At 47.7% G+C, this 285365-nt stretch overlaps 7 protein-coding genes and 1 non-coding gene across 9 annotated transcripts; 4 read left to right on the plus strand and 4 right to left on the minus strand.

Moving 5' to 3' along the window:
• Window positions 1–80659: 80659 nt before the first annotated feature.
• Window positions 80660–98750, plus strand: MIS18BP1 (MIS18 binding protein 1). Its single transcript, XM_074149743.1, has 16 exons — window positions 80660–81158; window positions 83100–83225; window positions 83988–84490; window positions 85985–86061; window positions 87422–87552; window positions 88551–88641; window positions 88955–89118; window positions 90295–90461; window positions 91032–91137; window positions 92372–93218; window positions 94053–94225; window positions 94851–94993; window positions 96597–96742; window positions 97382–97466; window positions 98071–98128; window positions 98296–98750. The coding sequence occupies exons 1-16, from the start codon at window positions 80660–80662 to the stop codon at window positions 98388–98390; spliced, it is 3411 nt and encodes a 1136-aa protein (XP_074005844.1). The 3' UTR covers window positions 98391–98750.
• Window positions 98751–100080: 1330 nt separating this feature from the next.
• Window positions 100081–164996, minus strand: FANCM (FA complementation group M). The gene is made up of 23 exons (XM_074148944.1): window positions 164537–164996; window positions 163642–163814; window positions 162845–162922; window positions 161990–162148; window positions 139338–139469; window positions 138441–138573; window positions 136197–136325; window positions 135610–135711; window positions 133317–133510; window positions 132459–132665; window positions 129148–129382; window positions 125202–125359; window positions 124430–124582; window positions 111320–113300; window positions 109784–109863; window positions 109601–109669; window positions 108944–109078; window positions 106319–106475; window positions 104777–104883; window positions 103717–104283; window positions 102592–102970; window positions 100766–101057; window positions 100081–100315 (listed from the first exon to the last, which is right to left on the minus strand). The coding sequence occupies exons 1-23, from the start codon at window positions 164994–164996 to the stop codon at window positions 100168–100170; spliced, it is 6228 nt and encodes a 2075-aa protein (XP_074005045.1). The 3' UTR covers window positions 100081–100167.
• On the plus strand, window positions 147572–157146 carry LOC141466052 (heme-binding protein 2-like). The gene is made up of 5 exons (XM_074149765.1): window positions 147572–147797; window positions 153378–153469; window positions 154813–154954; window positions 156356–156539; window positions 156975–157146. The coding sequence occupies exons 1-5, from the start codon at window positions 147572–147574 to the stop codon at window positions 157144–157146; spliced, it is 816 nt and encodes a 271-aa protein (XP_074005866.1).
• Window positions 164997–165212: 216 nt separating the features above from the next.
• On the plus strand, window positions 165213–170863 carry FKBP3 (FKBP prolyl isomerase 3). The gene is made up of 7 exons (XM_074149269.1): window positions 165213–165388; window positions 165495–165596; window positions 165697–165804; window positions 166441–166576; window positions 167455–167522; window positions 168615–168712; window positions 169473–170863. Exons 1-7 carry the CDS (start codon window positions 165275–165277, stop codon window positions 169525–169527), a joined length of 681 nt encoding a protein of 226 aa, XP_074005370.1. The 5' UTR covers window positions 165213–165274; the 3' UTR covers window positions 169528–170863.
• Window positions 170189–185578, minus strand: PRPF39 (pre-mRNA processing factor 39). Of its 2 annotated transcripts, XM_074149268.1 has the most exons (16): window positions 185536–185578; window positions 181729–182092; window positions 181331–181456; window positions 181084–181152; window positions 180817–180979; window positions 180571–180689; window positions 179617–179784; window positions 178120–178285; window positions 177346–177453; window positions 176191–176355; window positions 175747–175873; window positions 175384–175652; window positions 174606–174790; window positions 173155–173229; window positions 172462–172582; window positions 170189–170992 (listed from the first exon to the last, which is right to left on the minus strand). In XM_074149268.1, the coding sequence occupies exons 5-16, from the start codon at window positions 180901–180903 to the stop codon at window positions 170942–170944; spliced, it is 1641 nt and encodes a 546-aa protein (XP_074005369.1). In that variant the 5' UTR covers window positions 180904–180979; window positions 181084–181152; window positions 181331–181456; window positions 181729–182092; window positions 185536–185578; the 3' UTR covers window positions 170189–170941. The 2 variants fall into 2 exon arrangements, with proteins under 2 accessions (XP_074005369.1, XP_074005368.1); XM_074149267.1 differs by lacking the exons at window positions 180817–180979; window positions 181084–181152; window positions 185536–185578 and having other exon boundaries at window positions 181729–182058.
• LOC141466266 (small nucleolar RNA SNORD127) lies at window positions 175216–175301 on the minus strand. The gene has a single exon (XR_012463302.1). It is a non-coding gene; the product is annotated as a small nucleolar RNA SNORD127 (small nucleolar RNA).
• Window positions 185579–185784: 206 nt separating the features above from the next.
• On the minus strand, window positions 185785–225450 carry TOGARAM1 (TOG array regulator of axonemal microtubules 1). The gene is made up of 22 exons (XM_074149294.1): window positions 224017–225450; window positions 214057–214213; window positions 212580–212714; window positions 210780–211076; window positions 207755–208020; window positions 206539–206771; window positions 204796–204896; window positions 203459–203620; window positions 202622–202720; window positions 202038–202207; window positions 199194–199362; window positions 198740–198874; window positions 197876–198029; window positions 196840–196945; window positions 196214–196449; window positions 192970–193128; window positions 191616–191742; window positions 191219–191337; window positions 189664–189853; window positions 188584–188803; window positions 187490–187576; window positions 185785–186627 (listed from the first exon to the last, which is right to left on the minus strand). The coding sequence occupies exons 1-22, from the start codon at window positions 225448–225450 to the stop codon at window positions 186374–186376; spliced, it is 5010 nt and encodes a 1669-aa protein (XP_074005395.1). The 3' UTR covers window positions 185785–186373.
• Window positions 225451–228895: 3445 nt separating this feature from the next.
• Window positions 228896–235765, plus strand: KLHL28 (kelch like family member 28). Its single transcript, XM_074149658.1, has 4 exons — window positions 228896–229794; window positions 232097–232540; window positions 234783–234991; window positions 235602–235765. The coding sequence occupies exons 1-4, from the start codon at window positions 228896–228898 to the stop codon at window positions 235763–235765; spliced, it is 1716 nt and encodes a 571-aa protein (XP_074005759.1).
• The last annotated feature ends 49600 nt before the right edge of the window (window positions 235766–285365 follow it).

Here is a 285365-nt window from a genome sequence, read left to right on the forward strand (position 1 = left end):
CGATAATAACACCCACAAATTAATGCTTCCAAGGTGTGAAAACTGTCTCCGTGCTGGCACCGGAGAAGTATGAAGACAAGTTATTGCTGTCATTGTGGTTCTCTGCACACAGCCACACATCTCAGCTATGCAGGGAGAAAAGACAAGGGAAAAAACCACACCAAAATGGAATTAAAACATTTAAATGGTTAATTTCTACTTTCTTCTGAACAATCACGGAGGTGTTTCCACTAAGCAGTGCCACGTGTTAAATCCAGCAAGTGAGACACAATATTCTGCCAGCGCTGCTGAAGATCTTTGCTGGATCTTGTCTCGAGGCTTTTCCCTTGTAAACCTTCTTGGACGCAATGATCTGAAAGGTCCCTTCCAACCTCAACGATTCTATGACTCCATGATTCAATGAAAACTGGGTAGAGAATAGAGAACTGCCTAGAAATTTAGGTGGCCCGCTTGTCCCTTGATGTGTAACCCAAGTTGGAGGAAGCCTTTGCTGCTAAACATCATCGAATCACACGTCGTTAAAACTGTGTGATATTTCAGGGCTGGTTTTTGAAGATTGAGAATCCCCGGTTGCCCCAGTCCTCCCCAGGTAGTCCACACTGCTCTTCCAGCTGGCTTGCTGCGACCCAGCTCCATCTCAGAGGAGACGGATGGTCACTGGAACGGCCCAGCAAAGAAATGGAGCTGACGGTACATCCCGCCTTTAGCACACACCACTAGAGACCTCTTTCCTTGACTTTAGCCCACACCACTAAATTAAAAGACACCTCTCTCCTTGCGGTGGTGTCGTGACCTGTCGGTTGTGTTTGTCAAAGCTGTTGAACACGACCATACCCAAGAAGCCTTCACTTACGTACACACATTGACGCTAACAAGAGGAAGAAGATGACCTGGAATTAACTCATTCTTGTAAGACCCTGATGAGGCTGGGGATGCACTTGGAGCCACCAGTCCATGGATTTGCACTGGTGGGACCTCCTCAAGCAAGTACCAGTTTTGTGACCCTGAGCAATCCAAAACCGCGGGCCGATAAAAGAGAGGAAAAAAGCTTTACAGCTGTGCTCGCAGTGTCCTTCCCCGCATCCAAAGGGCTTTTCATTAGTTATTAGATTAATTTCCTCATTCCACTCTAACTACAATGTAGGGAGATTAATTCATTACAGGTTTTGTATTAGTCAAAGAGTCTTAAAAAACATTGATGAAAAAAGGGAAGACTTTGAGGCCAATTCCTAATGACACCTTCTGTCATCTCTAAAATTCCATTGAACTCCCAGTTTCCCTTTGAAGAAGCAAAATATTTTAAAAAGTTTCCTAAGGTGACATAAAACTTTCAGTTTTATACATTTTACAATAAACTGTATTTTTCTGCTGAACCCATGTGGAGATCTGAAACTATCAAGGAACAAGTCTGCCTATTAAAGCCCCCGTCTTTTGTTGGATATCTCACTGGCATTAACTCGGAAATTGCTCAGCCCCATTGTCGATGAGATAAATGTGCTCTCCCTGGAAAATCTTAGCAGATTTTAATAGCAGATTCCGCCTCGTAGTTTCTTGTTTCTTTCTAGATATATCGTAATTGTATCTGCTTTGAAGTTCTTTATCTTGCTTTATCCTTTCTTCTTTAAGGAGCAATTTCTTGTTATTTCTTGTGCTGGAACGAGCCTTTATGTAGAAGAAGTCTGAAAGTACAAAGAATAAAAGTGTCCAGCCTTGCAGAACTGCGAGCATCTGTCTAATAGAAATGTCTGCAGGTTTTCAAAAAACAGTGAAACCCTGTTCCTGCCTTTCAAGTCTCCCCGGATTGTCAATGCGTTGTGAAACAGAGTCTTAGAATGACATCTCGGGTTTGTGTTCGGTCTCCCTGGGCCCAACCCCGGGGAGGACTGACTACTCTTGAAGCATCTGTAGCTGTAAATACCATCTGCACGGCTACTGAAGAGACTTTCGAGCAGCTGCTGGGAAGTGAAAACCAGACCCAGCTCTATCCAAAAGGGAAATCTGAGAAGTACACATTTTTCTATAGTTTTCACAAAAGCCACTGCGCTACCATCTTGTAGTGAGAAGGTACCGGAGAGTCTGGGCACACATAGAGCCCAGAGGAGCACCACCCAGAGGAGGTGGCTGCTTTCCCAGGCTGGTTGTCCTCCTGTGAGCCAGCACAGTACACCTTTAACCCACACAGAACCAGCCAGGCCACCAGGCATCAGGGGAAGAGAGCTCAGCTATGCAGGGAAAAGGGGTATTGAGCCCTTCATACTCCCAAGACCTTCTCCAGGCACACAAACTAGACCATAGCCTGGGTTAAGACAAATCGGAATTGCATTAAGATGGACAATCCCATGCCTGGATTCTTCTCAGGCAGCTTCGGGAAGCCAGACGAGGAGGCTGTGAGAGAAATACTGCATTTCCCATAGAAAATAGCCCATGGAAAATAACCCTATAGCTCTATTTCCCTATAGTCCATGGAAAAATGCAGATTCCTGCACCAACGCTGACCCACCAGCCATCACAGCAGCCCCCAAGGTGGCTACTGCTCCCCATTGGCAGGAGAGGGACTGACCCAGGTCTTGGGGTCTTTCCTCAGCATCCTTCCTTCAAAATCCATGATTTTACTTTTTCGTCACTCAGCAGTAACACACAGGGATTTTTGACCTTGCTGATGGCTCTTCTGGCAACCAGAAGAGTCATCTTTGTTCGGGAGCACAAGCTCAGGTGATCCAAGGTCCTGCACAGCAGCATGGACACAGCAGCTGGAAGTTTCATCCCCTGCTATTCGCTAGAAACATTGCAAAGTCACCCATTCTTTGGGCAAAAGGACAGCCTTGGGTGGGTTGAGACAGGAAGGAAGCAAGCAGGGACCTAACTGGGATTAGAAAAGATCTGTTCTCACATTCACTTTCCAGTTTGGCCCAGTGGCGTGTCCCTGCACCGCTGGCCGTGTCCCACAGGATGGTGTGTGGGGCTTCAGCAGAGGCTGCCTTTGGCACTTCCAGCAGAGCAAACCCCTTTGAAGACGGAAGTGGCAGGTGGGCTATGGAATTGCTGTGCCAGAATTAGCTACTAATGCAAGTATTAACAGAACACAACTTTTTTCCCATAAAATATTTAGGCTAGAACACATACATATTTATTACTTTTAATCAAACAGAATGAGAAAGTTCTCCTCGCTTCAGCTTTTGGGAACCAAAACACGTTCGACCTGACAACTGCTACCTGCTTTCTTTCCAGAAAGGAAATGAAAAGTTTGGGGAAGAACAGATGTTCCACAGGACGTAGTTTGGGAACCACTGCCCGATACAGGCTCCACATGCCACGAGGAATTAAAGTGAGAAAATCCAGACAAGCTCTGACACGGTGCTGGGCAACCTCCTCCAGCTGATCCTGCATGGGCAGGGGGATGGACTAGACTATTTCAGGAGGTCCTGTCCGACCTCAGTGGTTCTGTCCTAAAGAATAATGAGGGACGGAAAATAGAAAATAGCCATGTGCTTTGCTAGCTAATAGAAATGTGCACTTTTGCTGGTATATATTGCTTAAGTGTGTATCTATCAGCATATATACTGAGTGGACTCTGACCTAGAGCTATACAAGCTCACAAGAGGGAGTCGACCATCCTTATCCCTCTACTTGTGCCATCTGGATGCCAGGTTCCCACTTCCCAGAATAAAACCTGCCTGGAAGAACTTCAGTTCAGGCCATGGCAGGACATGTAGTGCCCCCAGGAGAAGCCACGATGAGAACCGTGTCCCTCGGGGTGTCTCTGATGCACAATCCCTCCAAAGTGAAACCCGTTCGATTCAGATGGTGCCCTCCTTGCTTGGGGCTGTGCTCCACACGGGTGAGATGCTCTGCCTTCCCCAATCCTAGAAACCATCCTGTGTGGGATTTGTGCCTTGAGTCTTCACCCAGTCACTGAGACGTGACCTCAAGCACTGTGAGCACAGCATCAGGTGTCCTGGTGGACAGCAAACTTCCCATGAGCCAGCAATGTGCCCTTGTTGCCAAGAGGGCCAATGGGATCCTGGGCTGCGTAGGGAAGAGTGTGGCCAGTAAGTCGAGGGAGGTCATTCTCCCCCTCTGCTCTGCACTGGTGAGGCCACAACTGGAATACTGTGTCCGGTTCTGGGCTCCCCAGTTCAAGGGAGACAGGGAACTACTGGAGAGAGTCCAGTGTAGGGCAACTAAGATGATTGAGGGGTTGGAGCATCTCCTTGATGAAGAAAGGCTGAGAGAGCTGGGGCTCTTTAGCCTGGAGAAGAGAAGGCTGAGGGGAGACCTCATCTGTGTTTACAAGTACCTAAAGGGTGGGTTGAAGGATGATGGAGCTGGACTCTTTTCAGTGGTTCCCAGTGAGGGGCAATGGAAAGCTGGAACATAGGAAGCTCCATTAAAATATGAGGAAAAACTTCTTTCCGGTGAGGGTAGCAGAGCCCTGGAACAGGCTGCCCAGGGAGGGTGTGGAGTCCCCTTCTCTGGAGATCTTCAAGCCCCGCCTGGATGCTATCCTGAGTGATGTGCTCTGGGCAATCCTGCTTTAGCAGGGGAGTTGGACTGGATGATCTCTAGAGGTCCCTTCCAACTCTGAAAATTCCTTGATTCCATGATTGCACGACCAGGAACCAGCCACAGCTGACAGGAGACATGGACACTGGTGTATCACAGGGGTCACCGACCATGCTGTGGGGATGCTCAGCCTGGACTCAGCACCAGGTAGGGCTGGTTTCTTTCTTTCATCTGTTTGCATTCTCTGTTTGGACCACAGGCTGCCCCACCTTCTCCTTTTAAACCAGACAATACGTTTTATGCAGTACTTTAACATACAAGAGGTACTGGGGATCGCTCCAGGGTGAGGAGCAGAGTCCACGCACCCCACTGACACCGCCGCAGGGCAAACAGGAAAGGACCTCACGTGAATAAAATTACCCAATTTTACTCCCTGAGAGTAAACAAAATCACTTGTTCTTGAAAATCAAAAAGTAATCACACTCTCTTCAAATTGTGTGAAAGGATGGAAACTGGATCCCTGTTCTTAAGACATTAATCAAATCCGGACTCCATTTAATGATGTTAACAGTCACCCTTAGCTTTCAGAATCATTCAAAGGGCTTCTGCTGAAGCTATTTGATCTCAGGCTTTCCGTTCACTTTTCAGCAGTATTTTAGAGAGTCTGTAACGTCTGAGAAGCTTCATCTTCTGCATCGGGAAGGAATCGCAGGACTAATATTACTATTTATTACTTTTTTTTCTACTCAGTCAAACTTAAATTACATGCACAAAACTTCAGGGTGATACGAGGCACCCCATATTTAGTATTTTGATTAGCCGCAAAAGAAAGCAAATCATGAGCTTGTCTATATAAGCTGCTGAGCTGCTGACAAAGTCTTTCAGAAATAACACCAAGAAATAACGACGTCTAGTTTATGAATGAAGTTTGTGTCAAGGTAAGAGAGCGTTCCCTTCAGCATTATAAACAGGGCTTTGATGAAAGTTTCATAAATGGTTTAATTTTTCTCTTTTATCTTCTCCCACACTCTCCTCTCTCCAGCCCGTCTTTCTTCTGAGCGGCACCCGCAGAGGAGCAGATGGTTCAGGAGATGGGAGATCCCTCCTGAAGACGAGGCAAAGGTTTCTCACTGGCTGGTTAGAGGAGAGACAGTTCAGTTACAGGGGTATGACGTGACCAGAGGGACAACCAGCCTTGGCCCTGGCACATGGACACTCAGGGACAGGAGGGAGTGTCTTCATCTGGGCAGAAATGGATTACCAGAAGCTACCGGTCTGTGCAAGACGCCACCGTCCTCTGGTGGAACCACCCTGCTCTGTAGGAAGGGCTGAGATGGAACCTAGAGGAGGAAAACCACCCTCTGAAATGGAAATTACGACACCGAACTTCAGAGAGAGGACACTGGGATTCTAGCCCTCCTGGGTTAATGTTTATTTATAAGCAGAGGTGTACTGCCATGGGAGATGAAGAGCTCACCTAGCCCCAGAAATCCTCTAGCCCTGTGACTCGAGAAGCTGCTTGGGAAATGACAGTTCACAACCATTCATTGTCATCACCTACTGGTGGTCTCATCTCCATATACCCCTCTCCTCCAGGCACTCAACTTCAAGCTCGTCCCTCTGATCCATGACACAGCCCCGCCTTCAGCATCTCTTTTTTTCTTCCTATTTTCTGAAAAAATTAACTTGCTCTCTGTCTTCCTCCACACAGCTCATGAGCAGTGTGAGAACTTCAGAGCCGTATGAGCTGGTCCTTCTGTCCCATTGGGTAAATGGTGCCTCATCCTGTTAATGCAGCACAGAAGAGACAGGAGACCATGCCAGCCTCTGGGGACAGCAGGCAGGACCTCTGGGGAAACCCAGCTCACCTGGATTGTCCCAGAACAAGGAGGAAGCCCCAGCTGGGGTTGTGCTGCCTTCTCCCACTGAGGGGAACTGAAGGCAAAGCTAGGTTCATCAGGGCAGAGCATCTGCCAGGCCAAGGCCATCCCACCACCTCAGCCAGCTCCCAGTGATGCCAATGATGGATAAATGGGGAAAATAAAAATGGGGATAAATTCTATGATTCTAAAAGGAAACGTGCTTGGGCTCATTTTTGCCCCATGTCATCACATGCAGATGTGGGGAAGAAATTCTTTGCTGTGAGGGTGGTGAGACCCTGGCCCAGGTTGCCCAGAGAAGCTGTGGCTGCCCCATCCCTGGAGGGGTTTCAAGGCCAGGTTGGAGGGGGCTTGGAGCAACCTGGTCTGGTGGGAGGTGTCCCTGCCCAGGGCAGGGGTTGGCACTGGATGGTCTTCAAGGTCTCTTCCAACACAAACCATTCTGTGATTCTATGCCCTTTACACCAAAAAATACATGAGCTGCCTTCTCCCTCCACCCATCCCACCCACCACAGGACACGGGGATGCCAGCCCTGCCATCGCTTCCACCTCCAAACCCTTGCTGAAGCTGCAGGGATCTCTGCCTCTCTGCCATTAATTCCACTTCCAGCAAGCCAGCAGTTGTTGGTATCAGAATTACATGCCGATATCACAGACTTTTATTCAGAGTACTACAGGAATTGCTATAATCTCTCGATTCTTCCCTTGCTCCTTATCGTCCTGGTTCAGAGCTCTTCCCTGCTTCATACAGCTGCTGCCTTTGTATTGCCCGTTGCTGGAATTTGCATTCAGACAACAATTAGAGGACTCTGCATCGCGCATTCGCATCCTATCGCAGGAGCATGTATTTCTCTGGAAGGCTGGCAGCAACCCCTGTTCATGGGAAACCACTGGAAGGACCACCGCATTCCTGGAGCAACACCTGGGCTTTGGTTGTGTGTCCCCCCACACTGGATACACCGCTGGGTGTTCAGCAAATAAATAAATCCAACAACTCCTGGGGAGAGCAACCAGAGAGAGGCCACAACGAAGGGTCCCTGATTTGCATGGTGAGTCTGCTCATTGATCATCCGTGGTAAATCCTGGCTGAGGACTACAGAAAAAAAAACATGAAACCGCTTTCTCAGATATAGCCTCCTCCTTTCATTGTGTGCTTCAAAGTCCCCAGGCGCGGCCAGCCCCCGGGAAGGCAGAGTCTGTCGTTGTGGAGACTGAGCCGTGCAAAGAACAACCGCGGCAGAAGAGAAAGAGCCCCCTTTGAAATATGAAAGGGGAAAATGTGCGAGCCCTTCCCCGTCCCCGTCGCAGGCTCCCACTGCCTTGTCCCAGCTAAAGCCGAGAAAGGAAAAAAATACACTTTAAGGGAAAGATTCCTTTGAAAGGAGGCAGAACAGGGTTACGGAGAGATGAAGACGATGGCTTAGGATAAGGGCATAGTTGGCGAGGAGCAGTAACTGTGGGAACAATGGAAATCTCACAGGTACGAGATCTGAGCACAGGCGAGGCGGCTGGAAACCACAGCACAGGCTTTGCCGGGACTCTTCCTTCTTGTTATTTTACTGATAACCGGGAGCAGGTGAGAGACAGCAGAAATCATCAAGAATATCCCGACTGAAGTGGGAAACTGTAGAAGCACATAACAATTGTGTCACCTCTGTTTCCCCACCATCAGCCGGTATCTCCTGCTGAGCTGACTCTCACAAGCATCTCCCAACCCGTGTGTGTGTTTGTAGATACAGGGAGAGACAGGAGATGGGAGGACAAAACACTGATTTTAAGAGGGTGGTGCTCTGAAGGGACACATCGACTGCAGTCCTCTTGAGGACTTTAAAACTTTTAGAGTTCAATACAAAAACAACTGGGTTTTTTAGGTGACGTAAGTGTAATAGAGATTATATGTTAACCAGAAATTAGGAGCGGTGCCAAAGGAAGTCGCCTCTCAAGATGCCCTGCTGTGGCACCGCCGCATCCCAGCTCCCCAGCATCCCGGCAGAGAGAGGGCTGCCATGTCCAGAGAGAAAACAGCTCTTCACTGGGCAGCTGGTACCAGCCCTTCAGTCCTTCCTCAGGCAGGAAACAGAGGGGGCAACTTTCCAGATTACTTAATTATGGCAATGTAATTAAACAATTTCAAAGGGGTGTCTCAGCAAGGGTGAACAGCAGCATCCCCATAAGGGGTTAGCAATAGGGAAGGTCCACAGAGGACTCTAATATCACAGAATCATGAAATGGTTTGGGTTGGAAAGGACCTTAAAGCCCACCCAGTGCCACCCCCTGCCCTGGGCAGGGACACCTCCCACCAGACCAGGTTCCTCCAAGCCCCATCCAACCTGGCCTTGAACCCCTCCAGGGATGGGGCAGCCACGACATGTCTGTATCCAGCAGCAATATTGGCACTGATCTCAATTTGTCACCTCCAGCAGAGTTCAGAGCTGTTTCCAGTCCTCTCCTGGACTGTGCTGTGGGACTCCCCTGAGGATCAGGATGCACAGCCCAAGGACAAACTGCTCTCCCCTTTCACTGAACCTGCCTTGTTTACATGCTTCATCCGTGTGGAGAGTAGGGGGAAAAAAAAAGGAGTGAAACTTTTACTGCTCTGAAAACTTCTAGATGTCTCTTCCAAGCTCTTTTTGGAAGTATCTCCTGGTGCAGACCCTCCCGCACCATTTCCCCAGCTGTGCTGCAGGAGTTACACAGCTCCTCATCAGATTAGGATTAACTTCAGAGAATTTCTTTCATTTCAGACCAATAAGGCTAGGAAATGCGCTTGCCTGGGACACCTCTTCCTTCAGGAACCACCTCAAATGGAAATAAAGGCAGGGATGAAGTTGGTCTTACACACCAGAAACCGAAATAAATTTACCTGGACACTCATCTTCCACTTTTCTCCCCATGCTCAGTGCCCAGCACCGTAACGTCTGGGGGGAAATTTAAGAGAAGAACTGGGCTCCAAGGGCACAAGGAGAAAATTCCCTTGTCCTACTGGTGTCCTGCCAGATCCCTGGCACAATTCAGGGGATTGGGAGGAGAAAACCCAGATCAGACCAAAACTCTGGTGCTCCTCCGCTTCCATTAACAGATTACTCATACTGGAAAGATTTCTATTGCAAAAAGCACTTGTATTGGTAATCTTTTCTGGGAGTAATGTGAGAGCCCTAAAGAGTGTTTTAAATCGAGATGGGCCTAAATTGAAGATGCTTTTTGGTTCAGATTCATTTCTTTTTCTGATGGTTAGATGCTGCCTACTTCAGCAAGCAGAGCAGTCTCCTCTTCCTAAGCACCGCGCAATGCAATTATAGTCACTGTAATTGAACAATTAATGCTTCCAGTGAAAATGCCTACTTGAAAGTATTTTTTTCCATCATAAAGTTGTAGTGGATCAAAACCCTCGGCAAAGGCTGGAAGTACCTTCTTCAGCAGAGGGGAAAAACCTCCCCCTCCCCGGGCTGTGCTGCCGCCTGCCCACGGTCACCCCTCTCCCTCTCCCCTGTCCAAAAAAACTATTATTAATGTAACAACGGGCACTGCTTATCAAAACAAAACATTTTGACAACAATTCAAACATTAATCGCCTCCTTTCTACCACATCCACCACCTATTATCATCAATATTTGCAAATAATATCGAAGACTTTTGTCCCTCTCTTAAATAAACAGCTGTAATTACAACATTAGTTGTTAATATTGGTGCTAATAGTACTTATCGTTACCCTATGATTTCTTAATCATGTATCAAGCTTACTATATAGCAAATACCAACTTCATTCTGGATGCCAATTAGCTCCAAAAATGACAATTAAATGGATTTATGCAGATTTACGCAAACACCGAGACAAACTCATCCCCGTGCACGGGCTACGCTATGGTTTAGGTTCCTATGGCTACAGCTCACATCAGCGACGCGTGCTCAGCCTACACGGCATCGGTTCCAAACAGGTATCACCAGCACAATCTGCCCAACTTAGCCCCAGAATTAATGTCTTTCGTGTAGTTTTCAGATGCCATCAAATCACAGATGCTCGTACTTGAAAAGGTTGAGAGAGAACCCCATCTCTCCCTCTTCCTCGGGGCAGAACCAACCGCAGCCCACCCCACCACCAGGAGACCATCACGGGGGCACTCACATTCCATATTGCTCGCAGATTGTCTGTACGGCACCAACGTAATCCAGGGCAGGGATTTCCACACTTCACTGCGTCACAGCTCCCGTCATCTACTGTCCCCTCCTACTCAGCCGAGAGCTGGAAGACACAACAACAATATAGATGTTTGTTGCCTTTGACTCTTCATGTCACCAGTATCCTGCTCAGGCATGCAAATATGCCGTAATTAGAGGGACATTATAGCAAATGCCAAAAATATTTCAAAGCAGCTGCTTTTGCCTTCTCTTTTTCCAACCCACAACAGCCAGCGTATTCTTCCCGTAACCCTGCTTTTCCTCCAAAAGGATGAGACTTTACAGGATTTCTCCCCAAAATGGCCCTGAAGAATTTCAGGGTGCCCCACATTTCTGAAACACAATAATTAATAATTTTTTTGCTGATCGTTCATACAGGACTCAATACTAGAAGAAAGAACAGCACCCAGCCCCTAAAGGGTGAGCCAAGAGCCTGCCATGGACAAAGGTGCACAGCCCTGGTGGGAACACAGCGAGTACCTGCAGGGTCGGAGGCTCAGCCTCTGCTGGAGGCCAGGGCAGGCTATTGTCAAGGTTGCCCGATTGCCACCACCATCAACTGCCACATCTCCAGTGCACGTGTTCATCTTTGGATATGAACACATGAGAGAGGGGCTCAGAGAAGGGCGGTTGCAGCTTCTGCCTGGCTCCTTCAGCTTCAGACCCTTCTCAGGCCACCAGTCTCATGGTGGAAGTCATCAGATGACCTCCCTACAAGGCAGAAGACACTTATCAATAAAGTCCTCTCAGGCATTGATAAAGCCTGGGCAAAACTGGTAGGGATGAAGATCCAGCTCAAAGTCCAATATCTGGATAACCCTCATGGCGAGCACAGAAACAAAGATGAGCTGAGCAGAAGACCGCTCTAGTGTTGTCCTCTGCACCACAGGATACATCCCAACAGGCAGAGTCACCAGCATCTACTGTCATTCAAACCAAAGAGCCTGGGAAAAAAACCACCTGTGTGTTTCTCCCCGTGTCCTGACCCAGTAAGAGGTGCCGGGAACCCAGAGTTCCCAGACCGAGGGGGTGGCTCTTCTGGAATTGAGCAAATTTTCCCTCGTCAAATATCCGTTTTTTATCTAATGCTGCAGATACATAAGGCTGTGGTGAAAGTTCTTCTTGCCTTACCTACAGCTTGGATAGAACTGCTATTCTGTTATTCATTAAATGTCTAAATAAATAATGCACTGCTGTGCTCTGTATTTCTTTACTTTTTTTTTTTTTGAAATTTGGATATGAAAAGTTGAAAACTGTAAAAGTTTTACGCATAAACCTAACTGGATATTTAATCCTCTTTGCAAGCTTGTGTATAGGTTTCATACCTTCGGGCTCTGGTGCATAATTAACACGCCCTGCTCCCATCATGGTTTTCTGTTAGAAAAGATTCTGGATGTTATCAGAAAACACCTTCTCTAATTTTAGTATGCAAAATTCTAATTACAGTATGAATTTTTTATTTCTTAATTCTTTACCACTTTTATTCACCCTCTGGGTACTGAATATAATTAATTCTGCTTTACTTTTTTCTAATAGATTTATGTGTATTATCATATATATTAAATTTCCAGTTCTGCAACTTTTTTCATTTTCATTGCTTCCTACACTGACAATGTTCACTTCATTAAAAACATGTAATCCCTGAGCTGTGATCAAGACATAATTGCACATTTTTGTGTATTATAATAACACAAATGTTCTCCATATTCTATGAGTGAAACCCCCTGTTATGCTTGTACCACTCGGAGCAACCTCCCAACCTGCGAGGGGGTTCCAGGGGCAGTTTACACGGGGTGAAGATGGTCAGAGAAAAATATAAAGATAATGCTTTTTTTCCACCCCCTCAATTCCTATGCACCTGGTCTGCACAGACCAACCCCAGGACTGTCTTCACCGCCTTGACCTTGATTTAAGAAGAAGTTCTTTGCTGTGAGGGTGGTGAGAGCCTGGCCCAGGTTGCCCAGAGAAGCTGTGGCTGCCCCATCCCTGGAGGGGTTCAAGGCCAGGTTGGAGGGGGCTTTGAGCAACCTGGTCTGGTGGGAGGTGTCCCTGCCCAGGGCAGGGGGTGTGGGACTGGATGATCTTTAAGGTCCCTTCCAGCCCAAACCATTCCATGATTCTAAACAAGGGGGCCTACCAAAGGCCCCTTAAGAGCAAGGGGTCCCAAGCCAGCAGCCACCCCCGTAACACAACCCTCTCTTGCTAAATGTGTTCCAGGCGTTTACAGTGGTTTATTTAAACTCCGTAATCTAATCTGTGTTCCCGGGAGGCAGGGATAAACACCCATGTTCTGTTAGAGCAATATTGATAGTCCCTTCAGTTGTTTGCTTAGGAAATCCCTGAAAGCACAAAGTCGATTGCACAAATCCACCGCCAGCAAAGAGAGTGCAGTACGGAGACGGGAACAGAAGAAAAAGGGGGTTGGAGGCAGAACTGGGACAATTTGAATGGTTCTTCTCTGGCTGCAAGAGCTCCTCTGGTCCTCCTCCAGCCCACAACCACCAAGTCCAGATGCCCCAAGCCACATGGGAGCAAGAAAAGGTCTCACAAGATGCAGGTGACGACTTTCAGCCCTCACACCTCCGGGGGGCTGGCGGGGCAGGGGAATTTCACCAGCCCAGCACCACTCTCAAATATTGTCGAGGTTTGGGCCAGACTGGCCACTGAGACAAACTACAAATGCTCCCCCCACCTCTTTCTCCAAGGAGAGGAGGGAGAGAGAAAGAGACTCACGAGCTTCACTCTTTGCAGACCCAGATGGTTATTTTCCTTGCAGCCTTCAGAGAATGTGTATTAGCAACCCTTGGCCAGCAGCATTCTGCTGCGAGACTGACGGTTACAACTGTGGCCAGTGCAGGAATGTTCTCCGAATAACAGCCTAAGGGCAGGTAGTCCCCTGGCTGGAAGCGGCATGGCTGTTGCTTCAGCAGCTGAAATACTGAGGACTAATCGAGGCTTTTCACAAAGCAATGGTGGGACCAGGTGCTGCCTAGCAGGGGCTGGAGATATTTACTATGCAACAGACAACATCGTGACACCTGCCGAAGGGTGCCAGGGCGAGCAGAGCCACGGGGAACTTCACACCACCACAGCCTCCTCCATCACCAACCTGCTCCAAAGAAACAGGTTGGTTCCCAGCTAGTGTCCTTGCCCGACGTAGAATGGACATGGCCGTTGCAGGTTCTGGGCAGATGCAGCGGCTCAGGGTGGTGAAAGAGTCCCCAAGAGCTTTGGCAAGAGCAGCCTGGGAGGGAACACAGCCACCAGCACCATGAGCGGGGCCAGTGCCAGCCCCGGTCCTCGTCACAACTAGGTGATGTCCTCAAACCACCCGGGAAGGAAGGGCACTGCTAAGGATTCACTTCCCAACACTCCTGGGGTTCATGTATTACCTCCTGCCAGATTATAAGCTCTTCCAAAATAGATTAAATAGCCATTTTAAAACACTATTGTTGAATATGATTTGTTACGTTTTACCTGGCTATAACTCCTTTCGCTGCTCAAATGGCCCCTCCTCCTGTTGGGGCTCTGAACGTTGGCCAGTTAATTTTCGGCCAATTATTAGTGTTTTTTTTCTAAAAAGCTTCGGACTGAAATCCTGGGATATTTTTGTTCAGGCTCACAGCCCCCGAGGACACCCCATCATCCCAAACCCTGCTCTCCCTGGCGACTTTGTTCAGCCCCTAGAGCAGGAGGTCACAGCGCGAATGGGTGGCCAACGCTTCCCAACAGATCATCTCTGCCCAGCAAGGCTAATTAAAAGCCAGTGATGCTTCTGTAATTAACTGCTTGCTATTCTGAATATAATTGCGGGAGGGGGTGTTAAATGGTCCTATGATGTTAGACCAACATTTTATGAAAGAGCTTCAAAAATGCCGCGTGGGTTCACGTGCCCCTCACTCACACGGAGAATTTGAATAAAATTATAGCACAAATTTAACTTCTGCGCATTCTCTCCAGGTCCATTTTTAATCTCTTGCTCCAGGTTTAGCGATTTAACACTGGCGTGGTGATTTTAGAAAGCCTTGTGATGGCAGCAGCACCTACGGCTGAATTTACGGTACCTTGCTGATATCTTCAGCCACTGCTGAGCTGTGCTTTGCACCGGCTGAGCTCCTCCTCTCCGTGTGTGTGTCTAGACTCGTTTCACCGGTAACAGGATCCCGATTAGCAGTTTTGGAGGAGACTGACTGTTATTTTATTATATTTCAGAAAAATTGTCATTGCCCAGCATAACCTGCTTTATGACAAGGACTTTATACACACGTAGCACTTGGCCAGCTTCAGGAAAACCTCAGATTTGCCAAATTCTAGGTTTCTGGAGAGGAAATAAATAAAATAACTTCAGTTCATCTGACTGACACTTCATCACCGAGAAGTGATGAGATCTCCAACCCGGGCACATTCCCAGGAAGAGGGAAAAACCCGTCACAGGAAGGACATGGACCTGTTGGAACGGGTCCAGCGGAGGGCCACAAAGATGATCCGAGGGATGGAGCACCTCCCCTGTGAAGACAGGCTGACAGAGCTGGGGTTGTTCAGCCTGGAGAAGAGAAGGCTCCGGGGAGACCTCATAGCAGCCTTCCAATATCTGAAGGGAGCCTACAGGAGAGCCGGAGAGGGACTCTTTGTCAGGAAGCGTAGTGACAGGACAAGGGGTAACGGTTTTAAATTGAAAGAGGGGAGATTTAGACTAGATATTAGGAGGAAATTCTTTGCTGTGAGGGTGGTGAGACACTGGAACAGGTTGCCCAGAGAAGCTGTGGCTGCCCCATCCCTGGAGGGGTTCAAGGCCAGGCTGGATGGGGCTTGGAGCAACCTGCTCTAGTGGAGGTGTCCCTGCCCATGGCAGGGGGGTTGGAACTCGATGATCTTTAAGGCCCCTTCCAACTCTAACCATTCTATGATTCTATCTTTATGAGAACAAACGGTCACAAAAATTATACAACCTCCCAGAAAAGCCTACAGATTAAATCAGGGTTTCACATGATTTGATTTCACTCTGGCCATTTATTTCTGTTTATTCTTGCTAGAATTAATTTGATTTAATTCTGGCTCCTCCAAGCTTGAATTTTTCCATACCGTTAATGCACTGCTAATGCAGTTTCCTGCAGGTCCAGCATAACACCGTGCCTAATTCTAATTAATAACCCTCACAGAAGTACACAAATTCCTCTGTATCCACTCTTAAGCAGCCCAAAATCTGACCAACTTGTGAAAAACACCGTTTGGGTAATTGGTTAATTAAAACGGTGTGTATTTCACACGGCATGGCAGGATGTTGGCTGCAGGAAACAGGACGCTGAGCTCAAGGAATTAATGGAGTTGGGGGAGAGCAATCCATAAGCCCTGACTGACAGACCCAGGTACACCTTATTTATTAACAGAATCTATACCCAAACGGGGGCCAGCACGCTGATGGAGAGCTTCATTAAAAAATAGTGTCAGTCCTACATTATCTAAATTACACTTAGATCCGTGCTTAATTGCATTGGATTAGCCTAAACAGGAGTCCCCTCTCAGAAAATAATGAGCTTCATACCTGACACCGGAAGAGATGGGGACGAACTCAAGAGTGCTTTGACTCTTAATCAGGCAATTACATTTTCTTCTTGCTCCTGAATTAATTAAATAAGAAAATAGCTACAGCATTAAGATGCTTTTACAATAAAAACAGATTCGTGGCCATCTGTAAAAGGCAGAGTGATCCATACAAACGGGAGATTTCCTGAGGCTGACAAAGACCAGTCCCCAGTGATTCCTCCCCTCAAAGTGGTGAAAAGGGGGGGGTCCCCCTTCAAGTATCGACACCTGGGACTCACCCTGTCTGTGTGTACACGGCCAGGAGGAAAGCCTTGAGAAATTAAAAGTTTTTGTGTTCCTAATAAAAAAACCGAAATCTTTCTGTCTCCACTGAGCTGTTCTTGACCATTCAGAGCCCTTAAAACCCTGGACAGACCCACCTACCGGGCTGGAGCTGCCAGTGAGGGGGTCTGAGCCCCCCTGCCACATGTCCCCAAGAGCAGTTGGAGACACCATGAGGACAACCCCCTACCCGCTCCACACAGGCTTTCACCCGCTGACAGAGATATGGGTGAGCAGATCAGGAAGCACCAGCTGGTTCCTAACCTCCTTTGAGACTTTTTCCAACATCGCAGACACACCCAGGTGAAATCTCAGCTTCATCAAAGGCACTGGCTCCATCCTCATGGAGGGAACCAGGTTAGCTATTGCCTCACACGTCCAGAGACTGAGACTCCACACCCTCTCTGGGCATCCTGTGCCAGGGCTCTGCCACCCCCACAGGAAAGAAGTTTCTCCTCATATTCAGCTGGAATTTATCATGTTCCAGTTTGTGCCCATTGCCCCTTGTCCTGTCACCGGGCACCACTGAGAAGAGTCTGGCCCCATCCTCGACACCCACCCTTTAGATATTGCTCAGCATTGACGAGGTCCCCTCTCAGTCTGCTCTTCTCCAGCTGAACAGCCCCAGGTCTCTCAGCCTTTCCTCAGCAGAGGGATGCTCCAGTCCCTTAATCAGCTTTGTAGCCCCTGCTGTCCCCTCTCCAGCAGTTCCCTGTCCTTCTTGAACTGGGGAGCCCAGGACTGGACCCAGTGCTCCAGATGTGGCCTCCCCAGGACAGAGCAGAGGGGGAGGATGACCTCCCTCCACCTGCTGGTCACACTCTTCCTGATGCCTGCCAGGAGACCATTGGCCTTCTTGGCCACGAGGGCACATTGCTTGCTCATGGGCAACTTCTTGTCCACCAGGACTCCCAGGTCTCTCTCCGAAGAACTGCTCTCCATCAGGTCACCCCCAACCTGTACTGATGCAGCGGGTTACTCCTCCCCAGGTGCAGGACCCTACACTTGCCCTTGTTGGACTTCATCGGGTTCCTCTCTGCCCAGCTCTCCAGCCTGTCCAGGTCTCACTGTGTGGTGGCACAGCCTTCTGGTGTGTCAGCCACCCCTCCCAGTTTGGTGTCACCATCAGACGTGCTGAGGGTACACTCTGTCCCCTTGTCCAGGTCGTTGATGAATACATTGAACAAGACCAGACCCAGGGCTGATCCCTGGGGAACACCACTGGCTACAGACCTCCAGCCGGACTCTGCGCCATATGGCCTTCATCCACCCCCACCAAAATGACAGGAAACAAGAAAAAATGGGCAGTGGGATTTTCCACAGCCCAAGGCAGCCGCTCCCAGGCTTTGCATGGCTGGTGGCCCTTCTCAAATCACGTCTTGCAAACAGGCACGGTCAATGCTCAGCCCTGACAGCAGCAAGACACGCTGTAAATGACAAAACGCACCAAGAAAGGCACTGAATCACAAAGTAATCAGAAAAGTACAGTAAATCTGCCCCAGCCTATACCAGAGGCGGGCTCTCTGCTGCAGTAAACATGCCAACGCCAGAAATTTCCCTGCGGTTCTTTGGGTTTTGGGGATTTTTTTAGGTAGGGTCTTGTGTAACAGCCCTGCCTGAGAAGCCATCGGTGGCAGGTAAGCACTGTAACAGAGTTTTAGTGACATTAGGTTTTAAGAACAATCCATCCTGCAATAGCTGGTTAAAACAGGAGACTGATTTACACGCACAAACAAAAGAGTCATTAAAAATTCTGTTGAGCTGTGCCCTGACGAGGTGACAGCACCTCTGGAGGACACGTCACGCTGTCTCTCAACTTGAGTGTTCTGATGGACACACACTGGGCTCAGCGGTGACACTGAGCCTGCCCTAAGTCCTCCTGCCCTGATGTTCCCCATGGCCAGGGAAAGCTGTGGAGCACAAAGCACAGAGATACTGGGACCTCTCACGTCTATTAGAACCTGCCACAGAGATCCAGTGACCCCCCAGTTCTGCATAGTCCCAAACCCCAGCACTAAGAGGTTAAATACACCATGGGGACAGCTGGGGGATGTCACAGCTCAGCAGCCCCCAGAAATCAGAGAGTTACTTTGCACAGTTTGGGAATAATGCTTTTTTTTTTTGCAACTGAAAATATTTTCCTGTTATGGTTGGACTCAACAATATTAAAGGTCCCTTACAAGGATCTAGGTGATTCCATGACTCTATGTTCTGGTTATTTCCTGCTGTTCCTCAGGCAATGGCTGGGAACCCCTTCTGGTCTCTCTGCAAGCTGCAGGGTCACTGCTGCAAACAGAGATACGGACAGGAACGTTTCTCTTGGCGTGACACGCAGGGCTTTAGGTGGATAATATCTGCTTTGAGTTACGTTAAAGGAAATTAACTCTCCTCTCACAAATAACAGGTGATAGGACAAGAGGAAATGGCCTCAAGTTTTGCCAGGGGAGGTTTAGGATGGATATTAGGAGAAATTTTTTACACTGAAAGGGTTGTGAAGCCTTGGCAGAGGCTGCCCAGGGCAGTGGTGGAGTCACCATTCCTGGAGGGATTTAAAAGCCGGGCAGACGTGGTGCTGAGGGACATGGGTCAGTGGTGGGTTTGTCAGTGTTGGGTTGATGATTGGACTCCATGATCTGAAAGGTCACTTCCAGCCTCAACAATTCTGTAGATTCTATGAGATGAAATTTGTTCCCACTTTTAGGTGTGTTGACAAAACCATTTCAGCAGCTGGTAGCAACTGGAAACCAGTAACACACAGAGAGCCATCTGACAGATGCTGTTGTCCCAAGTCATCTCCTGCTGCTCCCTCCAGAGACCAGACTCACATGCAGAAAAGTCCCCCAACATTTCAGAAGTTAATTTTGGGCAGAGGGATCCCACGGATCTGCAGAATAAGCCTGGCCGATGCTCTGCTGGAGGCAGCTCCACGAGGGCCCCAGGGCTGCCCCAGATCACCCTCTGCTGGGGTGCTCCGGAGCCGGGCACACGTCCCAAGAAGCTGCCATAAATTATAAATCTGCATATGTGCAGTGGAAAAGATGACCCATTAGCAAACCTTTCAAACAGAGATAGCCTCCCAGGAGACAGGGCTGTACATTATTCACAGGAATAACCCTGACAGCACTAAGATTTGTAGAGCATTTCAATTGCCCTGAGATAATTAAGAACTTGTTCAGCGAACAAAACTGGAAACCTAAAAATCACAGCGGCTGAACAAAGTATTCCAAAATCTGCCTCATTTATTTCATGGTGATGCAGATTTGCAGAAAATTAACATAAAGATGCAACTTCAGTAGCTTATGTTAAGCTGGGAAATACAAAAATCCCGAGAGCCATGCCATGGATCTCCTGGAGTCGCTCTGCAGAGGAGATCTCAGCACCTCTACGATAACTTCTGCTGTAACCCAACCTTGAAGGAAACTTGGCCCAATTTTTGGCCCATCTCTTGATAAAGTACCTATATTGCATTCACAGCACAGCTTCGGCAGTAATCGTACTCAGTGTAGATCCAGTCTGGAATTTTCATTTCCAGTCTCTGTCATCGACTACTTTTAATGTCACCCAAATACTCCTGGTCAAAACATGGCATTGGACAACGAGCTCCCTCCGTCGTGGAGCAGACCCAGCACCCAGACACACAATCCTTTGCCAGAGGGTACTTATTTGAGGCCGTGTCGTGTTTCCAGGTTGAGACCCAACACTGCGTTCCCCAAAGCAAATCCCAGGCACTGCTCGGAGCTACAGCCAGCGCCCTCAAATTTCACCCCACGGTGAACAGGAGCAACACCCAGCTTCTAACTTCACCCAACACGTACAGACTTCGTAATGATACCCAAGACCTCTGCTTTATACATTTATTTTTTTTTCTGACAAAGCAGAGCGTGTACAATTTTTGTTTCGGGGTGATGAAGGGGAGCAGTGATGTCTGTGTCAGTCGCACCGACAGCCGATCAACCCCAACCCGACGGTGCTTCCAGCCACCCCCAGCCTGCAGAGGGAGGAGGAAGGATGTGGGAATGAAATTCATGCAGAAACTCAAAATAAAAACAAGCCAAACACAGGGTACCCGCGGCAGGAGCATCCCAGAGAGCAGCACCGGGTCTGCCATCCACACGCTTCACGCTTTTCACTGTGGTTTTTTTTTTTTTTTTTTCAAAATACCATTTTCAAACACCCTACAAAGGGAGACCCCCTGTCACGTCACTGCTTTGGCGTTAAATCCATAGTGGCACCACTCCCAGGTCCCGACGTGCCGGCTCGCTTCCCTGAGACATTGCACGCCACCGTGGTGGCCATGCAGACCCCAGGGGCTGCCATTCCCTCCCAGACCATGCCAGGGGCTGCTGCCCAGCTGGTGTCCTCCACGCTCCCAGCCCGGGCAACCTCAGCACTGCTGCCACCCTCACCTTTCCTGGCATTTGGGGAACTTGTAGAGCAGCAGCAAAGCCCAAACTTCATACAGGTTAAGCTGGAGCACCAGCATCTCTCCCTGGACACCTCTCCTCCATGCCCAGGACATGGTGGCACCTCCTGAATCTGCTGGTAATGAGCTGCTCACCTGGACATGCTCCAGAAAGTGTGGAGCTTTGTAGCAAATCCCACACACCAGTGGTTTCTGGCAGATTTTCTTTCCAAGTTATCACCAGGCAGGACAGCCGAGGTTCACTGCCAGGCGCTCACCGCAAGCTAAGGTGCCAGGGACACGGGCAGTGACCATGTCCTACACCATCTCAGCCCCCTCGGTTCCACAAGCCTCTTGTTTCCAGAATCCAGGGGCTTCAAGAACACATCATAAATCAGTAAAAAAGGATGGGAATACCCCTCTACCACCTGTTGGACCACCTCTCACCTGATTTCTATCCTCAATAAGTGCTCCAGGAAAGCCTTCAGGGTATTTTAGTTAAGTCATTAAGAAAAAAAAAAACCTCAAACAAACCACAAAAAAACTCCAAGTTCTCTCTGCAAACCCTCTGAGGACCTCTCCAGTGTGCAGACCGAGCCAGTGCTGGTACAGGGGAGGGCTTAAAGCTCCCTTCACTTCGCCTGTACCTGTAATAATCAAATGTGAAGCTCTGTCAGGTAGAAGACTTCATATTAAAAAGATGAAAACTAATTTCAGTCCTGTGTTTCTATAATAAAAATATAATATCACAGCAATCTGCAGAAGAGAAGGTGCATAAATTTCCAGCAGAAGATCACGAGACAGAGAAACCAAAGGTACCGGAGCCTGAGGAATCCCCTCGTGAAGGCCGTTCCCCAGCTAATCAACACGCACAGGCACTGACCAGATAATAAAGGCAGATATATCTGGTTTTTGCTAATCAGTGCTAAAGCCACAGAAGGTTAGCACTGTAAACAGTTCATTATGGCTGGGAAGGGCTTCTTGCCAGGGGTACAGTCCATGCCAGGGGCCGCAGCTGAAGGAACGCAAACACAACTGCTAATCTGGTTAGTTCAGCTTCGGTCAAACCCAGGCCTGGTTAGTTGTGATAACAGGGTCTGGGTGCAGTCGGAGACCCAAATGACAACGCAGAGGTGAAGTAAAGTTTTGTTGTCACTGGAAAAAAAGGAAATGGTGTGGTTTCAACTGACGTGACTCTCTGCACGAGTCCTGCAGTGATGATGGGCACCAAGAAGATGCTCCAAGAAGCAGCACCATGGCTTTGAGGGCTGACAGAGAGAGTCAGGGCAAATTCCAAGGGCATCTGCTCACCTGGAGTAAAACTTCGTTTTCCCTCTGCCTACCCAAAGAATCATAGAATGGTTTGGGTTGGAAGGGACCTTAAAGACCATCCAGTGCCAACCCCTGCCCTGGGCAGGGACACCTCCCACCAGACCAGGTTGCTCAAAGCCCCCTCCAACCTGGCCTTGAACCCCTCCAGGGATGGGGCAGCCACAGCTTCTCTGGGCAACCTGGGCCAGGGTCTCACCACCCTCACAGCAAAGAAGTTCTTCCCCACATCTCATCTCCATCTCCCCTCTGTGAGTTTGAGGCCATTACCACTCGTCCTGTCACTACATGCCCTTATAAAAAAGAAGCTCTTCCCACTTTAAAAACAAAACCTCGAACATGTTATCAGCCATCTGCTCTCCACTAAACTGGACCAAACCCTGGTTTTCCTTAAATATAGAGCAATGCCTGGGGAGCAGCTGTGCCCACCGCTTCCCTGCTCTGCAAGAGGAAGGTCCAGGGAAGCAGGACAGGAGTTTCCAGGGGCTGGGAAAGGTGTGAGCCCGATTCCCAGTCACACTGCTCCAGGGAGGGGGGCACCGGACTGGGACATGCTGCTCTACAAGAGCAGCAGACTTGACTTGGTCAGACGAAGGGCTCACCCTCCAGGATAAACGTGAAGGTAGACCTTCAGCAGAGCAGGGAACGGGAACCCACCCCTGAAGAGAAGCTGCAAACACCGCTCTGAGCGATTTAAAACTGTCCATCTAATCAGAGTTGCTGCTGAACAGAATGGAAAACAGTGAAATCACCATTTCAGAAGCACTATCTTGATTTAGATTGATTCAAACTCTCAAAAAGCAAGCATGTCAGGCCCCCAGAAATGCAGGAAGGACTTTTCCTGGCAAACCCAAGGAGGCTGATGGTTGTATCCCCCCACCCACAGCAGAGAAGCAGAACCTCAGAGCTCCCGGCGAGGGCTGAGCAGGTTACGCCGTGGTTTCCCATGCCTCCGAGGAGGAGGATTTGTTGCCAGCCATTTCCTAGGATTTAATCTGTTCCCTCCACTTCCTGTGGTGGACTAGAAACCAATTAATGCTGAACAAAGTGGTGAAAGTTATCTCGAGTTTTGCCTTGATGCCAAACCACTGCATCTGAAGACTAAAACAACGTGGCTCCAGCTCCCTCGCCTCACCTCCCTTCGACAGGGCAGGATGGAAGGGAATTTTTAATTCCACCTCCTACCGCTTCCAGCTCTTCAGGAGGTTATTCCCAGCAAGGGAGCACTCAGTTTTGAATCTGCTTCCAAAAAAATCTTGAGCTGTCACATTCCTCAAAGATGCGTTAAGAAGAAAAACTTCCCAGGAAAGCAAGTGAAAGCTTTTTAGTGAAGAGAGAATATATTTATTTTTCAATAATAAAGCCTAAAACAGTGACAAAGCCACAAGGGTCAGAATAAAGCCAGTGCTCCTCCATTAAAGAGAGCAATGCCTCCTCTTTGATGTCTCTAAAGATGCATCGTTAGCCAGGCACACATCTTTCCAGGCATTTCTTTGCAATTAATTTTTTTAATCAGTCAATGAAATCACAGGCAGAAGCAACAACTAACCGTTCAGAGGTACTCTGATTTTAAAAGCAAAATGCAAATCCACATGTATTAGGATTAATTCACATCACAGATCAAAAAAGAGCACTAACTGTAAAGCTGTTTCTGTAGGAACTCAAAGGAAAATGAAAGAGGCATTTTCAGCGTAAGAGGACCTTGATTTCCCCAGTACAGATTATTTCCCTTTTATTCCCTACCAGCAGCAGATCCATGGATTAACCCTTGGGTGTACACCGGCTCTAAATTTCATCAACCAAAGGAACCTCATGTGCAGACATCTCTAACAACTTGACAGAGTCCCCCTCAGCACCACGTCTGCCCAGTTTGTAAATCCCTCCAGGGATGATGACTCCACCACTGCCCTGGGCAGCCAGAGGATCTCCATACTCTCAGAGATCCTCCCGCCCGGTGACACTGCGCTTGCGGTGGGGTGAAGGCAGTGGATTTGAGGTTCACAAGTCCAGTTGCATGGACACGGGAGAGCAAGTCCAGCCCTGGAGCTATAAGTCAGCAACCAAACTGCAGGTGAGCTGCTCCGGCCACCTCTCATTCAGGGAAAAACTGTGTGATCTGCAGCGCTCAAGAAACAAGTCCTACCACGACGCAGAGCCCCATGGTTTCAGCTCATCCTTTTCCTCCTCCAGCCTGTTTGCAATTTTACACTGAGACTGAAGATCTTGTGCAAAATGGATTGTCATTTTTCCTTATTTGTACAGAAACAGAGCAATGGGGTCCTCATCCATCATGGAGCTTCCCGAGTGGTGAAGACTTACAGAGAGCGAGCAGTGACCGTGCCACCCAGCCCCTTCCAACGGGGAGGAAAACACTGTAACTCACAACCAGCACAAGGCAGTGAGAAGAGCATCCCTCTCTCTACCCAGCCACAGGTCCCTTTCGCCTTCCCCACTCTCCAAATCCAAAGATTTGGGTTATTTCATTGCCAGGCATTTGGAGCCCCACAGAAGAAAGGCAGGAGTTCACGTGTCTGCCGTTTCAGGAACCCTCAAATTAAAGTAACGATGCAGAGACCTCGGGGTCACTCCCAGCAGGGGTGATGCAGTAGACTTCTGGAGATCAAGACAGACCTCTCCCGTTACAAGTATCTTCTCTCTCGATGGTTCCCATGTCCCAGTGAGCTGTCAGCTGCTCTTCAATGTCTGGCTTTTTCAAACCCAGAGGACAGAATCTGCTGTGGTCAGGAGCATTTCATCTACACCACTGCTTCCTGATGGCCCAGGGAAGGTCAGGGGCTGCTGCCCCAGCCTGTGTGGAGCTGGTCTGAAACAGGAGCAGCCCACCAGTACCACCAAGGGACAGAGACAATCCAAGAACATGGAATGTGCATCATCAGCTTGGTTAACAACCTACTTTTTTGACCTGTTACCTCTTGCCAATGCATTCATTCATTCTCACACCCAGACACTGCAGAGAGACCGACAGTTTAGCTTATGCCCACAAAATCCCACAGAATTAAAATCTCCATGCAAAAGCCAAGTGACTTGGCTCACTCCTCCCGGCTGACCCAGGACCTCCCCACCGTACAGATCAGGTGAGGGACCTTCAAACTCCTGGGCCTTCATTAGTTGAAGCTCAAGGAAAGATCTTTAGAGGTTTTCTTCTCATCCAGCTGTAATTATAACTTGAATTTTAACTCATACAATTAAATGAAACTACTGAAACATGCAAACAGGAATTATGACATCTAGGTTCTCCTATTTCTCTTTCAAACTCTCATTAATTTATGGATATTCAGAAGTTTGGTCTATCACAGGAAGGCACTTTAATGGATTTAAGTGTGGGATCAAAACAGATCCTTCGGTTACAAAACCACTGTGCGAGATAGACAGATGATGTAGTAAGAAAGCCCATCGTCTCCTCCCAGCCTAAAATAAGCAGCAGCAATGAGTGACTGGCAGCAAACTACAGTCAACAGAGGAAAAAAGTCTTCATCCATTATGATTCAGGTTTCCCTTTCTTGACTACAGTTTGCTGCCAATCATTTCCAGCTTTTCTTCTTCTGAGGTAGGGAAAAGGCTGGTGCCTCCTTCTTCCCCGGCAAGCTGTCTGTTCTCCTGCCTGCTCTTTCTACCCAAGGTATTTAAATGTTCTCATCTTGTACTTAACAGAAATATATAATGAACCTCCCAATTACCTTCTACCCTTTTAAATGTCAAGCCAATCAAAAGGTTGAAAGGGGAAAATTAAAGCCTATTTTCAGAAGAGCACACTTACTAATGTATCACTGACCTTCAAGAGAAGAGGAAGATAACCCAACTTTTCTCCATATGCCCCCTTGCTTCCAGCCCACAGGATGAGTTCAGAAACCTGGGGTCTGTTGCAAAAATGACTCTTAGAAAATGTAATCAGATTTAATCTAGGTATCTACCTGGAACTGCAGTATCTGTTCTGGTTTCAGTATTACCTCTGTGACTTTGATTAGCCACGGGATAATTCTGACTGGGAGGAGCAAAGAGAGAAGAGAAAGAGAAGCCAGATTCATTATCAGAAGAGCTGCTCAGGATGTCCATAAAGGCAGCAGCGTTTGGAATTCCTCTACATCCTGATTTCATTAGAAACAGGGGCCGTGTGAGACCTATCCCCAGCACCACACAGCAAGAGGGGCACGGGGATGAAACCTACTGTGCAAGTGTTGAGAGCAAAAAAAATCCCTTTTCTGCAGAGGAAGGGCCACACAGAAAAACACAGTGCCTTCTTAAGATCACATTTATCCATATTTCCCTTTCTGCATATGTGATTTTGTTCCACAGACAGCAAATCAGAATCAGAATCGTAGTGGTTGGAAGGGACCTCAGAGATCATCGAGTCCAACCAACAGTAAAAAAAAAAAAAAAAACAAAAAAAAAAAAACACCACAAACAAAACCACCACCCACCACCTGAACACACAACAACAACAACCAAACCAAAAACCATCACCCACCCACACAGCACCCCACCACAAACCAGTAATCTTGGACACTAGAGCATGCCCTGAAGAACCATGTCTACACGTTTCTTAAATACCTCCAGATCTTGTGTTCTCCAGCAGACCGGTGTACGGATGGTTCTGCAGAAGTCCATAGCACACAGCCCATGCAGGTGGCACCCTGCCAGAAGTCACAGCCCGGCCCAGGAACCGCTCAGCCCTCACCATTTAGCCCATCACGCAGGGATGAGGTGAACTATTCTTAATATCTTTGTGCGATGGTATGTCCACACAACAGTGCAGGACCAAGGCCAAAGGAAGCAGGGCTGCTGTAGTCTGAAGCACGGTGTCCCCTGTCCCTGAGGCATCCAGGTGCCAGCAGCCACAGAGACCATCACAGAGCCCCATAAATTTACAAAAACTTAGAGATTTGGGTTTCTTTGCTGCCTTGGCTCTGGAAATGTATTAACGTGGCACTAGCTGTCCCCAAGAATAGTGCCTGCCAAGTCCAGTCCCACTCTCTAAAACCCCGTTATAAATCACAGGGCAGGAGAACATCCCAAACGCTGATGACGGGGCGTTAGGGCAGTGACAAGTGCTGCCAGGAAGGAAAATGGATTGTCCTCTCCCAGTCCCAGCAGAAGAGGCCAAACACTCCACAGCCACAGCCCTGCTGGGCTGGTGCTCTGGGCAAACCGGGGGGTGTTTATAGGAGCCATCACCATCTCACACTGGTTGTTAGCACAATTAACGAAGGGATGGCTCAGTGGTTTACAGCTCAGGGTCTAACAGTGGTGGTAACAAGAAGGGCCTTCGTTAAGACAGTTTCTTCCATTAGAGCACAAAACTATGATTAGTTCTACATTCAGATAATGAAGAAAAACAATTTCTAGTTGCTGCAAATCTTCCGAGGCTGGAGCAGTTCTGCCAAGCTGCTTGTCTGCTGCCTTTTGAATGTTTCTTAAATGCAGCTGCTGCTAGCAATTTAGCTTCTGGAGACTCAATGCCGTTAATTAACCCCATCATGGGGGAAGAAACATTTGTTAAATGGGGCTGGATGCAGAGGACTCATCCATCCTACTCCACCAGCACACCCCTGGTCCAGTGCATCCCAGTCCAGCAGGTCACCGGCACCAGAGGCTCCTTCCAAGGGGGATGGCCACCGGGCACCTGAACTGGCCAGGGGACACCCAGCTGTGCTGAGTGAATGTCACCAAGAGCTCTCTGTCCACTGTGCATTGGGTAAGAAACAGAGGAAAAGCTGTTTGCATAAAGATTATCCCAGTTTGCTCTGTGTTTTCTAATGAAATGGTTGGGAAGGAATTGGATGAGGGAATAAAGCGAAGAGTGAGGGAGCACACATCAGAAAGAAGTGTAACGCTGGGAGAAACCTCACATGGAATTAGTCATGAATTAATTTAGACTGGAAATGACAAGAAAGACCCCGGGCCTGGCAGGAGGGGAGCTCTGTGTTCCCAAAAGCAGGATGGGGCCTGGGCATCAAACTGCTGGGGGACACAGCCCCACAACAGGACACAGGAATGCTGGAGCAAGAAAGGAGAGCTTCTGTCCCAAGTCTAGGGAAGGAGATGACCCAGCATCACCCCAACGGTTTGCTGAAGCCATGTGCAAAACACAAATGACAATTACAGAGTTAAACCCACTTGTAGCACGCAGTGTGGAGACAGAGACTTTGAAATGTTTACTTTTTTCCTTGTTGTTGCAACAATGCCATTAGCCCTGGAAAAATCCAGGAGAGCAAAACCACACAGAGGTGTCTCCAAAGCAGCAGCAGTGCTGGCAGAGCACCCACTGCTCAGACACACACACACACACACACACAGACGGGTCCCTCAGTGCCCAAGCCCCCCCGTAGGTCCCCCACGGAGGGTGGTGCCAGCGCTGGAGCGTGGCTGCTGTGAGAGGACCATGAGTGCCATCTGCAGCACAGCCCCCGGGCACCACACGGCATCCTCAGCACCAACCCTGCCCTGAAACTCCAGGATGCTGCCAACTGCTCCCCATCAGCCACGATGGGGATGGAAGGGACCTTGAAGACCAACTCGTTCCATACCCCTGCCCTGGGCAGGGACACCTCCCACTAGACCAGGTGCTCAAAGCCCTGTCCAGCCTAGCACAGGGCAGGTTTTGCTATTAAAAAGCAGAGGAGCAAACCTCAAAGGCTTCAAACTGGAAGAGGTAGATTTAGATTAGATATGAGGAAGAAATTTTTTACTATGAGGGTGGTGAGACCCTGGCCCAGGTTGCCCAGAGCAGCTGTGGCTGCCCCATCCCTGGAGGGGTTCAAGGCCAGGTTGGACGGGGCTTGGAGGAGCTCAGACAGAAGATGAAACAGGGGTCTCTCTTGACCAGAAGTGGAATGGGGGGAATAGACATGTTCCTCTTCCCCTCCTGCTTTTCTTCCTTCCCTCTGCAGCAACACAATAAGGATAAACTCAGCATTAGCAGAGCTGGGGCATCTAGTAGTCCCCAAGGACCCACTCAGAGTTAATTTGACCATTGGTATAACCCCAGAAATCGGGAGCAATGGATGCTTTACAAATTGTTACGGTTTGAGAGAACCCATAACAATCTATCATTGTTAGAAAATTATTCTCTCACCCGATGACCCCTCCCCACCCGGAAAAGGGAATCTGGGAACACAAAGAAACCCAAGGGTTGAAATATAAATAGATTTATTAGACTAAGACTAAATAATTAACAAAAATACTAAAGAACCAGTATTAATCCCAATACTGCTATAAGATATACAGGAATGATACTCAGCCCATTCTCTCAGCAGAAGCTGTGCACTCCCAGCAGGGACAGCACATGGCGGACACTGGGAGCGCAATGGCTTCAGGAGGAAGGGAAGGGCTCAGGGCTCCGGCACCGGGGTGAGGAGTTGTCTGGATCCGCCGCCATCAGGGAGAGAGAGCGCCACGCAGCAAACTTTTCTAATTTATATTGGATGTGACGTTCACGGTATGAAATACTCCTGTTGGCCAGCCTGGGCCAAATGCCCAGGTCTTGCTCCTCCTTGTCCCTGCACCTGGCACGGCTCGAAAACACTAAAACCTTGAATCCCACAGAGCCTGGCTGGCTGTAAAGTAAATATTTTCAGAAATTCAGACACTAGAGTCTTCTAAAAGTGCAATTTTCCCCAGCATTAGAAGAAAAGTTAGTCCTGTGTCTCTCAACCCAGGACACAAATCCACTTGGATTTCCTCCTCTGAGCAAGATCTCAGCCACTCCTCACGCATCACATTTATGCCTCAGCAAAGCATCGCGTGCTTTCAGCAAACCCCTCCGTAACACTTAGCCTTTGGAAGCCTAATTAGTTCTCTCTGCTGCAGGATTAAACTCCGTCTGCCAGGGTGAGAAGCAGGGTGGGTTCTGAGGAGCATCACTGTCTGGTGGATGGCCCAGCAGAGCTCCCTAGGTGTCTCTGTCACGCTCATCCCTCCTGCCCAGACTAAGCTGGGGAGCTGAACACAATCCATGCAAGAAGTTTTACAGAAGTGACAAGGGCTTTTGTTAATCCCCATTGATTTGTTGTGAAACGGGAAGCATCAGAATAGTTTCCGTGGAGAAGTGGATTATTCCCCCAAATCTCTCCTGCCCTTCAGTTAAATCTTTTCCTGGAGAAAAAAATAAAAATTTAAAAAAAAAATAATTCAGCCTTTTTTCTTAAAGAAGGAAAGATTTGAGCCCATATAGATTTGAAACAGTTTCTTCCTCAGATCCTTTTCTAAGGGGAAATTGTTGACTCATGACGTACTGCCTGGCTGGGCAGGGGGAAGAGAAGAGAAAGGAACCGGTGCGAGTCCTGCCACCACGTCCTGTCCCCTTCCCCAGCGCACGCTGAACCAGGCCCAGGAAGCACCAGTTTCCTTCCGAAACCAAATGGTGGATTTTCCTTCATACCAAAGGAAATAATAAAAGGCAAGTTTGAGCATCATACAGCGTGACAGCCTCCGGGAAAGCCATGCTTTCCTGATGGTCCCTGCCGGGACGACTCAAGGTGTTGAGCTGAGGCCGAGCAGAGGCTGGTGCATGTGAGGCTGCCCAGGGGAACGGTGCCCCACGATGGTGTTCCTGCAGCACACTATAATACAGAAGCAGTTATTGAGCTCTGTCTGTAAGAAAGCAGCAAGTGAGATAGGTTCCTGTGCCTGACTTCCCCAGAAAGGGCTGGGAGGAGGATGTAAAGAACAGCTTTAAGTGAGGGACCTGCTGGCAGATCTCAGGGTTGGTGAAGAAGACACCCGGACCCCATCCTGCTCAGGCTGTCCCAGCCCAGCTGCACAGAAACCTGCCTCCCTTTTCTCGGAGGAATCCAGAACCACAGCACTCTGAGAACCCAGCTCCTGTGATTAGACTGTCATTTCCACCTGGATAATTACTCTTAATAGAGATATCCGGGGACAAAAGCAAGGAAACCTACCCAGTCAGGGGGGCAACCCAAGAGCAGCACAGCCTCAGGAAGACAGGGACAGCAGGGAGGTGAAAGCCTCCAACGTTAGAGCTTCTCAGTCTTCGTGATGACCATCCCCATCCCTTTTGTGAGCCTCACACACCCTCGAGCTCCCCCATCCCAATTCACCTCCGGTAGCTCAGGATGGTCACCCCGGCCACCTCTCCGGGGGGTCCCCAGCAAGCAGCTCTGGGGAAAAGCTGGTTTGGGGACAACCAAACCCATGCTGGAGACCACACACATTTTTCAGCAGAAATAACACACTATTTCCAACTGATGGAGGTATTTTCTTAAGACAGACACGACCTCCCGTACCCAAGACTGCAGCTTCCTAGGTTTTGTGCCACCACAGACGCAGAAGCTCCTTCCCTTCGGCACAGGTCAGAGGGATAACACCTCCAGCAGAGGAGATTTTTAACTCTCAGATATTACCCAGGTCTCCACACGTGAAGGGTTCACTTGCTGACAAAGCACTCAGGCTGAAAACAGGTTTTTATGTCTCTCACTAAGAATTCAAAACTCAAAGCACAGTACAGTCGCTCTGTCCAAAAAATGCCAGTTCTTCCCCGATGAAGACTGGGTTTCCTGAGCGCGGGCACTGCAGAGACATTCTTGCCCAGCTTCCTTAACGAAGCCCAGCTCTGCTCCAGCATCTGCCCTTCCTTCGGTTAACCAGCGACGACGATCGGGAGCAGTGAGGGGGAGAGGCAGGCACACCGCTGGCCCACTGCTCACAGAACAGGCAGAGAAGCCACAACTTACATTTCTTATCAATAAAAGCCTTCAACAACTAGAACCATGCTGTAAAACACAAGAAAAGATCTGGCTTTCCTAAAGGAGCATCCTTTGATATTTAAGCCAATTTTATTTAAACTTGTCAATTACCATTTAAAAAAAATTAAAAAAAAATCAGATTTCTGATTTCTCTTTTGCTTTCACAAAGCTTATTTTAATGGCAAATCCTAAAATCTTTTCAAATCTTTCAAGCAATATTTATGTGTTTGGAAGAATATTGGTAATGATTATGCTAATAAAATCAATTTGTGACAATTACTTAACTTCTCCTATTCTTGGAATTGAAGTTTTAGGCTGTATTTTCTTCTAAATCAAGTAATTGATCCTCACACAAATTAGAATTATACTGGCTCGCAAAATCCGCAGACTAATTGAATAGTTAACCAAGTGTTCAATAAACTTCACACCTTCGTATCATACCCGTTAAAACTGCTTAATTAGATTTTGCTCCTTGCATAAATAGCTGCAAATGGAGACCACTTAGTTTCACTTTTCATTTCACTTCACCCTCCAAGCACATTAATGAAATAACTAAGGGGTTATCAGCTTTCTTTACATTTTTCACAATATAGCGCTGATTGCACCAGCTGGAAGATTGTAAAATATTTTTAAGTGCTTATCAATCAGCTCTGCCACAGCCCAAGCCTCCGTGAGGACCATGCACACCAGGCTCTGTAAGGCCTGCTCAGCGCCTGCTTTGGCATATCAGTGTATAAGCAGGAGCTGTGCTCAATCACAGCTTCCCACACGTGCAGCCTCAGGAACTGCAGGGCATTTATTTCCTTGAGCCTCTTCAGCACTTGGCATTGTCTTCTCCATCCCCACACCTTGGCTGTCTCTGCTGTGTTTTATTCACCTTTCAAAACTGTATCATACCAAATCACAAATCAAATCACAGAATGGTTTGGGTTGGAAGGGACCTTAAAGATCATCTGGTGCCACCCCCTGCCCTGGGCAGGGACACCTCCCACCACACCAGGTTGCTCCAAGCCCCCTCCAACCTGGCCTTGAACCCCTCCAGGGATGGGGCAGCCACAGCTTCTCGGGGCAACCTGGGCCAGGGTCTCACCACCCTCACAGCAAAGAATTTCTTCCCCACATCTCATCTCAATCTCCCCTCTTTCAGTTTAAAACCCTTCCCCCTCATCCTATGGCTCCCCTCCCTGATCCAGAGTCCCTCCCCATCTCTCCTGGAGCCCCTTGAGGGACTGGAAGGCTGCACCATATTCTCCTTCCCCCTTTTTCATTCCTTTTTTCTTCAGCAGAAAAGCTGTGTTTATGTCATATTTGGGGCATCCCTGCTGGTCCCTGTCTCCCACCAGACCTTCTGCATCTACAGTGGGAAGGTCCCCACAGCCTCAGCAGATGAGTTCCCATCAGACAATCCCCCAGTATCGCACTGGAAATTTACCTTTACAAGCCATCCATCCCAACACAGACCACACCACCATTCATTTTGAGTTCTGCCACTGTATTTCCCCCCCAGTACTTTTCTTCTGGCCTCCCTGGAGCCCCGGTGATGGTGGCCAGGCAGCAGAGCAGGCTGAAGGACCAGCAGTGCCCCACAGCTCGGCGCAGGATGAGAACCCCCCAGCAGCACATCGGCGTGTGATGCCAAGGAAGAAAGCAGCAGATCAGCAAAGCTCCTCGCCAGTCTGACCACAAAGAGACTTCCTCAGCCCTTCTGGAACCTTCCCCAGGACACACAAGCAAGACAGGCCAACCCAAGAGCTAGAAGGTTTGCATCCATGCCCCGATCCGTGCTCTGCCCTCAGCCCACCACGGCCGCTGCACAGGAAGGGTGGGCAGAAGTTAAAGCGTGGGGCAGAAGGAGTGTCCCTCCGGGGGTGTGTGGTGGGCAGACAGACCCTCCCGCCGCTGGGGAAGACTCGGCTGATGCTTTGTGACTGCCCCAGGGCAGAGGAAAGGCAGGACCACTGCATGGTCCACAGAGACCCACAAGCCACCTGCTCTCCAGCCCTCACCTTGACACTTCACGCTCCACAGGTTGGGAGCGGGGGAATGTGGCGTTTAACACAGAGCTCAGCACTTCTTCCCAGCACCATCCATATCGGGGTCTAACCCTCCGTACCTGTTCTCACCTCGCACCAGCTTCGTTCCCAGCATGGCATGCTCCATCCCATCCAGCAGCTCCCCAATATCCAGCCAAACAGAGTCAGCACATGGCCTTCACCTGCAGCCCTCGCTCCATCCTACACCAAAGCCCTTTCCAAGACCCAGCGGAGTCAAGAAGGTGCCATCTCCATCCCCACACGCTCAGGAGAACATCCCCAAGTCTGCTCAGCCCACGTTCCACCAGCACCCCCACCAGGCTGATGAGGAGGATGGTAATTAGCAGAGCTACCAACTGCCCCAAGCCCCTCTGCGAACGGCTGTGTCAGATATTGCTTGGTACTTCAAACACGTTTATTATTAATTACCACCCCTCCTCTTGTATTTCCGACATTCAGCCACCGGGGCTGCCACAGCGGTTACACAAAGCTGCCGTCTCTTCAGGGAGACCATTAGAAATTCACTTCCACCATAACATCTTATAGACACTGCTCACATTAGGTATAAAAATTTTATGGAACGCACTAAAGTTGGCGCACACAGCAGCGGTTTTTCAAACATAAACATCGTGGACACTTTAAAGATATTTCTTTCTAAAGACCGAGCAGCATTTGGTCACACTGAGAACTGCACGCCAGGAAAATATACATTTTAATTAATTTTTTAAAAAATAGCCAAGTACAGGTCTAAAACAGGTTTTGAAACTCGATGTATATTGATTTTTTTAGCCTACACAAAAATTCATTGTGCAAACAACCTGCCTGTGGTGCAATTAACATCGTATCTTTTAAGGCTATTGAAATAACTGTTTCAGAAGGAAGAGTTTAGGAAGGGAGAAGGAGCGAGCTCCACTTACGTGACAGGAGCCACGGCGATGCCCAGCAAAACACCTGAGCGTTCAGCCCTGCCCCCAGGTGGGGGCAGTTTTTAACAGAACCCGGGGTTCGTCAACTCAACCTGGAGCAGCTGCTGCTCCTTCTCATCTCCGCAGAGGACACTCAGGTGTGTGAGAAACCTGTGTCTGCCGCTCCTCCGCCCAGGAACGGGCACTAAGAGGTGGAAAAAAGGGAGTCTGAAGTGAATAAATCACAGCTCTCTCAGTAATTGCGTGGTATTTCAGTGCTCTTAGTTCATGTGGAGCTTAATTCTCCAAATCTGTATTTGAAACTTTTATCTTCTTATTTTCTCTTTGCTCCTTATTCTCTTCCAAGATGGATTTTGCAGAGATGCTCACTCTTGGTCATTATAAAATCTCACAGGCAAGAATCCTCTGAGGTTTGCAGCACAGGGGGCAAAGCTGAACGGGATTTCTTTTAGGATAACATATCGCCCTGAGTGAGGACATCGTCTGGGCACATCCTCTCCCCTCACCAAACCCAGCCATTGCTCCCCCTCTGCCTTCAAACTTTTCCATTTGGGACGGTGAGTTCACCGGTGCCCCAGACGAAGGCTGTCACCCAAAAAGGTGCACCCAAGAGCACCCAAGGTCGCGTTCGGGCACTACAGCTCACACCTCTGCTCATCGCTTACGCCGCCTCTGCTCAATCCGTACTTCTTTCGCATCTGCGGTTCAGTGGGGAGTGAGTTTCTTTCCACCCAATTGCAGTTTTGCGTTAACATTCCTAAAATTCCACCAGTTCCTCCTGCCCTCAGAAATTGTCATCAGCGCCAGTGGAGGGAATTGTTAGACCTGATGTGAACGGGCCCCACAGATCTCCTTTTCCTGAGGCCTGAGTCCCCTTTCTCAAACCAGGAACATTACCAGAAGGAAAAACAGTGGGAATTTGAGTGTGTAGGCAGTTTCCACTCCCAGCTGGGGAGAGGAAAACGATTAGCCCTGGAAGCTTTACTCTCCCAGGGAGAAGTATCCTAGGCTCCTTTTAGCCTGCAAATAAGTAGATTTATACATGACAGCGTGTGTTAATGACAGCAACAGGAACTAAAATGAGCCTGGAAACACCTGACCAAAGCCTGCAAGCACTCAAGAGACCAGCCATGTTATTGAGAAAGACAATCAAAGCCAGCTCGTGCATTCATTTACTAATTCATGAGCTTGAGCCGAAGTCCATGTCTTTTTCCACTGATTTGCGGTGATGCCCCCTGAGGGTAGTCCCAAACGGAGCTCCAGGAAAGCTGGGGAGGGACTCTGGATCAGGGAGGGGAGCCAGAGGAGGAGGGGGAAGGGTTTGACACTGAAAGAGGGGAGATTGAGATGAGATGTGGGGAAGTAATTCTTTGCTGTGAGGGTGGTGAGAGCCTGGCCCAGGTTGCCCAGAGAAGCTGTGGCTGCCCCATCCCTGGAGGGGTTCAAGGCCAGGTTGGAGGGGGCTTGGAGCAACCTGGTCTGGTGGGAGGTGTCCCTGCCCAGGGCAGGGGGTGGCACTGGATGGGCTTTAAGGTCCCTTCCAACCCAAACCATTCCATGATTTCCTGCAATATACAGAGCAGGGATGTGAAGGCACCGACCTGCCCTACAGAGGATTCAACAAGCCATAGATCTTCTCCATGAGTGACACGGAGACCTGCACTGGAGGATCACTGTGCAGTGACAGCAGAATGCCAGCTGCATGACTTCACACTTTTATTCAATTATCTCATAACTAGAATTCAAGGATTTCAGAAAAACAGTTGAGTGTTACACTGATGAAGGAAGCCCCACATGAAGAACACGAGAGCCTTTGGTTATGCTTTGATGGATGCATTTTCACGTGGCTGATCTCCCAGACCTTTAAACTCCGGTTTCCCTGCCCCGCTCTCAGCCCCGAGGCTCGGTGAGCCCTGCTCTTCCTCTGCTTCGGCACCTCCAGCCCTCACTGCACCAGAAGAGAGTAGTCCTGAGAACGCACAAGACATTTTAAAATACAGGCTTCCAAAAAAAGCAATGCAAAAGGGGCAATAAATCACGGCACCCATTTGTTAAAAGCCTGATTTACACTTCAGCGCGTTGGGTGGATTATTTTTTGGAGAAAGCGTCCGACAGTCAAGACCTGCAACCACTTAAAACTTTTTATTGGCAAAAGCAATCGACCCGCCAACATTAAGCACAAGGTATTTAACAGCATTAACCACCCCATTATCCATTTCCTCACTTATCATGTTCTCTCGTATACAGACTTTTATTGTGCTTGTGCTTCCAGCTCCATTAAATGCTGGAGAAATCACTGTCTGTTCGAAGATCGAAAATACCGGGCTGCTGAGAATAGAGGCAAAAGGAACCCAGATTATATTTAACTCACTTACAAATTTGTCATTTAAGCTGCTAAAGCCATTAATTTGAACCCATGATATGCCCATCATTTTAATTTTGAGTTCATTTAAGCTACGTGTACATAAAAGAAGTAATTCCCAGCCTTCCCTCCATGTTATCACACAAATGCACTGTAGAACCAGCGCTAAAAGGATATGAGAGCAAGCACCCCTTAACTTTGCTGTAATTTAACAGAGTGATAATTAAACTCAATCTCACGGCATTAACTTGCTCTATGTGACGCAAAATAAATTCTGAAAATAGCATTTCTTTTTAACAAAATAGTTGTAAAAGCTCGAAGCGGGCTGTGGCAGGCGAACAGCCGTGTCCTTGCGTGAGCCCTCAGGGCTGCTTCTGGGGAGCCCTTTGGGTCAGAGAAGGTGCCTTAAAGGTGGAGATGAATTATTTACATCTCGGTTACAGGGACGCGAACGCCCCAGGGGAGAAAACCACCAAGACCAGAATTTTGGTTTATATGTCACAGCCTCCAGGTCTCGCCCACAGAGGAGGCTCGCCAGAAGAGCTGCCTGTCTCCAGCCCCGGTCACATTAAAAAGGAAAGGTGAGGTGCTTTGTCTGCAGCCTGGCTCCGGGGGGGCTGCGGGGGCCGATGGCCAACGCTCTGCAGGCACACATGGCCCTTTACTCCCTCCTGGCACCCAGCGTGAAGAAAAAACACTCCGCTCCTGCTCCTGCTGCCTTGGAAATGATCCTTGGCGAAAGCAATGCCCCGGCCATAAAACCCGAGCTGCGATTCTACAGATATCCTGCAAAATTCTAGGAAAAAACCTGACGGTTGTTGTTACAACTCTTAGCATTTCTTGTGCCGTCAATCCCGTTTGCACACTCAGCCCCGACGGCCATTGGGGGCTGCAAACATCAGGCACCCCCTTACAGCAAAGCGCCAGTAGCTTTTACTGAAATGAATCCTTTGATCACATGAAAACTTTTCTCCCTGTGTGGATCATTTTTTAATTAAATTTAAAAGAAGGTAATTGCCCACTTCAGTTGTTACGATTCTCTGGGGGACACTCGCAATAATATCGGTGATTCCCCACCATGGGGATTGCCATATGCGGCGTTCCGGATTGATCCAACAATGGGGCACATTAAAAACCAAAATCCAAGGAGAGATTAGTACTCCTTTTCCAATTTAACATCTTGAAATGACTATTTAGGAACTTTTAAAGGCGTAATGAGACGTGTGTGTTCCGGCTGGTGAGAAAGCAGCTAAGGGGAATCGTTAGAGGGGAGGAGGAGGAAGGAGTCCGGCAGAAGCATGTGGCCATGGCCCCAGCCGACGGGGAGACCAGGTACAAGGTCACCAGTTCCTTGAGCTCCTCTTCCACCAAAACCTTCCCAGCCACCGGTAGCGTTTGGGGGCCTCCAGCTCTGCCTCCTGTCCCTCTGCTCCAGGGTGCTCTCGAGACGATACACGCCGTAAGTGGCTCAGTTATTCATTTCCTTGCTACGCACAGTCGATCTGTAGCACCAGCATTGAGAAAGAATATCCAAAAAAAGTAGAATTAAGAGTACCAAGACTGAGAGTGACTACCTAAAAATCAACATCTTATATCTTCGGTGCATATCCTTCTTTTTTATTAATATTATCATGACAGTAACAGAGAAACAATGGGTTTAAATCCTCCTATCACTGGGTACGGGGGGTTTGGCGGCAGGGAACACAAATAGAATTCCTTTGCTATATTTCCGAACACATAACGTTAATGGAGAGAGCTCAGGGAATAAACACCACATTCATGGACAGAGCACTTCAAACGGCACGGAATAGACAGGTTGACTTCAAATCCCCACCTACAACACCCGTTCTACCCTGGTGTCACCCCATCGAAGCTGACGATAGGGAGTGACCGAGTGATCTTGGTAAGGATTTACAGCGGAGTAACACACATTCAGTGTCTCACGTTCTGCTTGGTTTTCATCTGAACCTTCTCCAATACTAACCTATTTTCTTTTGAAGGGCTTCCCGCCCTCGCAAAGGCCCACTCTCACTCAAGAGATGGTCCAAAATTTTTGTGCACATGCTCACTTTTCCATCGTTTCCACACAATCAGCACTCAGGCGCAGAAAAAAATCCCGAAAATCAAGTGCTGGGCTCCTAAATGGGAGAGGTCACCTGGGTCCCTGAGGCCTTCTCTGCTCCCCCCGTCAAACCACAGCGGCTTCCGTCCCTAATGGGGGGGTTTATGCAGATAGCATCGAGCTGCGAGTAGAGAACCTGAGGGAAGGGAGGGAAGCAATTCATCCTGCTCCTAATCCTGATGACACCAATTTCAGATAAACCCCATAAACCTCAGCGGTTTCTACGGGGATGGACTTAGTCATTAAACTAGCATGTAGGGGGAAAAACCCAAAAAACCTCAGAGCACTACGGTAGCAGGGGGTGCTTTGTTGTGACTCGTGAGGTTTTCAGAGAAATAAAGGAAAATCACCCCTTCCGAACCTCTTTGGCCGGGTTTCTGTTACAGCACCCGGCCATTAGCTGTGTACGGAGCAGAGACGAGCCGTGCCTCTGCCAGGGGACAATTAAACGGGGCAGTCACCCTGATTTAGAGCAAGGCAGCTAATAAACCTCCGAATGGCACCAGCTCTGAACCTTCTCCCCAAAGAAAGGATGGGAAGTTGAAGGAGGGTGTTCCTCAAATCCCTAAAATCCCGAACTCAGCAGCGAATGGCGTCAGACTCCTGCACTGCCTGGGAGATTAAAGACGCAGAAGAGGTAGTCTTTAGTGCAAGGCACTAGAAAGCACCAGGAAGAGAGGGACTTTACAAGTACTGAACCTGCTGGGTTGGTCTTGTCTCAAAAGAAATTTAATGTTTGGTTTTTTAAATTTTTTAATTTAACTTTTTAAAAAAGTTTTCAGGTTTTTAAAGTTGTCCTTTTCCATTGCCTCTGAAACGTAACCCAAACGCAGCACTGTCTGGCACTGATTTGAAAAGCCGCAGAGACCAGGATCGGGAGCTCTGACCCCGCTCCGTGGGGCTTCCCCTCCTCTCCAGTAAAACAGCAGAGCTGCCGGGGAGCCCTGGGCCGGGAACTCCTGTGGGCTGGTGTAGAAGCACGGGCAGAGGAATCCGTCTCAAAGGCTGTTTGGGAATCTCCAAACTCCAGCTGGTTTCATCCCACTCCAGCTTGGAGGGGGCTTGGAACAACGTAGTGTCCCCCAGGCTGTTTAACCCGTGATGAGAGACCTCTGTCACCTCTCTATGAGCAAGGAGGTGACTGTCACCATCCACGGGCAGCGAGGGCAGCGTCTCTTCCTCACCCTGCAGCGGAGAGAATCACAGAATCTCCCCGAATCCCAGAGAACCCCTCCGTGAAAAGGCCTTTCCTCCTCCGACCGTGCCCATGTTTGACTCCAGCCCCGCTGCAATCGACGGCGCTTCTCGTGGATATAAAAGCCAACGTTTGTGTTTGCGCCTGCGGAGCCCAAACGCACCACCATTTAACGCCATCTGAAAGCTGTATTAATACGGAGATCAGCGTGGAAAGCACCAGGGGACATTCTGCTTTTATTATATCCAACATATGGAAAACATTTTATTATACGAGACACAACGTAATCATTATAATTGAATACTATCAAATGAAAAATCCCGTATGTGTCTGAAAACTGTGCACCGCTGTAATTAAAAATGGAAACTAAGAACATTCAGAATAAGAGGCTGGCAAAAAATTATTGTTTTGCTCCATTTCATTAGCTTTGCAATCCAGGCAACGTTTCCTCAGCAAAATAAGCTCTTGCCAAAAAAGCAGTTAAGTACAACCAGCAAGGGAGCGGAAAATGTTTTACATAAGGAGGAATTTTATTTTTTAAATGCCAGATATGCAAGATAATGAGCGGCCCATCAAAACTTTGCCCTGGAAATGAAAATTCACTCTGGCAGAGGCCTTAAGTATTTTGTATTGAACTTACGGACTCTTTGCTCCGTTTGTTTCATCAAAGAGATACAAAGAAAATAAGCCGAGATGGGTTTGGATCAAAGGACTATTCTAATATTAAATTTTACATTAAAGGAAAGAAATTTTCCATCTGAGAGGATGGAGGCAGCTGCCAAGACCACAAGGCAGGAGGCTGAAGGAGGTGGTTTGCTTCGTTCGAGACAACCCGGCGTTCAGGTGAAGATGGGACTTCAGGTTGGCAAAAGCGGGCTGACCCGGGGCGCTGGGCTGGGGCCGGTTTCAGAGCTTTGGGTTTCCTTCCCTTCCTCCTCTCAGCACCATATTCCTTCTTACAGACCCAACGGGAGGAGAAGACCTGGAGAGGTCCCCATCCCACACCCTGCTCAGCCCAGCGGCTCCAGCCGAGGTGACCCACAGCCAGCTCACCCTCCCCATGTCTCCAGCCAGAGGTCTCCATCCCACCAAGAGGTCTTTGCTCACCCAGTTCACGACCAGCAGAGACCACAGACGTGAGGATGGCAGCACATGGAAACCCTCCAGCCAGCATGGACACACAGAAGACCAAGAGGACATTAAGTGGCATCAGCCCATTGCTCACAAGGGCCGGACACTAGATAGACCTCAGCCTCACTAGATAAACCACCACAGCTGGTCAGCTGCCTTGGAAAGAACTCATGGGGTCCTGCAGAGGGAACTGGGTCTGTCCCAATGATCATGCCACTGATGGAGGGCACAAACAGGGCAGTGAAGGTCCATCTGCTCCGTCCATCTACAATGAAGTTACCCGAGAGCATTCCCCACACCAGTATTTGGCCAAGTGCTATTAGAAGCCTGGTCCCAGGTCCCTGCCAGGTAGGACAACAGTGGAGGATCCAAGGTGAAGGTGAAGATATCCCATTTGGAAATCCCTGTGTCCCGCACAGTCCATGCCGAAGCCACCCTGGCTCCAGGGTAAGCCACTCCCTCAGTTGCCGAGTGAGTTCCTCTCGCCTCATTTTCGGGCTTCTGGAAGCAGTTTGGACTTCTGGAATCGCCAGTGGTGAGATGGTCCCATGCAGGCTGGTCCCCCCGGCTTCTCTCTGGGCTGGCAGGAGAGGAGGCGATGGACCAGAGAGGTGGCCCCCAGGCTACTCCCTGGCTTCGGTACAATCTCTGCTCTCACAAAAAAATCAATTGAGATATAAATTTCATTTCCGTTCTGATACTCTTGATTGCTGCTTGCAGAAAAACATAAATAATTAATTACATTAGAGAACTGTCACTCAGCCCCAATTTTGCTTCACCTGAAGTAAAAAAATGACCACTTTAAAGACAAAAAATTGGCAGGCACTTAATCTTTATTCTGCGCTGCTGTCTTTTCCCCTGCTTTAAAAAACTCTGCTTCTCCATGTAACCAAGTAATTATGCTTGCAGAGTATTAGCCATCCTAATGCGCGGTGATTTATCAGCGGTGAGAGGATGTTATCCCAGTTTGACCCTGTCAGAGGCGGAGGATGCCACCGAGTCTCTTCTGAAATTAATAGCAACTATGTCAGATCCTAGAATGCCCAGAGAACTTTGCCAAGACTGACCCACTTCCACAACAACTTCAAGACCATTTTTAAAGAAGACATAAAAAGCTTTTTGTTCTCTTTTATCTTACAGGTGAAGCATCGAGATGTGGAGGGGACACAGGAGGTTTGTTTGAGGAAAGTAAGATCTCATCCCCATCCCCACTGGTTCCTTAGGAACATACACAGAGCAGCACTGACGGGATCAAGAGGAGCTTCTTCCAGCCCTTTTCAGCAGTAAAGGTCAGGTCATTAACTGGAGAGAGCTCTTCTGCAGCCTCTGAGCCTGCATCCACATTCACCTCGGGCACGTGCCACAGCACACTGACGTTAACAGAGTTATAGCAGGGACCCTCGTTAGGATAACGCTGCTCGTTACTGCCTGGGAGCTCTGACATGGCAGTGATAAATCCACCTTCGGACTTGAAAAAATCAGCATCTTCCAAGAAGGCTGATGGAAAATGAAAGGACTGATAGTACACCAATATCACTAGATTCTGCGTTCTTCTGCTGGGTAAGTTGCTCCCTCAAGAAGCAGCTGGGGAATGATACAAGAAGAAATGTTTCCAGGACAAGAGGAAATGGCCTCAAGTTGCACCAGGGGAGGTTAAAGATGGATATTAGGAAAAAATTCTTCATCAAAAGGGTTATCAAGCCTTGGAAGGGGCTGCCCAGGGCAGTGGTGGAGTCCCCATCCCTGGAGGTATTTAAAAGCCGGGCAGACGTGGTGCTGAGGGACATGGGTCAGTGGCGGGTTTGGCAGTGTTGGGTTGATGGTCGGACTCAATGATCTGAAAGGTCCCTTCCAACCTGAACGATTCTATGACTCTATGACTTGAGAGTTAATTCACAACTTCATATTTACCATATTTTCCTCGAGGTCGGACATACAAATAGCCACACTTCACTTTGTTGTGTCTCCCTTGTGGAGGAACACAGTGATGCAGTTTCCCACCCAAGACCAAAATAATAGCGAATTGAGTATTTACACACAGAATTTGCAGATTCAAATCTGAAAGAAGACGACAGCTAAAATAAAACGCTGGAGGCTCATGTGCTGATTTCAGCCCTTGTGACTGATGCTCAAACAGCCGCTTGTCCAGTGGCAGGTCTCCACACTCCACATGGTCAAATAAAAATAAAGCCACTGTCACGTTTATTTTTGGGGTGGAGGGAGAGTTGGCAAACTTAAAAGGAAAGAGAATGGTTTGGAATAACAGCGCTGTGGCAAGAGACAGCAGAAGTGCTAATGATTTGTCATTAACTGCCAACGTAGGGTGGCTCCAGCAACAGCCTGAGTTCATTAATTCCCATCACCTCTCCATACACGTCCCGGGGGGGGAATTATTATTGAAGGATAAGAATGAAAACCAGTATCAAACTGCAGAAAAAGGTTTATTACCCTCACAGTTGGAAAACCGATACACTTCAGAAAGGCACTTCTAGCTTTAGACAGCTTCAAATTAGAATCTTTATTCATCTGTCCGTTTTGCAGAATAACTTCTTGCCGTGGAAAAACCACTCGATTTCGAATGTTTTAGGACAAGCCGAGGAAGCACCCGTTTGCTCTGCTGCATGATGTGGTGTGGGAAAGCCTGGCTGAGAGCACCCAGGGGCTCCTGCCCTGCCTGCAGTACGCAGATGAAGTCATCTACACTGAAATTAATCTCCATTTTACAAACTGAGGCTATTTTGAGGATAACATCTACGGATACCGGTTCCTGAAGGATCCCGTGTTCACTCAGACATGAATTGGAGATTACAAATTAAAGGATAATTAATATATTGTCCGGAATAAAGTGAAATGGTGCATTTCACCATCAAAAGAACATACCACATGCCGTAACAGTGTCACCAAAGGATGATGCACCAAAGATATTTAATCCAGTTTGGCATCACGTTTCCTGTCCCACCAGATAAATGGGTCTCCTACTTCTGATCTGCTCAGGAATTAAAGTCTCCAGACTATCTGTACTACCACAAATAAATTACATGTTTGTTTTAATGACTTTGAAATTTCCTTCTGACAAATTCTAAAGGTCTAAATAATCTCAGAAGCCTTGCAGGAAGATAAACAGTCAGGTTTTAATAATCATAATTCACAAAGCAAACAAGGCTGGGGTTTAAATGGGAACACAGCGTCATTTTGCCAAAAAGAGGGAGAGGGGGAGGATGAGAAGCGTTGTGCTGATCTTCTCCTACACACCCCGAGTCCAGACGGGTGCCAGGGTGGACAGCAAGTACACCGAGATGTCAGGGTACAATTTAAAGCCCCAGAGGAGGATTCCCAGGCAGGTCCCCCTCATGCCAAAGCCTCTGTGTTTCAGCCCAAGGGGCAGAGCACCACGGTACGGACCGTAGGACCTCAGAGCAGAGCCGCCTCACCGAAAACTAACATCTGGCCAACAGATGTGAAGGGCTGACCCATACGGCATCTCTCGTGGGAAATACACAGCCCCCCAGAAGGGACCACTCTGACTTTATCTCACCGAGGGCGCCACAGCCTCTACTGAGAGGGAAACCGAAATTCAGCCCTCCTTTGTGTGTGGGAAGGGAGTTAAGGACAAGCTGCTCAAAAAGATCATTGTTTTCTTGCATAAAAAGACACAAAATACTGTACCTACCGGAATAACCCTATGTTTTCACCCTGTGCCGGCTGAACCAGGAACAAGGGTTCCCAAAAAAGACCATCCTAATGAGCAAGGGGCAGAGTCCCTCCAGAACCAATCCTGCAGCAAATGACGGCTCTCCTGGGTGACTGAGTGCTGTCTGTCAGCCGGAGAGGACAGCCTGCTGCAAAGCTATCTGTGTGCAAAGCTCTGCCGTCCTTCCCCAGCTCCCTCACGGCACCTCTGGCCTGGTGTTACACTGGGAGCTGAGATCAAAACAGACCTGACCACTGCAAACAGATTTAATTCCCCTTGCAAAGGCACTAAGGCCAAGGTGTGGTGGTGGAACCAGCTGTTTTCATCATCAGTTTTCCCTGTCCTTGGTCTCACACCGGTCCTTTCTCTCTGTTCCACCCGTGAACACCTTCCGAAGAGCTAAAATTAACCCTTCATTTCACTGAGGAAGAAGTCCACAGAGTCCTAAAAAATCAAGACTCGCCTTCAAGAGCAAATAAAAGCATTCATCTCTCACTGGCAATGAAATCAGTTTACTTGAACTTATTCATTCTGAGACTCACAGTATCAGATGACTCAGTTGCCTTTCGTTTCTGGTTTTGAACCATCAAGTGGCAGAAGGGGAAATGAAAACGGCAGAGAAGAAAAACTCTTCCAAGGACATAATGGTCCATTAAGCAAAATTTTAAACCAACTTCTCTTTGGCTCTCTATTGCTCAAACACAATTCCATTCCTTCCCTTCAGGCCGTTATTAACACTTTTATAATGAGTAACTAAAATAAAACTCAAGTGAATAAATACACTCCCGGCATTTTGTTATTTCTGCAATTAGAGACAAACTGCCACAGTAAAGCTAAAAGCATTTGGGAAATTATATTCAAGAAAACACTTACCATAACTACAGTAATCCTTGGGCTGCTCTTAGCAACGGCAGCGAATGCTGTGAGAAGCGGGGTCTCTGTCATTAGCCACCGGTAAAGGACAATTTGTCACTTGCTATGGCACTGTGCGGCGCGGCAAAACAACAGTGAAGAGGATCGAAGTTCCCGCAAAGTCTTGTACTGGCAGCAACGCTCACAAATTGCCATATGGCTTAAAAAAAGAATGCCAACCCCCAAAACTATTTATTCCTAGGACGACAAGCATTTGCTCAGGTGAGAAGTGGTGGTGACAGGGGAGAGCCCTGTCATCAGCCCACCTGCGCTGCCCAGGTGACATCTCACTGCGTAAAATACAGACTCTGAATCACAGAATTATAGAATCATAGAATTGTCTGGGTTGGAAAGGACCTTTCAGATCATGGAGTCCAACCATCAACCCAGCACTGCCAAACCCACCACTGACCCATGTCCCTCAGCACCACGTCTGCCCGGCTTTTAAATACCTCCAGGGATGGGGACTCCACCACTGCCCTGGGCAGCCTCTGCCAACCTTGACAACCTTTTCCGTGATGAAATTTTTCCTGATTTCTAATCTAAAATAATAACCCCCATCTGTCAGTTGTTGGTTAAAGTTCTGGCTTGTCTTATTGTTCATACATCTTTGATAACCAGCAATTCTTCAGCCTAAAGGCTCTTTTGAGATGGTATTGGTGATGAAGACGAGACTGTGCCAAGTACCCTGAGCCCTGGGCTGGGGGAGCTCTGAGGGGTCCCCTCCCAGGCACAGGAGCACGGTGTGAGGCTCCCAGTTCTCACCTGTCCACAGGTGGCCTGTCTTTGTCACCCCTCAGTGACAGGGTTTTCTATCAGATATCAGAACTCGCTGTTGTGAGTTTAGAACTACATGCCCCCAGGGCACTGTGCCCAGCACTGCAGGTAACTATTACATTAACTTAGTAATTATTATTTATTCCAGAAAAAGTCAAAGGGAATTTATTCTTGGACAAAAGGACAGTAGAAAAAGGGAAAGTTACAGGGAGCCAGGTTTTACAAAAAGCTAATTTTCTTCAGTGACTGGCTAACAGGCTTTTGGAAAACAGAAGGCAGTAAATGTCATTTATTTGGACTTTAATAATGCTTCTGAGGCTCTTTCGTGTGACATTTCAGAGCAATCAAAGGAAACCCTGTCTGGATGAAACAAGGAAGAGGTAGGAAGCCAGAGCATCATCCTGAGAGAGCAGTTATCCATGACCCAGGGGACACGCTGGGTGTGCTTCTGCATCACTGGCTCTGATACAGTTTGGCTTTTCCCTTAATGGCCTGGATGACAAAAAGCCAGCACAGGTATGACAGGCACAGCGGAGCCCCAGCAGCCTGGAAGCAGCTTGGTCAACCAGACTGAGAATGCAAAAGAATCGTGACAACTGGAAGAGAGATTTGAAAAAAAATATTTAAATTGAAGGCTGAGAAGTGGCAGGTGCTACAGGAAGCAGGAGAAGCTGCAGAAGGACAGGCTGGGGAGCCAACGGGGGAGCCAGAGGCTGGGTTTGCAGGGGATTGCAATGTTACTTAGCAATTCCCAGTCACCAGGGCCAAAGGCAAAAGCCAGTCTGGGATGCAGGAGGAGCAGGGTGCTCGGAGAGGGCTGTGGAGCCGTCCTCTTCTCTCCAGCATCATTCCTCTCCACATGATGTGGCCCCTCAGAGGACCCTCTTCCAGCCACAGTCCTGCCCAAGCCCCACGGAGGTCAGCAGAGCCACTGGGAAGCAGCTTTGGAGTGTGATGGCGAAGATCCCACAGATATTATTGCCTCTACACAATATCCCCTGCCCTCAGGTGTCCAATCCTCTCCTTGTCTGGTAGAATAACAGTAGGGTTGTTGTCCTTGCTTTGGCACTGCCTTGACACCCGTGCCTGCAAACACCGGACTTTCCACCAGAAAGTTTGATCAACTTGTCCAAAAAGTTTCCATCAGATAGAAGGGATCCAGTCACCGTAACTGCTCCCTGGAGGTGACTTCAGGCCTTGCTGCTGTCTCCAGGAAGAGAAGACACTCAGGAGCACAGCACAACTGAGTTTCTACACTTGTGACATATGTTGATGATGGACTCCGATTGCCTCTGTAGTAATTTGAGTCGTTCTTGCATTTTATGGGCTTTGCAGAAATTGCCTTACAGCAAAATGCTGTCTGGGAAATTAAAGGGCTGCTCCTTTTCTCTTTCAGATTCCGATCTCGAGTTCTTAGGTTTCGTCGGCTTCTCCCTTTGCCCTCAGCAAATCAAGCGCGGTTTCAATTTTGACAGTAATTTCTCTTCAAAGCAGAAAATAATTGATCAGGAAGCGATTTGCAAATGTGTCTCAAAGGGAGTGTAATATGAATGGGAACATCTAACTGCATGGAAGCAGAACAGCAAAAGTTTGCTGATAATAACTTCTGTTTCCCTGGGGTCAGTGAGGATGAAGTTTCACCTCCCACCAGACCAGGTTGCTCCAAGCCCCATCCAACCTGGCCTTGAACCCCTCCAGGGATGGGGCAGCCACAGCTTCTCGGGGCAACCTGGGCCAGGGTCTCACCACCCTCACAGCAAAGAATTTCTTCCCCAGATCTCATCTCCATCCACAGATAAATCCACAGAAGAAAAATCCATCAAGAACTGTTAAGCACAGAGATACCACGGCTGGTTCAGAAAGTCCCTCAGCCACAACCCACTGAAGACTAAGGGGATACACTTCAAAATTGTCATTATAGACCCTCCTGTTATTATAGTGTTCCCCAAGGAGCTATTACCTGCTGGTGGAGGTGGTCGTGGGGCTGAACGGACGGAGCTGTGGCCTGGCTGCTCCAAGCTCCAGAAGGTCAAAGCTGCTGGGGATGGTGGTTTGGACCTGGGGAGTGGAAACGTCTCTCCTGCCTGTCCGCCAGCGAGGCTGCAGAGACAGAGCAGCAATTGGTGTACGGTCCTGGAAGACTAATAACCACTCGAAACATCTAATGACATCGCATTTCATGCCATGGTCTGATGGGCATAATCTGCCCATGATCCACACAAAAGCTGGTTATAAATCAGCTAACAGTCATCAAAAGCAGTGTCGATAATAAATGCATTATTTTTTTAGTATTAATGTATTACAGCACTTTAATTCAAAAGAACTTTGGTTTTGTCACTTATAAATTGAATCCTTATCTCTCCTTGCAGTGGTAAAACATCATTTTAGTATGATAGATGTGAAACGCTCTTTGTATTTTTCTACTTACAGTGTTTTTGTTGCCAGATAGATTACGTATAACATGGTTCCTTCAGATATTACTGAAAAGTATGCAAAAAATATCCGGATTCATATTCAATCACTCAAAATATTCATTCCATATAAAAGGCTAGTTTCACTCTAAGCTTTAAACCTACATATATATTATCAGGCCATTTCCACAAATTGTGACTCGATGAGGCTGTAGATAATACGCCCAGAGAGGGCGTTTGCTGAATGCCAATGGCTGATGTAAACTTCTGCAACACTAAACTTTCCTTCTTCCCCAGGCGCGGCTCTGGGAATGATGGCACTGCCCGGCACCTCTGGGTCTGAACGTGCCCGAGGCTGACGCCAGAAACGATGCAAATAGGTTGTCCTGTGTTGAGCGACACAGGACTAACTCCTAATGCTGGGGAAAACTGCACTTTTAGAAGACTCCAGTGTCTGAACTGGTGAATATATTTACTTTACAGCCAGCTCTGGGGTGTGCGTTTCAAGGTCTCACTGTTTTCGAGCTCCCCAGGTGCGGGGATGAGGAGGAGCGAGACCCGGGCACTTGACCAAAGCTGCCAAGGGGGTTATTTCATACCATGAACGGCACATTCCATAGAAATTAGAAAGTTTGCTGAGGAGTTCTCTCTCTCTCTCTCTCCCCCTCGATGGCTGGGATCCTGAGAACTCCTTGCCCCGGTGCCGGAGCCCTGAGCCCTTCCCTTCCTCCCGAAGCCGCAGCGCTCGCAGGGTCCCACATTGGCTGTCCCTGTGGGGAGTGCACGGCTCCCTGGGATGGGACGGGATGGGATGGGGATAGTCCTTGGGTATCTTATATTTTTATCAGGATTAATACTGGTTCTTTAGTATTATTGTTAATTATTTAGTCTTATCCTATTAAATCTATTTATATTTCAACCCTTGTGTTTCCTTGCTTTCCCTGATTCCCCTTCCCGGGTGGGCAGGGGTCACTGGGTGAGAGAATAATTGTCTAAACGATGATAAATTGTTATGGGTTTTCTCAAACCATAGCACAGGTCTAAAAGCATCGCACAAGACCACTGAGAAAAGGCGCAGGAGGAAGAACTGAGTCTCTTTCCTCCTCCTCCTCTCTCTTTCCTCCACACCATGCCATGACGCCTGTAAGGAACTACAGCGATTCCCCCACACCTGGCAGCACAACGTCCTGGTTCAAGTGGTTGTCGCAGGATTTAACGATTCCCCTGGAACACCAGGAGGGTGTAGCTTGTCCCTGTCCCTCATCGTAACTGTTTGGCTGCCTGTGTCGGCCTGTTTTCCCTGTTCACGGAGCAGTACAGGCTCACCCGGCACTGGAAAGCGCTGCTCTGTTGGCCGTGGGAGGGTGAAGCTGCAGCGGAGACGTGCAGCATCTGCTTCTCTCCTGGCAGGATGCTGCACCCAGAGCCCAGGGGACACCTCGGGACAAAGGCGAGCCCTGTGCTTCCAGCCCCAGGAGGAGGCTACAATGGCAGGGGACCCCAGGGGTGGCCTCGTGGCTTCAGGTTTGCTGGGGCGTCAGCAGAAGGTGTCCCCGGCTGCAGCAGAGAGAGGCTGTTCTGGTCTTATGCGATGTGACATATTAGCTGACACGTTTTATTCGGTATGTCATAGCCTCACTGGCGGAGGCTCACAAATGAAATCACAGCTGTCAACCAGCCAAATTAAAAATAAATCACTTCGCTGGCCCTTGAACCCACGCTGACAAGCCATTCCCCGACCCGTGTCGGTTCCCAGTTTCCAATCCTCTGCTATCATCCGTGCCCTGATTTATTTCCAGTTCTGTCCCACCGCTAGCTGCCGGGCACAGCCTCCTCCTGCCGTGAGGGTGGTGGGGCTCACAGCCCAGTGCCCCCAGCCACGATGGTGGCTATGGGGAGGAGGGATGGGTGGAACCAGGCTGGGGGACCCTTGCTGGGTCTGGGCAGGGCTCCTGCTGGCTGTGGAGCTGCTCTTCAGGTAGTGGTTTGGGGAGGTGAACAAGGGGGCCAGTGCCCGGGTACTCAGAGGGTGAAGCCCATCCAATGTCCCCTCCTTAGGAGGCTGGAGAACACCCCACAGATGGGCCGTGGCACTCATGGGTGACTTTAAACACCTCCTTGTCTGCCAGGTGGGCACTAGGGCTGGGTACAAGCAATCCAGGTGATTTCTAGAGTGCTTTAAAGAGAATTTCTTGATGAGTGATGGATGAAATGACCAGGGTGGATGCCCTGTTGGACCTGCTACTCAAGCAAAGAAGAGAACTGTTGGATGATGCAGCCTTGAATACAGTGACCATGAGAAAATGTGGAGTTCAAGATCCTGAGAAGAATGAGCAAGATAAACAGTGGAAATCATAGAATCAAAGAATCATAGAATGGTTAGAGTTGGAAGGGACCTTAAAGCCCATCCAGTGCCACCCCCTGCCCTGGGCAGGGACACCTCCCACCAGACCAGGTTGCTCAAAGCCCCCTCCAACCTGGCCTTGAACCCCTCCAGGGATGGGGCAGCCACAGCTTCTCTGGGCAACCTGGGCCAGGCTCTCACCACCCTCACAGCAAAGAAGTTCTTCCTAAGATCTCATCTCAATCTCCTCTCTTTCAGTTTAAAACCATTTCCCCTTGTCCTATTGCTACAACTGTGGGCTTCAGAAGAAAATCATTTTAGCCTCTTCATGGACTTACTTGGCAGGATCTGCTGAGAATATGCCCCGTGGGGGGCAACAGGGCACAGGAGAGCTGGCTACTGGTCAAGGACAGCCTCCCCAAAGCAGGAGAAGGGTTCATTCCAATGCACAAAAAGTCATGCAAGTGTGACAAAAGGTCAGCAGGGATGAGTGTGAAGCTCCTGACCGGGCTCAAACACAACAAAGAAATACACAGAAAGTGGAAGGGGGGACAACAGGCTGCTCGGGCAGGTCCAGAGAAGTCATCGTCTTCAGCTCCTGGAGCAGCACAGCTGGGATGCTGTATCCAATTTGGGGCTCCCTCCTACAACAAGGAACACGCACACCAAGTTTATTTTATATTTATCTCACTTTTTTGTTTGCCTTCCTGTCCTGTAGACTCACACTCTGAACCCGTGGTCAGATCTCTCCCTAAATGAAGGCAACTGAGAAGAACCAATGTCTTTAATAAAACCATTTCAGACTGTATCCACAGAAGACGGTATCACAGTCACAGATGAAAACCCTGAACTGTGTTTTCCATTTCAGACACATGTTCTGAGTAAGAAAAGAAACTCCTGTGTATTTTAATAGCGAAACTCATCAAGAACTCATCTTTCCAAGTAAACTGCTGCTAGGATGTTTAGCAGCATCAAAAAGACCTTCAAATAGACTATTTAGCAAATAGCCTTGCCTATGAGAGCTGAAAGATTTGGCAACGTTTAGTAATTTATGTCCTGCTTTTTTTAGGGGTAGGTAATAAATCAAAGAAGGTATTTTACCTGAAGATACGGAGAGAGAGGGTGCTGTCTGCTCTGCACCTTCATTATTTGTCTTCAGCTTCAAAGCATACGGCCAGCTGAAAGCTCCAAAAGGGACATATAATGATGCCCCGTAATCAGCAGAGTAATCATGAGATGGCTGTGTTACATTGCTCTCTCCAGAATATTAATGGAGTGAGGACATCGCAGACTGATGTGCAACAAGGGTTTAAAATCCTTCCAAACGGTTCCTTAGTCCATTATTTCTGATGCCGAGCCACTCTGCTATCCAGGCTGAGAGCAGCAGGAGGAAGGCAGCTGCATAATATTGGCCGCCCATCGAGAAGCAGCGCGGTCTGTGTCTCCTCTCCACTGCATCTCCCCTCCTCAGAGCCACACGTGCGGAACTGAAACATTGTGTGTGAATAAGCAGCATGGTTTTGATCTCCAGAACCGATCCTGGACTCACTGAGGCTGCCCTGAGAGGTGCCAAGTAGCCAAGGACATGAACTTTGGCCACATGGAGTCCCGACGGATGTGCTCTCCCAGAAAACATCAGGCATTCGGTGCATTGAGCAGACCCACAAATTTCTGCTGGGAGCAGGGGAACCGTTCCCAGCACTGGGCTGGACTGGTCAGGGATATGAGACCTGCGAAAGACAACCACTCCTTGGCCAAGAGTCCTCAGAGGCCCAGATCCAAGTCATGACCCATTCTGTATCGCTCAGGTGAGCAGCTGGAAACACAAAGGGAAAACTCCTTGCTCTGCGTTGGTCCCTGGGTGAGGAGGAAAGGGAGGTACTATTGCTAAGAGCACCAGCTGGGTTATCTGTATCAAAAACCTAACTTTCACTAAAGGAAAGACTAATTTCAAGTAACTTTACAGGAAATAGCAGCCCTCATTTAACAGTGACACACAGAAGTCCCTGAGCACACAGGACTGCCTCACAGGGGAAGGGATGCCATGGAGCCCCAGCGAGAGGGAGGCAGGAGGCATCACGGGAGACTAATCCAACTCACACCCTGCTCTTGGGAATCATCACGACACGGCACCCCCGAAGCACTTCCAGCCTCAGCCACATGGTTCCATTTTTCAGGTTTTGCCAGGAAATCGAGGTCACCTCTGGACACATCTTGCAAAAAATGTTTACAATTTCCCCCCGAAATAATCACAGAAAAAAATAATTTTCAGAAAGTTCTTTCTGTAATTTAAGTCAAGTTAATTTGTCAGGGAAGAGGGGTTTGTTGCTTCCCGGTGTTCTGGTTATGTCGTTGTGTCATTCCCTAGTTAAGCTGTACTAATAACTCCAACCCTTACCAACTTAGTTCTTTCCACAAGTCAAACCAGGGCTGCTGGGCAGGGGAACGCGGACTTGAAGGGATTCTCTCCGACCTCCTTATCTTCGCTCTAGCAACAACTCTCACCTGATCTAATTTATTCTCCACATAAAAACATATGAAAAAGGGCAAGTCAAATTGCTGGAGAGGCTTCATGGAGCTGAAAACTGCTTTACACGTTCCCATTAACTGCGTTTTTCTCTCCCCTCTCTGTGTGCAAGTCCGACCCCCTGGTAAGGCAGTGCAGGAGACAGAGGGCAATATTGCAGATATTCTTCTGGGTAGCCCCAAAAGTCTTCCAAACCGCATGTGTGTGCCGAGGCTGGGTGCTGTGCTGGGGCCCTGCACTCTGCCCACCCACCCCAGGCTCCCCCAACACTGGAGAGTGGAAGGTGACCCGGTCCAAGCCCCTCCTCCGGCATCACAGGCTCTTGGTGCGCAGCTAGGAGCAGCTGATGCCGAAAGAACTTTCACCTCCCCAGGAGTCCTTCAAGTACTTCCAGGCAATTTCAAACTCCGCCATAGACTTCAGGTGCAGGAGGTGAAACAAGTGGAGCAGAGAATCCATCACAACCTACCACCCTGCACTTAGGACACGGCAGCTTAGGATTCATAGAATTGTCTGAGTTGGAAGGGACCTTTCAGATCATCGAGTCCAACCACCAACCCAACACTGACAAACCCACCACTGACCCATGTCCCCAGAGAGAACGCTTATCACTTGTGTTGAATTTAAAGCCTGGTCCTTCACAGGATGAACACTAATGGCTCTTCCCTGGGTGGGAAAGGCTGGAAGTTCTATTCTGTGGGACAACTTCATGGCATACCCAGTCCGGGAAAGTGTCTGCATCAGGATCCACAGGAGGAGCTGACACATCTCATCCCGCCCACCCTGCGATGCTCGTGCAAGTGGAAGAAACAACTATTTTCTCTCCTCTCTAAGGATCTTCTGCATTACTCCTGCCAAGTGGTGCCCAGCACCGGGCAGGACATGAAACGAAGACTGTTCTCGCCACCTGGTGCTATGGATGGATATTACAGGAGAGCAGTTCTGGGATGCTCCTGCCGTCACGGCACGTGTGCGTCTACGTGCCCACCGTGCGCTACTTAGAATCATAGAAACATAGGATGGTTAGAGTTGGAAGGGACCTTAAAGATCATCGAGTTCCAACCCCCCTGCCCTGGGCAGGGACACCTCCACTAGAGCAGGTTGCTCAAAGCCCCATCCAGCCTGGCCTTAAACACTTCCAGGGATGGGGCAGCCACAGCTTCCCCAGGCAACCTGTTCCAGTGCCTCACCACCCTCACAGTAAAAAATTTCCTCCTAATATCTAATCTAATCCACCTCATCCAGCTTCCCAAGAAGAAATCACTTCAAACCCCCTGGAGCTGGCAGCAAACCTCTCACCCATAGGAACTGGCTCTGCACCAAGGCCCTGGTACTTTGAGTCCGTCTGGGACCACAGGCCAACCCACACCTAAAACCCCTGCCTCCCTGTCCCACACGAACATAACCTTCCAGCGTTGCAGCATGGCACAGGCTCATGCAGGAAAAAGTTAAATAGCAGCTCTGCTAAGCCCTGGACTCTTTGGCAATTTACCTCTGAAACAGGACCAACTCCAGGGCACAGAGCCAGGATTATTTGTATTTAATGATGCAAATATTATTTGGGTACAGGACTAGATGATCACTGTCGATCCCTTCCAACTGAAAATACTCTATTCTATTCTATTCCATTCCATTCCATTCCATTCCATTCCATGCTGCTTCATGGTAAGACCCCACACTGTTCTACCAGCCCTTCCACCCAATATCCTCGCGTCTCCTCTCCACCACGGCACATTCATGCCCTCGCTGTAGAAATGCCTTCAAACTAATGCCTGTAGAATTCCTTCAGAATGCAGAGAACAAATCCCAGAGCATGACCTGCACAGGAAGTTTCACATGGGGACCTCAGCACCGTCCCTGTGTGAATTCGGGGTGACAGTGACATCCTGAGGATTTCACAGATTCTCTGATTTTCAACGTTTTTAATTTCTTCATCCCCTGACCGCAGAGCAGGGAAATGGTCCCGGGGCTGCCGTTGCACTCAGATGAGCACTCGCAGGAGGGCTGGGAGGTGTGAACACCGCAGACAAGTGTGGTTTTGGGGTTGTACCCCATCTCCCCGCTCCCTTCCGTGCTGGGGACTCTCCACCCAGTGCTCACCAGCAGGATGGCCAAAAACCAGTGCAGGGAGCAGACCCCCTGCTATTAATACCACTGCGTTTGACGGGAAAGGCAGCAGCAGACAACCGAGAGGGCAGAATCAGCATCTGGAGCAGTTCAATTTGAAATTAATGACATAAATTATGTAATGAGAAAAGATTAGCTAAATTAGCGTTTCCGCATGAACTCGGAAAGCAGATAGCACGACCGCAGCCTGTGCCTTGAGCGCACTCCTGCTGCACATTAACCCTCTCCCCAATATCTCACTTGGTGCATTTGGTGACCGAAATATGTCAAGTTTCCGAGAAAGACAAACGGGGGTCTGCAGCATTTTCTCCTTCCCCCCGGCTCAGCTCCTGCCGGAGTGCCCCACAGCACCTCCCTGACAGCAAGACCCTCGATGCCCATCACCGTGGAGCTCCAAGCCTGACGCGAGCCAAGCGGCATCCCAAGCTGACACCGTTCCGTAACAGCTGACCTTGGGCTGCTTCTGAAGAAAATGAATGAGCTTACAGAGGTAGTCAAGTGGAAAGCCGAAACTATCATTTTCCGAAGATATTCAAGGTAAAAAGCCTCAGGGACAATCTTTTGTCACTTTCTGAGACTTGATTAACTGCCTTAATTCCACATGATTAATGACTTCCAAACCTCCAGAGACCCAAGTCTCTGTACACATCCTGTGACTGGAGTGTCTTCAAAAAAGCCTTTCTCCAAAGACCTTACGAGCTGCTCAGGAGCCACAGCCACCGGTGCCCCCAACAGACCACCAACCCTGTGCCTTCCTCCTGCAGCATCTTCCTCCTCCTGCCCCAGCCAGAGCAGAGATGCAGAGAGATCCCAGTCACACCAACTGGGAAAAGCTGTTTGCCTGTAACAGGCGGAGAGCGGCTGTGTCACCTGCTGAAACCCCAGAGGACAACTCAATGGGATGGGCCAGGCTACAGAACCTGCTGGAAAGCTTGCTCCCGTGCCCTGGGAAAGGACCTGCTGTTGCCCCACGACGGCTGAAGAACAGCTTTGTGTCACAGGCTGAAGATTGCCACTATGTTCCCTGCAGCGCTAACAAGGAGAGGGACCACTGTGTGTGCAGCACTTCATCTGAGGAGAAGTTGGCTATCCAGAGGGACAAAGCCAACCGCTTGCCACTTCCATCCCCAAGGAGATGAAAGATCCCCACAGAGATAAGGACAGATTCAAAAACCAAACTGGCCTCATGGGGTGCTGTCTATAGCTGTGGTGAGACTACGTTAAATACCTCTTTGGTGGCCCCCTCCTTGCTCACTTGTGCTCCCCTAAGAGGAAAAAGATGCAGGTTTAGGAACAAAGGGTCACCATAACAGGCAAAACAGAGTCACACAAGTGGTGGCTGCAAGAGACCTCTGAAGGCTTCTACCTCTCCCTTGACATGAGACCATCTCCAACACTAGACCCAGCCATCCCTGTCTTTGTCCACTGAGTCCATAGGGAAGGAGAGGGAAGAGGAGAAAGGCACAGTGGGGGATCTGGCGGGAGGAGAAGCTTTTTTCCCAAGGTTTTGTGAAGAGGGAGCTGCAATGGGGCAGATGCAGGCACCTCGTACAGATGTCTGCTGCCCCCAGGCTGGTGGGAAGGGTGGAGGAGCAGAGTCCGTATCCCCTGGCTTGGTGTTCAACCAAGGAGACCAGGTTCTGCTAGTGGAGGAAGGCTTCTAACCCCCCTTCACCACCCACAGAAGCCTAGTCTCCACGGTGGGCACCCTCCAAACCTGGACAAGAGGAACGCTTCCCTTTGCCAGGAGCCAGTCAGCCGGCAGAAACGCCTTCCTCAGCATCTCTCACCAAGAGAGGAGTTTGCTGGACTTTGGTGCATAACCACAAGCCACAGCATCCCTCTGTATCTCAGGGACCGGGTCACTACTGCTTTAGGGATGTCTTCTTCTGCTCTCCAGCAGAAATAACTCAAGAGTGTGAGAAAGGCCTTCAGAGTATGTCAGTATTTCCATGTCCCTCTGAGAATCCCAGGTCCCTCAGCAGCCCTGGCAGGGGACTGCTGTCCTGGCACTCTGAGCCCGCTGATGTTGCTCTTTAGAACCACAATGATGCCTTGGGTGTCACCTGTGACACCTGGACAAGAGACCTCTGACATGGAGCGGAGCGAATGGTGGAAAGGAACCTTCGGAAACTTATCAAGACTCTATTGAGGAGTTACCAAACCCCTGCTGACAACGGCTGCTGCCCATGTGTGCAGTAACAGTCAAACCCAATTTCATCCTCACCAGTGACCGCTGGCAGGTGCCCCCAGGGGTCCGCGGGGAGGAGAAGCCCAGGCGTTTCAACCTAAAGCCGTGGCCAAAATGCAAATGGAAAGAGAAGAAAACAAAAAGAAAGAAGGAAGCACCGGCCTCGTCGCTTCACAAGACTTGCCACATCAGCCTGTGTTCTCCAGCGTGTTTCACAGGTCATGGTGAACACGGTGATGTTGAACATTTGGACTTGTTATTATAAACAAAATGAAATTAATGCATTGAATGAGTCTGAAGTGGTTAAGTACACAGGCACCACACAGGTCTTACAAAAGCCACCAGTAGAACACTGGTAGCTGAATCATTAATCACCTGTCAAAGGTTAAAACAGTAGAGCCTGCAGTAAAAACGTGCAGTATTTTATGCAGCACAAGGTAATGGATAAAAAATTCATCCCATTTCTGCCCTCGTTAATAGAATGTGAGAACTGTGCATCTACAGGATCTATAAATAAACTACCAAGGCTGACTTGCTTCTACTGTACTTAATGGTAGGAAATTGCATGAAGAGTTGCTCAGGCAGGCGGTGACCTTGGGAAGCCGATGTGGAGAGAATACACAGGGGTTGATTGTGCTCTCCCGAGGTGGGCTTCGGAGCGAGGGTAGATACAGCCCAGCTGCGATCTTCTCATTTGTGTTATGGAAAGCCAGAATGTAGCTCACACGAACAGCTCACTGCATTACACATGGAGTGGATGATTATCTTTATTTATGTATATTTATACAAAAAACGAAAGCGCTGCATAGATCAATAGAGTTTGGATTCTCAGAGCGGAACACAAGACCTGGCTCTGTGGAAACAACTACTGAACTTCACTGGGCGCCCACTCGCACTCTTATTTATTGGTACCATTCTCCATTAAATGCCTGGGAGCTTTTGCTGTTAATCGAATCCCTGCTGAGTAAGGCCAGGGGCAGAGGGTTTCTGCTAACACACAGGCAGCAGCTCATCTCTCTAGCGCTGAATCTACAACCCCTGCCCAGGCACTCCCTGCCACAGCCCCACAGCACCCGTGCCCAACCCTGCTCCGGGGCAGGGAAAGCGTCTGATAAAAGGAGGATACTTTTACATCTAAGGAACTACTTCCCACTGGTTATACCTTGGCTGAGCTTTCGGCAGCTTACACTTGCTGTGCGAGGTCAGTCCCAAGCCGATCTCTCTGTAACATTTCCACTGCAATAAGTAGGCTCTTTTTAAGAAAGACAGCAGAGAATGCCCCATCCCTGGAGAGGACGTGCCGGTACCAGCCAGGAGTCCTAGACCACCTTCAGTGAGGTCGTAAATCAAGTGTTAAAATTTAAGGATACATACTGGTCTCATATGACTATAGCTAGAACCCTGTTGCACGTGTAACACACTGGCTGATGGATTAGTATCCCAGGATCCCAGGATCACTCAGGCTGGAAGGTCTCCAGTCCAACCTCCAGCTGAAGGCAGGGTCAGCGGTGCGGTCAGACCAGGTTGCTCAGACCTTTATTCAGCCAGGTCTTGAAAACCTTCAAGAATAGAGACTGTACAATGTCTCTGGGCAACCTGTTCCTCTCCTGCACTGTCCCCATGGGAGTGCAGCCTATAAAGCATCACCACCCTCTGAGCCCAAGCACCCAACCAGGCTTTTGCTCAACTACTTGTCCACCCACTCAGGCTGTAATGTCCAAACCTGGAAACATGAATATTGTACAGCAGCAGAATATTGTGTCAAAAACATTGCTAAAGTCAAGGTAACCACCATTCATGGCACTCCTTTTATCTGCACATCCAGTCCTTTTATCATCGAAGATAATCAGGTTGGTCAGGCATAACATCATCTTCTTCCTCTTCACACACCCAGAAGTATGGTCCATGGTGACTCACTCCATGGTTTTTCCAGGGATGAAAAAATTCCTGGATTGTTCTTTTGGCCTTTTTTGAAGATGGATACAACATCTGTCTTTCTCTAGCTGCAAGGGAACTCCCCTGATCATGACTTTTCAAAGATGATAGAGAGCAACCTTGCAAGGACGTCACCCAATTTGGACACATCCCATCTGGTCCCACAGACTTGTATGGATCAAGTTGTCACAAACAATCCCTGAACTGATCCTTTCCCGCTGCTGGTAGTTTTTCTCCTCCTTGAACCCTTTCCCTAAGCCTAGAGGTCCAGGACACCTTGCTGGTAAGAACAGAAGCAAAGAAGGCATGGAGTGTCTCAGCTTCATCTGTATCTGCTGTCACTGAACCCCATCCAGCACCTGGCCCACACGTTCCTTACTCAGCTTATTATTGCTGATTTAGCGGTACAAGTTCTTGTTGCCCTGGACATTCCCTGCAAGCCCCAACTCCAAGTGGCACTTGGCTTTCCTGATACCATCCCTACAAGCCTGGGCAATGTTTGTAACTCCCTCCTTTGCTGCCTTTCTGCACAGGGTCCCCATGGCTGGTCGGGTCTCCTGAGGCAGCTCTTTCTCCTCCTGCCAATGGGGACGGGGAGTTCTTGTGCTTGAAGGGTGCTCTCCTTACAGCCCTGCCAGCTTCTTAAACTGCTTTGTCCTTCAGAGCTGCCTCCCATGGGATCTCACCTACCAGTTGTCTGAAAAACCCAAAACCTGCTCTCCTCACATCCAGGTTCCGTGTTTGGATACTCTTTCATCACTTCCTTCACGACCTTGAATATTTCCAGGTTGGTTTGGACAACGCCACCATTGATTACCACATCCTCATTAGCAGGAGCTGAGCCCCGTAAGACCCTGATCATATTCTGCGAGGCTGAGTAGCCTAGGACTGCATTCATTAGTGGTGTTAATGTTCGTAAAAACATAGTCTTTAATGACTGTGGGGTTTTTTTCACAAGGTCAAGACCCTGCAGTGGTAGAAGCTCTCGGAATGAATACTGGGATGTGGGATCTAGGGATTCAGTTTTGCTAAAATGCAAACCAGGAAACCACAGGAAGACAGACCAGATCTGGAAGAGTGTGGGCTCTGTGAAATGCCACTTCCTCCCCGAATCCAGACAGAAAGTTAAAGTGCACTTCCCTCCGCTGGTTCTCCAAACCTCGCCTGGGGTTTGCAAGTCAGGTCAGGTTCTGGTTGACTTATGTATCTGCAGGGAACCACAACTGCAAGTCACGTTCTGCTCTGTTGCACAGGCAGATTCTCAGTAGCCTTTGGAGACACCAGAGGAAGCTGATACAACACCTATTCTCCATTCTTTCCTCCCAAAATGTTACTTCCATCTGCCTTTTGCCCAACCGTGTCTCAGAAAACAGTAACCATCAACTCTTTCTGCTGTTCCTGCAATGGGAACGTTATACATCGGCAGGGAAACGGCCCTCTGTGGACATCAGAAGATAAAGCTGCTTTCCCCCCACTGCAGCACTGCAAGACAAGTTAACCCTTTGCTGAGTCTTAGCCCTTTAATCAGGAGTGAAACTGGAATGCTCCAAACATTCTGCAGTAACCAAGAAAATAATGCTTTCGGATCTGAACATAAGTTTCCCAAACATGGGGAAAACAAAGGCATCCCCAAAACCGAATGCAAACATCAAGATGGTCAGTGCGGCACAGTGGGACAGGCAGTATGTGCCATGGGTTTAGGAGATGACTCTGGGATGGTCACTCATGTAGCCCCAGCTTAGTCTCACAGAATCATAGAATTGTCCAGGTTGGAAGGGACCTTTGAGATCATCCAGTCCAACCATCAACCTAATTCTGATAAAAAACCATCACTAACCCATGTCTCTAAGCACTATGTCAACCCGTCTTTTAAATACCTCCAGGGATGGTGCCTCAACCACTTCCCTGGGCAGCCTGTTCCAAGGCTTAATAACCCTTTCAAATTAAAAAAAGGACCAGTGACACTGGACTGGCTGGTAGGGTGCTGTGTGAGTCGCAGATGGCGAGTACTAGACAGACTCAGGTATTACAGGGCTTTTCCAACACTAAACTGGTCATTACACCGTGCCATCGCCAAAACCACCCTTCTTCTCCCAGGCAGCATGGATCTCACCGACAGAAATGACCGTCCATGCCCAGTTCTGAGTTATCCCAGGCTTTTCATGATCACTGTGCTTCTTGCTGATACTTGCACTGCTACAAGTTTTAGTGCCAGGCCAAATTAAATTCATTTTACAGTATGTATTTATTTTCCTGCTTCTTAATAGAACAATAGAACAATTGAATTAATAGAACAATTCTTAATAGAACAATTTGGAAACCTACTGGACACCTCCAACAACAACACTATTTTTTCTTTATCCCCCAAAAAATGGGTTCTTTGCCTTTCTTTTCTCAGGGAAAAGAGTCAGCAAGGGCAGTGCCCCAGCTTGCATAAGAATGTACTTTTTTTGACATACTGTTTGCACAAAAACTGTTCAGAATTTAGCACTTCCAAGCTGTCATTTTGTGACACGACTGTCTGTTAATTATAATTCCTTACACTGGGGGAAGGGGTGGGGAATAGAAATTGAATACCAAGTGAAATTTACTTTGTCTCCCCCTAGTGAGCAAAGAAAACTCAACTCATCTTATTGCAATTTCATGACCCACAGCGTGAGCTGGTGAAAAAATCCTCAGTGATGTTACTTATCAGTCCCACAGAGTGCTGGGCGCTTCCTTAATCTTTGTTATAACCATAGATGTAGAGAGGCTCCAGAATACCTGGCCGGGAACGGTCTTTGTGCCTGGAAAAGCACCGATGTTGCTTCCAGACTGAAAAGTTTCCGCATTGCTCTCCCTTTGCTCCTCTCTCTCCACACCTTATAGATACCCACGTCTCTTCCTCCCTAATAACTGGTTTTACAGCTGTTTCTCAGTCTTAAGCGACAGACATGCTTGTGGTACTCTGATGATTTCCTACAGGTATCCCAAATGATGTGGGGAGAGAGAATACACTGAGATGAGGAGGACGTAGGGAGGAAACGATCTCCTTATCACGCCAATGTCACGATGAATAAAGACCTTGGAAGACACAGGATGGTTAATTCAGCTCAGGTGATGCTGGTTTTGCAGGTGTGCCAGCACCAGGGGAATACACTACAGTGAAGGCTGCTTTTCTCTGCTGAGGAAAGAACAGGAAGAGCTGACAAGAGAACTTGTGGGAATTCAAATCAGTCCCTTCCCGTTTGGTGTGAAACCGGCTGCGTGAACTCTGGATCGGCACACAGCCTGGATGGGTTCAAACGCACAGCTCGAGTGAGGCACGACTCCGGCAGCTGAAGCAGATCAACAAAAGGGAAGGAACTTGTCCCATCACCATTATTTCACTCCAAAGCATGTTTACTGTCACCACAGAGATGATTCAACTCCGAGCGCTGTGGCACCGAAGGCTGTAAACGCACAAACACAGAGAGTCTCAGTGAACAAGGGCAAGGGAAGTGATTGCTGTGTTCGTTTTACAGAGAGCTGATGCAGGAAGGAAGGAGTTTGGGGCTGGTCGGAGAACAAGATGGGATAGCGCTGCTTCCTCAGCTCCGTTTCTGCTGCTCTTCATGTTTTAAAGAAATTCTGCGAGTGAAAGCCAAGCTGAAATTGAGATTTCAGGGGATTACAAACAATAATTTCGCAGAAAAGTGTGTACCATGAAGTTGCGATGTTCTGAAACCCTTCCCGGCTGCGGAGGAATGTACCTGTTTGCCCAGTTATAAACCCTGAGGACAGAGATGTTACAGGGATGCTCTCCCCTTGGTGGGAAAACATAGATTTGATCTGTATCAGTCAAATGAGAGTTCATGCCTTAATTTCGCCAGCAGGGATCACTCGGAGGAGCTGAAAGGGCACCCTCCGGCAAGCGTTAAGCATTTGTGAAAAAGAACTTCTCTTTACTGCCAAAGACACCTCTAAAGAACAAAACTACTTCCAAAAAGCATCATTCGTCACTTCCTAAAATAGAAACTTGCAGTTCTGCAGCACTAAAAAGAGTAAAATTTCAGAATTTCTTTTTATACCTTTTGCTAATTTTTAAAAAGAAGCCAGAGAATAACTCAATAACTTTCTATAATTAGTCTAATATTCAAATTCTGCTCCTTTTGGGTTTTTTTCTTTATTATCTACTCATAGGCAGAGCTGATTTTGTCTGATAAGAGGGCGAGAATCAGGGATACCCCAAAAAAAACCTAAACTGACGCCACCATGTGGGATAGACAGGTCTGGACACGGTTCCAGGGGACTCAGGAAGGGACTGACCTGTCCCCAAAGCATGTCCTTTGCATGCCCACCCATCCTGCACCTCCGCAGGGCACTGAGCCATGGCCATGCACCCCAGAGAGCACGTTTTGGCTGCTCTGGAGGGCACAACCTCTGCATAACGTGTACTTCTCATAATTGTCACTTCGTTCTATCTATCTCACAGAGTAAACCCTGAATTAAACTAATAACCATTACTACGTTGTTTGGAAAAGCACAAGAAAGCCCATAACGTGTCTGGTTGGAGCAAGGTTTTCATGACTGAACAATATTCAGAATGTATCTTTTCTGTATTTACACAGAAAGACCCAAATGTTACCAAAATCTAGTCTCTGCAGAGTGGCTCCCTAGCAAACAACGCAACAACAAACGTCTTATCTGCTATTAGTGGTACACGGTGTCAATCCCATTCATTAAAAACATGACACAAACAAAGCCTTTCTTGTCCCAAACATCTTTCAACTGTGTCCATGTTGCAAACATCTTGGGCTTCAATTCGGTAAAAGCTAAAAGCAGACTGCAGCACACACATACCCTGCCACCTCATTACTTCTGCCGGCAGTAAGGTAGAAAACTGACACCCTTAGCTAGCTTGGGGCACCAAAACCGATGGGGTTTGGTGTCAAAACCAAACGTGGTAACCTCTGTGTGCCAAGCATAATTCATGAGTCCTTTCCACGGGTTTTTGCTGGTTCTCTTCAAACCAACCCAAACAATGCAGGATGGTGATAAAGACACATTATGTGTGTTAAGATGTGAGCTTGATCTGCCCAGCCAGCTCACTGGCGTGAAAGCAATCCCTGTCCCCTGGCTGGTTTGTATCCCTGGCACCCACTCCAGAAGCACCTTCCAGAGAGCTGTAGAGAACAAGAAGGTCTCCCCTCAGCCTCCTTTGCTCCAGGCTGAGCAATCATAGGATCATAGAATGGTCTGGGTTGGAAGGGACCTTAAAGACCATCGAGTTCCACCCCCCTGCCCTGGGCAGGGACACCTCCCACCAGACCAGGTTGCTCAAAGCCCCCTCCAACCTGGCCTTGAACCCCTCCAGGGATGGGGCAGCCACAGCTGCTCTGGGCAACCTGGGCCAGGGTCTCACCACCCTCACAGCAAAGAAGTTCTTCCTAATACCTAACCTGAATCTCCCCTCTTTCAATTTAAAACCATTATCCCTTGTCCTATCGCTACACTCCCTGATAAAGATATGAGGGCTCCAAAGACCTGACCAGTTTCACTCTCCTGCCCTAAGGAGAGTCACTGACCAGCGCACTGCCCTGGTGGGTACCACCACCAGCTCCAGCCAACCCCCCCAGATCCCTGCAGCCTGCTACAGGTGTTACTGGAGCCATCAAGCCCTACCATAAACTGGCCGTCTCCCAGTCACAACCACCGACCACAGCTCTGAAGCAACACAGCCCAACACTGGGATGAAGAGATCCAAAGCGACAGCGGAGCAAGACGTCCCAAGTAGCCATAGCAACCCCCAGTGGCTATCTATTTCCCTTCCTACTGCATTAGCGCTTCTCTCTTCTGCTACTGATTTTCCATCGCGCTGTATAAGCCGCGGGCCCAGCTGATCTCCAGCCAGCTGAGATGCTAACGTCCTTTGAAAATAATTTTATTAACAGGTTTTCTTCTCGTCATCCTAAAAGCGCTTCGGTTTAAAAAGGAGAAGGAAAGGAAAAAGATGCCACCAGTTCTTAGTCTCAGTGGACAGCAAGCTAGTATAACCACTCTGGATGTTACTGCCATTCACTAGCCTTATGTGAAAATGACTGGCCAGGATTTGGCCAGGATTCCTGTGACTGAGAACTGGGCAGTTCCCATTGGGGTGTTTGGGCTCAGCCCCCCAACCTCAGGCAGCTACGGGCTCCTCCCCTGCCCGGTGACCAGCCAGCGGTCCTCCTGGAGAAACCATGGTGGGGAGGTGGCACAGGAGCTCCTCTCAGCCAAGAAGAACCTCAGGACTCGGCCTTTACACCTCGGAGCAGTCACAGAGCCACACAGCTCTTTCTAAGCTTCACCCATCGGACTTGCCCGCTGTCTCCTCCTACTTTATTTCTGCAATACGAAGGGCTTATCGCATACAGGGCAGCCTTCATCTCTGGTCCAAACAGGTTAATTTCGGGCAAAATTAGGATGAGACAAACCATCCACCTGAAATGAATTTTCATCATAAAAGGGCTGATGAGCCTCACCTTCACAAAAGAAGAGGCAGGTCATTCTGTCAGAACTGGCTGCCTCTTGCAGAATCCTAATGACTCATTTATTTATTATTTATTTACTACTCTTGTTAGTATGTGAGTAAGAGGGAACAGAGTGAAGAAAAGCAAGAGAAATTTATCTAAAATTTATAATAATGCATACTCCCTGTTGTGCTGCATTAAAGCTGTGCCAGGCAAGCACTAAACTGTGATGTTCTACAAGACGTAATTAAATGTGAGGAATCCAACATGTCGGGTTTTTGTACCTGTACCTAAGGAGCAGGAACGCTTACCCCGGCCAAGGCTCTGCTGTTTCAAACCTCTGCCACCCAAAGCCTGGCAGCAATACCTGGGTATTGCTGGGGGTGATACCCAGGAGGAAAAGACCATTTGGTGGGACATCTTGTCATCCGGAAAGGAACAATGAAATTCTCCACAAAGCAGACAGAATGCAGAATGCAATGAGGCTCCATGGAGTCCCTCAGTGACATCAAGTCTTCCTACATGAGTGTCTGTCTGTCACCCCTGGCTTAGTATAGGCAAGCATTAAGAAGTATTACATGTCTTGAGAAAGCCTCTGTGATTGCTTATGTTAATATAAAAACAGCAGATCAAATTATAATTATTTAAACAGTATAGCAAGTTGTAGTTTCTTCACGGTGAGGGTGCCAGAGCCCTGGAACAGGCTGCCCAGGGAGGGTGTGGAGTCCCCTTCTTTGGAGATTTTCAAGACCCGCCTGGATGCAGCCCTGAGTAACATGCTCTGACATGCTCTGGGCAATCCTGCTTCAGCAGGGGAGTTGGACTAGATGATCTTTATGGTCCCTTCCAACTCTAAAAATTCAGTGAAAATTCAGTGAAATTTTATCACACATGGCTAGAACAGTACCGGAAGGGATTTCCTAGAGGAGAAAGTTAGCTCTCCTCACCTCCTGAAAGGGGGCCTGAATCAGGTCGGGAGCCTCTAATGACCTTCTCACTCTTTACGACTTATATCTATCACTGCACAACCACAGGGCTGGGGTCACTCGAAGGATGCGTGACTGCTACCCACAGAATTTTAATTCCCTCAGGTACTTTACTACTGACATTTCTCCTGCGCAGCACCAATGGCCAACCATCCCCATGCCTCTGGGACCTCCCAGCCCCAAAACACAAACATATTTACATTCCTCCACACGGCTGCATCACACAGAGGGAATTGCCAAAGAGCACAGCAATGCATTCAGCTTGAAAAGGCTTGTTTGCACTGCTTCCTTGAAGGAATTGGAAAATGTTCTCTCTCCCTTCCCTTTAAACGGCACTTCGGAATTAGTATGCCATTGTGAGGATCAAGGCCATTTGGAAGAATATAAAATATTCAATTAATAAGACTTTGGAATATTTAATCATTACATTGAAATGCTAAGGACTGCATTAACATTTATTATTCTCTATAAAGGAAGGATCTCCAGCATTCTGCCTGCAACTGTTCCATAATAGCTCTTTAGAGCTCGATGTGGGTTTTTGGTCTCCTTCCTAAACCAATGCTAAAAGGCAGTATTAATGCAGATTAAGCTAAATTTCATAACCACTAGAGTGACACTCCAAGAGAGAGTGAAATTACTAGCTCTTGATTTAAAAAACTGGGAAAAACATTATTTTTTTTTCCATTTTCAATTAGCAGAGCTTAGATGGCAGAGAATTCCACAGGCGAGTCTTTCCATTTGTGGCTCAGGCCACGACAAAGAGCGAGGAGATGCCAAGTGCTACAGGTCCCAGTGCGAGCGGCGATGTACCAGAGACAGGGAACTCCAGAGGGAGATGGCCATCACGAATACCTGGTGGGAGGCTGGAAAGGAGATGGAGCCAGGTTCTCCTCAGTGGCACCCAGGGAAAGGACAGAGACAACAGGCACAAACTGAAACACAAGAAATGTCATCTAAACAGAAGAAAAAACTGTTTCAGTGTAAGGGTGACTGAACACTGGAACAGGTTGCCTGGAGAGGTTTTGGAATGTCCACCCTCAGAGACAGTGAAAAGACACCTGGACACAACCCAGAGGAACCTGCTCCAGCAGCCCCTGCTTTGAGCAGAGTATCCTCAGGTATCCTCCAACATCAAGAGTCTTCCAGTTCCTAAAGGGGCTCCAGGAAAGCTGGGGAGGGACTCTTGATCAGGGAAGGGAGCCATAGGGACGAGGGGGAACAGTCTTAAACTGACAGAGGGGAGATTGAGATGAGATCTGGGGAGGAACTTCTTTGCTGTGAGGGTGGTGAGACCCTGGCCCAGGTTGCCCAGAGAAGCTGTGGCTGCCCCATCCCTGGAGGGGTTCAAGGCCAGGTTGGAGGGGGCTTGGAGCAACCTGGTCTGGTGGGAGGTGTCCCTGCCCAGGGGTGGCACTGGATGGTCTTTAAGGTCCCTTCCAACCCAAACCACTCTGATTCTATGATTTACCCAGGACACAGCTCTAACGCACACTAGGAGCTGCCCCAGTTTCCAGAAAAGATTGCCTGAGCAAGGCATCCCAGAAACACCTCACAGCTGCTTGGTAAAGTCCATCCTCCTGCACGGAGCTGCTGCACAGCTTTGTACAGGAAACTGAAAAAAAGGGGAAATCTGGAAACCTCGAGTGCGATCTGGACCTAAACTGGATTGTAGGAGCTCTCAGGCCTTAGAGAGACTCTTTCCAAGGCGGTGCATCTGGCAAACATCCAAGGGACTTGTAAAATGATGTACTAAAAAAATGGCAATACTGATTTTAAACTGTTTAAGTGCTCACCAATGACTAATCTGCAGGTAGACAACATCTCTTTTGCTAATGGCTTCATAATTTGTGTGAAGAGCAAGCATTAGCATGGCTAAAGACTCCTGCATTTTGCTAGATCAAAATGTCTCTGAAGTGACAGAAATGGAAAGCGGCACAGAAGAACTTACCCCTCGCAGACATTGCTTTCCCCTTTCTAACACACAATGCATACGGATTTAACATCTATAAATATCAATGTTGTTGCAATTTGGTATTATTTAAAAGCAGTTGCACATACTTTACAGGCACTAGACTGTCCAAGCACTTTGCCTTTATTTTTAAATTGTTAAAATTGCTTTATATTGTTTAGCATGTGCCTCGGGCAGATGTCCCTGGGGGTCAGCCTGGAACAGTATCTGAGGAAGGGGAACTTCTCCATCCTTCCCATGTGGCAAGATCGCCAAGAGCCACAAGGGGCTCTGGGAGCTCCTGCGGGCACCAGGCATGGGCAGAGGCCAGCAGAGGAGGTGACCAGGGGAATTTATCCATGGCAGGCCATGCTGGGGCCACTGATGAGAAGCCGTTACTGCTCCTCTGCTAAGATTCAGCCCATGCCCCTGTCCTGGTCTCACCTGCTTCCCCAAATGGTCACTCTCAGCCCTCTCCTGACACTCGCTGCCTCCCTGGACACATCACTGCCCACGGGGAGATGCAGGCCCAGAGGGATGAGGTGCCCAGTGCGGCACCGAGGCAGCAGAAGATGCAATGCCAGTTCCCACAGGGCTCTCACAGCTGCAGGAAAAGGCTGATCAATCAGAAAGGGTTCATCAAAGAGCCAGAAGAACTATTAAAGAATTTGGAAGTTTGCTTTAGAGAAAGAGACTTGAGGAGCTGCTCTATTTAGCTTATCAAAGAGGATCTTATCTATCAAAGATAGATAGAGAGGTGATTCTGCCAGTGAGACCTCACCTGGAGTACTGTGTGCAGGTCTGGAGCCCTCAATATAGAAAGGACATGGACCTGATGGAGCGGGTCCAGAGGAGGGCCACCAAAATGATCAGGGGGCTGGAGCACCTCTGCTATGAGGACAGACTGAGGGAGCTGGGGTTGTTTAGCTTGGAGAAGAGGAGGCTCCAGCGAGACCTCATAGCGGCCTTCCAGTCCCTGAGGGGGGCTACAGGAAGGCTGGGGAGGGTCTGTTTCCAAAGGCCTGCAGTGACAGGACGAGGGGCAATGGCTTTAACTTGGAGAAGGGGAGATTTAGATTGGATATTAGGAAAAAATTCTTTACCATGAGGGTGGTGGAACACTGGAACAGGTTGCCCGGGAGGTGGTTGAGGCCCCTTCCCTTGAGATATTCAAGGTGAAGCTCGATGAGGCCCTGGGCAACCTGGTCTAGTTGGGGGTGTCCCTGCTGACTGCGGGGAGGTCGGACTAGATGACCTTTGGAGGTCCCTTCCGGCCTGGACCAATCTATGAATCTATGAATCCAGAAACACAAACTCGGAGACAAACCGGCCTAGAATCAGCAGCGAAGTGACATGGCTTAGTGCTTCCAGCTGAGACAAACTGTGACCAGTCTCTGGAGACACACAAGGGAGAAAAGAGCAGTGAAAGGAAGGAATTCAGTAAGGTCAAGGGCAGGGCCAGCACAAAACCCAAGCGTTATAAAGGAGCTATGAATGCATTTATACTGGGAACAAGAGGGCAGCATCTGATCACTAGAGAAGGAATATTGAGGGACACACGCCAGTGGCAACAGGAAAAACAAGGAACTGGTTAAAAAATGAGCTCAGCTTATTGACAATAGTGGGAGAGGACTGAAAGCAACAGTCCAGGAGTCCTTCATAGTATGTGCTCTGAGGACAGGTTATGGCTGATCCCAAGGGAAGATGCTGAAGGGTTGGCTCAGGTGTCTGAGCAGGGAACCTCAGACACACAGGCAGAACCGGGACTGGCACTTCCAGTGTACACACCACTGGAGACCACCGTTTATGGAGGGGCTGGAGAACCAGGATTCAATCTCCAAGTGGCCCCCGCAAAAGCAACAGGGAGATCTGAGATCTGGAAAACCTGCCTCTCATGGGGAAATGAGAGAAGCTTTTCATATGTCAGTGAACAGAGTGAGAGGAAGGGACCTCGTCACCACCCGCAGGGCTGGACATTCCTGGCATTAAGCTGTTCATTAGGCTCCCCTTCCTTCCAGCTGGGAAAGAAAGTGTCTGAAACCAAAGCAAAACAACTTCAGGTTCAAGGTAAAGTACACAATTTTAATACGGAGGTGACAGTCATCAGAACAACTGAGTAAGGATTGTGGTTGGTTTCCTAATCAGATCAGAAATCACTCCATAGGAGGTGCTGAGCCCTCCTACAAGCCAATGGGTCCAACTGGAACTAACGGGGACAGGAATTTCTATGGCCTGCATGACAGGACAATTCTGAGGGCACGGCCAAAACACTCCTCTCCTCTCGGGATCCAGGGGAGCGGGTATGAGCAGCAGCAGAATTGGGCAGGAGAACAGGCACAGCTCTCCGAACTGCAAACACCACATTTTCCTGAACCCTTACTCCTGCTTGTGTTTCTGAGAATCACGGGGAGGGGGAGCATATTTAAATGCTAAACGTTGTAAGCATGATGAATAACCCCGTTCTTAGCAGAACCACGTTTCTGGCAGAGCCCTGTGCTGCCCACAGACCCTGCTCCAGAGGCAGGTGATGCAGGGAAGGTGGCTCCTGCCATCTTGTGGACACCATCGAACCGCTGCCACAAAACGCAGACCTGTTAACTTCTTCGGGATCCCCTCTGGAAACGCTCCTCAGTGGGTGCTTTCCACCTGGATGCAGAAGAAAACCCTCTCTCAGATGAGGAATCCCCCCCGCCCCGCTCAGTGGACCTACGGCATCAGGGAGAAATGCAGGATCTGTTTACAGATTCTGTGAGACCTCGCACAGTCCAGCGAGGCTTCGAAGGAAAGACTTGGCATGGAGCAGCTGATCCCTAGAGCTTTGCTATTTCTGTCTCTACACCCAGGGCAGCAGGGCCGCTTCCAACAAAATCCAGTTTTGAAAGGTTTTATGAAGTAGATATTCTCTAAGCCATAAGGTATTTTAAAGACTCTTCTTATACCTTGCTTACACAAAACGTTACAAAGGTCAAAGGAACTGTCATTTCTTGTATGTCATTCCCATGTAGCTTTTTAAAACAAATTCTGAAGTAGCTCATTTTAGAGTTTAAAACAAGCATCTTGATAATGTTTGAATAACAGCACTAATTTGGTTTTAAACCTTTTTTTTCAATATGCTTAGCCAAATTAGCACACTATGATTAGCAGCTTAATACTGTAGCTGAAGACATCTAGCTCATTAACAGGATCTCCATGCACCAAACAAAACTGGATCAGAGTCCATACTGGATACTTTTCTATCATGGCAATGAACAGGCCTTGGAAATTTTAATTAGCATACTTAATAGAAGCAATTTTAGGCTTTAAATGGTTTTGCTTCATCTGTAAGAAGTTACAAATTGTCGCACCACCAAGTGTCCCTCTCCTGATCCTGCCCCTAAGCCACTAAAACAGAGAGCTCCCAGCGTTTAGCAGTTGGGGAATCCCAGCACACACCTTCACAGCTCAGCAAACATCCCCTCCTCCCTAATCCTAGGACAAACGGATCAGAGAAGAGGCCTATCTGGTTCCCCTATCTGGTCACTGCTCTTTTCCCTCCAAACTTGAGTTTCTGCATCAACTGTGACTGACATGAGCCAATGAGCCCAAAATCTCTAGGGAGTAGGGGGTGAGGGAGGGATGGACAGGAACAGGGCACACAGCACATCTTGGTTCCTTATGGAACCAGCCAAAATCCTTCCTATCTAGACCGTGGGGAAGCTGAGAGCACTGCTCACCACCCTGACCAACGCTGCTTCCTTGCTTTCTTCAATTCCATCCTCTCCACCAACTGTCTTGTCTTCTACATGGCTTAGGTGCCTCTAGAGCACCTCACACAGGGCCTGGCATAAGCAGTCCTGACCCATCACTACGTTACAAACAGAATTATAAAACTAAAACAGATGTGCTCTAGCATTTCTGAGGAGGCATTCTCTCCTAACCCTGCTTTGCTGAGCAGATGTCCTGAAACAAGAGTATTTACCGGTTTTATAGCTCTTTAGCTTATCTGTGATGTAATCACAGCTATCCTGAGCTCTCCTCTAGAGGTCACACTCGTTCCTCCATCAGTATTCCTGAGATGATTCACCAGAGAGAACCAGAGAAGCGATACACACCCTGCGAGTAACGCCAACAACTACAACAACCTGGTAAAAGCAATTTCAAGGCTAAGGCAGAAACACGTTCCTTATCTCTGCCGTCGAATGGCTCTGTGCTACAGCTTGGCTCTGCAATTGATGAAACCGTATTTGATATTCCTGCTGGAGTGAGCCAGGGCCAGTACGGGGCTGTAAAGGCTCCGGCCAAGGCAGGCTCCCTGCTGGGCACCGGTAAGGAGGAATTCACTCAGTCTAACCGGACTTTTACACCTGCATGGATCATCTCTATGTACCCATGGAAAGAAACAGGCACTCAGACATCTATTGTCATACGCTTCACCGGCTACTTCGATTGCCTCTCCTTCAGCTACAGAGGAAACCAAGTGAAATAGGCTCAGTGGGTGCCTCTGACAACCTGCAGGGACCTTAGGAAACTCATGTCCTTAGGAGACAAAAAGTACAGGTGAACAAAATAGGGGAAGGGAAAAGGAAGAGGGAGGAAGCCCCTTTAATGTGGGTTGTGCAGCTTGCACTTGCAGCAGGAGAGGGAACAAAAAGTGTTGATGGGAAAGGTGTGAAAGGGTGAAACATTGATGCAACCCAAACAGAAATGATCCTATTGATCAAGGAAGGAACATGCTACGACCATCAAACACACACACAAATATAACCCTGATACCACAGTGAAAACTGCAGTGCTAAAAGTGAGATCCCACTGGTGGGCCAAAGGGGGAAGTACAGGCCATTCCATGCACCACAAGTTCCCTCAGACCTCTAAAAAAGAAAAGCAGGGATTGGGAAGGGAAAAGGGTAGGGAATGTAGCTGAAAGGTGCTGAGAAGAGGGACAAGGTCTGCAGCTGTGTCCCCTAACAGAGCTCTCTGAGCTTTGCTGTGCATCCCAGAGGGACCAGCCAGGACACAGAGCTCCTCTTCCACCCTTCCTCCTCCTGTTCCTTCAGCTTCTCTCTTTAGCCTGAGCTGGAATTCTTTTTATCCTCTATATTTATTCCTTTGTAAGTGCTTGTTCCATCACAGCCCTGAAAGGTAATTATCACTGGAAACTTAGAATTAAACAGAACCAACTCCATCTTCCCTGCTAAGAGTTATCTTAATAGATGAAATGGCCTCTACAAATATCCTTGCTCAGAGGAATGAGGAGTAGTTTGGTTTTTCTGAACGCTGACTGCACTACTGTTCCAGTCTGTTTGCAAGGTACTCTGTCTGGTCCAGTCCTTTCTCTTTTCTGTATCTCAACTGCATCCCAGCTCTTCTCCACTTTCCCAGGTCTCCACTCTAGTGACAAAGGACATCTCCAAATCCTGAGCCTGCGAGTCCGACACATGACCCGTGGGTGTATGAGACAACCAAAGTGCTGCTGGCTCACAGAAATACCAATGAAAAGGATGTGAATGGTTACTAAGGGAGATAGACCTGGCCCTGCACGAGGTGATGCTGACATGCCAAGCAGAAGAATAAACAGGAACAAAAATAAAAGGCCTAGAGACCAGCACAAGGCACACGGCTCTGAGCACCGTTGCTAAATCAGCAGAAGAGTTCACAGAAATCCAATTAGCGAGGCGAGAAGCAGGAAGAGCAGGGCAGAATGTCAATCAGCACACAAAACAGCCAGCACGCAGCTGGAATGTAACGAACACATCCAACTGGAATGGGAAACGCAGGCAGGGAAAAGGGAAGCGTGCATGGTGGGGACAGAATGGCTGGCTACCCCAACAGAGGAAAAAAATGCTCTGAAACACTTCAAACAAGGAATCCAGGCAGAGCAGCAGGGCCGAGGGGTGAGCGAGCTGTACGAGACCTGTATCGCCCCAACCCAGTCCCACCCATTGCAACGGCGCAGGCTTAAACACAGGTCTCGGAATAACTTTAGCAGCGAACTAATTCCTGTTCGGTCCAAGAGCATTCCCCAGAGCTCCTGACAACTCCCCCTAGTCCTAAGGAGCTTACCCTGTCCCAGATCCTTCATCAACCCCAGCCTCTCTTCAGATTCCCTGCTGTAGGTAATCCTATGCCATCCTCACTCTCCTATGGGATTCTCTCACATGCCCCACAAGACCCAGATTTATTTCATATATTTATTAGCTAACCAGTGGTGTTGCTTCCACACCTCTGCCCCGGACGCCAACGCCAGCAGTCAGAGCCAGGGCTGCAGAACGACTCCCACACCCCTAGGCCAGCTCATCCCTCACAAAAGTGGGACAACCACCGAAACAACACACCTTTCCTGAAGGGCTTAGAATAGAAGCACATTTCTGGAAGTCTTATTTTACTTTTTTTTTTTTTTTAAATGTAAATCCAAACGGTCTGATGGTATGGTCAGAAGATCACAAACATTGCCAGCATTCCATCTAGAAAGTCCTCTGAGAAGGCAATATAAAACCAGACCCACTTCTTTCTTTATCTATCCTTTCATCCTCTCCACCTACTGCAGAACACTCTAAAGAACATGTTAGCACATGGGTTCATGTAGTCCATGTCATTCAAGCTTTCACTCCATTATTTGCCTGAATCTCTCTTTACTCACAAATAAAGTTTGAATAAAGTGCAAATCTTTCACTGTCATGTACTGTCCATAACGGTCATTGGAAGAATGAACCATTGTGAAAATACAACGAGAAAGAAACAGTAAGAATTAAGGGGCTACTGGAAACTCTGTATTTTAATGACAATACTTTTTAAGAGTGAGAAAAGAACTAGCAAAGCAGCAGAGAGCTGAAGGCCAGGACCGCAAAGGAAGGTAACATCAAGTTTTATTTAGGACAAAACCCTGCGGAGGACTGAGGGCGAATACTAAGGGACGGTACAGCTGAATTGTGGTGGTGGGGAGGGGACAGGCAGAGAGATTTGAGAGAATAGTAAGAAAAGGTTCTTGCACAGAACATGATGCTTAAGCCAAGAGCTTTCCCACGTGCACAGCTTTACAGAGGCTCACTGCACCCGGTACGAGGTGCAGGCACACGCTACTAGGCGCTTTTCCAAAGGAACAACATCCACGTCTCTCAAATCTAACAACTCTTGTACTCCTGGCTACAGACAATGGCAAAGGCACACTGGAAATTACAGAGCAAACCTCATTTATGCACAAATTATTTCCAATTTGTGAAAATCCCAGCTTGTTTTGATAAGAGAAACACATTATAACCTCTGCTTAACAAAATCATCCCTCAGTCATATATCAGAATGACTAAGAGATCAGAGACAAAATTGGTTCAAAAGTTTTTGAACTTCTGTATTCTGAGTATTCTGAATCCCTAGAAGCCTCTGAGAAACCCTTCACCAAAAGCAATTAAGTTATCAAAGGCAGTAATCATGGTCTTATATTAAAAGGTGGGTCCAGATTCAAAACACATTAGTCAGTTTTCATGATGTCAGATGCTTGAAGAGTGACAGTTCATTTATTCAGTAATTCCATCTAATTATTTTTTTGATATCCCTAAACCACAGTCTCCTTTTCAACTCCCGCTTCCCTTCCTCAGGCTGCTGGCTGGGAATATAAATAGTATTACTCCATTCAGAACAGGCAATAAAATAAAATAAAATAAAATGAAATAAAAGAAAAGAAAAATACCAGTAAAGCACAGTAAGGGTACTGCCAGTAAGTTCCACAGCAGTTAGCTAGGCAGATGTGTAGATATGACCAACATAATTACTAAGGTACCAAAAAATAGCTCCAGAAAGGAAAGGAGCAATAAAAGACTAAGCTTCTTCACAGAGCTCCACAATGACTACAGGAATACAGACTGGAAACCCCAAGGGCAAGACAAAGTTTCTTTAATTATCAACAGTAATCCACCTCAGCTAAACAGGATACAGTAAAAGATATTTAATTTTAAACAAGCTCCCCCCCCCCCCCCCCAGCTTTGCTCTGTTTCTCCCATTGGAAGCTTGTTTTGGGAACAGAGGACATTTGGTTTTCTCTCGTGGGTGCCGCAGGTGACAAAGGACAAGGGAATCTGTTTGTCCCCTTGGTCTTTCAGTTCTTCGGCATCTCTCCAGGACAGAAACATTACCCACAAGGGTGATTGCCAGACTGCAACAAGGCAAAACCACTCAGAGGACTCCACACATTTATTCTTATGCTTCTGTACTTCTAATACCTATATATCATTTGCAGGATTGCTTCAGTACCCATTAAAAGGAGCCCCCCCAAAAAAGAGAGGGCTTAGAGTTTTCTGTGAAAAAAATCCCGAAAAAGCATGCACCCCTGAGCCAGACAGCATGCAAGAGGGTTTGGGTTTTTTTCTTCAGTTTAACCACGTACTACAGCTCTGGGTCCGAGGTTACTGGACTTCATGTGCAATCTACAACACAGACCTTCTGGCTTGTACTTTTGCAGCTGCTGCCAAAATAGCACTCCCCTGGAGCCTGACAATATGTATAAAAGGGGACTTGCTTTCTGTTAAAGAATTTCATAGCAAGTGTGGGCACCTACAACTATCTAAACTGTACCCCCAAATCTCACAAACCCATCTCTCACTAGGAAGAAGGATCTACCACTCACTCAACTCTCTGTGTATCCTACCTGTTTGGGTTTTTTTTTTCCTGAAAGGAAGAAAAAGTATGATGGCTTCTACAAGTAACCTGGAGCAACCCAAATTTTCTTTGCTTTTGATTACTCAGGCAAAAGCTGATCGAATAAGTATTTAAGAAACTATGGTAGCAATAAGGTATCAATAGAGATAAAGAGTAAACTGTGGGTTGAATGTGGGAGTTTTTTTGCTTTTTAAGAGGAACTGAACCATTAGAGGGCAATACACACCACTAGAAACTGGTAATATTACACTGTACTAATCAGATTGCTATTACTTTCAGGTTACCAGTGCTGTGCCAGCCAGGCTGAGCCCACACCAGCTGTACGGACAGTCAGTCCTGTACAAACCACAACCAGACATGTACCCACTAATGTAAACTGTAAATACAGCCTTTTCTTGCCATTCCTGACTTGGCTTTTTCATGCTCTTCTTTCATTTTCCCCATTGCCCTCCCCACCAACGGGGCTACCAGCCCCACCTCTTCCCTCTGGGACCCCAGCTCCTTGAAGGGAGCACTTGTGGTGCACTCACAGATTTTCACCTCCGTAGCAGATACTGTCTCTAACTGGGAACAGCTCAGAAGCACGTGAAACCCTCACCAAGAGGCTCCAAGGCCACGTAACCTCCCCAAAACGTGCTTCTTGCTGAACTATTTTCTTTATAGCTTATGGCCCCCCTCCCCAGAGACACACCTACCTCTGGTTCTTATCACTGACAGTTCTGTACCTGGCTCTTTCTCCTCTGCGTGAGTTCTTAGCAACTGTGGGTAACAGCAAGCACAGGGTCATTGTCTGCTATATAATCTGGGCCACTAATTAGCGCACGCATTTCCTGTAAGAAGCCCAAAGGCATGAATTACCAAAAAAAAAAAAAAAAAAAGTTGTAAAATACCAAATAGAACCCCAAACTATCCAGCATAACTACTTTATTTATTTTTTTTTTTTAATGCAGCGGACACTTGGTCAATTACAATAAACACTGAGGTCATTTCTTCCCCAAAGCTGAATCCCTGAGCCTACCTGCTTGGCCTAATCCCAGCGTCAGGCACACCCAATTCCACTGTGCCTCCTCATTAGGCGGGAGAGCCCAGCTGGTGGGTAAAGCTGGTGATTTCTGTTCTATGTATTACCCAAGTAACTCCCCATTTCCCACCTGAAACACGAAGCTCTACCACTTAATCTTTCGGCCAAGGCAGAGAGCAGCTCGGGTGTCTTCAGAGCTCTAATTACACCCCTCACCCAAGCTAACGGTTACAGACTGGATTAATTGTTGTCTTTTGAAAAACCTACAGGCAGTTACAGCTAGGGGTCACTTCGCAGCGCAGGTGCTAGAAGCCCTGATCCCCCTCAGAGGTGCTGCCACAATTCGCGCCCGCTTTCCCTCCTGTGCCTGCCCCCGGAGCCAGGAGCCAGTCGGCCTGTTCCCCCCGGCGGGCCCCGGCTCCGCTCCCTGAGGGGCTGTGGGTCCCTCCCCGTCCCAGCGCCCTGTCCCGTGGGCCCGTCCCCAGCCTGTCACCTTTCCCCGGCGGGCTCGTCCTCCCAACGCGGACGGCGCCGCCCTCCTTCAGCGCCCACGCGCTGCTCCCGGCAGCCGGCGAGGCTGAGGAGGGAGACCCCACCCGCCTTTCTCTCACCGGCAGCTCAACACAGCCGCTGCCTCCCCAGCGCCGGGAGACCGCCTCCGCCTGCCCCTCACGGAGCGCAGCGGAGCGGCCGCCGCTCCTCCTTCCCCCCAACCCAGCGATCGCCTCCCCCACTAACGGCCGCGCGCGCCTCAGCGGGGCCGGGCCGCGCCCAGGGGGCGGGGCCGTGCGGACCGCACCATCCTTCCGGGGGTGTCACCCGCCTACGCGCCGTTCCCCACCTGCCTCCCGGTAGCGTTTCCCCCCCCGCGCCCGCTTGGCGCCTCCCGGGCCGGCCGTGACGCCACGCGCCCTCGCCGCCAATCCGGGCGCGGCGGCCGCGCTCAAATTCCTCTCAGGGTGAGGGCGGGCTGGGCGGCGGGGCCTGAGGGGAGAGTCCGACCCATCGCCCGCCGCCGTGAGGGGCCGCGGCCGGGCCCGGCGGAGAGATGATCGTGACGCCCAGCCGGTACCCCGGCCGCCGCCCGGGAGAGCTGCCGTTCAAGTCAGTGCCCCTAAACAACGTCCCCGCGGGCACGCTGACCCCGCTGAAGGAATTCCTGAGGCGTCAGGGCGCCGTTGAGGTGGGCGCGGAGCCGGCGGGCCGCGGGGAGAGGAGGCCGGCGGCCGGCGGTGTCTTCCAATCCACGCTGGTGGCGGGCGGCACGGGCCACCCGGAGCCGCTGGATGTCAGCGAGATCCCGCCCGGGCCCCAGCGGTGGCTGAAGCGCCCGGCCTGCGAGCCGCCCGCCCGCGAGTCCCCGGCCAAGATCTTCCAGCGGATGAAGGCCAAGGCCCAGCAGCAGCAGCGGGACTGCGGCAGCGACTCCATCCTGACCCCCGTCCCGAGGCCCGCGGCGGCTCTGGCCAAGCTGCAGGAGCCTGCCAAGGCAGAGGGCCGGCAGGGACCCGCCGAGACGCCCAGGGGCTGTGTCCGGCCGGAAAAAGGTTGGTTTCTCTGCGAAAGAATGTTAACCTCATATTATAACCTTTAGCTGCGTGTGGCTTCCTCAGTGTTTTGCTTCTTACTCTTCCAGGGTCTGGAAAAAGCAACCGGTGTGCATTCATAGGTGTAAAAAAATATTGGTACCACTACTGCTTTTTTTTTCCCCGGATGTTTGGGATTTTTTTTTTCTTTTTAAAGTTTGGCTGGGGGGTGTTAAATAATAAAACGTGTCTGTGCCATAGTTGATGTCTCTTTCCCTTTCTTTACCTTAAAGGAATCCCTCCCGTGGCATTTCCTTCCTTTCTTGCTCAGTCTGGCTTTAACTGCTCCCTCGGTTCTGTTTGTGAGGGGGACCCCTTGCAACACCTTGAAAAACAGAGAATTACACTTTATCAGCTTTAAAAAAAATCAAAACAAACAATGACTTTAACAACACCCCGCAGTCGATACAGAAAGGAGAAAGGCTGGTGGAGGGATTGTTTGGCTTTTGAAATCCTTCTGGGGCGTTTCCCTGGGCAGCCTGGTGTGATGGCTTTTCTGGTGCATCTCTGGTCTTTGACTAGTTGGTGTAATGTGAACTTTCAAGCACCGTGCCCCTCCTGTAATGGCACCACAGCTGCTACAGGTGAGTAGGAAAACTGGCCGGTTTGTGGGAAGGGTCATGCTTCGTTGCTACCTGTGTTCCTGTTCAAAGCACAGGAGTTACGAATCTCCTGTACCAATCCAGTTTTGGGAGAGGATTAAGACCTACCTGGCTTGTCGGTGTTCGTTTTAAGACATAATTGCAGAAAACTAGGCTAAGTGCTCAGCCTGTCTTACCTGGCCAGTAGTGTGGGCAGCTGTGTGTTGTTTTCACTGGGGCCTGTCGAGTTGTCCAGATGGAGATCAGTGACAAATGGTGTCCCTCAGGGGTCCGTACTGGGACCAGCGCTGTTCAGTACCTTCTGTCATCAGTGACATGGACAGTGGATTCAAGTGCACCCTCAGTAAGTTTGCGGATGATACCAAGGTGAGTGGTGGTGTTGACATGCCTGAGGGACGGGATACCATCCAGAGGGACCTGGACAGGCTGGAGAAACAGAGCCTGTGTGAACCTCATGAGGTTCAACAAGGCCAAGTGCAGGGTCCTGCAGCTGTGTCAGGGCAGCCCCCGGTATCCATAGAGGCTAGGGGATGGAGAGCAGCCCTGAGGAGAAGGACTTGGGGGGTATTGGTGGATGAAAAGCTGGCCATGAGCTGGCAAATGCACTCACAGCCCAGAAATCCAACATCATCCCGGGCTGCCTCCCCAGCAGCGTGGCCAGCAGGCTGAGGGGGGGGATTCTGCCCCTCTGCTCCGCTCTGGGGAGACCCCCCCAGTGCTGCCTCCAGCTCTGGGGACATCAGAAGGACATGGACCTCTTGGAACAGGTCCAGACGAGGCCACAAAGATGCTGGGAGGGCTGGAGCCCCTCTGCTGTGAGGGCAGGCTGAGAGAGTTGGGGGGGTTCAGCCTGGAGAAGAGAAGGCTCCGGGGAGACCTCAGAGCCCCTTCCAGTTCCTAAAAGGGGCTCCAGGAAAGCTTTTGCCTTTGCATCATCACATCACAAATGGATAATGCCTTTTATGGAATACCAAAAAGGGTTAATATTGGTGCTGCTTGTTAGACCTTCCTGCTGTAAAACACGCCCCGTTTGGGGGCTCCCTGTGGGCTGGGTTACATCAGACACATGTGCACACACCTGAGGGTGCTACTCACACACAGCTGAGGCAGCACAGCCGCCAACCCCCCATGAAAAGGCAGAGCTCCTATTGCCCATCCATCTGGGAAAGAAAAGAAAAAATATTGTTGCATAGTGGAGTTTAGTATCTTATGAAGTATGGACTTTGCTTCTACTGCCTCCCATACGAAAATGTTTTTCTTCCCCAAATTCAAAGACTTTTTTTGTATTTTTATTTTCCAGAACTAGTTTGCAATGGATTTCCTAAGAACCAGATCACAAAAGCACAGGCCGTACACCCTCTGGTACAGGAATCCCCTCAGAAGTTCTTCTTGCGTGTAAAGCGGAAACTGCAGCAGCAGCAAAAAGGTACTTGGGATTGCTCCTAAAAACTCTTCGGGTTTCTGCTCTTGCTTGTCATCTCTCGTGGGCTTTGGTAGAGTACCGTCCTTCTGACCAACGGAAACTTGGTGGAAAATCCTAACCCTCTTATTTGCCGGCTCTTTTTTTAATTTATTTTTCCCCTTAGCTTTTAATACATCAGGAGAAAAGGTTTGCTTCCATGAGAAGTTCTCTTGTATTTGTTTTTTTTCCATGTTGCTACTTGGTAGCAACCCTGTATATTCTGCTCTCCTGTAATTCAGTTTTGGAAATGTGGATGAAGATGGTGATGCGTGGCAAAGGCTTAGTAGTGTTCAGCTTCAAAACTGAGCTTAATTTATCTGAAAACTCCAACCCCAGTGCTTGTAGCTCCCAGCAGAGCAGCAAAAATGGAAATATTTGAGATGGTTTGTATGAAAACAACTTTTTTTTGCTCTGCAACGAGGATTCATTAAAGAAAAGATAGAAAGAATAGTACACAAATACTATTAATAGACATGGTGTGCATTAGCTTGTTTTGGGGGGAAAGTGGGATATCTCTAAGTGTTTAACAGCAGGTGATGAGGAAAAGCTAGTCCAAACAAATTCAGAGAGTGGCTTGTGTTAACAGCTAAAATAGGTGGGGCTTTCATAATTGTGATGCTCATCAATAATCTCCATTCATTAGGAATGGAGCTAACTTTATGAATGTATTTTTATTAGTTCTCAAATATCACTGATTTCTTTGTTATTCTTTTTTTTAACGGACAGATCGAGCACCTTCAAACCTGGTCAAGCAGAACGTTCCTCCTTCCACAGCTACAGAAAAGCCATCGGTCAAATCTGCCTTTGCTGAGCCGCTCAGGAGTGACCCTACAGAGTGTGTGGCCGCTGATAAGGATGATCAGGATAATTTCCTTGTGGAATCAATGGATGCTGATGATGAAATGTCTCAAAATACTACTTCTGTGATTATAAGCCCTCCCCCTTCTAAAAGTGGGGACTGGTTAGGAGAAAGGTGGAGAAATGGAGAAGCAAAAGGTACGGAACTTCATCAAGACAGAAGAGAATTGCAGCCAAGCAATAAGGAACCTGCTCAGGGAGGAGAGAAGATACTGGAGACTAATCCTCAAAAGCCCTCGCCGTGCTTATGTAGTATCATGCTCTCTTCTCCCAAAATCCACATTCCGAGGAGGCAAAAGCCAAAAGAAGGCTGTGAGGTCCCCTTGGATACGCCCCATGCAGATCAAGTTGCTGGCAAAGCAGGCAAAGAGGTGGGAGAACTTACTTAATACTTTAGGGCAACAGAGAGATTCCCGTGGGTGCTTGTCACTCATAGTTGCGATTTATTTAATTTTTTTTGGTCAAAAGTAATGAGTGTGCTCAGAAGAGAATAAACTATACAAGTGTTAATTGCCATGTGTATGATGGAGAGGAAACAAACCTCTGGCCGCTGTAGCTCCTGGCTGCCTCTGAGCCGAGGAGGAGAGGTCTTTCTCAGCTGTGGGCCGGGGCTGGTTTCACAGATACCTGAGTCCTGGAGAGGTGAAAGTCTGGGCTCTCATATGGAACATCCCAACTCCTGTTGGATTAAGTGGCACAAGACCCTTTTCCTAGGAGACTAGTCTGCAGATTGCGTTTTCAATTTACTACGCGCTTGGCAGTTTTTACAACTTTGTGAATAAATCTTGAGGAAAGCAGCACATTTTGAAGCGTGCCGCGTTCCTGCCTGATTCCTTCCTAGGCGGTGGCAGCTTGCCTACCCGGGGGGGGGGGTTCCCTTTGTTCCCTGGGGACATCTGTGGTGCAGCAGTCCTCTCCAAGCTAAGCGAGTTGTTTCGTTCTCCCTCACCCTTGTCAAGCATGTCTGATAAGTTTTCCTGTATTAAAAGTTACCGTTATGGTGAGCTTTGATTTAAATAAGGAACAGATACCTGTTAATGTTTAAGATTTGTAGCTGAGGAGAAGCTGCTGAAAGAGATGTCCCGGGACGCTACAGATGTGAGCATTGGGTGGGCGCTGGCTCTACCTCTCAGGTACCTTCCCTCGCTGAGGGTCAGATCAGTGGTAAGATCGTTAGTGAAGCCACGGCTGATGGTCAAAAGGTGAATGTCATAAAAGAAAAGATGTGGAGTTTATCAAGTGAAGCTGTGAGGAGAAACAGTGATAGTTTCAGATATTAAAAAATCATTTTCTGAGACACTTTTTCCCTAAATCAGTCGTATGTTTCATACACGGTTTTCCAAACTGCAGCTTGAGTGCGAGTGACTTGCTGGCTTTGTAATGTGAAATTAGGGGTGTCAGTAGTTTGCAGTATCAGATATAGCCATTTTAATACTGTCTAAATTTCAGCAATAACCTAGCTAATAAATGCCATTTTATTTTCTCATGGATAACTTTTTTTCTGAGCAGTAACGGAGGACAGCTGACCACGTGTAAGGGGTAATGGCACAGTGTTGGTATCTTTTGTGAGGAGCTTTTTGGATTTGCTAGAGGTCTTGGCCAATGACATTGTCTTCTCAAAGTCAACATTAATTACTCAAAAGTTTCTGTAATTTAAATTCCTGTCTTCTCTTATGCATTAGACTCCAGCTTTATTGTGCTTCAGCAGCTAATGTATATAATGGTTGTTTTCAGTTTTTCTGGTCTGGAGGCTGGTGCCTATATGTCTTCTCGGTTTATACAGGAGTTAATTTCTGTTTTGCTGATGCCTCAGTGACGCTGTATAGCTTAGTCTAATTTAAAAATGACTTTTTTTCTTGCAACAGAAAAATGTCTGCCTAACCAGTTGGAGAATTAAAGTGATGGATGGTAACACTGCAATATGTGTTGAAGGAAAACGGAAGTAAGAAGTTTTCTGATTTAAACGCACTGTAGAACGCGCTGGGGGGCTGTCAGCAGCTGAGCTAGAAAGGCTGTTCCACCTTCACCTGGCTGAAGGGCCGTAGCTTTGAGACTTGTGTCCCTGGAACGCCTTGGTGCTCGGGGGGATGAGGGACCACACGGCTGGGGCTGAGGAATGGTGGGGGAGAAGAAACTATGGTTGTCCTGACCTAGGCTGGCTTAGGTGGCCAGGAGTAAATACAAAGTGATGTTCTAGTTTAAACTTCTTTATCAAAGAAGAGGTGAATTCCTCCATGTGCGCAGGAAGGAGAGTACCCACCTACAGGAAAATACTGGTTAAATAATTATTTGAAAATCCAGTCCTGAGTCAATCAAAAAGCTTAAGAGGAATAAAGACAAATGTGTTTGTCCAGTGGATCCCCCGAACTGGTGCTGACTTAGGGATCTTGTGAGCTTCTACTTCATTTCACAAAAAGTCTGTTTTGTGGCTGCTGTCAGTCAAATGTGGCACAGGCTGACTGCCATCAGCCGTGTGTTCCTGCCATGTCACTTCTGGTGGCACTGTTACTTCTACAGCTCCATGGCCAACCATGGTAGCAGCCAATCCACCTGAAAACTGACTCTGTGGTTTTGTGGTTGTGTTTTTGGTCAGACTGTATCCAAACAGCCATAAGATCAGGAAAACAAGTGTCAGGACAAAAGAGAGATTTAGCTTCCCATAAAAGTGGTTGAAGACATTGTGAAAATCATAGCATCGTTTTGGTTGGAAGAGACCTTTAAGATCATCAAGTCCAACCATCAACCTAGCACTGCCAAGGTACCACTGACCCACGTCCCTCAGCACCAATACACTCTCGGAGAAGAGTGTTCTACTCTTTCTCTTGTTGCTTACCCACTGAGAACTCGGCGCCTCACTCACAGCGGCAGCTCTGTGACAGGCAGTAATTCGGCAGGCTCTGAGAGATGGCGGGGGCTACCTATGCTGGGAAAACAGACAGACATTTGACCTGTATCATGGTACTTTTGTGACTTCCGTAGTGTTATCACTGCAATAACGATCTAGATGGAGTCCTTTACTCCTTTAGCTTCCGCAGCCTATTGTCAAGCTGATGTTCTGTGACCTAACGCTCACAGCAGCTGACGTGTTCGTTTTGTCCCCTCCAAGGATTAGACAGGGCCAGAACTGTTTCTCTTCCAAGCTGAGAAAAGAAAATGTAGCACCTTTTGCCAGTGTCTGTATTGCTCATAAAACGTGTTACCTTGCCAGTCTCATGTGGAATATCCATATTTTAGTTTTAAATGCCTTCTTTTCTGAAAGCCCAGTTTTATTTCTGTTATTGACGTTATCTGTCTTTTCTTAGAGGTATGAGAGACCTGCCTTGGCACAGCAACGCGGTTGTGGAACGCATAGCGCACAACCAAGTTCAAACATCATCTGGCAATGTCTACCTGCTGCAGGGAAATATAGATTCAGCTTCCATGAGGAAAGAAGGTAGGAAGATGATTCTTAATGTAACCATACAGGTGGAGAAGGGCATTAGATTTATGATGCTGAAGAGAAGGTTTTGCCTGATGTTGCTAGTTGGGCTCAGGGGGTATTCAGCACGGGCTGGGAAGTGACTCCAGCGTAAGATTTCCTAATACTCTGGAATGTTAATTGATGTGTTAATTGTCGCTGGCATCTTTAGGGTGCTGCAGTTACAGAGAGGGCTTTCAGAGCATGAACTTGGCTAACGGGTACCTTCTTTTAAAGAAACTGGTGGGGTTGGTACCTTCTTTTAAAGAAACTGGTGGGGTTTTCTTTTGCTAAGATTGCTATTCTGTCATTTTGGTCAATGCCTCAAGACCGGGTTGGATGGGGCTTGGAGCAACCTGGTCTGGTGGGAGGTGTCCCTGCCCAGGGCAGGGGGTGGCACTGGATTGGCTTTAAGGTCCCTTCCAACCCAAACCATTGTATGATTCTACTGTAGATGAAGTAACGCCTCACAGTGGTTTTAAGGCTCCTTTGGGGCCCCTGGACTGTGGGATTCTAGAAATGCTCTTGGGAAGACTGTAAGGACACAAAGTAGTTATGTGATAAGGAGAAGGAGCTTCTGTGGGTTTAAATAGCAATAGAAAATGAGAGGAACAAAAAGAATCCTGTAATGATGTGGGCTGTTGAGCAGATTCATAAACTCTGTAGAAAACAACATGAGCTGGGCAGCAGCAGCCACAGTCTGATGTTGCTGCATCGGGATGGTAAGGACAGGGAAAGCTTGTGCTCCTGCTTCCCAGGAAATTAGTGCTGTCTCCAATTAATGACCCCTCGCTTGACTTCTCTATGAAGTATGCTTTTCTCTTAAGCTGGGGAAACTCATCTCTCTCTGGTGTTCAAAGATGTAGTGGCTTCTGAGGTCCTTACAAAGCCATGACTGCACTGGATATTATTTCTGCCCTGTCTGATTCCAAGTATTGCTCAGCTCTTGTTAACGCTACTCCTCTTTCAAACAGGATTTCCCTACCGTTTCATCAAGAGATTCATGTATGGGTTTTCCAAAAAGTGGAAGGAATATGTTGAGGAGTTTCTTGAGGAAAGAAGAAGGTAATTTCTTTGGAGATTCTGCTTCATTGCAACGTCCTCTTATTGACACTGTGCTTTTCAAGAATGCTATGACAGAGGAGTATAAACACTTGTAGATGTGTGCACGAAGACCACGTTCCAAGCTGGTCACTGCTTTGGGAGGATACTCTTATACCCTTCTTCATTACACTCCTTTGGTTTTGTTCCACTTCTTTCCATAGCCTTAAACACAAGCAAAGGGCGTCACTGATGTCATTTACCTACGGTAATGTGTTGTTACAGGACAACTTTTTCATAAGTTTAGTAATTCTTTTCTTAAACTCTAAATAATTAGGAAGGAACGAAAACAAAATAGTGTCGAGGATGAAACTGAAGAGAGCGAGGCAGTGGTGGGCACAGATGTGTTAACGAATGCAAAAGGCTCAGCAAGAAATGCAAAGACACTTGAAAGGAGAAACACCACCTATGAAGTATTGCCGAGGAACGATGAAAACACTTGTGAGTATTTAATGATACCTTTTCTTTGGAAAAAAGTTGAGGTTTTTTTGAGAGCTGTTTTCCACAGCAAAAGATATCCAACACCTGTCTGGTTTGTACCTCGTTAATTAGGCTGTAAGGGAGAGGGAACAAACTAGCTGGGTGTTCACTTAGACCGCAAGGATCCGGAGCGTGGAGGTGTGTCTGTATCTGTGCTTTGCTGATGCCCAGCGGCTCCAAGAAGCGCTCGGGGGCTGTCCCGGGGGCTGACCCTGGGAAAGCAGCCGGAGTCTGGTTTGGGCTGTAGCAGCCAAAGGCAGTGACTCCAGAGCTGGCTGTTCAGCAAAATTCATCTTTCTCCCATTGCTTTTTTGCCTAAAATGCTCTCTTTTTAGTCCATCTGGGTCACCCCGGGGGATTCAGTATCTCCACCGTAGCTCCATCCTTGGTACTCCTCCCCAGCGATGCCCAGCAGCGTTAGCCGGGTTAGCTTTACCGCACGTCAAGTCCTCAAGCAGGTTTATTTCATGGCCACAGCTGAGGCCCAGAGAGTGATAACAATTGGGGATGGATGGAAGGCATCATGGACAAATTCATGACGTTGGCTTTGCTTCTAAAGGAAACGGTTGTAAAGCCATAACCTACTGATCCACCTCTTTGCTTTTTGCCTTGTAATGCAATCCCAGCTGCGCTGGGGTCACCAATAGCTTTTGCTTTTAACTTTGACTTCTCTTTAATACCTTCTCATAGGTTCCAGCAGGGCTTTGGCCAAACGGTGCTGTACTACTTGTTAATACTGGAACGTGAGAAAAGCTGGGCTGGTTTTTCTCTCATGGCTTAGGATTTGTCCAGCGTGACAACTTTTCTGTATCACTCTTCTTCCCTATATGAATTTTGCAGTATTTGTAACCTTCTAAACGCAGTAAGAATAAGAAGCTCACAATGGTAAATTCTATAATTTGTGAAGCTGATTACTTCAGTCGTGTCTGGCTATGCTAATTGCTAACCTGAATGCTCTGGAAATAACAACATGACATTGCAGTGAGTTTTATATTTTCCCTGTAACCAGTGCAAACGAGCTGGTCTAAATGCAATATGGCTCCTACGCTTGTGATGTCTGCCAAGCTGAAATAGCAGTGCAATATTTGGGATAAAACTGTATTTCGTGGTTGTTTGGTTGGGTTTTTTTTCTTGTAGGTGTAACCCCAGCACACAATTCCATACTGAACGACTCAAGCGGAGTTTACACGCGTAGCGGCCGTCTGGTCAAACCACCACTAAGTTTCTGGTGTGGGCAACGGGAGGTTGTGGATCAGAAACTAAATGTCACTATAGAAAAAGGCGGAATAGATTACCTGAGCATGGTGAGTTTCTGATGCGTATTGCTATTTAAATGCATCTTAAATACAGTGAATAAACGTGCTAGGTAGCTCACGGGAAGACTGCGGCTCTTGTGAGCACTGCTTGAGGTGTGCTGTTCGTATTTATGATGACATTTCAAGCAACACTAATAATATTCTGGGAAAAAAGTGAAGGAAAACAGTGTTCTTTGTGGTAGTTGTGAGCTTTTTTTTTTTTTACCTCTCTAATTAGTCAGCCGTACGGCACGGGGGCTGTGCTAAGGCTCAGCACCAGCTGCGGCGGTGAAGGTGGACGTCCAACTCACTGCCAGCTCAAGCAGTTCTGGCTCTTGAGATTTTTTAGCTTGTGTTTTTGACTATTTGAATGTAAATATTGAGCCTGACTTAAGCCGCTTTGGCTCCCTGCGTTTGGATAAACGCCTCACTCATCAGCTAGGAGTGAGTGGATGCTGGTCAATGTAGGTGAGTTTTAAACTTACATCCTGTAAAGGTTTGGCTTTTTCAGAGCTGGTGTCGGTAGGCTTGCTATGTAACCTCCTGCAGAAGCTTAGATTAAATTGTTTTATTTTGAAGATGTTTAGCAGTGAGAGAGTCCAAAGAAAGAGCAGTTTCATCTCTAAGAATAGAAGAAAGGAAGTAATGAAGACAACAGAAGAAACAGCAAAAGTCCGAAGTAAAGGTAAAAAATACATTAATTTCTTACTTGGTGTTTTTTTTTTTTTTTTTTGGAAGTTATTGACTAGAAGTAGTGGGATTATGAGTCGGCTGCTGGAGCAGTATGGTGATGTCCTGATAATGCAAAGAAATTATTTAAACCTTTTAATGGTCGATTGCTGCTTCTGTGAAGAATTGTCAGAATAACTAGTTTTACAGCTCTGAATATAAACTATGGTTGTAAATCACTTCTTTATGTACAGAATGGGAACATGCAGATTTCTTTCTGCAAATGGATTATGATTGATAATTTCTTTTTTTAAGTTTCTGTTCCCGTGCTTTGGGTGTCTCGACATCGCTATTGCATGGGCAATACCGTTCCCTTTTGTAGCCTCGATAATGCTAATTCCTTCAGTCGCCTGGAGGTGGTGTGTGATGGGAGTGAGCTGGGCAGGAGCAGGACATCCCCCGTACCCGAGGAACCCCCTGCTGCTGGCTGCGCCCCCTTGGAGCCAGGGGACACTTGCTCAGGATCAATTCTGCGCTTGCAACTGGCTTTGTGCCGTGTCTTCTTTGTAAGAGCCGTGTGTAAATGGGTTTTCTCTGATTCTTGACTCTGCCACGCAGAGGAGCTGCCTGCTGGGACGTGCTGTCGTGTCTGCATCACGCAGCCTCTTCTTCCCAACAAATTCCATCCTGAATAGATGGGAGCGTGAGGGCAGAAGGCCTTTCCTTGCTCCTTCTGAGATAGACGTGTGGGAGAGGAGGTGTTGGAGTCTCGGGAAGCTTCACTAGATGCTGGTTTTACTCAGTCACATTTGGTCAGGTTATGGACAGCCCTTAGCAGCAGAAATGAGTTTATAGTTATCCGTCAGGTAAATCCTTGGGAATGGGTTGCTGATAACCTGTGCTATGAGTCTCTGGAATGGGGGGGGGGGGCAGTACAGAGCGCCATGGAACGCTTCCTACCATCACCAATTTCTCTAAGTGACATTTTGCTGTGCTTCATAGGGAAGCAGTGTTTAATTTAGTTTAGTGTCCCAAGATGACCATTCAGCAGAGTATCTCCTTGAAGATCCGTGTTAGAGCGGGGAGCTGCAGCGGGACCTGTGCTGCTTCTCTTCCTGCAGACGCAGCCTCTGTGAGACAGGAGCTCACAAGTCTCCACGAGCGTGGGAGCCGGCTGCTCTGCGCTTGTGGGAGAGCGCGGTAGCGGTTGACACTACAGTTTGATATTGCACCCTCATCCTCTCTTCCAGGGGAAAACAATGAAAAAGGAGTCAGTTCCAAACAAGGAAGCAAGGAGGCCAGGCGCTTCATTTCGGATGAGGAGGAGAGCGATCACACCGTCAGTAGCAAAAAGACTACAACACAGCTTCTTGTTAAGTTGACTCCCTTAAAACCTGGGGTACTAAACAAAACCAGCTACCACAGCAGAACGCCAGGAGCGACAAAGGAACAAGGAGGAAGGGAATATACAGAAGTGAGCACCTATCGGCAGGGTTACAAGTACTCTTTAAGGTCGGCCAAAAAGCCGCTTCAAGACAAGCGTTTAACAGAAGAACCGTCAGGCAAAGATGAGGAAGAGGGATCCAGTGAAGACATCCCACTGTCTATCAAAAGGAAAAATAACCCTTTATCTAAAAAAGTCATTCAAAACTCTGAATCTTCCTCTAACTGTAGAAGTTCACAGGATGGTGCAGACAAGGTGTTGGGTGAACCAAGGACCATAAAACACTCTGCTGCCTCCCATCACACGCCCGTCAGGCAAAGTCTGCCCGGCTCCAGTGACGGTTCTGATTTACTTGAAGGAAAAAAGCCTAGTCCTTCCCCTCTGCCTTACCAGGCAATGAGGACAAGAAGCAGAACCAACCCTCCGAGGTATTTTTTTGATTCTGACTCCGAGAACGAAAGCAGTGGAGAGGAATTTCAAGAAAAGAATTCAAAAGTACCTGATAACAAGCCAAGAGGTAAAGTTTTTAAGACTGCCAAGTCTTCAGCACCAAAAGCAAGAGAACCTGAGAGGGAAAAGGTGCAGAAATCTCTAGAGCTCTTCCCACGGGCAGCTGATGGTTGGTCTGAAAAGGAATTGCAGAAGCTCCACAGGCAAGTGGCTGCCCTGTGTTCCCAGGGGCACGATGGCATTGGGCACCGGGAGGCTTGGGTGGTCTGGATTCTTCAGATTCGGTCTCTTTTGTGTTACTTAAAGGTTTCCTTTCGGTTTTAATTCCCTCTTACACAGTAAAGTTTGTTAACAAATTAAAAAATAGTGAAATGAAACAGGTGAGTAGTTTCTGAAGTAACTGAAGATGGGTGAGCCCCCAGCAGCCCCCACCGCTGTCATCAGAGTAAAGTGAGAGGAACACAGGCATTAGGCAAAGTTTTGTGAATCTGCTCTACCCATTTTTACTTCATCTTATTAGAAGTGATAAACATTCCTCAGAGTAACGCTGAAAAACACCAGTAGGTAAATAATATGGTAAAAGTGTTCATATTTATGGCTTAGCATGGCAGAGATAGCACATTCTCTCCCCGATGGAGTGTTAAACGGGATGTGCTTATCTAAGCTTTGTTAAGGGGAGATGAACTGCAAGAATGTATAATTAATGCATCATCCAATTACTCAAACGTACTACTGGGCAGTATTTAATATAGACATTAAGTAATAAAATGCCCATGTTTGGTTTTGTTTCTTGTAGATGAGAAACCCGCAAAGGCAGGAGCTCCTGTCAGGGGGGCGGGGGGACGTGCTGCAGATAAGGAATGCATTTACCTTGTGCCGGAGCTCTGAGCTGCAGTCGGGCAAAGAAATGGGCATGTTCTAAAGGGCCTGGCCAAGATGCCAGCCACGAGGCTGCCTGCGTCTGAGGCGCAGTGTCCCTTCTCGGGAGGCCGCCGGTCTGTCGGGGTGACGAGGGCTGTGGTGTTGCTCTCTCGCAGGGCCGTCGCCTCCTTCCCAAAGCACAGGAGCGGGTTCTGGGTGGAGGTGGCCATGGCGGTGGGCTCTCGCTCCGCCGAGGAGTGCCAGCAGAAGTACGTCCAAGAACAACAGGCCAAAGGTTCCAGAGCCCACGCCAAGAAGAGCACCGCTCCAGGAAAAGCAGAACAGAAAGGTACTGACACCTTGGCTCTGGGTACTTTGTCGTCTTTAAAGAATTCTGAATTCAATATTTATTGTGCAATGAGAGGTACAGACACAAATACACACCTGAGTCCGACAGTGAAGAAGGCCATCTTCTAAAATACTCGGGTCTTCTCATAATCTGTCAGCTGTGGGTTAGTTTTCTTCTGCACTTGACTGCCTGCATAAGCAGCCAGTTTAGCTTTGGTCTGAACATGGGGATATTGGGAAGATGTTCTTCTGAACTGCTGCCGGCAGTCCCTCGGAAGGGAGAGCAGGGGACGGGAACGCACACAGCAGCGCGGGGGATACATCTGAGTCTTTTGTCTCTAAAATGCAGGTGTGCGGGGATAATTCTCTAAAATCATAATAAATAGCTGATGTACATATGACACTTGCAATGGCCTTTAAGGCTCCAGACTAAGCTTCCGATAGGTGTAGTAGAGAAATCCTTTTTGAAAGCATGAATTGTTTAAGAACTGAGAGGATGACAAAGCAGCTGTAAGACGTTTCCGCAAAGGAGAGACAGGATCTAACACCAGCACTGACCGCACTTAGCGAATTTTAAAGCCACGCCACAGAACTGATGTCTTAAACCAGCATTTTGATTCGTGTAGATAAGAAAGAGCCGGTTGCCATAACTGCCAAAGTGGGGACCTTGAAAAGAAAGCAGCAGATGAGGGATTTCCTGGACCATTTGCCGAAGGACAACCACGATGATATTTTCACTGCGACGCCCTTTCAGAACAGAAGAATAAAGGTAAATGCGAGCAGACGGTGTACATGCGCGTGTGCTGCTCTGGAGTTTTGGGGGCGCGTTACAATCTGCTGGTTCAGTTCCATCTATGAACCCTCGTGGATGTGGGGGAAGAGGTTTATTTCCTCCGTTTGTTACTGCAATACTTGGGTTGCTGGCAGCGGGAACGCGTGGAACGTGGCTTCTGCAGACGAGGATCGCTGCTGAACCGATGCGTAAAACCCACCTGGTTTTGAAGCGTATTTCACAATACATCTTTTTTTGCTGTTTTCTGCCCAAACTAGCTCTGCCTTTTAAAACCAGCAGGGACTCCAAAGGCACGTGGATATCTCTTGATCTGTTTGTTCTTTTATGGGCTTTCTTTGTGGGAACAGTGTGATTCTTACCCCAGCATGTGTCCAGAGTGGGGTGATGCCACTGGGAAGAGGATGTTTAAGCAGCGGTAATTTCACTGCTTGGTAAAAGCTGCCATGTGCTGTGGAGAAATCCCCGTGGCTGGTGTGAGCAGGAAAGAACCGATGAAAGAATCGATGCATCCACGGCCAAGACTCCCTGTTTTTGTGGAGGGGTTCTTCAGGAGACTCCTCCTTTGGTAGTATACAATCACAGCCAATCATTCAAAAGGGTTCTCTGCTTCTTTTTTTTCCCCAAATTCACTTTGCCTGGCTTGTGCTGCGCAAGAGAAACTAACCTCCCTGTGGGGCATGGTGAGAGCTATCCCTGCCGAGAGAAACCCTCCGCATTTAGGAGTTGAGTGCATTCCCCTCCCATGATCGAGTCCAGCCCCCTCTTGAACCTGTGCAGACTCTTCACATCTTGTGAAGAGTGCGAGTTCCAGAGGTGAATTGTTTGCCGTGAAACAGTGTCATCTTCTACGTGATCTGAACTTGTATCTGCTGGCTTTGTCATAGAATCACAGAATGGTTTGGGTTGGAAGAGATCTTAAAGCCCATCCAGTCCCACCCCCCGCCCTGGGCAGGGACACCTCCCACTAGACCTGGTTGCTCAAAGTTGTCCTCTACCTCTCATGGGGAAGGGACAGGGAAAAACTGTCCCGGTCCCCGTTCACCCCTGCTGCCAGTTAAAGCTCCCCCACCACAGAACCTGCTGTGCTTTTGACCATCTGTGTTTCTCCTCTCTGAACCTTTCCAGTTCTCCTCTCCCTTCGAGATGGAAGGACCAGGAGTTCACTGAGTAATCCTGAAATCCTCCTCCTGAGTAGTAATGGTCAGCTCTGAGCTCGTAATCAGAAATGATTTTCTGCATGTGTAGTAGCAGCCAAAAAAGGCCAGCGAGATGTTGGGCACAAGGGGAGGAGGATTAAGAGCCAGAGGGAGGTGTCATTTGGCTGCCTGTGCACACTGCTGGCCTCTGCGTCTCGCGAGGGACACAGTGGAGTCAGAACCACAGCTGAAGTGAGGAAGGGGATGGAGCGACTGCCTGCTGAGGAGAGAACAGAGTCTGGGACCCCTCCCTCTGGGGACAGGACCAGGGTTCAGGGTCGGGAAGAGGCTGTGTCCTGCGGCCACCCTGAGACGGACCTGGGAGAAGTGTTTTCAGCGGTTGGAAAGGGCAGGTCACTGATTGCTCCGATGTGGCTTTGTAGTTGCCAGCGTTCCGGGGAAGCCAGGATGACGATGACGCCTTTGCCCTTACGGACAACCCCATCACGCCTTCCTCAGCCGTCTTCCCTATGGCCAAAACGCCCCAGTGTGAGCACATCAGCCCCGGAATGCTGGTGCCCATCAACAGGTAGGAGCTCCTGCCGTCCCACGGCTCACCTCTGCCTCTCCCGTTGCCCCAAGGCTGGGTTTTGTCTTCTGAGACGGATCTCTGGTGGAACTGGGATACTGGTTACAGACTCAGAGCACGCAGAGGAAATCCTGGGGTGTGTTCAGAGAAAGTTGTTCCCATCAACAGCGTATGTTTGAGCCACTCAACTAAGTGTGGGCAACGACGCACTGCCCATCGTGGCCCCTTTTGCTCTGGGAGGGGCTGTGACTGGGGCATCAGCCTCAGCAGGGGGTTCTCGGCTCATTTGGGGTCTTAAAGTTGAACACAATTGCTTTAGGCTTCACTTAAACCGGAATCTTCTTGGAACCTGCAGAATAAGTGGTGTTTTATCTGAAGGCCAGGAAAGGAACATCATCTGGGGCGGTGACGAAGCCTTGTCCGATACTGGCACTAGGAGTTCTGACACGGGATCTAATGAACCATTCTGTGCTGTTACACTCCCAGAGCTGCTGCTGCCTTTAATTGACCAACAGCTGTCTCTAATGGCCATCTCATTTTCCCTCTGACCGAGACCTGTGTGTAGGATGCCTTTAGCCATCACCAGCGGGTCCGTAGGTGGCCCAGCAGTGACACTAACGTGCCGGCTCACCCCTGCAGGAACGACTACGACAGGCACATGCTGCGGATGCAGAAGGCGGCACCGGGCAGCCGAGGCAGCTGGGACAAGGTGAAGAAGATGACGGTAATGCTGCTTTCCTTCCTGCTACTCCCACCTTAGCCACGCAGAGCTGTGCCAAGCGGCAGCCAAAGGGTCCCGGGGTCACGGACCGGTTGTGTATGTTCAGGACGGAAAGCAGGAACCCTCCCCTTCTGCCTCCCAGAGTTCTGGGTTTGGTCTCTGTTTCTCTCGGATAAAAGTTCTGTTTGTTAGAAAAAAGCTATTTATTGTCAGCATTGAGTATGTCGCTTTTCTCGGGATTTGTAACAGCTCTTGAATTCTGTGAGCTTGAGGTACATGAAGTTCCTCTGGAGTCTCCTGTACAGTGGGGAACACCACTTCTCACCTTCTGTCACACCGTCCCTGAATTTATTTATTCCCTCAGTATCAGAGACTTCATTTTTTCTGGCTTTTCCATGAAAAGCCAAGATCCCAGAAGCAGAAAAAAAATGGCTTGTGCCTCCAGTTCAGTGAGAACTTTGCGGTAGCTGAGCAGTTTAGGTTTTTAGTGACGCTGTAGCATGGTGACAGGATGCCCTAATCCTGGTGTAAGACTGAGTCTGTGCCAGTCCCCCCGTGCTGGCGCTGTCACAGCTGTGTGAGCAGAGCCTCTCTCTCCTTCCGGCAGGGCGGGGGGGTGCTGGGAACGCCGGCCTCACGCAGATCCCAGCTGCCTTTGGAGAACAGTAAGTATTCCCTGTTTCTCCCCTTCATCTCGGGCTCCTTCACTTATTCCCGTGTCACCACGGGCTTGTTGGGGGGCCACGCTCTTCCCCACAGTCACTTCTCGTAAGTGCTTTTTGGACCTGCAGTAACTGCTCCACACGCTCACCGTCCCCCTTGCTCCCTGCAGAAGTGAAGCACAGCCCTGTTGTCGGGAAGCTCTTCCAGCCTGAGGCACCGGATTCATCTGATGAAGAACGGGATGATTCCTATTCTTCTGTTTAATGAACTCTGTGGATTTTATTAGCGCAACGCTTACGTGTCTCTCGTGTGAAGCCCCCCCTCTGAGATGTATTCCTGTGGTGTTAAAGAGTTCGGTTTGGAAAACTGGACCCGCAGTGTTTTTATGTGTTTTAGCCCGGTCTCACCTCGCTGCCTCTCCAGCAACGGCTGTCTTGTCCATGTCTACAAAGTGGCACTTTCTTGCCTGGGCTCCTCCTTCCCCTGTTTCTTCTGGGGGGGGGTGAGAAATGAACTCGGATACCGATTACTGGCAAGTTTTGATTCATTTTAAGATAAAATATCTTTTTGACTGTACAATAAACTTATAGCGGTACAGTCTGTAATTAAATGAAATTGCTTTTTAATTTCCTCTATGGAGAGTTTGAGTTTTTACATTTCCTTAATGTAATAAAAAAGGACAAGCTCGTTTTACTCATGTATGGATGGGAGTCTTTGGGGAGGAGCAGGATTCACCAGCTCTCCACCAGCCCTGCTGGGCCTGGAATTTTTCATCCTCTGTTGTTTTCAGACAGACGCGGATGGTGACCCCAGCCTGGGGCTGGTCTGGACCATGTGGGGTTATTTAGAATCCTAGAATCATGGAATGGTTAGAGTTGGAAGGGGCCTTAAAGATCATCGAGTTCCAACCCCCCTGCCCTGGGCAGGGACACCTCCACTACAGCAGGTTGCTCCAAGCCCCATCCAGCCTGGCCTTGAACACTTCCAGGGATGGGGCAGCCACAACTTCCCTGGGCAACCTGTTCCAGTGCCTCACCACCCTCACAGGAAAGAATTTCCTCCTAATATCTAATCTGAATCTCCCCTCTTCCAATTTAAAACCATTACCCCTTGTCCTGTCACTACATTTCCTGACAGAGAGTCCCTCTCCGGCTCTCCTGGAGGCTCCCTTCAGATATTGGAAGGCTGCTATGAGGTCTCCCCAGAGCCTTCTCCAGGCTGAACAACCCCAGGACCCTGCACTTGGCCTGGTTGAACTTCACGTGGTTTGCACGAGCCCATCTCTCCAGCCTGTCCAGGTCCCTCTGGGTGGCATCCCTTCCCTCCAGCGTGTCGGCCGCGCCACCGAGCCTGGTGTCGTCGGCAAACTCGCTGAGGGTGCGCTCTATTTATCTATTTACGGCTCTTCATGTCCCTCGCTGCTGTCCTGGCCCCTGCATGGGACGGAATAAAAACACCAGGTTCCTTTTCCGGGCAGCCGCAGGGTGGCAGCAGCGAGCTGTGGCCCGGCCCAGAGCCCCCGGGCTGGGGCTGGAGGAGGGCGGCAGAGGGAGGGAAGGTGCAGCGACGGTCACAGCGCCGGGGAGAAGGCAATGGCAGCTGAGAGGCCACCTGAGGGCAGGGGAAGTTCCTGGCTGCCCTGGGCACAGCCATCTCTACTGCAGACCCGATGTTCTGGGCAAGAAGAGCAAGGAACGTTTGGCAATTCCCTTTTTTCCTGGGAAACACGGGTACCAGTCTCGCGGGGACTGGAGGTGGCTCCTTCCCTCTGTCACCACCTTTCTGCCAAAGCCAGGAAGCTTCACTTTGCCAAACCCCTCAGCCGTTAGTCTCATTTCTAGAGGCATTTGGGAATGATCGTACCCAGCCCTCACCGTACACGCTCGCCCCCTGTGGGGCCCTGCTGGGGTGAGAGGACCCGGCCGAGAAGAGGATGGAGCATACCCGAAGCCCTGGTGTTTCTGCAATATTTATTTACATATTTTACAGGGAACCAAACCTCAGTAAAGTGCAGTTAAAAGGAAACCAAACTTGGCTCCCCTCAGCTCCTGGCAGCGGCGTTGCTTCTCCCCTTGGGGCAGAGGTCCTGGGGCAGCATCTGTGGGTCAAACCCGTAGTGGAGGTAGCGGTAGATCTCCTCTGCCTTCTGCTGGCTGAGCTGGGCGCCCGTGGCGATGTCCAGCGGAGAGCTGGAAGAGACCACAGCAGGGGCCACCTCACCTGTGGCTCTTGGGAGTCCGGTGGGCGGTACCGGGACAAAAGGGGAAAGATCAGGTGGGCAAGAAGAGGAAAGAGGGCACCGGGAAGGCCGTGCTGCCGGTGGTCACCTCTCCGGGTTCCTGAGGGCTAAGCCAGGCTGAGAGCGCTGCAGAGAAAGGGGAATGGCAGGAAAGGGGAGAGAAGAAGGCACGGCCGTAGGTGGGAGGGTGGAAACAGAGTCTGTGTCATGGCCCTGGTGTGCTCGGCTTCAAGAGACAGAGCTGCACGAAGGGCAGGGGCAGAGACGGGAAAGCTCCAGGGAGCTCCGGCAGCAAGAGACAGGATCTCTGTGGAACTAGCCCAGCGGGAGGTCCTGGATGAAAACAGGAGCGAAAGGAGAGTCAGGGCTCAGAGCGCGCGCCCAACACCTCCGCTGTTACCTGTTGGCCACCTCCTTCACGGAGCCGAAGCCATGGCACATGTTGAGGGCAGCCGGGTAGCTGAGGTTGGGAATGCTCAGGAAGAAGTCGAGCATCTCCTGCCTGTGACCCTCCAGCTCCGTTGGGACGCGGATGGCGGCAGCTTTTCTTTGCTCCACTGAAGCCAGGTCCTTCAGCAAAGCGGCGGTTTCCTCTTGGCCGGAGCTAAAAAGAATTCGGACCCCAGCCTGCACCAAGGCCGAGAGCACGCCGTCGTAGTACTGCGTCCGCTGGAAAAAGCGGGTCGTTTCTCCTGCAGAGGGAGAATCTCGGTGAGGTTTTACTGTAAGAAGCGCTAGATGAGGGCAAAAAATGTAATACAGATCATTTGCAAAGCCAGACTGCTCTGAGATCCCCCGCTCTGAGAGCTCGCAAGGAAAAAACAAGATGGGGGGAAAACATCTCCCGGAGAGGAGGCAGGAGGGGTCACGGGAGCAGGAGGGACTCGGTTATTGGAGAGGCAGAGTTTAGGATTTTACACTGAAAATGTAAATTAAATGTCATTATGGGAGAGGATGGGGAGGAACACGTGGTAAGTGATGAACAGGACAGAGCGTGGAAAGGAGAAGAGGTTCTGTAAAGCTACAGGAGTGCACTCGAGCTCTGTGTCAGATGAGAAACAAGCAGCACTTTGGAAACAGCACCATGAGAAAAACTGGATGAAATGCCGAACGCGAGTGACGGCTTCAGCAGCGGGGTGAAAAGGCAGCTCAAACGCAACCCGCTTATCTACGGCCCCCCTGAGAAACTACATCTTCCATCGTTGGTTCCGTATCTGAACCATCAATGAATTAGATTTATGTCACGAAACCAAAGCTGCATCCTCAGTTAGATTTCAATAGCGGAGGTTTGTATCCTGGAATATCTGTAATTTCACTGGAGCTGGGAGCTCTGGTTCCACCTTCTGTGACACAGGTGCCAGCAGGACCTCCCCGTTATTCTCTAGATGGCACTGAGAGTAGAAAGTCATCTGATTGTGTAATTTGGATCTTAGGATTCAAACAAATGGCTTGTCCGAACTCTATAAAATAAAGAAACAGTCTAGAATTGGCCACCAATGTTTGTCAGTCCAGGAGGTGACTCTGAGACTGCTCTATTCCGTGCTTTGTGGCAGGAGGCAACGCCTCAGACATGGGCTTCCCAAAGGGGCTCTTTGGAGCAGCGCTCTTTTTGCCGGCTCCTAAGAACTGCTTCCACTCAGCTGATGGTGTTTCGCTTGTCCCAGCAGCAGCCGTTACCGGTTTGGCCCCTGCACTGGTAGATTCAGTAGGTGGGACGGTGTGCTCAGGGGCTACCTGTCACCCCAGCACTAACTCTGAGAGCTTTCCCCTCGTTACACAGACACTGCTCGTTAGGGCACTGCTAGAAAAAATATCCGTCTTGAGTCCGCTGTTATTCCAGTGCCGAGCACAGGTAAGGCTGTGCCGGTTCCTTTATCGCACTATTCTCACCGTGCTCAAATCTGTCTTGAAGTTGGGGGCTTTTTGCATGTGTTAATCTGGTCGGTTATAAATGTTTGAGTTAATAACTGCTGGAGCAGGGAAAAACCAGTTAAGGAATCCCTCTGGGTCCAGCTGTGTAGCTCTGCCTATATTAAATGGCTCTCAAAAGCAAACCCAATTGTAATGTTCAGCTGGTCACCTTATCAATGTCACGTTCCTACAGACACCAAAATACAGGTTGTCAATCTCCTTTCCGTCCCGTATAATACGCAAAGCCAGTGTGGCCAGTGCAAGCCTGGGGCAGCCCAGTGCGTCCCCCCGCCGCCCCCACCCGGGAACAGCTACCTGGTTTAATCCTGTCCTTTTCCACAATCACACAGATTCTCTCAAACATGCTCTGCAGGCGCTGGAGCCGCTGGGTGACTTTACTCCTGTTCCCCGAGTTGAGCAATTCCGAGAGAAACTTCCTTTCCACGGCCATGCGGTTGCTGACGATGTAATCGCTGCTGCTCAGGGAGCAAACCTGCACCTTCACCCCGTGAACCGCCCTCAGCGCAGAAACCACCTCCGCGCCAGAGCAGATCTCCCGGCTGTCCACCAGGATGGCCAGCGGGGGGTCCTTCTCCGGGGGGGCGCGTGAAATCGGAGCTGGAGAGGGGCCTGTGGAAGCCAAACAAGGTGGGACCGAAGTGCTCCTGCTGGTGGTCTTCAAAGGGCTGTCCACCTGTAAGCGTTGAACATCACACAGTATTTCTAAGAGACCAGAGGAGCACAAGGCCAAAGATTTAAACAAATAGTTTTCAAATAGTGATGCTTAACAAAAAAAAAAGTGGAACAAAGTGTATTTTTTTTTCCAAAAATCCAATTAATAAAATCTTTAAAAAGAAAAAGAGGTATTATTTGATATTGCAAAATATAAACACCTTCAGATGAACACTTTAATCCCCTACAAACAATCTCCCAGATCGGTTGATCTCATTATTTAGCAGCCTGAATGACAAAGCGTGCAGCCTTCACTAACGAGCTCAACAAAATCTGAACACTGCAAACGACACAAGTCAGGCAGAAAAGTGTAAGAGATCCCGGATCCAGCCTCAGACTACGAAGGGTCTTAATGTAGGACAGTGAACAAGCATTTTATACCTACAAACCCCGAAGAATCAGTGGGCACTACTATCTGAAATAGATCCATGTTCCTCCACGGTTGTCAGGCTGAAGGCAGTATCTAACCCGTAATTTTTATGGACTGACTGCTGAGAAAGCCTCCAGGTGATGCTGTGAGCACAGCAGCCGCCTGTGCCGCAGAGGAGGGACCCGATGTAACGCAGCACCCACAGACCCTGCTCCTTTCTCACCGGGAGCACCTCGCACTGGCTGCGGCGTCGCCGACAGCCCTCAAAGCAAGGGCAGCAGGACGGGGTCCCGCTGCCCGGAGAGAGAGGAAGGTCCTTGGTCTGAATTAACACCCACCTCAGGGGGAGCCTGGAGATCCTCCTTCCCCCAGTCAGAACCAGTGCCAGCCGGTGGGAAGCGTGTGCTTCCGACTCGATGGTCTGGGTGAAAATCCAGCAGTTCAGATACCGAAGCTCTCAAGCCGAGGAGCATCTCCCTCCTGCTCCCCAGCGGCTGATGAGCACGGGTTTCCCCAGCAGTTTGCGTGCGCTGCGCCGGGGAGACGGAAGGCAACGACGTGGGTATCTCAGCATCGCCCCGTTCTGCCCTGGAGCACTCTGTTCTCGAGGGCTTCTCATTGCTGACACTTGTTTCTTCCCCGCTGGAATCGCTGAGAACGATAATCCGGGATGGTTTCTTCTTCTGCACTGGGACAGAGCAGTTCTCTTCCATCCTGGCCTGCTTTAGTTTCTTTCTGCGGCGAGTGAGGTATTGTTTCCGTCCGCCAACAAAACTCTCGTTATTTAGGAGATCAAAATTCACACACACTTCCTCCTCGCTGGAGTCACTGGGTTTGCAGGTTTCCTCTTCCTCCTCTCCAACACAGAAACTGTCTTCTGCGTACGCCTGGTCTTGCTCGGGAATCTGGGGGGGGAAAAACCCAAATCCAGTAAGTTTTGAAACACTCATGATCTTGCTGCTCCTCTCCACGAAGGCACTTGGTGCATCCAGCGCGTCCTGCGCGTGAGCACTGCGGGACCCGGGGGCTCCTCGCGCCTCAAACCTCCCCCCCTGAACACCCCCGGCAGTTCCAGAACTCCAGAAATCCAGACATTTCCCCTTGGAAATTGAACCCCAAGCGATATTCTTGCAAATATCTGCTTGCAAATACTCAGAAAGCACAGCCTGGATTTCGGTGTGTTAACAAAAAAAAAAGAAAAAAAAAGCGAGCGTGCGCGCTTCTATCGAAATGTAATTGTCTGCACACTCCAGCTCCAAAGGAAGTCAAAAGTCTTGGTTTAGAAGTTATTATTTATCAACCACAGGCTGCAAACTACGCTTCAAAGTAGGATTAGAGGCTAATCGGGGTGACGGGCAGCAGGAATCTCACAGGGACAGCAGTCATCTCCTTCCATACCTGAGAGAAAATTTCCACGGTGTTGAATTCCCGGTGAACCATTTTGTATCGACTGCCAAGAGCCGGGCTGCGCACGGACTCCAGGTAAACGCCTTTCATCTCGCAGTCTGAATTAAAACAAGATAAAAGAGAACAGGGTATTAATAAGGATATAATTTTTGATTCATTATTGTTATATCATATTTTCCATATCAAGAAATTCCTTTCTAGACCCACAAAACAGCAAGGGAAGGACATGGACCTGTTGGAGCGGGGCCAGAGGAGGCCACGGAGATGCTGGGAGGGCTGGAGCCCCTCTGCTGGGAGGACAGGCTGAGAGAGTTGGGGGGGTTCAGCCTGGAGAAGAGAAGGCTCCGGGGAGACCTTAGAGCCCCTTCCAGTCCATAAAGGGGCTCCAGGAGAGATGGGGAGGGACTCTGGATGAGGGAGGGGAGCCAGAGGACGAGGGGGAAGGGTTTGACACTGAAAGAGGGGAGATGGAGATGAGATCTGGGGAAGAACTTCTTTGCTGTGAGGGTGGTGAGACCCTGGCCCAGGTTGCCCAGAGCAGCTGTGGCTGCCCCATCCCTGGAGGGGTTCAAGGCCAGGTTGGAGGGGGCTTGGAGCAACCTGGTCTGGTGGGAGGTGTCCCTGCCCAGGGCAGTGATTGGAACTCAATGATCTTTAAGGTCCCTTCCAACCCAAACCATTCTGTGATTGTGTGAAAAGAAGAATTTGAGGTTCTCCAGACACCTCTGAACACCCCGAAGCCAAGGACTAGGTGTACCAGCTTGCCGTGGAAGGTTCTCTGAGCAGGCAGAGCAGGGCTCGGGATGCCTGAAGCAGGGAGAAGGGCAACGTTAACCCCAGCAAACGCAAACCTCTGGGCTTCCCTGTGACAAGTCTCCCCCAAAGCAGACACAATGATTTCAGAGACTGACTGAGAACGGGGTGGGTTTACTGAAGCCCACACGGGATCTTACATGGAACAACTCACAATTCCAGCAGAGGAAAAAATTCCTCAGCAATATCTGGAATCTTAAGTAGTAGTAAGAGGATTCTCTCATGCACACACCCCAGGGAAAGACCAGGTTCACAAGCACTGGGGTAAGGAAACCATCTCGGCCAAAAACCAGTGTTACCCTCTCAGCTCCGTCAGTGTCAATACTGGAATTTTATCTTTACCATTCAAACTGCTGTTTCATACCATATTTTAAGTCTCTTTGTAACAGAAGACCTGAAAGATTCAGAAATTTCTAAGCGAGACAGGAAATTGTGTTTCTGTTGAGTTATAATGGCGTAAGAGGGGGTGGTTGACTCTTGGCAAGAGGCCTCCTGTCCCCACAACCCTCCAAGAGCTGGCTCCAGCCCGCCCAAAGCTGTGGCACGGCCATAAGTAACGCCAGACAGCTTTTATAATAAATATGTAATACCAGAGTAACAAAACCAGAAAGGAGGTTACTGCTGTGTAGCTGACACATGCTGACCGAGTGGCCATGCCTCTTGCACACCACTTGCTGTGTGACACCCCGTACCTTGAACCCCCCCCACCTCCTCACTCACCGTCCAACACCTGGGTGACCTCCATGTCATCGTTCAGGAACTGAACCATGGAAGAACTCAGCTCCTTCTCTGTGCCATCGCTCTCGTCAGACGAAACCCCCTCTGCCTCTTGCTGGGACAGCTCAGCTTCTTCGTCTAAAAACTGCCTTCCTGCGTGCTTAAAGAGGCAAAAATCCAAATTAGATTGTAGTCAGAAGCTGGCTCCCAATTAACTACCATTGCACATGAGACCTCCGACTGCATCACTCCCTGACTTCAGAACATCAGCTGCTCAAATGGGCACGGATATTAGGCTTCTGGCTCTGAAAAGAGAATCCTCCCCAGGGAAAGGTGGTGTAAAGAGCCCAAAGTTCAGTGAAATACGTGACAGCACACAAGCGTGTGTCCCACCAGCGCAGAGGGTGAAGCTGGTGTCGGTTCAGCCGCTGGCAGAGGTGATCAGTGTGGAGCACTGCCCACACTACACCAGTGAGCGGTACAGCCAGAGACTACTAACACATGGTAGCTAAGCTACCCACAAATATATTGGTTTTTAATTTATAAACCTACTTTTACTCATTTTATTTGCTTTCAAAGGTCTGCTCTGATTTTGAAGAGCTGGATCACTGAACCCAAGGCCACTGGAAACTTCAGATCCAGACTTCAGCCTGGTTTGCCCTTTTCTGTGCAGGACTTGGGACCGTTTCATGAATTCATCAGACAACGCAACTCGTTATTGAGGAAATGCCCGTCTTTCGAGGAGGATGAGGCACTTCTCAGGTGACTGCAGTCCAGGGGACATGACTCAAACCCTGCTACCAAGTTCCATCAAAACCAGACAACAAAACATTCACACGGATGTGCACGGAAAACAAAGAAATGAGTTCAGTAAGATATTTCACCAGAGCTACTTTGTATTAAGCTAACTTTCTCTCTTATAATTTAGGCTACAAAGTACTAAAGTAAAATGTGAAAAGAACCCAAAAAACATTGTGTGTCCCAATTACTCCAAAAGAAAGACTCGTTTGCCTTCAAAATGCTTTGAATGAAAAGCACAAAGCTGTAAATTGTCATTCAGTACATGGCAGACGAGGGATCTTGCGCTAAAATAAGTGACATCTCTGATTTTCAATTTTTCCTAAGTCCTTTAATTATTTGCTTACACCAATTAGTGATCCTGAGTGACAGGCAGTATTAATAGTGCCTTTTCTCAAAGAGTTTGCTCAATCTGAAACGCACCGGAGGTCACCTGTTTACAGGAAAGAGCTCTCAATGCTGTTGCCAATTAGTCTTAATCCTTCTTACTCCTGAAGGACCACAGAGAGGACAAACCCTGCAGCGTGAGAGGCCCCGAGACACCAGAAACCAGCAGTCGAGAGTCCGGTCACACTTGGAAACAATAAATTACCAGGTTCTTCAGTTATTTATTGAACCTTTGAGCTCAGTCCTGGTGGCTGCTGTGGTCACCTTGGACTTCTCACACTCTGCGCTAATCCCACTGCAGGTCTCTGCTGCCCTGACACCGCCACGGCCTGCCCTTCTGACCCAGCACCCAAACCGGGGTGGGCCGGGCAGAGGGATTCCGGTGTCTCGGAGCTGCTGTGGATCTGGGGTTCTGGCCCGTTCGTCACCAGGGGTGTTTAGGTAAGGTGATATGTGAAGGCAGAGTAGAATTTCATATGAACACACACTCTCTTTCCAGGAACCTTTTGGTCTCACATAAAAAAACACGTTTAAATAAAATTGAAAAATGGATTTTTCATCACTGATACTATAGGGAAGTCTTCATAATGAAGATTATCTTTAAAATGTTGAAAATATCCAACATATTGTGCCTCTGGAGCCCTGATTACAGTATTTTCTGCCAAGCCATCCATGTGTATTTAAAAGCTTTTTAGCTTACTACGAATATATCATTCTGGCCCTGCATCCTCTCCTGCATCCATTCCTGACAGATTAAAGTGTAAATAGAAAGCTAAGATTTAAGATTCGGGATTGAGGGACTATTGCTGTCTTAATACATCCAGAGTTGAAACCATTAGAGTAGGTGGTAAATTCACATGACCAAGTATCCTACCAGTATAAGTCCTGGAGGAGAACCCGGGCTGCCCAAGTCTGGGTAACCTTTGAGTATCTTCTACTCGTAATGGAAATCGTTATTTGGCTTCAGATCATCGTTATGCAGGGCCCTGCAGATTCCTCCGGAAGTCAGGCAGTGGGTGCGAGGGTTCAGATCATTATCCAGTTGTTTCAAGACTTCATCCCAAATGTTTGCAATGAACTCGTGTGAAATAGCTCTGAGCCTCGAACCGCCTAAACAATGTCTCAAAAACAGCTGCCCCACTGCCTGCCCACCACAACACAGCCGTAGCGTGAGACCCTACAAAGGCCATAGAATAGACAGAAGCTCTGTTTTTAGGCCATAAAACACACACAAGCTCCAGAATGAGTGACTCAATGACACAGGGAATTTTTGTCTTAAGTATGCGACACCAGTGCTCAAGAATTCTGGCATTTTCATGGTTTCATAAAATTTCAATATAGACAAATTATAGAATACTTTCAGTTCATTCTTGCGGTTTGAACAGAAAGCAGCATCTCACGAAGTCTCTTTTTGCCTCCTTTTTGGGTTTTGTGTTTACATACCTTGTATGAAAAATTGCTCTTCACCTTCTGCCGTTTCATACTTCTCGGCCGGTTTTGGTTCCGGGCTGAGCTGCTGCTCCTGGTCCTACTTGAGTTCTTGCGAAAATCCACGCTCTCATCACTGGACACGTCTGACTAGAGGAACGTTTCACAAACACTTCAATAAGTAAGACTAAAGCAACCAATATCTTAATTACACCGTCATCCTTCAATGTCTGGGGGTTTTTAAGCAACACCTGATTTTTGTGATGGATTTGCTATGGCAAAACAATGCAATAATGCAAATCATCTTCTTAAATACAAAAGGAACAGAAAAAACATGTTCTTTGAAAGAAAAATCAGGTCAAATTGACTTTTTTTTTTTTTTTGCTTCGAAGCTTTGTGGAAGAAAGGTTATTTTAGTGCCTTTCACAAAGGGAGAGGCTCAGCTCTCCTACCACAGTCTTTCACTGCCGAACACCAACTCCAAAGTCCTCTGTGGAGACCTCAGGGGAGAGCTGAAGGCAGGAAAGCAATTCCGTTCTAATATGCCTTGGGCCGGACGGCATAAAATATTTTTAATGAGAACACTGGCCTACTGACTGGAGAAAGAGCAAATGTTTAAATATATACTCCATAAATGAGTTGGCATTATTTCTCGCCGGAGCACGCACTGACCATGTTAAGTGGGTGTCGGCGTTTTCTGACGGCAGGAATCGGCGACTCAAAGTCACTCTCACTCACACCCTGGGGAAACACAAACAAGGGTCACTGCAACGGGGAGTTTTGCTTTGGTGTTTGACTTGGCATTTTGCTTCTCATCTTTTTTGCTTTGTTATTTTTCCTTTTTCTGAGACTCACATCAGGAGACTTCAAAACATTCTTTTTTTTCCTATTTTTTCTCTGGAAAACGATCTCCTCTTCACTCTCACTGCTGGTTCCTGCAGCAAAACCAGTAAACAACGGTCACAAGAAAATGCGTTGGTCCCAATTCAATATTGCTATAACTGAGCAATCAAAATCTGTCTCTCTTATAAAAGTACCTCCAAAGGAGATTACTTATTGATCTATGTGGCAAATATTGTTCTCTTTAGCCTTGTTAATCAAAATAAATAATCTCCAGCTGAGATGGACAATAAATCCTGCTTCCCTGGAGAGTCTCTGAGTGGCAGTGATTACCCCCGGCAGCACACACACTGAAAAGGGAGGTGAGAAATCAAACCAAGAGAAGTCCTTAGAAGTTGAGTAAGAGTCACACTTCTGGAAGCCTTTTGTAACACACGTCCCTTTGGGTGCACTGCCACAACCCCAGAACTCACCGGAAGCTCCTCTTACCAATTCCTTTTCAAACAAACAGGGTTTTTTTTGGTTTTACAAAGGACTGTCTTTATGAAATACAAGCTCTTCCTTCCCCTCCTGCAGGACACAGCCCCAGTGCCGAGCGAGTCCCTGGACGGGGTGTGATGGGTGCGCTGCCCCCGTGACACCCCTCCTGCTCCGTGACACCCCTCCTGCCCCCACACTCGGCATCAACTGTCCCTACGGCATCTGCCCGAATTGTCCCTGTGTCTTTGGGAGTTCGGCAGGAGAGCAGGGATGGAGAGTTGGTCCTGACTAAATCACTCAAAGGTTTGAATTTCTTTAAGGAAAAGCATAAAATTCCCAAACTTTCCACTTCTAAAATAACATACTTAAACACCAATAACTATCATTAACTGCCCACGGAGGTTTTCAAGACCCAACCAGACAAAGCCCTTAACAACCTGATCCAGGTTCACCATTAAGCTGGCAATTCTAAAACAGCAACTTGTTTCTTTTTGTGGTTTTGGGGTGGTTTTTTTGGTGTTTTTTAAATTATTTTTTATTAAATAGATTACAATTTATTCTATTTTTTAATCTATAATCTATTTTTTTATAAATAGATTACAATTTTTGAATTCAGCAAACTATTCAGGAAGAAAGGTGCCATTCTACAATCACCCATCGTCAGGAAATATGATGACTATGAGACCAATTCAAAGAGAAGGAAAAAAAAGATGCTTTAACCACCGCAAGGACTGTTTATGCTTTGTTTCAATGTTTAATCAGAAAAACTCAATGTGTGCTGTGAATCAGACCGAGTACTACTATTAAGCCTGAATTATTTTGAAAGTTAATTCAAGGTTATTCAGAGACAAATACAACAAAGGGTGTGAACATGCCCTGGAAGTGACCTGCGAGTGAGGAATTACAGTGATTTATATATTGGCAATGTCTGAATACAAGGTATTTTTTAATGGTATATTGGTCCTAAACCAGAAAAAGACAGAAGGGAGGAAATAAAAACAGAATAGAGCCCACAAACAGTCAGTATTTTTAAGACAAAGATATGAAGTAACTGTACAATGGAATCCCTACCTGCAGCAGGAGACACACATGAACTATGACGGTTGGTGTCTTCCAGGGTTTTGGTTCTTCCTAAAGGGGACCCAAGTGCATCCACGGCTGAACTCCCAAAGTTCTGCCCACGTGGGCTATAATTTACTTCATCTGCAAGAGGCACCTCGGGAATTTCCTCCCTGGCACTAGAGAAGACATTCATAGGAATTCTTCTGATAACTTCAGTATTCCTACCCTTTCTGCTTGTAGGGGTGGGAAGTGCAGAAGCCAAAGGTTCAGGTGATCCCCTTCCCGTTCTCCTGGCTCCTGGCCCCAAGGAAGGCCCTGCAGCGGCACCAGCCTCAGCTCCTTCTCTGGCATCAATGCTCCTCCTCTGGAATCCCAACGGTGTGGAAACGGCTCTTCTCTCGAGGCTTCTGCAATCCCACTTTGGCGATGTTTCGAGTCTGGAGCTATCGGCCAGTAACTGTGTTTTATCTTTGGTGGATTTACCACCTGCATGACTCCCCAAGGCGCCACCGAATTTTCTGGTATTATCAGTATTTACATTTTCTTCAAAGATTTCGTTCTCACACTCTTCGATGGAAAATCCCAGATCAAAGTTAACAGAAAACAGTTCTTGGGAAGAGTCATAAAGATCGTCATTATCCAGAGCCTGCTCGGTTGCAGTGTCATCTCCCGACACTTCCATGGTGGTGTTACCGATCGTTGGCCGCTCCTTGGGGGTCCTGTCAGTGCCCTTGCAGCAGCTCTCTGATGGAAACCTCTCGGGGCCGTGCTCTGCAACCAGCCCAGAACCATTCCCTCTGGAATCTGACCCCGCCGAACACTTGTTTTTCACAGAAAAACTCCCATTATTTGGGTCATAAAGGTGCTCATCTTCAAACAGATGTATGCTCTTCTCTTCAGCAATAACCACATTTTTCCCGTTCACTTCAAGATGTTCTTCATCTTTTTGAACAAAGTACTTATTTGAAGGGTTACTGGTCAGAGTGTGACTTATTGTTGGAGTTTTCTTTTGAATTTCAGTGAATTCTTCGTTGTCAAACAGACTGTCAAAGCTGTCACTGCAGCGAAGTCCCTCTTTGGCGTTACCAGCAGCAGGCTCAGAAGATGGTGCAGGTTTTGAAGAACAGGCACTTACAGAAGCCAGTTCCCTGGAGACTTTGGGCTCAGGATTTCCCAAGAGCAGCAGTGAAGGATCAGCTTCTGAGGGCGCAGGAAAGACTCTGCCCCGCAGTCTCTCTGAATAACTACCAGAAATAGCTTTTTGAAAAGGATATAGTGTTTCTTCATTTCTTATCATGTTTTCAAAATCATAAAGTTTATTCAAAGAGGGAGGAGACTGGGATAAAAGCCTTTTCACATGGGAAACCATTTGTTTTAACCAAGCAGGTTCCTCAGATGGTCTCACGAGCGCAAATGAATCCACGTATGATTCAGGGAGATAAAATAAGTCAGGGGACATGGGTGATTTCTCAGCTGTGAAGCTACTATAACCCGAGTCTGTGTGGTTCGTCCCCAGTGAGCTACAAGCTTTATCTACAGTTTTGTATTCCTTTGCTGCTGCGCTCTCATGAATTATAGTGCTGTCACTGTTGTCACACAGGTCAATAAATTCATTTAAGTCAAACGTCACCTCTAGTTCCTCATCCTTTTGACTGCCCTGGTCCATATTTTCACCCAGAGCAAGGCTGCTTGCCGAGTAAGAAGCTGAAGTATCTGTAGGCAACGTAGGTACTTCTAAATTTGGTCCAGAAGTTCTTTTGGGACCCTTTGGTTTTGTCATTTTAAACGTGGTAAAGAGTTCACTCCTACTCTCATTTGTATCGGGTAAAAACGGGTTTACTATTGATCTGTGTGCCATGTCTTTTCTGGACGAGCGTGCTTTCTGACCCAACGTGGAGCTGGGCATGGAAGGATGCCTTTTATTCCTTCCAACATTAACGTCTTCCAGACGTAAGTGAGGCTGAATCTCCAGTTCATAGCTGCAGTCTCCCTGGTGACACACAGAGCAATGTTTACTGTAAATACATACAGGCTTACAAGGACTCGTCATAAGGATATTTAAAACAAGCGACAAAGGTTTTCATGCTCCTAAAGGTTATCAGAAAGGAGAAAAAGGAAAGTGCTTTGCATTTAAGGTCACAACTTTCAAACAAAACGTTTGCTGGCAAAAGCTGCAAACCCATGTTTGGGTAGTCAAACCCAAGTGTTTCAGAAAGACCAGAAGATACCACGTGTAAATAAGGATGGCATTTAAGAGAGCACCAACACACAATGTTCTGCACTGGGAGGCGCAGACAGGACGCAGTTCTCAGCGATGTCACTTAGCCAATACTACGTGCAGGGCCCGTGTCCCCAGACAGGCCAACGCTTACAGGCGGCAGTTCTGGAGCACCAGCACATTGAGAAAGGTGCCGAGAGCAGAAGAAACACTCATTCAAGCACAAGTGAGCCACAGTTCTCTCTGTACTATTGTTGTAATTTGGCTACTGCCATTGATGGCATGTCAAGAACTTCTCACTCACATACTCTGAACTTATTTTTTCACAGATGCTTATTAATCTGCTCAAAAAGATTCATTAATTCTGTTCAAAAAGACCCAGGCAACGAACTCTTTGAAAAATACACTTGAAGAAAGCCCAATAGACTTTGTCACCCCTCCCAGTGAGGTGAACGTACAAGCACTGCCTGGATTGAAAAGCTATTTCTTTGTTGTCCTTCTCACTCTCTCTTTTAAATTAAGATTTCAAAATTAATGCACACAATCTCCAAAAGGAACAGTAGGGGTCAGATGAGGCCCTGGAAGCAATGGCTTGAAATACTCCTTCAAGTTCAAACCTGTTTCACTAATAAAAACTAAAAATGAAGATGTAAGATCTAACCAGAAGGTACAATTATTTTTTGGCAGTTCAGTCAGATGAACCCCTAGAGTCATTAATCCCTGAAATTAAACAAGGCACCTTTATAGAAGATTGGGTGATAAAACTGACTTTTACAGTAAGAGGTTACCTGTGCCTATACAAGTAACATTCTCCAAACATCAAGTCACTAAGGAAGCTCCTGAAGCTGCTCTAACCAACGACACCGTGACACCAGCATCCCTTCCCAAAGAGACACTTAAGAAATTAAACACTCGGGGTTTCCACAGACGGCAGACCTGGAGCTGCTGTCACACCACCTTGTACTGCCAGACGAGTCGATCATGGAAAACAAGGTTTGGAAAATACTCTGGGAAGTCATTCTGTCCCATTACACACGGCAGAAATAACCCTACCTAAACCTGCTGCTGCCAGGCTTGTCTAAATGTGTTCCTGGAAACAGGATTCGAAGCCGCCTTCCACGCATTTGGGACTGATCCCATCCCAACACAGTTTTGCATCCTCTCAACAAGCAAAACATTAAGATACTCTCATACATACCACCTTCCCAGCTTTCTGAAAGGCCTTCAAAAAGTCCATGCCAAAATCTTTAAATAAGCTTCGTGGAATGGTTTGGGTTGGAAGGGACCTTGAAAATCATCCAGTGCCACCCTCTGCCCTGGGCAGGGACACCTCCCACCAGACCAGGCTGCTCCAAGCCCCCTCCAACCTGGCCTTGAACCCCTCCAGGGATGGGGCAGCCACAGCTTCTCGGGGCAACCTGGGCCAGGCTCTCACCACCCTCACAGCAAAGAATTTCTTCCCAATATCTAGCCCAAATCCTCCCTCTTTCAGTTTAAAACTGATCCCCCTCGTCCTATGGCTGCCCTCCCTGATCAAGAGTCCCTCCCCAGCTTTCCTGGAGCCCCTTTAGGTCCCCACCAGTCCCAGTACAAACCCCTGAGGAACACCACTCATCACTGGTCGCAACTTGGACATCAAGCTGTTGACCTTAACCCTTTGAGTGCACTCACCCAGCCAGTTCCTTATCCACCAACTGGTCCATCCATCAAATCCGCGTCTCTTCAATTTAGAGACCAGGATGTCATGCAGGACAGCGTCAAACGCTTTGCACAAGCCCGGGTAGATGACATCAGTTGCTCTGCCCTTACCCTTAACCTAAGCTTATCCTTACCCTAAACTTAAACAGAGAGAGCAAAACAGGGAGATTTCTTGCATGGATGGGTAATTGGGTACGACTCAGAAACAGGGAGTGAGGACTGTTACAGCAAAGAACTTCATTAGGCCACTGCACATACCCATGATTGTGTTCTAACTGGGAGGGAAAAAAAAAAAAAGAAAGAAAGAAAAAAGGCAAGTCTGGCAGAAGTGCGGTGTGCCAGGACAACAGTCCAGAGGACAAATTTAGCATCTGGGACAAACTGGAGTAACCCAATTTCGGGCTTACATGGGGTTATGTAACTGTCCCAGTTCCGCTCGGGCACTCCAAACACTTTCTCCCAAACAAAATACTTTCTCCCAGTGAGTCCAGTTAATACTGATGGAATGAAAGGACAGAATTATAATTATCACATTTTAGCCTGAATGTGTGCAACTCGTAGAATCTTAAATTACCCGATCAGCTCTTCTATAGCCCGGTAAGCCCCAGTGTGTACCAACCACCCAGTAAATAGGTCATACAGGAGTGAGGAACCAGGCATTGCTCTAATATTGTTGTACTCAATTAATGACCTTGCTTACAATTAATTACTGATTCAGTTTAAAAAGCAGTAGGGTTTTTTCACATAGAAAATAAAAAGGAAAAAGTAAACAGGATATTATAATTTTCATTTCTAATACATAGATATACATATATATACACATACATACACACTCTCTTTTCTAGCATTTAAATTTAAGGCATATAATATCAAAATTAAAATTAACCTCTCTCCCCTCATAAGCTGCTTTGGACGTACATTTTCTAATGAGATTCAGACGTCTGCCAAACCCCTGGTGAGTTTGCGATTTAAAAATGAAAAGATACGTCTGTGAACAGATACAATATAGAAATTAACAATTCTAACCCCTTTAATGGAAAGTTTGATTGAAACGGAGAGAGAAGGAGCACGAACAACCAGCATGTAAGTGTTTTCTGACACAAACCAGCTCCCATCTTCAGAACTGGTTTTTTGTTAGCTCTAGTGAGGAAGGGCGTTTGGATTCCCAGCTTTCACACCGAGTGTTAAATCCCGTGGAGCCGACGCTGCCGATACAGTCAGTCACATGGGTATATTTTCTGGTTAACTTATGTTTTAGCATGAATACTAACAGAAATCCCAACAGCAAGGCTGGTGGTTTTCCCCCAGTATTTTGAGTAGGTCAAGCAGATACCAAAGCAGATATTCCAGTCTGTTGGAATGACAAGTGTATGGTACAAGGTATGGGCATATGACATATTTTTACCATGACAGAATTTTTCCTGCTTTATTTTATACTACTTTTCCCACTGATTTCTGAAATTCCAATCCCTTTTTGGAGTAACAGTGATCACTCAACTAATGTTTACACAGAAGTATCCAAAACAACTCTGTCCTGGCTAAGGCAGCTCTCTCCTTCATTCAATTTCAAACTTATTGGTACAGAATTTAATTCTCCGGCTTTTTAGAACTTGCTCACGTGGTGATTCTTCATGAAATTTATTCCATCTTTAACTTTTATCACTAAAAATATTTTTTTACTGCTGTAAAAATTATCCCTTTTAGCAAACAGGTTAAACAATTTTGATGCTTAGGTGATTTCACTGCCGACCTCCCTGCCAGCTGAGCACAGGCTGCTATTTATACCTTTCAGGAACTGGTTAATGAACAGGATAACCAATCCCTCCTTTTCCACGATTGCTTCATTTCCAGAAGAGACGCTAGGGGAAGGAACACCATCAGAAACTTTGGAAGTTCAAGTATATTCCATCAGATGACCCTTAAAAATATATTTAGTTGATTCATGAAAGAAGCCTAAGGGACAGAGGAACCACAATTTCCCTTTACAAATTTCTCTTCCTAACGATATCACATCATTGATGTCTCTACTAATTCTACTGCTGTTTTGCTTCCGGGAAGCTGGCCTGGAATGAATCACAGACTGTCCCATGCAGCCACCCAGCACCCTTTTCCAAACCCCAGCAGCACCGACACCTCCTGCTCCCGTGCCCCTGGGCTGATCCAAGCCCTGGGAATCCTCAACAGGTTCTCATCTGCTCCTGCTCAGAGCAACTGCCTGCTCCTCATTGATCCGCTTCTGCTTCTTCTGCTGATGCTCTCATCTGAGAGAGTGTCTGTCTATAGAGCAAATAGCTACACAATAAAACACTTGAAAGATCCCTAAAAAGGAAGATTCATTAGCAAAATACGGGGTATGTACCCCAGTGATTGTGGGAACAGGTACCACTAAAGAGGCTACAGAGGCGACAGTGAACGTTCAAGAACATCTGAAGCACCAGAAAATAAATTAATCCATAGGTTAGTAACTGGTTACTTTATAATTCCTGAACCCCAGTGACCACAATAATTTCCCTAAGCTCACTGCATTTCCATGCCGATATTTAAAATACAAGCAGCAACAGGTATATCCAGGCAGACAGCAGGGCTGTTGCATCTAAAGGAGTTTTTCAACTACAGTAGCAGTTCAGTGTTCTAAATAAAAGCGATTATATTGCACTAAACTTTGTCACCAGTGCATTAGTATAATATTAAAAACAATGTTAAAATATTATCCCCTCTCAAAACATAAATAATATCGATCCTCAAGGAGCTTTGGTGTGTAGTAGCACCAGTCCCAAGGCTATGACAACTGGCTGGCCAGTTCACTCCTGGCGCACCGACTGCAGAAGAGCTGTGCCAAATCAGGCTCCTGTAAGAGCGTAAGGAACAACCCAATGGTTATTCACAGACAGATATATTTTGAAACACAGCATACAACTATTTTAAACCCAGAAACCTAGAGGCAACATTACTGTGCACACACACGCACTCCTAAACAAATGAAATAACAACGGGACAAACCCAACAAAAGCCATCAGTTGCCAGAACAGGTACGTGCTCTACCGTTGTACCGCCGGGAGCTCAGGAGGGGGTCCGTTAGTAGTAAACACCCGCAGAGGGTGGGCGGCAGTGTGTGATACCACAGAACACACCACGCATCAAGTTTCTCTCGTCTGTAGATTTAAGTTGGCAACCCTATCTTGAAATTCTATTCGGTTCCTGTGAGATGCAATATCATGGCATGTTTTCCAGAAAAGTGAGATCACTTAATTTAGATGGGAAGGCTATTTTTGGCTGGTTTGCCTGCACCTGAGGCAGAAGGGCTTCGCGCAGGGCTGGAGAGGGATACCGAGTCACCCCTAAAGGGGGCAGAGACGCCAGCTCAAATTAACGCAGCTAAGCCCGTCCAGGTGCCACAGAAGCCGCTCAGTCCCCTGTCCCTCACACACGGCTGACACCCCAGAATCCTTGCCCTAATCACTCTCCCTTCTCACCACTAGCACAAACCCCCACAGGACCATTAAAAACAGAAAGCACCTGTAATTAAAGGTCTGAACAACCTAAAGCAGGTCTCAATTAGCGTCCAGGCTCAAATCATTTGGCATCGAGATCAGAAGAATCAATACGGGCACAAAGAAACTATTTTAATTGGAGAGCTGAGGTTTTTTGGTCTGGCAGGTTGTCCCTGGCAGCCTTCCTGTCTGAGAACAAAACAAACACCCTGCCACCTTCTCGCCAGGAATCGTGCTCCTCTCGGGGTGTTCTGCAATACAGAAAAGCCCAGCCACCTCTGCAGAGCCTGCTTCTGAGCATCCCAAGAGAGAGGATTTGCTTTGATTATCTGTTCTCTGCTGTTTAAGCCCGATTCAGTGCCCAGACAATAATAGAGCCCCACAGTAGAAACCAGCAGTTCCACAGATGGGTTAGTCCCTCTTGCCATAAACGCTGTAACTAAACATCATTTGCCCCCTAAAATTATTTGTTACTGGCTGGGAAGAACTCTCGCCACATCTCAGATTGGGATTTTAACCAGAGACCTGCAATGAGAGCCCCCCCCAAAAAAAAAAAAAAAACCCAAAAAAATATTCCATTGTCCCCCCTAAAACACGTCTGATTTATAACTTCAAAATCATGGAAAGCCTCTTCAGGTTCTTTGGAATTTTAGGGTATCCTGGTAACATCTACCCTGCTGCCAGGCATTTCATCCTGAGAATCCTTCAAGGCAACCTAAGACAAATGATAAATGACAAGATGGTTTCAGCGGCAGTTGTTCTGGGTTCAGCTTCTAAACCCTGTCTCCCACGGCGTTTGGTACCGGAGATGACTTGAGTGAAAAAGAAAGAGTCCTTCCAACGAGAGTCTTTGGGTTTTCTGTGCCTTTCCAGGGAGAATAATTAACGACTGTAAGCTCCCACTGCCAACTGTGAAGTGGGGAATGGTCACCCTCCCACGTCCTCCCACATCTGACAACAGTCCGACTTTCACAAAGTCCCTAAGAATTGCCTCCCTCCCAGGGAAAAAGCCAATGCACTTGCACTTCAGTATTTCCTGTTACTTGTCCTCAGAAACTTGGACAAAGAGCATTTCAATAAAAATGATTACTTTGCCCTGACCTTGTTTCCAAACAATACAGTTTAATTTTCAAAAATGCTTATAAAAGCTATTGAATTATTTTGCATAAGGACAACTTGATTTGTTACCATGTTACACAAAAAATCCCTGCTCGTAGGGAGTAGGAAATCCAATCCCATCTGCCCAGGTCCCGTTGCTGTAGTAATAAAGCCACACGGGCATTAAAGGCTTTTCTGCAGTGGATGTGCCTGGCGCAGGGTTCATATTTGGGATTTCTCTTACTTTTTAATTTTCTTCTGATTGTGCCAACTTCTTCTCTAAGTTTTTAAGAGCATATAAATACAATATACCTTTTTTCCCCCCCAAACATTTTCACTTCGTCTATTTAAAATTGTCTAAGCCTTTTAATCGACTTTTTAAAATTTATTATGCAAACGCAACTGCACAGGAGGTTTCTTGGAATCATTGAACGGGTAGAAGGAAAGGAAAGCTATGTACCAGTGAATTCCTGAGCTTTCTTCTGTAATAGAGAAGACACCCATAAAGAACACACCAACACCTCCTGAGCTGGCTCGTATTAAGTTATTACTAATCTCTGAATGAGATTCTCCCCAAGAAATAATTAGTTTCATCAGAAACTTCCAGATTGTTTAGTTATTCATAGGAAAATAATGATTTGCCTGCGTTTAGATTTTATCCCTCAGTAAGAAACTAATCAATAGGACTGTGGTTTGAAGTTCAATATCTTAGTTATTTAAGGAAATAGCTTTGACTGGCATTTGTCTTAAATCCCTCTGCTATTAAGAACTGTAAATGAACGTCAGACAGATTAGCAGCGGTATATTTGGCAATGGAGTATCTATAGTAGGAACCTGGATGCACAGTACATACCTGCAAAAACCTTTGCCTCGCTGCTAAAACAATGATGGTTTCCATCCACTTATTTTCATGTAAGACTAACACTTTAGGTAGATTTTTGCAGGCTTAATTTCCACTAAAGGTCAGTTTCCCAGAGGCTGTAACACCCCTTTTTGCTGTCCCACTGTCTGACAGCAGCGCTTCCTGCAGTGTCAAACCACACCTGACCGCGACGGTGAAGCCAAGCTTCCGAGAGCTTCAACGTGCTTTAGAAACAGCCTTCACCAAGAATCCCTGTCCTGCTTTGAGGTAAAACAGAACTAATTTTCTGTTCAGTAGTTTTTCCTTTTTAGCTGGGCCTCTTCTAACTAACTAAACTCTGAAATCAATGGCATATTGTTCAGAAACTGCTCGCTCTCACAGTGATAAAACCTGATAATCCCAAGGAATGGTGAGCAGAGAGGCCCTGGCTTATACCTATTGCTGTAACAACCAAGGGCAGGGAAATTTGTTATTTGCCCCATTGGAGGGTTGGAAGCAGAAAAGCGTAGAGGGGTCCCACCTGTAGGGAGGAGTGGACAGGAGAGGTGACCCAAAACTGACCAACAGGGTATTCCATCCCATCTGCATCATGCTCAGTATAAAAGCTGAGGGATCAAAGGGTCATCTCTCTTCCTTCAATGGCCGGTATCTGAGGAGGACCCTGTCTGTTCGTCTGCCTTTGATCCCAATCGGAGCAATCCTGACTCCAGATCCAGAATCCAGCTCCTGTCCATCACCGAGTCCAGCCTGGGACTTTCCCCTGTGCCTGCCGGTGACGTGATCATCACCCTGGGAGCTTGATACGGTTTTGTATATACTGTATATTTTTTTTTTCATTTTTCCTTCTTTTTATTATTTATTATTTCATTATTTATTAATATTTTCATTAAAGTAGTTTAGTTTTTTCTAAACTCATAAATCTCTTTTATCTCTTCCTCTCCTCTCTTTTCCTTAGGGGGGGGAGGGCCCATCTGTCGCTCTGATTGGTTAATCTGGTTAATCTGGTTAATCTGGTTGGTCAGAGGGGTCTGTAGAACACCAAGCCTGAACGAAGCCATCCCAACCCCTGTGTGTTAATGCACAGCATCAGTCAGGAATACAGCCAAGACACAGCCACCTCTACGAACATGCCTTAGTAGCTGTGCAGAAATTGAAAAAATTAGTATTTTCTTCTAAGAACAAGCATTCTACTATACCAAAAAAAAAAGGTAAAAATCAGTGTAGTAGTTACTGCCAAAGTAAACCATCCACGTCTACGTTACAATACTACATGAATGTTATATTTATTCCAATTTTAAGTTTAAAGTACAAACTTCAAATCCAACCAGTAAGAAAACACCCAGGCAAATACCCCAAGCAGCACACAGAACACGTGGGGGTGAAGAATTCAAGACCACCTTTCATGAAGATGGAACCAGCTTTGGGGGCAAGGGAAGGGCAGTGGATGTTCTTTAACTTGACTTGAGGCAGTTCTGGCACATTCTCCTAGCGAAACTCCTGAGATATGGTTTGGACAATAAGGATGGGTGGAAAACTGGCTGGACCACCATGATTGAAGTGTTTTGAGGACTGGTGTGAAGTCCTGGCAGTGGCTATAGCTGCCAGGAGTGTTACTCAAGGGTTTTTAGTGTTTAACTTTCCTATTACTGACCGTGACTACGGCACAGAGAGCACATTCAGTAGGTCTGCAGATGCCACCAGCGGACAGGAAGCAGGTTACATGCTTGAGGGCAGGGCTGCTTTCTGGAGGGTCCTCAACAGGATGATAGAAACCTCAGGACAGAAAAATGAGACAGCAGTGTGCCCTTGTGGCAGCAAAGAGGATGGCACTTGGGCTCCATTCAGCAAGAGTGGCCAGCAGGGCAAGGGAAGTGCTTATTCTCCTCCGTTCGTCCTCTGTGAGGCCACATCTGGAGAGCTCAGTCTAGTTTGGGGCCCCCAGTACAAGGAGCATCCCGGGCTGGATCAAGTCCAGCAGAGGCAGCCAAAACTGTCATGGGGTGGGAGCACATGGATGTACAAGGGCAGACAAGGGACCTCTGTTCAGTGTCAAGAAGAGAGGGGCCTTATTGCCATCTCTATCTTGTGTGAGAGCAGAGGGCAGACAGGGCCAGGCTTCCCGGAGATACGCCGAGGCCAGAGTTAATAGGCACAACATGGAACAAGGGAAATTTTGATTAGATATCAGAAGTGTTTTCACTATGAGGGTGATCGAAGGCTGAACCAGGAGCTCAGAGAAGCTGAGGGGTTCCAACCCTGGAGATACCAAAGGCCTGACTTGTTGAGATCCTGAGCCACCTGGTCTACACAGGCCCTGGACTAGACCAGAGATCTCCACAGGTCCCAGCTGAACTATCTACAGTAGTAGTGATGGCCCTCAAAGCAGGTGACATTCGCCAACAACTGGTTTAGCACAGACATCCTTTTTAAAAAAATATTTTATATGGAAAGGTTCTTTGGTCTGATTTACTGTATAATTACACCCATTTTTCTCTGTGTGCACTTTCTGATTCACCAGAACTGAAGCTGTAGGAAGACCGAACAAGAACAAGATTGGTAGTAACAGGAAACCCAAACCACCTCCGCCACCCTCACACGTGCTCTCGTGTTGGCCGTATGGAAGATCGTTCTCTTGGGCAGACCATCAGTGCCTTTCGGAGAAGCCAAGCATGACTTAAGAAAACATTAATAAAACTTGCATGCGAGAACCCACTGTCAGCGCTGACAAAACAGATTAAGAGATGTTGCACCTTTGCTTCTGTGAAACAGTTACAGTGAAGCTTTGATGTCCTCGAACCTTGATAATTTGGTCTACATTGCTGGTATCAATGCACTTTCACAAAAGGAACTGAGGTCACAAATAAATGAAGTGCCTGACGTGGTGGTGGGGAGGGAAGTCCTGAATTAGAAGAGCAATTCTAAACTTTTTAACCATTTCTTTGCCTCTTGACTTCCTTCAGCTCTCCATACCCACACTCTCCCCAGAGTCCTCTCTCTCTGGCGGTAGGTTCCTGACCCTGCCTTGGGAACACAAACTCTCCGAGAAGTCAAGAAGGCCCTTGTTCTGTGACGAAGTGGAGGAGCTTACCTTAGCTCTGAAAGTCTCTTTACAACTTGCCATTAATACATTTTCCTAGCAAGGAGTACAACTACAATGTCTCTATTCTCTTCCTTGATTACTCTAGTTATTCAGGAAACTCTGGCAGCTTAGCAACAGATTCTCATGACCTAGAAAACTTCAACACAGTAAAAAGCAATATGTGTGGAACATAAAAGAGGAAAAAATAGTGTGGTGAAAAAAAGCAAGTCTTCAAGTACCTCAATAGATCCACCTCTACACACCTTCTTGTACGTGCCCTTCACTATGAAGGCTTATCTGCTATTCGTAACTGACAGCAAAAATAATTCTCGTCTTCCAGATGGTTTTCAGCCCTTTGTTTGACTTCCCTTCCCTTATCCTTTAACTCTTAGGAGCAATTAGCTTTTTAATTAAAGCTTCCCCGAAAAACAACCCAAAAAGCCTCAACACACAGCCACCTTAAAACATGCATTACATTCTGGCATTATTTTTATGGGATGCATTTAATGTACGTACACGATACAAAAATATTTCCAATTCCTGTTACACTCTGGAATAGTTCTAATATCACTCTGGGTGACTTTGCTCCTTGACATAGAGCACTTACTATGTTTTAATTAGTCTGACTGTACATTAAATACTCGTGCATGTTCACAGCCAGCCAAAATCTTACCTGCTCGTGTCTTATCAGCTCTATCATCTCCATAACACCGATAAAATGGTAGCAGCGATCCGAGTGATCAACCATGGAGGTAGGAAATGGGCGGTTCTGCCAAATTCTCCATTCAGACAAGGAAAGTTCGTGAGTTGCCTCCTCTTGATGCTTCTGCAGTTTGGAATTAAGATTGGCAGGGAGATTTGCATCAAGAAATTATTTAGCAAAACTAATGCCTACTTGTCTGGCAGGGACTATAAATACTCTGAATGCAGGAAAGTATCTAAACGTTATCACAAATGTTTCAGTCTGGTTTAAATAAGAACAATTCCATGCTTTGTGTTGTCACAGCTTTTCAAAGAATTTTCAAGGATTGTTGTAAGTAGTGAAATGACACAAAAGCTCCAAATTTTTTCTCTGAATCATAAAAGAGTTTGTAAAACTTGAGCTTTTCTTTCAGTAACACTTTTACAGTTCTATAAACAAGGGAGTGAAAAAGCGTGGATACAATCCCATCACCAACACAGCCTCCTGCATGGAATTCTTAGAAACAGGGACAGAAAATAGATGCTGAGAGATTTTTTTAATGTATTTTTAATTTACAGAGCTAACCTCAAAGACCCGTTTCAAATGCCTAACTCTTAAATTCTTTACCTGAAAAACCCATACATAATTCTCAAAATTACATTTTTAATACGTAATTCTCCTTCAAATTCCTAGTTAACTTTGTTAATTAGGGTTTCCTTCAGGTCTCATGTCAAAGGAAACATTACCATTAGGTTATACTCACTGACACTTCTTCCAGGTTTTCTAAGGTTTCAAATCGAGTTTGAGGCAACACCGGTTCCTTTATTCCATCGCTTTCCTTAATCCTGTAAAGTCTGTCCCATATTTCAAATTCCTCAGGTGACAGAGACCAGTTCTCATGATGGTGTATTTGCTTTTGGCCTATTGGGGGAAAAACAAGAAGAGGAAAGAGGTTATCTATTTGAAGAAAAAGAATACACAGAATAAAAAGAACTTTGTTTGATACCCGTTGTAAGAAAAAATACCTTCTCTGTGCCAGATACAGAGAATCTGATGTGAGAAGCAAGCAGCAAAACAGATTTGTCCATAATTATAACAAGCACTACCTAGTAAACAATTTTTGGGGGGGAGACATCATACAAACAAAGATACAGATAGACAGACAGACCTAAATAGAGAGATATATGTATATCAAATACCCACAGGCCCTGAAGATAGCACAGCAAACAGGGAAGGCACATGGCTCTAAACACGGGTCTCATAAACCTTGGGGAACAAACTGCAAATAAGTAAAAGCTGCTTTTTTTTTTTCTTTCCCTTTTTCTTTTTTTTTAAGGTACTCTTTAAATTCTAGAAAGCAATATTAATTTGTTATGACGTTTTTTGAACTGATCTTCTCTATATTAAGGACGTGTAGATGAATAAAAGGACAGAAACAAAAGTACTATGAAAATTCCCCAGCAGCAAGGAAATGACAAAAAGAGGCTCATGAGTTTTATTTCGCCTCCTAACTGCAAGTGGGAAGCACAGGGCAGCTGTGAGCACCAATGCTGGATAAAAACAAAATTACTGCTCTTATGGCAGCTTATTGAAGCCAAGGGCCGGGTGCGATATGCTCCAGTGCCACTCCTGGCAAGCTGACAGCAGCCTCGGTGCCACCACCAGCCAAACGAGCGCCAAATCCCCCAAACCAGCCAGCCCTGCCAAAGGAGCATCCAAACAATCAGCACTAAGAGCGTGTTAAGAATGTGGATGCTTTCAGCCCAGAGAGATGAAGCCTGGAGAAAAATAATTAAGTTAATGTGACAACCACTCTGCAGACAGGATTTGGGATGAATCCACAGCCAACACTATTCTGAATTAATGCCATGGAAGAGGAATCAGTCTGTACCCTCTCCGTCCTCTCAAATTACAATTGCCAGGGACTGTGTCTCCACGGGATGGTGTGACAATGTTCATTAGAGACTCAAAACCAGATCCCTCAGAGTTCAGAGCACTAGCCTGAAGTCCTGGTCAGAAAGAGTCCCATAGCTGGAAAAAACTAATCAACACTAAATTACAGGTGGCTCAACCGCTCCCTTCACCAGAAACACTAATTTCTTACAACGTGGGGACAGGCCCAACCATCTGACCCAAATTCCTGGGTGTCTCTGGCTAAGGGAGGAAAGCAGGAGCTGAACTCTGCGTTCAGACTCAGCCACACAACCCAGCTGCTGTTACAGGGAGGGAAAATGACCTTAAAGCACACTATTTTTCAAGTCCACACTTCTACTTTTGACATTTTTAACCCTCTCCACTGTCGTTCTACTCATCTTAAATAGGAAACATGGGATAAGCTCTGGCAGGACTGACGTTTCTGACTGAAACGGAGAGAAACAGGGACCCACAAACATGACCGCTGCCAGCGTGTAAGAAAAATACACTTTGAGACTGAAGGGCTGAAGACAACTCAAAATTGATACAGTCTGAAAAGGGAGGAGTAGAGTAACTGTGAAGAACCAGGAGAAGAAGAATTCACAAAGTGAGATTTCATCTAGACAAATACAATGCAAAAAGGAAAACAAACGAGATCACTGACAGCTTAAAATGACATTCACCTGCCAGGAACAACATTTTAATGTTATAAAAGAGCACATTTTAATGCACATCAGCTATTTTTTTGCCGTGCCTATCGTGGTTTCCTACCTTTCACAGAGAGGGGAAATTAGCAGAGAACTTGCAAAGATAGTAACATTAGAGATGATTATCCAGATCTTTCAGCTCTTTCACCTTTTCAATTATCTTGTGGGGTAGTTATTCTCATTTTATAAAGTAAAAAAAATGAGCATAAAAACATGAGCTGTCGCCAAAGATATCTCTTCAGAGATTTTTCCTCCAATGAGACCAAGCCATTTTAAGCACAAAACTATTCCTAAATGTTTACTGATATTACTCCACTTAATAATATGCTACTCAATTTTAGCAAACTCTTGAAAAAAACAAAGGAAAAAAAAAAAACAAAACAGAGAAAAGAATCTCAAGTTAGAATGGGATTTTTGCTCTTGTTGCTGTACTTTTGGAAGAAAAGCTCATTCAACTGAAGAACACACTTGGTTAGTGATGGGGCAAGACAGGAATAATGTGTCCTTCAGGTACCAACAAAGAGATCAAATTTATGAAATAGGTTTTGAAATGGAAGAACAGTGTAAAATTAATAGAAATTGGATCAAACTAAGAAGAACAGGAAATATTTAATTTTGACTAGAAACAAAGGAGAATGCTTGAAATTCCTACAAAGCTTCTGCCTATGACACGCAATTTCTGTGCACATCTGGTCTTCCATGGGCAGACCCGAGGAACCTCAGGAACAAATGAAAAGTAGGGGAGGGTAAATAGGACAACTCACAGCTCATTCGTTACTGCTAGCTTTTGCAAGGGTTTCACGTGGAAGGGGGCGCTGAAATAAGGAGAGGAGAAAATGCAAGAAATAAAGACCTTTCTTTCTCTTCTTCTTCAGATTTATCTTGAACATTGTTAAAATCAGGACCAGCTCCTTGCTTCATACAGCAATGAAGCAAGTATATACAGTACATATACAGTAATTCAACACATCATCTTCTTTACGCACTTACTGCCTCTCATTTCTATTTTCTAGGACAGACTTTCTAAAATTATTACTTTAATTCCATGTTTTGCTCTGCTTATTTTCTTGCAAGTTGTGCCTGTAGATTCTGTCCTCGGTTTCCCTCGCTGCCCCCACCTGGGCCATGCATGGACTCTTTTGGAGGCCAAAGGCAAAGCTGATGTGTGTCTGCATGATTTTGTAGCTTGTTTCCCATCTCTGTGTTCACCCTCTTATCTGCCAAGAGATCGGATGTAGATTTTGATAATAACAATTTTTGTGACCAGAAGCATTTGGAAACCACTGAACTCTAACTACTCAGGTACTGAAATACGAAGTTTCCCGAGGCTTTTAGGAGCTGCTTCTTTCAAGAAGTTGCTATTTACAGAAAGCACTTAGCCAAAGAGATCGAGCATGACCATTTCCAAGTATTTACAAAACTTAGCTCTTTCTTCCTATCTTATAATTGTGTTCAGTTCACTGAGTCCCATGTAACTGCATCAGCTGAAGAGCCATTTCTCTTTTTGGATTCATTTTCCTCCAAGGGTGTGCGCAATTCATAAGGTGTCCTACCCTTGATTTCTCCTTTTCTTCAAAATCCTTTAGTTTTCAAGCATTTCTGTTCTATCGTCATTTACAAAGGAATAAGACATACTTTTCTTATATTAATAAAAACATTAAGCCTAGCTGTTAAAGCTCAAAACCAGATTTGGTACAGAATTATCAGTAAATATTTAAGTGACAATTATGCCACCTGACACAGGTATATCGGAACTCCTCAGAAGACATCATGAACATTTGGCTCCTCTGTAGCTGGAGTTTCCGACCTTCAGTCACTGAGTCCATGAGAAGCTCCATGGAGAAAGATGAAATAAATGTCTGATTTGAAGTAGGGATATTTAAGGAGAACTGTGACTTGAGTGCGCTAAAGGAAAAGGAGGAGGAATTAAGGCAGCAGCCAGCATGGTGCCGCAGCTACAGCCGACACAAAGTACACCTCTGCTAGAGAGCCAGAACTCCCGGGAGCAGGCGGTTCTGATACGCTGCAATATAACAACATGAGATAGCAGCTTACGCAGCGCTTAGAGAAACACCATAATCCTCTTACCGGTGACACAGGAAAAGAGAGCAGATTTATGCCCGAGGGAACTAGATCGTCTCTCTTTGGAAAGAGTTCTTGAATCGCTTGGTTCGTATTTTTCAGCAGTAATAAACATTTTATGCAGCTCCGGATTTATGCCTTCTGGAATCATACGAGGGCTACGCTGGTAGAAATGAAGCATTTTGTTTCCTGAAATAGCTTTGTGGATGCTCCTTTTGTTACACTGGCTTTGATTGTAGGTCTGTAAAAGAGCAGAGACATCATATGGGGTTGGATTGTTTTTTTGACCAAAAGTGAAAGAACACCTAAGTGATGGTGGAGCTTCTCATTATTTTATATTTGCCAGCAAGATGCTTTTGGGGCTTTTTCTTTTTTCCTCCCAAACACAGCTAAGACAAAATATGATGCAAGGCCCTGAGAGCCAACGTTACACCCTCTGGTGTGAATATTGCCAGCTCAGGCAACATCACTGCTTCTGCAAATTCCTGACCTGCCGTTTGCCTCCACAAAGCAGACAGGGGAGAGGAACAGGAGGAGAGAGATGAAAACAACAAAGCAATAAGGTTGTATTGAAAATCTGGTAATCTATACATTAAAACCTGGCTACTAAGTTGGGTTTTTTTTGCTTTTTGCTTTTTTTTTTTAAAGAACTTCCATATTAAATTATCTAAGTCAGATGACATTTGAATTATCATCATTTTGTGCCTACGTAAAACATTCAAGGTAAATTCAAAGCAAGGAAGTACCTTGAAGAAGTACGAAAGAACAGTGGTTGTTCTTTAAGTTGCAAACAATACAAAATACAAAACAATGTACAGCTTTTTTTACACTCTGATGAGAAGTAGACCCGGCACTTGAGAGAAAAAAAGAAACACAGCCCTTGCCTGGGGGAATTGACAATCTGCAATAGATAGAGGGATGATGTAAATTAGATTACATCAGAAACAGAGAAAGGAGGTCACGCAAAAAAAGGCCTAAGATTATTTGTTAATGTCACACATGCTCCAAGTCCTTTTAATTACACTCCAGTTTTACTGTGCAAGAGAGAAACCAAGACAAAGATGGAGAAACTAAGGAAAGAAAGCGGTGCCCCCTCTGAACATTTCTTGCCCTAATCCTTTTCTCCGTGTCTCCGTGGCAGGTCACCGGTGCAGACAGCGTGCCCAGCGAGGCAGCCTACGTGCCCTGCGTGTGACAGCGTGGCGGGCACGTCCTTTGGAAGGAGATGCGCTTTGGAAGCCAGGATTAGAGGAGATGGACGCAGAAAGATGCTCTCTGAATAACACTGGAAGAGGTTAATAGCTAGTTCTATTATATAGTCCCAATAAATATATTTTCAGCCTAGAACAGGCAAAAACATATTTTTATGGGAAAAAAAAATTATATTACCAAATTAATTGCTTAACAGAATTGTTACGTTACTGTACTGGGACAGTGTGTTTCCTTTTCCTGTGTTTCAGAGTGTCAGCTCAGCCTGACGGGAGCCCAGAGGCTGTGAGCTCCCGGGTGCCCCGCTCTTTGTGCTGGTTCAGATCTGCAGGTGACGCCCCGTCCAGGCTGAGGCAGACGCTGCTGAGCCGTCACAGGAGGTTAAAAACCCGGATCACACCACCATGCATCTCGGAATACGGTTGAGCGAGGAAGGTAAGAGATGGGGAAGCTGAACTCCCAGGGAACCCGGGGCAGTAGCACGGGTGAGGTGCGGCGCAGGGACGAGAGGCAGCACGTTTCCAGGGGGGAGAGCTGGACCCGCGGGAACACGTGGGGAGGACAGGACCCCGACAGAGCACCAGACACTGCTGCAGCAGGAGTTCCCCTCTAGCCTCACAATCACAGACCTGCGTCCTCCAGTTTTTCCCAATAACATTTCTTCAAAAGCTTTATAACGGACTTAAAATGGTTTGATTCAGAAAAAACCAAAACCAAACACATAATATGAGACTGTTAATTACTGAGCTGCAAGTTATGCGATGGGTAAGAATCTCCACATTAACAGATCTGGAAGGAGACTCAATTTAAAAAAAAAAAAACACAACAAAAAAACCCCCAAAACATCAACAAAAGAAACCCAAGCAAAACCAAACAAAGCCAGTATTGTTCAGTAATTAAATTTATTTTGTGATCCGCCCCCCCCCCCCCAAAATTATATAAATTTACTATCCTACCCGGGGGAAAGTTCTGCTTCAAAGATTTCTGAGAAAATGTGAAGAACCCCATAATCCAACTACTTAAGTGAAACTCCAAGGAATTTAAAGGACCATTTTAATATCCCATTACAGAGCAGAGCTTTCAGTAGTAACCGCTCTTCATAAGTAACATGAGAAAATGTCTATTTACAAATATCAGTCACTTTTATCATTTTTAACTCTCATCCCTTCAAAGCAGCTTTTATTTCCTCAGGCAGGATTCTTTGGACTCTCATTAAATCCCTTATACCTACAAATTTAAACCAGAGGCGCAACATCGACTGGAATGAATGAAATAATAGCTAGACTCTGAAATGGTGGGGTTACAATTAGCTTACGCAGGTCTCAGCCTTCTCTGTCATGAAGCCTGATTTAACCCAGAATGAACCTCGCGAGTGAACAAAACCAGTGAAGAACACAATCCATTTTCTCCCAGAAGAGTGAGGTGCACCCTAAAAAACACCTCGCGTTGCCAGAGGGGCTGCACGATGAAAGCATAAAGCTGCTGGTTGGTGTTACTCTGCAGCTGCTCTCACCGAGGACTGATGTCAGCAGGCTTCCTCCTCCTCCTCCTCCTCCTCCCTACCCTGCCCCGCCAGCGGGATGAAGCTGGGCAGCGTGCTGGTACCCCTGAGCATCCCCACTCCCGGCTCAGTTTCCTACTGGTGCATTAGTTTCCCAAGGGGCAGCCTGCACTCAGAGACGATTAATTACACTCCGAGTTGAGTGCTGAGGTTCAGGAATTTAGCAAAAGTAGATTTCCACTTAAGCTGATCTCTTCAGACCTCACACGCAAGCCCGCTGCCGCTAAGCGCTTGTCGGAGAGCGTGGTGTCGTCAGCCAGGCCTCCAGCCTGTCCCCTCTTCCACACGTTGTTCTGTACCCCCGGCAAAACCTCTCGGTTTTCAGAGTTTCAGTTTATCCTTCACAAAATAAGTGTCATTAAGAACAAAGGCTTGAAGCCCTTCACACTGAGAAAGTGCACATATTTTTAGAATACTGTGGGTTATTATACTTTCCCGAAGGGACAGGAAAATGCTGCCAGGAGTGAGTTTTAATGCATGATATATAGTTTCCTGGAACAGAGGGAACAAGTCTGTTTTCCCCACGATAAGAAAGCCTCCCACTCACCCGCTCCTCCCGCCCTTCGGCCAGGATGACGACGATCCTGCCCTGCCGCCGGCGCCCCGTTCGGCCCATCCTCTGCACCAGGCGAACCGGGCTTTTCTGGGCGTCGAAGCAGATGATGAGATCAACCTCTCCGATGTCCAAGCCTTCTTCCCCGACACAGGTAGAGACCAGGGTGTTATACCCACCCTCACGGAAGCGTTTTACCACCTGAATAAATGATTACAATTAGATTTACCAGGTTAGTCAGAAAGCCCCTTATACACACTCTGCAGTTCTTCTAGACAGAAGATAGAAATAATTAATTTATATTTTAAAGCTACAAAACTCAGTCATTCTGAATTTGTCAACTAATTCATTGTGATCAAATACCACGCACCAGTGTTACCAACATCAATATACCAAATCTTCAATTCTACAAGAAAGGAAAAAAAGCACACCTTATTCTGACTCCGCCCATGCCATTCTTCTAAAATTCATCTTCCCAACTTTGAAATTACATTTTTATTAATTTTTTTAAACTTTGCCAGATCTAAGTTTAAGGATATATCTTATTTTTTCTGCCTACAAGAAAAAAAAATAATCCCCTAGGCAAATATTTGAATATTTCCCCAGATTTTCAAATATATACAAGTTATCATTTGTTAACATAATGTAAATGTATAAAATATTTGCACTTCTACGTTTCGTTCAGCGAGTATAATTTTGGATACTCTGAAAGCAATTGAACTACATCAGAATTTACTAATGACACTTTGGAGTGTGGTCACTGCCACACAATCTGTCACTACTTGGACAGTTAATTATACAACTAATACTCTTTGTCACTATTTCCTAATACACCTCTCCTCTTTTCTTTACCTCAAGTTGCTCCTTCTGCGTGAAGCCTTTTGTGCTCTTTCCCGTGGAATGGCCAACAAAGGTCATCACTCGCACAGCGGGGCTGAGGCGGGAAAGCATGTCTGCGATTTCCTGCACGCTGTCTCGGAAGGATGAGAAGATCATCACTCTGGTACCCACAGCGTCCACGGACAGGCTTTCAGCCCTGATCTCATCTGTTGGAGTTTAAAAAGCCAGAAAACATTTTTATGCGTGATTTTAAAATAATTGCAAATAAAAAAAGCAGGGACAGGTCATCCCATAAGCTACACATCCACAGCTCTCATCCCACTTAACGGGAAGGTTTTGTCCCAGTGTACTGCATTTTGATTTTTTCCAAAGAAATTTTCTTTAAAAGAAATTTCATTTTTAAAAAAATTAAGCAAATAAATAAATAAAAACAGTAGGGAAAACTGACAATTAGGAGCCTCTCAACCTATTTAGGCCAACCTCCCAGAAAACACCCTGAGATGTATCCGATCAAACAATTCCTCTCTGGAATCAAAGCAGGATTCTAATTTTGGAGAAGTTACAATAACTCTGGGGAGTACACCCTACGTTTGAGGCACCATTACTAATGCTACATTGAAAGGCTCAGATTTGATGGCAGATGTCTTTAAAACTTAAGCTTAAGATGCCTTCTTCCAAAGAGCCTACAATGGGAGTTTTAAATCTGGTATTTAAATGCCCAGAGCGAGGCGAGGTTAGCAATATATAGCAATAAAAACCACTGTCAGCATTAGTCTAGGACACAGCAGGGTGCAATATGACAGATGTTTACCAACTTCCTATGATTTACTACAGCAAGTTGTCTCTAGTTCCACAGCCCAGGATCCTCATGACAGCAGAAATGTGTGAAAACTTCCCTTAATACCACAATCTGTTGCTTGTGAATGACCTGTCATCACAACTGGTTAGAGCTCTCATTTATAGCAAAGATAACATCTCCTTTTTCAAAGAAAGGGAAAAATAATTGCCTTTGACCAAACCCACGTTTCTTACATTATACCATCACGGTTTTGTCTTCTGGGTACTCAACTTTTTTTTTTTTTTTCCTTCTTTTTTAAAACATCTAAGGGTACCTGCCTTCATGAGCACAAGCAAAAGTTGCCTAGGGAACATGCAAGTCTTGAACAGCCACCTCCTGTTTATCCAAACAATAAACCAACAACAAAACATGCTACAGAGTAAAAACCTAGTATGCTAAAAAAGAGACTCTCTAAAAGGACTGCAGTGCAGGCTGGATGCATCTTACTTACACGAGTTCATATTATCCTCCTCCACTAACTTTATTCTGAACAACATTATTCCGTATCTATTTTTAGCATATTCTCATGACTCGAATAACAATAATGCTCAGTAGCATCTGTCCCTGTATTGTAAAAAAATGTTACATTGCTGTCATTACCTCCTTCACCTTCTCCAACACCAGCCTGAGAAAATTCAAGCCATGAGCAGCCCATAATCAATCTGAGGAGTAATCCAGGTATGGAAGATTAGCGGGGAGAAGCTCATTATGCTCAGCCAACACTTCTTAGGGGCTGCCCAGAACCTTATCTTGCACTTACCTGAATTGCTGGTAGGTGCCTCTGGCACAGCCAGGGCAACAGTGACGTGGCCGGGAAACAGCCTTAACCTGGCTGGTCACTGGTTAGAAACGGTTCTGGGTTGGCACGGGAACTCGGCACCACTCCCACAGTTCTCATGTGAGAGGTCCCACTTCCAAAAGAGGAACAAGAGCTAGTGTTGCTCTGATATGGCTAGACACCTAGGTCATTAATACTCTCCTTTTCTGCCTCAAAGGTAGGGCTTTTCAAGGAAAATGCCTTGCAGGAGTAGTTATTTGTTTTAAAAATTGCACAGGCATGAACACAGTAAATTAGGATTCAGAGTAGTTCAGCAACAGAACAAAGCAGAGTTAAGTTCAGAGGGTTTATTTGCCTCTGTGTTTTTTTTTCGCCTAGAGATACTACACACCTGCCTGAGCTCCTGACACTACACACCTGCCTGAGCTCCTGAAACAAACGCTGGATGTGTTTTTCACTGCTCACATAATGATTTAGGCTTTTGCTTCAGAGCCTTCTGATGGAGCAAAGATACAGGTGATTATGGTTGGAATCTTAACAAGTCCTCAAGTTTTTATTGACAGACTTATGACAAATTCTTGTCTGGAGGAGGGAGAAATGAGGACACGGGTGTGGACTCCATTCAGTCAGTAAGGGCAGAAATACAGGTTTGGGGTTATTGCTTATTTCTCCGAGTTGTTGGTACGTACCAGAAGATCCCTGTTTCCAGGATCTGAAGTGTCCTATTACAATTTCCTCCAATTTCCTTAATTTTGGATGGCTGTAGATAAATTCCTTTTTATTTTCCAACACTGAAAAGGAAATAAAGCCATTAAAGATGTTGCAGGTTTGCTTACAAGTGACCTTCATTTCCTCCCGCTATAATTCTTTGAGTCAGCCACAAAAATTCCTGACACTGTCCTAACTGCACTCACCTAAACAAACTAGTAAACTACTTAGGGAAGCACATCTGCTAAACCCAGGTTTGGAGAAAGTGTTGTTATTTTTGTTGCAGTCACACTGTAAAAGATACAAAGTCAAACAGTAATATTTTAACCATTCTTTTTAAATCAAATTAAAAACTCTAAACATAGAAAACTTGTTTGAAGGTAGCTAAAACCACCGAGAGAAGACAGATAAATAAATCAATAATTCCGGGGAAAACAATCCGGAATAAAGAACACTACCCGAGTGTATCACAACAGCGAGCTTCCTGCATCTACAAACTACGCCAAGCTATCTACCATTTCACTTACACACAAGGTAAATATTCTGTCCCTAAAAGGGAAATACTGACCTGTTTTACTCTTGTAAACACTTCCATTCGCCGAAGGCAGCAATGAGTCTGCAAACATGTCCCTGAGCTGCTGATACAGCTTCATGAAGTCCTCATTACGACCAAGTTCATTCTTCGTACGGGTTAACCCTTTGTAAAAAGTGGAAGTATCTAAGTGTTTAATCTCTGGAGTGAAAGTAATTTTTGCTATCCAAAAGACAAGCTTTCTCAGAATTGGCAAGCTCATTTCAAGAGCTGCAAGACAAATGTTAGCTTTAGAAAATGGAATAAACATTGTTTGGTATCAGTATTTTTCAGGGAAGATGCTATTATAGAATTTAAACATGAAAACATGAATTGAAACATGAAAAACACATGTATAAACAGAAGCCTGGTCCTTTGGGTAAACTAAAGAGTTTCACATCAACCATTTAGCACTAGAAAAGGTATCCAATGCAGAAACGTTGATGGTGCTGGGAGCCTGGCCCAGGTTGCCCAGAGAAGCTGTGGCTGCCCCATCCCTGGAGGGGTTCAAGGCCAGGTTGGAGGGGGCTTGGAGCAACCTGGTCTGGTGGGAGGTGTCCCTGCCCAGGGCAGGGGGTGGCATTGGATGTCTTTAAGGTCCCTTCCAACCCAAACCATTCTGTGAGTCTATGAAGTGCTGCCCATTAACCAAAGAGAAAGGAATCTAGACAAAAAGCTAGAATTAACAAGTTTCTTGAATGATTTTATATCAGTGTTGAAACCAATTTTGTTCTAGTCAAACCAGAAATCAAACTCAGCAGAACCAGTACAGAAGACTTATTTATTACGACTATTTTCCTTCAGTCATCTTTCAGACAGCTGGACTAGATGATCTTTGTAGGACCCTCCCAACTGAAATATTCTATTCCATTCAAATATTCTACTCTAGTCAGTAGCAGACAGGGATTTAAGGAATCTGAGAAACTAGGCAATAGACCAAATGCTCTCCAGTGCCCCGGTCTAAGAGCAGCACTACACCATCAGAAATGGAAAAATGTGCATGTGTGAAAGTAATAAATTGCAAAAATCTCAAAAGCATAAAGTTAATGAGAAATTATTAGCATGTGAATGAATTATGAATCATTATATTCTACAGCTATTCTGTAATATGAAGCAAGCACTGTACGCTTTTAGTTCAGATGTAGGACAAGGTGGTGTCATTTGAATTAAGCAGTGCTGAAGGTGAAGCAGCTTTTGTCCGTTACCCCATGGTTACACAGCAAAGTGTAAGCCAAAACGAAGCCAGAGCCCCGAGAGGCACCCCATGGGGTAAGGGGAACTGCTGGAACCCTCCCCTCCCACATCCCGTGTTTAGAAACACTTGCTGTTGGACTGACATTGCCAAGTGGAATTTTTCCCCCTCAAGGTATTTAAGAAACGTGTAGACATGGTTCTTCAGGGCATGCTCTAGTGTCTAGTGTCCAAGATTACTGGTTTGTGGTGGGGTGCTGTGTGGGTGGGTGATGGTTTTTGGTTTGGTTGTTGTTGTTGTGTGTTCAGGTGGTGGGTGGTGGTTTTGTTTGTGGTGTTTTGTTTTTTTTTTTTTTTTTGTTTTTTTTTTTTTTTTTTTTACTGTTGGTTGGACTCGATGATCTCTGAGGTCCCTCCCAACCACTACGATTCTGATTCTGAACAAAGATGTCAGTACCAAACCAGGTCATACTGGTAGCAGTGACCACCCAATGGCTCTGAAAACGACTGGGGAGAGTTGCAAAAGACTCACAATAGTGCTAGAATTGGGAAAATAAGCTGAGGCCAGAACAGAAAACAGCTTTCCATTGTGCTCAGTAAGCACAGGCAGTGTTGCACAGCTAGGAGAGACATCCTAGTGTGGTGAGTCCAAATCTGCAATGTGGGAAAGGCCCTTCAAACTCACACATACAGGGGTGCTGCTAAAGGGGAAGGAATTGCTTTACAAGACCAAACAACTTCTTAGTTTAAACTGTTTAATGGTTATTCTCTGTTTCCCCAGAGATAATACTGTCACTTACTCTGCGTTCTGTTTGTGCCTTATTCTTTTTGGAACTGCTGCCATATAAACACATTTGCTTTCCCACGTATACTCTATCTTTAACATCATGCCAACGTATTTCCAATAGCGATGAAGGGGAAAAAAATACCAATTACATTTGCAACCCATCCATTATATAAGCTGTTTTGTGCAAAACTAGCCATACAGATGAGGTGAATTAAATGAGAAGGAGTGGAGACAAAGGAAGAACGTTTCTAAAGATATTTCACCTTTTGGTCCATCCATAATTCCGAAGAGGTAGATAAACAATGACCGTAACCCCATTTGCAGTAGCAGCTCATACCCATGATATAAACTGATACAAAGTGCAAAATCTCCTTCAATTATGCCTTGATGTATTGCCTGTAAAGCAAAACAGAGTCGTCGTTAAATGAGGAAGTCGAGAAGAAGCAGGAATCATACTGCAATTCTTATGACAAAAGTAAGACTGACATCTGAGAAACAGAGCCAAAGCACAAATAATGCCCCGCCGCTGGCTGGCCATCAGACCTTCAGGTTCCACAGTTCCTAAAGATCAACGAAGGCAATCTTTTTCCACCTTCAAAACCATCTCCCAAACACCTGTATTCTCTTCCAAGATTAGCTCATTACCTTCTGATGCAGCAATGCCCAAAATCTGAACCATCCATCAGCGTTTGGCAACGTTTCTGGCACCTCTGCCCTGGCTACAACATTTAAGGCAGGAAAGCTGGCTCGCTGCCGAGACCTGTACGGCCCAAGGGGCTTTTTGGGGTACACATCTGTTAATTATTTTCTTTTTAGGAAATATTCTTTTTTAAGTTTGTAAAATTGGAACACTCTATAACAATTTACAGAAGAATAGGGATAGTAATGTATTTTTTAAGGGGAAAGTGTAAATTTGGCAGTCAGTAATTACAGTTTAAGTTCTCCAAACAATTTCAGTTTGGAAATGGAATTCTGAATCTTTTCCTTAACTTTCCTACATTAGCATTAAGAGACGTGGAGCAAGCGGACATATTTTATTCCAGGGCTAAAGATAGAATGTTACAAAGGAAATCTAATTTGAAATGTATCAGGAAACTTTGTACACGATGGAGTATTACTGTTTATTCACTGCTTTAATAACATGAAATAAAGACATTTACCACGGGCTGTGAAGACGGGTTTTTTCTGTACTGATCTCTTGCTAGAATGATCTGGTACTTTGTCAGGCTGGGAATATCCCGCTTTGCTAAAACTCCGATTTTAATCAGGCGTCCAGCAAATGTTTCTAGCACCTGCAACAAAACACAAGAGATGTGAAAGCGTGTATATTTCGCCCTTTAAAGCAGTTTTATTTTTATAAAACTTACACAACAGAACACAAGCAACTCACATTTTATTTGAAACGCAGAATTTTTCAAAGCGGACTGTACCGATTCCTGAATGATAGGCTACTGCGCCAGATGACAACCTGGTGCTCTGCCTCAGCGTGAGGCTCTCCACCATCTGGATGTTTCTAGGCTAATTTTCAAAATTTTTTTCTAAGACAAGCAGAATTTTTACGACTTGGTTCCCTGAGAATTTGTGCCCTCCATCCTTCTGCCCCCAAGGCAACCCCATACCCATCAAATAACTGAGGAGTGGAACCACACACCGTGCTTTGGCAATGGCACAAGTACTGAGCAGAGAGGGTGCGAAACAGGATGGGTACCCAGTTACTGAACTCGTGCTCTTACTGGTAACTCTGACTTCCATGGCATTTCCATCTCGGGAAAACTTGCATTCACCTTTGAGCAGTGTAAATTCTGCCGGGCAGAGGGCAGCCATCAGGTGAGGAGGTTGTGTGTGAAGGGACGGAGTCAGGACACACGAGCAGGGAGGAGTGAGCGCCCGGCAGACGGGCCCGGCACAGCAGCGTGCCCCGTTTCCCTCGGAAACCACGCCAAAAGACAGCTTGTTTTTATACATCACGTGTACCTGCTTTCCACATCAGTGAAACAAGGGAACTGACCTGCACTAATTCATCTTAATCTTGTTTTTCCTCTTTGTTTCTTAGCCTTAGGTGGTCAGGATTTTTTTCATAGACTTAGTTTTGCATGAGTGCTAACTCTGTAATAATTGGAGTAATCAGATTTGTTCTACAAAAATTACTTACAATCTGTTGGCCCGCTTGGCCAGCAGTGCCAAAACATCTCCAGTGCACAATAACAACCTGCTCCAAAGGCAGCCTCCGCTGAGCCTGACCAAAGATAGCTCCCGATGGCTGCTTACATCCATACAGCGTTTCCCAGGCTCTCTGGGCACTTCCACACCAGTTCAGCTGGACTGCGCTGGAGAAGGCTAGAGCGTAACAAAGCCTAACGCCTTTGCCGCTCTTCCTTCAGCCCACGGAAAAGCAAGTCCAAGGAAACCAATAAAAACAGGTCTAACTTTCAGGCCTCAAACAACAGTGATCTAAGTGTGTCTTCAGCTTGTGAGAAAACACCCTGCCAGGAAAAGAAAGTCAGCCGTAGAAGTGCTAAGTAACGACACTCTATTTGTCTTCTCCACACATTCCCTGTGCACTGGGCTTTTCAAGCCTGTTAAGATGCACAAATATTATTAACGGCCACACTCTCCTACCCTGTCAGTGCCGGCGCAGCTCAGTCGAACTCCGCTGCTTGCATTATTTTTACAGTTTGGTTTCCTTTAGCTTCTTACTCTGTGTACGGCGCTGACGCGGCACTAAGTGGCAAATCCTGAGAAAAGGGGTGGGAATAATTGCCGTCGTCAACTACAGCAGCATTAATCCTCCGAAGAATCAGAAACGCGAAGAGAGCTGGGGAAGGGTGACTGAGCACTCGTGAGAGCACCAGCCAAAGGGAGGGAACAATGTGTTGGGGAATTTCCACGCTGCCCGCTCCGTGCCTGCGGGTCTTTCAAAACCAGCTCGCTGGAGTCAGCAGGCTAAGCGGATTATAACAGATAAAGGCTGCTGAGAAATAATAGAAACAAAGCCTAAATTCTGAATGCTCTGGTACGTCTTAGGCTGCTCCTCTTCCCTGCCCGGGGCCTTCAGGCTGGGATGCCAGGTCTCAGGCGGCTTGCCCACTGGCTCCTGGCCCGAGGGGAGCAGGGTGATGGCCGCAGGGGCACTGGGAGGCTCTGGGCACAGCTCCGCAGGCAGGAAGGTGCCGAGGAGCACTGCTCGCCCCGTGGCTCTCCGGAGATCTGCCCTCAGACCCAACGCCCACCAGCCCCAGGCACCCCCGAGTCCCATCCGTACCGACAGGGAGACTGGGACATGGCCCGACACAGTCCCCGGGCACAGCAAAGCACTGTCCAGAGACGCCATCCCGGAGCATGCCCGCTAATTAAGACTAATGCACTAATTAGATCAAATAAACCACTCACTACAAGCAAACACCAATTGGAAAATACAATATCGCTAGGAATCTCCAGAGGAAAAGGGGAGGGAGGGAAGTAAATCAAATGATCTTTTCTTAAAATGCAGTCAAAAGCATTCCCCAAGCCACCAGGAAGTCTAAAGGCACAAGAAATTATTTTCTCACATTTGGTTTAGTTTCAGGAGTTCAATATTCAAAACTTTTGTCTTTGACCGAACAGTTTGTTATTATTACGTTGTTTTTAGATCTGGCCTGTATCTGACAAGTCACTTTACAAGGACAGAGTTGGGAATGTCTGTGCCAGCTTATAAAAAAGGTATCTAAAAAAAAAAAAAAAAAAAAAAAAAGCAAACGTTGACCATGCCAGGGTAAATCAGTGCTTTTTGTTTTAATGGGATATCACTGAAATAGCATTTTACCCTCTCATCAAACTCCATAACAGTTGGACATGAGGACACTTGAGAGGCTGAAGACCAAGCTGAAGCTCTGTCTCTAGCAGTGGAAACGCAGTCAGTCTCTGAACACAAACATGATTCTCCAGAAATGAAATTAATGTTTTCATTAAAAAGTAATGCCCACCTAAGTACAATATTTCAGCACTGGTTTATTATTTCCTATACTGGTTGCATAGCTTTTTTTGGAAAGAAATTACCATTAAATGTACTTTTATGTTTCAGCCCCTGACCTAGTTTATAACATGTAAGAAAACGATATTATCACTGTTTGCTCAATGTACACCCCTGTCTGATTTAATCAGCTTCGGCAAAACAACCCAAGGAAGACTATTATGAAAGACAGCAGGATCCAGTCACCTGGAGCTTCAAAACTAATAAGGAACAGTAAACATAACCTACTTAGAAGAGATACAGAAACAAGCACTACTCAGGATGATTACATTTATCTTGCCTCCATACCTTTATTTTTAATTAAAAAGATAATACTTCTGGAAAGTCTTCTCAATCTTTCCAAAACATTTAAGTGTTATGTTACCCATTTAAAAACAGAACTGTAGAATTAATTTAAGTTAATTGCTTACTGGGACTCATGGTTTTTTCTCACTCACTAAATTGAGTTCAAAAAGCTGACAGATTTATTATCAGAGAATCATAGAATGGTTAGAGTTGGAAGGGACCTTAAAGATCATTGAGTTCCAACCCCCCTGCCCTGGGCAGGGACACCTCCACTAGAGCAGGTTGCTCCAAGCCCCATCCAGCCTGGCCTTGAACACTTCCAGGGATGGGGCAGCCACAGCTTCCCTGGGCAACCTGTTCCAGTGCCTCACCACCCTCACAGGAAAGAATTTCCTCCTAATATCTAATCTGAATCTCCCCTCTTCCAATTTAAAACCATTACCCCTTGTCCTGTCACTACATTTCCCGACAGAGAGTCCCTCTCCGGCTCTCCTGGAGGCTCCCTTCAGATATTGGAAGGCTGCTGTGAGGTCTCCCCGGAGCCTTCTCTTCTCCAGGCTGAACAACCCCAGCTCTCTCAGCCTGTCTTCACAGGGGAGGTGCTCCGTCCCTCTGATCATCTTCGTGGCCCTCCGCTGGCCCCGTTCCAACAGGTCCGTGTCCTTCCTGTGTTGAGGACTCCAAAGTTGGACACAGTATTCCAGGTGGGGTCTCACGCGCGCAGAGGGGGAGAATCACCTCCCGCGACCTGCTGGCCACACTTCTCTTATTACCAATATATAAAAGACAACTTGTAAAGTTATCCCATACTGCACTAGGCTTGCCAAGAACATAAGGCTTTGCTGAACAAAGTACCTTCCCCAGTGAAATCAGGCTGGTTTTTTGAAGCTTGTACCTGAGATTAGCACAGGAGCTGCCGTTCGGAGCTACGGCATGAGCTGAGGACTCCCATGTGTGGTACAGGCAGAACTGCCAAGGCAAAGTGCCGCTCTTTCAGCTGCGCCTCCCTAAAACCTGCATTAATCTGTTTTCTCTTGGCACAATAAAAAACAAAGGCTTTAAACAAATGACCCAGCCTAATTATTTTAGTGCAGATTTGCAAGCATTCTTTACCAAAGTAAAATGAGAAGTCTCCCACGCGTAAATAACTGTTTGCATTGCATTTCTGTCAGAGCAGAGAAGGAACCAGCCACTAAGTGGACTGTACCTTCACAAACCAAAGACTGCTTTGGTTCACTTCTACCCAGGAATGCCAGGAAGGGCTCCAGCCTCCATGGACGGACCTGACTAGGTTTATACACTCGCACTGCACTTCAGTGGAGCTGCCCTTTCTTCATCTCCTTCCCCTGCCCTCCCAACTCACCCGGGTCCAGCATCTTCAACGCAAAATATGGACATCACGCTGCTCCTACTCTCTGCTCCAGACCTCCAAATTTTCAACAAAGGGAGCGAAGGAAGACAAGAAAGCGAAAGAGCAGACTTCTTCCAGGCCCTAGTCCCACCACTCATAGCTGGAAAGACATCTCAGAAGATGTATTTATCACAAGTCTTCACGATAGAGTTGAGATCCTACTGTCCTGGGGGAGAGCAAACCAATTTGGCAGTAAGAGATGAGATCAGCCAAAGGCCTCCAGGGAAGAGCTGCCCCAATGAAGGTTAGATGAAGATCTAGAGCATTCACTGCTTTGCTGAAACTAGAAACTAGAAAGGTTTGGGTTTCACACTGTGCTGCCTTGTGAGGTGTCAGTGCAATAACCTAACATTCCTGAAAAGAACTTCCAGGAGGAAGCCTCAGGAACAGTCCATGATTAGTCTCTGCCAACTGTAACCCCGGGTTGAGTGAGAGTCTTGAGACGCCACCGAAGAAGAAAGTGCGCGTGGTCACAGAGCCAGCGATGACCAGAGAACAGCCAGCCCCACGGCCGTAGGAGCGTGTCCCACAGAGCAGCTCAGGAAGCTTGCAGTCGGTGAAAGGATGTCTGCAAAGAAACTTTTCAGGCACAGAGAGTACATAAAGTTTATGTATAGAGTGAGAACAGTTTATTGTAATGTTTGATGAAGCCTCTCAAATCATAGTAGAGTACATCAAAGAAGGGAAGGAGGGCAATTATTAACAGTAGAACTGTGGGTTTATACAGAGAAGGCAACTGAGAAAGGCATTTGGAGCTACCAGTTTTAGTTATTTTCCCTGTAAAACTTTGGAGTCATGACAAACTCCAAACACGAGGGAGAACAGTGCCATTCTGTGTGAGCTTTCCACTGACATTTTCTTACCTTCCCAATAATGAAAATAACGAAACAGGGACACAGCAGGGTACAGTGTTTTTAAACTGACCTTATAATTCTCCAAAACCAATACTGATCAACCTAGTAATGAACTTGGCGCCTCTGAAAGTTTAGTTGTCGAGTTTATATTAACTAATTCAGATGCTTCCCAGTCTTCCTACTCTCCAGGGATTTGTTACCCGTTGAACATACACCGCTCTTCACTGGAAGCTGGTAATCACCAGAAAGATACAATAGTTTGTCCCCTTCCAATCCCTTGATTTTCTCCTCTTAAAGCATTTTTCTTTTCTTAAAAGTGACCAAATAAAAATAAGGCCTTCAGTTTTTACTTTTCAGTTAATTTCACTGAGAATATTTTGACTCTTTTACCCAAGAACTTATAAGAAAGTGCCTTTTCTATATGAATCTTCCTTCAGTAAGAGTAAACGGCAGCACGTTGCCACAGGACAGAAAGCAGCACCCTACTGAGGGTGTTCCATAGCCTCAGTGTGCAAGGCTGAATATTTTTCTTTTATATTCAGAGATATAACCTGCCAGGAAAGCACCAAGAATACAGCACTACCAAAACTATGCTCTTTCAAGAGTGACTATCTATTAGTCAGCAATCACACACAAAATTGAATTGGGGAGGAAAAAACCTAAATACAGCAAAAATCAGCTTTGTTCAACTCCAGTAACAATCAGGTAGTCTACTGGTCTGAGCTGACAGCAGCACCTGGACACAGACCACGACACACCTTCGGTACTCTAGCAAATGTACCCCTTTGTATGTAACAACTCAGAGCATCACAAACCAAACCCCCCGCAGAGCATCACAAACCAAAACCGCAGGAATCTGTGCAGGTGGATATTTAAAATAGGGTCTTAAACTCCTGCCAGCCTCTTTCTCACATTTCTCACAAATAGAGAAATCTGGCTCTAAACAGAAATAGTTTCATTTAAGCAATTATTTATTCTCATAATTAAGGCTTGAACAAGAGTTGGGATTGTTTTCTGAGAGAAAGTGTGAGAATAATTTACGTAGGGTAGGCAGAGGAGGAACCTCTACACATCGCCTCAGAAAGTCAGCTCTTCTCAAGAATAATGGCTTCCTGGAAGGAACCTCCAAGAGCCAGGATGCCCTCACTTGGTAGCAATGATCCAACTTCCAAAATTACGTGGAAAATGCCTTACCCACAAACTGCAGCCAGTGTTTGCACTGCACTAAAATGGAATTTTAGTCACGCTGCCTGTGACGTTGTGCCTTACCTCCAAGGTACCTCCCCACAGCAATGTAGCTGCCCCACAAGGAAAGTCCAACAGCACCTTTGCGAGGAAAATCTGGTAACTGCCAAAAAACGCAGTCACTTCAGCACATTTTCAATGAATCTTGTGATTCTGTACACTAGGTAGTCGACCATGAAATCAAATCATCAGGCAACCAAACACTTAAGCAAGCGTCATCTCCAACATTTGTTAAGGATTTGCCTTCTCAGAGAATTTCAGACCAGGGAGGAGTCTGTGATGCTGCCCACAGCGAAGAGGCCAAACACCCTCCCAGTGGAACTGTCTGCCTCACTGCAATCACTGCATTCCACTTCTCTGCAAAAAAACCCACATGCCAAATTCACCAGGAAAGAACTGTTCTCTCAGGATGTTCCCCGTTCCCACTGGCAGTTGTTCCTCCATTTGCAAATTCTCCAAGAAACACCAGTCCTTGGCTGGTCAGCTTTGGCTGACAGAAGGAACACTTTGTAGGAACAGCAGGACTTCAGTGTCAGGAGCACACAGTCAGGACCCGCACGTCTCTGGCTTCTAATGCAATTTACTACTTCATCCTCACACCAAGATCAGCCCCTGGGACTGGGTAACCAAAGCTGAGCCTGGGAGACAGCTACTGATCAGGGAAAAACAAAAGGGGGTGGGGAGATTAAGCACCGAATCACAGAGTCAACAGGTACATCCCTAACCATTTTCTTATTATTCTAAAATTCTAAAGGCCTAGAGTTTCCCCTTTCCTGCCTAAAAAAACAAAACAAAACAAAACAAACAAGCAAACAAAACCCCCCCAAAACCAAAAAAAACCCCACAACACTTACTTCACATTAAAGTTGGAAGGAAAGACAACTACGAATAGAACAACATGCTCCACAGAGACCCCTGATTCAAATTCAGATCCTGCTTGTCATAGGCATCCCCGTAACAGGTCTGCTCCTCTACCTCTTTCTCATAAAGGTTTGCCTCTGCGAAGGCAAAATTGGGCAGCTGTCAACTTCCAAAGATGGACTTTAAATAACAAAATGACCCGTGGCTTTTGCACTCCTGACTGCAGCCAGTTTAGAATGACCTCGCAGGCACCCCTGAATAAAATGAAAGATCTGTCTTTCAAGTATGGTTTGAAAATATTAAAAGAAAGTTGTAATAAAGGAGGACTCGCAGGACATGAAAAGCGGTGGGGGAAAAAAAAGACGAGGAAGAGAATAGCTAGGAAAACAGCATGAGTTAATAGCGAAAAACGAGCGAAACACGCACTTCTTTAAGATCTACACTGCTGGATGGCACAGCTCCGGGTGAAGCCGCAGAGCATCGGGACCGGTAGCCCAGCGGCGCCGGAGCTCTGCCCCGCTCCGCCAGCCGGGAGCGCAGTGCGGGCCGCCGCTCGTCCCTCCCTCCCACCTTCCCTCCCGCTGGCACTGCCCCGGCGGCGGGCGGGCAGAGGCGGGGACCCCCCCCCCCCCCGCCCTCAAATCCGTGGGCAGGGCGAGCCCTTCATAAGGCGGCGGGGCGGCGGCGGCGCGGCCAGCCCGCTCCCCGGCTCGGCTCAGGCTCGGCGCGATGGAGACGGGCGGGTGCCGCATGGGCGGCGGGGAGCCGGCCGCTCCGGCCATGATCACCCTGGAGGACCTGGACGGGATGGCGGAGGAGAGCCCCGACTCGGCGTACCACAGCAACGGCAGCAGCCTGGAGGAGGAGGCCGAGCGGATGGAGGACGAGGAGCAGGAGCGGCTGCTGAGATACTGGCAGAGCGTGGGCAGGGGGCACCAGGTGGACGTGCCCCGGGGTAAGAGCCGGCCGGGCCGCGGCGGGCGGCGCCGGGGCCGCGCTAAACCGCTTACGCCCACGGCAGCCCCGCTGGGCTTTGGGGGATTAGGGAGGCGGCGTCTCGGAGCTTACCGGCCGGTACCGTAACCTTCCCGGTACTTCTGACCTTCACCTGCGGGGTGTCCCCCTCCCTCCCGCTTCAGCGGTGCCGGGTTACCCAGCGGGGAACGGGACCCCCGCAAACCTCCCCCTTCTCCGGAGAGCCAGCACGGAGCCTGGCCTCGGGGCTGCCCCCCGGAGAGGTCCCATCTGCCCCCCCACAGCCCCCCGGGCCGGGGAAGGGGCTGGGGTGAGGGGGGTGACAGGGCACAGGGTGTCGCCATCAACCCCCCCGGCCGTTCCCGACAGCGCTGATACACACGGTCTGAGCTAGAGCTCTGCACGGGCAGACTCACAAGATTTTTCTGACTTAGAGAAGCGGCTGTAGTAGTAGGAATTGACCCGTCTATACTAAAAAGGACCGAGGCGAGTCTTCAGTCTTAATTAAAAATTAAATTTGACTACCTGCAAAAGGTCTTAATAATCTCTCCTCACTGTAGCCATGCAGGGGGTTAGTTCTGTACAGAGAGGCGGTTGAATTGAAAGATGGCACGGCGTAAATAAGCAAAAGGATCGACTTAGCTTCCTGATAGTAAGCCTCCCAGGCTTATCTTATTAAGAAACCGTTTATTTTCAATTTTAAGAAAGACTAGAGAATCTGAAAGACTGTACCAAGTCTGATAACTCATAGCAAGCAGCAGAGAGGAACTGCAAACTTAGCTGGTTCAGAAACTCCAACTCCTCTGCACTGCCCGGCAGGGAGAGACCTTTAGCATCTCTGCCGCTCAGATACATCCCATCCTGGGGGGACGGGGAGCAGCAAACCCTTGAGCAACAGACTGCACGAGACACTACCAAAATGAAACCACTGTTACTGAAAAGCTTTTTCTAGATTCCAGCAAGGCAAAGAGGGTACCACCTCCCTTTCAAGTCGTGCCTACAAGTCTCCTCTCCTCTTTCTCCTGTTTTACCAACACAAACCAACGCCCCCTCGGGTACCAACAGAGGGGCAGGCTCTGAACTGAGCTCCCTGGCTTGCCTGGTCCTCACCTGCAGGGGCACGGAGGGAGGGGAGAAGAGGAGAGAGGGGCTTCCTAATTAAAGCACGAGGCATGAACACACAGATGCGAAGCTGCTCCTTAAGAGTAGCTTTGTGTGGCAGAAAACAAGATTCCTTCCCATGGAATTCTCTGCTACTCTGATACCTGGGAATGGCAATGCCCTGCTTCACTGACATCTATGAGGCAGGATATCAAGTCTAGGAAATATGTAAAAAAAAAAAATTTTACCACATTTTAGCTACTGTATTATAAAAGGTTTGCTCAATAATGCTAAGCAAGTATTACAGAATTCCAAATAGAATATTTTTCTTCAGATATTATCCAGGGCTATACATCAAGAGTGAGTGCATCTCAACCAGCACAGCCTAGGAGAGTCTGCCAGATTAGTTTACGTGGTCCATTCAAAGTTCAAGCTAACTGTTAGCACCCGTGTCAGCATCCAGCCAGGTGGAGTGTACCTGAGCCTCAGGGGACGCAGAGAGGAAAGAGAGATGACATCTCCCTGGCAGCAGGGAGCACACCACCTCCCGTCACTGGTGTGCCCCATCCCCACAGCTGGGTCACTGCCCATGCCGTGATTTAAGAGAATACAAGAACTTCCCTTGGCGAGTGCTGACTGCCAGGCTGGTACCTGCGCAGAGCACTCCCCGCTGTAACAACAGCACGGGTATTTCCTCTGCTCGAGTGCTAAAATCTGCAAAATAAGAACATTAGCAGCCCTCTCAGCAAGAGTTCTGGACTGCCACAAGCTCTGACCCTATTTGTGTCACCCTATGGTGACGATATACCTTTCCAAAAGATGCCTTGCTTTGTAGCTTTTGTTTAGCACCTTGTAAGGGTTACAGGAACACTGTAAGCATTCTGAAAAAAAAAATCTAAGATTTTGTGAGATGTGACCAGATAGTTATATGGCTGGCATTTCAATTTATCACTGTTAACAAGAGCTTAATCCTATAGACTGACCGGCCTATGCCAAACCTTACAACAAAATTGTAACAGAAAATGAAAGGTGTAGGAAGGTAAAATCTAACTTTCCTGGCTTGACAGCTCCATTGTATCTCTCCCAGCAGAAGCAGAAAACATGCTACGGCAGTTACTTTAAATGTCTCAATTCTAATTTGAATACAAGCACATTCATTAACAAGCAAGCTCCGGGAAGTTGCTACACATCTAACCTGCTAAAGCATACAGCTGTTGAAAGATACTCAGTGTGCAAAGCAGCTCGCGCTGAGCTCCAGTGCCGAGGCTCAGGTCAAACTGCAGATCTGGAATTGCAGGTGCTTTTCTACCAGTTCCAGTGTACGTCCCCCGCTGAGGTGACCTCACCTAAGTGGCCCAGGGGCTGCTGTCCCAGGGACAGCCGTAACCTCTGTGGGCTGAAGGAATCGAGCAGGGAGGGGACCGCAGAGCCCCCATCACTGGGTCGTGCCCAGCCTCACACCCCAGCCCAGCACTGAGCTGTTCCCTGATGGCTCTCTCCGAGGGGCACCTCTAGGGGTTCTTTTCAGCGTGAAGGTTGGGTTCCCAGCATTACGAAGGCCATCTCCTCTGCTCCAAAATGACAAAGCTTCGTGTGCATGTACATTAGTCAAGGGCACAGCTGACAAGTACATCCCACTTCAGTGACACTCCCACACTCATTAAGACATACAACAATTTAAATACTGTTCAATCTTGCTGCTATGCACAAGTCCTGTCAAAGGTGCCTTATCTACAAAAAGCCCTTTGTAAAGGTTTGCTTCTTTCATAATACCTACCTAGAGCAGCAACTGCAATCGCAATGCTGAAATTCAATTAAACCAAGCCTTTACCTGGTGACACTGCTACAACTCAGCTTGCCTTTGGCACACCAGTATTCGTGTTTGCAAGCTTGGACTGACAGATGGCCTGTAAACCAAGCAACTCACTTGCTTTTGTTATTACATTATAGTATTATATATTATATATATAATTATAATTATTATATTATTATAGTATCATATAGTATTGTGCAGGTTAAAATATTTGAAATCCAAATGTTATACTGTTATAAACTGAAGAATAAAACTCCCCAAAGGACTTTAACTAGTTGTAATCCCTATCCTGTGCATTAATGGGGGGGGAGAACATAACCCCCCCCACACACATTTATCAGTAAAGGAATCTAAAAATAGAGTTAACTTTTCTAAAGTCCTAAAATGTTTCCTAATTCTTGAATACTCTGTGGAAAATTCAGTGCTGAAGTCTAACCTACTTCTATTTTTCTCAGCCTCCAAGGAGATCAATTGTACATGTCAGTTATTACTTACATTTTAAATGTTTCCCAATTACATTTTTAAAAAATGTTTATGATTAATTAGTCTAGCTTTCTCCCCTTTATTAAAAGGATCTTTACTATTCCAAATAGTCTTAAAACTAAAGCCCCTGCACTGGATGCCAGGAGACGTAGGTTTGATTCCCAGCTCAGCTACAGATTTACTAAGTGACCCAGGGCAAGTTAATTCTCCTGCATCTTAGTTCTCCTCTTCTCTGAAACACGGATAATACTCTCTTCCCCTGACATCCTGCCTTTTGCACTAAAGATACTGAGGCACTTCAGACACCCAAGGGAAGCTTTTACTTCAGTTGAAACTTCAGTCCTTTTCACGCGTGTCTGATATATACCACGAGGCACAAATTCACATCCAGACTTTCAAGCACTGTACATAAAAATTAAGTTTCTCAACCTCTGACAAAATACAGAAATGCCTGTATTACTTCAGCTTGAAAGGCAAGGGACTAGCTCTTTTGGAAGAGAGGCTCTCCATTCCTAAGAATAACCTTATACTCAGAGTTTCCAAGCCTGTCTGTTAGGGATCAACTTCTAAGCAGAGTTTATTTATGACCCGCAGCTAGGATTGACGTAGGGCAGCCATAGTTGCAAATACGCCTAATTCAACCATATTTAAATGACAAAACTAAAGCAGAACAGAAATACTAGAATATGTTAATATTATATATGCAAGTGTAATATATTTGCTCCTTTCATCCATTTGAGCTTGGCTGGGAAGTGTAACAATCAATAAAGACTGGATGATCACTGGGGTCACTACATCTAGAAACAGAGAATAGGTTTGCTATTTAATTTCTTACAAATGAGAGGATCACAAAAATGCACATTTCAGTTCCATCTCGGTATAGGTAAGCGAGCATGTAGGTGCTCAGAGCTCCAATACAGCCAAGTATCAACCATCTCCTTCACATAATGATCCGCCACCAAAGCGCGAGAGCTCAGATGAGAGGTGGTGACACGTGTTAGGCTGTGCTCAGAGCCCTCCTTCTGCCAAAGGGTGAGACCACAGGCAGCCGCAAATGTAAAAAGCGTGTAAAACACAGTGTCCCTGTTAGTCACATAAAGTTGCTGTTCCACTTACTTATTACTAGTGCTGTATGGTAACTACGACTAGTTGAGAGCATTGAACCACCCTATTTCTTTCTGCCAGATGTAATGGAACCGGAACACTGGAACTTTGCTCTACTCGCACCTTTATATAAGTTACCTTTCAGTTTTGCTAGAATGTTAATATTTACTTTAAGTGAACAGTTTTCTGTCCCTTCCAAACTGAAACAAACCCTTCAATCTGATATACTTGATATCTAATCAGACAGCACATATGTATAAACTGGTATGCAACAAAAAGCGATTGTGTTAAATTAACACAAATCTATGTTCTAATTTCTTTGTTAAACAATTACATGTCTTGTTAAGATACAGTTCTTTGGTGAAGTATATACTGAGGAATTTTAAGTTTCCTTATATTTCTTTAGTTAAACAGTACACTTTTCTCTTCCCTCATCTATACTGTCCGGACTTTGATCCCCCCTCCACACCCCACCTTCGCTTTCCCCCCTCCAGCCTGAGCACATGGGGTTCTCCAGCCCCTTCCGCGCTTTGTCCTGCCCTGACCAGTCGGGTGGCCCTCCACCCAGTTATCTCCATCAGTTTCAGCCCTAATGCTCCCAGTGACTGCAACTGGGAGCGAACTGGGGAGAAAAGCAGCGGGGCAGCAGTACTGGCAGAACCAGGACACACCAGTGCAGGGCCAGCACCGCACCAGTGGCTCAGGCACTGCCGCCTCTGAGAGCCAACACGGGCCTCACCCCTGACACGTCCTGCCTAACGAGTAGCACTGAAATGTGCATAACATGAAGTGCTAAAGTAGAATATTAGACATCAAACACTGTTTGGAAGTGACAAAATTTCCACAGTAGTATTTCTGTGAACAAGAGCTGGAATCAGCAATGTCATTTGCACAGAGACAGAAGTCCCTTAGCCTTTCCTGTTAATATCGAGTCACAAACTAAACTTGTTACAAACCCAAAGTCGCCGGAAGTTGAACTAAGAGACAGCAGAATGCCACGTTTCATTCTCATTTCTCCAGCTTCACCTCTAACACTGGCGATGTGTTATTTTCTTGCAGACATGGCCGAGCCCATCCAGCAGCTGACGCGGAACAACAGTCCCCAGGAGAGACAGACCGTCCCCTTCACCCTCATCCAGCGCAAAGAAAAGGTACCGATCCCTCCCCAGCCAAGGTGTAGCAGCATTTTCAGTGCTCAGACTGAGCTCACAAAATACATTTCTTTATAAAATTACTTTAACGAAGTAGGATTTTTACCATCATAAGTGCAAAGCGTTAGAACTGCATAACTGCATCTCATTTTTAGCATCTCACCATTTTTACATGTGTGAATTTTTCTTTTTTGTAAGGTAGAAACTATCAGGAGAGTCAGAAGATGGCCAGGAATTACAGTGTCTGTGACCTTTTAGAATTAATTTAACAAAAAACCCTTATATTTTGACATTTGAAATAAAATGCCTATTTTCTTCATTAAAATCAATGCATTTGCTTCTTTACACAATCACGTTAATAAAACCTTAGCAAAGACTACTTGAAAGAGATTAATATCTGAAATGAAACATGAACTTTTGTATCATGGGTCATTATCAAACAAAGCAGCGATTTGCAAACCCATCTTCTCAAACCCATCTCATCCTCTGATGAGAAACTGAAATCGACGTCCAGCAAATTGCTTGCAGCTCAGGAAACGTGCAAACAAGTGTCTAATCTTAAATACATGACAAATCAAGAGAATCGTTATAAACCATGTATGAAGAATTCTTGCCACATTTCTTATAAATAGATCTATGTAAATCAAATTTATAAATATCACAATTTGAATGAGTGTACTTCATCCAAACAGTTTGAGACTCCTGACGATCTATGTTGTAATTAAATCCCTGAAAGCAATTTCTCAGTGCTACTCTAATAACTGCAGATTAAAAAAAACGTTATTCAGTGTTAATTGCAACTAAACGTTTAACGCTGCAAGTCCAAGAGATGACAGTTCCTTACGTTAAAGAGAACTACCTAGAAGTCTGCTGGAATGAATTTTGGTCCAAGATCAGCAGTGTACCCCTTCTTGATTTATATTAGGAAGGATTAAAGTTCACACGTTCCTTTCAAGATCGTTTCACTGACAATTGAAAAAAGATGCAATTATTCCTGTACTCAGTAAGATGCAGACGCTGCACTGGGCTTGGATATCTAGTTACTACAGGCTTGGACCTTGAAATGAAGCACATGTGAACTAAGTATTAAACAGAATGCACTGAGGGTAGAGCTGACACTGAGACTTAAAATCACTCCTCAAGCTTGCTGTTCTCCTGGTCATACACTTAAAAACGTCGATTTCCTTATTCTACAAGTAACACTGTAGAATATGTATTTGTTGTATACAAATACAACCTATTCTATTTGTATACAACAAATACTGTTTGACTTTCATTTGTTTGCTTGGGTTTTTTAGGCGATTAACTTAAAATACAAAATTATTATCTTCCTGTGTTTGCAGCTTGGAGACCTGCTTTACGAAAAACGTCAGTATGGAAAAGCCAAATGGGCTTGTATAAAAATGAAAGAAAAACAGTATGAACAGAGCATATGCCTTGGATTCATGAAGCTTATGAGGTACATTTGTGAGCAGAATTCCTCAGGTAATTAGTACCACCATTCTACATTAAATTTAGAACTTTATGCACTAGCTTGTCTAACTGGGGAGACGGTTTTATTAGCTTTTCCCAAATCCTCCACCCTGTCCACAGGGAGATTTTCCTGCAGCGCAGCCTTTCAGCAGAGTCTAAGCCCACGTGCTGTTCCCCCTGCACACAGGCTGGAGGAGAACATCTGCGGGAAGCCATCACTGCTTCCAAGGTCACTGTGACCATTACAGCTGCCTGGAATCTGACGCTGGCTGCTTTCTAGGCTGTCAGCTATAAATTAGGCTTTTGTTACAGAATTTTAGTGGTTTAGTTCTCCCAGCAGTACTGGAATCGTCTATTCCAGGAACCTATTCAGAGTGTAATGCCAAGAGAGACCAGGATGTTTTGTCTCTTTGGTTTGAGTTCATGATACTCAAGTTGTGCATATCTGAACGGACACCAAAAATTTGTGTGGCTGAAGCATATTTTCCAGAAAGATAACCCAGTTTTAACTCAAGTACTTTAAAATAATGGCAGATCCACCATGTCCTTGCTAGCTTGTGCCTGCATGAAAAATGCTCACCTAGTTTCCAATCCAGTTTAATCTGCTTTTCACTTCCAGTCATCAGTTCTCTTTTTTTTTTTTAATTCTCTCTTTTTAATTTTGATTTAAAAGTACTGCAATGCTCGGTGCTTTGTTCTGTAATAGCACGCGTGTTGTAATCAACTCAACCCCTCATTTTCTTTCCAAGAAACTGGAAACATTGATCATGAAAGCTTTTCCTTAAGCAGGTATTTTCCCCGCTCTCCCCATTCTTTTAATGCTTTAACATGGTTAAAGTAATTATAAGTAATTTTGGCCCCAGTGTAGTTTTGGTTTCAAACTGTATACAGGAGCAAAGTTCCCACTCCCAGCCATCACTGCTACCGGCACAGTCAAAACAGTCAACCTTTTCCTAGAACACTGCAAAAATACAGCAACGTGTTTGATAACAGCAAATCCTAAATGGATTCGCAATGCAGCCCCTTATCTTGCCTACGTTCTTTGTTCCCAAATATTTAACACATGACAGAAGGTCGGTTTATAAGATAAACATGGGGAAAGAAGTTAAGTCGAACTCCTTGCCCCACATGAAGGTAAGAGAGCTCACCAAAACCCATATTTTAGACACACATGCACAATATCTGCACATGTAGGTTTTAGATATATAAATACACACACAAACTACAAGCCATAATAAAATGCTACTTCCACTTGGAATATACGGCCCCCTTTTCTACAACTGAATCCTACTGAATTCCTTTCAATAAGGACACTCCTGTTGCTCCGTGGTACTCACTTTATGTTATTCAGCATGAGTTCAGAAGTCAAGCACTTCCTTTTATATTTTCTAAAAGTCACGTATGTCTCCTCAGGCCTGTACTTGGGGATAACGATACCCATTGTGACCATAGTGCACACCAATGAAGCTCAGTCGGAGATGACGCAGGCAGTGACAGTAGCGTACTACCTGCCTGAGGTGCTGCAGGACGAGCCACCTCATCCTTTTGACTCCGACATAGTCATTGAAGAATGGCCTTCTACTATTGTTTATAGTAGGTAAGAGATATTTTAATTTTGTCCTAGTAAAATCTGTAAAAAGATGCAGTTTTCAATTTGGGCACGTTACATCTTTTAAATCGAGTTCTAAAAAGCTAACAAACACTAAAACTTGATTTTCAGTAATTTTTAAAAGTTGCCTGCTTTATGAGACTGGGGTATTCAGGAAATAACGGTTAACAACTTACTTGGGAAAACAATGCATCTGTAAATGTGAGATACAACAGCATCTCGAAACACAGACTGTTCTGTGTAGCTGGGAACAAAGTGCCTGACATGTCACGGAAAACGGTCAGAAAAAACCTGTTATATGTTTGAGATCAGTCAGGTAGTCATTTGTGAAACATGAATAAATAATTTAGGAGGCGGCATTTCTAGGCTCTGGAAAAAAGCATGGATTTTAAAAAGAACTTGATATGAAATTGATTGTTACAGGAGCTTCAGAGGAATCACCAATGAAGACTCTATAATGAGAGAAATAAACCTGCTGGCGGAAATCCTGGAGAGCCCCGAGTTGTGTTTGCAGGATACGTTCATCATTGCCGGGTACACCAACCCCGCTGCCGCCAACCGCCACAACGAGATCTGGTTCCTCCAGAGACCGTAACCTCCTACTGCTGATGCTTCTCAGCCACAAGATCCAGTTCCCATTCACAGGTGAATCACGTAAGGCTACACGACAAACCCTCACAGATGTGGCTTTGAGCCAGTTTAGCAAGGCAATCACTCCAACTCCGTAATCAGAGGCACCACCTGAAACATACTCCGTTCCCTATGTCAACTTTTACGGTTTTTACACAATTTTTATGGAGATTTTTAGCACTTTAAAAGTTAGTTCACCTTCTCTTTACAAGATAAGGGAGACAGAGACCTCTCTCCTCATCCACTCATTAGCATCCCTAGACTGCTCGGGGCCTGGGAGGGTCCCAGGGGAGCTCACGGAGCCCCTGCCCTGGGCACCCAGTGCTGCAGCAGCCACACACAGACCCTGTGGGGGCTCTCAGTGGGACACCTGTTAGAGCCACCTCACACACGCAGGCTGTGCTGTGGAAAAAGAACATTCAGGTCTTAATCTCTGAAGAGAACTACCAGATTTAGAGCACTGGGATTAAACCAAGGAGTAGGACTAGGCCAATGCTGACTGCCATCATCTGTGGAGCAGAGATTCTTAACGCTTACCTCAAAAAGCATCCAGCCAAAGTACTTCTAACCTCGGGCAGAGACCAGGAAGGCAGAACAGTCCTAATGCTCACTGAAGTTTGGATAGCAAAAGTTACAGGTTACCTTAATCACACACTCATAGTAATCCATCCCACGACCATATTTGGCATTTCTAAATAGAAAGTGGTTATTCTTAACTCTTCAGCTTTCTGAACAAATTCATCTTATAACTTTGCTGAATGTTAAAACAGTGCAGCTGAACTAAGTAATTTGTTTGGTACTTTTTACACTCGTCTGGTGGTACCACACTATTAATGTTATAAATTAGATTAATATTTCACAGAATCTAGAAAAAGATTTCAGCTAGAAGTGACCTCTGGCAGTTGCCTGGCCTGGCTCCGCTGGCAGAGCGGGCTGCTCAGGGCCTCACACCGCTGGATTTTGAGCATCTCCAGGGTCTGAGAGCCCATAACCCCTCCAGGCCCTGTTCCGGTATTTGACCACCCTCACTGTGAGAATTTTTCTTCCTAATACCTGATTTTCCCTGTTGCAGCTCGTTTCTTTTACCCCTATCCGTATGATAATTCTTGAAGTAGAGAACTGCTAGTCTAGCAGGCTGTGACTGAGAAGCTCACACCGTTCTCCGTGCATCAGGAGGTCCGAACGCAGCCCTCCCGCTTCGCTGTGCGCTACAGAGCACCCACTGCGCTTTAGAATCGGGGTAGCAATCAGTTCCCTTCTCAAAAATCCCTTCCCAATGTCTCCCCCTACAGATATGATGGTAGAGTTTAATCTTAATACTTAAAGAAGTAAATGTCTTTTTATATAAAGTCTCATTAATTATATCACCAGAGTTATTTATTGATTATATCATTTAGGATTTAGGCTTTAAGTAGCGCTTTCGTGTTACTCAGTCACAACATACAAAACAGCACCCCGAGCCAGCGTCTGCTAGTTTACGGTCGTGTGAATTGGCAAACAAAACGGATTTAGGGGGTACTTCTGGCTGAATAAACGTACAGGTCTCAAGAACTTGAAGGCTCCTGGCTCTCTGCTGCACAAAACTGACCTTACGCATAACCTCAAAGCTCTGGGCGAGCAGCAGGATGGGGGGGGCGGCGAGTCCCGCTTAAACGTGCCCGAGGCGCTCTCTGCTGGTGGCTGCCCACACAGACTCCTCGGGCAGGCAGCGAGGAGGAGGGGGGAAAGGAAAAGGAAAAAAAAAAAAAAAAAAAAGAAGGAAAAAGAGAGAGAGAGAAAGAGAAAAGGCCTAATTTAAACGCAAACTGATAGTCTTTGTGGGGAGGAAAAAAAAAAACAAAACCACCAACCAGCAAAAGCAATGCTCACTTTACCCGCTCAGCCCTCCCGCACAGACACTTGTATCGCCACCCGTTAATGGGATGTTAAACTGGTGGGGAGGAATCTCAAAAAAGACTGGGAGTTTGGGGTCTTTCTTACTCCAACCAGAAAGCCATCAAACCTGGTTTGGCAGGTGACAGCAGAAATGCTTGCGCCAGTTGTGGCCCCAGCTCGGAACCCCTTTGCCTGATGTGCCGATTTAGATGCGCATCCCAGTATTTCCCACTGAACAGAACGAGACCATGAAGGCACCTCTCAGGTCTTTGACTCCTCTCCGCCTGTTCACGGTACAGGATCAGAGCCAGGGAAAGACCCTCACACCTCCTTTTCAATGTGTTGAATTGTTTCTTGTTTGATTTTTTATTTATGTTGGTTTTTTATTTATTTTTAACATTTCCTCAGATTGTTGGAAATGCCAGCCAGTATTAACGTGAAAGCTGAAAAAATTAATGGAAAATATTAAAAAGTTTTTAAAATCTGAGTTGAGTAGAGGGCCCCCGGAGGCATTAAATAGCAGGTTCTGTTTTGCCCTCACACCCCTCCAAGATTTTTATCAGAGCAAACAAAACCAATTTTCGCCTTTGACGTGATTTTATGGCAAATTAAAGAAGTTTCTGCAATTTGATTGCTTTTGCCAGTTATAGGAATTATTTTAATTCTTTAGCACAACAGATGTCAAATAGCTATTGGAAGCAGTTCAATCCTCTCACCATAAAGTACCAGTTTGTACATACTTTATATTTTAAACGTCTATTGCGAGAAGCATTTGCTCTATCTTCTGGCTCTTTCCATCGGCCATCTGCACCTAAATACTTCTGTGACTCAGCTACTTGTGGGTATGTTCTAGAAACACTCTTGTTACTGACGTATAAAACCATGGTATTTATCTGACTGTGCTGATATCCTAACCGCAGCAAAGTGTTCAGTGGTGTTCTATGTAAAACTGTGAATTCCAAGATAGTATTTATTTTGACTTACGTTAGACGGCTTCTGCTGCTGAGAAAGAACCCATTAATCTGGAGTTTGAAGATACACTTTATGGCTATGGAACATCCTACCAGCTTCTGTGCCCGGCTCTCACAAGCACAGCCACAAAGAATTGTGGTTTTTCACTGACACACAATAAAGTTGACTTCCGAGTTACACCAGCGAATGCCAGGGAAACGTTACTATTACTCAGATGCATCACTTGGGAAAGCTTGAAAACATTACCTCAAGCTTCGTTACCTAACTCCTGCTAACAGAATAGGGATTCTATTACCCACCCGTGGCTCTACTTTGTAAGCCATTAATTAATGGATTTCCATTTTTAAATTAAAGTTATTTGATTTCCGCTCTTCAAAGGAGGTAATAAAACAGAATTCACCCATATTTTTGGAATATTAAATGATGTAGCCTTAACAGATAAATGTTGTCCTGCATACTGTGTATTTTTCAAACAAGCGTTAGTGCCTAAAAAGTTTATTCCAGCTATTGTGATACTCAGGGCCTTGCTTATTGTATGTATACAAATATAAACAGAATTTTGCCAGCATTGTTGCATTGTGCTGTTTTACACTGTCCTTCATTTTCACTGAAATGTTGTCTTGTTTACTGTTACTGTTTGTCCAAATTAAAGATAATGATTTTATCGTGCAGAGTACACCTGGCTTTCATTTCTGTCAGTCACAGACACACGAGTCCTTTTGCCATCTTTCCTTTGAATGGGATCAGCAGAGGTCACAAGTTGCTACAAGTCCTATTTTCTAAGTAAAGCACTAGCAATACAAATGCAAATACCAGATCAAAGAGGGGAAACAGAAACCACTGAAGCCGCAGTGACAGGATTGCCTATACTCCTCAGTTGCACCAGGTTAGCCATACCAGCCTATTTCAGCTTCAATCTCAAGTGAAACACCTCAAATTAAAGCCCTGTACTCAACAGGAGCATCCAGAGGCACCTGTAGTGATGCAAAACTATCTTTAAAGTTCTTCCTAGCTCATCAGTGGAACTTCCTCATTTAAATACACACTCAGGTTACTGGACTGGAAACAGGTGAACCAATTCAATCTAGAAAATAAACAAACAAGCTTGCCTTCCGCTGGTCTTCACATAAACACCAAAACCATTCAGCTTTAATCAAAAGCATACTCTAAGGCCAACAGTCTGATACTAGCTTAATCCTATATTTTTTTGTGTCTCTTACCAAAAACAAAAGGACATACATTTCGAACTTTTCAAAGCCGTATTTTATGCAATAGCATTTGTCTCCCGGTATCTTACAGAGAAGACGCAGACCATTCAGTCATCGCTGCCTGGCTAACGGTTCTGCTCCCTGCTAACCTGTCCTATGTTTGGACATTGCCTACTGGTAAAAAAGAAATGAAAAAAGCTCTCAAGAGAAAAATGAAAAAAAAAAAAAAATAAAAAAAAAATCAAATGACCAAAATCAAACAAACCAAAGAAAGACATTAAAGAGAACTAAGTACACTTACAGACGACTTAAAGCTCTAAAAAAATATTCTTAATCAGAGAAAAAGCTTCAGCCAATAGACAGTTTTCATAAGGCTGGCAATAACCTGGACCACACAAGTGTGGTCATTGTCAACATCTTAATACTACTAAATTCAGCCAAATTAAGAAGCCCTCAGTTTAGGTCTCATGTCAATTTTGCACGGACTCCTGAAAGAGCATGAGAAAACTAAACTGTAAGTTTTCCATCAGAGCTTTTTAACCGATTGCAAGGTAACAGGTATCACTGGTGCAAGGTGAAACAGCAGCTGCTGTAGTTGAAACCATGTTTCTCTCTTTGCCTCAAAGGCAAAGTTAATTGCAAAAAAGTGTTACATTTATAAGTTATTGCTGGTCTAGACAGCGATGTTAAAATAGGGAGATTACATATTCAGCGACACTGTCCATTTAACAACAAGGAAATGCAACAACTCACCTGGATGTAAGCATTCTGAATTTCTACCAACTCTTCACCCAGTGGAACAACAATTTTCTCCACTTGTCGCTCGTGAGAATAAGGCTGAATTTCCGGAGAATCTTCAGCACATAGTTCTATCTGAGCAATGAGTAAGTTGGAAATAACTTGCTGCACAGCCTGTTTGAGAAGCCACAAAAAAGAACATATTTGGTTGTTAACACTCCGATAATGCAAGTGAATATCACATGAAAATAACTATCTCCGTATTTTAGCAGGCCTTGAATATAGTGAAAAGGAAAAGGTACCTACTAACTATAGATGAAAAATGAAAGACTCTCCAGCTAAAGATCTCAAGTAGTATGTAAAGAGTCACTATGGTAAGTCCCTGAACGCAAAAAGGGTGCTACTGCGCCAGGGCTGGAGTGACAGAACTCTGCCTTGGGCTTTTTCGTGGGGTGCACCATGAAATCCCTGCTGAGAAGTAACCTGGAGCGAGGAGCTTACACTGAATCTGGCTGTCCATTCGCCTCAGACTGAAAACATCAGCCGGAATTATATTTACCCAATCCAGTGCACAGAACAGAATATGAAAGCCATTGTGCATTGAGAGTATATTCTTTTGGGGTCAAGTGGGTTTGTACTCTCAAAAACCAGCAGGTATTATTTCCTTTTAGAAAGGTCAGGAAATAAATCACACAAAGTCTAGACCACGAAAAAGACAATCCCTCGCCAACTAATGGACCAATTCAGTTTTCCTGTGGCATTCTACTAGACTTCGGTATCCTGCACGCTGTTCAAACTGTATCGAATGCTATTGAACACAGCTTCTACTGAAACTTTATTATTCCAACCACGCAAGTAGGTTTGGCTCACCTTTGTATCGCTGCCTGGTGTGGCACTCAGGGCCAAGATCCGAAATTGATCAGTATATTTGCTTAGTTCCCTTACAACCTAAGAACAGGAAAGTTCCCGTTAATATCCTTAAGGAAGATTATTTGCTGACACAAACTATATTGATGAAAATATCCACTAAGCAGAAAGAGTTAACAAAAATAACAACAATATTAACAAAATATTCTAACAAGAGTATATCTAAATGCAAATGGGAACCAGGATCTATACACAACTCCACGTGTATCCGGTCAATTTCTCCAGTATATAAAACTAACTTTCTTTTAGGTCACCTATTGCTATGAGGTTAAGCCACGATAACCCAACAAACTTTGCTAATCAATACAAACGCCAATTTTAAAAAGAAACCTTAAACTCATTTTACTAAGAACTTTACCAAAAAAAAGCCGCACCTCCCCTATTTAAGAGCTATTCCAACACAGCACAAACACACCAGAGAACACCTGCAAATACAAACACACGCAAAAGAAACAGCATAGTATCCTTATTTTTTAAACTATCCCAGTCAAAAAGTATTTTAAAAGAAAAATTACAATTTTATTCAGATAATAAAAAAAGTTCCCACCTCACCTTACCAAGTTTTACTACAGGTTTTTCCCAAAAACAAGGCACTGATGACACAGAGGACTGTTTGATCTCTTTCAAACAAAGCTAAGGACCTACATGATGACAGTGACACCTTATGGAGATCCTGTAAGTGATTTGGGGGGAGGTTGTTTTGCAATCACGAGACAAGAGCAGGGTGACTCCAGCATTACCTGACAGTAGGCGTGATTTCCAAGGGCTTTGTGGGCTTCATCAATAACCAAACATTTAATCTCCACAGCAGGACACGTCCCACGGGAAAGATCATTCACCATTATTTGAGGCGTAAGGAAAAAGACTCTCTTGGTCGTCCACAGTTCCCTCCGACTGAGGGCTTGGGTTCCCCCTGAAAATTAAAGAAATAACATTAGCAAACTGTTAGAGAACACCGTGACCTCAGAGCGACAGCAGAAGGCTGACAGGGATGGTTGGCTTTGGGAAATGAGCGCCTTTTAAAATAGCACACACCTTGATGCTATTCCCATTTTCAGGAAGAAACGGAGAATACAATGACTGGGAAGATGTTTTGCATTAAAATATTATATCCAAAACCGTGGAAAAAAGGGCTAGAAAGCTCAAGATGGGCCCTCCCCCAGCCCCACACCGAACTCACCCCCACCTCTGAGAGAGGCCTGCGCTTAGGGACAGGTAAGGGAGCGAGTCATGAAAGCTGTTACTTCAGTAAGCAGTTCATGAGGTTAGAGTAAAAAAAGGGGGGAGGAAAGCCGTTATCCTTTGTCTCAAGTTTCGTACGGAGTATATTTTCTGTGCAGACATTCAAAGCTCCGTGCGGAAGCCCCAAGGCTCTGTGGGCTGCACCTGAGAGCTCCAGAAAACATCTCCGAGTGCTCCAACCCCCTTACAGCGGTCACCTGGGGGTTTAACTATTGCAAAACTTCAACTTAACGCCTCAAAAGCTTCTCGCCCTAAAAAAAAAAAAAAAACAAAAAAAAACACAACTCTTTTTTTCTTCCACTGCGGCTTTTCACGCTGCTTGCCCTTGCCTTTAAGCCAAGCAGCCCCGATGGCGAACACCTGAGGAGACCCCCCCGAGCTCCCCGTCCCTACCTGTCATCTCCGCCATGTGCCGGGCCGGGATGCCCATAACGCGGGCACAGGCCTCCATCTGCTGGGCCACCAGCGGCTTGGTGGGGGCGAGGAAGAGGACCTTGCCGGAGGGGAACCAGCGGTAGAAGTTGTACATGACGACGGCGGCCACGAAGGTCTTACCCAGCCCGGTAGGCAAGCAGACCAGCGTGTTGGCCAGCAAAGCGGCGCGGGCCATCCGCAGCTGGTAGCCACGCACCGGGTAGTTGGTGGGGTAGATCCAAATGGAGCCCGCCGCCTCGCAGAAACCCCCCGCCGGGCTGGGGTCCGCCACGGCGGCTGCCGCCGCCAAGAGCAGGTCATCATCATCATCATCTTCTTCATCCTTCTTCTTCGTTATCGTTGTGGTGGTGGTGGTGGTGGTCTTCCCGCTCGCCACCCGCCAAGCCTGAGGTAAAGTGCGCTGCCGCCCGCCGCTCATCCTCCCTCAGGGCACCCCCGCGCCCCTCGGCGCCCGCCTGCCCTGAGGTAACGCCCGCTGAGGCGCTGCGTCCTCCATTTTCTCTCAGCGCCGCCTCTTGAAAACCCCGCGGGAGCCGCCGCGATGGACGGAGGGGAGGGACCGGGGACGGCGGACGCCGTCCCCGGTCCCTCCCCTCCGTCCATCGCGGCGGCTCCCGCGGGGTCGACGGGAAGGTTGGGCGGTGCACGAAGGAGGAGCCGGCGGTGAAGGAGGAGGAGGAGGTGGCGGGCGGGAAAATGGCGGCGGCCGCGGCTAGTCCGGCGCAGCCCTGGAGCGCTGAGGAGCTGCGGAGCGAGGCGCTGCCCAAGAAGGATATCATCAAGTTCCTTCAGGAGCATGCAGCCCAGGCGGTAAGTGGTGGATGTAGGGGTGTGTGTGGAAGGGGTTCCCCCTTCTCTATATATGCTTTTCCCCTACGTGTCCCTCCCTCCTTCCCTCAACCGGCGTGTCTTGCAGTTCCTGGCGGAGCACAAGCTGCTGGGGCAGGTGAAGAACGTGGCCAAGACGGCCAACAAGGAGCAGCTCATCGCGGCCTACACGCAGCTCTTCCACACGCAGGTGAGGGGACGGGGGGACATGGGGGACGGGGGACACGACATGGGGTTCGGGGCGGTGGCTGATGGCTGCCCCTCTCTCCCCCCTCTCGGCCTCCCCTCAGCGGTTCAAGGGCACGGACGGCGCAGAGAAGGCGGCGGAGAAGGCGAAGCCTGCCAAGGCGGAGGAGGCCAAGGGCAAGGCAGCGAAGCCCGAGGAGGCCGTGGAAGAGGTGGGTGCAGGACCCCCAGCTCGTATTGTTTGGGCGATCCCGCGGGTGGGTTTCAGTGGTGGCCGGTGATAGCACAAGGGGCAACGGGCACAAACTGAAACAGAGGAAAATCCGTCTCAACATGAGGGAAAACCTCTTTCTTTTGAGGGTGGCAGAGCCCTGGAAGAGGCCTCCCAGAGAGGTGATGGAGTCTCCTTCTCTGGAGACATTCAAACCCCCCCTGGACACGTTCCTGTGCAACCTGCTCTGGGTGGACCTGCTCTGGCAGGGCGTTGGAGAAGAGATCTCCAGAGGTCCCTTCCACCAGTCTGTAGTTCTGTGGGCCAGCCAAATTATCCAGCTCTTCAAAACCCTGGTTACCGCAAGAAGTCTGGTACCATGCCTTAAGCTTAGGCAGCTTCTGCAACGTAATTAGCGATAGGTCCTGTGCCTCCCTCCCAAAGCTTCAGTCTTTGCTGAAAACTGCTCCTACGCTGCTATGTTTTCCCCAAATATTCCAGCCCTGCGATATCACGTGAACATGCCATTCACCGACACTGCATCCGTGCCTTGAACTAACTGGTGGTTCTGTCTTGAATGTGGTTTGCCTGAGACTAGTTAATGCAGCAGTCCTAACTCCTGTTTTTATAAACTTAGGGACCGCCAAAGTATACAAAATCCATTTTAAAAAAGGGTGATAAAACCAACTTCCCGAAGAAAGGGGACACTGTTCACTGCTGGTACACAGGGAAACTACAGGACGGGACAGTCTTCGATACCAATATTCAAACAAGTAAGGTCACGTACACACTGTTGGGCTTTTGTTGTGAATGCGGGCAGAGGCAATTAGCTGGACTCATTAAGCAGCCTGGGGAGGTGCTCCCTTCTGGAGGGGGTGTGCGGTGGGTGTCCTGACAAACCGCTTTTACCATGGGGGTGCTGAGCCGAGGGGGTGTCCCTGCAGTCTGCTCCCGGAGCCTTCCATTGGGGAACGCAGAGCGGTATTTTGGGACGGGCTGGTGTCAAGTGACAGCGCTGCCTCTTGCCGGGCCTGGCTGCTGGCATTCTCCAGCACAGATGTAACGGGAAACGCAGGGATTTAATCAGGGCTGGAACTGCTTGGGAGGAAAGATGGTTCCTGCTCCAGGAGCTCCCCTTATCCATGGAGCTTGGACTCGCTGTTAGTGAGTCTGTACTTGTGTTATGATGTTGTACGGTCCCTATTACTTTTTTTTTTTGCTTCACTGATGTGTTTATGACTTGTACCGCCAACTTTAGTCATTCAGAAAGGAGGCTCTGAGCTCCACTGGGTCAGTATCTGAAAGATGCCCATCAAGGCCAGGTTGGAGGGGGCTTGGAGCAACCTGGTGTGGTGGGAGGTGTCCCTGCCCAGGGCAGAGGGGGGAACTGGATGATCTTTCAGGTCCCTTCCAACTCAAACCCTTCAGTGATTCTAATTTTAGCTCTTGGTGCAATTTGAACATTTAATAATGTTAACATTTAATAATGTTAATAATAGTGCAGTTTTCCTCTAGAAATCTGATAGTGGGCTAAAAATAACATGGTAAGAACAGATATTTATATAAAGCATGATTGAATAGTAATTTTAGACAGAAGTACGGCATGTGCCGGTGTGATGTTAAAGCAAACACAAGCAAAACTGTCTTTCAGGTTCAAAGAAGAAAAAAGCAGCCAAACCTTTAAGTTTCAAAGTTGGCGTAGGAAAAGTAATCCGGGGGGTAAGTAATCCATTAATGACTCCCTCGGAATCCATAAAAGAGTGTTCATTTTGCAGGATTTATGGCCGGGGTGCGGATTTTGAGCTGCTGTTTGTGTTTCTGGTGGGGGTAAAAAGGCGAGTTGAAAGGATTTACGTCCGCAGGGTGGGATGTTTGTTCTTTATGGATGTGTTCGTCTGTCCGCAGTGTGATTAATTCCTCTCATTAAGCAGTGTGCGGCACACAGCGTTCCACAGACACTGGTGTGTCTGGGAGGTACCAGCTGATGTGCCTGCCCCGCTGCGGCTGAGCCGGGGGTGAAACGGGTCTGCGGGAGGCAGGAAGGGTCTTGTGCTTACCTGGCTTCAAAATCCAAACCAACCCGAGCCAGCAGAACCTCCCAGGCTGCTGCTGTGCGGGGAAAAGGCCCTTAGCGTGACTGGATTGGAACTGGGAAGGGGGAGTGTCTCTGGGCTTGTGGCCAGCGCTGCAGGAGCAGCGGTTGCCTGGGTTTCTCTGTAGCCTTCTTGGCATCTCCCCTGCTCGTGTGGGTGCCAGGGATCTCCCTCAGGGCGTGAGCAGCGGCCACATCGTGCGGCGCTGATGCGGTGCTGAGCGGAACCCCGGCTTTGGGCACCGGGAGTCCTGAAGAGGGACAGGCACCGAAATAAAACGCATCTTTAAAACATCAGCCTTAAATAAAGGCTACTGCGTCGGTACTGCTGGGAAACGCGAGGCAGGGACAGACCCCTCAGTGCTGAGCGGGTGCGTCTGCTGGGAGGTGCACGGTGGATACTTCCTCAGAAAGAACGCGTTGCCGCTTGGGCTCACCAGTATCGTCACAGCCTGACAGCAGGGATCCGTGCTGCCACGTACAGTGCGGGATAAGGTGGGAGCGGGGAACATTGGCCCTGGGGGGTGTTTATTTCCACAAAGGAAAAGAAGGTGAAATGGGCTCCCAGCGCACGCGGGGGTGGGTGAGAACGAGGGGGGATTGCGCAGGGACTCGGTGCAGCAGATCAGAGAAGCACCGGAAACGCACTTTCCCTCAAGCTGTGTAAAACTACCCTGTTCTTTCGGTGTTTGTTTGAGTGTGGTGTTTTGGTGTTGCAGTGGGATGAAGCTCTCCTAACAATGAGCAAAGGAGAGAAGGCTCAACTGGAGATCGAACCCGAGTGGGCATACGGCAAGAAAGGGCAGCCCGATGCTAAGTATCCTTCTGCTGCTAATTACTCATTAAGGAACCTGACAATGCTGGGCGGAATGAAGTGCTTTGTGGGCAGGGGTGTAACGGGGGGAGCGTTCACATGGTACCCACGGCAGGCTGAGAGTGTTAACGGTACGACAGAACTCGGGGAAGTCAACAGATGGGTGCAGCTGCCTGTTTAGGAGAAGCCACTCTTACTTTCTGCCTGTTATTTTTTATTATTCCAGCTGCTTCCAATGGTTATTCCCACAGCAGGGCTGGGGATGCGGGAGGGAAGGTACCCGCTGCAGCTGCAGACGGCGGGTAAAGCCTGGCTGGAGCTGGCTCGGGTACAGCTGAAGTAGGGGGCTGGGTGAGCGATGCCCCCGTGTCACACCCAGTTCATTCGGGGGGGAGGGACACGGTTGCTCCCTCTTGCTCCAGCCCCACGTCGCCATAATTTAAAGGCCTGTTCTAGATCTTCCTCCCTCTGCAGTACGGTGGGAGAGCAGGGACTGTCCAAAGCTGCAGACGAGGCTCGGGCAGGACTCTTCACCGGAGCGGTGGGGATAACGAGAAGCATATCTTAATTAAAGAGCATCCATGGAATGGGGACTGGCTGTCTCATGACAGCTCGGGGTGGGCAGCAGCTGCGGTTCCACACTAAATCGGGGATGAAATCCAAGCCACCAGAGGAGAAGCGAGACAGGTGGTGACTCAGTGAGCACTGACCCCTGTCACAAATGCGGGGCGGGTGTTTAAGCTTCCTTAACGTGCGCCAACAGGATTCCGCCAAACGCAAAGCTTTTCTTTGAAGTGGAGTTGGTGGATATTGAATGAAGAGTTTTCTTCGCTGCTGGGAACCCCCTTCCGATCACGAAAGCTTCTGACAATGCAGTTTTGCTCTTGTAACTTCAGGAAATAGTTACAACCGTGGCCTTGTACCCAAATCGAGTGTGTTTTCCCTGCCCCCGACTGCTGTACAGTAACACACCACTAAAGAAACCACAGTTTGTACGTGCGACCGCACTTCTTTGTGTATGTGACTTGAAAACTCGAAACTGCTTCCTCTCGCGCTGGGGGAAAAATAGCATAGATCTGCAGTAAACTGTGAGAGGAGAAGCAGCCCCAGCTGGAGGGGCCAGGACTGTTACCATCCCTCGCCGCAGTGAGGGAGCTTCCACCGAAAATCAGGTAAAAAGTCAAAAGTATCGTTTATTTCGATGCTGGAGCCCTCAGCCGCGTTTCCCCCTCAGCCTTACCCTGTGTCGCTGCCGAGCTCCCCAACAGCACTCACCCAGCAGTTCTAGTTAAAACGTTAGGAGAGGGGAAGAGGAAAACACTTACATTTATCCTCCAGGCACTAATTTTCTCCTTTAAACGTGTTTTAAGAAGTGTTGGGCGTGATGCCCCCCTTCCAGAAGCGAAGCATGGGCGTTCCTCAGCCACTGGAGCTTGGCTGGAGAAAGCGGGGGCGTGACCGCGGCACTCCAAGAAAGCTCAGAGAACTACGGAATTCCTTGCTTTTATTACAAAAACGGGAATGATCACTTTGATCCAAATGAAAAAAAGGTTTGCTCACACCGTGTACATGAAAACCTCTAAAATACAAAAATCATCCCGAACACAGTTTGTGCTTTTTAAAAAAAGAATGCAACGTCGCTTTGCTCTGCGCTTTGCCTTTGGAGCCAAACACGCCTCGCAGCTGGCAAAGGCCGCGTCGCACGCTGACGAGTTTCCACCCTAAGGAGGGAAAGCAGCCTGGGAGCCGCCGGCTGGGGCAGGGAGAGGGATATCGTGACAGATCGCGACATCCCGGCTGGAGCGTGGAGCAGGAGGGACAGCCCCGGCCCCCACGCTGCTCGGCACAACGGCTTGGGGGGGAAAAAAACCCCCAAACCCCACAGCTTTACTGATTTCAGTCTACGGAATCGTCACGGGGCTGAAAAAAAATTCCTCAGATCTCTCCATAAATTAGTGCAGGGAATTAATAATAAAAAAAAAAAATAAACCAAAATAAAATGCATTTATGGTAAACTAGAATTGTACAGATACCATTTATCAGTTACCAGCACACAAGTCTTGCTTCACACAGACCCTGTGAACATCAGCTCGTTTCACATGCAGAAGACCAAAAAGCAGGTATTACAACAGTTCCTTCACGGCCCTAATTTAGAAAAATATATATTTTTTTTTTATTATTATTCCATCTTTGTTGAAACGGCAGCACAGTGAACTTCACTCGCTCTGGGGATCAAGTCGGATGATAATACTGTCCGTAATTCCAGGCGTTCTGGTAATTGTACTGGAAAACAACCCAAAAACAACACGGTAATGTGAGTCAGGCTGCAGGAACAGCCGGTAACGCGCTGTTGTCTCGCCTTCCAGGAGGGCACAGCCGAGTTCACCCATGGCGATGGCTCCGAGTGGCCAGCCTGGCCGTGCCAGTGTCACTGTGCCCACGTCACCCCCAGGACGTCAGGGTCTGGGTCCCTCTGCAGCGAGGCCCTGCCCGCAGCCCGTGCCTGGGCACAGCGAGGAGCCCCTCAGCCGCGACGAGCCAAAGGCTCTGCCGGGAGTTGCCTTTGCTCCGGAGAAGCTGAAGCGTGGCTCAGGTCCAGCCCAGAGTCACAGAATCACGGGATGCTATGGGGTTGGAAGGGACCTCTGGAGATCATCTAGTCCAACCCCCTGCCAGAGCAGGTCCCACAGGAACGTGTCCAGGGGGGTTTGAATGTCCCCAGAGACGGAGACTCCACCACCTCTCTGGGCAGCCTCTTCCAGGGCTCTGCCACCCTCACAGGAATAAAGTTCCTCCTCATGTTTAGATGGAACTTCTGATGCTCAAGTTTATGCCCGTTCCCTCTTGTCCTGTCCCTGGGCACCACTGGAAAAAGACTGGCCCCATCCTCCTGACACCCAGCCTAGAAGTATTTCTAGGCGTTGATCAGATCCCCCCTCAGTCTGCTCTTCTCCAGACTAAACAGACCCAAGTCCCTCAGCCTTTCCTCATAAGAGAGATGCTCCAGGCCCCTCATCATCTTTGTAGCCCTCTGCTGTCCCCTCTCCAGCAGTTCCCTGTCCTTCCTGAACCAGGGTCAGGTTTGTACCCGGGTTCCATGCAGAGGGGGTTTTTAACCTCTTAATAAAAACACACGTGTGGGAAGTGTGAAAATGCAGGAGGGGTGAGGGGTTCACTGACCCCCAGGTCCCCTCTGGTTCCTGCTCGGTGGCTCTGTTCTCAAGCAGACTCTGAAATGCAGAGGAGAGGCAGGCAGCGATGGAGTCACCACCTCGCTCACAGGACCGAGACCTTCACCAACTCCGTAAATCTGCTCTTCCCACGGCTTCGTGTGTGAAAACTTGGGGTGTTTTTCCCAGCCTAGTGGGCTCTTTGAGCCCCTCCAGGGGACAGAAAGAAACACCCCGCAAGAACAGCCCCAGAAGAGACGCTCCTGAGCAGACTGGCCCTGCGCACGCTGCGTGGGTGCAGCAGAACCCCCACCCAGACGTTACAGGAACTTCCAGCTGGAGGGAGTAACTGTCCAAAGGCCCAGGGAACCGGCAGCTCGAGGCGAGTCCCCTGGGCAACACATCTCAGCACACCATGGTGCTGTCACCCTCAGCCAGCAGTGTCCTTCACGTGAAGAGCCAGCCACCAAACCGCCCACCTCCCTCCTCAGAGAGGAGTGTTTTACACCTCCAGAGCAAGCCAGAGTCACCAACAAAATCAGGAGGAATTAACCAAGGAATTAACCAAGAAGCAGCACCCACCTGGTACCAGGCGTTGTAGTTGTACGCAGCCTGGTTGACCTGCATGTCCCCATCCATCATCTGTGCCGACGCCATGGTCGGGTCATCTGTTAGCATTTTCTTTTCATCGGGCTCCTCTGATCTGGGAAGTGAATATTTCCTTGTAAATGGCATTTCAGACCAAATTCTGAGCGTGTCTTCGCGTGGGAAGCGTTACAGCAGATAAGGGTAAGGAATATTTTCGAGCTCGGTGCCCTGTCCAAACAGGGTAACAGAGTATACCGGGCTCCAGAACAACAGGCCGGTTTTTAAATCGCTCTGGTGCTTGAACTGAGACAGCAAAAGCACGTTTTTGCTTAGAGATTGAGTTATTTTTACCAGGACTGTTCAGCTTTTCTGTGAAACATAATTCAAGCAGTTATTTTCCAATAAATCTGCTTCCAAATATTTAAGCCAGCAGTACAGCCCTAGTTAAGATTCCACATTAAGACGACAGTGATTTTGTTCTTGCAAGCAGCAGCTTTAAAGCTTGTACGTAAAAAGCTGAAAAATGCACGTATAAATATTCACAGACTAAAGGGGAAAAAAAAAAAAAGGTCTCTGAGATTGCTCTCTGAACTATTTTTAAAGCCTTCCCCGAGTGCTTTGTCCCAGCTCTCGCCCGGTGCAGCGCGTTCCAGCTGCCCCACACTGGCCCAGCGAGTCCCTTCCTACCCGTTCTCTGCCCTCCTTTTCAAAGATTCCTGCTCCTTCAGAAGGGCCTGATGTTCATCGTAGGCGTCCAAGAGCCTGCAGGGGACAAACACACACAAAGCTTTGCTCACCGTTCTCCTGTCAACACTTTAAACACACAAGGAACCACTTTAAAGTGTCTACTTCAAACCGTACAAATACAAAAACATTCTAGACCAAACTCCACCATAAGCTAAGTTTAACCAGTGATCCACCAGGAAGATGGGAAAGCCACAGAATTCCATTTGAGGGGGGATGAAGAGTTCTCTGTTGGCTCAGAAACTCCCAACTCGCTCAGCTTTTATCACACTTCACGCAGTTCTTATAAGAGTCTTTATAAAGGAGTGTCCTAAAGCTCATCTGTGATACACCGTGTCCCCGCAGCTGCGCGCTGACACCGTCCACAGCGGCACTGGTATTTGGGAATCAACAATTCTTTAAATACTGGAAATGGGCATTAGACAAAAATTATTACAATTCTGAAGTGTCACCTACAGCCTTTTCCCAAACCCCATGGGAAGCACGGGTATATTTAATGCAGCACAGAAGAGTCCCATCATTTCTGTATCAATATAGCCATACACTGCTGAGTGAGAGAGTAACACTTCTGTTCCCTGGCTCCAATTCCCTCCACAGCGAAACATCATCTGCTGCGTACCAGAGATTACAGGAAAACTGCTTCTTCTGTCAATATTACTCTTGGTGAAAACCATTTCTTGTACTTATTCTGTGCTCTAGTATTGTTTGGGAACTGGAAACTTCCTTTTGTTTGGTCTGTCCGGGATCCCAAACCCGCGGCACCCGGCTGCCCCCTTCAGAGCCAGCAGAAACGCCCTTCTTAAATACATACAGCGCAGAAAGACTGACCCAGGCTTAGTCCCTCCCAGTTCATTAGCTGCAAATTGTAACTGAAAACAACCACACAATAGAGATTTCAGAGGGGGAAAAAGAAAAAAAAGTATATCTAGTATTTAATTAAGAAGCTGCCCTTATCTGATCCTCCCACATGAGCGTGGGAGAAGCACTTTAATGGTTCTAAACATAAATAAACCAAATCACTGCCCCTTTGGGCACCTCAAGCAGCAGCTCTCGGGGTACAGAGTACCCAGTTATACCTGTGTCACACAACACTCCCCCTTCCCTTTGAGGAACGTCCCCCTTTAGGAGACTCCGCAAGAGAAAACTACAGGGAGGAGTTACGGGCAGCAGAATTTTACGCTCTGAGGTGTTGGGTATTTCAGAAAAAAAAGGGCTAATTTTCTGAAAAGAAATTCCAATTTAAAAGTGGGGGTTTGGTTTAGAAAAGCAGCCATCCCTCATTAACGAGCTGCTGGCACAAAGCAAACCATTTCACGGATGCCACTGACCCGCCCCCCTTCCCCAAGCAGCCTTTGGGTGGCCCCAATTGGGCCACTGCACAGATTACATCTTACTTGTTTACATCAGAACCAAAATCTTCCAGAAATTCCACTTTTCGCTGAGAGAAGGTAATCCTCATTTTTATAGACAATGCGCCGTTGACGGCTTTATCAAAACAGCTCAGGATGTTCTCTTCGTTTTGCTTGAGGTCGCCGCTGTACTCCATCTCCAGCAGGTTGAGATACAGTTTCGTGTTTTCCTGTGCGAAAGAGGCGTTAGAAGCGGTACATCTGTCACGTGCGGCGTTTAACACTGAAGGTGTGTCTGCCAGAGGCACACCACAGCAGAGACAGCATAAATATAGGCTAAAATAGCCAATACTAAGATTTTTTTATTACACTGGTCATCTGTGACCTGGTTTGTTTCGCAAAGAGTGATCTAACACTACAAAACCAAATGTCCCCCCTTGCTAACAGTAACCCGAGTACTTGGAGTGCTAAATATTTCTGCAATTATACAACAGGATGTACGAGCAGCGCCTCCACCATCAGTTTTGTTCACCTTGAGATGTGAAGGCGCCTGTAATATTCAAGATTCTAAGAAGGAAAAACGAAGGTATGAAGCAGGCTGTGCTTCTGATGAAAAAGCAAATAAGCAAACTCCCAGATTTGCAAGGTGGAAACAAGGCAACATCAGTTTAGAGGGACTGGTGTCTCCATGGAGCAATGGAACATTACATCCAGTGACAATTCCTGTCATCATCGTTGCCATCATTTTAAAAAAACAGTTCAGAAAGACAGCAAACTACCAGGGTGTTATGTTTTGTCAATACAGGGAAGAGGGAACACATACTTTGTCAATTTCTATGGCTTCTGACAGCACTTTTCTTGCCTTTGGAAGATTTTTCTGTACTTTGAAGAGGTGTCGGGCTAATTTGATGGCATAAAACGAGGATTCGCTAATTGATTTGGCATTCCTAACAGCATCTTCAAGCAGGTGCTCGGCTTCTTCCATGTTGCCGTGTCTGCGCTCTAAGCTCACTCTCCGCAAGCGAATCATGGCTAGCCCTAGAATACATTCTTCAAACGTTTTCAAGATTCTTCTTGCTTCATCGATGTTGCCTAAAACACCGGTGAAGAGGCTTTAAGATATGAGACACCCAACAGGCTCTTAAAACCAGAACCCCCTCCCAGAAGAAGCTGAGGTTGCTCTTACCCTGCTGCTCCTCAAAGGCGGCCCACAGCATGTGAACCATGGGTTTCTTGGGGAGGTGAATGGTGCAAGCCCTGCTGTAGACGTGCCTCACGCCTTCAATACTATGATTCTCCATGTATTTGGCATACTATAGTTGAAAACAGAGCAGAGATTGCAAAATTTAAAGCTTGTATTTGTCTTTAAAAACATGCCAGAGTGATAAAATTCTTTTGTTTAAACCCATTCAGCACCTTTATTGAACCACTAGACTAGTTTCTGTAAGGAAGGACGTAGAGAGGCAACGAAGTTGGCATATGCAGCAGTCAAATCTGGTTGCAAGCAGACCATCTCCTAATGCAACAGATATAGTTATATATGAACAACGTTCCACAAGAGTACAAAAGGTTAGTCACTAGATCAAGGTGTGCAGTCGGCAGGAGGTGGGTGGTGAAGGGCTTCCCTTACCTTAATCCAGAAGTCCTCATAGAGGGCACATGAAATAACACATCTCTCAAAGAGGACCACGACTCGCTCGTGAGTGCCATTCTCTATCTCAAATTCTAAGTACTCTTTCCAGTTTTTCAGCTGAATTTTCTCCAGGGGTTTGACATGAAAGTAAGGCCTCTTTATCTGCAAGAGTCACAGCACGGCAACTTGTCATTAACAAGCATGCCACCAAGTTCCTTAAACAAACCCCCAAACCAGCCACACACCATTCACATAATGCCAGTTAAATCGACAGGACTTTGGAATGGTACATCAGTGTCTACTCAAATAATCCTTCTGCTGGGGCTACCCAAATATCGGTCAAGAGATTTTGCTGGCAGTTATATCCTAGGCTAGGAACTTATTTTTCTAGAACGCTTTTTGCGTGCAAGTGTTTACAGAAGCTGAGAAGGGACCCGGTGCAATTAATCTCTTGCAAACCTGCGCTCACGACGCAAGAACCACATCTCAACCAACAGCAGGTATTGGCCACGCACACACAGACAACCACAGCACTTATCGCTGTACTAGCACGTCCTACAAATTAAATTTAAAATTTTGTTGAGAATCATGACAAGGAAAGACAGAGCATTGAACTGAACCTCCTATTAAATATTTACTTTAAGCTGATTACCCCCAGAGCTAAAGAGCTGCATTTGTACCCATGGCTGCCAGAGGAGCCGGGCGGGACAGAGCTCAGCACAGAAAACGGACACGTTGCTTTGGACTAAACGCAGCGAAGCGTCCTTCCAGAGATCCTCTGCTTTTTCTCTCTTCATCACACAAATGTCATTCTTTTTAGGACAGCTTTACCTTTTCAATCAGAACTACCTTCCTCTCGTTAGTCTGCAATGCCTCAGGCGTGTAAGGCAGTAGCATGTAGACTTCAAGTCTGGTCAGTGAACCATACACCATCTCTCCAAATACTGCTTAAAGACCTTTAGATCATCAGATGGCAGGGTTAACCTCACAAGTCGCCTTTTCACAAGAAGAATGGCAGAGAAGAGAAGCTCGATCTTTGTTCAAAGCTCAGGACAGTTGAAACTGTAAGGCCTAACTGTCACTCAGAATCCCCAGCTCCCAGTCTCACGTTCAGAACTCTCACACGTGCTGCCTTACAATACCCAGACTTACCGCTTCTTCAAATGTCCACCTCTTACTGACTTCATGTTCGTTGTGGTTAAACATCTCTTGATGAATCTCAATGATCCTGTGCCTCATGTTTTCTATCTCAGTGACCAGCTAAAACAGAATTTTTAAAAATGTAACAAGGGTAGACACCGTAACACTTTGTAAGTGCATTTTATGACAGCAGTAATATCTATAAATTAAAAGCATCACAGATGCATTAGGGTGTTACCCTGAAGAGCTAAGGGAAGGGGTGGGATGCTGCCCTGATGGTGTCTCGGCCCTTGCTGCAACCCACCTGAACTGCTTTTCTGTCTGCAGTTTTGCGCTATGTTAAAGACGACTGCGATTAAAGATGCGTTTGGATCCAAGTCAGGCTTGGTTTCAGTATGTGTACATTTGCACAGTCAGCAACTCCCTTGGACAGCCCCGAGTTCCCGTCAGCCTGTGAAGGCCATGACCCCACACAGACCATTGCTGAGGAAGAGCTTTCTTAGACCATGGCTCTTAATCTGTTTATCCAGAATAATTAACATTCATTCCTGAAGCTTGTACATCACTTGTTTCACTTTCAAACTGCGTTTCTTTGACAGCTGTGGAATCGCTGGAGAGGTATGTCCTTCGACAAGAGCAGTTATCACCTGAGCCAAAGCACTGTGATACGCAAGAGAACAAAGGGACCACCTCAGCTACAGACAGACTAGATTACCCGCAAATAAACTCCTCTTTCAGCCACAGAGTAAGGCAAGACATGCCGAGGAACATCCCCTGCACACGTACCTTGGCAGGGTCAGTTATGTCCTCGGTGCCAGAGGGCAGGTCGTCGCTGGGTTGCGCATCCTCCCCGCTGTGGCCGTTGGCAGACGCCAGCTCCCTGCGCAGCTGCACAAACTGCTCCGTGGTCAGGAGGTCTCGAGGCAAGTTGTTCTGTATGTGCTCCTTGAACCTGGCAGGAGTCACAAACAAGGCAACGCAAACTTAGAACCATAGAATTGTCTGGGTTGGAAGGGACCTTTAAGATCATCGAGTCCAACCATCAACCTAACTCTGATAAAAACCATCACTAAACCATGTCTCTAAGCACTGTGTCAACCCGGCTTTTAAATCCCTCCAGGGATGGTGCCTCAACCCGGGCCCTGGGCAGCCCATTCCAAAGCTTAATAGCCCTTTCCGTGGAAAAATTGTTCCTAATATCCAATCTGAACCTCCCCTGGTGCAACTTGAGGCCATTTCCTCTTGTCCCATCGCCTGTTCCTTGGGAGAAGAGACCGACCCCCCCTGGCTACACCCTCCTTCCAGGGAGTTGTAGAGAGCAAGAAGGTCTCCCCTCAGCCTCCTTTTCTCCAGGCTGAACATCCCCAGCTCCCTCAGCCGCTCCTCACAAGACTTGTGTTCCAGACCCCTCACCAGCTCCATTGCCCTTCCCTGGACCCGCTCCAGCACCTCAATGTCTTTTTTGTGGTAAGGGGCCCAAAACCGGACACAGGACTCAAGGTGGGGCCTCACCAGTGCCCAGTACAGGGAACTGGATGGTTTGTGTTTCAATACTCTGCACAACCAGAGCACAACAATAAATCCTAGCAGGGTTCTGCGTTACTGTAGCCATCTAGAGCAGCACTGGGAATGCACCTTCTGACAGCAGACAGACAAAGTGTGACTTCCACTACCTATCAGACTCAAAAGCTCTGCATTTCACAGAGAAATGAAGTGACAACAAACTTCAGTGGCAAAGACAGACCACTCGCCATGTAAAACTGATGGCAAAGGACAAGAGCAGTTTTAGAGGAAGATACCTTATTTCCAAAACTAAAAGACCTGCAGAAATTACAGGGAAGACTGGTGCATAATTTAATTAAAGTTTCTCATGCCCTCTTAACCTCTCCGTATTAATTCTAGCATCTAAAACTCATCCAAACGTTTCTCTTTAGTCAATTCAATTAGTGTCTCACCACACGTGAGTATTGCTTCAGGAATTAGAAGTTCAAAACTGCTAATTCTGATTTTTCAAAGACATCCTCTCTTCTTCCTCCCAATTCCAAGGCCCTCCTTTATTCCACAGCAGACTTTGTGAATTTATCTGAACCCAAATTCCTAAAAAGTGTATCAGCACCTTAAAACAATCAGTCAAACCGTATGAGTACGTAAATAAATAAGTACATAAAACTCAGTAACTATCTCAAGCTCTTGTTCCAAGTCAGTATTTCCACATTTACAGAAGCAGTTTAGCATGTGCTTAAGAAATTGATAGCATTAACTAAATGTGTGTTTTCTCTTTACCTCTGGAAGTGATGACTGTAGAGTTGTGTTGGAATTCCAAGGATGCGGTCATAGATGGACGTAACTTCCCTTAGGTTTCCCTGGTCATTTTCCCAGTTTATATACATTTCCCATAGTCTGTCAGAACGGAAATCTGTCCCAGCAGCTAACACTGCATGTTCATAGGCTCTGAAAAATTAAAGACTTTTACAGTTGTTTCTGGACGTGGTGACAGAACAAGGAAGAAAACTTCTGACTCCTATTTAAAGCTTACGAGCATCCTCATTTACTCACAACCACACTTATTTAAATAACATTAAACAACATTATTTAAGTTCTTAGAAGTATTTTCTAGATTTCTGTAGCAAGGTATCTAGAAATTCCGAAAGTTCACACCCACATTGTTTCCACCAGCACTACCACAACAGAATAAAGAACGGTAACAGAAAATCACCTTGCAGGAACGCAAGCTATTAGGAAAACACACAATCTGTACCTCTTATCTCTTGTAAGGATTCTAAATCCATTACTTTACAATTTAAGACACAAAAGCCACACATCAATCATGCAGCTGGAAGCCGCTGCAGTTAAAGTTCAATTAAGGTTTTGGGTCAAACTTCAGTCCCACCTGTGGCTCTAACCAGGAGCACTGACAGCAACAGGCAAGGTCAGACAAGTTCCAGCCATACCCTGAAAACCTCCAAGGAAATAAATTCCTAAAATTCTATGGGGAACCTCTTCCAATGCTGCACTAACTATTTCCTAACATCTAGTCTGAAGTTCCCGTCACAGCTTTTGACCCTTGTACCACACTGTATTGTCTACCCCTTCTTATGGAATTTGGCTCCACCGTCTCTTAAAAGTCCTTAAAGTAAGCACGGACTGTTATTAGCTCGCCCCTCAGCTCTAACGTAGGAATGTGATCCTGCTGCTGTGAGACTCTATGTGTGGGCTCCTCCTGTCACTGCAACTTACCCTCGAATAGTACTGTTAGTTTCAGGATCGGCAGGGTCCAAGGTCTCCTTTAAGAAGTTTATATAATGTATCCAAAGATCAACACTAAGAGGAATTGCCTGAAGCCCTCTGCGATAAACCTATGAAGAGAACATCAACTGTACTTCAAATACTTAACGGCGTCCTAAGAGAGAGGCAACACTGTGTTATCCGGTGAACCTTAGAAATACTAATTACTGGAATTTTGTTTAAATAATCTACCATTACCATTTGGGTGGAGGTTGGATAGAACATGGCAATGTTCTGATCTCCACGTGCAGAGTCTTGATCTTCAAAGCGCAGCGGTCCCTGCATTCTGACCAGGTTGTGTGGGCAGGCTTTGGGGTACAGACCATAGGGCACAGACCCATTAGAGCATCATTGACAGCGTCTGACCAAAAATGCAATAAGATGTAGCAATTGTGACCAGCAAACCAACTATTATTGCTTTGAAAACGAGTAACAAATGGAAGTGAGAGAAAAGCCCTGCCCTACTTGTTAAGCTGCAGTGTAATACAGAGGCTTGCACTGCAAAGCTTGACAAACTGTAGAGGTTTAACGCACCTGCCAACAAAGAGAAAAAACATTAGCTACAAATGCCACAGACGTGACAAGTGCAAACAAAATCCCTACAAACCTGGCCATACAAGGCAGGTACTGGCAGCCAAATGACTGGCGGGAGGTTAGTCATTATTTGGCTATGAGGAGCCACGGCGATAGCTGCGCCCAGCTCCCTACGTACCTCATCAGACTGCTTCACGTTGTCATGGCGCTTCTCGAGGTCCGCGTACTTCTTCCAATAGCCATAGCAATACGGATAATGAGTGAAAAACCTGTCAAATGCTTTCCTGGCAGCTGGTAGGTGGTTCTGTAAGAAACACACAATACAGGCAATGAATCCTTCCCTTAAAAAAACCTTCGCATTATTTTAAGAACAATTACTGTTTTAAAACTGATCGCTTTTAAGACAATGTTATTTTGTGATGTCTGCTGACGACACTGGCAAGGACAACTGTCTTAGAACAGTGTCTAGGAAAGCCCGATGTACAGGCCTAGATTTGTCACTGGAATATCCACGACTTGTTTTGGTTTTCTTTGGTCATTTCTGGAAGGCCAAGGAAAGAGGGGGCACGTACTAACCTCCTGCTCTACATACTGTAGTAGATAAACCCATCCTGTGAAATCCTGGGGATTGTCCTCTACTACTTTCCAGAACTTGTCAAAATCCGGAGGGAAGCCAGCCTCAATATCTGTTGTCTGTAAACTTTCAATGTTTGGAATTTCACTCTCCTGCGTGTTCTCTTCATTCAAGTCAGGGGAACTATCGGGTGACTGCTCCATCTCAGTTACACTCATAATTTCTGTACTGAAGTCCATATGCTGTTCTTCCGTTGTGGTTTCAGCGCCATTGTCCGTGCTGTCGTTGCTTACAGTCGGCTTCTCCTCCTCCGTACTTTCTGTGTTCTCCATGGCTGAGGCTACTGCTGTTCCGTACTACTGGATCCTGAGGAAATAAAAAGATTCAGTACCTGTGCAGTGAGGATTCAAGTAGAACTCGGGTGTGAATTCTCAGCCATGAGTCTCCCAAGTGCTTCAGGCACCCGAGTATTTCACCACAGGCCTTTATCAATTAGATCTGCTTTGCTCTTGAGCCTAATTCACAATTAAAAACACATTAATAGCAGACAAATGTTGTAACTTCTGCACATACAAATCATTGTGGTTTTTCTAAAAGCTATCGCAAGTAGCTATCAAGGTATAAAACTGAACTGATACAGTTTTCCTGTGTGAGTCTAGCAGAACTTTACTCCAAATAAAGAATTATGTTCAAATTTATTCAATTTTCCTACTTAGTACAAATCACTGACTTCTTTGCAAATAAATATATGTTAAAACATACCCTCAACGCCTAGCTGAACTGGCTGAAGCGATAACTTCGCAAAGAACAGAGCTACCATCATCACTAGGCTCACTCCACGTTAACGGTGCCGACATGCACTACCCAGCGCAGGGGGCCCCAGCAGCCGTTCAGGTCAGCCCCTGACAGGCAGCCACTCGCTCCCACACACCACTCGGATGTCAGGGGTTCCTCCTGCCCCTCGGGACAGACTCCGTCTTCCTCCTACTCTTCATTTTGATCATCCTGCCAAATCCCAGCCCTACCCTGCTCCGCAAATGCCCGTCCAGCCCCACCTGGCTGCTCCGCCAGAAGCCCGGGTGTGAGGCACCCCCTGAACCTTCTCCACCTGGTTCCAGCCAGGCCCCAGTGACTAACGGCTCCTACATAATGCAATATCCCGGGAGAATACAATAGTTCTCAGCTCTGAGTGGATTCTGGATGAAGAACAGTGCGAAGCCATCATCCTCGAACGCGCTGTGGCAACTGCCACTCCTATTGCCCCTCGCTTCTCAGAGGTGAAAACAATTAAGTTTAGTTAAAAAAAAACACCCAACGAGTCCCAACCCCACTTTGTATCTCCAGAATTCTTTCCCACTGAAAGGCTGAAAAGAGAACAAACAGACCACTTGCTTTCACTTCAACAAATTTCACTTCAAACAAATCAACATGCCATCAATAATAAAGTTGGGGAAGAAAATTGACAGAAAGCAGAAGTATCTATACCCTATCTTCATAGATTCATAGAATCACTGAATAGTTTGGGTTGGAAGGGACATCCAGCAGCTTCCACGCATGAGACAACAGTTCCTGTTCTCCTAGGAGTTCACCAAGCCAAGTACCTTCAGCGTAGTATTAAAAGGTCCCCATGGTCTGCTCTGCGAGTTGTCTAAAAACTGTTTTTTAAAAGCAGTTGTTTTGATTCTCCATTGTATACATTGCCTGGCAATCATATAAACACAACTTCTTTCCTTTAGGGCAAACAGTTCAGGATTTTGTAACTTTATATGGTAACTGTTCATAAAAATGAACTATTTGTGGCATTTAAAAGTCACATGGATGCGATGTGACTACAGGGAGCACTACAGTGCTTGTGTTCTACAGGGAAAGAGGATACTTGTGTAAGACGAGCAGTTTATTTCATTAATGACCAGTTCTTCCCCACATCCTGGGCCACTCTAGAGAGCCTGCATCAAAAGCCGCCTTTTTTACTGGGTGTTGGAGATGTGCCTTCAATATTAAGAATAAACATAAATTATAATTTAATAAATTAAATATCAAAGCAGTGTCACTGTGCCTTTACCAGGGCAACATACAAAAGATATCTGCATAATGAAACCAGTTGCTACCCTTCAGAGCTTACCTCTGGAAAGATTATAAAAGCAAGGCACAAGAGGAGTGTGTTATGCAAACAGCAGCCCCAAAACTTGAAAAAATAGTTTAAAGGAGGTTTACAGCTCTAAAATTTGAGAAAGATAATGCAATTGTTTTTAAACATGCAGTAACTGATGACCTGAACTTATTCTGATATTTGACAGATGTCTTCCTCCCTCTAGCCAATTCAGAGGATGCATTCCAGCTTAAAAACCAACTCCCCCAAATCTAGCTGTCTTCAGTTCAGGGGGAGGGGAGTAAAGAAAGAGGGAGAAGCAGTACCTCTGCACACAACGCTTCAAACAGGGTCTAAAAGTCTGACAGTTTGTGCCAAGCTGAAGGCATTCTGGAACACCCACAGGGAATCCCGGGATACCCCAAACTCTTACAGTAATGGAAGGCTACGGGCGACAGGATGGGCCCTGCCTGGTACCAGAGGAATGCCCCGCAGTGCAGGGAGCGATGCCGGCAGCAGGCACTGAGCTGGGGCACACCCAGCACAGACAACCACCGATTGGAGTAACTCAGTTCCAGGAATTTTTACATCTCTCCAGCTAAATAATTGCATAACAATATCAGATAACTACATGCACCAGCTTTAAATAATTTATACCGGTGTATATGATTTAGCCTGTTTCAATTAAACATTTATTGCATACAATACTGGCGTTTACAAAAACGAACTAATGGAAAATATCTAGGAAAAAACCCAAGCAGGCAACACCAAGGTGTTTCAAGCCTCACTCACACCCTCCCCAGCACTGTGAGCCTTCCACTGCCAACGAGTGGCTGCCCAGCTGGCTCCTGCTCAGCCCCTCATGCTCCTGTCCAAAGACTGACGCTTTGGTGGCCAAAAGACAGCAATCACAGAATGGTTTGGGTTGGGAGGGACCTTAAAGATCATCGAGTTCCAACCCCCCTGCCCTGGGCAGGGACACCTCCCACCAGACCAGGTTGCTCCAAGCCCCCTCCAACCTGGCCTTGAACCCCTCCAGGGATGGGGCAGCCACAGCTTCTCTGGGCAACCTGGGCCAGGGTCTCACCACCCTCACAGCAAAGAAGTTCTTCCCCACGTCTCATCTCCATCTCCCCTCTTTCAGTGTCAAACCCTTCCCCCTCCTCCTATGGCTCCCCTCCCTGATCAAGAGTCCTTCCCCAGCTTTCCTGGAGCCCCTTTAGGGACTGGAAGGGGCTCTAAGGTCTCCCCGGAGCCTTCTTTTCTCCAGGCTATAATGTAAAAAACCGCAGGGCACTCAAAGGCTTTGAGCTGGTCTATTTTCCTTCAGAGATCTACCAGCTGTTACACCACATACATATCTACCCCACTAAGTGAAACCCGCGGGCAGGCCGGTTCCCCAGCTGCCCGGTAACGGCCGGCCAGGGGAAGGGCTGCAGGAGGCGGTGGTGCCTGTCACGGTCGGCGGAGAGAGCGTCCCGCACATCCCCCAAACACCCCCTTCCCTCAGGCACAGCCCGCCCAACGCCGCGGCTCCCAGCCCGGCGGGAGGCCGAAGCGGACGACGGCCTGGGCTGGGCCGGGCCGGGGCGAGCCCTCCCCACGGCGAGGCGCGCACCCCCGGGGCCGAGCACGGGTCTCCGGCCGCCTTCCCCCCGCAGAAGCCGTCGCTCCCCGGCTCTATCCCCACCTCGGCCCGGCCCGGCCCCGTCCCCGGTACCTGCCGCGAGGCCGCCGCCCGCCCGCTGACTGACCGCGCGCCCGCCGCCGCCGGGCCCCAGGAAGAGCGGACGGCGCCTGCGCGCAGGGCACCGCGCATGCGCCCCGGCTCGGCGCAGGGCACCGCGCATGCGCCTCGCCCCTGCCGCGCACGCGCCGCTCACCGCCCCCACCCCCTCCCGCCCGCCAAATGGCGCCGCGCTCTCCCCTCCCGCCTTCCCTCCCCTCAGGCAAGGAGGCGGCGGCCCGTACAGAAATAAATCCATTTATTCGCCTCGGGTTCCCGTGTAAAACGCGTACAGTAACGGCGGCGGGAGGGACGGGGGGAGGTGGGGGTGCGCGGGTGCAGGCGCTTTACCGGGCTGCCGGGTGAAGGGGAAGGCTGGTTTCCCCCCCGAGCAGGCGGCATCGCTTCGCCGAGAGGCGCTCCCCGGTCCGAGGAGCCTGCCCGGCCACCCAGCAAGCTTAACGCTGCACAGCGGTGTAAGCGGATTAAAAAAATACCTATCTTTCACAAACGCCACCCAAAAGACCCTGTTGGTGCTGTATAACGATCTCCAGGATTTTCTTCCACTTAGCGAAGCTCAGTGCTAGAACCAGTCGGAAGATGACTGTGGGGTAAGTGTGTTTATTCGTTAGCAGTGGGGGACCCGCCGTGCCGGAGGGATGCTGAGGAGCAGCAGGGACTTCTCCCCAGCCCCAGCACGGCCCAGGCTCTCCCACAGCGGCCATTCTGCCCGGGGAACACGGGGATGGTCCCACATCTCCCTGTAAACAGCTCTCCCTCTGTCCCAGCCCCTCAGCTGAGGGGGCTCCACGCAGGCACAGAGCTCCTTCGTTTAGCTTGCCGCCTCCAGAAATTCTTCTAAGCTCTTCCTGATGTGGGGCGGCTGAGAGGCAGCCTGAGTGAAGAGACTGGGGCCCATCTGTGCAAAAAGTGCTCGGGATAATTTGGCTGTGGCTGTCCGCATGTTTCCTCCGGCCCCCGGCAAGGAGCCGCTGCTTGTCATGTTCCCCAGCAGGTGCCAAAGGACCACGAGGACCTTCTGCTCCACGGCGTAAGGCTTCCGAGGGTACAACTCCGTCACCACATCTGCAAGAAGGACAGCAGGTCACCAAGTGCTGTTTTGAAGACTATTTTTCAAATACAATTCAGAGGTGATCCCCTACTTTCCCCTACAACTTTCCATTAAATTAAGACAAGTAGAAGAAACAAAGCGGGTTTTGGTTTTTTTCTTGTTTGTTTGGGTTTTTTGTTCAGTTTTTTGAGTTTTTCTTTTAGTTAGGATTATCACAGGACCTTTATTTCTCACAGTGCACTGTGTAACACCTGATACTTTATGATTTCCCCTCTTATCTCAGAAATACACGGTAGGTATTTGCGTTTAAGGAACAAAGTAGCCTTATACTATAAATACACATAGGATGAAGCATTTTCCCTATACTTCAGACAATTAAGTATTCAACTGGCAAACATTTGTCTTTCTGCTGGAATGTGTATGGACTCCTCTCACGTATGTAACACAAACTGCTATGAAAACTCCCAGCAAGAGATGAACTGTTCAAAGGCTGGTGACTAACGCATTCAGAAAGCACCGATTTGGGAGAATTTCAAGAACAGACTGTCCCGTTGTGTTACCCAGTTCAATTGCAAAGCTGCTACAGGCAGAACCGCTCTGGAAACCAGCCAGATAATGGCTGTTTGATTCAAGGGTGCTTCCCGTAAAGACCTCCCATGTTCACTTAAAACATCAAAGCAAAATTCAGCACTTTCACTACTCATAACCCTAAGATTAAAACGTGCGTAAATTCGAATTAAAATTTGTCTTCGATTTTTAACCAAATCTGCCTTTCAATTTCTGACACCCCAAAACTCATTACAATGGAACACGCGCTCCCTGTGCTACCGTATTACAGACAAACAAGCCAACACACAAAGCAGAACGTGACGTTACCAGCAAGCTTCTCTGTCATGTCTTGTTTCGCTTTTCCATTCAGGAACTGGGCTTTCGTGCAGAATGGCTGGAGGAGCAAAGAGTTGTCTAAATGCAAGGAAGAAAACACGTTAAGATTCTTAGTCAGAGAATTAAATAGTCAGGAGATAAACACAATATGGAAACACATAAATAAGCACCTTACTTACAATATATTTTCTTATGATATATTTTTACTCTGAAAGGGTTATTAAGCCTTGGAATGGGCTGCCCAGGGCAGTGGTTGAGGCACCATCCCTGGAGGGATTTAAAAGCCGGGTTGACATAGTGCTTAGGGACATGGTTTAGTGATGGGTTCTATCAGTTGGGTTGATGGTTGGACTGGATGATCTTAAAGGTCCCTTCCAACCTGGACAATTCTATGATTCTACATATTAACATATTACATAAAAACCACAGTGATGTAGTTCAGGGCATAAAAGCAGAAAAAAATCCTCTGAACAAGCCCCAGCTGCGAGAAGGTGGTAGAACGTAGCATATTCATGTCCTGAAAATACTCAGCTTCTGCTCCAAAGCTAAAATAGTTGAGGAAGGAAAATAGTTGTGGCCACACAAATCGGCAGGAATCTGGCTGTGTGACCTGCGGGAGAGACCGAGCAGCGTGAGAAGCTTCCGGAGAGTGAAACACGGAATCACACAGACGGTTGGGTGGGAAGGGACCTCTGGAGATCACCTGGTCCAACCACCGCAGTCAGTTGCCCAGAGCTGTGTCCGGATGGCTTCTGAGTATCACCAAGGATGGAGACTCCAGAGCTGCCCCGGGCAACCTGTGCCAGCGCTTGGTCACCCTCACAGCAAAAAAAAAACCCATCTGCTTTGGAAAAATAATGAAAGCAGCTCCGTGCTCCTGACGAGTCCCACTGCTGGATTTCTTCATTGCACTGGGAAACACTGAGACGACTTAGACGGTTTAGAACTTGTGAGAATGAAGCCAGTGATTCATTACACAATGTAATGATTGGATGGAAACTGCTGGAAAGAGTAACTCTTCAAAATTTCAAATTTAATTAATACAATTAAGACTCTTTAGAACTAAGGGAGAGTCAATTACTTACCCAAGTGTTGACACAGAGCCTGAATAACATTTGTGGCAGCTGCATAAATCCCTGGGTTTTTGGAGTTCAGGTTGTTGTCCACCGTGGCGGGGATTAACATGTTGATCACAGGTGACAAATTGTCCTTCAGCAGCGGAATCATCTTGTGCATTGTCTCCAGAGCGACCTGATTCACTTTGCTGTTTGAGTCGTGTAACCGAGACTTGAAAGCATCGAAGATCTGAAAAAGTATCCAAACAGCATTTACCGGAATGAGCAATTCATGTTGGAGGTGGGCATCACATTTCCTGCTTTATTGTTACACTTCCCTTGGCTCTGAAATGCAAATACCCGAGATACTTCTTTTAGCAAGTAAAGCAAGGTTTTGATATTTTTGTATTGCGTGTTATTCAACTGTGTCTCACCTCCTCTGAGTTTGAATCGTTCCTATACAGGGTAACGGAGGAAAACCAGCCGTCTGTAACTTTCAGGATGACTAGTATTTTCTGCAAGCAAGTATTTTTAGCAAGACACAGCTCTATTTAGCAAAAAAGAATGTTTTGAAGATTTCAGAAACATTCCCAGTTAAGATACAGTGAAGTTCCACGGAAGTATTTCACAGTTCCACAGCAAAGACACTGCACTGCTAGAAGACAATCTTGGTTTTCCTTTCATTATATCTGTCTATAATTTACAACTGTTGGGCCTCATCACAGTATTTTTCTCCTAAAGCACCTCCTTTTCCTACAAGAAAGGACACTTACCTTAAGCTTTATCATACTAAAGACCCTTCTCCCAGACAAAGAGAGCAGGGGAACTCCCAGCTGGGCTTCAGAGACACTTTTTCAGCTCTGGGTAAGTCCTTGCTGCTCTCTTTGTAACCTGTTCCCATACTGTGACGTTCTCTCAGCAGCAGCAGGACACACTGCGGGCAGGACCGCAGAAACAGGTCCCCCCCTCACCCGCCCCTCAGTGTCTCCCTGTTAATCAGACGTTCTTATGAAAGAGGGAGCCAAGATTTTTTATCAGAAAACTTTGCGACACAAAACATCGCGACACGACTTCAAAGACCTTTGAAATGGAACGTTTCCATAGGGTTACCTTCACAATGTTTGCAACAACAAAGCCTTGATTGTTCTCTGTATCTGATAACAGCTGCTTAATGCCATTTATTCGGTCACGGAAGTCTTTCGCGTTCAATAAACCGATGATGTCTTTAACATATTCTTCATTTTCCAGTGAATTACGAGGAGCTGGTTTTCTTGTGACTTCACGGGCTTCTGCAGTCTCTCTGCTGGAAAGGGAAAAGTTACTGAGTGAACACAGAAGCACGTGGGAACCTCCTCACAAGTTACTGTGGTTTAATTCTGTATTCTCAAAGTACTTTCAATACTGATCCCAGTCCAGGTGGCACCTAAATAAGCAACATGCCATGCTGAGGTGGAAATGCAACAGCTCTTCATAGAATATTTTGAAATAACTTTTCTGTAGCATCTAATCTTATTAGAGAATCACGGGAAGAATTATAAAAACTGTGGAATCGCTTCTCTGCCCAGGTAAGTATCCTGCATTTACAGCCCAGCCCAGCCAGAGTCAAGTCTTTGATGGAGAAAGGAATAAACACCTTTCTTGCCTTTTCAATTTCAAACCGATCAGGTCTGGGAGAACAAAAGGCGGCATCCAAACCTCCTGCCCGGCCAGAGCCACGGGGAGCAGCCCAGAGGCGGGACTCTCGAGCAGAAAGCAGGAGGTAGCCCCTCTTCCCAGGAAGGGGACGTGTAGTTTTACATCCCAAAGCAAAACGTACCATCCAGCGTGGAACTAGCTCTTATTCTGAATAGCAGAAAGTGCATTAAAGAAACCCGTTGCTGACCAGACACTGGTCAGCCCCGAGGCAGTCCCAGCCCCTGCGAACTCTAGATTCTCAGGGGCAGGTTTCTGGCTTGGTTTAAATTTTGAGGGGTTTATCTTTCAGTTCAATAGAAGCCCTATTAGAAGACAAAACAGAAAACTAAAAATGGACAGAGTATGCTCTAAACCCTTCAGCATCCCCAGCTAGATCTAACTCAACACTTAGTGTCAGTAAGCGCACAAACAGGTAACTTGTACTGTGGCGCTTTCTGCAGAGACTGAACGGCAGTATCTTGAACTGATGGTGACATGGATCTACTGTGAATTCCAAGGGGTTTGTGCACTGCGGGTATTTTCATAGGCAGTCAGCAGACAAACTGACTTCAGAATGCACAAATGTTAACAATTACCCAATTTAAAAGAGTTTATCTGGGACATGTCAAGTTTTTCCTTTTCCTTCAGGCATGTTTAATTTTCACAACCCTGTTGTGAACGTTTCTATACTCTTAGAATCACAGGATTGTCTGGGTTGGAAGGGACCTTTCAGATCATGGAGTCCAACACTGCCAAACCCACCACTGACCCATGTCCCTCAGCACCACGTCTGCCCGGCTTTCAAATCCCTCCAGGGATGGGGACTCCACCACTGCCCCGGGCAGCCTCTGCCAAGGCTTCACAGCCCTTTCAGTGTAAAAATTTCTCCTAATATCCATCCTAAACCTCCCCTGGCACAACTTGAGGCCATTTCCTCTTGTTGTGAGGCTGTTATCCCCGAGGTCAGGGGTACCACACTGAAGATCGTTACCTGTCAGCGACGCTGAGAGCATCTCTGGAAGTAGAGGATGACCTCGAATGCCCAACACTACCAGTGTGGGAACGTCGTCCTTTCGCTGAGGGCGTATCTAACGGCATCTCCCCCAGACCCTGCAGGAAACCATTAATTAACACAGCTGGTATGGTTCTGCAGTGCTGGAGACACTGGGAAAGCAGCTCCGGCAGCCACGCAGACCAAAGGAACTTGGATCTAGCGTATCTGCCAGGAGTAAGGGCATGCACAGGGCAGCCAATGTGCTGTACTCGCTTGAGGACTTGTCTTGATCCAAATTTCTGCCCCCACTCCCTGCACGTTCATTTTCTACTCCCGACAGCCACCAGTACATGTTTACATTTCCCAGCCATTAAACAAGAGCTTTTCCACACACCTTTTCCCGCAGACTGCTAACAGATTCCTTAATGTAAGGCAAATCCTTGGTCGGCACGTACTTCTCAAGCGTTTTATCAAAATCAGGATGATTCATCATAGTGAAGAGCATCTTTCGGCCGTAATACCTGCAGGGGAACACACCGCGAGACACAGCGTAACCACAGATTTGCTGTGTCACTCTGTTGATAATTAGAGGTAATTCCAAAATAGAAACATGCAGGAAGATTGCTCTCTGCACGTGTAACCATGCGCCCTTTTCACCCTCCCACAAAGAAACTACGCTCAAGAAGCACTAGTTAATCAACAGCCCAGCAAATTAATGAGAACAGCCTTCCATTCCAGCCGTCTTTAACTAGGGTGGTGTGGCCTCCTCAGTGGGACAGCGTGGGTCCCAGTGCCAGCACTCCCTCGTGGCCCGTATCTCCTCTGAGCCTGGCAGAGTGTCCCTTCAGCCCCCCCTGCTCCCCCAGCCGGGCTGGGCACGGCCACAGCGGGCACTCGGGGAATTCCTCTCCTATACGTGAGTTTAACAGTCCTGGCAGTGCCAGGGTAGCGCTTGGACTCGATGATCTTCAGGGTCTTTTCCAACCTCATTATGCTTTGAGGAACCCACAATGATTTACTGTCGTGTAGACAATTATTCTCGCACTCAATGACCCCTCCCCACCTGGGAAGGGGAATCTGGGAAAAACAAATAAATCCAAGGGCTGAAATATAACAGATTTAATAGAATAAGACCAGATAATTGACATTAATGACGCTAAAGAACCTATATTGATCCCGACACCAATATAAAATACTGGTATTTAAAAATATTTTAAAATATTGGACTAGCCCCAGCCCATTCTGTCCCAAGAAGCCGTGCACTCCCCGCAAGGACAGCCAACGTGGGACCCTGCGAGCCACAGGGAAGGGCTCAGGGCTCTGGCACTGGAGCAAGGAGTTCTCAGGGTGGCAGCCATCAAGGGAGAGAGAGAGAGAGAGAGAACTCCCCAAAAAATTTCTAATTTCTGTGGAATGTGCCGTTCATGGTACGGAATAACCCCCTTGGCAGCTTGGGTCAAGCGCCCAGGTCTCGCTCCTCCTCATCCCCGCACCTGGGGAGCTGGAGACCTTGAACTGCACGTAGCATAGCTGCCTACAAAGTGAGTATTTTCACCAATTCAGATACTAGGGTCTTCTAAAAGCGCAGTTTTCTCAAGCATTAGAAGAGAAATTAGTCCTGTGTCACTTAAACCAGGACAAACCTAAACGATTCTCTGCTTCTACCCTCTGTTGGTGCAGAGAACACACACCGTGCAGAGGTTTCAGCCACCTCAGAAGTGTTTATCTTAACTATTCACCAAACTGACCTTGTTTGCTGCGAACTGTCCTGTGCAAACCTGGCTATTGCAGGGAAAACGCGATCGGCGACAGCTTTGGCTCCGCACAGAATCCGCTCCGCTCCCATCCGCTCTACGATGTCCGAGAGATGCTGGGCCGTGCACCTTCTCACCGCCGAGTGCAGGTGGCTGCGGGAAACACAGCGCATCAGGGAAAACTCACAGCAGCAGCTCATCAGCAGTTTTTATCTGCTCTACAAATATGGCACACAACCTTTCCTTTTTCATCTTAGCATAACTGACAAATAGTATACGCTGCTGATACGCAGACGCTTATTCTGGCTGTATAGAGAAGACCTTGTGGAGCAAAGACAACTCACTTTATTTGAAAGGATAATGCATTGGATTCAATTTCATTTCATTCACTTTCACTGAATTTCACTGAATTTTTTAGAGTTGGGACCATAAAGATCATCTAGTCCAACTCCCCTGCCGAAGCACTTAAAATCCCAGACTACAAGAATGCAATGAAAAAAGAAAAATTATTATTTTTGTTTGAAGTCAGTTTCAACCTCTAGTTGCAGCTTTTGGATTAGTACAATCAGTACTTTTCTTCTTGTTAGAATTTAATTTCTAGTTTTCCTTAAAATAATTGTAAAATATTTTAGAAAGCACACTACTACGTGTTCTTTCCACCAACTTTAAGAAAAAAACAGTCCCTATGCTCAGAAACACATCTTGTGTATCTTATATTGACTTAAAATCAAATAAAGCAGTATTTTATTGACTTCTAAAAATCTCGCAGAAGTCTGTTTTCTACAAAACGGGGGCCATTAAACACCTCTGCCGATGAAAATGAGAGAAAAGGTGGAATAATTTTCAGTCTGGTGCAGCAAACTAACCTTCTATATAAATTGTGCTGCCCCTGCTGACCCCACACGCCTTCAGAGTACACAATTCTGCCAATTCAGACTTTTCCGATTTCGTTGTTCTCTTTGGATTAAAAATCCTGCTTCGAGGACAGCTTCACCGCAGTAAATGAGCCGTGAGTACGGCTCAGCATCCATGGGGAAAGCCAGGATTGAAGGAGAGGGATAAGGGAAGGACTGGCCCTGGTAAACCACGTCGGTGGCTCCCCAGCTTTGGGGTTTGACGTGAACCTCCAGCCTCTGTCCTGAACGCCTGTCCTCCCGTGTCACCCACATTTTCCCTTTCTCTGGTTCCAGGGACCGCTGCTGGAGAAGCCGTCCCCAGCTGCCGGGCAGCCCCGGCCACGGCAGGCTCGGGAGGGGGGACCAGAACCAAACTCCTGCTGCACCCCCCCGCGGGAAACCAGGAACTGGGAGGTTCAAGACCTCACTCCGTGGCAGCAAATAAGTCCCACCAACGCCCGCTGCTTGTGTAAAACAGTCAGAAATCTTTTTTTAAGACCTTAGAACAATTCATACAGATAATAAATAAGATTTTAAAACCTCTGAAATACAACCAGTTTCAGAGCTAGCCCCGCAACCACGCTCTGGGATCGAGCACCCGTTCACAGAGCTGAGTTTACAGCACCAGCCTTTAGAGCAGCATCGCACAAGAGCAGACAGAAATGTTTTTAATTATTCTGGTTGGTAAAGTCAGAAACAACTGTGTAGCTGATAAAGAACCAGTAGAATTATCTACTCAGGGCTGCAAGCGTTAATACCTATGATCGCAGCAGGCTTGAAATGTGTTGAGCAGAAAATAGGTACATTTTAAAAGGTCTTACGAACAGTGGGTAAAACAGTAACTGTTAACTCAAACACCTCCGTTGTGGTGAATGTAAGCAACTCGGTGTACGAGCCAAATTTAGAAAAGATATCCTTTGTGTAATTACCCAGCTGTGTCAAACAGAACCTTTCCGCTTTGTGCTGCAGACACGTAGCATTTTTCTCCAAAATTTCCACTTTTGAACGCTAATAATTCTCATATTGGCTGTTACAGCCTCTAGACAGCAACGGGCTTTGGTGCTAGTACGAGTTTCCTGAAGCCAATGCCAGACGAGCCGTAAGGCACAGCGCCGTTTCAGCCGTCCACTGCTGTGCCACGGGTTAGAAACACACCCGACACCCGCACTTAGGTGCTGCTTTGGCTGAGGTCTCCTTAGCCACGAAGAAATTACTCCCTGCCTCAAATGCCGTACTCAGACTCACAGCTCGCAGAATTTTTCACAAGAACAACTCCGTCTGGGCACGATTCGTAAATCATTTCAATCCCAGGGCTGCTCTTTGCCTTCCAGTTTAAGGTTCAGGTAACGGCAGTGTGGTTCTCATCGGCCTTCAGGAGACAGAGTCAATATATTCCACAACAACCAGCTTCCCGGGACACAAAACGGGAAACACATTTTGAATCAAGACTAACTCTTACGATTTGTAGCTGTGCAGAAAGTCTAAGGATTGACTTATAATCTGAAATATTTAATATTTAACATAAGGGACAGGCTATGAGAAACGTAGCTTATGAAACAGTCATCTAAGTGAGGAGAGAGAGAAGAGATTGAGTACAAGCAGGTGTAACACTAACGCCCCGGACTGCCTAATGGCTTAATTAAGTATTGCTGTTACAGTGAACGAGGTTATAAAAGAAAAAGAACAACATACTTAGCAGGGAGAGTGCAAGAAAGGAATGTAAGCTCTGCTACAGAGGGGGGAGGCAGAGGTCAGAAGCCAAACATGCAGCCAGAGACGGGGACTCGGCACTTCTGAGGCACTCAAAAGAACAGCCACCACCACTGTGAAGGGAAATAAAACGCAGACAAGACGACTATTAAGCAGCCAAGTCTAGAGAAGCACAGGAGAGCAGCCAGGGCAGCTGCAGCGAGAGAACTGGAAGGTATAAATCATCTTTGGAGATCAGAAGCAGCGGCGGCAGCTGAAAGAGACAGGCGTTCGATCGCAGAGCCAGTGGAAATGGGAACGCTGCGGGAGCTTTACCAGGCAGAGCGAGAGAGCAGCTTCCGAAGAATCCCATACCAACAGCGAATACAGGGACTGAAGAGTTACAAAACGACCAGAAAATACACCAAGCTCCGAAACCAACAGCCAACTTTTTACATAATGTAGGGAAGGAGACAGGGGGCTCCATTTTCTGCCGCCAGCCGTTGCCCTGGGGAGCAGCTCTGCAGAGCTGACTTACTATATTTTCATATTCCTGCCTATTGTATTTTGATATTTTTTTAAATAAAAGACTCTATGTGATAAATTTAATCTATTCACAAGTTATTTCTTTATAAAGTCTTTGTAAGATTTACCTTTGCCCTCCACTTATAAGAGAACAAAGTGCACGTGCTGGAGTCACATTATTAACCATAGCCTTCAGTGCTTTGTCTACCTCTTCCCTTATAAATGTGTTGGATTCACCAGCTTTGTGCAAAAGGACTTTTACTGTATTATCTAGTTCTTGATCCATGCTCTTTTTCAGGTAGGTGAACAAATCCCCTAAACAGACCACAGCAGCTCGAGAAACACCTGAGCGTAAATTCTTGACCTGCACACAGGAAAAACCCAAACAAACAATGAATAATGTTTACAAAATATACCATAAAGTAAGTCAAGCTTAATGTTTCCCCTGCTAATTTTTACGTAACATTAAAAGCAGCCGAGAAATACATTTCTAACTTGATTCACAACATGTGAGAATTAAAATATATACACATGAAAAATGATATAAAGTTACAATCTCATTTTTTTTCCAATCCCAAGCGTTGGCATCTGCAGCACGAGCTGCTTTGCTGAACGCCAGGCTCAGCCTCGGGAGACTGCCCAGCAGGAAAACTAACTGAACATTTCACATGTCAGTGTCTCGCAGAGGTATAATGTATATATATATATATGTACACACATAGGCAGTGAAATATTCCGATAGTTAAAATTTAACCTCTTGAGCCACAGCCAGACTCGTTTCGTGCAGCTTCGCGGTCAGAACAGCCGCATGGTAGGCAGACAGACATCTGACAAAGTTCAGACCTTCAATTTTCTTCTCCCTATTTAAAAAAATATATATATTTAAATTAAAAAACGTTTGCAAATTTTCAGAAGAATATTAAACCACGGAATTGTAAGACACCAAACAGCAGATCAATTAGATTGTAAAATAAAGCAATGACTTAGAACATAGGAAATTCTTTCAAAGGGAGTCTTTTGTTTAACGTGGCAGAAGGACTACTTTAGCACACCAGGCTCTGAATTCTTTCCCACAGTTGTCTCCCCAGCTCACACTAGCGGCGATTCAAGGATTCCTTTCCCCGAGCTGAAAAGGCAGCAGCCCTGAAGCCCCATTTCACCACTCGGAGCCCAGCGCAGCCTCACGTCCCACAGCAAACAGCAAGAAGGTGTCGGTGGGGACCCTGCAGAACCTTGCTGGAACTCGGACACCTCTGACAGCTCAGCTCTTAACCCTCAATTTACAACAGCTACACTCTAACCTAGATTTGGACTGAAAAAACATTTATTTTCTTTTTTTTCTCCCGTACCACTTGCAATCCTTCTCATGATATTTCACATTATGTCCATTTTGCTGTTTGTTTTTTTAATGAAAAGGTCACGGGCGACAGGACTAGAGGAAACGGCCTCAAGTTTGTGCCAGGGGAGGTTCAGGCTGGATATTAGGAAAAATTTTTTCACTGAAAGGGTTATCAGACATTGGAATGGGCTGCCCAGGGAGGCGGTTGAGGCACCATCCCTGGAAGTGTTCAAAAGACGGGTTGACGTGGTGCTGGGAAACATGGTTTAGTGATGGTGTTGCATTTTGTTGTTCTGTGGGTGTTTATTTTTGTCAGTTAGGTTGATGGTTGGACAAGATGATCTTGAAGGTCCCTTCCAACCTAGAAGATTCTGTGATTCTGTGAAAGTAAGTGATCAAAAGAAAGGCCCTGCACATTGTGTTCAGGTTGCAGAGAGACGCCGACACCCACCAGTCATCGTCAGCCAGAAGAGCCAGGGCATCCGTCAGCGCCACCTCCGGCTTTGAAAAGGGCTGCAGTTCCGAGGGATCCATGATTTCTGGGCTGTGAGTGACCGACGGGGTCCGGTCCTTGTAGCGTCCTCGTGCCCCCAGGGACATTTCATCTGCAAAGTCGTGAAGCACAACTAATAATTAGCATTATCTGAAGAAACGAATTCATTCAAAGGAAGGAAATCTAAAACGTTTGGGGTACAGAGTGCTGCGCTGAAGGGAGCGGGTGTTCAGGCAGACAGCTTGCCCGGTTACATCCTCCATCACTCAGCAAAAATTAGTATTTTTGCAAACAACCACCACTTCACCATCGCAAACACAAATGAAGTGGGTTGTTTAGTGTAAAAACAGACGCAGAATGGGCTAAAGCACAGACACAATATAGTCAACCTTAAAGAGACACTTCAGAAATTCTGAAGACCTCTGACCGTCACCAGAATGTGCTTCTCCGAAAAGATTTCTATGGCCTATTTTCAAGGCGTCTCAGTGACAAAACGTACATAGAAATGTTTCGCTTGGAGAGAGAAGGGGTTGAGAGAGAGTCAATTTGCCATTAATTACATCATTTAAGTTGCTGAGCAAACAACAAACCCTCTCATGTCTCAAACACCCTCCTAACAATTTAAATTACAGGTGAAAAATGTGTCAAGGGGGCAGTGAGGAATTCCAGTCCCTTTCATCACCCCCAGCAAATTCCTCATCTTCCCGAGCTACTCAGGACCATCCGTATGAATCGTACTAAACTTGATTGTATGTTGGAACCGTCCCACTTCACCCGCCCCAATATTTTAACATTAGTCTCTCGCTGACTGTAACAGCTCACCGGGATCCAGCAAGGCCGAGCATTTTGCCTTCTTCAAACTGGACGTTCTCTTTAAGGCAGTATTCAAGGCCGCGCTTTCTAACGACAAAGATACGTTTCTTGATGATGTTAATATATCCCCGTAGAGATTGAACTCTGGAAAACAGAAGGAAAGGTCCAAACTACAACAACAATAGATCACAAAAAAAGGAAAAAAATAGTAATTACAGTCCTGGTTTGTCTTCTGAAATTTTTCTTAACTACAGTCTAACAAACATTTCCCAGAAGCACTTTATTCCAATTTGCATTACAAGACTGACAACAAACGACTAAAGAGTAAACTGTAGTGTAAAATTAATTCTAGTAATACCTTATGTCTCATTAGACAGTCATGATTTTTGGCAATTATCACAGATTTTTGATTTCAGCAGCATTCACTAGTACGTTATTCATTTAGACAAACACTAAACCTCACTTTCTGTTGCCATTCTCTCTGGTTCATTCAGTTTAAGTCTTTCCCAAATGTATTCCTCCTTTTCTTCCAGGTCTTTGCCTTCCTGATGCTCTTTATGACTGTGTTCCTTCTCTTCTCTTTTCTTCCGCCTCATCTTTTCCTGGGCAGATTTTGACATGGTGACTTTTATCTGCAGAAAATTAACGCACCCGTGATGATATAACGCGCAATTCACCCAAGAACTTGTTACCCGGTTCCAGACACTGTCTCAGGTAACCGTGTAAAATTACTATTTTCCCCATTATTCTACAAAACAAAAGGCAACTATTCATATAAATATTACATCCAATGCTGAAAAGAGCTGAATGTGTGTTTTCTGCATGATAAGGGGCAAAGAGAAGCACCATTCCAAGTTTAAACATTTAAGGGAAATAATAATTTACTTTAATAATTACTTTAATAATAATTACTTTTAATAATACTTACTTTTTACTTTAATAATAATTACTTTAATAATAATTTAATATCTGAGCAGTTAGAGAATCAAGGTCTAAAATACAAGGGCTTCTGTCTCTCTGGCAGCGTGGTACAGCTTCCTAGAATTTTAAGTAGCAAATACACAGTCCACGCTCACTCACATTTAAGCACACAGTGGGGTCTGACAGTGTGACCTGCCCCTCGCCTCTCATATCTTTAAGACAACCGCGTTCCTCATGAAAGCTCAGTAACATTTACTGCTTTGAACGTGATCCTTCCAAGCACTCACTCACCTTCAGCGGCAACCAGAAAATTAAGACACTGTTTATCATTAAAGTTTTAGTACTCTTAAAATTTGAATTATTTTCTTATTTAATATCTAATGCAAAGCACTTGTTTTAAATGCTTTCAGAAAGACTCCTGATTTTCATTTCAATTTTTTTAAAATTCCTATCACTACTTCATTCAGATAAATCTGCCTCCACTTGAGAACGGATGTCACTACTACTTAACAAAGCGGCACCACTCCTCGTGAAACCGAGCTACAGCACAGATATTCAGACGGTATTTTTTTAAAAAACTTACGAATGGAGCCAGATTAATAATCTAATCCAGAAAGCAAGCCATGCTCAGACCCAGGCAGCTCCTCCTTCCACACTCCTGTGTGCCGTGGGGCTCGGAGGACACCTCCCAGCTCCGCGCCTCCTCCAGCCCCTCTCCCCGAGACGTCGCCTTCGGCGGGGACGCTTCTGACACGGCCGCTTGTGGCTATAAAATATACAGGCGGAACCCAAGGGAAAAGCCGGGAGAAGCAGCACGATGGCCACAGGCTGCTCCGGCACACGAGGTCCAGGTGCCAGCGGAGGAACCGCCGGGCTCCAGCCCCGGGTACTAGGACTGTGGGAGATGGGTCTCTCTCAGCTGCTCCCGCTGAAGCCAGTATTGCATTTCCGGAGCGTTACACACTTACGGGAGCAGGGGCCTGAGCCCCCGTGCAGAACACCGTATGCTAAAACAGATACAGCTGGGACGCTGACCTACAGACTCAGGTAGGAAATGACTTTTTTTCCACACTCACTGCATTCCCAGTAACGTATAGCTGCTTACACAGAGAAGAAAAGCTCCCATAACAAAGACCCTCCTCAAAAAAAAAAAAATAAATTAAGGTCTAACCGTTAATCATTCATCCAGGATAGCAAAATTATGGTTCACTCTCTTGATTCCAGCATTACCTTGAAAAGTGGTTTTAGGATCGGCTACTGAACTACTGGCAAATATTGGTGGATCTATACAGTGCTTAAAGAGATCCTAACACCGTTGGGTTTTTTTTTTAAAATCTAAAATATGGCAGGACCAAAAACCACTTTACACAGTTCACTTAAGTTGATATCAACAGCACTGGTAATTGGTGCCATTGGTAACGGCCCGTTTGAGAGGTGAACACAGGTTTCCCGTGCCAAGACCAAATTTATCTCCTGTGTTGGCACTAGTCAACGAACGACCCCACAGCCCCGTCCGATTTCACCTGCATGAACTAGCTGCAGGAGGGCACCTTACGGAGAAAACAGAACCCAGTTTTTGTTAAACACTTGTTAGAAAAATAATCATAGAATCGTGGTTTGGGTTGGAAGGGATCTAAAAGATCATCCAGTTCCAACGCCCTGCCCTGGGCAGCACAATACCCAACATAACGCTGAATCACGAGAAACTTCTGGTTTGGGCTTAAAGAAACTAATGGGTTCTTACTGGTGTTTGCAAAATGTTTAAATAAGCAGTTAGAGGAAAAATTTGCATGCGGTCAACCAGATGGTGACAAATTGTTAATCCAGCTTTAGTCTTCAGAATCACAGAATGCTGTGGGGTTGGCAGGGACCTCTGGAGATCATCTACTCCAACCCCCTGCCAAAGCAGGTCCACCCAGAGCAGGTTGCACAGGAACGTGTCCAGGGGGGTTTGAATGCCTCCAGAGAAGGAGACTCCACCACCTCTCTGGGCAGCCTCTTCCAGGGCTCTGCCACCCTCACAGGAAAGAAGTTCCTCCTCATGTTTAGATGGTACTTCCCATGTTCAAGTTTGTGCCCATTTCCTTTGGCCTGTCACTGGGCACCACCGAAAAAAGACCAGCCCCATCCTCCTGACACCCACCCTTTAACTATTTATAAGCATAAATATATATATTCACCTTATAACAGAACTCGACAAATAACATCAAGAGAAGGACCTGTTACTGTTGCAACTCACCTGAGCCAGGAATTAATCTATTTTCATCAAAACAGATTTAATAAAAAAATCTTCTTTACCATAACAGAGACTATAAAACTGTGTTCAGCTGTACTCATACATATGAAAACAGGGAGGAAGACAACAAAACAGTTCTGGAATTCTTACCTCCTTTTCACTTTCACCATGGAAATGGGACACACTGCTCTGCGGGACGCTCCTCCCGCGGATCCCTGACGATGGCTCAGGCTCCTCTTGGCCACCCTGGTCATCTCCATTCGCGACACAGGCTGCGGGCTGGCTGTACGTCTGTGCCAAAGGAGGACTTCCAAAAACACCTGAAAGGCATAACATGCTGTGTCCTCTCCAAACGAATCCTTTTATTCAGCAGAACTTAGAAACCCAAAAGTCATTCAAGAAGATAAAAACATTGCTACTATACTGTTAGCGCCACTTTCCATCCAAAAGTGCTCTTCCCTTCTTCTACTGAGCAGGATGGAGGCAGGTACAAGTGCCCACCGGGCTAGAGCCACCACCCAACCTTCACAGCTTGCTGCCATTCCATGGTGGAACGGAACAGCGTATCCAGCAACTGCAAAACGTCCAAGCAAAATTCCTTTTATCTCCGTTTGAACTGGAGATTCTTCACAATTTAAAATGTAAAGAATCTACTTCTGTCTTTCCCCACTCTAGAAAAGTGTATTTTTCCCTCATTATAAAAACATTATAAGATACATTTGGTTTCGCAATACCTTTACCAACAATTACAACCGCATCTTCAGCCAGGACACTTGGCGAAATGAAATCTAGATTGTTCATCTGTGGAAAACCAGACATCGACTCCGCAAGACCTTAGAAGAAAATTAAATAAAAAAAATCACACAATATAAATCATGTAGTTTACACTTCGGTACATGCTTTATTCTTATAAAATGTCATCATACACTGACACCTGAATTTATCACTTTTACAAGTCAGTATATTGTCAAGTTACTGAAGTTAATGGGATTTCCTAACGGGATTTACTAAATATCGACACCCTCAAAGTCTTGGAAAGCGTACAGCAAATAAAACTGCTGCCTAAAGACGGTAAACAATGGTTGTAAGAGGATTTTTAAATTGACTGATCCCACTGAAAAAACCAGAAGTTTCTAACTGCCTTAGTGGAAGTACAGAACTGTCTCTTGTGTAATTCAGCACACCTGAATCAAACCAGAATTTGCTAAATCCCAGCCAGCCCCTGCACCAGCCCCTCCCCAGACGAGCTGCAGCATCGCAATGGTTTGGAACCCAACTTCTAAAGCTGTCCATTTATTCAGAGTGAGATATAGAACAATTTGCCCCTTCTTCCATGCCATGCACTATCGCTTGACTTTTAATTTTAATTTAATTGGCAGTCTAATTTCAGTTAATGTCAGAAAAAAACCCCAACTTGTCAGCGTAAGTAGAAAGACTAGAAAAGAGGAAACCACAGTACACACCTTGAAGGGTATTTTCTATAAAACCTCTTTTACAAAAGGCTTTGCACAGCCTCAGTTTTTGTCATAAATGGGAGCCCAGCGGAACAGCAATGTAGCAAACTCACAAACCTTTTGAATGCTTAAAATTCCTTTGGTGTTCCATATTCTGACTTTTAAAAATCATATGTGACACTTCTCCTGGCTTCTTGTCCTCATAATCTCCACACCCATTGCCACAGTTCAACCGTTGGCCAACCACGCTGACAGCAGAAGTCCCCTTCTCACCAAATGCTTGCCATGCAAAAGGAAAAAAATCAAATATTTTAAAAAAATTAGAAGTAGTTTTTCCTGTGTGCTAGAGGATGCTCAAATAGTTACATTTCCAGAGCCCCTCAGGCTGGTTTATCCGCACAGTATGAGCATTTTTGCCTACTGAAATCTAAGCATTTCGGCAAAGATGCTCAGGCTCTGCTCGTTCTTCACAGGCAAAGGCTTTCAGCTACGCACAAACCCAGCCTGAAAACCTAACTCAGAGCCTGATAAATTATTTTTTAGTTTAAAGTCTTTCAAATATGAACAACTGAATACTAAGTAATTCAGCATTAAAAGCCAAATTAAGTCATAAGTCAACTAAGTGAAAATAGTCAAATACTAGTTAAAACACAGGAAATCTTTTCATGCCCTGAAGGTCCAAGAACTCCTTGACCATGAATTTCTGCTCTGTCCCAATGAAGTCTAGCTGTTGTAGTGTCTCATATAGCAACATTAAGAGACTGACCCATTCATTGCTTTGGGTATTTGGCACAACGGCACCCTCTGGCCTCTGGGACCGTCAGGACGGGGGGAGAGATGAGCTCCAGGGCTGAGAGCAGGCAGGGGGGATCTCAAGGTGCCGGCTACGAAACGCTGCACAAACTTCCATGTGCGAAGGATGCAACAGAGCAGACTTTGGGAAGAGAGGTCGGAAAAGCCCTTCGTGGACACGGCTCCCTCAGTCCCTTTCCTCCATCCAGCTGAATACAAAATTGATTAAACAGAAATATTCCTAAACAACTGGTTTCTGCCCACTGCAGGAATCTGGAAGCGGGCAAACGTCCTGGTTTGAGAACAGCATCATGCACAGCATCGCTTATCTTCAATTTCCTACCAGGAAATTACCCGCTTGCAACATCCTGACCCTTCCTACTCTTACCCAGCTGGTGTCCAACGCATTTTCACACAATCCTGCACTGGATTTTGAAGCGCACACACTCACAGGCAGCATTTGCATTAACACACTTTATCCTGACACAGAAAGGCAGAAGCCCTTGAGCTCCTTCTCACCTGCAGTACCCCAGGATAACCTCTGCTTGACCAAACAGCGTCTAGCAATTACCTTTTTTTAAGTGCTGAGGGGACGCTGAACAAATAAGAACAGACACATGGGGAGAGGAGCCACGCGAGGTACACGTTGTGCAGGGAAATACCTGTGCTGGAGTTGTGTTCTGCCACGTTTGGGTCCCTGCCTCCTGCTGAAGACACTCTTCCAGGCTGTGACTTGCTGCCAAGTAGCGGAAAGGTGTCTGACCTGTTAAAGTATAAAACAAATACTTTTAATTATAATCCTAGACACTAGTCAGAGCCCAGTTTAGTAACACTTCTTAGCAAAGACATCGACAGATTTCAGTTTCCCCTCCCCAGTGTACTTGGGGGACAAATATTTCCAGTGCACTTCCACGCACAGTCACCCTGATGGAAAAAGAGAATTAATTCAATAGATATTACTTGATGAGTATTATGAAGAACACCATAAAGACAATCCTTAGAGTAAACTTCACAGTAGGACTAAGTTTAGCATACGTTCGAGGAGCTAAGGAGCAGATAAACCGATCCTTCTCCCAGTCAGTACACGGAAGCCACCAACATTCCTGTTGCCCAACTACATGGATTTTGTGAACAAAAAAAAGCCAATTTCCAGTGCTCGCAAACCAGCATCTCAACTAAACTCTCTGAAATTTTTACGAGCATTCCAAGGCTGTTAAGGTCTTCCAGGATATATTTTGTCACTCCTACAAATTCAGTCGTCCTGCCAGCTGCCCCCTCTCTCCACGCTAGTTCAGAATTCCTGTCTCTCTGACTCCTGTAAAACATTAAGCCCGTGTCTCACTGAGTAATGGAAATGGCACGTTGTACAAGACGGGTCCTACTCACATCCTCGCCTGGAAGAACAGCACACACAGAATTTTATAGTCTTGACTTTTTAGGTATTCTAGCATTTTTCCTTTTAAAGATTATTTTTAAAACCATGATTCGATAGTAAATAGACTTTAAAGCTGTGAAAATCCTCTGTTTCTGAACCATTCCAGTCTCCCTCTGTCTCAAAAACCTTTCTTTTGTATATCCCCCCCTTCCTATTCTGTTCATACAGCTGTATGCCAGGTATGTAAAGACATATTCAGTACACACAAAAATAGAGGTGTCTTTGGATCAGAGCTACAAGCGGCTTCATCGTGGGCTCCCAGAGCAGAAACGGAGATTCTGCACTGCAAAAATTTGAAAAATTCCTCAAAAACTTATTTCGTTAAAAAAAAAAGAAATAGTTTATGCTACTAATCACCAACTGGGCCATTGCTCTTTACAATCTGAGTAGCACCTGTCATCACATAATTTCTTTTGAGAAGAGCTCTGTGAAGGTATTTTAAAATTAAATTAACAATAGACTATCAGTAATAAAATGGAAACAGTTCACGATTGGCAATAACAAGGAACATCCACATTGTCTCCTTCCTATCGCAAAAACACAACCCGTTCCCTCTTCAGTTTCCAGGCTATAATAAGCAAACCTTATCCTTCCTCTTACCTCATTCTCCTTCTGACTCATTTGTTTAGGCTGTGGGTCACATACCTTCTAGGGCAGGATAAAGTCTTCATGAAATATTTACTACCCCTGGCAGTTCCTCCCCAGCCCCGCTGGGTTACTATGGCTGCACAGGGGAACTCTGCCACATTAACAGCCAGCACAAACGAGAATAATATGGTTAAGCAGCTATTGTATAGAGCAATGTATTTTTAGACGGGAAATAATTCACATACAAAAATCAAGCTATTAAGCAAAGCGATCTTATATAAAAGAATATATTACAGATTTCACTGGCTTTAGGATTTCACTAACGGCAGCAGAGACCACATGTCAGAATTCAGAGCAGCGCTGCCATCCACGTTCCACTCACGTTATTCTCCTCCTCGGGGGGCCCGTGGCCACGGGTGAAGTCAGGGAGTCCTGGTTGTGAACCCCACTTTCGCTGCAGGAGCCCCCGCTCGGGGAGGGAGCGTGGGAGGGGGACTCCAGGGACAGATCCAGCTTCACAGCAGAATTGGGACTTTCGAGATCGGGAATGCTGCCGCTCAGCTTTGCTCTCTTCTTAGCGGCGCTGTTCCGTAGAGATCTGAGTGAATTCTGCATCTAAACAGCATCGGAAGCAAAATGGCAGGGTTTATTCACTGCAGGGGGAAAGAAAGGTTTCTTAAGCCAAAGGAAGTATGTTTCCGAGTGTTCAGTTCCCGGGAGCTCAATGGGAGGGAGCACTGGCACAGGTTATGCAGTCTATAGCCATCCCTTTCACTGCCCTGCTGCGCAAGAATAAATGCCATTAAACACAAACTCCACAAACCGTGTCCTGGCTTCGTTTTGCACAGCGCAAGAACAGATTCCTGCAAAAATAAATCAGCTGCTCTTGTCTTTTTTTTCACCAGACCAAAGGAAGCGTTTGATGGCTGCTAACACACAGCTGGGACGTCAGGCTCTTCCCATCCCAACCGCACAAAGGTGCCAGATACGCAGACAGGAATCCCGAAAACTGTGTGGAGCGAGGAGGGCTCCTGCTCAAACACACAGGAAAACCTCTAATGACTAGAGCTCTCCTGCATCTTCATTCCTCCTCTTACTGAGTGTATCTGATGTAAAAAAACCTCTTCCCCTATCTGTTTAGCACCTAAATTACTTTCAGTAGTGACCCCGGGAAGGCAGACCAAGACAGTAAGGCAAATGAACCTTCATCAAGGATGTTATTCCTTATTTTGGGCCCTTCGCTATAACTAAAGAAAGGATTATTACTTAAATCTGGCATGAAATTTAAAATGAAGTCAAGATAACGAGAACAGCAGCTGTACAAAGGCCCGTAGTTCTGCCTGGGTGCTATGATAACTGAAAAATATTACACCTTTGGTTCTGAGAAAAACAGGGGAAATGAAGATGTCTAGTATTTATTGCTTGACTTGGCTTCTGTCAGACACCCAAAGGTATCTCACTGAAAACCTGCTGAACTGATAAGACCATCATAAAATTTCAGTCAGAAACACTATTTTCTGGCTCTTGTTTAGAAGAAAAAAAGAAAAGCTTACACTATATCAACTATTAAAATAGCGTTATGTCAGATTTAAACCAACCTCTTCTTGGTCCACCTCCTCGTCACCAACACTGAGCTCTGAAAGATCGGCTGCAAGCCTCCTGTCCGCTTCCTTCAGCCCCGTGTCCTCACCCTCCTGGTTTCTCCACTTGGCCGGGTTGAATTCCATCCTGTCGGGCAGGGGGCTGGCCAGGCGGGGAATGGGGGGCACGGGTCTGGCCCCCGCCAGGCCCCTGCGGGAAGTGGGGTGTCTCACCAGGGTGGGCTTCAGCTGCAGAGGAGAATGTTTCTCTGGCAGGTTCTCCCCTGAAGAAGACACAAGCAGATGTCAGCCCTTGGGAGGGGTGGCAGGAACCAGCACTATAATAAACCAGAATATTATTCACTATTATTCACCAGAATCATAGAATTGTCTGGGTTGGAAGAGACCTTTGAGATCATCTAGCCCAACCGTCAACCCAACTCTGATAAAAACCATCCCTAACCCGTGTCTCTAAGCACTGTGTCAACTTGTCTTTTAAATCCCTCCAGGGATGGTGCCTTAATAACCTTCATGGCTCATTTCCATATCACACCAGAAAACTCCTCCTACAATGAGGTGAGTGTCAAAAACCACACTTCTGCACGCAATTTTATTTGCCATTATAAATACATTTCAAGGCCAGGTTGTTTGGCTAAGTATGAGCAAATTTGAATAAAACCAGTAAGAAAACAAAACCAGCTTTACTGAGTCGGGCAAAAAGGCCTGTCCCCTAACAAGGTAAGAAACCAACACTTCTGAGTATTCCGCCAGGATTTCAGAAGTTCCTGGGTCAGAGGACCCACCGCCTGGTGCACACCTCTGCCCCCTTCATCGGGAAATCCTCGCTTGGGGCACCTCCAGCACCCTGCAGTAATTGGCTCCGTAATGAGCACTAAAAACTATTTCCTTGTATTTAAAACCCGGTGTCACCAAACCCTTCCTCAGCTCCTCGGTGCACGGATGCATACACGTATCCACGGGGATAAACACACACAGAGTAAAGTCAGTAGTAGAGAGTGATTCTCTCTCCAACTTCAGTTTTGTCATTCATAATTCAAAAAACTTTCAAAATTCCTCCTCCAACATCAATTTTCTAAACGCGCCAAAGCCCGTTCCTGAATACTTACTGATGCACGTTTTTCATTATTGAATTTTACAAAATCATTAGGATGTTGCCAGACTTGCCTCCTTACATGGGATTCTCTGGTACCTCCTGGCTCTGCCTTTTCCATCTCCCTGCATTTCAAGCTCAGGTACCAATCACTTCTACTGGTAGTGTCTCTTTCTTTGAAAATTGTAAATTAGTGTTTCATACCAACATACACTTAGTACCTTTAAAAAGTACTCAACTTTCCTAATTGAATAAAAAAGACTGGTGGCCTAACAACCTCTCCTGCAAGCTGCTGTAACAACAACAAAGTGATTCTAAAGAAACAGAAAAAACCTGAAATGCCTATGGATAATATAAAGAAAATCAGCAAGTGATGAACACTCATCTGCGAGAGAAAATTACATGCTCCCAGTGACTTCCAAAGAATTAATTTAGAAATGTTCTACATACGTGCAAAAATATGTCTCAATGAAGATGAATTTTAAAACAGATTTCTTTAAAACAGAAATTGTAAAATTGTATGCCGAAACTGTTCCTTTGCTTACAGAAGGCACGCTCATGAGGGATTAGGAATCAGTTTAAGCTGAATAGATACTAAACTTATTTTTAACCTAAAATAAGATTGCCTTTAGTAGGTATTTGAAAGAAATCAGCTAAATTGTTTAAGCAATTGTAATTAAACTTAAAACTATTCCAGGTTAACCAATGTGTGCACAAGGTCTTCAAAGCCAGAGGAACCAGACCACAAGCAGCAGCCTCTGCCACCAGCTCTCACCGTGAACTGGGACGGAACCAGCACCGACTCCTCCCAGCAGAGAGGGACCTGTCTGTAACTGGGTTTAAAGAGCCATTCTGCGGGTGGGAAATGCAATACAGAATTTTGCAAAGGCAACTAAAGAGGCAGAAAAGTCAAAATGCAATGAGTAGTATTTTCTTCCACATGTATTAATTAGAGTATTAAAAGGAACAGTTAATTCTATATTGGCTTTCTTTAAAAGTGCTAGATTTTGGGGTGTGGTTTTATTCCAGACTATTTATTATTCACTGATACACTACTGACAAGAACAGTGGAGCTGGTGCATATATACTTATGCTTTATCTCACACAATCACAGGATGCTATGGGGTTGGAAGGGACCTCTGGAGATCATCTCCTCCAACCCCCTGCCAGAGCAGGTCCACCCAGAGCAGGTCCCACAGGAACGTGTCCAGGTGGGTTTGAATGTCTCCAGAGACGGAGACTCCACCACCTCTCTGGGCAGCCTCTTCCAGGGCTCTGCCACCCTCACAGGAAAGAAGTTCCTCCTCATGTTTAGATGGTACTTCCCATGTTCAAGTTTGTGCCCATTTCCTTTGGCCTGTCCCTGGGCACCACTGGAAAAAGACTGGCCCCATCCTCCTGACACCCACCCTTTAAGTATTTATAGGTGTTGATCAGATCCCCCCTCAGCCTTCTCTTCTCCAGACTAAAAAGCCCCAAGTCCCTCAGCCTCTCCTCGTAAGAGAGATGCTCCAGGCCCCTCGTCATCTCTGTAGCCCTCTGCTGTCCCCTCTCCAGCAGTTCCCTGTCCTTCCTGAACTGGGGAGCCCAGAACTGGCCCCAGTGCTCCAGATGGGGCCTCCCCAGGGCAGAGCAGAGGAGGAGGATGACCTCCCTCCACCTGCTGGTCACACTCTTCTCACACATTTAGAAGACAAAAGGAATAAAACATTCCAGTATATAAAACTACCGAAGTACAAAGACTTTGCTTTTTAAAAGCAGCCTCCAGTGACGTGAGCAGACTAGTGGGGCTATAAACCCTCACGTTTGTAATTGCAACTGGGGAATTGCACAATCCCCGCTTCCCCGCCACTAAAGGTTTTCTGGCCGCTGCTGAAGCCACTCAAAACACAAACCTGGGATGCGCTGTGGTTACAGTGCCGCCGCTCCTACCTGTACTGTCTCCTGACTTCTGGCCGAGAAGCGGCTTCTGCGAGCCAGGCTTAGGCAGCCCCTCAAAGCTCTTCAGGGGCCAGGAGCTGGAGAAGCTCACGGTGTTGTCCTGTGCCCTCTGCGGAGAGTGGGCCGGGGAGGAGCCGTGCCCGGGGCTGCCCCTGGGCGAGGAGAGAGGGCAGGAGGGCAGGATGAAGGCTCCCTGGCTGGCACCAGGGCCTGGGAAGGACATGGTGTGCTCTGCTTGGCTGCAAAAGCTCCTCTGGGTCTTGCTGGAAAAATTCAGGCTGGCACAAACTGAGCAAAGAGAAAGAAAACGGAATTTGTGGTAATTACCCTCTTTGACAGCTCTTATAATAACGATTTACAACAAAATAATACTCCTTCTACACAGTTGAAACTGAAGGTCAGCATTTTATCCAAGCAAACAGACACAGCAGCTCATTTCATTTTGCAAATTGCACTGTCCCTCAAAACATCAATTTCCCTTTTCTTCATTTGATCAAATGAGTCTGAGCCTAAGCTATTTCACAGTCATGTTTCAGAGAGCTATTTTTAAAAAAAATGAATGATGCAAGTAAATTGAACGTGGATCTGTTGCTTCCTGCTCTGTATTCCAAGCCTGCACAAAGGAAAATCAGCAAACACCACTCTCGGAACTCAGTGACACAGGAGAACAAATAAAGCACAAGTGTTATAAATTCTACTTCCTCGGAAAAAAAAAAATAAAATCCCCAAATTATTTTTTTCCGAAACAAAAAGTGGTAGGTCAGAAATGGAAAGATGAGTGTAGATTTGGAACTAGACTCTTTTGTTTCCCATGAAAACCGGAGGCGCGTTCCCCGCACGCACTCAGGCCTTTAATGGTGCAACAGAGGACAAGTTCTAACAGAGCTCCTGGCAGCCTTCTGAAGAGCGGGGCTGAGAGAGAGAACACCGAGAGGCACAAAACAAAGGGGAAATTTCTCCTCTCTTCCCACAGGCATGAGAAAAACAGAGTATCTAGAGGCCACAAGTGACCAGAAATAAACGGAGCTCCCGCATGCCTTCCAAGGCGGCTGTCAGCTCTGTCCCTCGCCCAGCACAGCTGGATCTACAGATACCACATCTAATGATCTATTCTACCATCTATTCCTCCACTAATTGCACACCTGGCATTTTTATTATTATTACTACTGATGAATAGACAAGTTTCTATGTGTTCCAGGTCCCGGTTTATCCTGTCCTCCAGCCCTAGGGTTGAGGTGCACTCAATCAAACCCCTGCTCTCACTGTGGTCCACCAGGCTGGACACGGCAGCGCCCTGGCTACCTGTGCAGTGCCACCACTAATTAAAGCAACGATAGGCCAGTTAAAAGCTTCACATGCACCAAGACAGTGTCTGTGCAGCATAGGGAGGTTGCAGAGGTGCCTCCTCCTGCCGGGACCCCCTGCTGTCCCCGCACCATGGGAGAAACCAGCAGATCAGGTTCCCACCTGGCCCGGGGGGTGAACAGGGGGCTGATCTCACCTGTAACCTTAACAGAACTCTAAAACTCCTTTTTTTTCAAAAAAAGAGTTCAGATTCTGTTACAGCACCACTTTTTATATAGCACACTGCTACGGTCAGACACCAAAGGTGTGGGCTGCAAATTAATAACCACGAATAAGAAGCAGTACACAGGAGGGAGGCACAACTGCATCCGAATAGGGACCGAACAACGCTTTAGTAACGGTTTTTATTTCTTAAGGCAGCATAGAAACAAAAAGACATTTCCAAAGTAACAGGCACTGACTTGCAATAGTTAGAAATGCACATACCTTTGTCTTGCTGACAGTTATTTAATCCCAAAAATTGTAATTCAGAGTCCACACTCCCGCTCTTCCTGCGCGTCTGTGTGTACCCAAGCGTTCCACGTTTCCCTGAACCCTGCGGCTGCTGAGAGCCCGCAGCACCTGTCAAAAGACACGCACAAATAACTAGGTAAATACTTAACATATGGCGTTCAACAAAAAACATACAATAATATTTAACAGCAAATTAAGATTCTAACTTTCAGTGCAAAAGAATAACTACTTTGAAAGTCTTTAATCCAAGAGTTTCTAAGCAACCTCCTAATACTGTTGATAGGCACAAGCTGGGAAAACGGCTGGCTGTTCTTCCAGGGCGTTTTTCCAACTGAGAACTGCAGGGGGTCAAAAGAAAAACCCAGACCGCTCCCCTCTTGGAATATATGACAATAAAGGGAAGACAACACCCTAGAAGCCCCCAAAGGCAGTGAGTTTCGTTAGCGTGACGTCCCTGCCAGCGGAGCAGAGCAGGCTCTGCATGCCACGCGTGTCCCCGCTCCCCCGACAGAGCCGCGGACACCCACCGCTGCCAAGGGACGGGAACAAATCAGGTCTGGTCTTGCCCGCTCTTTCCACATGCCTTTTGGCTATTAAAATACAAATCACCGAGGCTACACTGCTCGTGTAAATTAAGTGGAGCACTAGACCTACAGTCTTCTACAGACCTGCTTTTCAAAAACAAGACGTTTTTCAGTTTTTTAAAGCAAACTTCAGAGCTCGCTCCTCAGCCAGCTTTCTACCCCGGCTGCTGATACACAGCAAAAAGAGGTTAACACGCAAATCTAGAATAATTATGCACTGATCTGCTCTCCTGAAGTTCCCACCGTACATAAATATGACCTTCCCGACACATTCTCCAGTTTATGGTATTTCATTCCCTGCTGCCACTACCAGCTACCTCTTGACAGCGTACCTTTTAGGACAAAACCTGCTATTCTAGCCAGCATCCTATTCCTGCTCAAAAGTCAGTAAAGTTCTGTGTCTCCTTTTAATTTCCTGCTTTACCTGCACCTCATGCTGTATTTCACAGTGTGAAGGAATGTTGGTTGAATGACTGTTGCTGACCTACACGGTGCTTTTCCCCAATTCTGTAAAAGCACCAGACAGCTCTGCATCTCGGGGATCTCCCGGGCCCTTCTGTTCACACAACCACACTAGTTCTTTTTGGTCTTGCTGCCTGCAAAAATAGCCGTTCTATAAACTTTCCAGGGTCTACCTAAACTAGTGCAAAATCTGGAAAAAAAGCGGCCTCAGCTCCCAGCTGGTGGACACTTCTCCACGGGTGAGAACAGGACTGCCCAGTACTCAATTCTTCATAGTAAATGAAAATAAATAACAAAATCAGCAAATGATGAATCGTGCTCAGGCAGCTACAAATTCATGCTCAGGTTCTTCTACATCTATTTTGTAAACAGCAGGTCAAATGCTTTTCTGTGTTAATACTCACCAGCACAAACAGAAGAATGCTCGGAGTTGAAGTCTATACTATTCTGAAATAAATTCCTTGAAGCTCTTTTTCTACTAAAAAATAACTCATCACTGACTGGTGCTCCTTGAGGAGGCTTCAAATTTGGGGAATGAAGAAAATCATTGGATGTAGAGAACTGCAGAGAAAAAAAGGGAAATAAAGAAACATTCACGTGTGAGAAATGAATGCACAACCCCTTTTGGGTACAAACAGCAGAATTATCCGTGTGACCCTGTCACCTGGACCCCAACACAGCCCAGAGACCTCTCTGCACGATAAAGCTACACAAACCACTCTTAAGGTGTGCAAGAAGAGAGAATTGATGGAAGAGAGAAGTTTTTCTTCCCCATCACTTAGGCAATAAAAAGCCAGAGAGTGTGTACATGAGCCATACCTTCCACCCACCAAAGGAAATGGGATTAATCCCATATATACCTGCAGAGAAAGGTTCATGGACACGGAGAGCAAAAAGCAGGAAAGGTTCCTACAAAAAGGGAAACCGTGTTTCAGATTTACTCTGAAAACTGTATCTGGCAATATCAGCACCTTGCAACGGAACCGGTTACAGTTAAAGGAAAAGTCTGAATATACAAATAGTTAGCAAAGAAAAGATCATGCTTTAAATTAAGGTTTCTTGTTTTCTGATTTAATTAGTAAAATCAGTAATTTAAATTGTTTCCAGGCTACATTAAGTCCTCTTTCATAGACAAGGCTCCACACAGAGGTCAGAAGAGAAGTCTGAACAGAAATGGAAATATTTGTTCATTATTGGAAAGAACAGCGTCATGTTAAGCCTACAAACCTCCTTTACTCAATATACTGATTGTGGGAGGGCAGAATCTGTAGTCTAACACATACATAGTACATTCATTTATAAAAATATCTACTTTTTTAATTTCACTGAGGATCTCAGTTCACCGTAAAGATGGATTCTGAAGCTGGGAACTCCACACAGACTCTTGCACTGTGAAAACACAGCTCCCCGTTAATCCCTAATTCAGTTTCCCGTCAGTGCACAATGCCAGCTGTGAGAAACCAGTGAGAAACCAGTAAGGGCAAACTGGGCACAACCCACCCCACAGAGCCACCAGCTCCGAGTTCTGCTCCGTGTCCCACGCACAGCGCCGATGGCATGGGAATTTAACAGGCTCCAACGCCTGGAGTGTTAAATGACTAGCTCAAATAAACAGCAGCTAAATGCTCTAATAGCTTGGTGGGGTTTAATTTAATATTTCATATTTTAACGGGGGTTCACACAAGCATTACAAAATAAACCATGGCCAGAACTTAAAACTTGAAGCGGCACAGTCATGAGATGACTAGCATGGCTATGAGCATATCCTAATTACTTTTAGAACAGTATAATATTTTCTTTGTCGCACAAGATGTTTTAAAATAGACATTTTTATGGTTAGGGAATATAGACAAAACGCTTTAAGAGTTTCCACAAAGCCTTCAGGTCCCTTCCAAGCCAAGAAGAGTCACAACACCTTAGCAAAATATCCACACAAGCCAAGAGAAAGTAAATCTCCCCTCCCTACCCACGAGACGACTCCTCAAAAAATCAGCTTCCCAATTCAAACTTTTGAATTAGGTATTTCTGATTCTGCTCCCTCTCAGACCGTCCCGCCTTAAAAATGGAAAAAATGACTCACACGTGGTACCTGCTGCAGTAGATAAATAAGGGAAGCGGCACTTTGCCTGTATTTCCATTTAGTGCTTTAAAAACCCAAGCGGTTCCCAAAGCGGGGGGCACTCATCCCCGCACCGAGCGCCGAGGTGCTCAGCGACGTGGCCACGGGAACGGAACAGCCCGGCTGCTCCTGGGAGGGCTTTGTGGGTAACAAAAAATAGCAAAAATTTCATCTTCACTTACAAAAACGCCCGTTGCAATTCAGCGTTACGCGCTGCATCTCGTGGGCTCCGAGTTGAGCAGATGGGATTCGAGTCATCCCCGCAACAAGTCAAAGTCTGGAGCGTGCAGCGTTTTCAGCAAATCACCAAAATGCTCAAAAGCTTAAAACTTGACATAAATCTTCCTCCCTGAAAGGCAGTGCTAACGCAGGACCCCACTTTTTAACTGGCCTTCAGGGATTAGACTCTCACTTAAAATATTTGTGTGCAACTGTTTAAGGCAGCGAGGGAGCACTTCAGGAGCCTCGGTAGAAAATGGACCACCTGGATCCCGTTTCTAGTGAGGACAGCAGGAAGAATCCAGCAGGTATGAAATGCTTTGGCAAGAGCAGAGCAGGGAATAAGAAGTTTTACAGAGATTTCTGGGTATACAAGAACAACGAGGAGTGAAATGCAGCAGCAGTACTGGTAACACTCAGTGCTATCCCGGCTTTTTATTGCCCGGGTATCCCCTGGAAACACCAATTTTACTTTACAAATGAGAAAGAGAACAGCGTCGAAACGGGTGAAGGGATTTGTTCCAGGTTATTACAAGCCAGGGTCAGAGAGGAGATGAGGACTCGCCATTCCTGCTTCCCAATCTATGGATCTTTCAGCCCAGAAATAAATGTTCCATCCGTACAAGGTACTTATGCCCTGTTTTTCCCTACAGACAAAACAATATCTGCAGAAGGAGCAAACTGCGCTATGCTGACATGATTGTACAACTTTGCTCAACCCCAGCTACAGGAATAAAAACTGCCCGCTTTCTCCTATGGAAGTTATAATTACAGCGATTATAAATCTGCTAAACACAGGCACGTGGGGCGCTGGCAAATAAACGCAGACCTAAAGCTGCCGGGTCTTTCACTGAGGTCGATGGCAGACCCTGGCAAAGGGATTGCTCAAAAGGCTTCAGGTTCATTTAAATTCCTCTAATACCATCAGTGTCGGAAAATACCCGCTCCCTTGGGTACCGGCAGCACAGCCCAGCGCTCCCGTCTTACCTCCCCTTCCCAGCTGGGCACCGCATGAGCCGAAACCTCCTCCTCAACCAACACCCGTATCAACCACCTACAACCCGCTCCCGGGGAAGGGATCAACCGGAGCACAGAGACATCACGTTAACTCCCCAAAATACTCTCCCTGCCCTCAGAAAAACCACGGCTGACACCTCAGCTCACAGCAGGAGGACAGGTCAACCTCCCCGTGCCTTTAGTCCTCGCTATCGCTGTGGAAAACAAAGAGCATTTGTTTCATAAAACTCCTTTCCTGGAATATTTAAGACTCACTTGAGGTCTCTGTGAGGTCCAGCTCCTTAGTTCTGTGGTGATCAGATCGGCACATAGATGGAGAATAATTCCCCAGGCGTTGCCAAACAGCACGGTTCTGCGACACTACCACCAGTTCCCATTGACTTTGTAACGTGGCTCAAAACTTCTGTAAAACGTTCAAATGCTCTTGCCTCTCCCCAAAAGGGCACCGCTTTCATCAGCGGGCACAAGGACCTGCAGCGTGCGTGTTTTACAGGGGAAAAGCGCCACGGTGACTCCCACCCTGCGGTAATTCCCGGGCAGGGTATGTTTTACTCCCAGCACGCTGCCTTTTCAAGGCAAAGACAAGGCAAGCCCAGCCAGGAATTCCAGCAGTTAATTGATTTTGTGGCGATGGGCTGGTTCGCGCGTTCCAGCAGGGCAGCGCAGATAGGAAGGTCTACAGGGGTAGCATTTACGTTTGTCAAAAGCGCTTTTGTTCTGATAACTTACACTGGAACAGTAGAAGACGAGATCTAACAAGGGAAGGGAGGCTGCTAGTGCGGTGTCCTCACACTCATCTGTGTGACCTCCCACCCACGGCACAAGCTGGGAAGCCACTGGAGGATGCAACTTCTTTGGTCACAGCAGCTAATTTCAATTACTTCACGCCAGCACCCAAGAAGATGAGCAGATCACGGCAAGTCCTAAAGAAAACATCAGCATTTACTCCAGAACAGGGTCTGGTGTGGTTCCCATTGGAAATGTTTACACTTCCCCAAGGCTACACCCACAGACCGGGAGCAGACATGGCCCATCAGTGTCCCCGGGAAGAGAACACTCACAGGCATCGGTGCCTTCAGACAACTCCATCCATGGGATTTACAACAGACTGAACCTGGCAGCCCGGCTCTGCCAGCTCGGGCGAGAAATGAACGGCACCTTACTGACGTAGGAAGGAAAATACTCATTTATTACCACCCTGCGTTGCCAGGTATTTCCCACCTCCAGCAATCCAAGTGTTCCTCTGCCCCTGCTATAAGGCTCCTCTAAGTATATGCTTCAGAATGGAGAAATGCAGCTACTTAAAAAAAAAAAAACCCAACAGTTACCATTTTATTAATTCAGCTGGAAACCAGAGAAGCTTCACCCTGCCCGTGCAAGCCGAGGGGTGTAAGGAGGAGGTCAGGCTGCTCCAGTTTGGATTTAGAAGAGAGTCGAGTCAAAGGCAGAGCCCGTCGGGTGGCTTTGACAGATGGGTGGAAATGGAAAAGTTGAAGCTCTATGAACAGTTATTAAGCTGTAAACCTGCAATATCGGTATATAACGCGCTGCAGCGCGGAATCGTGCACTTTAACCAAAAGATAGTAGTTGTCAGAAAAGACTCGCCGATGAAATAAAGACTGGTATAAATATTTTATTTAATGACCTTTTTAAGGAGGGTGTGCCGCGTTTTGTAAGCACACCTCAAGGCAGAGCATGGCTGAGCCGTCACTGGTGCAAAACTCCGTGCCTGTGTAACTTACCCCAATTCAGCCGCAGCATAGGGGCATGGTGGCTCCTCAGGTGAGCTCCTCAAAGCAGGACACCAAACAGCCCCGCTGCACTCACCACGTCCCTCCAGACCTTTGGTGGCCACTCTCTGGCTCCAAAAGAGACAGCCAGAGGCACTTCGTTCCCAAAAAAGGTCCTGAGGGTTCACCTCTCAGCCACGCTTTCTTCTGCCGCTACGATTAGGGACTGGACTCCTTTCCGAGCACAGAACAAGGGCATCCCCTGGACATCGAGGTGGTGGCAGCTCAAGCATCCCTCGCTTTAGAGCTTCTCACTAAGTGGTCTGTGAAATTGAATGTAACTATGGTCCCGCACAAACCCAACAAATGAAGATAACCTCTGCACTTGCGTCTCTAGTGCCACACTGACCATCACTGGGTGGTGACACCTCCACCACTCAAGGTGGCACCATACGTGGTACCGGTCACAGCTGGACTTTGCGCAGGACGGACACGCTTGGTTACGTTAGCAGAGCCACATCGCCCTTCTGAGTCCTGCGGCATCGCTGGCAACCGAAATTCACGCATGGGCATGAAACAAAACCAGTTTCAAAGGACTTCACAGGTTACAGAGAAATCTTTCATCAAGAACCCAATTTACCATCACTGACGGAAGCCGCAGTTAAAGACAAGCCCTCGAAGGCAACGTGCGTTACCTACAGAACATTTTCAGTACACATTAACTTACACATGTTCTGCTGCCCATCTTATCTGATCGGGAAAGTCTAGACATGGCCTTGGACAATCACTGTGTAACGTGACCCTAAAAATACTAATAGAAAAACAACTTTAAACATTAAGCTCGTTTCATGCATCCTTTCAACCGCAGAATGACTCCAAAAGTTAATTTTTAAGCAAATTCACTTCAAAGGAATGTCTAAATTAATAATTAATTTTTTACATTTGCATGAACAAGTCGACTACCCGAATTTTATGCATCATATACCTCACTGAAAACAGTTAAGAAGAGATACAGGGCTAACTTACTTTCTTCCTTCCTTTCTTTCCCCCTCTTTGATTGCCAAGTGCCCGGAGAAGAGCTTTGTTTATACAGCTTATAGTAATCTCTTTCAGTTAACAAGGAATGTCTTCAAGTACAGGAAACACTGTCCAAGCTCACTCGTCCCAGAGTGCCTTAAGTGAAAACACAGTTCACCTACTTCCATGGAAGATACATACGCTTCACGGGATAAAAGCTGTCCTATGGTATGGATGTGACAAAACAAGCAGCATCAAGGAGCCAGCACACCCTGTACCAAAAGTCACAAAGCTGGATAACGAGGTGTCCCCTGCCCTGGAGAGCTTGACAATCTATTAGACAGATGCAACAGCAGGACAAGAGAAACGGGATGCGAGGAGAGGGTAACAGAGCTGTCAACAGCCAGCCACCAGATAAATGTTTCAACGCTTAAACCACACTGCTGTTTAAAGTTCCACCACAGTAAATGCGGGTCCAGCCAATAGGACTCTATTACAGAGTCCTGAAAAGAATTTATTTCATCCTACATTAGGTCCCTGATCACAAAGACAGCTCTCTAGGCTCTATCAACTGCACAGACCAGCTCTCCATTGACCATGGGGGTGCTTAAAGAATCACTGCGTAGGCAACTGAAACGAATCCCTGCTCTTTTCTCCCTTACCCCCAGCCGTGGGCAGCGCTTGCCTTACCTTCCAACAAAAAGCCTCCTTGACATACTTATTTTTTAAACAAGGCTGTTCCTTTCTCTCACAGAGGGCAAAGATGCAGTAGCTACATTAAATCGCTGCCTTGCACTGGAGCACTGTTACAGCCAGGCTTTATCTTTACTGATACCAAAGTAAAGAGGAATCATTGGAAGTTGAAATACTGAATGCCAGCACTATTTCTGAGCGACACACAAGCGCCACCAGCACCAGTTATCAACTGCTACTGGAGAGGGAGATGCATGATGGTCACAGCAGCCTACACAGACTAAATTGGAACAAGACAGGACAGAGACACAAAGCTACTCCACGAGCCAGGTCTAACTCATATTCGACTTAATACGTCTTGGAAGAGGTGGGCAGCTGGGAACCCACAGCAATTTGTAAAACCACAGCTCCCAAGATCCAGCTGAAGGGTAACGGTAAAACCTCACCTCTGCACGCTCTTCTTAACTGCCCACCGGCAAAGGAACAGCCTGCATTTTCACACGGCTGAACCAAATTTGTCAAACCCATTGGCTGCAAAACACTAGCTGTTGAGTTGTACCAGACTTCAGCTCTCTCGGTGTAACTACAGGAACAACGCTTTTGGCATTGTCCACCTCAGGTGACCCGTTACCACTAAACAAACTGGTAACGCAGGCGTAATTTCGGTACCGTGTTCATCTGTGTCCGAGTCAAAATTGGTGACTGTTCTTGTCAGTACTCACCTGCGTGGCAGCAAAAAGCTACGTGGAGAGGAGCTACCCTGCCGTGCAACAGGAACCCCGGTTAACCGAAGGCTTCTGGCCACTCAGACGCCTTCCAAGTGACAGTGCACAAGGAGCAGCAACACGTTTCCCTTGGCAGAGCGCGACTGACGGAGTCTTCAGATCCCAACATCTCAAAATTACGGATCTGCTTTCTACTAACTTCAATATGCACGAAAGCAACACAAAATGGAAGTGAGAGGCAAAGAGAACCAGTCAGAAAGCAGAGGGAAGAGACAGGGACAAACAGAACCTCCAGGAGGCACAGGATGTGTTAGAAAAAGAGTCATTAGATGCAAAAAAAATAGTTCTTATTAAAAAGGAATAAATACAGTGACAAACAGGATTTTCTCCCTGTAAAAGTGTTTTCCTTGCCACCTGCTGTATGCTGGGTGGCAGCAGTGAAAGCAAAGCGAGACTGGCTGAAGTCAGAGCTGGAGTCCCCGCAGAGCGGCACAGGGAAAGGGACTGGGGCAGCTCCTGCTCCCAACAAAGGCTGACACTGGTGCCGGTCTGATTCTGCAAAAAGAGATGGCACAAATATAAGGTCTGTATCTGTTCAAAAGTAGGAACAGAGTGAAATACGTGGCATAATACAGAAGGATGTAGGAATAAGGATGATCACAAAAGGAAAACGTTAATTTAAGCTTGAAGTATTCCCATGATGTGATGTAATTGGAAAAGGCTTCCAAGGAGCAAAGAAGAGAAACTGTCATCCCACGAGGATTCAGTCACAGAGAGAAATGCTGGGATGACGAAGAGACAGACCAAGGGGCTGTCAGACGTAGGAAGTCGATCTGAAGCTCTTTCCATTTTTCCCCATTAAGCTTCACATACGGGAGGCAACCAGAGCTCTTAGACGAGAGCTTCCTGCTCATGATTTGCCCACCTTTGAGAGTAATACCATAACACACCCAAAACCCCACATTTGCACACTTGGCACCCCAGATCCCCAGCAGTTGGGTTGGTTTTCACCCCAAGATTATGAGATGGGATTTACTCCCATGAAGTTCATACTACACATATAAAAAGACACACAGTCTAAAAAGCTTTTATTGTATTAGTATCAAGGATGTTCCCCAGTAAAGCCAGTACCTCATTATGACTGACTTGAAGGCGCGAATACGTAGCTGTTTCCCCAGGTCAGATTTAGCCTGAAGTTCACACCATTTCTAAATGCCCTTTACATATGCAACAACACAGAAACGATAAATTAATTGCTTTCTCTCCCTCTCTCCAGGATTGGAAACTTTGGGCAATCCTGCCAATAATTCACAGGGATAACCATGGACAAAAAGGCTACAAAAAAACCAAACAAAAGCCCTTTTCCACAGCACTGTGACCTTGAGAGATGGCTGTCCAGGCGGATGACCCTCCACCGTTCCAAGCAGCAGCCAGGTTTTGGTGCGTGTGTTGGCTTGATTTTTGTTCACGCTCTACAAAAACCACAAACCCCGGCAGCAGCAAAGAGCAGCAGTAGGGAACTTGGCCCAGTTTGCCAAGAGAATGCTGGCAATTAGCTATTAATTCTACAAGTTGCATTAGCTTATACCGAAAAGCTGTTTCAAAAAGAAAAACCTCCTTGCTCAAGAGGTGTTTCCTACACAAATTGTTGTCCAGACCCTATTTGCTTTGTACGGGAACTTACTTGCCTGATTCATCAATTCAAAAAGATACAGATCTCTTTAGGAACGTGAGTGAAGGTAAGATGTACCCCTGCGAAGGACAGGAGCCTGTGTGCACACAAGTATACACGTGAACTTCAAGGGTTTTACCCTGCAATAATGTTAACTCACATTTCTTTTAATTAAGAGACTTTATTAAAAGCCAGCCTTCACAAAGTAGTGCTGCTCGTGACCTCCTCCAGCACAGAAACAAGTTACCAAGCAACTAAGAATTAGATTCTGAATACATAAACGGGGTAGTGAGGAAGCCTATTCTATAAACCTTTTGATTTTCTAAAAAGATTCACTTGCTTAAACTCACTTGCTGGAGATAAAGTTATGATAAATTAAACCTTTTCAGTTAAAAAAAGAAAAAAAAAAACACAAACCAATAAAAACCCACGCACACACCCCCCAGAAAACACCCAATCAAAACCCACCGCACCCAGATACGCATCTTAAACCCATGGGTAGTATCCAAACCAGGCGTCACAGAACAGAGCCACTGCCAAAGTAAAAGGGAACTGAACAATTTTGCAAAGGTTCCTTCCCTTTGCAGCTGCCGACGTGGTCAGTACGTGACAAAATCAGACCTCGGGTCAATCAGAATTGCTATTTCAGCCTGACCTACATTTTTCCTAGTCGAATCAGAGGGAGGAACAAGAGCCACATAGCCATTTGGCAACCCCCAGGTTTCATTGCCGGCCAGCACGCCGCCAAAGCGCACCGGCCCAGCCCCGCTCCAGAGCTCTGCCTTCGAAGCCTGACAGCCAGTCAGGAACTCTCAAACACAAATACACAAACGGAAGCTCTGAAATAGTTTTCCCACTCTTGTGGTCATTCCCTAGGTCTTAGCTTGCCTTTGGCAGAGACAGGTCACTAGGGTTAGGCAGAAAAAGCATAGCATGGAGTCCAACTGAATTTAAAAAAAGGTATGTTCCTACTAGTGTTAAATGTGACATAAGGAGTTCTCAAATTTGCCTTCCCAGAGTGATGCACACCTAGAGACCCTTGCACATAAAGCTTTAGCAGCATTAGCCATACCTCACAAATACCTGACTTTTAATAAACCCTTGACAACTTTCAAATCCCCCTTTGGAACATGCTTTAGAATAAACGAGCCCAGCGAGCTGGGAGTACATACCTGCTCCACACCCTTTGTGAAAGGCACCTTGGCTCCCGAACCACCATCCCTGTCTCCAGCACGCTCATTTTCCCAAGGCAGCTTGTTTTTCCCTTTGCCCGCGCTCAAGACTCTTCTTGGACTTACTCCTTGGTCGGCATACGCGTCATGGGAGCCAGAGTTCTGCAGAGCATCCTCCCTTGCGTGATACCCACAGTAACTGTGTGCGCTCTGCGTCCTGTTGCCCATCAGCAACCACTCCGTATCCGCACCGGGGGGCAAACAGGACCCCCTGTTGTGACCAGATGAGGGCATGGGCACAGCGTACTCTACAAACCCTTGGTCGACTAGCTTCGGCAAGGTCTTCCTGGCCAGCCTGGCCTGCACCGCGTGCATCACCCCGTCCCCGTTGTCCTCAAGTTCCACGGCATCCACCGCCTTGAAGAGCGGGGTGGTTTTGCCGGGGCCCATGGAAGACGCCAGCACAGCAAAGGCCTCCATGGCAGCATGCCGGACCCTGCGCTTGCTGTCCACCAGTGCTGGAGCCAGCCCAAAGGCCAGCTTGGCCAAGTCCAGCTCCTCACTAGGGTAAGTGAGGAGGGCCACGATGCAGATGTTGACCACCTCCTCCCGGACTTTGGAGTTCTTGTGCTGCAGATGCTCCTGCTGCAGCAGCAGGCCCAGCACCGGCTGAGGACCCGCTGCCTTCATCAGCCGCAGGAAGAGGCCGTTGTACTCCTGCCGGATGGCCAGCTTATTGTCCCCCAGGACTTTAGCAGCAGCGGAGACCAGAGGTGCCAAGAAGGGCTGGACCTGGTCCTCCAGGCGGAGGGCCAGCAGGTGGATCACCTCCAAGGCCCCGAGCACCACCTTGAAGTTGGAGTCATCGAGGAGGGTGTAGAGTAAGCTGATGAGCCCCAGGAGGCTGGGGGCCGGCGTGGAGGCCACCGCAGCCTGGCTGGCACCTCCGACCACCCTCTTCAGCTCCTCCACGGCTTGCGTGCGATTCCTGTAGTCCTCCTGGTCCAGCAGCCGGGCGTGCAGCTCCGGGGGCAACAGCCCCAACTTCAGGCCGGTGCTGCCGGGCGGGGCGGGGGGCGGCGGCGGCGGCACCGCGTCCTCCCCCACCGGCTGCCCCTCGGGCGGCAGGGGCTGGCCGCCGGCCTCCCCGGGGCCTCCCAGCTGCCAGGCCAGGCTGCGGGAGAGCTCACCGAGGCCGCGGCGGGCGGCGGGGGGCGGCGTGAGGGCCCGCAGGGCGGCGGGGGGCGGCCGGGGGGGACGGCCGGGCCCGCGGCGCCGCCCGCGTAGGGACTCGCCGCGCGGGGCCGGTCGCGGCCCCCACGGCAGCTCGACAGCAGCAGCGTCGCCCTGTCCCGCCGCCCGCCCGCCGCGCTGGGGGCCGGCCAGCTCCTCCATGGCGCGGGCGGGCGGCGGCAGGGCCAGGGCGGCGGCCATGCCCCCGCCCCGGCAACGCGCCGCGCACAACACCGCCGTCGCCAGGGCCCCCCCCCCCCGCACCGCGCCTGCGCGGTGCCGACCACCGCGCGGCGGGCGAGGGGGGGGGCGTGTGGTGGCCGGTACAACGCCTCGCCGTCCCCCTCCTCAGCCGCCGGCGCTGCGGGGCGAGAACGCGTCGCTAAAGAAGTCGGAAGCCGCGGGGCGGGAGCGGGCGGCGCCGGGGCTGCGCCGCCGGTTAAGTGGAACGGCCAGCACCCCCCGCACGGTGTGGGGAGTGGTACTGCCCGGGCGTGGGGGGTTGTGGGTGCGCGGCCCTTCCCCGCCGCTGATTGGGAGCGGGAGCGGGGCGGTGGCGTCCGGAAGTGACGCGTTGCCGCTGCCGGGCGCTGCCGTCGGAGCGGAGGCGAGTGAGGCGGCGGCGACCGCGGGCCGGGCCCTGCAGTGGCCTGGCCAACCCCGCCCGCAGGTGAGCCGGGCCCGCCCCTCTCTCCCCCGCAGGGCCGCAGCGCTCCGCCCGCCCCGGTCGCGGTAGCGGTTCTCGTGCGCGTTTGTGGTGCGGCGGGGGCCGCTGTATCCCGGCTCGGTGTGCGGAGTGTGGGCGGGGTGGATGGAGCGGTGCCGTACCGTACCGGGGGGTGGGAGCGGCCTCGAGCACCCGCCGCCCGCCCCGGGGAGATATTGGTGGAAACGGAGTGGTGGCGGGAGGGTGTGGGCTCCGTCCCGGGGTACCGGCGGGGCGGCCGGCGCTCAGGCGCTGGGCATCCCCCTCCCGCGGGCTGCCCGGAGAGCGGCTGCGGCGGGGGTGCGGGCGGGGGAAAAGGCGCTTTGCCCCGTGCGGCGGCTGGGGTCGGAGCTTTCAGCGCAGGGGTGAAGCGCAGCGGCGCGGAGAGCATCCCGCTTCAGAAGGAAAACACTTCTACGTTTGCAAATGGCTTCTTGTACTACTTCTTTTTTTTTTTTTTTTTTTTTCTTTTGGGGTGCGGCGGGGGTTTCTGTGGCTGGGGGGTGTTCGGAACTAAACTCGGCTCGGCGCTGAGGCCGGGCGCTCCTGAGGTTTTCTGCTGTCTAGTGAGTGACTAAACCGGCCGGGCCGCTTGCCCTCCCCCCCTGCTCCGCGGCCTGAGGGAGGAACCGGGCAGCGCTTAAATACCGCCCTCGGGCAGCGCTTAAATACCGCCCTCGGGCAGCGCAGCCCTCGGGGCTCTGGCTGCTGCTTCCGCAGAAGGAAAGGGCTGTGCTCGGCATCGCTTACCGGGCATCACCACACACCACCGTTTGTAGAAGAGTAGTTCCTCGGTAAGCGATCCTGGGTATTTACATTTCTGATTAACCTTTTTATTTCCGATAACTCTCTCCCTGCTTTTCAAGATAAGCTTTACCTACAGGCTGCGAGAAGGATCTGATAGTCCAGAGCCCAGGGGCAAGGTCTGGTTTGCCTTGGGAGCACAAGTGGTTGGACTAACATTCTATTTTCAGGGCTGGTTGACATTCCTGCTTCTGAATTCTTGCTCAACAGTAAAATAAATCCGTGCAAATCTGCGGCGTGGGGGAGCGGCGCTGTGCAGGAGGTGTGTGAGGTGCCGCAATGGGCATCTCTACCGAGTTGGTACAAGAAGTTTTGTTTCTGCAGAATAACTTAAACGTAGTTATTTATAACTGGCTTTACAGGTTTTTGCATCTGAACTGTAACTGTTCCCTTCGCCTTCCCTGTGGTGTCACCTTGTGTTTTATCCTTTCTGTGGCTCTACGAGCAAGCTGTGAACTGAGCGCAAACAGAAGAGGAACAGAAAGTGCTTTAGTGGCTGAACAGCTCTTCCTCCCCTCCCTCCCCATATAATTTGTGCTGCAAAATTGTTGTATAGAATCTTGACTTTTGCAGATATGCTTAACATACTTTTTTAGATTTGAATTTTTTTCTAGTAGGGGTTTGCAGTAGGAGAGGGATGAGCTTACTTACCTTTTAACGGTAAGAGGTTTTCTGTCCCTAGCTGTGAGCCTCCACTTCTCTGTCAGCGCTATTATGTTCTGTATTTAAATGCTGGCAACTAATTTTATTCTTTCAGATTAAGCACTTTTTAAGCAGGCTCGCTGCAAATTAGATGTCTGTTAAGGAGCTGTAAAAATCATGAACTTCCTAATAATAAGATAAAAGAAGTGAGATCTTCAAGTTTTGTAGTCATTTAGCAAATCAAAATGAAATAAGCTTTTCAGTTCAGAAATTGGATGGTTGCAGTGTTCTCTGTAGAACAATAGTTCTGTTTCCTCGTGGCCCAGGATTCTGACACATTCATACCCTCCACCCTCTCACCGTTATAATAATTGAGTCCTAATAAAGAACTGCAGAGCTGCTTCTCCAACAGGTAGTGGTGGGCAGCACCAGTTGAATTTTAATGATGCTGAAATTAGAGCAGGTATCACAGTGCCTTCAAGTGTCACGATGCAAACTCAAACTTCTTGGAGGAAGCATTTGAGGGTTTTCTGGAGCGGTGGGTAGGAACAAGGATCCTTCTCTCTGCCCTTACCAGTGATGTTGGGAAGCACAGGTAGCTCCCAGCGCTGGGAGGACATGGAAATGGTGATAGACACCAGGATGGTCACCCTGGGAAGCACCTCACCAGCTCTTGCCTCTTGCTGGTGGAGGCAGGCCCAGTTCCCAGTCTTCCCAGCATCTGATCTCTCCAGAGGGCCACGGCATGTCCTCTAGGGTTGTTCTCTCACGGTGGAAGCCGCTCAGTGAGGTGAGGCAAGGATCTCTCCCTTCTCCTGTGCCCCTCTGCCTGTTCAGAGTCCAGGAACCTCTGCTCCAGCCCCCCTTTCCCTGCAGGCCTGGGCCCCGCTGGCTCTGTGGGTCTCTTTTGCCTCTTTGTGCAGAGGGGAGGGACTCCACTGTTCCCAGTCAGGACGGGGGACTGGAGAGCTGGTCCCTGCTGGCTGGTGGGGCCCTGCCTGCAGCGCTGGGCGCTGGGGTAGCACTAGGTAGGCTGCAAGGTGAGTAGCACAAAGTAGTTTAAGAACTTTTAAAACTATGTCTCAAATAAGCCAGTTCTTTATTTATCTCTATTTTTATTTCAGTCACTGTTCATTTCTCTCAAACATCTCATTAGAATCCTATCATGTATGCAGCGCTTCAGATAATAAGCATTTTACTCCAGAACAGAAAAAAACAGGGTGGTGGTTGTTGGCTTTTTTTTTAAGTCAAAGATGAATCTAACATATGCTGTTAATAAACATTTGATTGTCCCTGGTTTTAACTTGCATGAAAAAGCATAGCACATAAGGATTGAAAAAGTAAATTGGAAAGTAATAAACCTAATTAAGATAAAAGCAAAAATGGAGAAAGTATTTTTTTTAAATGTTCTGTGTGGCGTGTCTGAGTACCATGAGTAAGGAAGCTGTTGAAATGAAGCCCTGAGTAATGTGTTAAAAATTCTGTTTGTCACAGATGGACCAGTCGTCTCCAACCTACATGCTTGCCAACCTAACCCACTTGCATTCTGAGCAGCTTCTGCAAGGCCTGAACCTCCTTCGCCAACATCACGAGCTCTGCGACATCATCCTGAGAGTCGGCGATGTCAAGATCCATGCCCACAAAGTGGTGCTTGCCAGCATCAGCCCCTACTTCAAAGCCATGTTCACCGGGAACCTCTCGGAGAAGGAGAACTCGGAGGTGGAGTTCCAGTGCATCGACGAGGCGGCGCTGCAGGCCATCGTGGAGTACGCCTACACGGGAACCGTCTTTATCTCCCAGGACACTGTCGAGTCGCTTCTTCCGGCTGCCAATCTTCTCCAGATCAAGCTGGTAGTCAAGGAGTGTTGCGCGTTTCTGGAAAGCCAGCTGGACCCTGGCAATTGCATCGGGATTTCTCGGTTCGCAGAGACCTATGGCTGCCACGACCTCTACTTGGCTGCGAACAAGTACATTTGCCAGAACTTCGAAGATGTTTGTCAGACGGAAGAATTTTTTGAGCTTACGCATTCTGAATTGGATGAAATTGTTTCCAATGACTGCTTGAACGTCGTGACAGAGGAAACCGTCTTTTACGCGCTGGAGTCCTGGATCAAGTACGACGTGCAGGAGCGGCAGAAGTACTTGGCGCAGCTGCTGCACTGCGTTCGCTTGCCGCTGCTGAGCGTTAAGTTTCTTACCAGGTTATATGAAGCAAACCATCTCATTCGCGATGACCACACTTGTAAACATCTGCTCAATGAGGCCCTAAAGTACCACTTCATGCCTGAACACAGACTTTCCCACCAGACCATGCTGATGACACGGCCTCGCTGTGCTCCCAAAGTTCTTTGTGCCGTAGGAGGGAAAGCGGGACTGTTTGCGTGCCTGGAAAGGTAAGTGACAGGTGAAGTTGTTGCGGCACCTGCGTGGTGTGACATGAGGTTGGTGCGTGTTTGGTATCGCCCTAGGGCAGGATTAATATAATCATTGAAGGGCTGTGGTTTGCAGGACAGTAGTTACTGCTCTCCTGCATCAGAACTCAGAAGCAGGTGGGTTTTTTTAGCAGGGCTGAGCAGTGTATTCAAAATGCTTTTTGACTTCATGAGTAATCTTCAGTGTTATGGGGTTTTGCTTGTGCCAACACAAATAGCTATAATATCATTTTCATTCTGTCGATTGAGAATTTGGTTAATAAAAGTGTGTAACAGAAGTTTGTATGCTGCTATTTTATCCTTTTGGGTCATAGAATAATAGAATGGTTTGGGTTGGAAGGGACCTTAAAGACCATCTCGTTCCAACCCCCTGCCCTGGGCAGGGACACCTCCCACCAGTAGGTGTGGAGCAACCACCAGGTTGCTCAAAGCCCTGTCCAACCCGGCCTTGAACCCCTCCAGGGATGGGGCAGGTCTTTTCATTTTACATGTTTTTTCCCTGATCTGTTGTTATTCCAGACAATCAAATCATTAAATTTAACCTATTATATGACAAATACGCTTCCTGATAACTCAAAAGTCCTTGGAATTAAAGTAGACTTAATCAGAGGAGGGCAAAGAGGTAATTCTTAGCAGTGTCAGGTTCTTGATCGTAACGTAGTCATGGCTTTAGGCTCCACGCTGAGCAGGTCTCCGTGTCCGTGCTGGCACAAGCAGCAAGTGCCCGTCTTTTTTTGCCTGGTTTTCAAAATGAACCTGCTCTTCAGCTACTGGAGCACATCACTGAGGCTAACACAGTAGAGAGAAAAATAGCTTTCTTCCCCATACTGCCATGGCTGGGTTTAATTAGAAATGCGTTAACATTTCCAGAAATGGTAGTTAAGCCATGCGTGGGTCTGCAGATACGCGTGTGCTTATCCAGACACATACAGCGCTTTGCTGGTGAGTGGACCCTTACCCGTGTAAAGGCATAGAGTACCCACACTGGTTCTACAGCTGAGTTCTGGGGTGATGTTTCACTCTAAGCTAGTCTGTTCTGTGACAGTTCCATGCTACCGTATATGTACGTACACTTAAAAACCTGGGGAGATCTGTATGTTCCTTTTCCCCTGTGTTTAGAGACGATGTCAAAGTTTTTTAAAGTTAACTTTCCTGATAGTGAACTAGATGTTGGGGCTGGGAATTGTTTGGTTTCTAGATTTTAAAAAATGAAGGGGGTTTTGTGCTTCATAAAAAAAAAAAAAAAAAAAAAAAAAAATTTGTTTGAGTGAATAAAGTCACCCTCTGCTATTCTTCAGCTCTGCTTCTTTCACAGCTTCTTCAGTGACCGTACCAGTATTACGTACCAGTAGCACCACTCTTTTCTAGCTGGGCTGTGGCTGTCGGGAGCCTGTCTGGTGTTCAGCAGGCCCTGCTGCTGGCTTCGCAGCGGCTCTCAGCACCCCAGTGCTTGCATTTTCTTCTCTGTTTTTTGAAAAGGTCGCATTTCCTGTGTACTAGATGTTCTTTTAAATGATTTAAGTAACTTACTAACTAAACTATTTAGCTAGGTTGGCTAGACGTTATATGTGATAGGCCAGACCCCCCATATTTTAACACTGAGTATAATTAAAAAAAAAATGCAAATAAGCAGTGTTTGGAAATCAGATTTTTCAAATTAGGTTGTTCTGCTTTGACATTTCATTTAAATTGTATGGTGCCTGTAAAGTATGTATGTATAAAACTACCAATTATACTTTCTGAATGTATATTTGTATGTGTATATATAGACATGTGCTTCCCTCTCTCTAATTCTCCTTTTCTGTTCCCTCTCTGGGGCTGTTCTGACTTTTTTTTCTGTTGGTGGTTTTTTTTTTTTTTTCTGCCAGTTTACCCTTCTCATCCCTTTGCTTTGTATTTTTAGCTCACCCCAATCACAGCCTGCCCCCAAAAGCTGCTGTGCCATCAGCACCGTATTTATTGTCTCCCCTGGCCGTACCCACGATGTTGTCCTGCCTCCTCCCCAGTCTGCACTTTCCAAATTCATCAGCCCAGGTCTCAGGCGCGGGGCCGTGGCTCCTTGCTGTGTTGCTGCATCGCGCTGTAGGATGGTCTTTGACTCTTTAGAACTGTGCTTGATTTTAGCTTATGTTTGGGCCATTGGAAGAAACAGCAAACATCAGATGGGACATGAAATAATCTTAATCTTGTGTTCCTTGATGCTCGTTTGCACTTTGCAGAAAGTTAGATTTGCTCACGTAATCTTTTGTTTTTTCTATTCCAGTGTTGAAATGTATTTTCCCCAGAACGACTCCTGGATAGGCCTGGCACCTCTCAGCATTCCCCGCTATGAATTTGGAATATGTGTCCTAGACCAGAAAATCTACGTTGTAGGAGGGATTGCAACCCACGTGTGTCAAGGCATCAGTTACCGCAAGCACGAGAACTCGGTGGAGTGCTGGGACCCCGACACCAACACTTGGACGTCCCTGGAAAGGATGTTTGAGAGCCGGAGTACTCTGGGAGTGGTGGTTCTGGCGGGAGAGCTCTACGCCTTGGGTGGCTACGATGGGCAGTCTTACCTACGAACTGTGGAGAAATACATTCCCAAGGTGAAGGAATGGCAGCTGGTGGCCCCCATGAACAAAACCAGAAGTTGTTTCGCTGCAGCTGTCTTGGACGGGATGATTTACGCCATCGGGGGTTATGGCCCTGCCCATATGAACAGGTATGTGCTTTGGCGTGTGGAGCTCCGTGTCGGAAGCTGGAAATGGGCAAAACTCACTGTGAAGCTTGGTGTGCAGCAGCCAATTAAAAATTGTTCTAAGATAGATTGGTAACCCACAGCGGGCCTCATTTAATCCTTGTTCTGCAGCATCAGTCTGACAATTCAACTGGGAAGTCTTCATTATGACTTATCTTTATGTGCTCCAGCTCAGAGCTGGTTTGTTTGGGGTTGGTTTTTGGTTTTTAAAAAATCTTTTAAGAAGGGAAGACAGTAAAGACAAAGACATATATGCATATTACTAAGGAAGGTGGTGCAAGACACCTAACCCTATAGATGCCCACGCTGGCTAACTCAGCAGATGGGTGTTGTGTTGGGTTTATTTGTCCCGGCCCCAGGGTGATGTTCCTGTGCCTGGCGCTGCCCCTGGGTCGCTGAGCCCTCGGGAGAGCTCGCTCAGCTCTGTGGGAATCCTTCCTCGAACCTGCAAAATATTCAGATGCCTCATTAGCTTTAACATTGAAACCGCTGATTTGACATGAATAGGATTTTTCACATGCTTAATATGCACAAAATAAATATATACCTCAGGTGGAATCTTAAAGTAGTCTTAATGGTGATAATAAAGCTCAGGATGACGGTTACTGGTGTGGCTCCTGGGTAGAAGTGGGTTCGCTTCAGACCTTATGTTCACAAGGAGGTTTCCACATACCAGCACGCTCTTTAATTGTTGTGTTCCACCTCGCTCCATGTGGATGGACAGGGGTAGTTAGTTACACAAAGAAATCATTTGTCCTCTCTTTTTTCTCTATAAAAATGGGAACAAATCAACCATATTTCCCCCCAGGAAGCAAATAAATAAACTACAAGTCTAAATAGCTGAAAAAAGAATGAAACTGAAAATCTTGCTTATAGGAAGGGATGGATCGATGGTTTAGCAGTGCAGTTTAACAACATTGCACTAGTTATTAGTTGTACTTCTTATACTTGATATATTTTTATATAGAACAGTTTGTGAAGCAAAGGATTAGTTTCCAAATAAGAAAGTGTATCTAAGTAGTTTTCATTTGGAAAATGAAGACTCATCACCGGAGCAATAGGAAATGTCTTTATCAAGCTGGTACCTTTAAAGGGAAAGCTCTTAATGACATCAAAATTCTGCAGTAGCCTTATTCCTTGTGCCACTTCTTCTCTCTTCCTCGGTCAGAAAGGAATTGCCAGCAGCTCCTGTAGTTACTGGAGTCCGATATTTCATTATTTGCCTTCTTAAATTTAATTTACGTTTTATTGAATAATTTTGGTTTTATTAATTATTCAAGGGTGCAAGTAATATGCCATGCCGTACGGTCATTAGGCTCATAGAGCTCCAGCAGGAGAAGGAAGCTGACTGCTGTGTAATTAAGCACCTTTTCTCCAACTCTGCAGCGCTTCTGGTTTTCTTTTCCCCTCTTTCCTTCCCCTTGTGCTACCGAAGCTACACTTCGGACAGGGGATGGCTATGCGCCACGAGTGTGTTAATGACTGGCCATCTGTACAGCTCCAGTGATTAAAAATAATAATGGTGGTGATTCATTTCCATTTTATCCTGAAGGCCTCTTCTATCCTTAGTGTTTTGATCTGCAGCCTCTTTATTGCTTTTCCCAAGGGATTAGCTCGCCATACCTTCTTTTTTTTTTCCCTCCCTGTTATTTTCAGGCAAGCCTCAAGGAAGTTTTTGATTTGATGTGTTCCTCAAATAGACACACTTCAGGTCTGCATTGGGTTCAGTTTTTCATGAGTTGGTTTTTTTTATAAATAGCAGCAGTCATCCTTGAAAGAGCTTTCTGTTCTGAAGCCAGCTTTGAGAAATCTCGCTTTGGTTCGCTGTGTCACCTGAAGATCCAGGTCAGTGGCACGAGGACATCAGAGAAGCGGCCGAACGGTAGTCGCTGCATCACGATGAAATATGTTAAAGCCACTTTTTGGCAGCGCTCTGTTGAGAACCTTCAGCTGCTTTGTGTTGTCGAAGGACCCTCGGATGTGATTGATGCTTCCGAGGTGGTAACACTGCCTTTGGTTCCCTGTGTGCTGCCCTTGGGCTGAGCAAAGCCGCCACACCGCAGGATTTTCCATCGGCTCACACTTCTTTGGCAGTGTATCAGTTGGCAGAACTAGATGTACCTCTGACAAATGCGCATTTCTCATGGAGTGAAATTCAAATGTCACCAAAATCCAAGCCTCGCAAGTTGTTTCTTTCTGTTTGCAGCGTGGAGCGTTACGATCCAAGCAAAAACTCATGGGAGACAGTCGCTTCAATGGCTGACAAACGGATAAACTTTGGCGTCGGCGTCATGCTGGGCTTCATTTTTGTCGTAGGGGGACACAACGGTGTGTCTCACCTGTCGAGCATCGAGAGATACGATCCTCATCAAAACCAGTGGACTGTGTGTCGCCCCATGAAGGAACCCAGAACAGGTGGGGACATGCAGAACTCTCAGCAGTCAACTCAGAATATCCTTTTGTAACTAAACCGCCGTTTGACCCGACAGAAGCTGCAATGAAGTTGCAGTGATTTGTCTGCAGAGCGTTGTACTTTGTGAATTGGGCCAAAGACCACTTAATCGGCTTTGTGAAATAGAGTCACAGAATGGTTTGGGGTGGAAGGGACCTTAAAGATCATGCAGTTCCACCCCCACCTCCCACTAGACCAGGTCGCTCAAAACCCCATCCCGTAGAGTATTTTTTCGTTAATTTTGAGTGAACTCCAGCAATTATGTGGTTACTGTTCTATTGTATCTCATTTTATGTTGAGAGTCAGTAGTGCATCCTTTCTTCTGTCTCCCAGCCAAGGAGTATTGGGACAGAAGAACATTGGGTCGCCATAGGAAAGGGTGAGAGAAGAGTCCAAAAGGGGAGTGTAAGACCTGAACAGAGAATGACTCTTCATTAACACCCGTTTTCTTTAAAGACAGCCCAAAGGAGCAGGCTGTGAGAACCTGTTTATTCAGCCTTTGGGTCGGGGGCTCCAATTAGGAGCAAAACTACTTCTTGGTGGTCATGCAATTATTTTTTCTCTTTCCCCCAGGAGTTGGTGCAGCTGTAATTGATAACTACCTGTATGTCGTCGGCGGTCATTCGGGGTCATCCTACCTGAACACGGTACAGAAGTACGATCCCATCTCGGACAGCTGGCTGGACTCCGCTGGCATGATGTACTGCCGCTGCAATTTTGGTTTGACTGCACTTTGACCAACAGCAGGATTTTACGGACCTGATGGAGCAAAGATGGAGCTTAATCTGCTTGGAAATAAACCCTGCTGGCGGAGACCGTGAGCTGCATTTTCTGAAGCGGAGAAGTTGGAGGAATGCGGTGGAGTTGGGATTGAAATGAGGAAGGATTTGGTTTCTTCCCAGAACGGGCCTTTGAAGGCATGGAAAGCTTATTCCCAGCTGGGCTTAGAAAACATCCTGTTAAGGGCATGGATTTCAGAGAGTACTGGACATGCCTGGGGTATGGTTAGAAAACTTACTGTATATCTAACCCTTTCACTTTCTAGAGCTTTTCTCTCTTCCTCCTGCCTACTCTGAAACATGAAGTTTACCGTGCGTGGGGTGAGCGGTGTGTGACTGCGGCGTGTGCCTGGATGGGTTTGCTGAGAGTTGTCTGGTTGGGTCTTCATATTCAGAAAATGCCAGTGCTTCATAAATTTTTTTTATGAACAGTAACTAAAGGGCTGCCTTGTTTCTGTATCTCAAGGTTTGTAAATAATAAACGCCATTGTATGTTGCCTGTACACTCTCCTTCGTTACCTGCTCGCTGGTAGGAGGGCTGGGATGGTAATTAGGAACTACATACAGACATTTACAAGGCAAATTTATTGCCTCTTAACGAAATTTTTGGATCCGCTGAAGAGAAATCGCAATTTTTACTTTCCCTTGTATTTTTTTTTTGTGGATAAATGAGTGCTAGATTAAATGACGTAATCTTGCTGCTCTGCTGTGCGTTTCCCATCGTAATGCAAGGGAAGACGACAGCAGCCCTGCATTGGAAGGTGCTGCAGCAGCGTTCATAGCATGTCAGAAAATAAATACTCAGAAACGAACCCGTCCCATCCTCCTCCCGCGCGCACTTGTGTCCATATTCTGTATAACTCCCTTTTTTAAAAGAATGTATGATTGCTTTCTCGGAGCGTCCAGCTATCACAATGGTGCTAAACGTAGGAGTTGCGACACGGCTGTCGCTGATGCAGTGCCGTATGCAGACAGCAGGAGCGTTTCCATTCCTCTAGTGGGTTTCTTTCTTATTTGCTTGATGCGTTCGTGCCTATGGAACCTGTCAAGAAAAACACAGTGTCCTGAATGAGCTCTGCCTTTGTTACGTTACTATTTTATTTTTCAGAAGATCTGCGCTTGTTGTTCCTATTCTCTCAAATACATACATAGGGAGCGAGTAGAGAGATCCCATCTGGGGCTGTTCAGGCAGTTCGGCCTTTAACACCAGCTGCAGTGAACGAGGAGCACGGGGCGAGCGTGGAGCCCGGCGCTGAAGGTCGGTTCTTCTGATAAACCACCATCGAGAGAGAGAGAACTTAGTGATAGCCCTAAACTTAGCCAAAATTTGGGCAGGTGAATAGAAAGTGATGCTGTTGGGTTATAAACCTTATTTAAAATAGATGACTGAGTAAATATGAATTTTAGCTAGTTTAGAATGTTTTGGCTTGTTTTTTGACTTTTACCTAGGAATCATGGTTATGTTGAGTTTCTGTTTTGATGTCTGTGTGTGTCTTACCAGGCCTGGTACTGAAGAGTTTTTCTGCCTCCAGAGTTATTTTCCCCTTGTTTTAGCATGTTAAATTAATGTTTGTTTCCTTTTGTTTTTCAAGTCCATATAGTATTATTTTTGAAGGTGCAATAATATTTGAAATAGTTGCTTTAAAAGCCATTTCTTCATAAGTGTGCGAAGAGGAGGGGTTCGAGTGTCCTTGACTTATTCTGAGTTCCTGCAGAGCTGGTTGCAGCCGGGCAAACAGTGCTGGTCCTTGTTCTTCCGTGAGCTAACGGTTAGATTTTAAACAGGCGAGGAAATGAGGGGGTTTTTCACCGTAAAACATTATTCACGGATAACAGGTGTTTGCACAGATTGTAAAATCCTGCGCGGATTCTTCGGATTTGGTAGAATGAAGCAGGGGTTTAAAAGCAAATAAAAATTAACAAAGTCAGCGTATTCGTGGCCATGTGTTTGACCCCCGTGAGCATTCTGGCCATCTAGCAATAATAGCCTAACCGAGTTATTGCAGGGCATCTGTCGGTAGGACACAAGTAGCTGTTGCGTGTCTGTGCGTGGGGGGCAGGAGGGGGAGCAGTGTGGGGCTAGTGGGTGGCTGAGCCCGTTGCCTGCATCCCCTTCTCCTCCTGCTGCGGGAAAGGCACAACCTGGATTGTTCCCACGGGCTGTGTTACTTCTTGGTCTCTTTCACAGGGGTGCCATGGAGGATCTTATTGTCCAATATACGCCTGAGATCCAGACACTTAAACTAATATCAAAAAGGCAAGAATTCCTTGCTCATAAGAGAAGTTTATGCCTTTTATTGATACAAGGCTTTCCACACAGTTCCAAATTCTTGTAGAATTTAACTAGGGTAGGATTCCATGAATGAAGATGCTCACAGACAGCACTGACTGGAGGTACTGGTAAACACTGTTTGCTAATGTATGGAAATCGTTTTGACGATTTGTACATCAGAAAAAAAATATCTCTAGGTCGGGGTTATTCGGTGTTTATGGAAACATTTCATTTATGGAAGTCAAAGCACTTAAAATCGCAAACTGTTTTATTCTCTTTCCCTGGGCAGTGGCGATGTTGAATCCGGTGTCAGAGCCTGACCCACAGTGTGCAACGTGGCACTGCTGCTTTTAAGAGAGCAGCATAAACAATTTTTTAGTGTGCAGGAATGGTAGGAAGAACGGGAAAAATGCCTGATGAAATATACTGCTGTTATTTGCTGAAGTGTTTAGCTAGAAATGAATGGAATGGATCAGCCTCGGGATCCTGTCACCTCAAATCATGCCATCCTCAGTTTCTGTTCTGGGTGCTTGTTGTCCCGGCCGCTGAAGTGCTGGGTTCTGGGAAGATCAGACACAACAGTCAGTGTAAATCTGCATTTAAAGAACAATACTCTCATTGTAATGTCTGTCTCGCAGTTTAAAAATTAAGGACCTTCAAATAAGATGTCACACAACTCTAAATTATCATCCAGTTCTATTTCTTAATCACTCAAAATTATCTGTGAAGCACTTTAAAATGGGTATGAGTTTATATGTGTACATACAGTTCCTGAATTTCTGGTTGTTTTTAATGAAGATATTCATCTGTAGCTGCTTGACAGTCTCCTCCTAGGAATGCTTTTCTCTCAGAATCTCTAGTTGGGATTTCTCGAGGGGCACACGTCCAGCGCGCATTACGAACAGCCAACGTTCTGTGGCAGATAGCCTGTTACTTCTGTGAATTTCCCATCTGTAAGTCCCCATCCACTATATGAAACAATGCAAAATGTCCAAGCTTGCCTTAAATTCTTGATATTTAACTGAAACGCAAAGAACTGGATGATAATTCCTATTCTTTTGCCTTATGCGCTGTGCTGTATTTTAAACCCAAGGATAACTATAATTTTTAGCAGGATTTAATAATTGTACAGAGAATACCAAATTGTACTCGGACTTGCCCGGAGTGCTTTGGTTGGGAGTATAAAACGATCTATGTAGTTTTGTGTCTGTAGAGTGTTTTTACGTGTACATCTTTTTTAGCAGCAACGTTGCGGTTTTGTTATTGTTTACAGAAGTGGCGTTTGAGTTCAACAGGAAAATAACTGTAACCCACCTTCTCGGTCTTCACTGGTGTTCTCCAGGTGTTTGCTCTTGTGATAATGCTCTGTAAGTATCGTTGTAACTACTTCATCCAATGTGAAACGATTTAGTAAATAAACCTGGGGGAAAAAAAACCACCTTATTTGTACGCTTTGATTGGATGAGTATAACCATGGTGTAGGGTGAGTCCCCTGAGGCAGTGATGTCTCTCCGAGTCGTTACCCAAAAGCGGTGGTTCCAGCTGGAGGAGGAGCAGGAGGGCTGAGCTGGTTGGAGCCCCTGGCCCCAGGAGCCGCCTCGCTGGGGCTTTGCCTTGGGGCTGTCGGGAGCTCCCGTGGCGGAGGATTTTAGTGTGTGACTTGTGATTCCCCTTCTGTGCCTGTAGCCAGGGACAGCGGGGCTGGGGAAGGTGGAGGGGAAAAGGAAAATGGTTCCGTTTCAAGACTGACTTTTTCCCGACAGGCAGAGCAGCGTTTCGGCAGAAGGGGCAGAGCTGGTGCCCTCTGGTTCTCTAGAGGAGAGAAAAACCCCTTTTTTTCCCCCCTCTCACAGAGCCGTACGTGCGGGCTGTGATCTTGGCTGGTGCTATTAGAAATTCAAGTCCTGTGCGTTTTGAAGTAGAAAAATGATATTGCTTTCGGTGCTGTTACTTGAGAGTTAGAGCTGAGTGCACGCTTGAGTGCTTTATTTAATTGGAGACGCAATTCAAATACCAACAGCTTTGAGCGGCAAACGTGGGTAGGTATTTTAGCCCCAGCACCTCCAGGCTGCGGAGCAGTTGTTCAGCCCGTTCCAGGTGTTGGGAAGCAGCAGGTATTTCACTCTGGTGTGGCCTGGGCTTGCCGTGCAGAATCCATCCGCGCTCGTTGAACAACACAGAGTGAACAGAGATCACATTCTGCATTATTAATAGATCTATTTGCCGTATGCAAAATTAAATGCAATAGCCTGTACCTATCAACTGCACTACTCTGCAGGCAGCAAGGGGACCGTGAAAAAAGAACCTCAAGGCTTATTAAGTCCCTTTTCCCAGTTCCCAAGGGTGGTACCACGCTCTTTGTGCCATCACCAGGACATTGCCAAGGAAGCTGCCCCTGAGTGGGTGTCCCAGTAGGACTCTGTGGAACAGGCTGATGCCCAGGGGCTGCCGAAGGTGTGAGCAGAGCAGGAACCGGCAGAAACATCTCATCTAAGGCTGAGAGAGTCGGGGGGGTTCAGCCTGGAGAAGAGAAGGCTCCGGGGAGACTTTAGAGCCCCTTCCAGTCCCTCAAGGGGCTCCAGGAGAGATGGGGAGGGACTCTGGATCAGGGAGGGGAGCCATGGGAGACCCCCTCTGTCCCCAGGAGAAGGAAATTAGGCAGAGGCTTGTGCTGCTTAAGGGCCACCTCGGCTTTAGGGACAGGAGAACCTCCTTGTCCATGCCCAGGGGTGGTACCTGAACCCAGGATGGGGGGTGACATTGAGTTGGGGGGGGATTTACATGGTGCCAAGGCCCCCTCAGACCCGAGACGGGGTGTCAGGGGCTGCCGGGTGCAGCTCCTCCAGTGGTGCACGTCCCTTCCTTCTCTGTTCTAATTCGTTGTGTTTAGAAACCAGAGAAAACGCCAGCGCTTCCCCCAGGAAGGGGCTTTTCCAGGGCTGTCCTCAGGAAAATGAAAAGCCTCTTGTTTTTTTTCCCCTTTAATTGCGAGCTCTTTCCCTGGGCGGTGGCGGGGAGCAGAGCCCTGCGGCGGGGCTGGCCGCTCGCTGCATGTCAGTGTTGACTCGCGCAGGGACAGCCACGGGTGGGGGGTCCCGGCCTCCCCCGGCCCCCTGGGCCCTCCCACCCCCAGCTGAGACCCCCCCGGTGGAGTGTTTGATAAAACTGAGCAACGCCGCCCTCGCTGCCCCGTTCTCTCGTGGGGCCACGGGGACAGATGTCGGGGTGGCCCGTCACTGCTGTGTCAGGCGTGATGCTGCCAGGGCTCGGTGGGGGCTTCCCCGGGGGCCCGGGGCTGAGCCCTGCACGCATTTCCTCCCCTATTAGCAGCTGTCCCCACCAGCCACCCTCGGCCAGTGCTTCCTCCGGCACCCCTGGCCTCAGTGACAGGATGCTGGTCGCACTGGGACTCCCCGTCTCCTTCCTTGTCCCCAGGTGTCTCTGCTGTGGCGAAGCCACTCGTACCTGGGAAAGGTGGGCAAGCAGGTCCTCGGTAGCCCATCCTCCATGGCAGGGCCACCAGCAGGGATTGGGGGAGGGGGATGTGGGATAGGATCCCCGTCCCCTCCCTGGCATCACCCCCCGATCGGAGGGTGCTCCCGCGTGTCGGGGAAGTGATGTGGCTTGTGGAAGTGCACATGGGGGAGCCAGGCACTGCTGGGACCCCTCGCGCTGGGAGGCTGCAGGGGCAACCAAGCCCTGGCAGGGAGAAGTGCTGGGATCGAGCATCTCAGTGCCGCCACTGGGAGAAGTGCTGGGGTCGAGCATCCCAGTGCCACTGCTGGGAGAAGTGCTGGGGTCGAGCATCCCAGTGCCACTGCTGGGAGAAGTGCTGGGATCAAGCATCCCAGTGCCACTGCTGGGAGAAGTGCTGGGGTCGAGCATCCCAGTGCCACCGCTGGGAGAAGTGCCGGGGTCGAGCATCCCAGTGTCACCGCTGGGAGAAGTGCCGAGGTCGGTGGGGGTGCTCCCACCTTGGGGGGGTGTCACCCCACCGCAGGCTGCCCCTCTCTCCTGCAGAGCCCACCCGGGAGGGGCCCCGGTGGGTGTAGAAGTGCCCCATAAGGGCTTGTGCTGGGTCTCTGTACTGGGAGATGCTCTCTGCCGGCTGGGAAACGTCAAGCTTTGCAGCCGGGCTGTTGCATTAACGGGTTTTAGCCGGAATTAAAGGTATTAATGCACCACAAAGAGGTTTTTCTCCCCCTTCCCTTAGTCACCTGCAGAACCTGCTTTAACGAACGGGGCTCTTCCCAGCCGGAGTCGGGGCTCCCTGCCCACGGCCGCAGCGGTGGGTGCGGGGACTCCCTGCCACACAGCCCCGTTTTGATAGAACAGGCTCCGTGGACTCTCGCAGCAGTCGGCTGCCTCCCTCGCTCGCCACCGCCTCCTCCTCCCCACCAGGTTATGGCTGCCTTTATGGGTGACAGCAGGATCCCCCCGAAAGGGGCTTCCGGGGGGGGGTCTCTTTCCTCTGCCTGGAGACTTTCTGTGCCCAGGCGTCTCTAGGGAGCGACAGCAAACTCGAGTGTCTCCCAAATAGAGCTCTCGAGCTTCTGCTTCACTCCCCTGTGGCGCTGGAAAGAAAAGTTAATACTTGGAGGCGTGCTGGCGCATACACAGAGTGTGTCGCCCCTTCTCTCTGCCCTACTGTTTATTTTAAATCCAGAATCATCCTAAATGAAAAAGTACTTACTTGTGCAGATTAATTTGGAGAGCTAGAGATAATAATATTTTATAAATTTAGTGTGGATTTCCCAGAAGGTTCGTGGTTATTCAGGTTAAGCTAATTCAGTTCGGGCTGGTGCCCAATTAGGAAAAAAACACAGCTTTTTTTTTTCTTTTTTTTTTTTTTTTTCTTCAGAGTCCTCACCGAGCCCGGCGAGAGAGCTGTGAAAACAGGCAATGGGAAGAAGGGGGGCGAAATCCCGGGAGAGGGGAGGCTCTGCAGGCTGAATGCTGCCAGGGGGACCGGCTCCGAGTCCTCCTGGTTGGCAGGGAGGGAACAGGAAGGAGAGGAGGGGTGGCAGGGGAGATGGCTGGCCCCTGCGGTGGCTTTGTCCCTGGGGTGGCTTTTTCCCTCTGGTGGCTTGGTCCCTGCAGTGTTTTTTTCCCTCCAGTGGCTCGGTGCCTGCAGTGCCTCATCTGGGCTCCTGGGCAGAGCAGGAGAAAGCATCCTATTGCCCCCAGAAACCTTCCCACAACTGTCCCCCTGCCTGAGGCCAAAGGAAACACGGCAGGGACTGGAGGGGCTGAAGGCACTTTGGGAAAGGGACATTTGGAGGTGCAGCTCCAGGGAGGGTGTGGGCATCCCCTTGCCCACCCTGGTGCCTGGACCACCTTGCTCTGGGCCCTGGCTGGGATGGGAAGGGCACGTCCGTGGTGCGTCACTGTGATCACCCAAGCCACCATAGCAGCTCAGCGCTGAAGAGAGCCACCTTGGTTGCTCCCGGTTGGTGGCACGAAGCTGCAGCCGTCCTCGGTGGGCAGCGGTGACCAGCCGGGGGTCTCTGCAGCCGCACAGAGGATGCTGCTCCATGGGGATGAGCATCCTTCACCACGTCCCTGTCACTGGTGATCTCTGGGCAGTGCCAGCTCAGAGCAGGGCCAAGGATGGACCAAAGCTGGTGCCAGCATCGTGGGGACAGGGTGGTGGGACAGCGCACCGACAGTTCCAGTGCAGCGCGGGCAGGAGAAAAAGCTGGCTCTGGGCAGAACCAGCTGTCCCCAGTGTGGGAACTGGGAGGACACCAGTCTGCTTGAGCCAGTGACCCTCCATGTGCCAGGGAAGGGGAGAAAAGGTTCTGCAGGGTGCTCCAGCATGAGACCTTAGGGGTCCCCACTGCCCTCCTGCCATCCATCAGCCCCCTTGCCATCAGCCTCCCCACAGCCCAGCCCCGGGCCCAGTTCGGATGAGCACACAGCAAATGTGGAGACTTGGCTTTTGCCTAATTTATATCGAGGTCACGTTTGCATCGAAGCAAACTTTGGCAGCTCTCTGGGATCTCGGGGGCCAGGAGCCCGGTCTCACCTGCGCTGGGGCAGGAAAGCAGCTGCGCTTTTAGGGGGAGATTCCTGCCCACAAAATATTTTAAGGCACATCGGGGGGGGGGCAGCTTGCCGGCCGTCCTCTTCCCATCACCTTAAACAGCGAGTGCTCTGCATTTCCACCACCTGCAGTCGCAGCAGTGTCTGGAGGGGGAGGACTGGGCCCCACAGGTTAGGGTGTGAGGATGGTCAGATCCTCACCCAAAACCTCCAGCACATTCTTGTTTGTTTGTTTGTTTGTTTTAGTTTGGAGAATTAAAAACATGATCAGTCCTGGCAGCACAGCATGCTCCTGGGGAAGCCGGTGCCTTCCCACCGGCACTGGGTAGCACGTGGAGCTCCAGCCATTCCCACAAAACTTGGTGGCCGAGTCCTTCAGTCCATCGCTGTTCCCAAGGGCGGTGCCTGGGGTGGGAATAACCCTCTCCCCCATCCTCATCCTGCCCCGGCACGGGCAGTGCTGCCACTCCTCCATCACCCATCGCTGGGTGAGACCAGCGTCCCTCCTCGAGCCTTCCGGAGATAATCTGAGTTGGTCTCTTTTTAAACAACTCCTCCGCTCCTCTGTGTCCTCTTCCCTGGTCCAGCTCAGGGGGGGCTAATTGTTATGAGAGGATGTGAGACCTGACGTCTTCATCTCTGTTGCTTGTCCTTGCTCCTGGCTATGGCATCTGCAGGGGCTGTAGAGCCAGCTCTGTGCCCAGGGCACGGCTTTGAGAGCCACAGCCATTACCAGGGCCGGTCATTGTTGCTTTGCCCCCAGGAGCGTCGTGGATACGGCCCCGGCATGGAGCTCGCGTAGTCCTCCCGGTGAGAGGGAGTCTCCGACAGCGGAGGAAAAAGAATAAAGCCGGAAATGATGGGCTAATCAAAACGTTTTCCACGTGGGGTTAAATGCAGGTGATGCAGGAAAGCAGGGTGTTTTCTAGGCGCGGGGGGATTGCTGCAGGGGGTTGCTGTGCATCTGGAGGCATCCTGCTTCCCAACTGACAGCCCCCCCGGGGGCAACCACATCATTTCCCAGGCCCACAGTGTGCACCCACCAGCATACAGGAGCTGAAGAACCCATTAACCTGCTTTTTGGTGCATTTTAGGTCCTGCACATCAGGAAGCATGTTCTATATACTCAGTATTCGAGTATCCCAGTTCAAAATATATTTATCCATGGGTCTCTTGCCTGGACATTCCCCCTTGGAGCGTGGGATGAGCAAGGAGCAGCAGGCACCGCTCCCGGAAATGCATCTTTGTCAGGTTTTAGACACATTTTGGTGTTTTGCTGCTGTTTTCAGCCCCGTCCCGCCCGGCTGTGTGTCAGCGATGGTGCTGCAGCCCACGGAGCCACAGCAGCTCCCGGGGCCGGGGGGACGAGCCTGGGCCAGGGGGGCTGAGTGGTGACAGAGGTGGTAAATCTAGAGGCAGAGAGTGGGATTAACGAGAAGGCATTCCAGGGACGAGCTGAGACAGGCTGGTGACATTTTATCCCTTTGAGGCTCTCGCCTTCCTGGCAGCGTCGGAGGGAGATGACATCCGCCTGCTGCGCCTTTCCCGGCTGGGGGACTCTCCACCTCCAGTAAGGGCATTGGCACAGCGGACAGACCCGGGGGGCTCTAATTCTGCCCTCCGTGACCTCCAGCGCCTGGGGCTCCTCACACAGGTTCGTCTTCCCTCGTGGGGTTGATCATTATGGCTTTTCCCCGAGTTTAAACCCCTCGTTAGTCAGGCGTCACACCACAGGGGGTAACAGCGCGGCACAGGGTCCGCTTTTTGCTCTGAATTTCCACTACAGGTTTTGTTTATGACTGTTTTCCAAAACCATCCAAAATTTTTGGATGAGCAGCTCATTAGCTGAGTGGGAAAAGTTTAGATGCTCCGTTCTTATTAAGGGGATCGTCCCCCTGCCCCAAGCCCTTATGAAGACTAGCAGATGGCTCTCGAAAGAGCAAAACGGGCTGATGGTGCTGGAGAAGATGTCGCCCGCTCCGGGCTTGGCAGGGGCTCTGTGCCCACTGTCCCACCGCCCCCCAGCCACACCGCTCCTGCCGGCATCTCCTTTGCACGGGGACCCCCAAACACTGACCCCGCTGAGGCCGAACATAAGTATTTGAAGACAACGAGGTCTGATTTGTGTTATGTTACTGCAAAGCCGTCGGGATGCCATGGAGTGGGAGAGCCCACGGTTAATCCTGGGAGGTGTCTGGGTGTCTGGCTTTTGGTGCTTTTCTTCCTTCTGATGGCTTCTCTCTTCCCAGGGATATCACATTTTATCTGCATTCAGATTATTGCAGGATAAAAAACAGTCTAGCTGGCTTAATTTAAAGTGACAGACTTTATCACACAGTGTCACCCTGTATTTCCAAGAGGAAAAAGAGAAATAGAGTGAGAAAATGGGGGGAAAAAATCATTTTAATACTCCCTGGAGATGCTGTAAGATGAGCTGTGACACGGGGGTGCTCTGGGAGACGTGGAGCCAGCTCTGAGCAGCCCCTTGCGGGGCTGGGGTGGCACCGCTTTGTAGGAATTCCAGTTTGGAGAGCCCAGGAGGGACCTGGTGGGACTGGGATGGAGACGAGTGAGACTTCCTCTGGCATCCCATGACCCGCAGCCCAGAGCTGGCTATAAAGGAAATAATTTCACAAATTCAGACACTGGACTCCTCTAAAAATGCAGTTTTCCCCAGCGTTAGAAGAGACCTTACCGAAAAGTAAAATTACTGAAAGAGAAATGAACCCTGTGTCGCTCAAACCAGGATGATAACACTGCCTCCTCCTGCCTCCTCCTGCCTGCTCCTGCCTCCTCCTGCCTGCTCCTGCCTGCTCCTGCCTGCTCCTGCCTCCTCCTGCCTGCTCCTGCCTGCTCCTGCCTCCTCCTGCCTCCTGCTGCCTCCTCCTGCCTGCTCCTGCCTCCTGCTGCCTCCTCCTGCCTGCTCCTGCCTGCTCCAGCTCCCATCCCTGGACTTGGGAGCCCCTGCAGCCCCCTCCCTGCTATCAGCAGGGTACCGTGGGGTGCAAACCCCTGTGGCAGGGTGCCGGGGACATGGTGGGCGCAACCCCAAACCCCCAAAGCGTGTGAGCCCCCAGCCCGGCTAAGCTGAGAGGTAAATGCTGGCTTTCAGGTAGCCCGAGCTGTGCCAGCAGCCCCAGCAGAGACCTGAAGGGATTTGGGGTGTTTTCTAACAACCCCCCGGAGAACACACGGCGTTAAACTCGAAAAATGTCCTGTGCGGGAATCAGAGGGGGGTTTCCTTACAGGCGAGGAGGACTTTGTACACCGCGTTTCCGTGTGCGAGGAAGAGAAAATAAATCCCTCCGTACCTTCTGGCATTATTTTTCCGCTGGTTTCTAACCGGTGCACCAGCGCTGAGGTGGAGGAGGGGGGGGGCGGCACCGACTCGTCCCGCAGCGGCGGTGCCGGGGCCGGGGTGACGGGACGAGGGGAGGGTGACAAACCTCAGCCCGCGGGGCGACAGCAGCGCTGCGCGGGGGCTGTCCCCTGCTCGGGGTGAGCTCAGCGGCCCTTCGGCACCGACCGCGCTGGGCGGACTGGGCAGAAATTTCGGCATTTGGGATTTTGGCAGCCGAGCCCAGAGCCGGCGACGTCTGCGCTGGGGAGGGGTCCACGGGGAACCCCGGCCCCGCCGGGCTGTTTGCTCACTGGTGAGACTGTCACAGGGCTGAAGCAATTCGGGCAAAAAGGATTTGAAGCTCCGAAGGGATCTTACATGTATCCCTGTGACATTTGACATGCTAATCTTATGGAAATAGATTAATTACAAATGCTATTTCTGTAGGCTTAGCTTACTATCATAAGGTCATTGCTAAAGGATAAAAGCTGATGAGATTGTACTGAATAATAATGCGAACCGCAGGATTTCTCCGAACGATCAGCCGGCGAATTGCAAGTTTCACCGGAGGAGGAGGGGGTGGGAATTAGCGGGGGGCTGCGGCTCTTCCAGTCTCGGGTGCCTCCGACACCGTGGAGCGGCTCCGGGCAGCCGGGGGGGGGGTCAGCTCCCCACCCGTGGATGGGGGTCCCGGGGAATCAAGCCCCGGGAAGGGCGGCTGGGGGGGGGGATGCATCGGGGGGATGCCAAGGGCGGGCTGAGCCCCCCTGCCCGGGGCTGGGGTCCCGCTCTGGGCCTCGGCAGGGACCCGGGGGGGGCGGGAGGTGGGCGGGAGGGAGGGGTGATGTTCCGTTAAGCCGGGGACAGTGGCGACCCGTCAGAGCGAGCTCGCTTTGTCCCTTTCTCCCTCCCCCTCGGTTTCTCTCCCTAATCCCGGGGGAATAGCGCGGGCAGACGGGCGCTAATATTGGCTCTGTCACCGGAGCAGACGACGGAATTTGCTTTTAGTCATTTCCATTTCAGTTTACGCGGCGTTTGCGCGGTGGCGGCGCGTTGCCATGGGAACGGCCGTGTGCGGGCACGTGAGGGGCACCGACTGCGCGGCCACCGCTGTGCTGGGGACAACGGGGACAGCCCTGGGACCCTCCGGCGGGTGATTCCCGGGACGCAGCGCCTTTTGGTGCTGTTCCCCAGCTCCGTGCTGGGAAAACTCCCTGCGAGCACTGGCCTGGGGTGTTTGGCATCCATCCTTGGCATCACCCCGTACCCCAAATCCCCCGATTGATCCAGGGATGGATGGAGCCGTAGGGGCTGTGAGCGTGGCACCGTCCCACCGCCCGCTCCCTGGTGTGGGGTCGGGTGATTCCACATAACCAGAAGGATGAAATCTGTCCTGTGCCACGGAGAAGAGCAATGGAAAAGAGAGGATCAGCTTTTGGCAAGGAAGCTCCTCGTAAAGGCTGCCCGTGGCTCCCAGAAACCTCACAACCAGGGTCCGGCTGCTGCAGGAGGGCTGTTCCTCTGCTCTCGCTCTTGCCAGTGTCAGTCACTTGACGACATGAGGAAAAATGCCCGTCTGTCTCGTAGGGGGGTGTCAGTGGAGCTGTGACAGTGACATCCCGGCTGAGAAATGCTGATGTAGGAAATCACATTATGCAGAAAGCGCAGGTACCGACGCGGCACCGCACAGGGCAGGGGTGGGAGGGATGGATTCCCACCTCGCTGTCAGAAACCCGCCTGCCAGCAGATGTGTCTGGCCCTCCCTGGTAGGAGCAAGGTGCTTGCCTGGCTCTGCCAAGGAGAGAGGGAGCCGGGGTGTGCGGGAGACGTGCTGGATGGGCTTGCTGGGACCCCCAGTCTCACTCGGGCATCATCGCTGGGGCTTCACGCCAGCCCTGCAGCCAGTGCCACCTTCCAGGGCTCCCCATCTTTTCTAGATGAAATATGGAAACACAGACGTGATGTCCTTCATCTCCTTGGAGATGGTCCCTTGCCCTGTGCCAGGGGCTGGGTGCCAGTGCCAGGACCATGGGCTGTGGTGGTCCTGGAGCTGGAGGGTCCTTGAGCAGGAGGTCGCAGAGCTGGAGGGTCCCATAGCTGAGGGTCTCGGAGCTGGAGGGTCCTGGGGCTGGAGGGTCCTGGAGCTGGAGGGTGCCTCCTGCAAGAGGCAGAGCCAGAGGAGTATTTATTCCATATCGTGTGTAGTCATTGGTGTTTGCTTTGTGGGGCCTCAATAAAACCTTTCCTTTGATTCCTGGTGCTTGTGTCTTATTAAAACCAGGTCAAAAGGGTGCAGGAACCCATGATGGTGGTGGGCTCTGCGTGTGACCCTCACTGATGTGAGGCTTGGGTTTGCCTCTGGGAATCCAGCCCAGGGACGAGTAAAGCTTCCCTTTGTCTTCCCTTAGGCTTCCAGTCCTCAGAGATGCTGAGCATCCTGGATGGTGCCCGGCAGATGGAAGCAAAGCTCCACTGCAGCCCCTGCCTGCCTTCCCCGGCTGGCAGCAGCAGCAGCGGCAGCGCTCTGCCGCCAATTAAACCGCTCCGAAATGCACTTCTTGCACATCTTTCTAGAAGGAAAAAAGGTGCCTTTACTCAGTCTCTCCCAGAAACGTGTTCCCAGTGTGGCTGCGAGACCCAGCGGGGCCGAGGAAGGATGCTCATGGCAGGGATCCTGCACTGATGGCACCAGCTGCTGCCGGGCAGCTTGGGGGTTCCTGAAGGGGTCACTCGGGGGGGTTTAGGCAACAGTTCCTGATCTCCCTTAAACCCAACCAGAGCAGATTTACAACTTAACAGCTGAGCACGGGCAAGTATTTCCCACAGCAAGCAGCGCTGAGAGATGAAAAGGCATTTTCAGTAGCACGTGACTCCTCCTGCCTTTTCAAAATGGCATTAGGTAAGAGGGGTTTGGGGTTTTTTGTTGTGATTTGATATCAGGGGACTTGTAGGGAGCTCCATACAACGGGGCTAACTGCAGTGGGGATTAGGGCTTGCAGCAGTGTGTACAGACAGAAACCACCAGCAAGCTCAGCTAGTCCTGGATTTACTGGTAAATCTCCCACGTGAAGCATTTCTGCTGGGCTTGGGGACACGCAGATGTCCAATTTTCCCCCAAAGGAAAATTAAGAGCCAAGCTGGGAGCTCGGGCACATCCATGGAGCCTCCCCTGGAGCGGTGATGGGAGATGGGGCAGGGGTCCCATCAGCTGTGTCCCTCCTTCGTCCCGCCTGGGACCCCCATGGGAGCTGGGGGGGCTCAGCGCTGCCAGGGGGTGCGTGTGGGTCGGGAACGAGGATAACGCTTTCTCTCTGAATTGCAAAGGCGTGATTTTCCTGATAGCAAAAAAATTAAGGTAAGGGAAGAGGATCTCATTTGGCAGGAAGGATGCTATTAGTTTCAAAGAAGGTTCTAACAAGAGTAGGAAAAATAACCGCTTCCAGTGGTAATAATTACAGATACTTGATTTTTCTCCATTTGAACGTTTTAATGACTTTTAAAGCAGAATCAGTTTTGATGGGTTTTTTTTCCTTTCCAGAACATCTAAAACCTGAAGAGGTCTTTTTCCCCAGTCTTTTGTTTTCTTAGGAAGAAACCTAGAAAACACAAACAGAAATAACATTTCTAGAAAAGCGCTAGAGAGAAGCGACAGCAGAATTCTGTGATTTGTGAGTTGTGCTGCCTCCCCCTGCCATGGGACCCGAGTCCCCATCCCTATCCCACTGGTGGGACCCGACTGCATGTGCCCAGGATGCGGCACCTGCATTTCCCTGGGCCAAAGAGCCACGGGGCCGGGGCAGGGACCCCCCTCCAGTGCCACCTGTGGGAGCTGGTGACATTTCCTGCAGGTGCTGGGGATTTGGTGATGATCGAATGTTCCTGTTGAGGACCCACGGTCAGGGTTCACCATTCCCAGCCCAGCAGAGAGGGTGTTTCTGGGGCTTCCCTGGCTCCCTGTGGGATGTGTGGCAGCGACACAGACCTTGGATGTGCTCTAGGGAGCCACGGCCGTATCCCATCTGGGCGAGATGGGGATGGGGACGGGGGGTCTCCACTGTCTCTGGACCAGGCTGGAGCTGGCCGTGGCTGCACTGCCCGCTGGGAAGGTAACTGAGGTTTGATCCCATCTTGAGACTGTGAGTGGCTGCATGAAGTGTGTCTGGAGAGAGACGGGGATCTGAAACCCAGGAGAAGACCTCCTTTGACCTGGTCCTGGGGTTCGGACCCCATCCATGTGCTGGACTGATCCTCTGCCCCATCCCCAGTGCCTTTTTACCCCCTGGAAATGCCAACTTAGATTTTGTTTGGGGAAAAAGCGTGGTGTATTGGGTAAGATAAATATTTCCAATTACCTGATAACAGAAGATTGATTGATAGGATAAAACCATGAGTTTTATCCTATCACAGGAGTCGCTGTTAGTGTGACATTTCAACCTTATTAGTCAGATTAAAAATCAGATGCACGGTGCTGCTGAACGAGCCTGAGTCAGAGACTCGGTGCATAAATTTCCCCAGGAGGGTGTAAAGAGCATCGCACGGAGGAAACGGGCAAACAGATGCCGAACGTGAGGACCAGTGAGTGGGGAAAGGGGTGCCCATGGGTCCCTGGGAACCGGGCACGGCACAGGAGCTGTGTGTCTTTGTGCTACAGGGGGAACTGGGGGTCAAGTGTAGTCACACATTTCAGGATCTGGCCTTCAAAACGGGAGAGAGCCTGTATTTTTGGATAAAACGGGTAAGGTGCCATGCATCGTGCCATGCACAGAGTTTCATGGTCCCTGTGTGCTCCCCGTTGCCCTGCTTCCAGGTGGACACTCAGAGATGCTCCCGCTATCTGGCCACGTCCCATGCCATGACTGAGCAGTGATGGACCCTGGAGGAGGGTACAGGGTCGCCGGGGGGCGAAGGGGAAAGGGACCATGACCAAGCTGTCTCCAGTGTGGATATCTGCATGGCCAATGTCTGCAGATGGTCAGATAGCTCCCACCCTACTTAAAAACAGGGTTAGCGATGATCAACCATGGAAATTGCTCCAAAAAAGTCCTCCAAAGCTGTGAGCTGGGGTGTTTCTTCTCCCCACACCCGGCATCCTTCCCTGGGAATACCTGCACTCACGTCCCTCCGCCGGGAGCCAGGCACGGCTGGGGGGCCATCCTGGGCAGAACCCCCCCGCCCTGTGCGGTGTGCGAGCTGGCAGGGCTGAAAACAAGATTGACTTGCTCTAGAATTAGGATCTGATCGCAAACAAATTGGCTCCTTCATTGCCTTTTCACGGGAGCCAGGTTTACAAGATCATGTATATTAATAAACTCGGATCTCTCTAAAATGTGATTACAAAACCCGTGTTTGCGATTCATTTTATGCAGTATAATTTGACATTCTCTGAGCAGAAGCATCGTTAGGAATTGCGTGTTTCAGGGAAAAGGTTTGGGTGAAAAACTTCCAAAGTCCTTTGGCAGCTGCTTGCGACCTTTGGATTTCCATCAGGCCACAGGTTGCTGCCACGACCACATGCAGTGTGCCAAAAATAGTCTTTTATCTGCCCCAAGAAGGTTCATTATTATATTTGCTGTGGGGCAAATGAGCCAGTGGGGCTGCAGCCCCCTGCGTGGCACCTTTATTTCTGCCTGTCCTGGGCTTCCACCTTGTGGGAGCAACCCAGAAAAAAAAATCCCAATAAGGGCAGAAAATGAGATTTTTTGCTACCAGAACAATTGGTGGGATGAGAGCTGGGGATGTCCCTGGTGCCATGGAGATGGTGGAGGAGGACATGGCACCTGGAGGTCCCAGCAGTTGACATGATGCAAGGCCACGTCTCATGGAAGTTGGTGCACCTGAGCATGTTCCCAGCCCTCCAGCATCACTCTGTCACCCTGCGCCTTCCCATCCTTGTGTAACGAGGTGGAGAACATCCATGGGAAGATGCTCTTGTGACCTGCATAAATCACCAACAACATTTGTCTCCTGAACCAGGAAATGGATATCTGCCCAGCCATCAAACCGAACAAGCATTTATTTATTTTTTTCTAATTTCCTGCAAATTTCCTGCAGAAGAAAGAAGACAGACAGAAGCAATGACACTGATTACTCGTTACATCATTAATATTTAACAGCTTGCCATAATAAAATATTTAAACTCAAATATATTGATTTTTAGCACTTTAATACAGTTGCAGCACAAACAGGATTAGCAAGGTCTCAGACGCAGTACTTTAATTAAATCCATAAACCACGCTTTTTTTAATAAACTTGCACACAAAACTTAATTTTGAATAAAAGCTTTAAAATAGGCAGGGTACTCAGGCGAAGAGGAGGCTGAGCAGGGAGATTTGAGTTTGACTCAAGCGTGTCCCAAGCTGCTGGTGGGGACTCCTCTCTGCCATGGGACCTCGGTTGACATCTTGTCCCCCTCCAAGCAGGTACCTAAATATCGTCCTCATGAAAGAAATAATAAGAGTATTAGCTAGAAATAATAAGAGTTTAAGCTGATGTTCTGTGTTTTTCTGCCTCGTGGGGCTAAAAAGTCCCCGCTGGTCCCTACACAGGGGCTGACCAACCCTGAAACACAAGAGCAGGTACTTTTTTGCTGGTATTTATGGCTGATGGTGATGCTGAGCATCCCCACGGCCCTCAGAACCTCTGTGGGGCTCAACCCCCTCCCGTCACAAAGGGCTCTGGCAACCTCGCCATCTCCCAAATAACATAAAGGGCAGCAAAACAGTGAAATAACCAAGCAAATTCCCACCTATTTCCTATTCCGTCCCTCTTTCGAAAATCTTTCTGTACTGTTTGTTTGCGATGCCAGCCTTTGTCTCTCCGCGACTCCCCACGTAACCGCTTTGATTGGCACAAGTTTTGAGGCTGATTACAGGTTGTGGAGGGTGTTTATGTCACTTGATGGGAAATGTTTGGTTTCTGTAGGCAGGGAAGCTGGAAACAGCAGCGGGAGAGTCCCATGGGCTGAGCTGGGATATGGGCGATGGGGAAACCAGCCACAGAAAATAATAAAATGGCCTGATTAATAGAGAAAACCCATTGTGGTCCTTGACAAAAAGACCCAATACGGACTCTTTTGCTTCAGACTCCTTGAAAGCAGAATTAAATGGTTAAAATGAGAACCCAGCAGCTCGTCCCTGGCTTGGCCTGTGCCCCCCGACAGGCACACACTGTTTGTGGGTGGCCGTGGGCGCGAGGGAGGGGGGGCTCTGCCTGGCTGGGTCTCAGCCCCCCGGGACTGAGATTTAATAATCAATCAGCAATCTGGGGAAGTGTTTGGTGTTTTGTTTCTGCAAAATATTAGTAAGAGAAGATCAAAATATTATTTGCATATGATTACAATATATATATCTGGGGTGTCCCTTGTGCATGGTGGTGATGGATGTTGGGTGAGGAAGTCTCTTGGAGAGAGAGCACCCGCTGCTGCCGCTCCCGGGTTGGTGGCACGGCGTGGGGTTTGCCAGATGTTGGGCAGAGGCTGGTCACAGCTCGCTCTCTCTTTTCCCCCAAGGATGGATCCGATGCTCAGGTGCTCCGGCGCTGTCCCACTGGTCCTGCCACGCCAGGGGAGATGCCCAAATTATTTCCCTGGAAGTCCCAGTTGTCCACGATGATGCAGCAGGAGCATCTCTGGGAGGACTTGGAGAGGAGGCACCAAGACCTACCCAAACACCTTCCGGCCTGGACCATTCTATGATTCTATGATTTTATGCCCAAATATGGGTCAGTCCTGGAACGGAGGTGGCCAAAGGGCCGGTGGGACTGGAGCAGTGGCTGTAGGTGCCCGTGGGCACGGGTGGTCTCGGTGTTTGAGATCTGGTGCTGCGTTGGCCCCGGCTAACCTGGCTGGAAGCTGTGGATGAGGGCCCAGATGGGCTGAGGTCCTTCTGGAGCTTCCCTCCTTCCTCCCCACAGCCTCAAGCAAAGCAGGGTCAGTGGGAATATTTCTTGTTGCTGCTCTTGGGTTTTGTTTTGCCTTTGCACTTCTGCAACTTAAAAATGCTGGAACAAATTTAGCCTCCTGCGTTTATTTTTACAAAGTTCCTGAGTGCCCAAGCTGCTTTGCCAATTACCTTCAGCTCAGGGAGATATTTTCCCAGTTAATTAAAGGAAACAACAAGAAAGCAGCCTGAGGCAGCCTGGACCAGAGCGGGGCTGGGGCAGAAGGGGCTTGTCCCCTTTCTCTGCCTTGGGGCTGCGGGGGCTGGACTGGTGGCCACTGGGGCCTGGGGACCCACTCCAGGGCGCAGGCACCGAGGTGACCCCAGCTGTAGGATGCTTCCAGGAAGGGATGGAGGTTTTGCTCGGGTGCCTGATCAAAGGAGTTTCCCTCCTTGAGTGTGACCTGAAGACTGGCTTGTGCCCACGGCTGAAGCTCCCCAAACCCTTCCCGGATGCTGGGATTTTATTTTAGCATTTTCTATCCCAGCTGTGGGTGTCTGGGAGGACATTACCAGCCAGCCCTTTGGATCCCACTACTATCTTCCCATGTTGCGTCTTAATATCGTCAGGAAAATGATCTCCTAGCATAACTAAGTGGATTGGCATCTACACGGATGCCCTGGCAGAGTCCCCCGGCCGTTTGTGATGTTACACGTTTGGTTTCCTCTTTGCTTTGCGGCGCGGAGCTGCGTGCGACAGTCAGATGGGGGCGGGGGGGGGGGGAGGAATAGAAAGAGGAAGCAAAACCTGATTGTCATTGCTCACTGAGCTGCTATGACTTATTTTTAGTCTAAGAATTATGTTTCCATTGGAAATGAAGTGATACGGTGGCTGCTGGCAGGGATGGAGCGTGTTCAGGGCCTGTTCGAGGCTGAGCAGAAAATAAAATGTCTTGCACCCCTGCAGTGTGACCGCCCGTACGGTGCTGGAGGGCGGGAAGGTTGGACTTTTTGGAGAAGGGACGTCCCAGGAGGTGCAGCAGCAGCGTCCTCCCTGCGCAGGGCACAAGGCAGGGAGCGGTGACCCCATGCCAGAGTGGAATCATAGAATAGTTTGGGTGGGAAGAGACCTTTGGACATCTAGTCCAAAGGACCTTGGACATCTAATTCCGACCCCCCTGCCCTGGGCAGGGACACCTCCCACCACACCAGGCTGCTCCAAGCCCCCTCCAACCTGGCCTTGAACCCCTCCAGGGATGGGGCAGCCACAGCTTCTCTGGGCAACCCGGCCAGGCTCTCACCACCCTCACAGCAAAGAATTTCTTCCCCAGATCTCATCTCAATCTCCCCTCTTTCAGTTTAAAACCCTTCCCCCTCCTCCTAGGGCTCCCCTCCCTGATCCAGAGTCCCTCCCCATCTCTCCTGGAGCCCCTTGAGGGACTGGAAGGGGCTCTTAAGGTCTCCCCGGAGCCTTCTCTTCTCCAGGCTGAACCCCCCCAACTCTCTCAGCCTGTCCTCACAGCAGAGGGGCTCCAGCCCTTTGACCATTTCCGTGGCCTCCTCTGGCCCCGCTCCAACAGGTCCATGCCCTTATGGTGGTGGCCGCAGCGCTGGAGGCAGCACTGGGGGGGGGGTGTCTCACCAGCACGTGCCCAACTAGCATTCTGTATTTAGACAAAAGTGAAAATTACTTGATTTTGGGAGTATACAAAGTTGCCTGTCACCAAAAAAAAAAAAAAAAAAAAGGAAAAAGGAAAAGAACAACAATTGTAAAAGAATCACATTTTTTAGAGTCGCTGTGGCCAAGAGCATCTTCTGGTTTAATGTGATCATTTATAATCTGAAGGCAGAAATCTCATGCAATTTCATTTACATGAAACCAGTCAGAAATAAATTTTATGAAGCTGGAGAACTATGAAATGTCAAACGCAAATGAATTGCCTGGAAGGAGAGGTGGCCTGGGACTTAAGGCTGGTACCTGCACGTCCCCCAGGCTGGTCCAGAAGGCCATTCAAGGCAGAATTAATTAGTGGTGCTGAGCGGTGTAAGTGCACAGATGGTGCTATAGGCATGTAATATTTCCTTTATTGTTTTCTGCTAAATCCAGGTAAGTGAAGCTGAGATATATGAGCCCACAGGCAGTTTCACATCTGATGTCGGGGGAATTAGTTTAAAGATAAGCAAGTGTTTCACATGAAGTACAGTTTTTGAGCCTCGCTTACCCTTGCCCTCTGCAACCAGGGAAAGCAGACTCCGACCTATTTACCACAAGCAAACTGTAAATCGAGAGCAGGGAAGAGCACAAGACGGGTGTAATGAACATTTCCCTTCTATATTCTGAGCTTTTATTTCTGCAGGTCTTTCCAGTATCAAATTTTGATGAAGTACCGGACTCTCTTTTGCATATGACTGTAGGCGAGTTGTGTTTGCCACGGCCGTGCTCCACGGAGTGACTGCGGAAATATGCAAAATAAATGTTATGAAAGCAACATGATTAAATTTTCTGACAGTGGTTGCCACGATGTTCAGAAATGCATGAAATGAATGAGAATTGTTCATTGTTTTGTTATCTGTGCCAGGTTGCCAGGGAGAAAAAAAGAAAGAAAAAAAAAAAAAAAAAGAAGAGATTTCCTGAAAATTAAAATAATTTTTCAATATGTTAGATAAATATCAGTACTCTTGAAGAGGTGTTTGAGCAGGCATGAGAAATATTTCAATTTAAAAAAATAGAAAGCTTAATCAGAGGGGTGTGCGTGGGGGCTGGCTGTGTGCGGGCAGGGATGCTGCACGGCCGGGCGCGGAAGCTCCGCACGGTGCTGCCGGTGGGAACAGGCTTCCAGGGCTGGTGGGTCCCTCGGCTGCCACGATATCCAAGGGTGTCCCACCTCCTGGGGAGGGCACGGTTGATCTCCTCCATGATGAAACATCCCAAACTGGCCTGGGCTCCTATAACCGGAACATTTTAAACCTAAAAATCTACTTTTTACTCCATGTCTACGTGGAAAACCATGGGGGAGCAGCAGAAAACCCCTGACCGAAGCTGTTGCCCTTCAGGCTGCTGTTCTGCACTGCGCACGTCTAACCGTGCTGCCAGTCTGTATTATCTCTTCCCCCACGAACAGCCAGCTAAACCTCAAACACATTAAAATTGAAAGTGAATTTTGAATGCAGCCCAATATTTTATATGCAATACTGTATCATCTGTAATTTGCTTGGCCCGGAGCAGAGAAACAGCTCGTCGACTGCACTGAAAATAAGGAAGAGATAATGCCAGGATTTTTTCTTTATTCTTGATGGTAAACTAGATGGAAACCCGCGCTTTAACTGTCCTCAGGAGCTGAGCCAGAGGTCCAAAAAGCCCCGAGGGCTGTGCGGGAAGGATGCGGCCATGCATATAAGGGAATAGCATAAATCTCTGAGGCTGACGGTGCATCACCTGTACCCGCTTTGGGCAGCATCCTGAGGGGACACCGGCTGCATCTCACAGGAGGGAGATGCTGCAGAACTCTTCAAACGTTGATCTGTAATGCAGGAGGCGGGAACAACTGCCCAGGGAAGAAAGTCAATAAGAGATCCAGCTCCGACTGCCATCTATTTCGTGGCCGCATCATTTTTCTTCATTAAACAGCACCCAGCACTTGACAGTACCTGCTTTTTCCACATGCAAGTTTTAGTAGTTAATGAAGACTTGCTTGCTAGGATATGAATAAATCACAGCAGCACTTCCCCCGACTCCATCAGGGGAGCGCACATCAAACCAGCACAAGACACAAAGCCCCTGCTTCGCTTCGTCAGGCTTGGCACCCAGCAAACGTGATTCACAGTGAGTTGTGGCGGCTCACAAACGGTTCTTGAAACTCTTCTTGGAAGTATCCCACGCTCCAAGCGTGGCCTGGGGGCTGGAGAGCCCCATGCAGGAGGAGGCACGGCCGAGGACTGTGCTGCTGCTCCTCCCTTCACTTGTAGAGACAAGCAGCGGTACGTTTATTGATACAAAACAGGGATTTAACAAAGCTTGACAGGAACTGCAACAGCGGTTTAACAAGATTCGATGGCGAGGCACACTGGGTTATTTACTGCACGGAGGACAGGGTCAGACAGAGCTGTCGGGGAGACCTTCCCCTTGAGTCGAGGTTCAGAAAGGACCCCCTGGCTTCTAAACTCCTTCTCAGAGAGGAGTCTGGGTGCGGCTGGATCCAATCCTAGTCCCAGGCTTGGTCAGCGGTTTATGTCTAGAGGATTATATATGCACAAGCAAACCTTTATAGCACTTAGCTGAGATTTCAAAGTTTTATCATGCTATTAGTCACTTACTGAGGACCTGTTGTGGAAAGAAATCTCTGGATCTCAAGAAGTAACCCTGAGTGACATCCCTACTCAAGGGGAGATCCTGGCGTGCAGCCACTGCTGTGCAGGAGAGCTCCAAGGGTTCTGGGGCTGTTCACTATTTATGGGGGTGAGATGATTGACCTATAGTCATCACAATCACAGAATCTTCATGGTTGGAAGGGACCTTTGAGATCATCGAGTCCAACCGTACACACACAAAAAAAACCCAACCCAACAATCTCAGGAACTAGAGCATACCCTGAAGTGCCATGTCTACACGACATATCTGCACATTGGCCACAGCACCAGCATTGCTCAAGTCAGACCTTGGCTATTGTGTTGTTTTCTGTCTCCCCGAAACCATGTTGAGCTGGGTGCAGCCATCATGACTAGGTGCACCCATGGTGACCACCATGGGTGGTCATCACTTGGTCAGGGTCACAGGAGATAAAGGACAGGTTGGCACCTGGGGAGGGGGAGCACACTCTTCCTCTCACCTGCACTTGCCTGTGCTGGGCAGTGGGCTCTAATTGGCTTTTTAATGCAATATCTGGGGAGTGGAAGAGCTGATGGGGCTGAGCTGTGGGATCTGGGGTCGTGGGCTAGCAAGGAGTGCACGGAGGAAGAAGGTCCTTTCTTTTGGCGAGAGATGGTTGCGTGCCTTCCCGGGTGCAGGCTGTGGAAGAAGCCCTGCTGTTACTGGAAGGAGATTTGTTCTGCACGGGGGTGCTGATATATCTGTCTGATTTCCTGCTGTGCTCCAGGCAGTTGTTAATGGGCATAAGTTTATTTGTTATGACTGTGGGAGCGCGCCACATTTTTTAACGACTCCGATAAAAGATTTAAGGGGAATGGAGATGAGAAAGGGAGAGCATATTGGACTCAGATGCAAATCTCAGGCCTTGCAGATTTCTAATATTATTTTCCCTTTGGAAGGGAAATCATGATTGAAGGTCCTCCGCAGCTTACTGTGGATTGCAGTGAGTTTGAATCTGCTCCTTTTTTCAGCTTCTTCATGCACGGTTTCACTTTACAGATGCAGCAAAATATCATTTGCCTTTTCCTTTCTCCTACCCCTGCTCGGACGGGGGCTGTGCAGGGATGGACCAGGGCAGGGGACCGCTCCGAGCCCAGTGGTCAACCCCAACCACTCAGCGGCTGCTGTGAATTCCCGCTTCCCCCCCGACCCGGGGATCTGCTCTTCTCTGCCTTCCCTTGGGACCCCGTCTGGCCATGCAGATCGGGAATGAGCTCTTCTTCTCATTCGTAGCTTGCCAACCATGAGGGAATTCATGTAAATAGGTCAAATATCGCACACAGACCTGGGAGTCGGGGCCTTTATTCTGTGCCAGGAAGTAAAATCTGAAAATCTGTTAATGTGAGGGAAACTTCTGCTGATGCCTCACCATGTAATTGTGAGCTTCTCTGCTCTGGGATTGCTGCTGTAGGGATCCTGCTCTGCCCAGTCCCCCCCCATCGGGGCATGCCTCTCTCACGTTTTAAGAGACTAACGGTGTATTTTTGCTAGAGCATTTTATTTTTTTTATGTCGAGCACCAAGGTAGCAATTTATGAAAGCCTTGAGCTAGCCTCTTCCTTCCAGTGAGACACTTGAGCATTTAGGAAAAAAGCCTAACTTGCAAAGTTACCCTGACATTGTAATTTTTGCATAGCTAATAAACCATGGCCTCTTTAACTGAAAAGTGGGGATTTTCATGGAATGCTACCCTTTTCATTACTGCATACATCTTCGATTTAATTTGGCATGGGACGCATCAACCTTGGCTTTTGGAGACAAGGTTAGAGCCTGCAGAGCATGAAAATGAGTTCTTCCAAATACTTTTTTTTTTGGCCATTTGCTACTCTATCGGGTGCAGGTTTTGAAAGAACACAGGAACAAGAGTTACATTTTACATGGTTTGACATGAAATTATTAAAGGAGATGTAGTTCCTGCCCTCCAATGGAAACTGTCTCATTTTTATTCCCCAAGAAGACAGAGCAATTTGAGCCACAGAGTAGAGCTGCAGCTAATATGCATGTATTTTACTGAATATTTTGAAATATTCTCTTGTCCTGGAGCGCCTGTTCCTCTTTGGAAAATATAATTTTTTCATTATTGCCAGATTATTGTAAGAAAGAGATGATTTCATGTTAGACTAGCTCTGTGGTCAAGCCTGTTGTGGGTATTTTGCCACCCCAGGGGCTGTGGGGAGCGTGGGGTCCCCTGCCAGCCCCCACGGCGGGGCTGCTCTCTGCCACGGGCACGGAGGGGGCCAGGAGGGCTGTGCTCGGCCAGGGTCCTGTGCCAACACAGGCAAGAGGCAGTTCCAGTACCGTGGTCCTCAAGCAGGACCCAGCCCAGGAAACCACATCTCGTGGTGGGCACAAGCTGCCCAGAGCACAGAGCCAGAAGGAGTTTCCTCTCCCCCATCCTCATCCCTGTCCCCATCCCTTCGAGGCCCCAATGGGGACATCCATTGGTTCCCGGCTGATGCTCCGGCATGCTCGAAGGGACCGACGTGTAGCAGTATTTGCATTAAATAGCAGGGGTGTTCCATCTATTAATTAACAGATGGAATAGACTCCGACCAAAGCAGAGCCGTGTGGTGTTGGAGGTGGTGAATCAGCCAGAGCTCGGGGCAGGGATGTTGCCTGCCTGGGGCAGCAGAGCAAGGCGGTGCACACACAGCATTATGAAATACAGCCTCTTTCCTCCAAAAACCCCCGTTTCCTAAGGGCACCCGCTGCCTTTCCAGGGTGAGATCCTGAGCTGCTCCACGGGCTCGGCAATAAAGCATGTCACCAGGTTAAGCACGGATTACCGGTGATTACGGATAGCAGGCTCACACTGTGCTGCGTTACTAGGGCTAATGAACTAAAGTGTTTATTTCATGCTCCATTTCTAGAACTAAATGGCTGTAATATATAATGTGATTATTCCAGCCTTTCTTCAGCGGCACGCTTATGGCCATAAGAAACGTGAAAAGTATCATTATCGGGAGAAAAGTGCTGCACATGTATTTCTGTGAGCCCATCATTAAGTGTTAAATCAGAACATTTACACACTGTGGAAACAAGTAAACTAGGCAAAATACTATCTAAGGAATTACTAATACTTTCTACTGTCATCTTAGTAGGTCGCAGCAATCTTTTGGGGCTGTAATTAATGTATGTTCTGCCCACTCTTGAAAGTCTTAATATACTTTTGCCCTGATTTTGCCATGACACACTCTTCAAGTTTTGTTATTTTCCTGTATGATTTATGGCCACGTGACTCACGTTGCAAACTCTAAATATTGATAGGGTAGAAGTGCACCTGCTGAATCACTTCTGCTCACTTTAATAGATTTACTGTCAGACTACCCAAAAAGCCTACAGCTCCTACACTAGTGATGGCTGCTATTTTTCTCCATGGTAGCTCAGTTTTGGGGCTCGGAGAGGGGTGGAAGGAACCCTGGAAGACGATTCCTCGAGAGGTGGTTGATGCCCCAAGCCTGACAGTGTGGAAGAGGCATTTGGACAATGCCCTTAATAACATGCTTTAATTTTTGGTCAACCCTGAAGTGGTCAAGCTAGAAAATCATAGAATCATAGAAGGATTTGGGTTGGAAGGGACTTTAAAGCCCATCCAGTGGCACCCCCTGCCCTGGGCAGGGACACCTCCCACAAGACCAGGTTGCTCAAAGCCCCCTCCAACCTGGCCTTGAACCCCTCCAGGGATGGGGCAGCCACAGCTTCTCTGGGCAACCTGGGCCAGGCTCTCACCACCCTCACAGCAAAGAATTTCTTCCCCAGATCTCATCTCCATCTCCCCTCTTTCAGTGTCAAACCCTTCCCCCTCCTTCTATCATTGCAGGTCCCTTCCAACTGAAATATTCTATTAAAAAAAATAATTATGGTATAGTTTTCTGTTATTTTCAACCTATTATATGTGAAAGTATACATCCAATAATACAGGCATGTGCTTATCTTACCTATACAAAATGGGCCTGTACAACTTATGCAATGAGAAACTGCATTTAATATCACTCATTTTAATTTGCAGAGAAGCTGTGGGGCTGAGGAGGGCACGCTGCCCTCGCTGTCGAATGAATTAGGCAGATGTATGAAATCTTCACAGTTACCTGAGAGGAAAAGGACAGTTTTTCTCTTAGATTGACTTCTGGAAGTGTTCGCCTTTTATCTTCAGTCTCTTGGCAGAACCCTTTGGAATCAATCCTCTCTGCAGGTCTGTGTGTAACCATCCAGAAAAACAACCAGAAAATAATTTTTTTTCTGCTTTGCTGGTTTTTGTGATCCCCGGCATGTTCTGTTTTCACGGAGAGGAAAGCTCCGGCTCGTTTCCGCGAGCGGGGAGGTGAGTGACTGCTGGATGGGGTGGGAGCTCAGCATCCAATGGCCCCGAAGCAACGCAGACCTTCATGAGCCGTGGGTCCAGTGCCCGGAGCCGGGCTGCAGGAACCCCTTGCTTATCCTGGAGTTGTCTTCTGGCATCTCCCTGAGCAGGCACAGGCATTGGCAGGCATGCTGGGGCTGGCAATTACCGGCGGCTGGTGCCTAATTGGTCTCCTGGTGCAATGCCTCTGCTCAGGGCAGGCAGCTGGATTTACAGCCTCCATCTCCGCAGAGCTATTAAATTGGCATCATCAATGTTTTATCAGTGGTGTTACACACACGTGCTTGTTGTGTCCATGTTGTCCCCATGTCCCCAGCTTCCCAGAGGGCAATGAGTTAACATGGATAATCCTGCCTCCCACGTCTGCTGAGGGACTAAGGAAAGTTCTTGGTGCCAGGAACAGAGATGAAGGAAATTAGCTGAGGCGAGCAGGGATCCCAGCCCATGACAGTTCACTTCCCAGGAGATGGAGCGAGAAGGAGACTCCTCTTACGCCTGTGACTGAGGAAGCACAAACCGTGAGCACGAAATGATGAGCTGAGACACACCATCCTCCTACCGTCTGCTCTTTTTTGCCACCCTCGTTCACCTCATCCAGTCTTTAATGCAACCTGTGCATGACAGATAAAGCACTTGTGTCAAGTGAGATTTGCAGCTGATATCTACAGCCACCCAGCTCGACTTACGTGGAGGCAGGTCAGCAGGTGAAAGAGGAGAATTGGATCTGCTGTCTTGATTTCCATCTGCTCTGGCCATGAACGAGGAACAGATGCCCACGCTGATATCATTAGGCATGCCAGCCTCCTCTGGCAGTGAGGACTGAGGTCCTCCTTGCATTTTTTTCTTTACCTCTTCCACATTGAAATCCCTGAGAGTCTGACATGAAAAAAGCACTTTGATTTTGGGCTTTACGTGGTGTGCTCCAGGTTTGTCACCCTTCCAACTTTACTCCCACATCAGGCTTCAGGCTGGCTGGACAAGAAGAGCTTTTCAGGCACTGCTCAAGTTTTTTTGTAGGTGAAAAACAAGGAGAATGTTCCACAGCACAGTCTGAGGAAAGTTTTCACCCCAGTTTTCGTGATCTACCAACGTGCTGGGCTCTATCTTTGTTGAGACTTAGGGTGTTTTATCTCCACCTTGTTCGGTCTGCTCTGAAAGCAAGAGCACCTCTTGCTTTGGAAGACATTAGGTTCTCCATGACTTAGTCCAGTGAAGACTGACGTGATTATTTACCTAAGTCTTTCAAAATCATAATTTGCTTTTCAGATAAGTGGTAGTGATCCTGGACTTCTGGTCACAGTTATTATTTGTGAAATTAAAACACTGATTCTGTTCAGTTGGAATTGAATTTTTGATTCAGCATTCTTGCAGTTATATTTTATTCATTCTTTCCTACCACAGAATGATTAGATTTTTGCCTAAATCAGGCATCAGATTAATCTGAAATAAAGTGCAAAGGGTTTGATGCTGGCAGCTCTGATCTGCCTTCTGGAGCAGGGAGCAGACTTTTCCATCACACGACTGGCAGAGAGCTGGGAAGGTGGTTTGGGCCTTGAGTTCCCTGCAGGGAGGGCTTGTCCAGCCACCACAGGCTTCACATGAGCAGGTCAACGCTGATGGATGAAACTATATCAGGCTAAAAAACTCCATTAAAAGGCATCTTGCTTCAGGAGTGAGGAACAGTGTATATCCCATATACTGCGATGGTGTATGGGACTTCATTTTTGGTGTGCTCAAGCCCAGGTGGGTCCTCAGGGTAGGGCTCGAGGAGACGTGATGAGATGAGCTTTTGGCTCCCAGCTGATTATCCCTGCGATAATATTTTAATACAACAATATCGGAAAAAAAAATTGCAAACTTCATTTTCAACAGGAATGATTCAGAATGGGTAAAACTTTTTAAATTTTGCAGCTGGCGAGGAGTGGGGGGGCTGTGGTGTGTCCACCGGCAGCTGTTTGCAAGCAGAGGTTAGAAAACATCTGGCAGGGTGTTCTTTCCTCAGGGCCACGGGTCGGATTAAACAACCTCTCGCACAAAATGTCTGCAAGTGCACAAAATTTCATAGGAAATGGTTTCCCACTTTCACCCGCCACTAATCACTATACTCGGAGGAACGTGTTGTCAAATAGCAGATGGCATATTATTCTAGAAATAACTGATCAACATATGTTTACTTTGGACATAAAGAGTATGTTTGAAATATTCAGGAATTATTTCATGTATGTATAAAGAAATGGTGTTTTCAAAAGGCTCAGCTCCCAGAGGGCACAATTAGCAGCTTCAAATATATAGGTGCAAATCAAAGTTTTGCATCTCTACCTGATTTCTACTCCTTTGAGTTGTGACTGTCTTGTCGAAAATTTTCTTTTTCTACTGAACAATCATTTGGGGTTAGAAAAATTCCCTATTCTTAATGTTATTTGTGTTCCATCTTCTCCTAAAAATGCAGGTACTGTACTGGTACAGGAGGACTTAAAATATACAGATAGAGAGGATGGTTGGACGGAGTTAGACCTGGACTGCCTAGGAAAGACATTGGTGTCCCCAGGGCTGGACATACGACGATTATGTAGGTCAGCTCCACAGGGAAAAGGCATAAACTTCTCCCTTTTCTGCCTAAATTTGAATTGCAGCTGAGAATTGCTCCTGGCCCTTGGTTTTCACTTTCTGAGATAGAAAGCATTGGATGTATTTTAAAGAAAATATATCAGATATATATTTTCAGAGAAACACATAAACAAAGCAATCTGAGTGTATGTCCCTCTCGGAGTGTGTTTGGGGTCCCATTTGGGGGTGCAGCATCATGGCTGCACAAAGCACAGACACATACCAGTATGCACGACCGGAGCGATGCATCCTGGTCATGGGAACATATTTTCTAGAAATATCCTGAAAAGGAAATATTCTCAGTTAGAAAGCAGCAAAAAAGTTTAGGCAAAGGCTATGAGAATAGAAATAAAATAGGGAGATTTTCCCGCTAACATTTCCTCACAGCTGCTCGGGGTGTAAAGGCAGTCACACCGTGTTTAATATCCGTCACTGGATCTATTTTTCCCAACAAACTCTATTTTCCCTAGACAAACTCTAGGCCTTTTGAAACTACGTCTAGTTTGGTTTCTGCAGTAGTCTGTGGGGGAGTGAATCCCACAACTTAATTATGCACTATGCGATTAACTCCCCCTGAAGCTTTATTTTTGGCCGAATGCCTAATAATTTCACAAGATAACCTGCAACCTGTGTAGTGAACAACTAATCTTGCTCTTTGTCTCTCGCAGGCGCCAGAGCTTGTCTCCCTGCTCTGTCACATCCCGTCCCCACAGCATTTCGTATCTGTTGGGGCACCCAGCAAAAAACTGTGCCCTGTGGCCGAGCATCTCCCAAGTTCACCTCCGAACCCCTTTGATATCGGAACCTCCGTGACTGTAATTCTGTAAATCACTTGGATAAATGATTCTTGACAAGGCAATGGGATAGAAGGAACACACGGACCTAAAGCCAGGTAGAAGAAACTTCAGTGGGCTGGTTGCCCAAGAAACTTGGCTGTACCGCATGAAACGGGCCCTGAAGCTGGACTTGACTAATTATAATACGAAAACCACTTCTCTAGAAGTGAGGAGACCCACCTCCGCTCAAGGACCCTCACCCACGGAGCCTGTGCAGCAAAATTAAGAGACACTGTACCTTTATTTGAAGATAAGGACATTTTACACCAATCAGCTTCGAGATAAGGGATTATGAGCACCAGTAAAAAGTTGATAAACAATGAATATGTCAATTATGCTAATTTCCAATGTATAAATGAATGACTGTTTCAATGCTGGGTGTGCTGGCTTTGTGGAAATACCCCCCAGCAGCCTTTTCTGTGCAGAACTGCTAATAAAAAGCTAATACCTTGACTCGATGTGTCATTGGCTCGCAGACCGCGTAAACGATCCCACCAGTTTTGGGACAACACCTTTGTCCCCTGGCTCCTCTCCAGGGCACCAGAGAGGGTGTCCAGATGGGTGCCCATTGTTGGTGACGGTGGTGGTGGTGAGTCCAGCTTTTCCCATGGGAAACCATTACTTAGGTTGGTCAACACTGAGTGCCATGAGCCTTCCTCTTGCCAGGTCGTTCTGCACCATGGAATGTTGTGGTCGTGAACTTCTTTTGACAGTGAATGATTTTGATAACTTTGTGGTGTTAGCAAATTTTGCCCCCTTGCACGTCTCCTTGCCCGGAGTGTTAATGATGTCCTTTGAGGTCGTTGGGAGGTTAAAGACCTCCTAATGAGGTCCTGATGAGCTTCCTTCCCTGCATGCAAGCCCCTGGAAGTCTTGTCCTGTGTGATGCCCACCTTGTTTACCTATTGTTTGTCGTCTTCTCCCTGCAAGGTGACCCAGGAGAGAGACTTTCCTCTTGTCCTACAACAAGTTCTTTTCTCCCAAGCTCTCCATGAAAAATGTTTTTAATGCCCAAAACGCTACACTGACCGACCCACCTTCATGCACAGAGATGCTGGCCTCACTGAGGGGCTGCAGCAGACTTCTGAGGCACGACTTTTTTCTACTATAGTAACACAAACCTACTAAATTTATTTTTTTTTTAGCAATTTATTTCAATTTGCTTGGTTCAACAAACCATTATTCGACAGCAGTTTACCCGCTGTCCCCCAATATTGTTGGCTTATGTCACCTATTGCAATAGTGAAATCTTGTAACTCAGCTGAATTATTTCTAATTATATATGTCTTTTGAGCATTGGGCTGGTTCCTTTACAATGTGAGATCTGCAATTGCTCTAATGGAGAACTTGGTCATACTTAAAGCCTAGCTCGATACATTTTGGGGGTTTCTAATTGAAGCGCTGCAGGCTCTGATTTCCTTGACTTCAGTGAGGTTAGAATCGGGTCAGGAGGTATTTTCTCAAGCTGTTCCAAGGTAAAAGCGGTTAGCTCATCTCTGCCCACTTTTTTTTCATATACAAGTTGCAGGGCTTCACAAATACAATACAGAGTTTGACTGTGGCCTTCTACACTGTGCTGTTTACAGGGAGCACAACTTGAGCACAGATTTCTCTATTTCGTCATTTTCCCACTTTCTGTCCTCCACATCCCAGAGTCTGAGGCTGCTGGATGAGGGACATGAGTGGAAAGAGTGGGTGGATGACAACCTGCAGCACTGAGATGTTAACTCTTGGAGAAACGTGGTGGTTTCTCCATGTAGGCTTCCTCATGCGACCCAGACCTTGTAGAGGCTGGCAGTCTGGTGCAAAGCGTTGATCAAGCTTTTTCCCATGAAGGTGGATATGTGAGGGCCAGATGACAGTTTAGGAGGACACATCCACCCTCTAAGCAGACATCAGAGGACCTGAACATCTATGCAGGAACCTGGATGCCAGGAATGGCTGCTGCAAAGGCATTGCAGCACAAAGCCAACAGGGACTGGTGCCCATGGGCATACTGGTACCCATCCTCAGTGGTAACTTGCCTCCTGGGCTGCCCATGGAAAGAGTAACTGCAAGTTTTGCTCACTCCGAGGTCTTGGCCACATTAGCTCCACTGGAAATGATCTTGGTGGTCAAACTTCCAGAAACGTGGAAATTTGGATTCTAATTCCAGGAATTAGAAAGATGTTCCCAAGAGGAACAGCTCTTGGATATCGTCCAGCGTGGGATGAGCCCACTTCATCACAGCAAAGCTGAAATTGTAGAGTCACAAAGTCATAGAATGGTTTGGGTTGGAAGGGACCTTAAAGATCATCCAGTGCCACCACCCTACCACGGGCAGGGACACCTCCCAGCAGACCAGGTTGCTCAAAGCCCCCTCCAACCTGGCCTTGAACCCCTCCAGGGATGGGGCAGCCACAAATGTTTGAGTGTTTTTGTTAGAGACAGAACTGCTGGAAACAGACGCAAAAGTGAGATTTCCTGGTGAAAACTCAGAAGGCTTATTTGTCTTCTGAGCAATGGGTGGGTTGGAAAAGATCAAATCTGGGTGTGCAAATCCTGTGTGATAAGGGCCTGGGGTGGCCAAGAGTTGTTTGGCTGTACTGCTGATGTGCAGCGTTACTGCTGCAGGGAGGCATGAGGAAAACCAACTGAGGAACCTTCTCTCTTCGGCTTGAATGGTTGGTACAGCTTCTTCTGAGGACTTGAGTGAGCAATTTACAGTTTTCCTTGCAGGTTTTCATCTCATTTAATTGAGATTCAAAATAATGATCAAAACCCAGTACTTCATAATATAAAATGAAGATACACCGTGTGCAAATCTAAGACTGTTCTCAGGTTCTTTTGTAAATCATGTCAGGTAAAAATCCCAAACCTAACCATCCAAACCAGCTCCAAAAGGCCCTCTCTAATCCATGTAGGTGTGCATTTCTCCTGTGCTTATTGAAGTAAGAACCCAAGTGGCTACTGCAAACTTAAATTTTACTTTCTTGGCAGGGAATTATTGTAATTTTGATAACTTTTACCTTGGAGTTATTTCATAAGTAGATGAGAAAAAAATGATACTGTTGTTGGCCTACTTTCGAAGAACAAAATTTCAAAGTGATTGATAGGTATTTTTTATACCTATGTACACATATATCTGTATATACACAGATATCTAGCTCTAACCTGAAACAGCCAATAGTAATAACTCAAAGGAGAAAAGAAAGAGAGAAGATGGAACAACTCTCCTGCTTTTATTCTTTTTCTAAAGGGAGAAAATACAACCTCAGGACCATAGTCCCCAGCAAAAGCACTTTTTTCAGTTCCCTAGCCGAGGAATGGAGATTTAGCACTCAGCAAACGCAAACTAATTTCCACAAAATGTCAAACAAGGGGATGATCTCTCTCCCCAAAGGACTACTTCTGAAATATAAAACAAGAGGCAGAGGATAAATATACGAGCAGGCAGTGGCAGACGTGTTCGGTTCAGCACGGCACGACGTGGCCTGAGAAATCCGCAAGCTGCTGGGCAGCCTTTGCTTTCCCTTCCCCATCTGCATACGTGGCCAGTCTTTAATTATAACGTCACGCAATCTTATGGTCTCACCCTGACGGTTAGCTTGGACGCACAGCTTGGGTAAACAGTTAGTGCTCCCTTTCTGCTGTCCTTTCTCACCAGAACCAGCTTGCTTGTATATCTATTATACATAATAGATATATTTATGTATTTTATATATTATTTTCATATATTTATTAAGTCCACTTATAATTTTTCACTGTGAGGGTGGTGAGAGCCTGGCCCAGGTTGCCCCGAGAAGCTGTGGCTGCCCCATCCCTGGAGGGGTTCAAGGCCAGGTTGGAGGGGGCTTGGAGCAACCTGGTCTGGTGGGAGGTGTCCCTGCCCAGGGCAGGGGGTGGCACTGGATGGTCTTTAAGGTCCCTTCCAACCCAAACCCATCTGTGATTCTATGATTTTGAGAATAGATAATTTGGTTGCTATTAGTCTGAATTTCATATGTCATTTGACCACTCTGAAGGAAGACGATCGAGGCTGGGTGAAGACAGAGAGGAATAACAAAGGACTGTCCGGTCCCCGTCCCAGGGGACAGGGTATCACCCTTGGGTGTGTTTCGCGGGCAGTGCTGGGGGAGATGGCACCCCTGGGGAGGATGGGCACAACAGCCCACCTCCATCTCCCCATGTCTCCATGGTTAACATATCTGGAGGGCAACGTGTGTCTAGTGTGAGGTGAGGGTGCCAGCAGTTACCTCTACATCTTAAGTTTCCATTTGTTTCCTTGGGCAAAATTTATCTTTTCAGTAATTTAGTGTCCTTACATTGTTAATTCACTTAAAAAATCTTTTTTTTCTTTTTAACCAGGGGGTGCATTATAGCTCTACATATATGTGTTGATTTATAATTCATAAAACCTTGATTATGTACCACGAACTAGGAGTGGGGTTTTGTTTGCACTGAGGTTTGGGTGGAAATTTGTTTCTGTACTTCTTTTATCCAAATTATTTTTTTGTCTTACTGCTGGAAAAGATGTTATATGCAGAGCGAGCAGTAATATTTAACTGTGACAGAGCAAATTAAAAAAGGATTTTCAGCTGTACATACAGCACAAATGAGGCACACAGTTCATCTACGTCTTTGTAGGCAGCCACAGGCTTCTTAATATTTTTTTTTAATTATTTTGCACGTAAGAGTGCAAGATTGTTAAGGAGCAGTATTGGCTCATGAATTACAGTCTCCCTGTCAGCTGCAGAGTGTGAGAAGCCATCTCTGCCGAAATACTCCAAAGCAGATATTTCTCCAGAGCAAGCTGAGCAAAACAAACAAGCCGGGCAATGAGCTAAAGGTTTTTAAAACCTGAATTAATTCTGCAATTAAACAGGAACGAGAAAAAAAGAGGAAAAAAAAAAAAAAAGACAGGTTGTTAACGCAGGTTTGGGGAATGCAGTGTGCAGGGAACAGCTTGTGGGGAGGACCCTTGGGGAAGGTTGGGGGCAATGGAGGGGCATGGTTTTGGGTGTACAGTGCATGGAAGGCAGTGTGGGTGCCCAGCCAGGGGCAGGATGTGGGGTGAGGATGGAGATGGCAGGCTGTGGGGCAGTGGTGGGGTGATGTGGGATGGGGATGGCAGTTATGGGGCAGCGGGGGGGTGGTGTGGGATGGGGATGGCAGCTGTGGGGCAGCAAAGGGTGAGGGGGGTCAGGCCAGAGGCAGTTGGGTGGCCATGGTGGGGACAGGCTGGGGCAGATGCAGGGCAGCATGGTGGGGACCAGCTTGTGGGGCATCTGTGGGGCTGTGGGCATGGTCTGGAGGTAGCAGTGGGGCTGGGACACACACACATGCCAGGCAGCAGTCGGTCCGGTTGGTGACCTCACAGTGGTGTGGGCTTCCAGAGAGCAGGGGTGGGCAGAGGAACCCTCCTGGCCCACACCACCACCATCACCCTGCCCCACGCCCCCACCAGCTGCCCGGCAAGCCCCTGCCATGGGGAGATGCTGGCCGCCATGCCCCAGGCAGAGCTGCTGGGGGGCGAGGGGGTGAGCAGCCGGAGCTTCCTGACCCTTGGTGGACACGAGGGAGCCCATCCTGCCCACATCAGCCCTCTGGCCAGGAAGGAGGCGGCAAACAGGAGCCACCTTTGGAGCAAGACAGCTCTGGAAGAAACCTCAAAGTCCCCTGCGTCAACGTCAATACAGAGAATAAACCAGAAAACAGGGTGGAAGAGGAAATTTCAGCCATGCTTCCTGAAACATCTTCAGTAGAGGGGCAAGTGCCACGGAGCAGCAGCCGGCAGACGTGGAGACAGGAGCACCAGCACGGCAGCCAACATCTCATGGGACCAGAACCAGCAGGTGACACCCCAGAACCGGGGGCACAAGAGGCCCAGGGGAGCGGGGGCTCTCACGGTAAGATGGGTGGCACGGTTCAGCATCCCGGCAGCGTTTCCCAACGGCGGGACTCCTGCCACAGCTGGCAGCGGGTCTCCAGTGGGGGCAGCTGGCAGTCCCTGGGGATGGAGTCCTGCCCAGGGGACCAGCCCTGGCAGAGTGGCTGGCAGCCCCAGCGCCGGGACTCCCAGCTCAGCACAGACTCCTGGGAGAGAGCGGAGCAAGCCCAGAGCACAGCCTACAGCCCTGAGGAGGGGGCCATCTGGATCAGCCGAAGGACCACCAGAAAAGTAACCAACAGGAGCCAGCAGACGAGTCAAGTGTGGAGCCAGAAGGTGCAGGCGGAAAACCTGAAGTCCCTCGCTCAAAAATGTGCGAGCAGCATCGATGCAGAGACCAGGTCGGTAAAAGGGGTGGGAAAGGAAATTTCAGATGTATGCCCCGAAACAACGAGCCAGCCAGCAAGGCAGGAGTCACGACGTGGCAGCCAGATGGCACCAGGGCAGGGGTCATGGTGTGGCAGCGAGGAGGTACCAGGGTGGGATTCGCGGCATGGCAGCCAGCGGGTATCGGTGCAGGAGTCACGGCGGGGCAGCGAGGAGGCACCAGGGTGGGATTCCCTGCCTGGCAGCCAGCAGTTCTCAGCGCAGGAGTCACGGCGTGGCAGCCAGCAGGTATCAGGGCAGGAGTCGTGGTGGAGCAGCCAGCACTCATTGGGGAGGGAGTCATGGTGGAGCAGCCAGCAGACATTTGGGCAGGAGTCACGGCACAGCAGCCAGAAGGTACCAGAGCAGCAGTCTCAGCCCCAGCAGCCTGGAGAAAAGAAATTGGAGCTATCTGAGAAACCGTCTGACGGTGGCCTGCTGCTGGTGCTCCAGCTGCAGTGCAACAACCTCCAGGGAATAGAGGTTTTGGTGGAGGAGCAAGCAGCTAAACCTTGGAGGAAGAGAAGTCAGAAAAGAGCCGAAGGTGGCACCTTGCAGCTGTCCCAGGGCTCCACGGCTGAGCAAGGGGAAGCATGGCAGACCTTCAACCTCTTCTCTCAAGAAGGAGGGACCTGGACAGGCAGAACAGGGAAAATTCTGATCAGCTGTGATGAGGAAACTGGTAACACTGTGATCCAGAGAATCCACGAAACATCTCAGCACCCACCGGGACAGCCGTCCCAAAGTGAAGGGGCAACCAGCGTCCCCGAGGAGCATGGTGGAGCAGACGCAGAAAATCCGAAGGTGGTGGGACAAGGGTCCTGGCACAGTGGTGGGACAGACAGAGGTGGAGAAGCTGCCTCAGAGCTCCCAGCTGCCTCCCGAAGCCCTGGGGGTCTACTGAGCATGGCCGTAGCTGTGGAAATGGTCCACGAGGCTCAGCAGACCCACAGTGTTATTACTCTGGATGAAGGGCTCTGGGTCAGGAGGCGAACGGGAAAATTGCTGCGGAATAAAAGCCAGCAGACGAGCATCTCTGCTCTGCGGAAGAGCAGCAGCGTGGTGCAGGAGCAGAGGGGAGGAGGAGGAGGCAGCACCTCGGGGCAGCGAGAGGGGGGCAAACCCCAGAACCGCCCATCGGACCTGGATGTGCCAGAACTTCCTCGGCGAACCTCCTCGCACCGCAGCCAACTGTCTGGCCACGACTGATGGGGAACGGCCGGAGGAACCCCAGCACGATCCCAGGCTGCGAAGGGCAGCCGGGCTCCGGATTGCAGAGGCTTGAAGAGGAACCAGGTGACAAAAATCTGTGGGGCCATGGGGTACCGAAACCATCATCTGGGACACGACAGGAAAAGCGAAGAAAAGCGAAGACCAAAAATCACAGCAAAGGAAAAATTGAGCTGCAGGGTGTCAAAAGAAATAAACCCACATAAAGCAGAAAAAAAAATTAAAAAAAAAGAACAGCCCTATGTAGTCACTGAAGTTACCCTCATTCCCTTTGTCTGCAGGTCACAGTCCTCTGTCCCACCCTGCTTGCCCGGGCACGGGGGTTTGCTCTGCGGTGGCAGTGGGGTTTTCTCTCCAGCAGCCCCCCACCGTGTGCTGCCGCTGGAGAACAGGCTCCACCAGCACCCAGCCTCTGGAGCTGCCGGCTCCTTATCTCCTGAAATGGCCCCACTTGTCCTTCAGCCTTTCGTTTTCCACTTTTTCACCCATAAGAGGGGACAAGAATGCTTTCCTTTCTCTTGTGCTTTACTCGGATGATGAAAACCTCAGGAGAGCAGCCGTCTCTCCCTCTGCACACACCGAAAGCAAAGATCTTCTAAACCCTGCAGAGGCCTTTGGCTACATCGCAAGATGCCTGGAATTCTTATGCTGTCGAGAAATATCTTTTCTCCACAGACCAGACTCGGGCATCCTCTCCTGCGCCGGCGGCTGGGGCAGGTGTGTGATGTGTGACACAGAGGGAAGGTGACAGGGGTGATGCTGAGCCCCAGCCAGAAATTCAAAATGCAACCCCAATGTCGCTTTTCAGAGGTTGTTCTAAATCCAAAGCAAACCCTCTGTTTGTGGCACCAAGCTTTAAAGCACAAACCCTAACACTTTAGATTCCAGAAAGAAAACAGAAAGTCCCAGGGGTTACTATTGTGTTTTTCAGCTCCCGTGACTTCAAGCCAATTTCATGAACATTGGCAGCCTTTTGACTTAATTTCATACACTTAGATGTGGTTTTATTTCTGACCTTATTTCTGAAGGGCTACATAGTGCTTTCAGTTTCCTTCCTTCAACCTGGATTTTTATGTTTTTATGGATTTTAAAGGAAATTTACAGCAGCACTGAGCTAGTGCTTTTTGAAGTGGGGGATTCAGGGAGAAGTGAGCATGAAAGTAAAGTTTGTGTTGGCAATCTGCATCCTACTTTAAAATGCAAGTCCAAATGATGTTTTGAAGTTCTACTAAAGACAAAATGTTAGAAACCTGCAGCATGACATGAAAGTAACTAGAAATATACACAAATCCAAAATAGAAATTATAAGTATGAAAGACAAAAATATTCCTTAATGAGGGCTCTCCGGGTTACTGCCAATCTTCCAGATGTGCCATGAGCTGCCACTGCTGCACCCTTATCCTCCAGCTTCAAGCTGAGACCTCTCTTTATAAGGTGGTTTTCACCAGCTATTGACCAATTATTGAGCTTTTGGGGACCCATTTGTGTCTGGGAGCCAGTGCCTCAATCCAGCGCCCATAAAATCATCTTGTTTTCAAACGACGATGGTGCCTAAGCAGCGAGCTGCACGTTCGCTCCCCAAAGTATTGGGGTAGAATCGTATTCTTGTGGGGTTTATCATAAAACTGAAAGTACAGAGGGTTAATGTTTTTTTGCACTATTAAAGCTGATGTGACCATAGTGGAAGGGTAAATGAACCCCAGTCCAGGCTGCTCATCGGCTGAGGCTCTCAAAGTTCATGATTTCCAGAATTAGGACCTCCAGACAGTTCCTTGCAGGAAATGGGTGGAAAAATGAAAGTATCCCTGGGAGTATTGCTATGCAGCTGGCAGTCGAAACACATTAGTTGGCGATGCACCAGATTTTGATTTGGAGGACTCTCTCGCAGCTGAAATCCATGAAATCTAACACAGCTTCTCCAGCTGAAGATGAATGGGAATGAAAGTAGTGGGCTTGTTTACTGAGATCTCCACCAAAGAAAGGAGGATGCATCATGTCACCTGGCCATCCCAGGGACAACACATAAAGGATGGCGAACTCTCTTCCTGCCTGTTCCTACAAACGCCATCTGAAAACACCCTGCCTCTTCTGAGCACCTCTCCCAACCCCTCTGTGTGTCTGAGCCCTGCTTCTAGCACAGGTGAGAAGAGGTTCTCGCTGCAAACTCCTGAGCCTGAGCAGCATGAGGCTATGTCTGATGCAGGAGGAACTGCTCCTGCTGGTGTGAGTGTGAGCTGTTTATCTGATGCTGGCTGGGAGCTGAGTCCTAATATTGGTATGGATGACAAGAAATATGCATTCAGACCTAGGAATTTTGCATTAGAAATTCTGGTTGTGAGATCTCAGCTTGGTGAGAAGGGTAGAGTCTGAATGATTTTATATGGTTGGAACGGTGTGATATTACTCCTTTGGAACAGCCTTTTAAAAAATGCTGTTTTTTCTGAAATTGCAATGGGTACATGTTTCTGGAGGGTTTGCAAAAAAGCAAGCTACTTGTTAGTAATTAGAGTAGAAACTCTGTGTTCTGCCTGTGCGTAGGCAGAGCACCGTGGCTCCGAGAGGGTCAGCCAAAGGGAGGGTCGCTTGAGTCTGTAGGTCTTGTGTTCGTATATGCAAAATGTTTTGTGGATCCAACTCCTAGGATGCTTAGAAGGTAAAGTAGATACCTTGCTGGTCTGTTGCACTTATTTAAATTAAAAAAATAGGAATTTAACACTTTTTTTTTTTTTTTGTGGGGCAACAGTTTGTGTTTTCTCTGTTATCTTCATATCCAAAGGAATGGGAATGATCTCCCTGTGTTTCCTTAGAAAACATGGCTCCTGCAACTGCAAGTCAAACCTTCCCAGATTGGTAGCAAAATAGCAATTTGTTTTGCAGAGCAAGGCTTTATAGCTGTTTGTTGTAACTGGCACATGAAGATGTGACAGAAAGGCTCTTGCCAATTTATCCAGCTCCTGCAATTTTCTTCTGTGAGCTGATTGCCAGCAAAGTGCAGTGGTACCTTCATTAGCTACCTTTGAACTTTCCTGGGTGGAAGTGAGAAAGCAATCACTGTGTGTGGTGGGAGGAGGGGAAGGAAGGAGTTCTGTTTTCTTTTCATAATATTTCAGACAGTGGCCCAGAAGTGAGGGTGGCAATTACATTTTGCCCCCTCCTATTTCTGGCCACAGACTGAATGCAAGATCCTGAATGCACCTGCAAATCCTAAATTACCATGTCCCATTGCCGTGGGAACAACATGCAGGGAAGGACCTCGGTGCACCTGTGATGGCTGCGCAGCACTCCAAGGCAGTGGGAGGATGAAAACGTGCCTCCTGGAAGGTGTGAGAAGGACCAGACCAACACTATCCATCTGTGTAAAGGCTTGATGGATTGAAAACTGGATTTTCCTCATTTATCAAAGCTGCGCCAGGCTTTGCATTCTGCCCAAAGGAGATCCGCACCTTCAGGCTGATTTTTCTTTCTAGTTCACTGTAGTCTCCAAACTCGAAGTATCTCATAGAGGCAATACCTGTGAGGTGTCTGAGGACAGAGCCGGTGAGCTCTTCAACTGAGGTGATGGAGTTGCCTTGCCAAGGAGCTCTGTGCTTTGGAAACTGGAGGTTTTGCAGAGTTAAATGGGAGCTGGACCCGGGAGCCCTCGTGCTGGCAGAAGCTCCACTGAGGCGGGTGGAGTGCTGTCTGAGAAGGTGCTCGAGAAGTTGACTCTAGACATAACTTGGCGATGGGAAAGGATAGAAGGGCAGGTGGGTGCTGGGTGAACTGAGATGTCTTTCGTGGGGGAGGACCAACCACCCCAGGTGAGGCACTCGATGAAGCTGGTCTGGCATCTCTGCACTGAAGTGTTACTCTCAGCAAGGTTGTTGAATAATTTAGGCAGATTTATTTTACTTTTGGGGTTCCTTATCCTTCCATGTTTTCTCATCTTCCTGCCTCAGCTCCTGACTGAGGGTCAGACAATTAATTGCGGAGCCCAGGGAGATTCAGGGAAAGCCCCCAGGCTGCTCTGGGTCTGGGGATCTTCTGCAGTGATGGCTGCTGCCGGGCTCTCCCCAGCTCTGTTATTGATCCCCCACCAGTGGAAATCATCAGAATGAATAAAAAATGTTGCCAAAACCGAGGTGGGCACCCAGATCTTGCTTTACAGGGGCTCTTCCACTGTATTTTTCTGATGTCAGTTTTCTGTGTTGCCAAAGAAGCAGTTCCCCACCAGCTGCAGATGAGTACCTCGCTCCAGGGTGCCCTTGGTGTCCCCCCCATCCTGCTTCTTCCCCCCATCCTTGTCCCCCCACACTGAGCCTTGGACCAGCGTGGGCTCGGCAAACACTCATGAAAGCAGCTGCTGTTCTCAGGGCAACATGGACCCTCTGGAAGGAGGGCACTGGGGCAAGGAGAAGGGAGGGAGGTTTGTTTCCTTCCATGCTGGTGGCTGTAGGCTGCCCAGAGCGCTCCTGCTCCTCCTGCAGCAGTTAGCTCCGCGTTCTATTATGCTCACAACCATCAGCCATATGCTCAGTGCCGCTGTGTAACGAGCAGCATTCCCTGCACAATAAACTGCTGGAGACGTTCAAAAGGCGTAGGGGAGAGGGCTCTGCTGCAGTCAGGGAAGGGTTTGCTGGTGTCCATGGCCTTACTGGTCCACCTCAGTGGCTGGGGAAGCTCAACCCAGGGCTTCTCCTGGTGGAGTGGGTGCTTTGGCACGGTACAAGCCTGATCCTCGTGACAGGGATGAAGCCTCTGACCCACAGCTATGTTCCTCTGTGTGTGTGGACACTGCAGTGACCACTGCCACCTCCTGCCCCAGCCCTCTCTGTCATCCCTCTCCACAGATGCACAGCTCCTCTGGTGCTGCTCCTGCTGCTTTCCTTGGGATTTGGTGGACTCGGAGGGACAATTTTGGAAGCGGCTGGCAGATGAGAGGAACAGCCACTGAAGGAGCTGGGCCAGGGACAGAGCCCTGGAACAGGCTGCCCAGAGAGGGTGTGGGATCTCCCTCTCTGGAGATGTTCAAACCCTGCCTGGACATGTTCCTGCTCTGGGTGATCCTGCTTTGGCAGGTGTTTGGATGAGATGATCTCCACAGGTCCCTTCCAACCCCATATCATTCTGTGATTCTGTAATGCACAGCAAACAGTCTTGCACATCGGTCTTAGCTCTGCCCACCTGCTGGTGTGGGCAGCCCTTGGGGGGGCTACAGGCAAAATGCTGCCTGTGGGCTGTGATTCGGAGAGGGTAGGTTTCCTGGCACTGACTCTCACCAGGGGCACCAACCTCTTTATTTCTGTTTGCCAAGATGTTATGGGCATCATTCAGTGCCCTACCTTCTTGCTATGTGACAGCCATGGTGCGCTTCGTACGTGCTGATAGCTTGTCTTGGTGTCACCACGTTGTGTAGAGCAGGGCTCCGAGGGACCTGTTCTCTCCGCTGGCCTGTCACCAGCTCCTTTACTGGGCTTATGGGGGCAAGATGTAAAACTTTACCTGGCATCCTGCCCCCTTTAACTTGGCAGACATAAATCCCACTCTTTATGCAGCCTGTGAATGCAGCCAAGTGTCATTTTGCAGTTGGAAAGCTTCTACCCATATTTATTAAATGGTTTTAGAGGGTATTTATCTGTAGCATTAGAATGAGTAATTAAACTATAGAGAAGATCCTACCTGCTGGTCCCCAGAGGCAAGTGTCTCTTTTCAGGATGAGAGCAAAGGCTGCATCTACTGCTGCTTGGAAAGGCATGAACGGGCTGCAGGACTGATCCAGAACCTCTGAAATGAAAGGGAGACATGGCAAAGGCTCTGGGGACCAAGAGCTCTGGCTCTGCTGATGGCTTGGCATGAGCTGAGGAGCAGCGTCGCATGGCAGGGATCCCTGAGCTGGTGATCTGGTGGTAAAAGCATCACCCAGGGGAGGAATCTCAGTGACATTTGAGACAGCAGAATTGTGGCTGCCCCATCCCTGGAGGAGTTCAAGGGCCAGGTCAGACGGGGCTTTGAGCAACCTGGTCTGGTGGGAGGTGTCCCTGCCCAGGGCAGGGGGTGGCACTGGATGGTCTTCAAGGTCCCTTCCAACCCAAACCATTCTATGATTTGTGGAGCTAAAGGAGTGATGGAGTGCTCTGGCTGGTTTTTTGGGCACCGTGAGCCTGCTTTACTGAGGAGGCCATTTGCTGGATGGTGGAGGGGCAGAAGCCAGCTCCCAGCACTGAGGACCACATCCCTCCAGGGATGCTCGCCTGGGGGCACGAGCAGGGAGTGGGGCTGACGGCCTTAAAGGCTGCAGCAGTCTTTCCAAATGGAAAAAAACCCCAACTTTACAGAGAAATCACATTGCGGATTCAGAAAGAGTTGGAAAGTTAAAACTGCTTCTTTGAAACTCTTTTGTCCCGGCTGTCAGGCAGGCGGCAGATAACCCAAGCCCTCGCTGCCACCGTCAGCATTATAAAGGAGATCTTTACACGGGGATAAAGTGTTCTTCAGCAGTTTTGCAAGAGTATCAGGCACAAACAGACGGCTCAATACACAGCGTGAATGCTTTTTGAATATATTTTGGTCTGGAATAAATGTCTGGTTGTGATTTCTGCTGCAAGAGGCTCTGAGCGCCTTAAAAATAAAAAAGCAGTTATATAACATGTTTTATTAAGAGCGCATCAAGGTGTTTGGCAAGTAATAAATTGCATGTCACTGTATTGCCACAATGTAGTTACCACAATAAAAGTTCGCAGACGGCTTCAGCTGTCTTCAGAGTTTTATTTTTTTGTTACCTTGTGCCCTTGACGTAGAACCATAAAATCACAGAATGTTTTGGGTGGGAAGGGATCTTAAAGCCCATCCAGTGCCACCCCCCTGCCCTGGGCAGGGACACCTCCCACCAGACCAGGTTGCTCAAAACCCCGTCCAACCTGGCCTTGAACCCCTCCAGGGATGGGGCAGCCACAGCTTCTCTGGGCAACCTGGGGCAGGGTCTCACCACGCTCAAGGGTGCCTGTCTCCACCCACCCACCACAGCCTGCCCAGGGGCAGATGTACCCCCCTCTGTATCTGCTGGAAGTAGCTGGTTCAGAAGGTTGGGGCCATCAGCATGGCATCTGGCTGGAGAGAACGTGGCTCATAAGAGACAAAATCAAATTCAAGTGCAACAGAGGGGTTGCTTTATTAGAGTATTTGGAGTCAAGCGATGGTTTTAGGGAATCTCTAGTTGGTTGTTAGCAATGGGACAGGGTGTGTGCTCACTAGTTGCTCTTTTCTTTCATAATAAAATTTATTACTGACGCAATCTCTTGGTGACTGGACTCTGCTCCACAAAGTGAGTGGCTTGTGCAGGAGGTGAGATGATGGAGACTTCTTCTGTAGATGAGCGGACAAATAAATCGCTTTACTCTTCCACCTACGTGGTTCTTGAGGATTTTGTTTGCCTGGGTTATAACTCGCTGTAATTATGAGAGTGCCCAATTATTAGATAATAAATACCCATTTACCTCCTCCTTAGGAAGATGCAAACATGGCTTGCAGGCAGAGGCAGGGTGAGGAGCAACGACTTCCCTGAAGTCTCATGGTGGATGTGCTGGAGGCAGAAAGGGGGTTTCTGCTTCCCGAGTCCCCGGCCGGTGTCTCAGTGATGAATTATCCCTCCCCCAAGCTTTATTTTTGCATAGCAGAAATAACAAAAATGCTGAAAGCTTACTAGGGATAGATATTTTTAAATATCTCCATCAGATATTTCTCACCCCAAATTCCTGGGGGCTAGCACATGTGGAGATGTCCCTGCTTCCTCCCCGCCGCCCATTTACTCTCACCGCAGCCAATTTCAGCCGTAGCCTCATCTGCAATAACTGGCTGAATGCTGAAGGGAGAAGGAGGCTGAGTGTCTTTGGCATTTTAGAATAATGTGCCTTTTTTCCATCTCGCCTAATTTAACGTGTGGTTCAGATGTTCCTGTCGGAGAGCTGTGATAGATCTTGCCTCTGCTGCGTGAGTGCTGCACGGTCTGTGCTGCTCCGAGAGGAGCTTGTAGCTGTTCATGCCCTGAAATAAAATATGAGTGTGTTTAAATTCTCCCCTTTACATTTTGCACAGCAGTTATTAGTGAAACCAATGTATTTTTTGGCAGTCTTCGCTATTACTTTGTGACTATTTGTGTTTAACTAATGGCCTTTCTTTTCCCCCCAAATTCTTCTGATATTCTGAGGCTTCAACAATACTCAAACCAGCAGTTTGCTGTAATGGCACAGCCTCATTAGGTTGATGCATTTGAACATACATACTAATAAGGCTGTCATAAGAGGAAGGATACTTTATTTTGTTCTTCCCTGGGGTTGCCACTTGAAATAAGACGAACTTCCAGTCGCGGTGGGTGGGTTCCAGAGGGAGCCCGAGGAGGAGAGGGGGAAAAGGTACCGGGGGGCGTGTGGGGCTCCGGAGAAGATGCTTGTCCACGGGAGCAGCGCTTCTCCCTCCTCTGCCCACCCAACCATCCGCTCTGCAGAAAAAAACGAATGGCTCAGGTAGCACTCCTAAATTCCTAATTAACTCCAAGTCCATAATTTCCGAGCGTGGGTAGATGAACTGCTGCTCAGCTCAGTGAGCACTAAAAATAGAGCTGCAGAGAAACCCCATGCCAGCTCACGAGCTCTGTTACATTAAATGTTTAATTAACAAAATTTTACTGCATTACTTGTGGTTGTTTCTTCAGTCTATTGCTGTGTTTCATGAATGATACTAAGAAGTGTGCGCTTGTTTTGTCATGTTTGTCATAAACCTTAAATTAGATATTTTTTTTTTTTTGTAGAGCCAGACAACATTGATTTTTATTTTTTTTTTTTTTTTGTAATGGTTTCTGGAAAAGGTTTTTCTTTCTTTCTCATGATAATGGGGCCGTCTATTTCTGTTGAGGCATTGACTGTATAAATCTAAAAGCTCTCATAATGCCTCATTTCAACTTTAATAGTCATCCCAATTTATTTTTTTTTTTTTTGTTTAGGAAATACAAGCGATGTAGAATTGCAATTGCTGTATGCATGTGTGAGTGGTGTCACCAGCCCCTCGCTGCCCGTCGGGAGCTGGTACAGGCATGGCCAAGGCTTTTCTGGGGGCACCCGCTCCCTCCTATTTCTTCTGCTTGTCCCCATGCCGGGGCAGGGACATTGACTTTGTCAATGTCCCTGCCCCGGCATGGGGACAAGCAGCTGTGGCTCAGACAGCAAGAAATTCCTTAGCTGAAGCCCATCGCTTTGGGAAGACATGCTTTGGGTTGGACTTTCGGATATGAGCAGGGTAAAATGAGGAACTATCTGAAGGGGGCCTACAGGAAAGCTGGGTGGGGGCTTTTTACAAGGGCTTGTAGTGACAGAATGAGGAGTAATGGCTTCAAACTGGAAAAGGGCAGATTATATTAGATCTCAGGAGGAAATTCTTTGCTGTGAGGGTGGTGAGAGCCTGGCCCAGGTTGCCCAGAGAAGCTGTGGCTGCCCCATCCCTGGAGGGGATGGAGGTTGGATGGGGCTTGGAGCAGCCTGATCTGGTGGGGGGTGTCCCTGCCCAGGGCAGGGCATTGGAACTGGATGGTCTTCAAGGTCCCTTCCAACCCAAACCATTCTATGATTCTAACTGAGGAGAGAGAAAGCTGCAGTTTGGTTGTGTTTGGGTGAAATTTAGATATATATCTGTACCTGAGCCATTGGAAGTCTCCTCCTTTCTCCTGTTTTTCCAGTTTTTTTTCAAAAAAATATAGAGGACTCTTGCTTATAGATAAAGAACAATTATTCACTAATGATAAATGTGCCCCTTAAGAAAGGCTGATGTTAATAAATAAAAAGCTTGGACTATATATACCTAGCTGGCCTCCTGAAGGCACCAAGTTCCTTGCAGTTGGGCCAGGAAACACAGCAGTGGCACAGCCAGGGTGGCCGTCCGTCCCCCCGGATCCCCCAAAGCTGCACCAATGGAGATGCTGCTCCACACGAGGGGGATGAGCTGTTGGAGATCTCTTTGTAAAGGTCACAGCACAGCTCGACGCCGGCTCTTCTCTTCACACTGGTCTGGATCAGCTCTTGTGGTTTCAGATTCTTTGCCCGTTTCCCGTGTCCCTTGGCTGGGTGGTTGCTCACAGGTGACACCTCCAGCTGCGAGGTCAGCAACGGAGCTGGGTATTTTTTATGAGAGGAAAGTTTTGCTGTTGCTGTTGATCGTTCCTCTAACGGGCTTTCATTAGCGGGTGAGAGGCGCTTGAAATCCCCTGCATGACAGGCTCAGAGCTGGGTTTGCCGTGGAAGGCAGAGGTGCATTACCTCCCCCTGAGAGCGTTCCCCACCTACTGGAGGTTTTCTCCCTATGGCAGT

Source organism: Numenius arquata, chromosome 6, assembly GCF_964106895.1.
Source record: "Numenius arquata chromosome 6, bNumArq3.hap1.1, whole genome shotgun sequence".
Lineage (NCBI taxonomy): Eukaryota > Metazoa > Chordata > Aves > Charadriiformes > Scolopacidae > Numenius > Numenius arquata.

Excerpts from the sequence above, each read along its gene's own strand:
- FKBP3 (XM_074149269.1), top strand. The coding sequence starts at position 165,275 with ATGGCGGCGGCCGCGGCTAGTCCGGCGCAGCCCTGGAGCGCTGAGGAG. Across the intron at positions 165,597-165,696 it reads CGCAGCTCTTCCACACGCAG|CGGTTCAAGGGCACGGACGG; the intron begins GTGAGGGGACGG and ends GCCTCCCCTCAG. Across the intron at positions 167,523-168,614 it reads TAGGAAAAGTAATCCGGGGG|TGGGATGAAGCTCTCCTAAC; the intron begins GTAAGTAATCCA and ends TTGGTGTTGCAG.
- TOGARAM1 (XM_074149294.1), bottom strand. The coding sequence starts at position 225,450 with ATGGCCGCCGCCCTGGCCCTGCCGCCGCCCGCCCGCGCCATGGAGGAG. Across the intron at positions 196,946-197,875 it reads CTTCTGGCTGACGATGACTG|GGAGAAGAAAATTGAAGGTC; the intron begins GTGGGTGTCGGC and ends TTTTTTAAATAG. Across the intron at positions 191,743-192,969 it reads GACAGTTCGCAGCAAACAAG|GTATTACGGCCGAAAGATGC; the intron begins GTCAGTTTGGTG and ends GTTCCCCTGCAG.
- FANCM (XM_074148944.1), bottom strand. The coding sequence starts at position 164,996 with ATGAGCGGCGGGCGGCAGCGCACTTTACCTCAGGCTTGGCGGGTGGCG. Across the intron at positions 139,470-161,989 it reads TTCAGAATGCTTACATCCAG|GTGCTAGAAACATTTGCTGG; the intron begins GTGAGTTGTTGC and ends GTTTTGTTGCAG. Across the intron at positions 109,079-109,600 it reads GCCGACACCCACTTAACATG|TCAGACGTGTCCAGTGATGA; the intron begins GTCAGTGCGTGC and ends ACGTTCCTCTAG.
- PRPF39 (XM_074149267.1), bottom strand. The coding sequence starts at position 182,058 with ATGGAGAACACAGAAAGTACGGAGGAGGAGAAGCCGACTGTAAGCAAC. Across the intron at positions 178,286-179,616 it reads TACAGTCATCACTTCCAGAG|GTTCAAGGAGCACATACAGA; the intron begins GTAAAGAGAAAA and ends GACTCCTGCCAG. Across the intron at positions 172,583-173,154 it reads AAAAGGAGGGCAGAGAACGG|ATCAGAGGAGCCCGATGAAA; the intron begins GTAGGAAGGGAC and ends TTCACTTCCCAG.
- LOC141466052 (XM_074149765.1), top strand. The coding sequence starts at position 147,572 with ATGGAGACGGGCGGGTGCCGCATGGGCGGCGGGGAGCCGGCCGCTCCG. Across the intron at positions 154,955-156,355 it reads TTGTGAGCAGAATTCCTCAG|GCCTGTACTTGGGGATAACG; the intron begins GTAATTAGTACC and ends ATGTCTCCTCAG. Across the intron at positions 156,540-156,974 it reads TCTACTATTGTTTATAGTAG|GAGCTTCAGAGGAATCACCA; the intron begins GTAAGAGATATT and ends TGATTGTTACAG.
- KLHL28 (XM_074149658.1), top strand. The coding sequence starts at position 228,896 with ATGGACCAGTCGTCTCCAACCTACATGCTTGCCAACCTAACCCACTTG. Across the intron at positions 232,541-234,782 it reads GGCCCTGCCCATATGAACAG|CGTGGAGCGTTACGATCCAA; the intron begins GTATGTGCTTTG and ends TTCTGTTTGCAG. Across the intron at positions 234,992-235,601 it reads CATGAAGGAACCCAGAACAG|GAGTTGGTGCAGCTGTAATT; the intron begins GTGGGGACATGC and ends TCTTTCCCCCAG.
- MIS18BP1 (XM_074149743.1), top strand. The coding sequence starts at position 80,660 with ATGATCGTGACGCCCAGCCGGTACCCCGGCCGCCGCCCGGGAGAGCTG. Across the intron at positions 93,219-94,052 it reads GAATTGCAGAAGCTCCACAG|GGCCGTCGCCTCCTTCCCAA; the intron begins GCAAGTGGCTGC and ends GCTCTCTCGCAG. Across the intron at positions 96,743-97,381 it reads ATGCTGGTGCCCATCAACAG|GAACGACTACGACAGGCACA; the intron begins GTAGGAGCTCCT and ends TCACCCCTGCAG.